The sequence below is a fragment of the Meles meles genome, chromosome 8, assembly GCF_922984935.1.
Source record: "Meles meles chromosome 8, mMelMel3.1 paternal haplotype, whole genome shotgun sequence".
NCBI lineage: Eukaryota > Metazoa > Chordata > Mammalia > Carnivora > Mustelidae > Meles > Meles meles.
This window is the reverse complement of record NC_060073.1, coordinates 40,287,627-40,575,984: the sequence shown is the minus strand read 5'-3', so window position 1 is coordinate 40,575,984 and position 288,358 is coordinate 40,287,627. Positions and strand designations below refer to the sequence as shown.

At 37.3% G+C, this 288,358-nt stretch overlaps 4 protein-coding genes across 5 annotated transcripts; 1 reads left to right on the top strand and 3 right to left on the bottom strand.

The window, feature by feature from the left end:
• Window positions 1-102,422: 102,422 nt before the first annotated feature.
• Window positions 102,423-105,318, bottom strand: FANCF (FA complementation group F). Its single transcript, XM_046014335.1, has one exon. The coding sequence runs from the start codon at window positions 104,061-104,063 to the stop codon at window positions 102,987-102,989; it is 1,077 nt and encodes a 358-aa protein (XP_045870291.1). The 5' UTR covers window positions 104,064-105,318; the 3' UTR covers window positions 102,423-102,986.
• A 22,041-nt stretch (window positions 105,319-127,359) lies between these two features.
• GAS2 (growth arrest specific 2) lies at window positions 127,360-256,110 on the top strand. Of its 2 annotated transcripts, XM_046016172.1 has the most exons (8): window positions 127,360-127,452; window positions 136,271-136,435; window positions 147,304-147,425; window positions 174,277-174,418; window positions 186,939-187,002; window positions 196,295-196,436; window positions 202,534-202,641; window positions 254,486-256,110. In XM_046016172.1, exons 2-8 carry the CDS (start codon window positions 136,291-136,293, stop codon window positions 254,702-254,704), a joined length of 942 nt encoding a protein of 313 aa, XP_045872128.1. In that variant the 5' UTR covers window positions 127,360-127,452; window positions 136,271-136,290; the 3' UTR covers window positions 254,705-256,110. The 2 variants fall into 2 exon arrangements, with proteins under 2 accessions (XP_045872128.1, XP_045872127.1); XM_046016171.1 differs by lacking the exon at window positions 127,360-127,452 and having other exon boundaries at window positions 136,194-136,435.
• Window positions 256,111-258,973: 2,863 nt separating this feature from the next.
• Window positions 258,974-268,052, bottom strand: LOC123950073 (small VCP interacting protein). Its single transcript, XM_046017945.1, has 4 exons — window positions 267,884-268,052; window positions 265,701-265,751; window positions 265,116-265,229; window positions 258,974-261,057 (listed from the first exon to the last, which is right to left on the bottom strand). Exons 1-4 carry the CDS (start codon window positions 267,935-267,937, stop codon window positions 261,043-261,045), a joined length of 234 nt encoding a protein of 77 aa, XP_045873901.1. The 5' UTR covers window positions 267,938-268,052; the 3' UTR covers window positions 258,974-261,042.
• A 17,374-nt stretch (window positions 268,053-285,426) lies between these two features.
• On the bottom strand, window positions 285,427-287,255 carry CCDC179 (coiled-coil domain containing 179). The gene is made up of 3 exons (XM_046015859.1): window positions 287,211-287,255; window positions 286,336-286,385; window positions 285,427-285,541 (listed from the first exon to the last, which is right to left on the bottom strand). Exons 1-3 carry the CDS (start codon window positions 287,253-287,255, stop codon window positions 285,427-285,429), a joined length of 210 nt encoding a protein of 69 aa, XP_045871815.1.
• Window positions 287,256-288,358: the final 1,103 nt, after the last annotated feature.

Here is a 288,358-nt window from a genome sequence, read left to right as displayed (position 1 = left end):
GACTTCCTCAGTTTGTAATTACATATTACCTGTACAGATATTTAATAATTAATATGTGCCTCTGCTATTTCTCAGATTTCTGTGAAGACAGGAACAATGTTAATTTTTGTTTACTCCCTATTCCTAGTCCCTAATATGGTAACTCTGGTATGAATATTTGTATGAGAACGTTGTTGAGTTCTTATTAGCTGAAATGGCCTCTACTCTTTCTCTCCCTTCAGATCTCAAAAATCTTAACCTTTGAGATGGTATATTAATTCCTTTAGAGGGACCAATATTCAAGTAAACATTAATTGAAGATATTCTATATGCCCCATATTATGATGGGACAATATGGCGGGATTTTTCCCCCAGACTTCATGAAGAAATCAAGCTATGGTGGAATGGAAGGTGAATATAACGAAGGGGTAGAATGAAACCATGTAATCTAGTAGCAATAGAACAACAGACTGATAAATAAGGATCCCATCATTTGACATTTGATCCTGGATAAACATAACTCACTTCTTTATGCCTTGTTCCTTGTCTGTAATATGAATGCATTGAACCACTATTCTTTAAAATGTCTTCAAACTCTGTGGGTCAGAACGAAACATACGAAGGTATTACCAAATCAACTGTTTTCTTTCTCTTGCGGTTCCTTTTGCTCTGAGTTTATATAGATGAATGCATGTACTTGATAATCTGTAGTTAGAATATTATATTGGGGTTTTCTCTTGAATAGAGTAACAGAAACATTTCTCATGAGGTTACAATAGACTTTACAGTTTTTATTTTTGTATGTTCTTATTATTCAATTAATATATCTTGAACAGGGAATTTGTGATAGTCACCGGCTGAGGTGCTGGAGGTAAAATGCAGAATGGGAGAGCCATGGTCTTAGTCCTTAGGGAGATGCTAGGGTGGGTACACCCAGTGAGTGTAAGTTGTATGTTGCACTCAGCCTTTTTTAAAGTTGCAATTTTCCATACGTCAATATGGGATTATTGATATGTTTTTATTGATCCTGGTTATTACTTATGTGCAGTATTGTATTGCCATCAAAATTATACGTTTCTTAGAAGCCACATTGTGTATGAGTGTTCTTAAATTGTAGAATTTTCGTGTCAATTTTGATACTAAATATTTTATTCTGTTACTATAAATGCCCACAAGAATTGTCAGACAGTGTGTCCTAATACATATTTAGAAAATTGTGTCCTTACTTGTACTTGCACGCAATGACTAGTATGTGTTGAATGTTTCTAATGAGTCAGCACTTATCATGGATTATTTTATCTAATCCTCCCAACTAACTTGTATGTGATGAATACTACTATCATCCCCACTTAACTAGATGGGAGAACTGAGGCCTTAGAGTAGTTAAAAAACTGGTCTGAAAACACATAGATGGCACATGGTATATGTGGGATTCCAAGCCAAGTTGTGATCACTATGTCATACTAAGCCTGTCCCATGCTATGCTTTCCCATATACCCTTGTTTCCGTCACGTCACTGCACAAGATACAATTATTCTTGTAACACAATAAATGCCCAATCTATGCTCACTGAATTAGATTTTTAGGAGAATCTTGAAAGTTTATTTTGGAACACAACATATATCTTTTTCTCTGATAAGTCATATCAGAATCCATGGAATGGTGTGCAGGAGAGAAAGGAGACAGAATAGAAAGAAAAAATCCTGAAGATATTTTATGTTAATTTGTGAATTGCAATTATTTTAAATATTTGGAGAATTTTCTAAAGGCATCTACTTTCCAAGTAGCAGTCTTAGGTACTTTTGGTGCATAATACTATGTAAACTTCAAAGCAACCCTATCAGATAGGTGCTATAATTATTCCATTTTTAAGGATGGGGAAATTGAAACTTTGTAATATTAAGACACTTGCCTAAACTATTTCTTCCAGACATATTGCTTTAAAAATACCAATTATTGCTACATATTGCTTTAAAAATACCAATTTGCATTTATTCATGTTATAACAAACAGAATAATTTATTTCCTCTGACCTCTGGCTGAATTCTGCTTAGTTTCAAAGACATTTATTTATCTGACAGCTTTAATTTTTAGGAAGTCTTGCTTCACAGTGAGTTTAAATCAACTTTCCCAGAGTTGTAAGTGATTGTACAGAAAAAATCGTGCACACTTGGACCTTGAAATCAGCTACGTTTGGCCTTATACCCTGACTCTATCACTAACTAGTTGTGGTCTAACTTAAGTTACTCAGTCTCACAGTACCTCATTTTCTTTCTCTGACAACAGGGCATCCTAATCCTAACTGCAGAGGGTTACTCTGATGTCTGGGGTATGTTTACCTTTTTACGAAGTGTGCCCACAGAGCGCTTTGTACTCGTTGGGTCTGCCCCTGTTCTTTTCACATCTGGCAGGCAGTGCCCTCTGGTCTGAGCCACATTGGGCTAGCAGGAGGCAACATAGCTCAAATAGAAGGAGATCAGGGGCGAAGGTGCTTGCCACGGAAATGTGTGCTGGCTTATTAGCTTCTGTTAGATCCGGTTTGCCATGTTCTCATAAGCTGGCCGTCACAGTATCAAAGGGCCGAAACCCTCACAGAACTCTTGACCTTACCTCCAAATGGCTGCAGTGGTTTCACTCAGGCACAAATCAAATCTGGAAACATGTTCCCTAGAGAACTCAGCTACGAAGCTGTGTAGCAGCAGTAGTCACCAGGGCAAAGGGAGCATGGAAGAAAGCTATTCGTGACTGTGGGCCGGGAGACCGAGCAGCTGGCAATGCCAGAGACGGTCTGGAGGAGGGTTGTGGGTATTAAATGTTCAAAAAAAAAATCAGTCCTCTCAATGCTATAATGTAAAGAGTATTTCTAAAAAAAAGATATAGTCTAATGATATAAATAATACTTCTGAACAATAACATAAGAGGTATTCAATACCTATTTTTGGCCAACTAAATGCATGCATGATTGAGTGAACGAATCAGTGACTAGAGAGTGCGTGAGAGTGATTCAAAGGTACTTATTCGCCATCTCTCTTTCAAAGGATCCATTCATTTATTTATCAGACATTAGATGCCAGGCATGACAGTAGTTTTTAGGGATTCAAATATTAGTATGACACAATGGCAAATAATTCTTTTATTAAAAAAACTCAAGTAATTCTTAATTGAGGGGGAAAAGATGTGACTATATAATTGTGAAACAACCTGGTTAGGATAGTAACAACATAGTGAGGACTATATTGGAGAAAAAAGTTATTTTTGCTGGAAGGTCAGGAATAGAAATGAAAGCTACATTGAAAAAGATGTTTCAGTTGTCCAGATGGGTATAGGAGGATGAGAAGTGCATTCCAAGCAGAAGAAATAACATTTACATTTATATGCAGTTTGGGGAAAGAACAAATAATCTAGGGTAATCCGTTTGTTGAGAGAAATCTCCTGGATGGGAAGCTTAAAAGGAATGTTGAAATAAGACTTAGATGGACTGCAACTTGAGGAGGGAATTGCTTGTGGTAGATAATTTCTACATTTGTCCATGCCTCGTAGATTTGTGCACTTTCCACCCCAATTCATCCTTTTGATCTGCCACATCCGTGGCTGGCTCAGCCCACAGTGCTCTGCAATATTCAGCGTTGCCACCTCTGGGCCGAGAGAAGTGCTGTCCTGACTAGGAGTCTTTAAATTCCTCCTAAAGCACTAAAACCCTTGAAGTGGCCAAATAACGTTATTGTTATGACTTCGTTAAATTAACATTTATTAAGTGGAGCACAGCATGCCAAATGGTGAGCCATGGTTCAAGAAAAGACCACAAGAGAAATCAAAATCTAGAAGGTTGACTCATAGGTTCTGCACGAAATACGGGACATGCCTGGAGGGAACACATGGGGAGGTCAGAGCAGAGTGCACTCAGAGAAAGAGCCAGGACCTGGGGCACTTGCCCTGATTAGGGTCAGTGAGTGAAATGCTTTGGGGTCGTAGGCTAAAACTGGATGGGTCAATTCAAACCAAAAGGATCAGGGCTTTGGGGGCCCCACGGTGCTCAGGCACACAAGGGGAAAGAAAGCCTTCTGAGCTGAGGAGACCATTAAACAAAGGGTTGTTGGAGGAGTTGCATGAGGAGCCCTTAACATTTGCCTGTGACTCTGCAGGCTACTATCCAGGGCATGTACTTCCAGGAGGCCTAGTGTCAGTTAAATGTTCCTACTGACCTCTTGGCCAAACGGAATGGACAGCCAGCAGCAATCCATGGAATGGCTTAGCTAATCACTTGACAGTTACATTCCCATGGTCATAAAGTCTCTCTGTCCTATCCCTCTTGTTTCAATTTCTTTCAAGATTTTCTGTAAAGTCTCCTTCTTTAACCTTTCCTTACCAAGTCTGAGAAGGCATGATTCATTCATTTATTCATTCGTGTGTTAATTCAATAGAGATTTAGCAAATACCTGTGAAGGAGTAGGCACTCTAGTTATCCTTAGACACCATCACATGGGCATTGTGTCCTTTATGTCGGCCTCATTCTTTCCCAGATAACTTTCAGTCAGTGGTTCCTGTGTTTCTGAGATACAAACAAAAAATCCTTTGTGCGTATTTGTCCTCTGAGTTGTTTATCTTCACTGGAAATTGACAAACTCTCAATCCTGCGATTTACCTGCCAGACCTCTTTAACAAAGAAGCTTACTATAGGGAAAAAACCCTCACTCTTAAGATTGCAAGAGGCAGTATATAGATACAATGGAATACTATGCAGCCATCAAAAGAAATGAAATCTTGCCATTTGTGACAACGTGGATGGAACTAGAGGGTATTATGCTGAGCGAAATAAGTCAATCAGAGAAAGACAATTATCATATGATCTCCCTGATATGAGAAATTTGAGAGGCAAAGTGGCATATTTGGGGGATAGGGAAGGAAAAAATTAAACAAGATGGGATTGGGAGGGAGACAAACCATAAGAGACTCTTAATCTCACAAAACAAACTGAGGGTTGCCGGTGGGGAGGAGGGTAGGGAGAGGGTGGTTGGGTTATGGACATTGGGGAGCGTATGTGCTATGGTGAGTGCTGTGAAGTGTGTAAACCTGGTAATTCACAGACCTGTACCCCTGGGGCTAATAATACATTATATGTTAATAAAAAATAAAAAATTTTTTAAAAAAGATTGCAAGAGGCAGCTGGAATTTCAGAATCCATTGTGAGGGGTACTGTTGATTCATCAAAGAATACCAAAATAACCCAGAATATTTAGTATTTCATTGTGCATAAATCACTTTCCAAGAAATCCTAATTCTCTACTCACTCCAAACAGCAATTATGTGTATCTTATTTTGGACTACGGGTTATTTATCAGGAAATTCATTTTGCATATCTAGCCTTATCTTTCCATGAAAATGAAATTTAATAGTGGAAAACAAAATAAAAGCTTAAATGGTTAAAGAAGTCCAAACATTTCAATGAACACTGAATCTTCAAGAGCGTTATAAAATGTAAGGTTTTTACTGTGGTGAATAATTTTTGAAAACAAAATGGATACTAGTATATAAAAATCTCATAAACCCTACCTTTTCTGGAAATACTTAAAATGTTATTTATCACTATTTTGCCAACATAGAGAGTATGTTATGTTCCCTTGTGCAGGATGCTCTTTCAAATATTTAAGGTGATACTCATGTCCTCTACTTTTTCAAGGTAGGTACACAGCTGGTAACTTATTAGCTTATCAGCTGAATTCACTAGACAGCTCCACTTGGAACGTGATTAGCTTAGAGTATAGCAGTATCTCCTGATTATGTTAGAATAAACTATGGCTATTTAGTAATGTGATCTAAGATGGTTTTTATAATTGTTTCTATATGGCATGGATTAGTGAAGATGTCAAATGCCCAATTTAATGGCAAAATTCTTAGACAAAAGTTAAAATTACAAGTCCGGTTTAATGGACCGACAATACCTCATTACCTGAGCAAAAATGGATATGCTTTAGGTTTTTATTTTGTATTATTTGATTTATCTTTTTTCTTTAGTCTTTTTTAAGATTTTAATTATTTATTTTTGAGTGAGAGAGAGAGAATGCACTTGAGTTGGGGGAGGGAAGGAGAAGCAGACTCCCTGCTGAGCAGAAAGCCCAATGTGGGGCTCAATCCCAGGACCCTGGGATCATGACCTGAGTGGAAGGCAGATGCTTAACCCACTGAGCCACCAAGACTCCCTCTTTAGTTAAGTTTTTATTTGTGTGAGCTCCATATACTTTACTTTTAATTCTCATTCCCTTCCTAAGAGAATGCAACGACAATCATACGAAGCAACACGTAGAAACGTATGTTAAGGATTATAAAACTCTACAGGTTATAGAATTGTGATTCTTGGGGCGCCTGGGTGGCTCAGCGGGTTAAAGCCTCTGCATTCGGCTCAGGTCATGATCCCAGGGTCCTGGGATCGAGCCCCGCATCGGGCTCTCTGCTTGGCTGGGAGCCTGCTTCCTCCTCTCTCTCTCTCTGCCTGCCTCTCTGCCTACTTGTAATCTCTATCTGTCAAAAAAATAAATCTTTAAAAAAAAAAAAAAAAAGAATTGTGATTCTTCCTCATTCGCCAAAAACATTCAGTAAATACATCTGATTTGTTAATAAGTAATATGTTGGTGTCTCTGCAGCACCAAAGGAGATAAGCCATTACTGTAAATTATACATATAGTTTCTTCTAAATAATTTAGTTTACAGAACTGGTACCTACAGAATAAGAAATGATAAGTAAAACATATATTTAAAGACAAGGGGTTTTAAAATTCATACTTATAATAATCTGTTACTCTCTATCTTTGGTCTGGATTATGAAAATATTTTTTAAAAGCACCAGTAAAAGGATTTCTGTAGTTTTTGGCCTGAAAAGAACAAATCCCATAGTGATCACAACATGCTCGAGCCCTTCCTGCTCTGTGAGTTTTACAATCCCGAGTTAAACAGAATACAGATGTCTACAGATAAAAAGAAAACATATGAAATTCTCACTCTCAAGCCAGGAGAATTCAAGCCAATCCAAGTGTGAAGGCTAATGTCACAGCTGAAATAGAAGTCAAGAGGGTGGCTTTGAATATAATTAAGATATGACAGTTTCACTCAGATCCAAAACCCAGGCACCTAAAAGCAGAATTTTCTCAAAAGGCGTGAATGTGAAAATAAAATGTTTTTGGGAATTGGGCTGTGATCCAAAATTAATGAATTTCCCGTTGAGTTACTAATCATCTAGAGTCATGGTCATCAGACAAGAGGCCAGGGAGATGACAATCCTCATTTTAGAATTATTTGGATCTCTCCTCTCTTTGAGATCTGCAGAAGCTGTTCTTCTGATAAAGAGAGAAAAAAAAAATCCATGTCAACAAGAACAGAATTCAGATCTTGTCATTTTAACTCAATCCCTATCTTCTTGGCTTACTGTTTCTGTCGACTGCTTGCCAAGACTACTAGTCATCATCAGGAAAATACCAGGATATGGATCTTTTGTTCTACCGCGCAGTACTCTTTCCCAGAAGATTTCAACTTTATTAAGGGTTACACAGAAAAAAAAAAATCAGAACTAAATCAAATGACCTGAAGATCTTTATTTAGTGGTGTTAATTTTTATCTGCTTTTAAGGAACAGGAAAGTTTAGTTATTTAACAAAATCCAGCCCATACAAAAAAAAAAAAAAAGAAAAATATTAGAGAGAAGAATAAGTAGCAGGATGGGGAAGGAAATGAAAGAAAACAGAAAGGAAGTGACAGAAGCAAAGAGAAAAGAGAAGAACCTGGGGATAGAAAAGGGGAAGAAAACAGAAGGAAGGGATGTGGAGAAAGAGAAAAGGATGAAACTTGGTTTTATTCTTTTGTTTTAAAACCCGAACCTTAAAGTTGATTATGTGGAACCAATGAACAGATTAGGCTCCAACTAGGTGCCACTGACTGTACGTTAGAGACTGGGATGAATGAGACCCCGGGTCGGTCTCAAGCGGTTTGCCATCTGTTGAAATGCTGAGCTGTAAAGTAAGGAGAACCAGTATTTATAAAAACCATGCATGTCCAGGCACAATGAGAGGTGCTGTAAATATGTCGTTTTATCCGTGTGTGCTCAGCATTACATTCCACTTTGACAAGGGAAGAAACTGAGTCTCAAGGCACCCCGATCTGTGATGGAAGCAAGAATAAAACCTAGATTTACTTGATGACCAAACCCATGCTCTCTCCACTGTACCCTGCTCGCACAATGATAAGTACTGTAATCAAGCTATGACCACAATATTTTTGGAAAGAAGAGAATAATTTATCTCTCTTGAAAATGTCAATAAACATTGTTCTCTCTACTGTTCACGACCTGAAGTTAGAGCAGTGTTTACTAACAAACATTTTGCAAAATTCTAACTCTTTAAGTTATTGAGCAATGAGAGGTTCAATGGTCAAAAATGTATGGGAAACTCTGCAATTCATACATTTCTTTTGAAAATTCTCAATGCTTATTGGTCTATTAAGCCTCTAAATTCTCTTGTTAAATATTATTGAATGATTGAACATCCAAGTTTAATTTAGTCATGGAATATTCTTTTGGAAATGCTGATTTAAAGGCCACATCTTGAATGAGGTAATTAGAACATCTCACAACAATGTACAGTCAGCTGTGATTAGCATTATAATACAAGTTCTTATTTTTCTTTTTCCTCTGACTTAGTCTTTATGCAAAAATGATAGACTACTAGTGTATTAAGCCAAAAATTGATGAGCATTATTATGGTAAATGATTAACTTGCCACCAATCAACGATCACCATTCTTGCTTTTCCATTATCCAGGGGTGTTTCCAACTGTGCCAGAGAGTTTCTAAGTCATAGAAATCATAATTCATTCTAACAAAAATAAATATAGTTATTATTCATTAACCAAATATTTCTGTTGGACAGTCTACTTCACACTCTTCACTTAGTCTCTATGTCTTAATGTGTAATTAAAATATTAATGTGTAATTAAAAATATGGTCTTAATATTCAAACTAGTCACTTACTGTTCATTTTTCATTAATTTATACTTTTATTACTAAAGTAGTGAATGTTCATGGTAAAAAGAAATTCAATGAGTACAGAAGAGAATGAGATGAAAATTTTAAAGGCCCTTTCCCTACCCTCAAACACTAATTCCTTGCTCTAGAAGTTAGCTGTCTATTACTTGTTGATGCTTTTAGAAGCTCACGCATATGCACATAGTTCTTTTTAAATAAATAGATCATTTTATACATATTATTCCTTAATGATGTTAACATTTAATTCTATATCTTCATTATCTTCTCATAATCAAAACATATTAGTTTACTTTATTTAAAAATCAATTTTATTAAGGTATAATTTATAATAAATTCATCAATTTTAAGTGCACATTTTTTAAAGATTTTATTTATTTGAAAGAGAGAGAGCAAACATGAGTGAGGGGCAGAGGGAGTGGGAGAAGTAGGTTCCCCGCTGAGCAGGGAGCCTGAAGAGGGGCTTGATCCCAGGACCCTGAGTTCATGGTCTGAGCCAAAGGCAGATGCTTAACCTACTGAGCCACCCAAGGTACCCCTGAAATGTGCACAGTTAATATAGTCAAAAACACAATCATATTTACATACTATAGAAGTTTCCCTTATATAAAGTGGAACCAAGGTCCTTCTCCTCTTTTAGAAACCATTGATCTGTTCTCTATTTCTATTTGTTTTACCTGACTTACCAATTCAAATAAATAAATGAAATGATACAGCTCGTGATTCTCTGTGGCTAGCTTTTTTTTTTATTCAGCAAAATGCCCTTGAGTTTCATCCAAGTTGTGTCTGTATTAATAGTTATCTTCTATTATTGTCAGATATTATCGCATCATATGGATAGACCAAATTTGTTTATCGATTCATCACCTGATGGACATTTGGATGCTGCCCAACTTTTAGCTATTGTAAAATAAAGCTACTGTGAACATTCACATTCCACACAAATCTTTGTGCTGATATATGTTTCCATTTCTTGAGTGAACACTTAGAAGTGGAATTGCTGGTTTATGGGTAAGTGTGTGTCCATAAGAAATGGCCAAACAACTGTTTTCCACCAAATTGTATTCTCCCAGCTGTGTATGAGGGATTCAGTTAGTCTATATCCTTATCAAATCTGGTGATTTTAGCTGTTTTAGTGGCTATCTAGTGATATCACATCCTGATGTTTTTAATTTGCATTCCACTAATAGCTTTGAGCATCTTTTTATCTGCTTATTTTCCATTTGTGTATCTTCCTAATAAAATATTTCTTCAAAATTTTTGCCTGTTTTTAATTGTATTATTTTTATTCTTATTATTGATTTGTAAGAATTCTTTATATATTCTAAAGACAAATTCTTTATCAGATAGATACAGGTTTTGCAAATATTACTTCTAGTCTGTGGCTTGTTCTTTGATTCTCATAACAATATCTTTTAAAAAGCAAATTATTTTTACTTTAATGAGATCAATTTATTATTTTTTTTTACTATCTATTGTTTCTTGTGCCCTAGGTAAGATAGTGTTGTTCAACCAGAGATCACAAAGATTTTCTCATGTATTTTCTTCTGGAAGTTTTATACGTATAATTCTCTCATTTACATTTATCATACAATTCAAATAAACTTTTCTATGTCTCATGAGGTAAGAGTGAAGATGCATTTCTCATAAAGTAAGAGTAAAAAGTGTGTTGTTATCCAATGGTTCCAGCACAATTTGTTGAAAAGATTATATTTTGAATTGCTTTGGTGACTTTGTTGAAAATCAATGGATAATATAAAAGGGGTCTTATTTCTGAACTATCCATTTGTTCCTTCTATGTATATTTTACCTTTACATTATTATTACACTTGATTACTGTAGCTTTATAAGAAGTCTTGAAATCAAGTAATGAAATTTATTCTTTGTTTCCAAGCTTATTTTTTTACTCTATGTTCTTCTCATTTTCATATACATTTCAAAATCACCTTATTAATTTCTCCCAAAAAATACGCTGAGATTTTTTATTTATATTGTGTAGGTCAATTTGAGGAAAAGTGACTTTTCAGTGATATTGAATCTACTGATCCTTGAGCACAGTGTTTCGTCACTTATTTAGATCTTTCATTTCTTTCAGTAATATTTAGCAGTCTTCAATGTATAACTTTTGCACACATTTTCTTAAATGTATTCCTAAGTATTTCATAATTTTGCTATTATTTTTAATTGTCAATTTCTGCTTTTTGATAGTAAAGAGAAATACAATTGATTTTTTTTAAAGATTTTTATTTATTTATTTGACAGACAGAGCTCACAAGTAGGCAGAGAGGCAGGCAGAGAGAGAGAGGAGGAAGCAGGCTCCCCGCTTGAGCAGAGAGCCCAACGCGGGGCTCGATCCCAGGACCCTGAGACCATGACCTGAGCCGAAGGCAGAGGCTTTAACCCACTGAGCCACCCAGGTGCCCCTACAATTGATTTTTGTATGTACACCTTACTTCCAGTAATATTAAACTCAGTTATTAATTCTGGTAACTTTTTTCTTTTAGGTTCCATGGGGTTTTCTATGTAAATACTGATGTCAACTGGAGATAATACAATTTTGTATGTTCCTCTTGTCTTGTCTTAAACTTCTAATACAAAGTTGGATAAAAGTTGAGAGAACATCCTTGTCTTGTTCCTAATCTTTGAGGAAAAAACATTCAGTCTTTCACCATTAATTATGATGTTAGTTATGGGTTTTCACAGGTATCTTTTTGGGGGAGCCGGAGGAGAGCGAGAGAGAGAGAATCTTAAGCACACTGGCTCCACAGCCAGGGCATGGCTTAATCTCACAACCATGAGACTATAACTGACCTGAGCTGAAATCAAGAGTCCATGCTTAAATAAGTCAATCAGAGAAAGACAATATCATATTATCTCTCTGACCTGAGGACTTTGAGAGGAAGGGCAGGGAGTTGTAGGGGGTAGGGAGGGAAAAAATGAAACAAGATGAGATCAAGAAGGAGATAAATCTTAAGAGACTCTTAATCTCAGGAAACAAACTGAGGGTTGCTGGAGGGCAGAGAGGTAGGGATGGAGTGGCTGGGTGATGGACATTGGGGAGGGTATGTGCTATGGTGAGTGCTGTGAAATGTGTAGGCCTGATGATTCATAGACCTGTACCCCTGAAACAAATAATACATTATATGTTAATTTTAAAAAAATTTAAAAAAAGAGTCCACACTTAACCAACTGAGCCACACAGACACCCTTCATAAATTCCTTTTATCAGGTTAAAGAAGTTCCTTTTTATTCCTAGCTTGCTGGGATATCATAAAGTTTTTATCATATAGGTTTTAGGGTTTTTTTTAAGATTTTAATAATTTATTTGACAGACAGAGATCACAAGTAGACAGAGAGGCAGGCAGAGAGCAGAGAGTCCGGTGAGGGGCTCAATCCCAGGACCCTGAGATCATGACCTGAGCCGAAGGCAGAGGCTTAACCCACTGAGCCACCCAGGCGCCCCTAGTTTTTACTTTTAATGTTATGTTTAGTCTATTAATATGATGGTTAGAGAGATGTACATATGTTTATGCTATAGAAATGTTTAATATAATTCATATACTTTTTATATATATTGTTCTATAACTTGCTTCTGACATTTGTGTAAGTAATTATTTCTTAAACAATATTACTAGAGCTAGAATTCCTGGGTCCAAGTGTATATGCATTTAATATTTTGGCAGATGTTACCAAATTGCCCTCCAAAAAGGCTTTCAAACGTTTCTGCCTATAACTATTAAAAGTATTTTTACTTTCACTAAGACTGCATACTAGCAAATATTTAAATCCTTGCCAGTACGACAGGTATTGTGCTATCTTGTTTTGAGATTGAATGTGCCTTTCTTTATGCATTGGGGAGTGATGCAGAATGATGTTAGGACATCAAGCAAGTGTTGATTTGCTATTCCAGCTCCAGAAGGATAGGTGTGAGGACTGTATGCATAAAAATCATAACCGCTATCCCTTGAGAAGAATTTACCATGTGCCAGACACTACCTGAAGCACTTTTCTCTTATCATAACATCTAATTGTCACCACAATTCTATGACCTAGGTAATGGATAGAGGAAATAAGATACGTGCTTAATCTCCCAGCATTAGGAGACTGCTCTGCTCCTATTCCCACACGTTGAAACCAACCAACCAACCAACCAACCAACCAACCAACCAACCAACAACTAAAGTAAAATGCCAGTCCCAGCTAATGGAATAGGAATTGGAATTCCAGCTTGAAATCTTCCTAAAGACAAATTAAGGTGTCAGCTAAATCACATATTTAACAAGACACTGTTCATTAGGGCAGGCACACGTGCTCCTTCTTTTTCTAAGTATAGGAGATGATACCTCCAGTGACTGATTTCTGTGTTTTATTCCAAAGATTTCAAAACAAGCGCTCAATCAAATATTGCATAAGGCTGTTGCAATGATAAACGGTTTACTTTACAGGCCTTCGTGTCTCCCCAACCCAACTCATTAGGTCTGAATGGTACAATTAGAGCAGCATGGGGGATGGTCTGGTAATGGGAAGACCAGAGAGCTCGCTGGAATTGCCATTTTAATTTTAATTTGTGGCCCTTCGCTTCTGATTTCTTCTCTTCTCACTTTCAATCAGAGCTGTAAATGGCTTCTTACATGCTTTCTGCAGCCTTCTCTGACTTCCCCCGAGGAACTTACACTTGTTTTCCTCTCCATTAATGTGAGATTTCTCCTCCCGTTTCATTGTGCACAGCCACAGAGGTGATGTCATTGAAAGCGCCCCTTTCTTTTCACTCGGGTAAATAAGGAGATCTTTTTTCATGCTGACAGTGGGGTCTCAGAGGCCAGATTCTGTTTGTACCAGAAACTTGTTTTTCTAAACCTCAAAACACTTCACCATATGTTCAGCTCTCATGTTCTCCTTGCTGGTTAATTTAACCCATGCATGGCTCCTCTCTGCTTGGGGTGAGCCCTGGAGACAAAGCCTGCTTGTGAATTATTATTTATGGGGATGTCCAGTCACAGGCCACTTGCGACGACCCCTGGGTGCTTCACTGAACTGTGAAAGACACCTATGCGGAGTGATTACAGATGCAAGATACCTGGAATTTAAAGATGAAACATAATACCCAGGTCCAACACCTAGAGTTTTATTTAGTTCATATTCAGTTCATAAATTTAAAGCAAAACATACTACTTTAAAAAATTACCCATTTGTTGTATACTTTGGTGACATCCAACCTGCTCCAAAATGTCACTTTACATGCAGACATATAATGCCATGGGTAAAATAAATATGAGACAAAGGAATAGGGGTGACAGAAAAACTAAAGAATAAAAATGAGGTTTTCCCCAAATATATGCCATATGATCCTACATCTTTGCTGGAAACGGGCCATATATTCAACTGGATATTTCCTAGTAGCCAATGCAAAAAGTTAAACAGAGTGAGTTTCAAAATTCACTGCAGACATGAGATATAAACTGTCCAGTTCCTCAGCAGTATATTTTAGCTAGGACCAAGTTCTAAGATAGATTTCTCCTGGAGCTACACATTAAGAAGTCTCTGTAAAAGAGTTTTCACTAAGATTATAGCAAATCAGCATCCTCGTTCGCAGTCCTAGAATCAATATTGTAACTGATTCCTTAGTATACCTCCATGAAGTTTAATCTTTTTAATACCAATCACAATTTTGGAAAAGCCATTTTATTAAGAGGGGTCAAGACACTGTACTGCAGGTAATCATCTCTCTGGTACTTTGTTCATTCAAACACAAAATGCCGACCACCCATTGGGGAGAAATGAGTGAAATATTACTAAGGCAGTCCTCTGTACATATTACCTCTTACAAACGGGGTTTGAGCGTAACTGGTAAGCCAAGAGTCCTGGGTTATATTCTCCAGCATGAACTCAAGAGTACAGACATGTTTTGGTAATCCACTAAGTAAAGGGTAGAGCTGATATTTTAAAGGCCTGTGGTTAAGAACTGTGTTGTTTATTTTGGTCTTCATTTATTGCTTCCAGGCCCAAAGCTACAGTGGAGCAGGAATGAGCCTACATGCTGCTCACGCTGTGAACAGCCAAGTTGCAGAAGAGGCTGGGGAAATATGGTGAGGGTCCAAACAGGGGCTGCTGGACTTAGAATAGCCCCGAGGGCCTAAATTATGCTTGTGCAATGCCATCGGGATTGAGACCAGCAGAGGGCCTCTGTCACAGTGCCTCTACTCTTGGTCATAAACTTGGAACATTCTAGGATGCTTAAAGAGATTAAAGCAATATCCTCAACTCCAAACTTTTTTGAACTCACTCTCCCCAAGAAACATAGGGTAGAAAATAAATCTTGTTATGTCAGTCCTTTTCTGAAGTCATGGAGACTCTGAGACCCTCAGGAAATCTGTGAACCCTCTTTCCTTCTCCCAGAGCCACCCTGCTCAGGACTCCAACACACCTCGGTAGTATTTCGTCTAATTTTGAAGGGCTTATGTAACCCCTGATAACTAGATTGAGAACCCAGGTTTTAAAGACTTTGCAATGTACCAGAAAGTCTAGATTCTTTAAGTGGCCTACACGTTACCCCAGATAGAACATGCCTCTGTGTGCCTCTCTCTCTCAGGGTTCATTGCCTTCTGTGTCTCCTACCCCAAGATCCTAAAGATGGCTGCTTCATAAAGCATGTCATGCTGATTCGTGCCACGGAGTATTGGATTATGCCCTTCTCTTTTCTATCTTCCTGTTCAATTCTTACAGGGTCTTCAGGAACAACTCTGAAAATTAAGTTCTCCTTAATATCTCTCCTCATTCTCCCATAATTGCTCACCTGACTCTTTGCTCACAGTGTGTTGTATAGACTTCTATAAGGCATTGGTAACTCTCTGTTGTAGTTATTTGTTGACATGTGGGTCTCCAATTTTAGAAAGTGGCTTAAGGGGTGCCTGGGTGGTTCAGTGGTAAGCGTCTGCCTTACGCTCAGGTCATAACCCCAGGTCCTGGGATTGAGCCTTCCATCGAGCTCCCTGCTCAGTGAGAAGTCTGCTTTTCCCTTCCTCTCTGCCCCTCCCCCCATGCTCTTTCTCTTTCTCTCTCTCAAATAAATAAATAAATAAATAAAATGAAATGAATTTCAAAAAAAAAGTGACTTTTAAGAGCATTAACCATTATTTTAGTCACCCCTGCATCCTTCGAATAGAGTATAATTCCTAAAACATAGTTGTTGTTTAGGAAGCTTTTTAGTCTCTTAGAAACTATTCAGAGTCTTAAAGATCTTCACTATTGGTTATGGACGCAGAGGCTCAGAGAAGCATTTGAGGAGTCAAATGCTGCTAGAGATTCTAGGGCTGCAAAGATTTATGGTATTTTGGAGCATGTTCCTGTGCAGAAAATTGGTTTGGCCAAATGTCTCAATGTGTTAAAGAGGAATATTTACAAGGAATCTGATTTAATTAAGGTACATTCCCCATGATTAACTGCTAAACACTGTAATTACTGACTTGGAAGTGTTACAGGAATGTCTAATACCATAAGATTTTGTAGAATGGCTTTTCCCCCTCATTTTCAAAATACACAATCATCAGTTGAATTAGTTGGAATATTTTACAAGTGGATCATAGATTGATACCTTTATATTCTTCCAGACTTGAAGAATGAGAATCTTTGCTGAAAGTGTTTTATTGTGCTGCATGGTATAACAGAAAGAGGAGGGCTTAATCCCAACATGTCACCCAGTTGGTTGTTTTTAACCTCTCGGGGTCTTCAGATAAGGGACAGGCTGAGATGAATGGTGAGGACTAAGTAGGATAAGAGGCGGGGAGTTGAATAGGATGTTTGGCAGGACCAGTCTGTGGAGAGGCATTCTTAGAGATGCTTATGCTGAATGCAGGGAACATGCTGGGAGCAGAAGTTACCTGTCATGGGGCAAGATAGAGACAGTGGCCCCAGAGAAGGATGAAACCTGAGGCTAGCTAGGAAAGGAGAACAGCCTCTAATTATTTTTGCAAAATTACTCCATTGCTTAAAATCTTTCTGGAATAGTTAAACAACTAGAGGGAATCAGTGGTGCAGAGTGACTAGAGCATTGCCTTGGCTTTAACGCTTGACTCTGCCTAACATTTGGATCTATCATTTTGAACCTTTCATAAGATGACACGGTGCTCATGTATACACGGTTTTATTTCTTTCCTTAAACAACCTCATAGAAGCAAGGAAATTGTTTTGTTATTATTACTATTCCCATTGCAAACACAGCTCTGCAGACTGAGTCTTAGGAAGATTAAAGAACTTTTCCAAAGTAAGGCAGCTATCAGCTGCACCCTGATGCAAATCCAGGTCATTTAGGACATAAGCACGTCACTCTACTACCACTTGAGCTGGTGGAGTTTTAGATCCCTTGCCACTGAAATGTAGGCCATGATTCCTCCTTCTTATCTTGCTATGAGATAGTACATGATAAGTGTCTCATGATAACTGCAGGGTCTGTATAGCTTATTAATAATAAAGGTTGATCTCAAAAGAGGGTGTATGTGTGTGTGCTTGTTTCCGTCTGAGGAGTGGGATAGTTTTTACTTGCTGACATGGAGGTACCAGGAGACATTGATCTGGCAGTCAGCAGGTGGTCCAGGGTTTATGATCCTGGCTCAGGGCTGCCAAGCAAATCAGTCAGACTCTGGGGTAGACAGGAGGGATCCACGGTCAGGATGGCCATGTGATAAGGTAGTTTGCACCCACTGTGTGTGTCTTTTAAGTAACTTACAAAGAAAGAAACAACCCCATACCCATTGCCTGAATTGACACCTTGGGGCTGTGAGGGGAGGGACAAAGGAGCTGGGCTGGAATAAAAGATTTGTTTATTTTTTTCTCCAGCTTCATGAGTAGCCAAGGCCAAGGTGTCCTTGCAGCTTTCCTCTCCACCCTCTCTCTACCAAAGTCTTTGGGAAGACAGCAAAGGTAGCAAAGCAATTGTACTTCTATTATTTAGGCATAATTACTTCAGGGATTCTTTCTTTTTTTTTTTTTTAAAGATTTTATTTATTTATTTAGGAGAGAGAGAGAAAGCATGAGGAGGGGGAGGGGGAGGGGAAGAGAGGAGGAGCAGAGGGAGAAGCAGGCTCCCAATGAGCAAGGAGCCCTATGGGGGCTCAATCCTAGGACCCCAGGATCATGACCTGAGCCAAAGGCAGACACTTAACTGCTGAGCCACCCAGGCGCCCCTCAAGGAGTCTTTCTAAATAGTGGGTTAAACACGCGCACACACACACACACACACACACACACACACACAGGATTGCTACAGAATAATTAGGATACAAATTCCACACTATGCCTCAGACACGGTAAGACTTTAATTAGCCTTCAGCATTACATTGTTGGAAGTTTATAGATTTAGTGATCAGACATGTATAAAATCCCAGTTCTACCACATGACATTTGGTCCTCTCCCTCATCTCACCTAGCCTCGATTTTTGCATATCTATAAAATAGGACCAAGAATATCTGCCTTGCAAAGTTTGTTCATGAATAAGTGATGCGGAAAATATAATGTAACTAGAGCAGTGCCTGGGTCAGCAAATGTTAGTTGCTTTTTTCCAGCAATAGGGATTTCCAGTAGATTCCTTGACAATTTTGACCATCACTACTGTCCCATCACCCCACCTCCAACCATTCTTCTGTAAATTATTTTTCAGAATGTAGCACTTGTCCTCTACCCCTAGAGGAAGAAATTCCTTTTCTGCATTCTTACTTTACCACCACCCATAATCTCACTTTTGACTGACACGAACAAAGAAAATGGGCTGTGTGCATGGCAGAGAATTGATGGTGCTTCTTGAATGTCCTCCCTGCAGCGGAAATCCTGCCCCGTATGAACAGGATTACCTGCTGCATGTGCATATTTGATTCCCTGAATCCCTAACTGGACGATTCCATGCACATTCTGTTTTCTTAAATTCTCTGGTTACCAATTTTTCATTTCTCTCTCATTTCATTCTTGCTGTATTCTTTTGCTCCTGATATGTTACCGCCCCTCTGAATTGTCTATCTTGACTTTCTTTCTGATGAAATAACCTCTTTTTGTTTGGACCTAACGGATCAGTAGATTAACACTCAAGATAAATGGAATCAAGGTGTCACATCTGGGACCTGGGGTCAAGCATGGAGATGAAACAGTCTGAGAGGCTGTTTTTCAGTCAAATGACATCGCCATCAGGACGTTCCGTATCAGTCAGCATTAGAAGGAGGAGGGGCCCAGAGAAAATCGCATGAAGCCAAGCATGGCAGGGTCTCTGGAGGCACATTAATGGAGATTAAAGACTTGTTTTAGGGAGTGAGAAGTGCAAACTTGAACAATTCCTTCCCAAAGGAAACAGTGGTTTTTCTAGGGTTCCTGTGGCCTTCAAATGGTCAGGAATGAAGCAATTAAAGAAATAATGTGTGTAGAAGACATCCAAGGGTTTTCTGATCAATACTACATTTCTAGGAATCACTTCTCCTATGAACTTGCATTTGCAATGGCAGCAGCTATGTTTTTATTTTTTTCCTGTCCACTGGCCACTACTGTTTGACCCAGGGAAGGGAACCTGACACAAACTGGGCCAAAGAACTTCTTTAGGACTCTTGGACTTGAGGTCTAAAATATACAAAAAATGCTTAAGTTCTTTCTTGGACATATACAAAGAGGAAGAAGCCAATCTTTTGAGAAGGCGAAGAATGGATGTACAAAACATGGTGAAATTGAGAAAAAGGGAGACCTGACAAAATTGGAATCTTGAGGCCTCCCATATATTTTTAATAAGTTATTTCTATTTAATGTAGTCTTGTTAAGTTTGGTCACAGAAATAAAAAACTGTCCAACTAAACAAACCAGGCAAAGTGTCATCGTTACGCTTTTGCTGAAGTTATTCCCCTAATGGGACTGTCTCCTTTCCTTTTCAACTTTGTCTACACCTATTGTTATCTGCCCATTTAAGTCTCCTTCTCTGAGAAGCCCTCCCTGATCATGTCTGATGTCAGTTTTTTGGGATATCTCTTGCACAGGCTGTTTGATTAAACTATTCATGGGTTGAAAATGAAAAGTCTTTGTATTCTGTGTTTTCTTTATTATGAATTTGGCCGATCCTTCATCTCCCCTGTGCAATTTTTACATCTTTAACTTGAAGACAGATTAGCTATGCATTAAAACCAAAGAATTCTGTATTAGAAAAAGAATTTTTCAAAGTCTTCTAGTAGAGATTTCCATTATCAAAGTAAAAAGAAGTAATACTTTTTTTTTAGATTTTATTTATTTATTTGACAGCAGAGATCACAAGTAGGCAGAGAGGCAGGCAGAGAGAGAGAGGAGGAAGCAGGCTCCCTGCAGAGCAGAGAGGCTGATGCGGGGCTCGATCCCAGGACCCCGGGACCACGACCTGAGCCGAAGGCAGAGGCTTTAACCCACTGAGCCACCCAGGCACCCCGAAGTAATACACATTAATAGAAATATTTTCACTGATCATGTGAGGTTATATTCCCTAACAATCTGCTTTTGGCCAAGTGTGGGTCTAGATTTATGTTTTTGGAAGGTTAGAATGTACAAAGAGAACTCAAATAATCTGCTTGGTGTAAGTATTTAAATGAGGCTCAGAGAATTGTATTTGAATTTTCAATTCTATATACAGCAGTTTTTAGGATAGGACTCTTGCCTCAACCCAGATTTTACAATGGATAAAACATTGACCCAAGAAAGAGAAGACCTGTATATATGTGCATGCACACACACACACACACACACAGGTTTGCACGCACATGGAGCACATTCAGCTCTGGCTGTGTCTGTGGCCACATTTCATACGAATGCAGCTGCTGGACCCAGTGGTGAGTATTGACAGTAGGAGAGGCGACACAGCAGACGGTCAGCACATTCACCCAAATGTCAGGCAGTCGCATCATTAACATAGTGCAGTGTCCAATAACTCTGAGCTCCCCGCAGTGCGGACTCTGCAGGAATAATTACTTGGACATCACATGTACTTCATCACTTCCAAATTAGATTTTACTAATCCACCGCTTTATTTTCAATGTAATCTCATTACTACAATGGCGGTTCCCTTATTTTTTTTTTTCCCAGTGCCTCAGACGATTTATTGCTTTAAACCAGTAACAAGATTTAGCGATTGCCCGAGGACATATTACTTTAAGATTTAGACTGATGGGAGTTTGGCTGTGGAAATCCATTCCTCCTTCTCTTCCATCCCCCACACTCTGAGAAAGATTGTAGGGTGAAAAACAAATTATAGTTCCATACCTTGATTTTCCTTTTTACAGTAATATGAAAAAAACCATACTAAAGAATGCAGGTGACTATCTAGAACAAAGAATAAGGGTCAAGTGGATCATAGCACAGAACTTTTCCTTATAAAAATGCACCTAGGAAGTAGTGTCTTACATTCTCAGTGGGAATTTTGTCGTTTATACTTTATTTTTTCTCCACTAATAATTGGATAAAATCAATGTTCTTGTTGCTTTTTCCATTCATGTTGACCCCGAAAAGATGAAGCTGAATGGTTTCTTCCTCTAAGATATTGTGGTGTCTAAGGAGCTGCAAATTTTAGGCCATGCCAGCCAGGAATTCTTCTGATCTTTCACAGTGTTAATCCCACATAGCCTGATAATTTTAATTGACAAAAAATATTTCAAAGTATCATGGAAAGCAAGACAAATTATGATGAAAAATTACCAAAACCAATGCCCTGCTTTTAGATTTATTTTTTTATTGCATTCAGGATATTTTCTTAATTATACACATACTTACACAATTTCATCTATCATCTAATTTCCATATTAGAGAATCAAAAATAAATGCTTTATGATCAACTAAATGAATACTAATATTCATATTCATTATATATATAAATATATAGTGGATATGTATTATACATATACATAAATAGAAGTAGTGAAAGTTTTTTCACTACAGAATCATTTAAATTATCAGGAAAAACTCAAATAAAATGTTTGCCACTGATATGGGATAGACACTGCTAGGCATTGACATTAGAAAAAGAATCAAGATTAGCATGTTTTCCATCCCCCTGCCACCCCCCGCCCCAGGCACCCAGGGCACATAAAAAGTAATGGGAAAACTAGATAATTAGATGCATGCATGGTGATTGTTTAGCATGATGAGTGAAGTACGGGGTGTAAGAAACAAATTCTCATTGTATGAGCAGGGCTGAAGGTGAACAAGAAGGATAAGGAAGAGGAGGAGAATAGGTACTTGATGTCTTCCACTCTCCTTTCAGTGACCCAGCTTCGTCATTTGGACCGTGTCCTTTCTGTATACTCCTAGGGATTTGTTGAATAATTACTAACATATGCTCTACAGTCAGGGTGTTAGCTAGTACCTTTTCCGCTAAAGGAAGAAATATAAGGTGTTGGAACACCTGGCTTTTCATCCTGGGTTTGGTAGTAGTTAATGCTCCATTCTTGAGAAGAGCTCAAAGTGTATCTAGGCTTCAGTTTCCATGTCTATATGGTAAAGATCTGAACTAAAGTATCCTTGAGAATGTTTAGAGTTCTAAAAGCTCAAACTTATTATCTCCCCTGCATCTTTATAGGGTATATTAGAAGACCATCAAGATCCTTCAAAAGAAGAAAGAGAAGAGGAAAATTAACAATGACTGAGTACCTGTTACATGGCCTTGATACTTCATAAAAAATCTAGAAGTGGAGACTACATCCCAGGAGTACTCTGAAAGATTTACTAACCTCCACACAGTGTATATATGTGGTGGAGTTGAGATTGAAACGAAACGCCTGAACATTAGTGATGACATCCTAGGTACCTAGACACAGAATTAGGAACAGTAATTTGGGGTAGAGAAGGCTTCCTGGAATCTGTGGAGAGGCAGATTTTTAAAGGCTAACACTCCACATATGAAATAAACATTTCTGAGAAGACAAGGACAAGCAGAAAATCAAACAAACAACAAAAACTGAGAAAAGCCTCTGGTTGAGGATGCCCCCTTCTGGAAGGGGATCTTTTTACTCCAAAAGTATATACTTCCGAAAGTATACTAACTCTGTCTCTAAGGATAATACTGTCTCCACCTGGAAAACATGTCATACTGACAGCAGGGTACACAATCAGAAGGCTGGTGGGCTCTGGTGGGGAAGGAGGACCATTCAAACCACTTTAATGGTCCCATATTTTTCGGATTCTTTGCAGTCCCAACAAATGAGCTGACTACATGTTTTCACTTCTATCTGGTTGCTATGGTAATACTCTTTTCTAAATTTCTACCTTGAGTAGAATGTGTTACATAAAAAAGAGTTGTTTTGCCCAACTTTGTGGGAAGTGGTGGCAACTATTCGAGCTGTCAGCATCTAAGCAAGAGTGGCAAAACAAGAACTAGGGAAGAGGCGGAGGTCAGAGATCCTTGAGAGGTGGGAGGGATGTCCAATCTTAGCTAATTGGTCCTGGTACCCAGCGTAGGTGTCAGAACTGAGGTAGGCGGAACACAAGTTGGGAAGGAAAACTAGGGTCCATGAACCCGAAGACCAAACATTCTTGAGAGTTCAGTATTCTGTTCAGCTGTGGAATATTTTCAATAACTACAACTGTCTAGATGCACCATGATTGGGATGGCTGGGTGCCTCAGTTGGTTAAGCGTCCGCTTTCAGCTCAGGTCTTGATCCTAGATCCAGCCCCACGTCCTATGCTGGGTTCCCGGCTCAGTGGGGAGTCTGCTTCTCCCTCTGCCCCTCCCCTCCGGTCATGCTCTCTCTCTGGCTAATAAGTAAATAAAATACAAAAAACCACTATAAATAAATAAATAAATAAATGCACCATGACTTCTTAAAGGCATAGTAGGTTTATTTAAAAATAATTTTTTTTTTTATTTTGCAATGATTTCAGAATCACAGAACAGTTGCAAAGATACTCCAGAGGGATTTCGTATATCTTTTAAATTAGTTTTCTGTTACTATTATAACAAATTACAAACTAGGTGGCTTAAAACAACATAATTTAAAATTTTGGAGGTAAAAAGTCCCAAACGGAGTTCAGTGGGTAAAATGAAGGTGCTGATAAGGCTGTGTTCTTTACGGGAGCTCTAGATAAGAAACCATCTCTTTGCCTTTTCCAGTTCTTAGAGGCTCCCTGCGTACCTTTGCTGTGTCACCCCTTTCCATCCTCAAAGTCAGTAATGACCAATCAAGTCTTTCTCCTACTGCATCACCAGGATGTTGATTCTTCTCCCTCCTTTTTCCTCATTTCGGGACCCTTGCAATTACATATGTCCATCTGGGTAATCCAGGATTATCTGCTTACTATAAAATCAGCTGATTAGCAAGTTTAATTCCATCTGCTACCTTAGCTCCCCCTTTGCCGCATAATTTAACATATTCACAGGTTCCGGAGTTTTGGACATGGACATTTTTGGAAAGCCATGATCTGCCTACCAGTTCCCCCCATATTTAATATCCTACATTACCCTCCCTGGTACATTTTTTAAAACTTAGAAACTGCCATTGATATGTAACTAAAACTAAACCTATAATTAATTGGGATTTCACCAATTTTTTCCATTAATGTCCTTTTCCTTTTCTAAGATCTGATCCTGTACACCACATCATGTTAGGTGTCATGCGTCCCCAACCTCCTCTAGTCTGTGACAGTTCTTCAGTATTTCTTGATCTTTACAGCGTTAAGAATGCCAAATGACAGTGTTTTGACTGTTTGCCACTACTCTGTATATGTTGCATTTATTATTACAGCCCATAAACAAAGTCCAAGAAGAGAAATCTTTTCTTAATTTGCCATAGTATCATATTTCAGCTCTGCAAGCATTCAGAGAACATGTACCATTATGAATGGGCTCTTTCAGAGCTGTGTTCAATTGTTGGCTCCAGAAGAGAAATAGAGCTCAGTGGCCAAAACCAAGCCTTTGTGGACTTTTCTCCATTCATTATAAAAATACATAGGTTTACCTTAGTGATGTAGCATGGTATAATGCAAAGAGAACAGGGTTTGGGATCAGAAAGTATAAGATGTTTTGTTCTGTTATTTTTGCTGCTGTTTTCATTACTATTTTTAAAAAGTTTATTAAAGAAAAGGGGGAAATGCAAATAAGAAAAAGAACTAAATGCAAACCATCTAGAAATAACCTTGTAAATGCTTGCTATATATTATTTATGAAAATAATCTGAAAATTATGATTACATAATACTTAAGTATTACGTAATATTTAAGATGATAAGAAGTAAACTTTTTCACTTATTATCATCTCAAATTTCTAGATGTACTTAGATGTACTATGATTTATTTGAAAGTTAACTTATCTCCAAGTTCACTGTCATGAAGCTAAAGTTAGCTAAAATTTTGTGAATATACTTAACTATTTCTTTCTTTTTTTTTAAGATTTTATTTATTTATTTATTTTTCAGAGAGAGAGAGAGAGCGTGCATGAGTGGGCAGAGTGGCAAGCAGAGGCAGAGAGAGAAGCAGGCTCCCTGATGAGCAAGGAGCCTGATGAGGGACTTGATTCCAGGACCCTGGGATCATGACCTGAGCTGAAGGCAGCGGCTTAACTCACTGAGCCACCCAGGCATTCCTACTTAACTATTTCTTTGAATAAATTCTCAGTGAAAAAATTTCTGATATGTTACATTATGTTGGATAAATAGCACTCAAAATAGCAGAGGCTTAAGGCAGTGATTCATGATAGTGGTTCATTGGTAGTGACTTAGACTCTGCTCCATGTCACCTTCACTGTAGACCAGGCCATCAGAGTAGGCATTGTCTTTAGACATTGCTGGTTATGGAGTGACCATATGCAGTGAGGAGAGAGTAGTGAGGCACTTGTTGGCTTTCCAAGTTTCTCGTTAGCTCACGAAAATGCATTGGCCCAATCAAGTCATGTGGCTAAATGTGACTTCAAGGAGGCAGAAAAATATAATTATCCCAAAGAAATACGTTGCCAAATGACACTTCCAGCTGGTTTTACCAGTTTACATTTCCACTACAACATACGAAAGTGGCGATTTCCATATAACTTTGTGAATACTGAATATTATTGTGTTCTTCCATTTGCCAATTTCACAGGAGAAAGCTGTATTTCAATGTTTTTTAAAAAACCATATCTAAAAAATTTTAAAATAAAAAATTATATCTAGCTTTTTATTAATGAAAAAGAGCCCAGTTTAGGTTTAGTTTTGCATCTAATGGATAGGAATCTTTGGGGGAAGTTAATTGTCCTCTTCAGCCTCAGTTTACTTATCTGTAAAATGGGAAGAGGAAAATTTTCTATCTCACTGAATTATGGTCAATATTAAATGTGCTAACACACAGAATTATTTTGTAAACTGTGAAATTTTTTAAAGGAGGAATCCATTTCATAATCATCTATACAGCACTGAATGCCTAATCTAGTATAATAATACAAATAATAAGAACTATAATAACATCATGTGTTAAAGACTGAGGAGTAGAAGAATGATCAGGGCATTTCAGTCAAGAAAATTCTGGTCCTGTGTGTACTGGTCATAATTCAACCACCTCTTAAAGGATGATAATACCTTTCTGCACGACTACTATGAGGATTCAGTGAAATAAATTATATAAGGTATATAAAAAGATTGGAAAATGTTTATCAATAATGTAAATACAGAAATTAATAAATACCTAACGAATGAATTGTATCATCATTACCATTTGAAAGCAATCATTAAACTTATAAAATCAGCATTCCAACATCTAAAGTTTTTAAATTTGCCTTTGTCTTTTGTGAACTGCTCTTAATCTTGGTTGAGGACTGTTAAGCATGTTTTTATAGCTTTGCTTAAATTAGCATTTGTTAAGCATTATAGCCAACATATCTTTGAAGAACACAAAAATGGTATTAACTGGAAACATTTTGTTCTTTAAATGTGTCACCTAGTGAAAAAAGAATTATTGAATTCTTCATGTACAATTTGTCCATGTAAATTTCCACAGTAGCATACAAGGACATAGTATTCATTGTAATTTTTCTGATTTTTCCTTTCTTTTGCCATTTTAATAAGTGTTGGTGCAAATCATGGATGTCAAAGATAGAGAAGGAAATGGAATCTGTTGACTTCTTAAAATCATTTCTTTCTTTACTCATTCATTCAGATCATATACAGCAAGCATTTATTCTCTGCCAGGCTCTGTACTAAACCTTCTACATGTATTATCTTATGGAATCCTCCTAAATAAGTGTATAAAATAAGGATTATGAATATTTCAATTATATACAAAATATGAAAAAAATTTGATGAGTTTAAGTAATTTGCCAAAGACCATAGTAGGGAATTGATAGACTCAAGGCTAAAATTGAGATCACATGCCTCTAGAAAGCATACTCTTAAACATTATGCTAGGCTACTCCAAGCCAAAGACATTTGGGGAAACAGAATAAGTAGGCTATTTGTAAAAGGTATATGTATTAAGGAAAGAAAAAAGCTAAGGGGTGCCTGGGTATCTCAGTGGGTTAAGCCTCTGCCTTCAGCTTAGGTCATGATCTCAGGGTCCTGGGATCGAGCCCCACATTGGGCTCTCTGCTTGGTGGGGAGCCTGCTTCTCCCTCTCTCTCTCTGCCTGCCTCTCTGTCTACTTGTGATCCCTCTTTCTCTCTGTCAAATAAATAAATAAAATCTTAAAAAAAAAAAGAAAGAAAGCTAAATATTATTCAGAGTGTTTGGCCCTGGATAACCTGAAAGATATGCGTTACTGAGGTGAATTCATATCATCCAAGATAAATGTTTACTTTAGGGCATTTCTCAAGATATGATCAAGATATGATCAAGGCAACTATTATGGTTAAACTCTACCTTCATTTTAACCTAAATACCTGAATTAAAAAAATTTTAAATTGAGTTTTTATACTATTTAATAGATTAATATTATTCTATTATATATCTATATCTCTATATATAATAGATGAAAGTCCTATGGAGAATTTGTACATGGAATTAATTGTATAAATTCACTATTAACCCTAATGTACAGATACACCCTAAAATCACAGAATCAAGGTCCTTAGATGACAATTTTAAGCAGTACAAAACCCAGGAATGTGGATTTCTTCATTATTCTTCATTTGAACTTTTATATTAATGACCTGAGATTTCTGGATTATACAAATGCATACCATTCTGCCCCTGAGAAAAGAGAAATATATATTTTTCTCTCTGACAAAAGCATGATACAAACCTGCATACTAAGGATTGTCTTAGAAAGCAATGTGTCACACAAACACATTCTAATTATTTTCAGAAAAGAATGCCTTAAGATTCTAAAACTGAAATCATTTTTATGGCAGAAATCTCCCAATATTTATTTGACTTACCTTTAACAATTTGATGCTGCAGGTCAAATCTCTCAGCTACCAAGGAAGTACATTTAGCAATTAATTTAACTCCAAGAGATTGCCAGGAAGTTGCTCTATTGTGAATTTTTTTATGGCTATGGTGAGTGATTAGTTACACCTGTTTCAAAAAATTTCCAGTAGTGATTAATAGTGTAGAACATTGAACCGTGGCTACAGTTTTATTTCTGTGTTAAGAGTAAAGTCAAATCTGCTTCCTAAGGAAAATTTGGACCTAACTCCTAGGCATTCCTTTGAACCTTAGAACCAACCTGGTCAAATAACCAAATGTGCTAGGTAATCCCCTCAACTTTCCATATTCTAGGGTGATTGGAAATATATGGAATTGCTCAGTCAGAAACCTAACCTGTCTGTATCCCAGGACCCTAATGGAGGGTTTTACCTCAAACTGACTGCCATCCATCTCTTACCCCAAGCCCAATTCAAATAATTAACATTCGTGGAAAATTATCTGAAAGATATTCAGTCTAATTTCTCTGAGTATTTGAAATTATCTTCTAGATTCTTGGATCAAGACAGTATGAGAGCTCTGTGTAGCCGGATAGCATTATTTCATTACTTCGTTGAGTTGTTCTTACTAAATTGCCACTGGTTATGATGACAACAGTCCGTGTTGCAGGACGTTAGAATATACAGGTCCTTTATCCAAAGGATGTTATTGAGTCTGGTGTTCCTTGCTTCGGTTTGGATTACTAGGAAAAAAATGTAAAACCCAGAGTTGACCTGCCAGGCAACAATGGTCATGAATGTGGACCTTATAATTCACACATTGTATACATGCATTTTTTCTACTTTCCTGCTGTCATTCTCTTTTTGGCCTGAAAAGAGTACAGCTTGGTGATTTTTACGAAATGAATACACATATTTGTCAACCACCTAGATGAAGAAATACATTATCAGCACCCAGAAACCATCTTTTGAAATTCTTCCCAGGCACTAATCCCCATCTTAGTTTTCTCAGGTTTTAAACTTTACCTATATAGAATCACATACATAGTATGTATTCTTTCATGTCTGGCTTTTGTCCCCTCCATTTTGCACACTTGAGAGATTCATCCATGTTGTTTCTTTGTGTGTGGTGGTATATGTATTTTCACTGATCTAAAGTATCCCACTGTATGAATATACCACAGTTTACTTAACCATTCTATGGTTGATTGATGTTTTGGGTGTTTTCAGTTTGGTCCATTCAAATTATACTCGGTAAAGATTCTAACATGTATGTTTTTATTGGAGATATATATATATATATATATATATATATATATATACTATGCATATGAAGACTGCTTAAAAACAATTTTTGGAAAGAATGACGAGTGGATATATGTGCAAATGTACATACTATTTTATGGAATGTGGATGAACTACTAAGTCAAACAACTGAACTGTTTTAATAAGAAAAGCAAAATGGGGGCACCTGGGTAGCTCAGTGGGTTAAAGCCTCTGCCTTAAGCTCGGGTCATAATCCCAGGGTCTTGGGATGGAGCCCTGCATCGGGCTCTCTGCTCCACAGGGAGCCTGCTTCCTCCTCTCTCTCTCTGCCTGCCTCTCTGCCTAGTTGTGATTTCTCTCTGTCAAATAAATGAAATATTTAAAAAAAAAAGAAAAACAAAATTATCACAAATAAAATTTTCAGCAAAATAATGTAGAAAATGGGTTGAAATGGAAAAGATGGGATTGGGAGGGAGACAAACCATAAATGACTCTTAATCTCACAAAACAAACTGGGGGTTGCTGGGGGGAGGTGGGGTTGGGAGAGGGGGAGGGGGTTATGGACATTGGGGAGGGTATGTGCTATCGTGAGTGCTGTGAAGTGTGTAAACCTGGCGATTCACAGACCTGTACCCCTGGGGATAAAAATACATTATATGTTTATAAAAAAAAAAAATTCAAGGCGAGGCGAACCATAAGAGACTATGGACTCTGAAAAACAACCTGAGGGTTTTGAAGGGTCAGGGGTGGGAGGTTGGGGGAACAGGTGGTGGGTGATGGGGAGGGCACGTTTTGCATGGAGCACTGGGTGTTGTGCAAAAAGAATGAATACTGTTACGCTGAAAAAATTAATAAAAGGGAAAAAAAAAGGAAAAAAAAATGAATACTGTTACCCTGAAAAAATAAATAAATAAAACAAGAAAAAAAAAAGAAATGGAAAAGAAATTAATTAGGCAACAATTGAAATGATCCAAATGGAAAGTGATGGGAAAGTCTGCTAGGTGGAGTAAGGGGGAAAGATTGAATCAAGAAATACTTGAGGAGCTAGAATCTGTGGGACAGGGTGATTGGCTATGGGACGATCTGGGGAAGGAAACAGTGATGCTGACTTGAGCAGTTGTTTAGATAGTAGACAGTATCAAAAGACAAAATATTAGAAGAAGAGAAAACTTGTTGGGGATGAGAAAAGATGCTGAAATCGTGAGTTCATCTTTGGGTATCTTGAATTTGAGAGGATGTCCTAAAAGTGGGATGAACCTGAATGTGGAAATACCAGTAGAAACACAGCCAAAGGAGGGATGAACAGTAAGTACCATTGTCTGAGTAGGATAGTCGCATATGTATAGTGTCAATGTGTGTTTTGATGCAAGAGGTGACCCAGTAATCAACTCACCAAACTGCGGTTATATAGGGAGGTAAAATGGGCAATAATTTATTTGTATTAATATTGTACTTGAAGTTTCAAAAAGCCCTAAATAAATCTTCTCCTCTTTGCTAATACTTTTACTCACTGCCAGAACTCCTGCATGAGACCTCAGAATCATAAACTATTCTTCAAAATATTCTTCGAAAGGGTATAGAGGTTATTCCTTCTAATCTCTCAGATTTCATGATGAGAAATTGAGACTGAAAGAGGTTAAGTGAGATGTCCAAAGCACGTAAGTAGACAGAGGTTCCATTTCTCCTTGACACCATCCCTTAGATATCTACATTAGCTTTTCTCTACTGGTCTCACCATTTCAATCTCTTCCTTTTTTCAATCCGTGTTTCAAATATGTCAATCTTTGTTTAAAAATCTTCAATCCTTTCTTAATGCCTGCAAAATAAGTCCAAACTTTGATGTTAGTATTCAAGGCCCAAATGCAAAATAGTCTCTCCTCTCATTCCTATAATCCAGTCAAAGAGAATAATTTTCCCTTCCTCAATACACCCGGGAATTGATAGCTCCAGTTCCTCATCCTGGAAAAATCTCACTTCCAAAACCTGTTCTAATAGAGGTCACTCTTTTTTTTTAAAGATTTTATTTATTTGTCAGAGACAGAGAGAGAGAGAGCGCACGCGCATGAGCGTGCAAGCAGGAGGAGGGGCAGAAGGAGAGGGAGAAACAGATTCCCAGCTGAGCAAGATGCTCAGTGCAGGACTTGATCCCAGGACCCTGGGATCATGACCTGAGCTGAAGGCAGACGCTTAACCCACTGAACCATCCAGGTGTCCCCCAAAGCCTGTTCTAAATAACAACCATCCCATGAAGAAGTCCTTTATTCTAAATTGTGTTCCTTTCTGAGCATATTTCCTCATTGGGGAAATGGGAATATTCATATCAAACACACAGACTTGTGCCAGATTAACTCTTCTTTAATGTTTCCCCTTTTGGATGCTCATAGTTATATATCTGTATTTTTCTTGAACCCCCTGTATTTTGAATTTTTTAAAGTTTTTTGAGTGCCTGATTTACTCCTGTGGCTACACAGCAAATATTTCAGAGATTCTAAAGTACTTGGGGGTGGGACCATGCCTCATTTTCCTTTGTATCCCCAGCCCCTAACTCTCTGCCCCACACTAACTAACTGTCTAATAAATGAAGTATCAGTTTGGATCCATTAATTTCCCACAAAAGGCGTTCTTCTCAGCATCTAGTCCTGAACCACTGAGCATGGCTGGAGAGAAGAGTTACACAGTGGAGGAGTTCGGGGGCTGCAAACATCAATGTTTCCCACAGCCCTGCTAGTTTCCCATCTATGGGTGGGCAGCACTCCATCCCTTTCTTCACAGTAACTACTGAAACTCTCTCAGCTCTTTCCAAACTCTGTTTCTCTATCTTCTCCCTCCCTTTGTCCATCACCTCTAATGTACAGCATGCTCTTCCATTTCACAACAAAAATAGAAACTCGCAGTTTTCTGCAATTTCATCCACCAATTTATTTATATTCCCCCAACAACACGGGCTTGCGCCCCATTCTTACTTCCATTGTTGCCCTCCCAGTGGACTAGTGACTCCTTCTATGTGAGGCTGATTTCTTCAGCTGACTTCATGATTTCAAAGCTCGTCATCTTCTGCAGGTGTTTCCCTACTAGTTATTTTCCTTTTTTTTCTCTTCTCCACTGACTCCTTTATAACAACACTTGAACATATTAATCGTCTCCAACCTTAAAAAAAACTAAGTCATCCCTGGATGACTTAGTCTGTCACGTACTCCACAACCTACCTGCCTGGAGTCTCCCGTTTGCCACTACCCCTCAAATAAAATGTTCAAGCAGAGAGTACCAGTAGTTTCCTGACTGCCAGATCTGACAGATTCTTTCTCTTCCAGGGCCCCCATATTATTCTCCCATCACTTGACAGTCACTTTCATGGTCTCCTCCTCTGCCTTAACCTGTTTCATTAACCTCATGGGCCTCAGATTTTCAGCCGCCGATCACCTGTCTTCAGGTGATCCCATCCTCTTCTTATATAATGACTCTTCTATCTGTAATTCTAGACATGATCTCTCTCTCCCCCTCCAGACCTCTGTCTTCACTCAGCCAGGACAATTCAGAGCCCTAGGGTGCCTAACGGTGAAGCCTGTATCTTCCTCTTGCCTCCTACTAGTTTTTCCTCCTCTCTCTCTTAGAGAAAAGCACCACCAGCAACCCAAGGGTCCAAATCAGAATTTGTGGATTCAACTTTGATATCTCCTTTCCTCACACTCCTTCTCAGCACACTGAATGACTCACCACATTGTCTCTGTCTCTATGACTAAGTCTCAACTCTGTGGGCAAAGTCCTCGTACCTTTTTACTTGTATGGCTTATATACCATATGAATACCAGTTTTCTAGGGATGCCATAACAAACTACCACAGACTGGAAGCCTTAAGCAGTGGACATTTATTTGTTTGCAGTCCTGGAAGCTAGAAGTTCAAGATCATGGGGCCAGCAAGTTTGGTTTCTCCTGAGGCTTCTTTCCTTGGCTGGCAGATGGCTGCCTTTTCACTATATCCTTACATATCCTCTATCCTTTCTTCATGTGTACACACACCTCTGGTGTCTCCTTTTGTGTCCAAATTTCCTCTCATAAGGGCACTAGGGAGCTTGAATTAGTGCCCACCCTAACATCCTCACTTTAATTTAATAACCTCTTCACAGGTCCTATCTCCAAAGACAGTCACATTCTGAAGTACTGTGATTAAGGCTTCAATATATAAATCAAGGAGGACATACAATGCATAACACTGTAATTGCTTCTGTATTAGTTTCCTATGGCTGACATTAAAAAATTACCATAAAATGGCTGAGAATAACAGAAATTTATTGTTTCGCAGTTCTGAAAGCTGGAAGTCTGAACTCAGGGTATTGGCTGGGCCATAATCTCTCTAAAGGCTGTAGGAATGATCCTTCATTATCTTTTCTTAGCTTCTGGTGGTTGCCAGAAATCCTTGGCATTCCTTGGCTTGTAAACACATCACCCTAATCTCTGCCTAGATAGTCACATGATATTTTTCCTTGTCCATGTCTTGTATATATTTCTTTCATTTTCAAAGGACACTATTCATTGGATTAGAGCCCAAACTAATCCAGGATGACCTTATCCTAACTTGATTGTATCTCAAAGATCTTAATACCAAATAAGTTCACATTAACAAGTACCAGGTGTTAAGACTTCAACACATTGCTTTGGGGGACACAATTCAACTAACAATAGCTTCTGAACTGGCTTAACTATCCTCCCAGATCAGGTTCACTCCCTTCCTCCTGGTACAGTTCACCAAAGATGAACCTATGTTGACATAATCCCTTGGAGTATATAGTTTAACTTAGTGTTCAACTCTTGATGTTGTATGATGATGTCTTGATGTTCCTTGGGTTTGGACAAATATATAATGATATATGTCCATCATTTGAAACATCATACAGAGTGTCTTCACTGCCCCCCAAATCCTCTGTACTCTGCCTATTCATTCCTCTCCCCCAACTAGCCCTGATGCAACTACTGATCTGTTTATTGCCTCCATAGCTCTGCCTTTTCCAGAACGTCATATAGTTGGAATTCTACAGTGTGTAACCTTTCAGATTGGCTTCTTTCACTTAATAATACGCACCTAAAGTTCCTGCATGGGTTTCCGTGGCTTGCTAGCTCATTTCCTTTTAGCACGGGATAATATTTCTTTGTCTAGGTGTAGCGCAGTTTATTTTTCCATTCACCTACTGAAGGACATTTTGATTGCTTCCAAGTTTTGGCAATTATGAATAAAGCCAAATTTTTGTATGAGCAGATTTTTTGTGTGTGCAGATTTTTGTGTGAAAGTAAGTTTTCTACCCCTCTGGATTAGTACCAAGAAGTGCAACTGCAGGATCATATGGTAAGAGTATGTTAAGTTTTTAAGAAACGAAGTGGCTGTCATTAAAAAAAAAAAAAAGAAAAAAGAAAAGAAAAGAAAGAAATCTTGCCATTTGCAATAACATGGGTGGAACTAGAGGGTATTATGCTAAGTGAAATAAGTTAATCAGAGAAAGACAATTATCATACGATCTCTCTGATATGAGGAATTTGAAAGGCAGGGTGGGGGGGCTGTGGGGGGTAGGGAAGGAAAAAATGAAACAAGATGGGATCAGGAGGGAGACAAACCATAAGAGACTCTTAATCTCAGGAAACAAACTGAGGGTTGCTGGGGGTCGTGGGGGGTAATGATAGGGTGGCTGGGTTATGGACATTGGAGAGGGTATGTGTTATGGTGAGTGCTGTGAAATGTGTAAGCCTGATGATTCACAGACCTGTACCCCTGGGACAAATAATACATTATATGTTAATTTAAAGAAAAGAAGAAACAAAGTGGATGTACCATTTTGCATTCTTATTGGCAGTATATGAGAGTTCCTCTTGTTCCACATCCTTGTGAAAATTTGGTATTGCCAGTGTTCCAGACTTTGGCCAGTTTAATAGGCGTGTGATAGTATATCATTTGTTGTTTTAATTTGCCTTTCTCTGATGACACACAATATAAAGAATTTTTTTTCATTGGTTTATTGGCCATCTGTATATATTCTTTCACATTAGGTGAAATGTCTGTTAAGACATGGGTCTGTTGGCCCATTTTAAAATCTGGTTCTTTGTTATCTTATTGTTGAGTTTCAAGAGTGTTTGGTACATTTTGTGGTAACAGTCATCACAAGTGGCCTTTGGAAATGTTTCCTCCTAGTTTGGAGCTTGTCTTGTCATTCTCTTGAAATCATCTTTTGCCGAGCAAAACTTTTTAATTTTAATGAGGTCCAGCCTCTCAATTATTTCTTTCATGGGTTGTGTCCTTGGTGTTGTATCTGAGAAGACAGGAATGATTATGTGTTCTAAGTCTTCGAGAAATGTTTCCAAAAATAATTTTGGGTTGCAAAGTTCAGAAAAAGATTTGTGTTGAGAAATTTCAAAACAAATTTTTGCCCGTGAGTTCCAATGATTTAGTCTGCATTTCTTTTACCTAGTCTTCCTGTCTTGATAAGTTCTTATGCAAGTTTTATAATCCTAGAAAGTATTAATATTTAAAATCTTGGTTACTTGTAGACTAAGGAGAATCAGGTTAATTAAATATAATGGCATTGAGCTCTCATTTTCCTTTTGCAGAACTCATCCATCTTTAGGAAATATAATTATTCTCCTTTACATTAGTTCTTTCCTTAACAAAAATTAATGACCCTATAATCCAAAACCTTTTTCTTTGACTCGGATGAGAACAGCACAAGAACTCAAATAGCCTTCTGACTTTTAGTCAGTTGTGTAAAAAGAGAAAAGAATGGCATCTTAATAGGTCAAATCACATTAAGAGAAGCTCTCAGTAACCATACACATTCTTTGTATAGAAACGAAATTGATCTTGGTATATTCACCGGATGGACAGCTTCCTTGACTCCTATGAATTCTAAATGTTTAATGTGGGATCTTTTGACTTACTTATGAAGTAAATACTCATTATTTGTGACTAATGACAAGTGTTTCTTTCCATTTTTAAAATCCCTATTTTTTTTTCAAACTTTTTTTAAATTGGTCTAGGAGAGCGATAGTGAACAAACTTATTTTATATGTAAATTTAAAAAGAAAACTTCTAACCTTCATTATGAAAAATGATGTTTGCTGAAAATTTATTGAACATGCTCTTTATCAGATTAAGGAAATTACTTTCTATTCCTTGTCGGCTTACAGTCTTTATCATAAATGGGCACTCAATTTTATCAAAGGCTTTTTCTTCATCTGTTGAGCATGCTCATGTTTTATCCTTTAATCAGTCATTATTGTGGGTTATATATTATTTTCTTTGAAAGTCTGTGAATTTTCTTTTTGCTGTTGTTAGCAATTACTTAAACTCTTTTGGTTCGTTTCTGCCTAGAATATCTTTTATTTTCTTTGAAATCTTAGTCGTTTCGTATCCTTAATTTTTAGATGCATTCCTTATAAACAGAATTTTCAGTAGTTACTTATTGATTGTGCTCTGGAAACCAGATTCATGGTTAGGCACTGAAGATGCAAAGGAGAATAAGAGTTACAAGTTCCCTGACCTAATGGAGTATTCATAACATGGTAGAAATAAAATAAATATGTACACAAAATAATAAACAACTAAAATAATAAATAATAAAATAATAAACAACTAAATGATTGTAAATTAGGATCAGTCCTATGAGGTATAGAAGTGAGTGCTGGGATAGGGAATAATGGATGCAGACTATTTTAGCAATTCTAGGTAGGAGGATAGCTAAAAGAAGTCAAGGCTTAAGCTGAGACCTGAAAGATGAGAAGAAGCCAACTTTGTGAGGAGCTAGAAAATCACACGTACCCAAGGGGAAAGCGCATACATCCTGTACCAGTATAAATTTAGCATCCTCTAGGAATCTTCAGAACAGCTTTCTACCTTGAACATTGTGTGAGCAAGGGGTTGGAGGGTCTTAGAAGGATATTAGAGAGCAAAGGAAGAGAAGACACAGAACTTTTGTGTTATAATAAAGAATTTATATTTAAGTACAATGTGAAAACATCAAAAGTTTTTACAGAAGCGTGGAATATTTCTAACTTATGTTTCTAAAAGTTCACAATGCTTCCCATGGTAGAAACTGGATCTAGCGGGTGGAGAGATAGGGAGAGGAAACACAGATACAAGACAGGATACTATTGCAGAGAGTGATACAGGTGGTCCGGAATAAGCCAGGGAGAGTGAACAGATTTGGAATATATTTTGGATGTAAAACTAATAGATCTTATAGGTATTTTGGACATGAGGGGGTGAGAAACCAGAAAGAGTCAGGCATGTTTCTTATGGTCATGTCTCAGAATGGTAACTTTGACTGAAATGAGAAAGGTAATAAGGTTATGGAGGGAACAGAATATTTATTTTGAGGTATATCTATGTGGTCACTGAGGAATGGTTGTGGAAATAAAAGAGATCAATTTGAGACATATTATCACCGAGATGCCTTTGAGATATCTGAGAGAAAATGTCAAGTTAACAGTTGTATATACACATCTTCAGCTTAGAGGAAATGTATAGTCTAGAGATATAAATTTGGGAATTGCCATGAGATAGAATAGTGGTTAAAAGTATGGTTTTGAATCTAGACTGCCGGAGTTTATCTGGTTTTTGTAGTTGTGTCTCCTTGTGCAAGTTATCTAACCTATCTGTAGTTCAAATATGTCATCTAAAAAATCATAAGAATGATGCTGGCAACTACCTTATGTAAATACATTAATACATGTATAGAATCTAGAAGAATTTCTACACTGTTAAGCCTGAATAAATCTTAGTTGTTAGCATCATCATCATCCTCATACCATCATAGCCAACATTGTTATCAGTAGCTCGGCGGGTTATCTTTCTTGCATAAATTTTTCTTTTTAACTAACATATCCTTTACTCTAAATATAGTGACTCTCTAATAATGAAATCTAAGGTGAAGGCAAGCATTCTATGGAAAATTATTATAGAAAAAAATACTCTTGAAATTGGGATATTTAAATCGGGATATTAAAATTGGGATATTTAGCCTTCAATCAGAATGCTAAATTTATAATCTATGCCATCCTTTATACGAGTTCCAGCCTAGAACCCATTCTATCCAGTGCCCGGCACATAGTAGGTGTTAAGAAAATATTTGTGGGCTGAAAAACATGAAAATATATTGATAATTGCCTGGACTTTTTGAATTGTATATTCCCTAGAGTGTTCTAGGAATTTGCAGAACACTGTTGGCTCACCGACCTGTCAAAAGGATCTTTTGCCAAATTTCCTACCAGGATTGCATGTATTTCAAGCTGTTCTGTTACATTTGCCAAACAGACTCCCTTCTCCACTTCCAGCACAAAGTTATAATTCAAAATTCAGACACCAAGAAGAGCGATTCATTACAATTTTGGCCACTGAATGAAGTCATAATCCTTGTTTGATTCAAGCAACTGTTTTTTTCTTTTTCCTATCAGCCAGGGGTCCTGGTCTCTGTGTAATCTCTCACAGATATGTAAATATTTATGTGATAGGATTGTCAAATAGCAAGAAAGGATAAGAATCTATAGTTGAAACACAGTCACGGAGCTCTCCATGCCTGTAGTAAATATTTTGGTGCACTCTAGTGGTGGAAAGAGATAGGCTGGGGGATTTGGAGGTACAGGAGGATTAAGCTATCGTGATTGTTATTTTGAAAAATGTGCCACCAGTTGTGGGTTTTAAAATATGCTTAAGGCAATGTTTCATGTAGAAGCTAGAATTCACTCATGAACCTGGCTCCTCCCACCCAGAAAGTCCCTGGAAGAGAATAACTACATGGCTTTAATAGTAGAACATCTCCATTTAATAGAAACACGATGTGTATTGCTGAAGGTATCCTATATTTTGCAATTATTTTATTTTTGACAGGAGTGGCGTTCATTGTTATCTTCCCATAGAGAGAGTAAGAAGTATTTTTCAATAAAAACCTTCCAGGGATTAGAGTAGGTGCATGCAAATAAGACAACAACGGTAATAAATGTAAACTATACATTTGCACACACATTGAAAAATGCTCATTTCAAATCATTTTGTAGTTTCTTCCTATGTCCCCATCATGCCACTGGCTTTTCCTCTCTGTAATCAACTCCAACTCCCAGATCTCTGATTATTCATTCCTTGGCTCACAAAAACCTCCTTCGGGTGCCTCTTATTTTATTTCCTTGCTGCTGTTAATTCCTTTTTCCGATAATTTGTATCTCCACAGATTGTAAATTTCTGGAAGACTCAGCTGTGCCTGATCACTCCTGCCACTTCCCCAACACCCCGCACAGTGCCTGGTGCATAATGGGCATTTGGAAATATCTGATGAGTGAACAAATTTATGAACATCCTGACCTGCTGTTTTAGAGACTCATTATAGTGATGGATTATATTCATAAGACTGCGTCCTCTGAAGTCCACAACTCAGTCCCAAAAGCTGGATAGCAGGGAGCTTGGACCTTTTCAGAACTATTACCCTTTGTGAACCAGGTGCCATGCCAAGAAGAGTTGATTTCACACTGATTTCTTTTCTTCTGAGGGACCAGCTTGATCTTCTCACTTGGGATACCCTAAGGGGGAAGGGAAAATTCACTCAGACAACTCAGTGTCCAAATTACCTTACTAAATTAGAAACGATGTGTGTGGGGGTGCGTATAATCGAGGGTGGGAGGGGCACAACACCCACCTCTACGGCGTCTAGAAGAAAGACCCTCGGTTTAGGAGCCTAGAGAACTCACCGCATGGCCTGAAACAAGTTATGGTTCATCCGTGGGTTTCAGGGATCTTATTTATCAAGTAGAACCATAAGACACAGACTCTGATGAAATAACAGCTATGATGTGTTTAACAAAGGTCATAGGACCCTAAGAGCTAACTTTTTGTTCTAAGCATCTGGCTTTTGAAAGTATCACACATGATACAGCCTTAGATGAAACACTTGCACTCATTCATTCACTTACTTAACACATATTTTGTGGCTCATCTATTATGCACCAAGCACTTTTCTTGGCACAGGAAATAAATATAATGTGAGCAAAATGCACATGCTTCTGCCTTCATGGAACTTGTATTTTAGTGAGGGTAAACAACAGTGAATAAACAAATCACATGAAATATATGAACATAAATTCAGCGTTGTGAAGAAAAATAAAACAGGGGAAAGAATGACAGCAGATGCAATTTTATAAAAGGTGGTTAGGGGCCGCCTGGGTGGCTCAGTGAGTTAAAGCCTCCGCCTTTGGCTCAGGTCATGATCCCAGGGTCCTGGGATCGAGTACCGCATCGGGCTCTCTGCTCAGCAGGGAGCCTGCTTCCTCCTCTCTCTCTGCCTGTCTCTCTGCCTGCTTCTTGTGATCTCCGTCTGTCAAATAAATAAATAAAATCTAAAAAAAAAAAGTGGTTAGGTAAATACTCCCTAGAGAGGTGACATTTAAAGCAAGACATGAGGGAAGCAACAGAGTCAGCTCTGTGAATATTTCAGGGAGGAGCATCTGAGACAGAGGAGGAAGAGTGTTAGCCCTGTTTGTATGGGCTCAAGGAATATCAAGAATGTCATCGTAGCTCATGTGAGTTAACAAAAGAGATACCATAAGGAGATAAGATAGAAACAGGTAATCAGGGGGTCACATTATGCAATGTCTTGCAACCATGATGAACTTTTTAAAATAATTTTTTTTTTTTACAGGGGCTTTAGAATTACAGAAAAGATGGAAAGGTAGTATGAGTGGTTTCCCATATACCCCACACCTAGTTTCCCCTATTATTAACATCTCACATTAGTGTGGGTGTTTGTCGTAAGTAATACACCAATGTTAATATATTATTACTAACTACTTTATTCAGATTTCCTTACTTTTTACATAACAATCATTTCTTCTGTCTCAGAATCTTATTTGAGATACTACATTATATTTAGGTATTGTGTCTCCTTGGGATCCTCTTGGACCACGACCGTTTCTTAGACTTACTCTGTTTTTGATGATATTAAGAAATATTAAGAGAAGTACTGGTCACATATTTTCTAGAATGTCCCTCAATCTAGATTTGCTTTGTGTAGACTGGGGTTATTGATTCTTGAGTGGAAAACCACAGAAGTAAAGTACCACTCTCATCTTATCATATCAGGGGTACATGTTATTAACATAATTTATTACTGATTTTGCTAATCTTTCCCCTGACTGAGGTAGTTTTGCCAAATTTCCATAGCTATCCACCGTCCCCCCCATTTTCATACAGTACTCTTTTTTTAGAAGGGCATCAGTATCAGTATCTCACACTTAAAGGAGTAGGGAGTTATGCTCCATCTCCTTGAGGAGATACGATATCTACATAACCTAGGGCACCCAGGTGGCTCCATCAGTTCAGTGTCTGTCTTCGGCTCAGGTCATGATCCCAGAGACCCGGGACTGGGTGCCGAGTAGGGGTCCCTGCTCCATAGGAAGTCTGCTTCTCCCCCTGCTCCTCCTCCCACTCGGTTTCTGAATCACTCTCTCTCTCTAATAAATAAATGAAATCTTTAAAAAAATATTTACATAACCTATTTGAAATCCCTCTGCACAGGAAATTTGTGTATTCTTCTCTATTATTCATTCATTTATTCATTCATTCAATCAATCATGCATTCATATCAGTGTGGACTCATGGGTACTGATTTTATACTTTGGGTTATAATCTAATACTACATTATTTATCCATTGCTCATCTTGTTCTGGTATAGCCATGGAGCTCTTTCAATGGGTTCTCATGTCCCTTTGACACAGCCCATTATTTTATTTGAGTCATAGAGAGACTTTGATAGTCAAACTATCCACAGTGGAAGCCACTATGGGAAGGAGTGACATGATACCATCTTCATCTTAGGACTCCCAGAGACGCAATGTAGAAAATAAATTACATGTGGCAAGTATGGAAGGAGGGAGTTTGTAGGATAGCTCTTACTCCAGTGTGGGTGTGTGACGATGGTGGCTTGGAAAAAAGTTGCAACAGTAGAGATGAAAAGAGATAGGATTTCGGATATAACTTATACATTGAGTTACAGTATTTCCTGATGGACTGAATGTGGAGTGTGACAATAAAGAAGAGTCAAGTCCAAGGTTTTTGTTCTGAGCATTTGAATGACTGATGATTCTATTTACTTCTATGGTGGTCACTAGAGAGGGAGTGGTTTTGGAACTCCAATGCTTACAATATGTCTATCAGAGCCACACTAAAGAAAGCTCTACTTAAAAGAGCAGTTGCCTTGAAAACCTTGTTTTGACTGGTTTTTCTGAGGGAAATCAGCAGCATGATTCAAACACAGGCTCTTGGGCCAAGAGAGGCAGATGGTAGCTCTTCCTCAGGCTTAGGCTTAAGGGAAGAGTTTCCATTTATTTTTCTGAATATAGTTCCTCGTATCTTAGTTTATAAATATTTCTCTCAGACTGTGAATCTGGGCTTGTTTTGTCTGTGTATATTCAACTCTCATAGCCCTGAGTGAAGTTAGTCATTTGGAAATCAGAGAGCTCACCATGAAAAGCAAATCGAGGTAGTCCTAAAAAAGGTAAAATGTTTCCTTCCAAGGAGTAAGAATACTGAAAATGAGACTTGATTTTGAGATACATGGGTTTTGGATTAAGAAATTATATAAAGTCTCTGAAAGAGTTTATGAGTAATTCTGTCAGTTAACGGATACCTGCTATGGGCCTATTGTTTGCTATCCTTTTTCTATGGTACCAGAGCAAGAGCTGAAGTACACTAATCACCCAGGAGATTAGAGCCATTGTACAGGCATCTAGCCTAGGGCTGCGAACATTGGGCATCCCACCAATGGGATATATTATTATACTCCATATCACTTACTTTTACCCCTTTGGACCATTGTCCATGCTGCTTTCTCCATCTGGATGACAATTCCCTTCCTTCTCTGCCATTTATACCATTATTAACTATATAATTTACATTATATTGACTCACTATTTTTACTTAATTCAACTTCACAAATTAATTCAATAATGCTTCTAAAAGGAAGTAAAAAAATCCAGGAACCTATGATATTATTCAATGCACAAAAACAAATGTACACTACTAAATAAATGTTTTTGTTTCAATAGATGATATTTGATTCAAAAATAACTTCTCATACCACTATTAAAATGTATACTATGCTTTGAGAATCATTGGATTATGTTTTATTATGTTGCTAGATTGCCAATTCTCAATTGCCAAGTCCTCCCTTTATCCAAACCCTGTGGTGTATATCTTTGTAGTACTCTCCTGAATACTACTGAGGACAAGGTGCAAATCCCTGCCCTTAGACTTGGCCTTGACTGGTGGGATGTTAGCAGACAGAGTGCACATGAAGGATTTCAATTGTGTATTTTGAGTGTATCAAAGGGAAGGACTATTTTAAATATATGCTCAGCTGGGACCTAACACTCAGGAGATGCTAGAAAATCTTGTTAAGTAATTATTGATGCTATTAACATGAACGCGATGTTAACAAAAGCCATACAAGTTCCCATTCCCAGGTATTTGCTCTTGCCATTTCTTTCCCTGGGAAACTTTTCCCTCAATATCCATACAGCTCCCTCTCTTACCTCCTTCAGTTTTCTGCTAAAATACTGTTTTATCAGGCCTTCCCTGTGAAAAGCAATCAATCTAAACTATCACCAACCCAGCCTCTGTCCTCCCTTTACCTATGGTTCTGATCCTGGGATACAGGGGTCCTCTTGAGGGTTCTGAGCAGGGACTGCCAATCCTTTGAAATTAGATATAAAATCGTGAATGAGGTACAAATGCCCATTTTTCTTGTGAAAAATTCCGTAGCTTTCAACAATGTTTAACAGCACCAGTGCTCCAAAAGATGTTAGGGACCACTGTGAGTTTACAGAGTTTTGTTTTTGGCCAAAGAACGATCACCTTCTCACCTAATGTGTATTTGCTGAGCATCTGTCTCCTTCCAGACATGGTAGCAAGGACATTACACTGGCCAATTTGTTCCTGCTTTTTAAAATTTTAGTTATTAAATTCCATAATTAATCATTACAAAATTGGGTGATCTTTCTGATAAACAGATGGAAGTCATTTCCCCTGGGAGATGCTTGTAACTTCCTTTAAGGTCATGAAGCGGCTTCCTACAAACTCTGCATCCCAGGAAGAAGAAAACTCTAAGCAAAAAACATCTTTCTTGGTCATTCATAAACAACCCACTTTTAAAATTGCCTTCTATGCAAAGAAAGGTACTATATTTGTAGCTATCAAAAAAATGTGCTATGATTCAGTTTCCTTGTTGAATATCAGTTCTCTCTGGGTTAATGGAATCAGTGGCTTGATTTAAATTCTGGCTCTGGTAAACTGACTGGAGTGGTAAATCCTGAGAGAAGGTTCTTTCTTTCTTTCTTCCTTCCTCTCTTTTTTAAGGTGCTGAATTTCTATTTTTCTTTCTCTTCTGAAGTTAGAATAAAAATATTATTTACATCATGGAGTTATTCTGAGTTTTATGTGACTTAACGGCTATAAAGTGATTAGGTAGTTCATAGCATGTCATAAGCATTCAGTAAATGTTCATTGATAATTGTTGCCAGTGGTTAATATCTGCAGTGAGTTTCTCAGTCTGACACAAAGAGGAATATATTCATAAGTACCTCTCAGGATCAAACAGGATTGTGTGTGTGTGTGTGTGTGTGTGTGTGTGTGTGTGTGTGTGTGTGTATTTCCATTCTGGGTCATCACCAGAGCTTTTGATACAACTGCATTTATAATAGTGTCTAGCCAAAGCATTTAAAGTAAAGAAGAAGATCCTTTAATGATTCACTAGTGTTCTTACTAGATTTTTACGTATTGTTTGGTACCAGGACTGCCATGAATAATGTGATGATAGTTTTTTTGGTTTTGGAGAATCCATTAAAAACTGTTCAGGCATTATGTCATTCAACACTGACAACTTTATGAAGTAGGGGTAACCTCATTTTGCCATAGAGAAAAATGAGACGCAGAGAAGTTATAATTTTGTAAGATAGCACAGCTAGCAAACACCAGCCCCACCTTGATCTATTTCCTTCTCCAGTAGCACGTTTTCTCTTCAATACTGCCCTTAATCCCTCTACTCCAACACAGAAAGCACTTCCCTATTTCTGTGCTTTTTTGTCATGCATATTTTCTTATATTGGCATCCATGTAATTTCATATCCCACTTTTCACCTAAGGTTACATTATAAATACTATTATTAAAGTTGTTAGTAACTATTATCCTTTTTGGCTGACAAAACCATTGAGCCACTTTCCCTGGTTTTAGATGTTAACATTGTCTCCAATTTCTTTGTATTAATGGATAGTACCAAAATAAGCATGTTTCTGTGTATTTTATTTCCATTGAAAAATTTCATTGGAAAAATTAACACAAGATTAGTCAGCTTAATTATATAAAATATTTTATAGTTCTTGATTGATTTTGATGAAGTTTTAAAAAAATACGTTATATTAATTTATTCTATGACCAGTGGTGAATGTGTAGGTTTCCCACAATTTTGTGACATTAAATATTACTATTCTTGGCTAAGTTAATGGATGTAAAGTACCTTGCTTTGTTTTTGAATTTGCAGTTTTTAAAAGATTTTATTTATTTATTGAGAAAGAGAGAGAGAACACATTCAAGAGAGGGAGAACAGGAGTAGGGGAAGGGGCAGAAGAAGAGGGAGAAGCAAATGCCCCGCTGATTGGGATCGTTCAAAGTGGAGCTGGATCCCAGGACCCCAGGGTCATGACCTGAGCTTAACACAGATGCTTAACCACTAAGCCACCCAGGTGCCTCTCAATTTGCATTTTTTGATTATTTGTTAAGGGTGTTTATACTTTACTTATGGTATTAAGGGTGTTTATACTTTCTTTTTTAATATTTCCACCTTTTTGAATTATCTGTGTCTTCTCTTTATTCATCTATCCATCGTAATCTTGATTTTTCCTTTATTGATTTGTATTTTTCTCATAAAACACTTTTTTCTGATTTGAATTTGTGTAAACACTTCCATAAGTTGTTACCTCTGTTTTCCAATTTGCAAAATTTAAAAGACTATGTCACAAATTAAATTATTTCTATAAGAGTTAGAGGCAACTGTAGTTGTTTTTAGGAGGTAATATTTTCCAGACAAAATATTTTACATACACAGATCAAAGAAGGTGTACATATGCCTCATTGAGTCCTCTTGTTTGGTATTTTTGTCAAGTGGACCAGTTATTTATGAAATTCTCTGAAGTTCATAAGTAAAATGAAATATACTGGCACCAAGCCATCTGCTATAAATATTGCTTAAAAAGAACATAAAATAATTTTAAAATCCACAGGTATTTTAAGAAAGCTATTCATTTATCAGATTGAATAAACAGCACTGATTTATAAATTTCATGTTTAGGCATTCTTTTTCTAGAAGGAGAATACTAATCTGTGAGTTATTATTCACATAGTTTTTAAAAACCTGTGATTTTTCATTTTATCTCAAGCTAGACCCATCTCCCACAAATCTCTTTATAGATACTCTATGACAGCTTCAAAGGTGTCATGGCAGCAATTAACTGTCTCATAACTTATAATAATACCAACCATTTCCTAAAACCTTGGATTTGAATGTTAATTAAGCAATTAGAGGCACAGAGGACAACCACCAGATGATGCCTCCTGGTAGAGTTTAGTCAGCAGGCAAAAATGATGAATTCTATTAAGATTGCATTCAAACTGAAAAAAAAAAATCTCAAGAATCCTAAAATAAAAACCAAAATAACAATCATAAAAGCGATCTGAGAAATAAAAGGTTATTTTGTCATGCGGGGCTTTTTCCTTTTTTATGAGAGTGTTGGCAAATTCCATTAATAAAACATGAACGGGAACTCCTCATCCAAGCTTTTCCCTTGTGAATCATTTTTGAACTGCTGATTTGAGCAAATCCTTCAAAACGGAGCACCATATTAAAACCAAATCCGTGAGGTACAGATGGAAAGGCAAGCTCTTAGCATATGTTTGGATTTTATGGATGAATGGTTCATTCTGATGTGCCCTACCTATTAATGAATTTCCCCATCTTCATATAATCCAGACTAGATCAGCAAGTTCAAAGTCCTCTTTTGCGGCAATTGCTCACCCTCCCCTTTATCTACCCTGCTTTCAACACCCATCCTCCAACCCGTCCAAGGAAGGGCTCCGGCACAATGATGTCACTGTATGGGGCTCCGGATCCCCATTTGCCAGGTCTGTGGATAAAATCTTTGTTCAGAGTGGTGAAAGCAGTATGATGCTTTTACAGAACTTGAATACAACCTTGTAAAAGGCAACAACTTTTAAGATTAGTTAACACTAGATTTTATGATTTTAGAAAGGTAATGACTCCACCCGAGGTAATTTTTATATCAACCCTGAGAGACAGAGAATTGAATTCTTAAATGAAGGTCATTCAGGTTCTCTCTGAGTTTTGCTCCCCTCTCTCTCTCTCTTTGTTTTGTTTTGTTTTTCTATTTTTCTTTCTCTCTTATTTTTTTAGGCAAGTTCAAGTAACAGTCACTGGTTTCATGAAGCTCATTAAGCTAGACTACTTCTACCATGCTAGATTGTTTTTTAGGGGTCTAAATCTTCCTTGTAACTTAGCCACTATTGGATTTTTTGCCCTCTAGCTCACTGGAAAAGTCAATGTCTTTCTGAACCAAACATTGGAGGATTAATCAAGCTTTGCATTTCTACAGATGAGGACCATGAAACTCAATATATGCAAATAAGCATAGCAGCAATCAGGGGGAGTGCCTAAAAACAGCCTATTGTGGTGATAAAATCAACTCTACTAGACTAGAACAGGACATAACAGAAATCAAACGGATAAAATAAAAATGTCACAGTGCCGGGGCACCTGGGTGGCTCAGTGGTTTAAGTCACTGCCTTCGGTTCAGGTCATGATCTCAGGGTCCTGGGATCGGGTCCTGGGATCGGGTCCTGGGATCGGGTCCTGGGATCGGGTTCTGGGATCGGGTCCTGGGATCAGGTCCCGCATCGGGCTCTCTGCTCGGCAGGGAGCCTGCTTCCCTCTCACTCTCTCTGCCTGCCTCTCTGCCTACTTGTGATCTCTCTCTGTCAAATAAATAAATAAAATCTTAAAAAAAAAATGTCACAGTGCCTCTCATGTAGTTTTAGAGTTTGCACTGTATTGAGTTTTCTTTTTTCATTATATATCTTAAGTAACTTAAGATCCTGCCAAACTGGAATCCCAAGTGTACATTGTTCTATATTGTACATAAGGATATACAATGGTTCAGTTCAATGAACATTTAAGAAATGCCATATCCAAGACACTATGTTAGACACTAGACAGAGAGAGATAATAAAGCATAAATTTGCTTACTGAGTGGATGAATCAGTGGTAGGACACATTGAATCCTATAAGAAAGGACATGGGCTCTTAATGCACCTGACATGAGGATAAGGGGAGAGAAGAGGATTTCCACTATCATCACCATCATCATCATTGTCATAATAGACCACACTCATAGAATACTTTCTGAGCCAGACCCTAAAAACTTTACATGCTTTAAGTCATCTCATCCTCAAAAAATCCTATAGGTTGAATTATTTCCACATTATAGATAAGAGGTATCAAGGGGTGAAATAATATGTTCCAGGTCACACAGCTACTAGGGTAGAGCAGAGATCAGAGCTCATCAGTCTAGCTCAAGAGTCAACTCTTCATCACCATGTCATCCTTCTTCTTACCACAAGAGACAGAGAAGAGAAAGGGGCAAAACAGTTTTCCAAAGTTTTCTCTCCTCTCCCTCCTCCCCAGGGCTGAGGGGGAAACCCCTCCACTTTCCTCTAGAGGAGCTGTGAATGTGAATTTAACTTTCTTGATCACCAACACTCTCCATTGCACAGGGGCCCTAGTACCAGCTCCATTGTATGAATGATGAGTGAGGAGGAATTGGGAGTGAGTCCTGGAAAATGTAAATGACTTCCCAAGAAGATACTAATTTTGAACTGGTTGACTTCTCTTCATCTGATTTATGTATCTTTAGCATGTCATTGTGTTTTGAAGTTGGCAAATTATCTGAAAACTTAAAAAAAATGGAATAAAAAAAATCACCATTGTCCATTTTCCTTTCTTCTGTGTTTTATGTTTTCTTTCCCTTCCCTGGAAACTTGCCTTCAAGATTCTAATGTTTGGAAAAATATCCAGAGAGAATGAAGAACAATAGAGCAAGAAAATGAAGTGTGAGTTTGGGAGAATTGAGTGTTACTGCCTGGGAGTGTTCCACTGGGATGGGGCCTGGGTTTCTAAATCTACAGACCAATCATACCTTCTTCTTTTCTCTTCGTATACAGGTTTTCCTGAGTACTTGACTCAGAAATCAAACAGCTGCTCCATTAATTGCTTTAGACCTCCAGTGTTAGTTGTTAAAAATACCTCCCTGGAAGAATTACTGCCTTCACTGGTTAGTACTGGGCACAAGAGTAGGCAAGAGATAATTTTTGTGTTCTATGATTTGATGGAAATCAGAAAACCAACACTCCAGCCCACACACAGCTAAGCTAAAACAAATCTCTGCCTGTGTAGACCTGCCTTTCTCTGTCTCTACAGCACAGGGCTATGTCTGCTGGAGCCCTTTTGACTCCCTTTCCAGGACCAATCCTTCAATTTCTGAGTCAGTATTAGGGAGATTAGGAGGAGAATAGAATGACTGATCATAACTAAATTTGAGTACCTACACTGTGTTGATCATGTGTTAAACACTATTCATGAAGTAAATATGATATGGTTCCTTTTTGCAGATGAGAAAAATAAAGCAGGAGACACTTAAACAGTGTCAGAAGCTGGTGGGACTGAGAATTAAGCCATCACTGGGATGAACATACATTGGTTGATCCTAAGACAGCCCCCGTGACACTCATTGTCTTCATATTATTCTTAATAATTCCCCTCCCTTGCACTCTCAAATGTTAGTTACATGGTCACCCTGGTGATCATCCTTGTTTGAAGAGGAATTCTGTGGCCCCAGCAATTCTGCTGGGTTCCAGTACCCTTTTTATCTTCCATCTGGAGACTTGTTTACTTCCAGTGAGACAGGAAACCTAGTACAAAAATGGTGTAGGGCCTAGATTTCCCCTTTAGACACTAAATTTTGTTTTTTCCAAATCCTGGTTTGGGCCAACTTTGAAACCTGAGTTTTGACTAGGTTGTACCTCTTGCTGGTTAGTTTGTCAAGTATTCAAACCTTCTGTAGGGCTAAGGACCTGCTTTTAAGTAGTTAGTATTCTAGCAGAGCTAATTAATATTCTGACCAAACCTTGGAGGGAGAGACAAAAACTACCTTCTTGTTGCTCCTAAACAATTTGGAAAACATTTGTTACATACACGAGACAAGGCCCTTCATGCTTTTGATTACAGTCTGGTTGGTCTCTATTCCTAGGCTTAGATTAAAAAAACAAAAATAAAAACAGGGGGAGGGGTAAATGTGAAGCTATAACAGCACCAGTGGAGGAAAAAGACTTTCTATGGCTAAGTAAGGAGATGCAGGGTGTTGTGGCTACCAAACAGAGATCTTGGACCACATTAAAATAATCATAATATCGAAGTAAGGAATGCAAGATCCATTCTGTGGTTTGCTGGTCAAAACAATCTTGGGAAAATCTTTCCTCTTAAAGAGTAAATTTCCTTGGTTGTTGTTGTTGTTTTTTAAGATTTTATTTATTTATTTGACAGGCAGAGATTGCAAGTAGGCAGAGAGGCAGGCGGGGGGGGGGGGGAAGCAGGCTCCCTACTGAGCAGAGAGCCCAATGTGGGGCTCCATCCCAGGACCCTGGGATCATGACCTGAGCCAAAGGCAGAGGTTTTAACCCAATGAACCACCCAGGCACCCCATTCCTTGGTTGTTAAGACGATAAAGTCCATGACATATGAGGAATGTTTCCATTCATTATTTCAAAAAATTTTCTTGAACATTTATTATGTACTAGGTACTATGGCTGTGTTGGGGACGCAGAGTTCTCTGCCCTACAACGCATAGAAACTACAGGCGACACAGACATTTCTCTGAGTCGCACAAATATAAAATTACTGATGAAAGCAGTGAAGATGTACAACATGCCTTGCATAGAGCATAAGTGGGGACTCTGTGGGCAGTGTAGGACACTGGTTCTCTGAAGAAGCAACAATTAGATGGCGCTCTGAGGGTGAGTTAACAATTGGGTAAAGGATGAAGGAACATTTGGGGCTGGGGAAAAGGGCATGCACTAAGGTCTTGAATCAGGAAGGAAAAGCCCATTCATGGACCTAGTGAAGTTTCATACTTAATCTAAAGAGCAGTCAGCAGTGGTGGGATGAAAGTGGGGTGGACTTGGGCAGAGTGAGAGCTTTCCAGATAACCTGTCCTCTCTAGAAGAGGAACTGGCCTGCTACAGTTCCACTGGATGGAAGCTATAGAAAACTGTTTTAGTTTAAAATAAGAACTTCCTGAGTCAATGTTTTGAAGGCAGTGAGTAGAGGCCTTCCGAGCTGTTTAAGTGTAAGCTAGATCACAATTTGGATAGAAAATTGTAGAGATGTTAAAAGGGTACTGGGCCTTTTGAAAATGTGAGTCCATCTCAATAAGATTTTGTGAATCACATACTTTACATTAAAAACAAACAAACAGGAGGACCTGGGTGGCTTAGTTGGTTGAGCATTTGACTCTTGATTTCAGCTCAGGTCATGATCTCATGGTCATGAGATGAAAACCTGGTTGGGCTCCAAGCTAGCTGTGAAGCCTGCTTGGGATTCTCTCTCTCCCTCTACTCTTCCCACAAACAAAAGAAAGCAGAACAAAGCAAAACAAACAACAGTAAAGCAAACTAGTCCTGCACAGGGGCAAATTTATAATGAAAGAATGCCATTACAGATGCCCCAAAGACAAAGTAAAATCTTGGCAATTCTTTCTGATAACATAATAGCAAGATTTTCAGAAATCTCAGTCCTGGCTGAAGGTATAGTGTCCTGGAAGTACAGGATTTACATTTTTAAAAAGGTGTTTTTTTATCTAGCTTTCCCATTCCTCAACAATCCCACGCACCCCCAGAGATGCCAAAATGTTGAAAATACGGACTCACTCTTGCTGATTGTGACCAGTGTCAATAACCTGCATGCAACTCGTGTGTGGTGAGAAAACAAGAGTATGAGCAAATTCTACCAATTTTTCCTAACAAAATTGTAAACTTTGATTCAACTGTTAAATAAAAACTATAAATGGACAAAGGTGTTTGCAAGGCATCTCTCTTCTGATAAACCTATTCTTTTCTTCTAATTCCTTTTGATTTTGTATTTTTGAATGACCTGGAAGTTCTAGCTCTTCTTTGGGCACAAACTACTGTACACAGTTGCCCTTGCTAGGTTGCCACTCAGTCTTTTTGTGCAAGAGTTCTTTCTCTTGCAAAACAACACAAAAAACAAAGAAGTAATATCCTTTATAGTAAAGCCCATCTTTTTTTTAATCATAAGCCAGAATTGATATGAAATATCTTAATCACTGGTTATAGGCAATTATGAACAACGCTTTTTAAAAATCCATACATGCTTTGGTTAACTCCATGCAAAAGTTCTGTGTGCCTTTGATAGACTCCTATAAAAAGTTCTTCAAGCCAGACATTGAGTTTTACAGAAACATTACACTTTCTAGTTGCCTCCCAGACACACACACACACACACACACACATACACACACACACACACACACACACAGTGTAGGCTGAGGACATATCTAGTTTATAATGTCATTTTTTTTTTAAGATTTTATTTATTTATTTGACAGATAGAGATCACAAGTAGGGAGAGAGGCAGGCAGAGAGAGAGAAAGGGGAGGAAGCAGGCTCCCTGCCAAGCAGAGAGCCCAATGCAGGGCTCGATCCCAGGACTCCGGAATCATGACCTGAGCTGAAGGCAGAGGCTTTAACCCACTGAGCCACCCAGGCGCCCCTATAATGTCATTTTTCATTGATAACCCAATCACCTCAAAATGACTGTGGGATTTTCTTTTCCCTCGCATATCATAGAAGACGTAGGTCCAGATTCTGTTGACAGACAAAGAAAGTGCCATCATCTCTTTTAATGCTGATATCTTGCATCTACAAATTTTTTTCTATGTCTCTTTTACTAAGATAAGTTTTCAGATACTTTGGAACTCTCTGAGCCTTCTTGGTGTGTGAGCCACAGCATCTTAACCCTTAAGAGGGCTTTCCAGTGACTCGAATCTTTTCTATAAGTCAGCATTTGCGTCAAGCTTCAGGTAAACTTTCCTTTAATTAGAAAAATCTTTTTAAACACTACCTATTGTAATTCCAGCTCTGTGGTAGGTACTGAAGATATAATGAAGATACAATGATGAATGCAATTGTGTTGTTCTGAGGTGGCTGGAAAACAAATAATTAATGATACACAGAGATAAATGCTAATAGAATTATAACATTTTGCCTGCCAGGATTCTTATTCCTTTCTGGGTCATGGGCCATTCTGAGAATATAATGATCTGCATTAATTATCTGTTGTTATATAATAAATATTTGCCTAAATGTTTAGCAGGTTAAAACAATGTTATCTCACGCAATTACTAATGGTCAAGAATTTGGAAGTAGATTAGCTGGATGATTCTGGCTTAAGGGTATCTCATGACATTGCAGTCAAGCGTTCTGTGGGGGTGGCTGCCAGCTGAATGTCTGATTGGGGCTGGAGGATCTGCTTTCAATATGGCTCATTTTACACGACCATTAGAAGAAAACCTCAAGGAGTTCCCTATAGGCCATGTCAGAAAAACTCCATCCCAGCCACATGAGCCTTTTTATAGCTTTGACCATGACATGACAGTTGGCTCTCCTCAGAGCAAGTGATCCATAAGGGTTACAGAAAAGAAAGTCATGGTGCTTCTTGTGACCTAGCATCAGAAGTGACATGCCATCACTTTTGGAGTATTCTGTTGGTATGTAGACCAATCTTAATAAAATCTGGAAGAGGATTACAAAGACCATGAGTACCAGGAGGCAAGGCGCATTGGGGCCATCTTTAGACCTGACTACCACATTCTCTATGGACCTCTTCCCGGAAAATACACTATAAACCCTGGGCTGAGAAATGCTATCCTAATAGATGGCCAAATAGATAAATGTACCTAGAGATGCCAGAAAGATTTTACAAAAGGTATGAGTTTAATCACAGTCTTACAGAATGATAATTTCATTAGTGAATTCCAAACAGACTAATTGGAAAAGCACACATATGTGACAAAAATCACCCTATATTTGGGAAACTATGAGAGACCCAATTTGGCTAAAACATTGGGAAAGTGGGAGACATAAGCCTGGGTCAGGTCACAGAAGACTTTAAAAGCCATGCCAAAGAGGATGACTTTTATTGTTCACTCTGGAGAACATGTGAAGTCATATAAGGACCTGATTTATAAAACCCAATTTATATTTTAGAAGATTGTTCTGTCTGTTAACTACAGATGGAGAGCAGAGAGCTTAGTTCAGAAGCTATTATACCAGGATGGAGATAAGACCAAATAATGACATGAGCAAGGGCATGAACAATGGGAATGGAATGAAGAGTCCATTTCCAATGGTTTGTTGGGAAGTAAAATGGTGAAATGTATAGGAATTGGTAATCAACTGATGTGGGAGATGAAGAAAATAAGACATGAAGGAAGCTTATGAGCTTTCATTCTGGCCAACAGTCAGAAGAGGCCCTATTTGGGGAGATTACAAAGTGTAAGTATGAGTTTGGGATATCTGATAAGTATTTTCCAACGTATGAACTGGAAAACTACACATGTGAAAACTTCAAAAAATAAGTTTTTATAGATAAGTAGGTTTAGAAAATACTGTAAATCTTATGCCATTGGGGATTTATAGTATCACTGTATTAAAGATCAAAGTTTTTTTGTTGTTCTTTTTTTTCCAATAAAGAGACCCATATATGTTGCAGGTAATGTTTCCCCAAAATATTTGACAGTAGAGCCTTCTGCTCAACCTCTATTAACATACTGCAAATCTAGCATTCTGGTTAACAATTGACACTTCATAACAATTTCCAGTTTGCTCAACTCATCAGTAAATGTCCAACAAAACTTGCCCAAAATGACGTTACAACAAGGTAGTGACCAAGTTTTTGAGCCTCACATCAGTCATAATAAAGTCTTTAGGAAACAATATTTGCTTGAATTTATAAAGAAAATCAAATTTAGTTTTATGCTTTTAGCATTTCTGTATGTGTACTTCCCTCTATCAGAACTAACATGCAATAAGGTTTTTAAAACTATGCCAAAAAAAAAAAAAAATTCTACCTTGGAGAATAAAAATGTTTCCTAGCTGAAAAATTTACCAACTTTTTAGTATGATAAATTGTTACCTGATGCCATATAATGAATGTTTGCCCCTTTCCCAAAGTATTGCCCCATGCTGAGATTTTGAAATGAAAAAGACATCAGGGCCCAGTTGATAAGTGGTATGTCAGCCCATGTTTCTTAAGTGAGTGCTGCTTATGAGAACCTGACAACAGATTGACATCACGTGATCTTCACTGGGTTCTGAATCCCCATCTGTAAAGTGAGGAGAATGTTTAGCAAAGCTCACTGCAAAGCTGGAAACTCATGATGGTTCCTGAAGCTGTAAAGAATGTGTTTCTGCACTTATAAATGAATGCAGGCACTGAAAATCACCCAAGGGAAAATAATTTACTTCCAACATACAGTGTTTTTTAAGCTTCAGATTTCTGATTATAATCCCAAAAGCCCAGCACTTTACCTGAAGAAGAAACAGTACAGTGATTGAGGGGAAGGTTTAAGTTGGGTGAATCCTAATTCTGTTCTTTATTGCTATGCAATGAAGCAATTTACGTAAATTTGTTTTGCTTGGTTGCTCAACTATAAAGTGGAGGTAATAATGCTTAGATCTGGGGTTTTGTGAAAATTAAAAGAATAACTCACAGAACCCTCAATTAAGATGAGCTATTATCATTGTCAACAAAAAGGCAATTTCCGCATATAATCCGGATCACCCTGATACAGAAAGAAATTGTATAGATCAATTGTATAGTCAGTGGGAATGAAATAATGACAATACCTTAGATTTGAATAGTGTTTTAGAGTCTATAAGTAATTCCACATCTCTCAGTCTATTTGATAATAAAGCACACTTCTCAGTAGAATCGTGTTAGCAGAGCTGTGTCCAGCCGCTGGTGGGAAATGGATAAGCATAGTGAGCCAGGGAAGCACAGGACCGACAGCCATTAGTGAGAAATAACAGATGGTGTCTCGTTTTTTGCTATAGGCAAAGATCCAAATGACATGACTAAATAGAAAGACAGCCCCATAGGACCGCATTTGGGCTCCTACTGAGCATGGAGCCTGAAAGGCAGGGACATTTTTAATAACCTTTCTTTGACAAGCTTAAAGCCATTTAATGTCTAAACCTGTCATACACATCCAGCCAGGAGAATAGACCTCCAGAGAAAACCCCAGAGCACACAGTCTCACCTCCCTGTGAAAAAAATAAAAAATGCACACACACACACATTACCAAAAAAAAAAAAAAAATTATACGGCAAGGTCACAAAAGCTAACTTTCCATTTAAATAAAAACAGTCATTGCCCTTCTCATGGCAACCTTCTAGACTTGCTTCCCATTTTGCATTGGATGAAAAGTTGAGTTTCCATCCAGTCATCATTTAAATAAAACAATACAGGGCTCATGGCTATTTTAGCTGAAATTTTAGTTCAGTCTAATTAGAAAGCAGTGCATTATAAATTATCATGTGTTGAAAGTCTGCACCAAAAAAAGAAAGAAAATGAACTCATAATTCTTTATATATTGGATTTCACTTTTTCATCAATCCAAATGAACCAACAAGTAATTGCTTCTTTTTTAACAGCTTCAGAAGTAAATGGAGGAAAAAAATCAGTAATCATCATGATTAAAAACTTTGTGATTTTGTTGTCTATCGCTATAATATTCAGCAATGGTGCACCAGTGATTTTGCAAAAACATTTACTACAGCAAATCTATCTAATAAATTGTATTTGTTTTGCAACATGTCGGCTAGTAGGAGCATTCATGTAGACATGAATTTGATTTTCCCTGGAGTCCATGGCTTCATTTTGCCCCAGCTGTTTCATTTTCTTCTCATCACCAAATCATTTTATTATCATAACTTTCCATGCCTTACTCGCCTATAGTTTTATGTGAATACAAGTATATAAGAACTACCTCCATGTTGAGTAGTGGGTTGAAGATTTACATTTAAATCCTGCCTTAAAAGTACATTTGTCAGGAGAAGGAAGGTCAAGAGGAAAAAAAAATAGCTAGAAAAAATGTCATTTTATCACTGCTTAACTATATCATGTGAACACTTACTTACAAGGGCTGCAATGGGGAAAAAAAAGTTACCTTAGTAAAAACAGATAATAATGTCTTTGTTCTGCAGATTAATGAATTAAACTCAAATAAAAGAGGCTCACTCATTGCTGTTGGTAGACAGACCTGGCATAACTATCTACATCTTCCTTATAACTCTCTCATGCCCAAAACATTATTTCAAACTTGAAATATGTATTTATTTGTAAACTCAGTAACCCTGTAAATTCCACGAAAGAGGCACTTTTTCTTGTTTGCCACTGTATTTCCATCCACGCATGCATGGTAGATTTTTAATGACTATCTGTTGAATATGTAATGCAATTAACAGCACAAAATGGATAGGACTACAAAAGCCCAGTGAAACAGAGGCAAACTGGAACACATTTTATCCTGGCCATATCAGAAGTTTGCAGTGGAGAAATGTGGGTCCCTGTGATAGAAAGGAAACATGCTCGAGCTCATTCCTTCATCAGGGCAATTTCCTAAAACCTTAGGCTTTGCCTTCTCTCCTCCCATGCCTCCTTTTCCAAAAACATCTAGGGTCTCTCTTCCACAGTTCTGCATAACCCAGCATGTCCATGGCTATCTTGATACTTGACCTCACGATGTCCACTCTTCCCACTCTGATGAACCTGATACTCATTGTGTTCATGTCGCTTCTCTCTGCTGTGAGCGCTCCTGATGACTGTGCTTACATTACTGCCTCTGATAGAGGCGACATACTAAATCCTCAGAAAATGAGCACAGACCCAAGTCCCCGGCTTATGATGCTTTGAATCACAAGTTTTCAACTTTGTGAGGATACAAAAGCCAAATGCATTCTGTAGAAAGCGTTCTTTGAATGTCGAATTTTGATCTTTTCCTGGACGAGGGCTATGTGGTAGGACCTGCTCTATGATGCCCGGCAGGGCAGCGAGCACCGTTCCCAGTCAGCCACATGGTCACCGGGATCAATGATGACACATTTAGAATCAGCCTGGACCTGTACGTCCAATCTATCTTTCACTTTCAGTACAGTGTTCAATAAATTACATGAGATACTCAGCACTCTGTTACTGAATAGGCTTTGTGTTAGAAGATTTTGCCCACTTGTGGGCTAACGTAAGTGTTCTGAGCACGCTTGCAGAAAGCCAGGCTAAGCTATGTGATTCCTAGGTTGGTGTGTTAAGTGCATTTTCAACCTGCAATATTTTCAGCTTATGATGGATTTATCTGGACATAACCCCATTGTAAGTTGAGGAAGATCTGTAGTGAGCAAATGGGTGTACTGCTTTTATAGTCAGAAATACAAATGTTATCTTTTTTTAAAAAAAACTTTCATTCGTGTTGTGAATCTTGAAAAAACAATTGTTAAAGAGTTTGCATATCTTCTTTAACGGAAGTTCTTTTATATAGTTCGTTAACAGAACAGAGCTTCTGGGCCGTGTATACCTGTTCATTTTTCCATAAGTAAAAATAAATATCTTAACATTAAATTAAAGTATGTTATTCCAGGAGGATACAATGACACATCCCATTTCAAAGGGTCTGGAAACACGTGGTCTCTCAGTGCTAAAAGTGTGGAGGGGAGGGGCCTCTGGGTGGCTCTGTTGATTAAAGGGGCTGACTCTTGATTTTGGCTCAGGTCATGACCTCAGGCTGGTGAGACTGAGCCCCATGTGGGGGCTCCCCTCTGGGTGTGGAGCCTGCTTAAGATTCTTTCTCTCCCTCTCCCTCTTCCCCTGTCTCTAAAAAATTAAACATTAAAAAAAATAACTTGGAGGGTAGTCCTCTCGATATCAACTTTCAGTGTAAACTGCTCAGCACTGAGTAAGGATAACTCTACTTAAAATAAGGTAACAAATAATGAGCATATTATTATTGTTCCCTTTCTGATGTTCAAAATCCTAGTTTTTCTCTAGCCTAACTTTAATTTTTCATGTAAAAACATTCTTCTCCTTATGGGCCCTATAGCGCTTAAACATATTGCTGGAACACCCGGGTGGCTCAATCCATTAACGGTCTGCCTTCCACTCAGGTCATGACCCCAGGGTCCTGGGATCCAGCCCAGCATGGGGCTCCTTTGCTCAGCAAGGAGTCTTCTCCAGGAGCCTGCTCCCCTCTTTCCCTCTGTCCCTCCCCCCTGTTTGTGTTCTCGCTCTCTCTGTGTCAAATAAATAAATAAAATCTTAAATAAATAAATAAATACATACATACATACATACATAAATAGCTAGCCAATCATGGTCTAACCTGAATTATAGTAATACTTTCTCTCCCACTGGAATTTAAGTTCCCCAAGGGCGGACAAGGACTATGCGTATTCATCTTTGTGTGTCTTGGTTTAGCACAATGGCCAGTCAGGAGTGTTTAATAAAGGTGGGTTTATTGAGAGTCAAACAAAAAGCAGTCCATTGTTTTTCCTGGTCTGTGGAGGGACTCAATCTCCTCCGGTGTTTGCTTAAAATACATCAGGCCTACAGGTCAATGCTCCATACTCACAATTTCTCCAATGAATAAAACAAAATCACTATGACTTATAGACCACTACTGGCTTGGATACATATATCAAATCATCACAGTTTACCTTTTAAATATCTTATAATTTTATTTGTCAGTTATGTCAATGAAGCTGGAAAAAAGTTTAATAAAATATATCTGGGTTTTAAAAAGGAAAAAATGGCTTTATTCATGAAAGATGGTATTTATCATCTGACTCTTGCCTAATGGTCCTCTGAAGAAGTACCCAAATCCATTTTATAAGCCTGGATTAAGGCTTAAGTGATATCTGAATATGATAATGCCAAAAATTACTTGTAATAAAACCTCACATATATGTGAGTTTTCTTATAATTACAGAGCTAGTTCATGTCTATTCTTAAGCATAACCCTTTAAATGTCTTTTATTTAATTAAGTAAATATCTGAGGCTTCACTGTGTCAGGTATTGTACCAAGTGCTGTAAATATAAGGATAATCAGAAAGAAAAAGGTCTGTCCTCAGGAAGGTTATGACTCACTGGCTGAAGCAGAGGGGGTATGGATTATTAACAAATATTTACGAAACAGCAAATTAAGTGCTATAATTTTGGAATTGCACAATGTTAAAGGAGTATATTTAAGAGTCTTTAATCCAAAAACCAAGAATATCTATCTGTACTCATTTTCTAGTGAAAAAATTCTTGTAATTACTTTCTCTTACTAGTCAGTTTGACTGAGCTCATTTTTAAATTGTTCTGGTATTATAGATACCTTCCCTTTTGTCCCGTAGGATATTTTAAAAGGTTTTTTTTTTTTTAAGATTTTTATTTATTTATTTGATAGACAAAGATGACAGGCAGGCAGAGAGAGAGGGGGTAAGCAGGCTCCCTGCTGAGCAGAGAGCCCGATATGGGGCTTGATCCCAGAACCCTGGAATCATGACCTGAGCCAAAGGCAGAGGCTCTAACCCACTGAGCCACCCAGGCGCCCCTTAAAAGGTTTTATTTATTTATTTGTCAGAGATAAAGAGAGCACACAAGCAGGCAGAGTGGCAGGCAGACAGAGGCGGAGAGAGAAGCAGGCTCCTTGCAGAGCAAGGAGCCCAATGCAGGACTTGATTCCAGGACTCTGGGATCACGACCTGAGCCGAAGGCAGCGGCTTAAACCGACTGAGTCACACAGGCATCCCAGATAGAAAGCTTTTTCTTTCTTTCTTTCTTTCTTTCTTTCTTTCTTTTTTTTTTTTAAAAAAAGACTTCATTTATTTATTTGACACAGAGAGAGAGATCACAAGTAGGCAGAGAGGCAGGCAGAGAGAGGGGGCAACAGGTTCCCTGCTGAGCAGAGAGTCCAATGCAGGGCTCGATCCAGGACCCTGAGATCATGACCTGTGCCGAAGGCAGAGGCTTAACCCACTGAGCCACGTCCCATAGGATCTTTTAAACTGGAGTATTCAAGCTTGTATTAATGATTATATAAAATAACATGTATAAAGCACTTAGAAGAGTGCCTGGAACATGGGAAATGTTGTTCTTACTGGATTTCGATGTGCCATGCATTCTCCTAGGTACAGTAGTAATAGCAATTTGTCTTGTCCTTATAGCTGTCCTATAGGGTGAATATTATCATTATCATTTCCATTTTAAAGATTAGAACACTAGGGCTCAGTGTTCAAGTAACTGGTCTCAGATCACCAAGAGTCTGCTAGTCGTGCAGTCAAGATCTGAACCTTGGTCAGCCTGAATATCCAGTACATGCCTGCTTTTCTTGTTGCATTCTGCTACCCTCACTACCTCCTTAGTGACCCAGATAGTCCTAGCATTCTCTTGTATTTCTGTCTGGACATTTCAAGGACCTGTGGACTTGGTCATGATACTTACCATGCTCTCCTGGGCCACATATTTCCCTTGATAGCTCCAACCTTGCTTGCACTCTAACTCCATTACATTTCCTCAGCTGCCCTAGGACCTCTCAGCATTTCTTTTTATTGCTTATAACTGGTAACTATCTCTCTATGATGTTTAATTTGTTACCCTTTCCCCTCTAACTAATGTTAGGACACAACGTTTGGTGATCAGAGTACTGTCGGAACCTAGAAGAATAGCACCGGTGCTAATACAACAGTTTTTGGATTCAGATCACATAGAGTCAAATCTCGGTTCTAGTGCCTTGTGTGTCTTCTTGAAATTCTCCTGCCTTGGGCTTTTTCCCTGCAAAATGAGGATAATATAATTTTTGTGAGAATTACATTAGGTAATGTTTCTAAGTGCTTGGCATATGACTGGTACATAGTTAAGGACTCAATAATACCAGGCACACCTGGTACATACCATGATTCAGATACTTTTAATGAAATAGAATAAAAACCTTCTTAATAGTGCAAAAGTATTCGATGAAAACAATATTATCTCATTGTTACCACAATATGAATAAAATAATGACAAGATTTGCTGAATATATCAATAAGACCCATGCAACCATTACAGATCTCTTACACTACATTTTTATAACTCTGAATCTGGTGCACATTAGTAGTCAGCAATAAATGTCAAGACACTTCTCAAAGTTATGGAGAGGTTAGAAAATAAGGTAGTTAGCCTCCTACACCCCTAATGACCCTTACTTCCTCATGTTCACACCCTTATGCAGTTCTCTTCTGTGTAAATCAGGGCTGGGATGTGTGATCAACAGAATGCAGTAAGTGTCATGGCAAGTAACTTTCAAGGCTAAGTCATGAAAAGAATAGTTTCTGCCTTGGTCTGTTGGAATTCCATTCTGTTGCCATGTTGTGAAGACACTAAGCAGTGCCGCGGAGATGCCTGCAAAGGATACAAACGGAGACCTCCAGCCAACACCCAGTGCTAACTTGTCAGGCATTGAATAATCCACCTTGGAAGTGTATCCCTCAACTACCGAATCTTCAGATTCTGCAGCCCCAACTGACATCTGACTATATTCTCATGACAGATCCTTGGCCAGAACTAACCAACTGAGATGCTCCCAAATCTATCACCCCAGAAACTGCAAGATAAATAAATGATTATTATTGCTTTAAGGTACTTAATGGATTGTGTTATTCCATTATCAATAACCAGTACAGACAAGGGGGGCTTAACGCAGTCACAGTCTCTTATCTCAGTCTTCGTGTTCCTTAGTACTTTCAGCTGGAAGAAACTCCATTTCTTGAAGGGTCTTTCACCTTTTAGACTTATCTCATGTTAGAGTCTCTCTCTGAAAGTAGAATATTTCCAATTAATATCATCATCAGCTGTCTGCTGGATCTTGCGGCTAATACTTCTAAGTCACTATGATTTTTATCTCTCTTCTGTGTTTTTATACAGATTTAGGTGAATTAAACTTTTAACTTCATACTCCACCCATATTCTTTTCACCATGTAGCCTTTCTTGGGCCGTATTTGCATGGAACATATATCCCCCCTGGCCATCATTTTGTTCAGAGTAGCTCTTATGAGCGCATTTAAGTAGATGAGTGAGGGAGATATATTACTTCAGGGCTTTAATGTGTTTGATTTGTGGTTATTCTTCCATTCTGTAGGGTTGTGAGTTCTCCAGCATGGGCCAGGCAGAACTCTGTGCTTATTTATGGGTCTCAATTATTTCCTGTTGGTTTTGGATCATATCAACAATCTTCTTAGATTGTATAGTAATTTTCCACATACTTCTTGTATGTCTAGAATGTTCCAAGGCAGAAGGTTCCTGCAAAGGCCAATTAAGATGTCTTAGAAGTTCTTTAATCATTAAATTTTAGCTGATTGGTCATAAAAAGTATGGGACTATATAAATAAATACTATATAAATAAATATAAATACATATATAAATAAATAAATATAAATAGTATGGACAGGGGGAAAAAAAAAAACACAGGAGACATCTGATCAGAGTCCTGTGTGACTCTGGCCAGGTTCTTTACCCTCTCTCAGCTTTAAATCCTCATCATTAGAATAATATCACTCAAATTTGTAATGAGGACAGAATTTAAAGTTAGTCTTGGATACTCTACAAGTGACAACAATTATTGAAGGGGTTCTTTTGTGGGACACATTTCCCTTTCATTGTCCCTTTACATGAAAGTGTTTTACCTTTTATTCTTTTTGGAGTGATCAAAGTCTTTTAGAAAATATGAGGGTTTGACTCTTTCAATTAAAAAGTTGGGAATCCCAGATAAGCCCCCTCTAAGTGGTCCTAATTTGAGGTCTGTATAAATTACTAAAGGTTATTTACAGGTTATCAGATATCTCAAAAGGTCTGCCAAACCTTGGAATATATCGGTCAGCTAAATGCTCTACATTTGTCAGCAGAGCTTTCTGGTTAAGAGCATGCGTTTTGAAATTTGACCTCCTAGCTTCAAATTCCAGTATGGCCACATGCAAGCTTCATGATAAGATGCTTACCCTCTCTGAACCTCAACTATACACATGCACACATGTGTGTGAGTGTGTGAGTGTGAAATGAAGATATTAATACTACCTGCCTCACAGAGTTTTTAAAGGCATTAAATATGGTAAAACGTACTGAATACTCAGCACATTTTCTAGCCCAAAGAAAAACTCAGTAAAATCCCTAGAGATGTGTTGCTGTGAGGGCAGTAGGCTATCATGTCACCTTAAAAATTCACCTACCTTACTTTTGCATGAGTAAAGAATCTAAGTTCTCCTTTTCCTTTTCCCATTAGAAGAATCCTTCCCAAATAGAGTCCTCTACCACATAGGGATTTGAAATGTATTTAAGGTGCAATTTAAGAAATGATATTGAGTCTACTTATAGCCCACATTGAAGTGCACCTCAAAGCAAAGAAATATGTCTACCACTCCATCAGACTACTCAAAGAAGTTAAGACTAGATATAACTCAGGTTTCTTCAGTGTTTCTTCCCTATTGAAAATCTGTTTTTGTCAAATGTCTTAAAATGATACATGTCTTCACTTTTGATGACATTGTGCTCTGGAAGTTTGTTCCAAATGGTCTCTGGAGTTGATTCATTATATTTATAGACCAGCAAATATATTTCAAAGCGTTTCCATTCATCGCTCCTCTGTTAAGTGAATGAGACCTGGATTGACTCCCTCCTAGGTATTTTCTTCACCATCAGCCATCATCGCCAGACCGGATTCCACCAGAGAAATCCTGGTATGCTCAATCAGTGCAGCACAAAGCTTCCAAGAGTCAGTTATCTGTCCTGTGTGGAATGTTGTTTTTCACTTCATAAATTCTCTTTTGTGCAAAATTGTAATTAAGCTGGTGTCCTCAAATCCAAGGCAAATGAACAATTGAGTGTGGCTATCACGAATGAACATGTGATTATTTATGGAATTAGCATTGCTTATCTCCAACTTGATAAACAGAACTTTGTCAAACCAGTGAGAGTTGAGATAATAGGAAACATGTTTTCATGCTGTTTATTCCATAATTTATGGCTAGACCTAGTATTTGGGACCAGGAGAAGGAAACAGGAAGAGATGCGAGGACAGGCGCACTTTAATCAGATAGGTTTCTTAAATGTTTCTATTTATAAGCTTATGTTATTACCTTGGGAAAATTAAAACAAAATAAAAAACCATAACCCCACAAAAATCCACATAACCTTTGTTGGTATTTTGAGAATCAAAACTAATATATGCACGTGGCTTAGAATTTCTGAGTGTTTACACACACACACACACACACACACAAATATACTCCTATGTATATAGAGACGAAATCATAGGTTGTATATAATTACATCTATCTATCTGTCTCTAAATATCTACATAGGTATTCTAAAAGCATATTATGCTCTTAAGTACAGATATTTTATTTTATATACCTGAGGTCAAAACTCAAATGACTGTGAAGGACTGGTAGGTAATATAATTAATTGACTCAGGGGAGGTAGAAGATAACAAATTTGTAGGGAGAGGTATTTCACAAGCCACTAATTTGTATCAACAAATCTTAAACTGCTGAGATTCACCCAAGGTTCAAATATTTACTCTGTCATCCACGGGTCTTATAATTCACCATAAAGATTTTGGTTAGCACATTTTTACAAGAGAGGATAATTTAGGAGCAACTTTTTCTGGATACAGGAATTACAAAACCTATAGCAACAGTAGCTAATGTGAGAGATAGTTTATTCAGCTTTGGGTACTATGCTAACAATTTTTAATTTAATCTTTAAAGCACCTTATGAAGGAGATACTGTAATTTTTCTCGCTTTACAAAGGAGGAAACTCAGAGTTAAGCAACGTGTTCAAAATCTGATTATCAGGTCCAGGGTTTGAAACCAGGTTGACCCAACCATAAAATCGAAGTTCTTAAAAAATCGCTACAAGAAACTTCCTAAGACCTAGTAGGTACCTGTCTCACTTTCCAACACTGAGATTGCACAGTCAATATGTAATTTTTAGATTGAGCACACATATAGACACTTTATGATTCTCCCCAATCTCACAATATGATGGTCTGTTTCACAAATGAATTTTTTTAAAAGAGTTTATTTATTTATTTGACAGAGATCACAAGTAGGCAGAGAGGCAGGCAGAAAGAGAGAGAGAGAGGGAAGCAGGCTCCCGCTAAGCAGAGAGCCCGATGCAGGACTCGATCCCAGGACCCTGAGATCATGACCTGAGCCGAAGGCAGAGGCTTAACCCACTGAGCTACCCAGGTGCCCTCACAAATGAATTTTAAAGATGGTTACAGATTATATTAAATGTTTTAATAACATGAATGGCTTTGAATAAATGTTAAAAATATTTTTCTTTTAAATTGAATCCAGATCATTAAAATAATTTGGTTTTGCAAAACATAGTCAATAGTTTAGACTACAAAGTAACAGCATTTTGATTCATCAGATTTTTCTCCTATTTTCTAAGAAATTAGGTATTCAACCTGTCAGTTGCTCTTTTTCTGAGGTATCACTAAACAAATACTTCATGGAAGTCTCCACATCAGTTTCTTCAGCATCTAAGGTACTTCCAAGGGGAACTGATGTTCAAAAGAATGACCTTCAGCACTATAAGATCGCCATCATCAAAGATTCAATGATACGCCCACATTTACTAATGTAACCCTTGATCAAAAAAGAAAATCAACCCAATGAAAACACCTCATAACCAGGAAAGCATAACTATTCTCTTGAAAATTTAATAAAAGGATGAGTAATAAAGACAAAGTCTGGAGGTGGATAGGCATAGAAAGCCATGGATGTGGAACCCAAACTCAACAATGGAGAATCAATCCAGGGTAAAAGTGAATGTTCATTGCTTTGACCAGAAACATCATGCAGGAAAAATAATCGCAGTTATGAGAAAAGTAGAACCCTGGGAGAGAATTTTCCAAGTCTTATGCCAAGGTCTATAATGTTACTATTATTTTCTATATAAATCTATGTTCTGTAAAATGGACCTAGAGTGATTTGATATGAAGACCTGATTCATTAGCAATATCCAATAAATCACAGCTGTGACACAAACCCTCACAGAGCATCTAATCATGAGGCATATTTTATTTGCAACTTTGGCTCTAACCAGAAGTGTCAAGTTATTAGTTTTGGGATTTTATAGACCGGTTTTAGCAGATTCAATGTAGCCAGGGGATTTAAGTGGTATTGGAACACCCTTCTGGAATTTTCCATTGAAGCCTGAGGAAATCCTGGAAACTACATGTTATAATTCATGCATGTGAAGGTGTGTGTATAAAGCTTTCACAGAGAAAGTGAGAGCACCTGGTTAAGGATTCATTTATTCATTCATTTGAGGGATATTTATTGAGTGACTACTGTATGCCAGACTTCATTCTAAGTCCCAGAGGAAACAAATGAGGAACACGACAAGGCTTTTGTACTTCTAGAGTTAATATTCTACTGGAAGGAGTTGGGTAGTATACAACGAAGCAAAAAAAGTGAATAAGATAACTGCTGATAGTGCTAAGAGCTATGAAGAAATAAAACACAATGATGCAATAGAAAGTGACTGGTAAATGTATGAGTAGCTTATTTCTGGAAGAGCTCATGAAGTGAAGACTGTACTAAGATCTAAATGTCAACGAGATCCAGGTATGCCAAAAGCTGAGGGCACAAATTATGCATGCTTCCTTTTGAACCTACTCTGGTTTTATATTAGCCTTTTAAAGTTTTATTTTTCATATAACTGTGTGTGACTCTCTAGGTCATGAAACCTCATGATGCCTGGATCTGGTCATCCTTTCTAATTCCTCACCTTAATAGTTAGGTACACTCCCATAGCAAAGCTCCATATCTAGGAGGCCAACTCAAGGAACCAGGCAAGGGCTCCTAGAGTCTTTAGGGCAATGTACATCTTAGAGTGTGACTACCTGACTGTATGAATTGATAAAACTTCAGTTATAACCTTTTGAGAGGATGATACTTTTGCCTTACTACCATGCTTAGTTTATAGTGAATATAAAATTGTAGAAAATAGTAAGGCACAGTTACTCTAAAAAGTTGAGGGACGACAGATTAACTTATACAACTAGAAGAGCACTTCAGTTTTTCACATAGTGGAACATGGATGTCATTGTACCCAAGGGGAACTAAGTGAATTGCAAATCCATTGTTTTACTTCCTTAGAAATTTGCATGGGGGGGGCGCCTGGGTGGCTCAGTGGGTTAAGCCACTGCCTTCAGCTCAGGTCATGATCTCGGGGTCCTGTGATCGAGTCCCACATCGGGCTTTCTGCTCAGCAGGGACCCTGCTTCCCTCTCTCTCTCTCTCTCTGCCTGCCTCTCTATCTGCTTGTGATCTCTCTCTGTCAAATAAATAAATAAAATATTAAAAAAAAAAGAAAAAGAAATCTGCACGGGGTACAAAGAATTTTTAATCAAAGGCAAAATCAAAGCTTCATGGGAAAAAATGAGGACATGAATGGTTTTATTAAAGGATTCAGTTTGGGTATTTGCAGCTATAATATGTATTTCAGAATTTTGCAGTAAGGGTGGTTAGGAAGGATGTTATCTGAGAAAATATATTCATGGCTCAGATTTGCATCTGATCCTCATTTATCCAGCATTGCCAGTCATGAAGATAGTTAAAATTCCTACTCAGTTATTAGAGAAATCATTAAATCATGAAAAATGAAAAAATGTTCCCAAAAGCCCAGAACTCATCATGGAAAGTATAATGAATAAAAAATATTTTTATTAATCATTCATATGCTTTTCTGTAATGACTAAGGAAGTAGTATACTTAGAAACTGAAACATGTCTCCTATTCTTGGTTTCTGCAATTTTGTCACTGACATTTTCTGTAGCTTTTATTTTGGTTCTTAAATTTCCCATGCTGTTTATTTTTGCCAGGTATCTGAACTTTAACTTAATAATTTGACATTTTAGCTTTCTTTAAAGTAAATGAAATAAGAAAAAATAGACATGTCAATATTATGTTTTAATCATTAAAAAATTCTTAGTTTTGCAGCAGGGTTCTCTAAGACTAGGGTAGACCATGTCTTATTCTCTAGATTGACTTACTCAACATCTCTTCCAGCCTTCTTTTATAGTGCTTCCCTGGGTACAGAGTCTGGAAAGGTGAAAATAGAAATTCCCAGACGCCCTTAAAACTAGGGCTCCAGATGTGATACTGGTTCTGCTGAGCAGGTAGACTCGGAAGAGAAAATCAAGGCCTGAAGCATCCATTTTATAGGTGCAGATCAGCAGTAGAAAGCGTGCACTGGAAGCCAACCTTTCCTGGAGTTTTCTCCTGACCTCCGTATCACTGCTGAGCAATGATTTCCTGGAGGCAATGATGTAGTAGGTGTAGCAACTTCCTGAATGGATTGTGGATGAGCTAATGTAGCACCAGGGCCAATAGTTGAAATAATGGTTTCCTGATTCTCCGGATTCCTTATTGTGGAAGAGAGAGCAATTCCCATAGTAAGCAATTCTTGAAGATTATTCTGGGAGTCTTTCCTTTGGCACCAAAGCTATAACTTTCTCCTCTACCCCTTTTAGTGATTTTATAAGCACCTAAGAGGCTGTTTCAAATCTCCTTCTGCTCAGAGACCAGGTAGCGGTAAAATTTCAGTTTGGACTAAGGTGAGAGATGGAGGCTCTATTTAAGTCTGTTAGCTCAAATTAAACTCAATATTCATGAACTTTTAAAGGTCGAAAGCAGAGATGAAATCCAAAAACTGGGGGGCACCTGGGTGGCTCAGTGGGTTAAGTCTCTGCCTTCGGCTCAGGTCATGATCCCAGGGTCCTGGGATTGAGCCCCACATCAGGCTCTCTGCTCCGCGGAGAGGGAGAGACTGCTTCTCCTCTCTCTCTACCTGCCTCTCTGCCTACTGGTGATCTCTCTGTCAAATTAAAAAAAAAAATCTTAAAAAAAAAGAAAAATCCAAAAACTGGGAGATGTTTATGACTTTAAGGGTAAAAGAAGCTATTTTTCTCTTTATGAAATTGTTATTACTAGTATTATTATTAATTGTGGGAGGGATCACTTTATAAACTACACGGTTCAGTTTCTTCTCAATATCCTTGATTCAGCTCCTGATTTCATGAAGTTGATCGACTGAGAGTATTTTGGATAAAGATATCAAAAACTCTACTTGAAAATACTGCTGTAATCCTTGAATGGGGAGAGAATTCTCAGCTGTCCTCCATGCCAAGAAAAACTCCTTGCTCTTCCCAAGGGAATATTTTATGTATAGATACAGATGCAGACATAGACATGAACAGAAATAGATGCATTATGGATACTGATTGGGCCTCAATTACTACTTCTGGGCTACTGGCAGAGTTAAGCACACACACTGCACGTTAGACGGAGGGGTAGGTAAACGGAGTCTTAGTTTTTCACAGAGGACTCAACCCTCTCACTTTTTGCTCTCCTTTTCTCTCTTAAATGCTCCAGTACTGTCATTTCTTATGACTCAGAGGCCAGATGGGATAAGTGCTCCACTGAACTAAGACAAAAGGTACTCTAATTTCAAATTTAAGCTGATTTTCCAAATGAACTTTATCAGAATACCATATGGATTCCAGGCCCTAGACGAGTTAATAAAAATGCAACACCTATTCTGCTATTATTTGAATGTGGAGGTATCTGTGAGACTTCTTGGGTAATAGACAAGGCAATAGTCAGTCATTCCTAAATTCCTGGTGATCATATCAAAAACTTCAGTCCTAGCCTGGGGAGATGGGAGTTGAGTTTTTTTCATTGCTATTCTGGTAATCTAGTAGTTGTGTGGACATCTGACAACCCAAGCCTTAAAACTAGATAATGGAAAGAGATAGTCTAGCTGTGTCCAAAATAAATATTCACACATGACAAGATAATATTTGCATAAATCCTTGACCTACTTGGGTAAAGACAGTTTTAGAACTGTCAGGTATTCTGCTTAAGCCACAAGGGAGTTAGTAAAAGCAAGCACAGAAATAACTAGGACTACATCACTTCTTGGAAAAAGTACTGGTTCGTCAAGTTCTCATTATTCTTAATGCTATTCTTCCTTTAAAATAGATATTGAGTTTCCATTTTAAGCAGGTATGTCAAGGTAGAAATAAGATCGGCCACTGCTAAGTTATGGTACATACTTGGTCATCCAGGTACATTTTATCCACTACATGCAAACGCCAAAATGCTAAAGTCTTTAAAACATGGCAATTTTGGTTGAGAATCCAAGGTCAGATATATCACTCATTAGCTGTTTTAAAGATTTTATAGATAATAGAGAGATAGATGATAGATAGATAGATGATAGATAGATAGAGGTTAAGTGTGGCTAAATCTTGGGTCTAATCTTGCCAAGTTAGATTCTTTCAACCCCCTGCAGAAATTGGCAGCAAATGCAGGAGGCCCAGGGTTAAGAGGTAGTTCTAAGTAAGAAAGCGAGACTAATGAAAATCAGGTTTAAACTTTTCTAGATGGTAGATTTCTCCACTCACCATGACTGTCTCCATAGTTTACAGTGCTTTGCATACTGACAATCTGGCTGAGAACCTTGATCTATTTCATTGGCTAACTCATTTGGATCCCAACTCAGCTATAAACACCTTAAAGACAGGAATCAATTTGAGTATTTCTAGCAAAGACAAAGCTTGGCTCGCCCACAGTAAGATGTCCATGGAAGTTTGTAGAATGAATGAACTGTTTGCCAGTTTGACTTCCACCTAGATAGATGGTATCAAGAGCTCTAGTCAAGAGCTTCTCAAAACAAATGTGAATGACGATTTGAATTCTGTCACAATTCTGATTTCTGATAAAGGAGATCTAGGGTAGGACTGGAGATTCTGCACTTCTGAGAAGCTGCCAAGCTATGCAGATGATGCTGTTCTTCAGACCATACTTTCAGAAACAAGGATCTAACGCACTCCTAAAGGGTCTTACTTCTGCAGGCTACGCTGCTTAGCAGTTAAAACTATGAAATGGAGAGAGAGAGACATGAGTTTGAGTTTATTCCTACACTTACTAATTGAGTAAATATAGGAAAATTATTAATTTCTCCATGCCTTAATTGCTTTATGCATAACATTTTGATAACTATATCAAATTTTGTGGGCATTATATCTTAATGAAATAATGTCTGAAAATATTTAGCAGAATCCCTAGCATATGGCAAGCACTCTAGACGCATTGTTACGATTTTTTCTCCCTGCCTGGGCCTGAGTTTGTATGTTCAAAAATGGCTTTGTAGGCTAAGTGAGGTTAAACCTCAAGCCAGTCTTGCCAAATCTGATTCCCCTGACCCCCTGCAGAAATTGATAGCAAATGCAGGAGACCCAGGGTTGTGAGGTAGGTCTGAGGGAGAAGGCAACACTAATGAAAAGCAGAGACTTAGAGATACTGGACAGTAATGTGGAGTTAATTACTGGAAAAAGCAGTTTTTATAGTAAAATAAAGCAGGAAAGGGGGCTAAAGAGGAACATATATAGAGAGAATCTAGTTCACGGGGCGGGGGGGGGGGGAATGGAAAATGTTTACAAAATATAAAAATGGCATTTGAAATGCTTTTATTTCCTAAATCTTAGGTCAGGTTGCCCACCAGGAAGATGGTGAGGCCAGTATTCATGGCAGCGGTTTTGTAAAGGAGGTTTTCTCAGAGAAAACCGGTATGAGTGTGGAAAGCTGATGAGGGCTGGGGAGAAAGCCAGAGATGGACCAGCTCTCAGGCAACGTCTCACAGAAAGAAACTTCAGCCGGACAGTTGGGGGAATTCCTGGAGTAGAAATTCGCCTCAAAGACGTCTTGACTTGAGGAGAGTGAGCTGGCTTTTTATTCAGTGGTTTCAAGCTACCACAGAGAAGGGGGTAGAGACATACATTTAAAGCGCCACACACTTGTAATCCTCTACAAGTGCTGGTAAAATAGGCCCCCGTGCCTGAAAGCAGTGTTTCAATGAAGAGCCACAGGTCCTTCAGGTTTGAAGGTAAACCCTACAGAATAGGAGGGAGAGGACGCAAATGATAGATGCCAGTGTACTGAAAATTAAATTATAAAGGCAATGTTGTTGTTTACGCCTTCCAGGGACAGCTGCTAACAATGAAAGCAGTTCTTCTTCTCCCTGATGCTTTCAGTGCCTAAGGCATCTTACTGTGAGCCATTAAAAAGAAACGCTAATGTTCCCGGCAAGTCAGGTTGATTTTTTCAACGCCAAGTAGTCTTGTCTTGTTTCATTTTTTTATTTCATTTTTTAAAAATTTAAAAAATATTTTATTTATTTATTTGACAGAGATCACAAGTAGGCAGAGGCAGGCAAAGAGAGAGGAGGAAGCAGGCTCCCCGCTGAGCAGAAGTCCGATGTGGGGCTCGATCCCAACACCCTGAGAAAACGACCTGAGCCAAAGGCAGAGGCTTTAACCCACTGAGCCACCCAGGTGCCCCTTTTATTTCATTAAAAAAAAAAAAAAATCACTCTTCAACACCAGAGCCAGTGGAAGCAAGCGAGATAAAGGAAATGTTCATAAGCACTAGTTTGTAGAGAAATTAGGATAAAATTTGGATTGAAGATTAGTTATAGGCAAGTTGCTTAAAACTTAAGTGTTGTAAACAAGAAAGGAAAAATGTCCAAAAATGATGTACCACAGTGAAACAAATGATGGCACCAAAGATGTTGTTCATCTCCATGATTTTAAAAATTGTTTCCTTCTTCTGTTTGCGTTCTCACTTTCTGAGATGGATAAGCTCTCATGAAAAATATAGAGCTGGACCAGTGATATAATGATTGGTGTCCAAAATAGCTGTGCAGTTTTAAATTTCGAAACTTGACTGGCAGAAACTTAGAAGTTGAACGTAGAACCGAGTGTCTTAGGATAAAAATAAACTGCGGTGTTCTGTTAATGCAAGCACTCCCATCTAGTCCCCTATTTCCCATGACACACAAACTGAATCGGAGACGAAAAACTAAAAATACTTGAACATATTTTTTGCATTTTTAGAGAAAATACTGAAACTGGAAGAAAAGGAGGAATTGCCTTTTTTCCAAAGACAAGAAATATAAAATATTTTCTTTTAAAATTTAGAGAGTTCAGTGAGATAAGGCAGGCTCTAGGTTAACACTCAAATAATAGCAGTTTAAGAGACCAACAAACATGAGTATGTGTGTCTATGTGTGTGTGTGTGTATGAGATATATATGTATATTTGTTCCATGTATATATATATAAAATCAATTTTTCAAATTAAAGATTTTATAATTACTAAGATAAAAATATTGCTTATAATAAATGGCTAGGAGAAGTAAATGTCTCTTATTTAGGGTCCTTTCAAGTACTTTAGAAACAAAAAGCAGTTCAAAAGAGCAACAAAAACTATAAAATACCTAGGAAGAAACTTAATAAAAAAGACCCAAGACCTATGAAGAATAAATTAAATAATACAAATGAAAAATAATAACAAATGAAAGAAGAGCTATACAATTTTCCTAGATAGTAAGACTCAAAAATTACAGAAATTCAGCTCAAATTAATATGTAAGTTCTATGTAATCTAAAGAGAAAGTCATTAGATTTTTAGATGGAATTTGGCATGGTAATTCTAAAGTTCACCTGAAGTAGAAAATATGTCAGAATAACAGAGAAATTCTTGGTAAAAACAATGCAAGGAAACCTACCAGATATCAAATCTATAAAGATACACAAATTAAAACAGAGTGATTGTAATAAAAAGATAAACCTCAAACAGAATAGAGAGTCTAGGAGTATTTGCATGGGGATTTTAGTATGTAAAAGTTAACATTACAAAACAGTGGGAAACATATACACTACTTAATAAATTGTGTTGGGATAAAGGGATCTCCATTTGTATTTGCTAACAGCAAAGATATATTCTATATGGAATAAAGAGCAATTTTAAATGAATTAAATATAAACAAAAATATACATAAGAAACATAAAAACTAAAAACTACAACATTTTAAAAGAAAACAGAGGGAGATCATTTTCATAATATTAAGGTAGGGAAAACTTTCCTAAGTGAGCAAATTAGAGACTGTTAAAAAAAAAACAACAAACGAACAAAAACAGAAGTGGCTTTTAAACAGCTAAACTATCACTATGATAAAGATGTGATCAAAACAGTTAAAATAGGGTGCCTACGTTGCTCAGCTGGTTAAATCCCTGGGGTCCTTGGATCAGGCTCCCTCTGCCTGCTGCTCCCTCTGCCTGCTGCTCCCCCTGCTTGTGCTCTCTCGCTCTTGCTCTCTCTCTCTCAAATAAATAAATGTTAAAAAAAAAAAAAAAAAAAACAAAAACAGTTAAACTATAAGGGCGGGTTTGGAGATAAAGTATTTGTAACATTTTTTAACATACAAAATATTAACATCTCAAATATATAAGGAGGCTAAAAACCTGTAAGATAAAAACAGAGGTAAAGGATAAACAGATATTTCACTGAAGAAAAAATACCAATGGCCGATTACCGTATAAGTGATCCTCAGTGTCTTTGATAATCAGGAATACATTATATTAAATACATTATAAAATGAGAAGTTATCATGTAAGATAAGAATATGTTTGTAAGAAACTTGGTAGGGTAAATTGTATATATTTTAAATTCATATTTGAATAGGTAATATTCACTAGTACAAAATATTATGTAATAAAATTCTCCTAACCGCCCAGTTCCCTGCCAGCAGTTTCTCTCTCATAGGCAACTAATTCAATTAGTCATCTATGTATTTTTACAAAGATATTATATGCAGTTACAGGCAAATACACAATACCTGCACTTTAATTTTCACATAAACACACAGAGAGCTTTCTCATTCTTTTTTATCACTTTATCATATTCCATTGTATAGATGTGATGTAATTGATGGACATATAAGTTGATTGCAATGCTACAATTAAAAAAAACCCCACTGTATGTAAATTGTATCACATAGATGTGAATAGTTATGCAGGATAATTTCCTAGGAGTATAATTTCTGGATCAAGGAAATATTTATACATTTGTAAATGAATGTAGTCTTTTGTGGAGGATATTTGGAGAGAGCGTTAAAATTTCAGATAGTTATGCGTTGGGCCCCAGAACCTATCCTGTAGATGTAGTTCTAATGTTAAAAAATGATGTCCATGAAAGGATGCATATTATAGTATTTTAATAGCAACAAACTGGAAATCTAAATGTCCTTACTTTGAGAATGGTTTTACATATTGAGAAAAAAATATATAATGACCTATTTGCTTTCCAGAATAACGTGCAACTATAAGAAGAAATGAGTTAGGTCCATATGAACAAAGATGGAGCTATCTCCAACAGATAAAAAGCAAATAACTGAACAATATGTATCATGTGATTTGTTTTTGTCTGGAAGTGTACACACCAAGCTGTTAAAAGTGATTATCTCTGAAAAAGGAAGAGAGACAGGATTTAGGTGATGGGGCGAGGTGAAGGGGCATTTCATTATTTTTGCAGGTGATGGGGTGAGGTGAAGGGGCATTTCATTATTTTTGCTGTATGTCAGGAATTACATTGTTTCTTAAATTTGGGAAAAAAAGGAAAATGTTAAGAACATCCCCTGAGTTGTGAGAGGCAGGGACCTGGGTGAACCCTGCAGGAAAAAAGTCAGCCTCTAAAATCCTTTGCCCAGCAGCACCCTGAGACGCTAACATGGAAGTTGCAGACAACGACAGATAAAAAAGGCAGGTCTGCAAGGATGACAGCCAGCCAAGGCCAGCCCAGGCGGGAAGGTAGACTACCTTTGCCGGTACATATGGTATTCCCATTCTAAAAGTGCCTTTTCAGCTAAAAGTCATAAATCTCATTTCAAACTAAAAAACAAAGAAAACGGAGTCAGAATCTTTGCAATTTTCAAATGATGAAATGTGATCACTTCAGCAATATATATAAAATGCATTTTGTGTAAAAAGGAAAAATGTGGAACCAATATAAATAAATCACGTTTTACAAGTTATTTGCAACTGACTGCTTTATATGAATCTACCATATGAGCCTATACTTACACCTTATAAACATGAAAAATAACTAAATCAGCAGGAGGGGTTTCTTTCCCTCAATAAAAGAACCACATGCCAGGTAGAAAGTAAAATAACCACAGACACCAATGTTGTTTCTGAACCTCTGTCCTTGTTCAGTAACCGTAAACAGCTGAACCCTACCATCCATTTTACATAATGACATAGAATAATCTTTACTTGTGATGTGAATCCGTGGAATGGCCAAGTAGAGAGACTCTCTGTTCCTGATTCAATCATCTGACAAGTTACACACAGAAATATTCTTTTTTTTTTAAGATTTATTTATGTATTTATTCGAGAGGGAGAGGGAGAGATAATCTCAAGTACGCGCCATGCTGAGCCCTTGAGCTCCATCTCACGACCCTGAGATCCTGACCTGAACCCAAACCAAGAGTCACGCAGGCACCACCCCCCCCCCACAGAAATAGTCTTGCTGGAAAGTTGAATATAGCCCATCATAAAAACCTGGTATAAATGCCTCTGTTCCACACCGCAGTGGGGGCAGGGAAGGGGATCAGCAAATGCTGTGACCAAGGAAGTCTCAGAATCCTCAGCTCAGCCCTTCATGAGGCAGCAGTCCCTACCCACCAACCAAAACCATCACCGAGCCAGGTGAAAGTCAAAAAATTCCCATTTTCCATTTGAATCTTTCTATTAAAATGCTTGTAGTTGGTCAAGATAATTAGTTCTCTTGTATCACACTGGTTTAATACTTTTGATCATTGTGATCAAGTGCGAGAGTAAAAAGAGAATCTGACTGAACAGAGAAATATTTTCACTCTTATTCACACGGGATTTTGTCCTTACACCTACTCTACCGTGTGTTAAGTGGAATGTTAAGAATTTAACGATTTACCCGATACCATTTTTAGTACCCTACATTGGAATAAAACAACAACAAAAAACTTATATTAATTTTAAGTCAATTTCTTAAAATTTTTTTTTTGATTTATACTATCAAAATCGGAAAGATCAATCTTTTCCTCACTATATTATAACCAGTCACTAGTAAATATTTAGCATGTAATATCACCTGCCTCCCAAGGCTCTTGACGGGGAAGCATCATCTGCAATACTTCAGTACAAAAAGCAAGGTTTAATATGAGTCTTCGACTTCGTCTGGCTTTTATCATTTCAGAGTCAACCCTTGGTTGACTTTTTTTTTCTTTTTTCTTTTTTTTCTTTTTTCCTTTGCTCTTATAATAGCATTATGCTTGCTTTGCCTTCATTTTAATATTTTTACTGAAATAGAAAAATAATAGGAAATAGGAAAAATAACGTTAAAGATTTCAGTGCACTCTATCACTTATGCAATAATGAATACGTTAAGTCAAATTTTAAGAAAAGGAATAGATCAGGGCACCTGGGTGGCTCAGTCATTAAGCAGCTGCCTTCGGTTCAGGTCATGATCCCAGGGTCCTGGGATCGAGGCCCACATCAGGCTCTCTGCTCGAACGGAAGCCTGCTTCTCCCTCTCCTGCTTCCTCACTGCTTGTGTTCCCCCTCTCTGTGTCTCTCTCTGTCGAATAAATAAATAAAATCTTAAAAAAAAAAAAGTTTAGATAAAAAAAAGAAAAGGAATAGATCAAATAGGTCAAACTTACTTGATATAAAGCTTAACACTGAGCTAATACAAAACTTAGAGTCCTAGTTGCATTTCCATTGTCAAAATGAATTATTCATTAAATTCTGTTAACCCTCTTAGTTTTAAGAGGGCAGGGAGTGGGTGATACAGCTTTTTATAACTTTTTGTAACAAGCAACTCTAAATTTCATGATTTAGTATTCACGTTGGAATTTAGGGTAATCTAAGCTTTAACATAGTTTTTGTAAATGAACAAGTCCCAAGGTGTACAATGGAAGTGTTTATCTTATGCTCATTTCTTATCACGACCAGAACCTTACCTAGCAGGAGTTCTGGTAAGGTGTCCACTAACTGAATGAAGAACCAAGTACATGAATGAGAAAATAAATAAGGAAAACGGGATTCCTTGGATAAGTAGATGTTATGTAAAGGCGGATTCAGTATAGCATATTTTACGTGATTTATAAAACGTATTGTGTGTACATATTATGCATATCTATGATGGAGTCACACCTCTCATTCTTTGTTGCCAACACAGACACTCAGCAATTTAGAGAGTCTTAACTGTTTTGTCAGTGAAATAAATACTACTAATAAAGTTAATCATAAATAAATTCTAAGAAGTGCTAACTTCTTATGAGTCCTTGATTTAAAGTCACATGTTTCCCATGTGTAATGTGGTGAACCTTTCCATTAATGGCTTATGTAGGTCAGGAAAGAGATTAGCTACAGAACCTCTCTCTACCTTACAGTACTTCAAATACTCGTCTTTAGCCACCTCTTTATCTTAGAGCCATAAAAATGTGTCCAGAATTATGTGTAAACAACACTCACACTCAACATTGAATCAGTGATGAATGGTCTGCGTGGCTTTACCAAAGAGCTCTTCTAGCAGTTAAAATATGAAGAAATTTGACAAGTGGCATTCATCACTAGAAATTTGCGGCCAGAAAGTTTTCTCAAATTCTACACCCTGTATTACTCATATATAATCAATAGAAATATATCATAGCTCATGTAATCATTGTTTTTTCCTAAAAAACATATTAACCAGAAAAATGATTCAAAGGCAAAATAGTGTATAATAGAGAAATAAGTTATCTTAACTATATCCTTAAAAATTATGACATTTGTCCAAATGATCTATTATGTTGGATATATTTTAATGGGCACTCAAGCTTCATTTTAAATGTTATTATTTACATTGTTAAAATGGCTTGGTAATCTATTCCAGACTGATAGGTATGTTAGGAGCACAATTAAATCATTGCAGTGGGAATTCGCTGCCATTAATTTAAGTAAAAATGTTGTAAAAGAGGTGCGCCTGGGTGGCTCAATGGTTTAAGCCTCTGCCTTCGGATCAGGTCATGATCTCAGGGTCCTGGGATCGAGTCCCGCATCGGGCTCTCTGCTCAGTGGGGAGCCTGTTTCTCCCTCTCTCTCTGCCTGCTTCTCTGCCCACTTGTGACTTCTTTGTCAAATAAATAAATAAAATATTTTTTAAAAATGTAAAAGATAATGTTTAAAAGATAACATCTTTTTAAAAAAGATTTATTTATTTTTTATTTATGAGAGAGAAAGCATGAGCAGGGAGAGAGGTAGTAGGAGAGGAAGAGGGAGAAGCAGACTCCCCACTGAGCAGGGATTCCCAACACGGGGCTGGATCCCAGGGCCCTGGGATCATAACTTTAGCTGAAAGCAGGCACTTAGCTGACTGCGCCGCCCCGATGCCCCGAAAGATGATGACGCAATCTATACAAGTGTGCTTCATATGTCATCTAGGATAGTTCTCACATCAAAATTAGCATAAACATAGCAGCTTCATTTTAATGATTTTCTCTGTGAATCTTTTACTTCTTTTTTTTTTTTTTTAATTTATTTGACAGAGAGAGAGATCACAAGTAGGCAGAGAGGCAGGCAGAGAGAAAGGAGGAAGCAGGATCCCCGCGGAGCAGAGAGCCCGATGCGGGGCTCCATCCCAGGACCCTGAGATCATGACCTGAGCCGAAGGCAGCGGTTTAATCCACTGAGCCACCCAGGCGCCCCGAATCTTTTACTTCTATAAATGTTTGCCTACGCAGATGTTTGTGTTTGTGTTCTTATTTCATATGTCTTCCCTATTAGCCCACAATTTCCATGATGGTGGAATTCACGGTTATTATATTCAGCCTAACTGAAAAAGACTCTGACCTTGACCAAGCTTTCAGCAGGCTCCTCTGAGCTTGCTTCTCAACTGGACCCTGACTCTCGAGTTTCCTTGTTCGTCTCTGCATAGTCCAATTTTAACAAGAATGCTATTAAGTAAATTTAACCAGAATTCCCCACCCTTGATCGATGTCTGATTACACGCAAATCTGATCTGCTCGCTCATCTTCTAAAATCCCTAGGCAGTTTGCTGATCACCCTGGCCTGACTTCAGTAGAAAGCCTGCTAATCGGTTGGTTAAGCCAGAGTCCCCCCTCACCCCTGATGTTTCCTCTTAGCAATTATCCATCCACTGACCCCCCTCCCCCACCCTGCTGCTTGTCTGTAAAATACTTACTCTTCCTTGTTGTAAGTTGGAGTTCTCCCCAACATCTCCCCCTACTACAAAAGTCCATTGCTGTGGTCCCTACACCTACTGAGGTGGTGCTGAAGAAAGTCTGCCTTACTGTCTTTAACAAGAGGCATGAATAATTTTTTCCTTAACATAACAGAGTGTAGGCCCTTGACGATATCTTTTAAATTTTTTAAATAAAATTAAAATGTCTCTCAGTTGGAAATCAATGATGTGTACTAGCATGTTCAAAGTTCTAACGGACTCTTCAGTAAAGGAAATTTTAATTTTTAAATTTCTGTTTTGCAAGTTGTTGACATCTTTTGAAATCAGTGTTCTGGAATTCATTTTGGGAAATTGAAATGCTAAGCTAATGGTAGCTTTCCAACTCTGGCATGTAATGTAGTACAAATGAAATATAAAGATAAGGTAAGAAAAAAATGGCTATGAGGGTAGATATCCAAATCAAGACGTATGTTTAAGGCAGAACTCATATTGCAAGCTATTCGGGCATTAAGCAAGCTGTGCTGAATATAATTATTATGTTCCATGGATTTAACTTGGTTTTTCATTATTTGAATCCCATATACACATTGCTATGTATACTTAGGCAAGTTACTGCCTTAATACTATCTTTACTTATATATCTTTCCCATGCATAAGTTAACAATATATATCTAAATTCTACAAAATGAGCCACATTAAGACTGTGCTCTCCTGCAATATTAGTAGCACTATACGATAATTGATAGGTAGGCATAATAATAACTTTCTTGTATAAAGTTAACACATCCATATTACTGACTGAAAGTTATACTTTTCATTTGAACAGCTTATTTTTATGTAGATTTAGCCACAGTATTAATCTTCTAAACTTACAGATAAAGCCATTTAAAATGAATTATTCATACAATCATGTATGTAAATATATACATATATACACACATTATAATGTATACATAATCTTTTACCTTTTAATTTTCTACACCTACAGGTATCTTTTACATATTTTTCTATTTAAACCCTAAACTCCTAATAGTAATAAGTTTTTTTATTTCTATTGCTTAAAGTATAAATTCCAGGAGGAAAATTCTGAAAGATAATGCAAAATATTGTTTCAGTGTTTCAGCAGAATCTATCAGTGTGTCTCTCAGTCAAATCAGTAAATCCTTCAAAGATAAGAATGAATCATTTCCCCCCAAAAATCTAAGTGTCAATTAAGAAAAATTTAATCATAATTCTCTGTACCTTTAAGAAACAATATCATATTTTTCCCACTTGCATGAAAAATGTTACAGATGCAGTAAATGTGTTGTTTGTATCTTAATAAAAATAAGGTACTTATTTCTGCATTGTGAAGTCTCTCATAAGAAATTACATCTTTGACTCTTTTTGTGTGTCTTAAAAAAGGTAGTTAATAGATTACTTAAATATTCCTTATACAAAAGAGTCTCAGCAGATATGAATTATTATCTCTCCATGTTTATAATTCTAGAATGATTATCTGTATAATAATTCATGGTCAGGAATATATCTTTCTGTTTACTACCTAAAATTTTATCAGTGTGTCTCAGTTTTCCATACTTTCTTATATGTTTTTTACTATTCTACCTTAAAATTACTTATGTTATTTTCCTCATTTGATTAAGTGTTTCTGGAAGCAAGAAAATCTCAAACATTACAGTTGCATTGATAGGTATATGCATCAGGAGAGAACTATCTGAATTATTTTTTCTCTGACACCCACACTCCCCAGTCCTCTGATATTTTACACTGAAACTGTTTCTTAAACAACAATACATACTACATAGTTGAAAGTATATTATAGTTGTTAAATTATCATTAGTAATTACAATGGTTTTGATAATAATTGTCTCCTTTACTCTAGAATTCAGAGATTTATCATTTTAACTTAAACTGGAAATAAATGGAAGCATTAGCCTATGTAACAAAAATTAATGCACCTTTGCAAACAAATTGAAACTATAATTGAATCCTAACTATTTTACCTGTTCTTAGATTATTATCTCTACCATGCATTTGGATTATCTTGGATATTACATGTATAATTTTAGAATATCACTAGATGAATAAAATATTTATGGTCTAGAGTTGTACTGTCCAATACACTAGCCACTAGTCACATATGACTCTTCAAATCTTACTTTATTAAAATGAATCTTAACGAAATTAAAACTTCAGTTCCTCAGTCGTGCTAGCATCCTTGAAGTACTCAGGAGACCCAGGTAGCTGCCAAATTAGACAGCACAGATTATACATGCTAAAATTATCTTTGCCATTACAGAATATCTCATTTTCACAGAAATGCTATTGCTCAGGTCTGGCTTAGTGAATCGAGATCAAATCATCTGTAAGAACTGGAAGGTATTTTTTTCTCAAGTCATAGCCTTACATATAAATAATTCAAGATTCCCCTTTTAATCTCAATATTTCAGTGACAGAGGCAGCCAGTTAAGTAATGTTTCCTGCACCTTTCTCACCGATGTGACATGGAGGTGATTATTTTTCTGTTTCTTTAGGGCACGTCATGCTTGGAGTTCACCATAGTACTAATTCCCAGGATTTCATTACTCTTTTACACTCAAACATTTTACTGTGACTGAAAATCTAATTTTTTTAACTTGGCTGATGTAAAGTAATTACTCTTCACCATCACTTGCTGCCAAAGAATCTGGATTAGTTGAGGCTTACTTATACTGGCTTTATCACGAGAAGAAAACAATAGCATACTTGGTTCTCTCTCCCCTATGACTTAATATCAAGTTTCCCTATCAAGGCCTGAAATTCCTTCTAGTTTTATGAGTTCTCTCTTTCCAAAAGACACCTCATTATGGTTATTTCATACCTTCCTTCTTCTTAATATCCTACTTCCTTCCCTCCATCCTCACTTAGAGCAAGCGACTGTGTGGTATTTTCTTTACCGAGATCAAGACTATCTCCTTGTGCTTTTTTTTTTTATATGTGAGTTCTCTCATACACTTTGCTTCCACACACTCTTGTCTACACTTCTGCTCTCTCTCCTCCCTGACGTTGTAATCCTCTGGGAAACAGAGCCTACTTCCGCTCCAAAATAACTTTTCCATTCATCGTCTTTGAACTCTACCCACTCTTGTCCTTTCCCTAATGTCTTAAATCTCTAACTCCTTCCTGGTCCCTCTTTATATCAGATAGGATTATATGGTCACAAACAACAGGGATTATCCCTAGCCAACCTATGAGAAAGAAAATTTATTGGAAGTATAAAAATTCCTCATATATTTACAGGAATCCCTGGAAAAAAAGAGGAAAGGGCCAGAAACCAGAGAAGCTCGAAGGATCTAGACAATGAGCTCAAGTCGGGCAGGACCCCATGAATAAGGTGAATGGACTCTAACCACTTTTTTCATATTTTGGTCTAGGGCAGAGCAAAGCACCTTAACCAGAGTGCCACTAGGCTATATACAAAGGGTCAGGATAGTTTTCCTAAAACAAAAAGAAGGTGCCGTTACTTGAGGCACTGCGTGCTAGAAGGCATACACTACAAATCTCCACTATTCTTCCCTTTCAAACATGCACAAAACCACTTTAAACACAAATGTACGCACAAATGCATACCCTAAAATATTATACCTTTGGCCTCTTACAATTATCATTCCGTAATAATGTAACCATTAATTGAGCATTTATCATATTGCAAACATTACTCTCAATATTTTCATACGCTGTTATATATCTTTACAAGGACTCCGTCAATAGGTGCTCTTTGATCCTCATTTCTTCCTGAAGAAACCAATTCTGTTGGTCAATAGGGTCTAACTTGCATCTCAAATATTGCATTCTGAGTAAATACACTGGAATATTTCTATTCGCATTGAATTTTCCAAGTCTGTTTTCTGTGTTTTTCTTGCATTGATAACTTCCTTTAGTCGTCTAAAAACTGTCTTCTTTTCCTTTCAAACCTTAAGAAACTGCTTATTCTCAAATTATCAAAAATCTTCTTTTAGTCAAATGCAAGGCTATTTCAGTTCCTCTCAGCCTTCTGTTTCCAGATGACACCATGGACCATCCTCTTGTTAAAATGTCATCCTTCAGTTTTTGTGACATAATGATCCTCTTGTCCTCCTCTCATCTTCCTGCATGTTATCTCTGAAGATTGTTCTTCCTCCTTTTGCACCATAACTGAGTGACTTTCTCAGTGTATAAGACATAAGTGTCAAAGAAAAAAGCCAAGGCAAAGGACAGAATTTTTTTTTATTAACATATAATGTATTATTAGCCCCAGGGGTACAGGTCTGTAAATTGCCAGGTTTGCACACTTCACAGCACTCACGATAGCCCATACCCTCCCCAATGTCCATAACCCAACCACCCTCTCCCTACCCCTTCTCCCTGGAAACCCTCAGTTTGTTTTGTGAGATTAAGAGTCTCTTATGGTTTGTCTCCCTCCTGATCCCATCTTGTTTCATTTATTCTTTTCCTACCCCTGAAACCCTCCATGCTGCCTCTCAATTTCCTCATATCAGGGAGATCATATGATAGTTGTCTTTCTCCAATTGACTTATTTCATTAAGCATGATACCCTCTAGTTCCATCCACATCATTGCAAATGGCAAGATTTCATTTCTTTTGATGGCTGCACAGTATTCCATTGTATATATATACCAAATCTTCTTTATCCATTCATCTGTTGATGGACATCTAGGTTCTTTCCATAGTTTGGCTATTGTAGACATTGCTGCTATAAGCATTCGGGTGCACGTGCCCGTTCGGATCATTACATTTGTATCTTTAGGGTAAATACCCAGTAGTGCAATTGCTGGGTCATAGGGTAGCTCTATTTTCAACTAAGGACAGAACTTTAATGCTAACTTTCTTGGATACCAAATCAAGTCTTACGACCATCATTTCTCAAAGCCATTTAATGTCAAATGCTCTATACCAATTTCTAACTCTTTACATTCTACTTTTATATTTGTAGTTGTCAGCAGACAAGTAGACTTTCACACTTATTTATAAAATGTATCTTAACTGACCATCTTTTGGAACAGCACTATTTCTGTGTTAGCACAGTAGACTACTAAATCCTGCCAACTATCTAAATCATTTTAGGATTTTTGCATAGATCACTGAAATTACCTTTCAGATGCTGGAGTGATTATTGCTTCATTAATATTAGTCTTACATTTTTCCCAGTCACGTTGATCTCCAGAACCCAAAACATCTAAATAGCATACACCACTCTGCTCCCTTTCCTGGCTAACCCTCACCATGGAACAGAGCTTAGAAGAGATTCTAGCTCATATACTCAGTATCTGCTATGCCTTTCTGGGTCATGAACATCCACACATGAGTCCATAAAACTCAACATCTTCAATCCCTACTTTCAATCCCTGCTAAGGAAGGTGGTATTATGCAGCAGTTATATATATATATATAACTTTGACTGAGTTATTTAATTTTCTATTTCTCAGTTTCCTCATATGCAAAAGGAGGAAGATAATGAGATCACCTTACATGGTGCTGTGAAGAAATAAATGACTAATCAAATAAATGAACAAGGAATTCCGAACAGTGATAAGTGCTATAACAAACATAGAACAGACTTATGTAATAGAGTCAGTCAAGTGTGCAGAGGGTGGGTGGGAGAGTGAGGGTCACTTCATACAATCAATCGACCCAACCAACAGCCACCCAGCTCATATTCTTCCATCTGAGGACACAGAGCTTCCCTGAAATATTTTGCCAAATATCTTGCCCAAATCATGGTAAGTTTTGCCTATAGCATTTCCAAGAATACTAGCCTAGTAAACTTCACTTAAGTGAAAAAATTTTTGCTTTCATAATCTGTTCTTAGTGAATCTTGGCCAGCTGCTGCTAGTTACTTTCTGCTTTTGCCAGTGCTCATCAAATCATCTGCTCAGTGATTGGCTACGAATTTTAAAGCAAAAAGCATTATACTTGTTTCTATCTCTTTTTACCTATGCTCAGACTATATAAAGAAAACCACATCTTTAAGTTTGATTTATCTGGCTACTGTGACTCTATTAAAGAAAACATTATTCTGATACTTGTAGGGTATCAGATTATGTTTTACATTTAATATGTTTTACATTTAATAATGTAAGATATGTTTTACATTAATATTTAAATTTAAATATTTAAATTTAAATTTAATTTAATATTTGCATTTAAATATTAAATATTTACATTTAATAATGTAAAACATTATTCTGATACTTGGTAAGGAATATTTTACTCAATACTATTGCAGTAGGGGAGGTATCGGGCTCAAAGATGGCCTGATATCTATAGAAGAATAGTAGGGTGAGGGAGCAACAGGTGGAAAATTACTAAGAGGAGACATCAGACACAAGGAGATTCTTGCTAAACTGGCCTTACAGGATTCTTGGTAAAGACAGGCCAAGGACCTAGACATTTAAAGTGGTGGATGAAGAACTTTATCAGATATCAAGGGTGATTAAATATCAAAGGTGAGATTACTTTGCAGGATTATTTGCTAAGACTGGGCTGAGCAGGCCAAAGACAGGCCTGGACAGGGGTCAAGTATAAAGATTGGTTGAAAGAGGGTTCAGAGGAGTCTAACTAAAATTTAGTTGAGGAGAGAGTGTTTGCCAACTTGAAGTCACCCATTTTAGTTAATTTCTCTATGACCTAATATGGGTTGGAAATTAAAAACAAAATGAGGGACAGCTGGGTGGCTCAGTGGGTTAAGCATCTGCCTTTGGCTCAGGTCATGATCTCAGAGTCCTAGGATGGAGTCTGCATCAGGCTCCTTGCATAGCGGGAAACCTGCTTCTCCCTTGCCTGCCGCTCCTCCTGCTTGTGCTCACTTGCTCACGCGTGCTCTCTCTCTCTGGCAAATAAATAAATAAAATCTTTTAAAGAAATGAATCCCGTTGAATGATAGCTGGCTATGAACTGAATGAATAGCACTATTGTCAGTGACTAAAGAAAAAAAATCCTTTTTTAGGTGTTTCTGGACTTAGTTAAAGCTTAGCAACTTCCATCCTTTGGAATAGGCTGAAGAAATCACTATGGGAGAAACAAATAATACCCTGTGTCCGAAATGTTATGAGGGCCCATTTTTTTGAAAGTTATTCTATAACTCTGTTTTTGTTTAAATTAGTCACCGTGCATAATTACACCTTCAAAGAGCCATTGTAAAGAAAATACTGTGTACTCACACAGAAAGTTCATAGAATATTTAAGGCATAATGAACAAATTTCAATTTGTTCAATTAATGTAAAATAGGATATTTGAGTAATTATTATATTCTCTTTTCTTTTTTTCCTCTAATCTTAACACTGTGTATCTTTATGGATTTATCCATAATTAGAGTATCAGAAAAGGTAGAGATTTACTTGATAACTAATAAACATTGCTAACCAATGTGTTCTCTTTCAAGACATGCCAAGAGTTTGCAACTTCCAGTTGCAGAAATCAGTCTTTTCTGACTCAAAAGAAAGTTTGAAAGGAACTGGTTTGGTACTTCCATCTCAAAGTTACAGACAAATCATTTTCAAATAACACATCTTCTAATTATAAGCAAAGTCTGTCACCCTTCTTAACTTTTTAAAAAGAAAAACAACTTTTAACAAAATAAATAAATAATAAATAAATGAATAAGTAAGTTTGGTTATTAATTATATATTATGTATAATTGTTTGTAGTAACATACACACACATTTTGTCTTATCATTTATCCAATTGTCTCTTTTCTCTGACTTTTCTTTGTGCCTTCTGTCATTATGTATCAGTAGTCCAGGGAGAAAATATACCTGATTGCTGCACAATTGCTCTTAAAGAAGACATAAATCAGTTCCAAAGAGCCTACAGATCTATTTAAAATTCTTCAAATCAATGCCCCACTGATGAGTATAAAATTAATGTGTCTAGTCACTTTGGCAATGGTTTCCAAATCAACTAAATGGTGGCTATATTGACATATTTCCTTAATTGCATTTATAAAGATTATGTTTAAGAAAAATATTTGGCACTCTCATTGTCTATAAAAATTTTATATGCCTACTACTTTAATTCAACAAAAGCACAAATAAAAAAGTGAAAATCTTTCCTATCCTATTTAGCGATAACAATCATTAAATTCAGCTAAACTGCCAGATACTTTTTTATGGATAGATCTATGTCTGTACCCATGTTGGTATCTGTATACATATCCATATCTGTACAGATGTATAGATAGGGAGTCAGGTAAGTAGACAGTAAACAAGCAAGCAGATAAATAATAGGCAGTAACTACTATGTACAAATAGGTAGGTATAAGTAAGCAAGTAAGTATTTTGATTAAGTGATTTTTTATTGAATTATATTTGACATACAATACAACATACAAAAAAATAACATTACAAAAATAGAATTCAACAGAAAAAGTTAATGGACCCTATGCTGAAAGACCCTGATCTTAACATTGCAAATAATATCTTCTATTAGGGCACCTAACTTCCAAGGAGCTACATTTTTCTTTCCCTTAGATAGAAAAAATAAACTTGTCTCATCAAAATGTATTCTTGAAACATGAGATAATATAATCAGCAGATACTACCACCAAAATGACATAAGTGTTGGAATTATCTGACAAGGATTTTGAAGCAACAATTATATAAATGATTCAATAAGCAATTACAAACACAAAACAAATGGGGAAAAAGGAGGGGTCTCAGTAAAGAAATAAAAGATATAAAGAAGAGCCATGTGAAAATCTTAGAACTAAAAAATACAACTGAATTAGAAATTCAATGGGAGGACTCAAAAACAGTGTTGAGGGAACAGAGGAAAGAATTAGTGAACTCAAAGATAGAATTAGAGATATTACCCACCGTGAACAATAGAGAGAAAACAGACTGCCGGGGGAAAAAATCATGAGCAGAACTCAGTGACTTGTTAAAGTATAATGAAATCTTTAACATTATGTCATTGGATTCATGGAAAAGGAGGAGAAAGAGTGTGGGGCTGAAAAACATTTTTAGGAATAATGGCTGAAATTTTTCCAAATTTGGCAAAAGATATAAGTCTATAGATTCAAACATGGTTGGAACTCAAATGTATTAGGCTAAGTGAAATAAGTCAGACCAAGAAAGACAAATATGTGATTTCACTTGTATGTGGAATCTAAAAAAACAAAACAAGTAAATGAACAAATAAAAGGCAGAATCAGATTTATAAATACAGAGAACACACTGATGGTTGCCAGAGGAGGGGGGTTGGGGATGGGCAAAATGGGTGAAAGTGAGATTGGGAGATAAAGGCTTCCAGTTATGGAATGTACAAGTCATGAGAATAAAAGGCAAAGTATACGGAACATAGTTAATGATATTGCAATAGCATTGTATAGTGACAGATTGTAGCTACACTTGTGGCACGCATAGTATAATATCTAGAGTTGAATTACTATGCTGTACACCTGAAACTGATGTAATATTTTGTGTCCACTATACTAAAAATAATTTTTTTAGAAAAGCTGAGCAAATTGGGATAAAGTCAAAGAAATCCACAAAGATACTTCCATCAACTATAGTCAAAGAAAAAAAATCTTAAAGCAGAAAGAGAGAAATAACATTTTATTTATAGAGGTAAAACTATTTAAATGACAGATATATTATCATAAACCACAAATACCAAAAGGGAAGGGCACATTTTCAAATGCTGAAAGAAAAGCCATGTCAAATTCTATAGCTGATCCAAATTATCCTTCAGGAATTAAGGGGAATTCAAGACACTGTCAGATGAAGAAGAGTGAAAAGAATGTATCGCCAATAGATCTACCCTAAAAGAATGCCTAAAAGAAGTTCTTTAATATTCATGCACTTGGTTGTTTTGCTGAAGGAAGATGTAATTATTCTTATCCAAATTGTATAAATGAAAAGTTGGAAGCTTAGAGCAATGAAAGAATTTATCCAAGGTTGTCCAGAGATATTGTTTTATGATAAAAATCAGTCATAAAGCAAAAGCCATTTAATGAGGTTTTTATTTCCCCCTTTTTGTGTCCTTAGTTGTGTTTTAGTTACCTCACCATAAAAAAATCATTGTTTTCTTTAATCTTTAAAACTCTTAAATGGAATTATAAATGCCTTTTTAATTGTAATATGAAGTGTAATATTCCATTCACAGAACTAGACTATAAAAATGGATATAATGCCTTTAACAAATTACAGAGGCCATATTCTTCAAATAGCCTGCTTTTGCTAACGTCTATAATGACAAACAGTGAAATCATTTTGAATCTACTGGGGCCAATTTACTGGTGCAGCGCACAAGGTCCAGGGCTTCCAGCTATAATTAGAAAATGGCGCCAGCTCTCGATTAGTTTCGGTTACTATAGTAATTCCATATGCAACATATGCCTGCTGACTAGTGAACTAGATCGTGTATCTTTTGTAAATTGCTCTTGTTAGTCACTTGTAATTTATTTTATGTTTCCAACAACAATTTCAAACCAGCAATGTCAGGAACACATGTTTTTGCAATTATTAGAAAAACAGGCCAGACAATGTGCACCTCCAACCTCATCCCCACTCTTGGCTATCAATATCTATGCAAACTACTGATTATTTCTGAAAATCATTGAAGGTTGTGAACATATTTTTTTTAAATACAAGATAGAAAACATACTGCCTTCTTGGCCCAGAATATTTATTGTAAAACTATGTGATCGCTTTATCTCTAAAGGAAACTATAAAATAATTTATAGTCTTTATTGTTTCCCTGTTCTTCTTTTTGACAGTCCATATATTTGTAATGGATTATTTGATATTTTATCTTAACATCCATTGCAGATTCAAATTCATTTAACATTTTTAAGGTACCCAATGTATCTAAGATTAGCAAACACCTTTTACCAATTCTGTCCATGGCGCATCTATATTCAGTGAAAGCCAGCAGTGTACTGTTTTCTCATTCCATTTTGGCATATTGTCAATGCTCATAAATGCATGCATAGTCTCAAACAGAATATCTTACAAAATAAGTATTGATAATATGTCAGATGGTTGGTATAATAATGAATATTTCAACAGCTATCCCATAGAGCTTTGAACAATTATGGAAGGTAAAATATCCAATATTGATTTACACAAATATCCATACCTTACATATTGCTTTCCAGATGTACTTTCTTTTAAGAAATAAAAAAATTTGGTTCATAACATAAAAATATGTAAGCTAAATAAATTGGTTTGTAATCAGTTTTAGCGCATTAAATCACAGACTGACATGTAAGTAGGTGATCAAAAATGCTATTTGAACAAATAAATGAGTAAAAATTTGCAATGCAAATATGAAACTGAAGGATATAGTGAGGAGGCTTTGTAGTGATAAACAAATAAATATGCCTCCATGATAAATCTATTTTAAATATTGATGTTTAAAACCCAAATTTCAGCTATGTCCCTAACATTAAGTTTATAATAGACCTCGTTCAGAACTTGATAATCCTATCTGTAGTACTTGTATAAATGTAAACTACACACTGATTATTCATTTTTTATATCCCTATGCTTACACTTCTGAATTACCTTATATAACATTTTTCTGAGATTCAAGTCCTGATCATTGATGAGATAAAAAGATAAAACCACAATGAGACTTTAAAACACTATAAGCTCTTTTGAATTCAAATCTTTACCCCAATATTAAGAGTAATGGAGCTTCAAGAACCAGTTGTATACACATTAATTATTGTAGTTATTCAAGCTGCTTTCCCTTAGGGCCACCAGATTTCTAAGCCGAAAGGGCATTCTTAGCCCACTATGACAATTAGCACCTGATAAATGATGTTACTGCCACACTTCTAAGATAGTGATTGATCATTTCCAATTAATTCCCAAGAGAAATCAATGCTTCCTTCCTACAGCATTTGTGTTAACTAATTTATGTTAATATAAATATCCTATATCCACCATTATCTAGGGAAAATGGGTCATTCTATTTATAACTGGCTACTATTTTAGAGCATCCGTGTACTGTTTCAGAGCTCCAAAAATGTGTAAAAGAGTTATAAAAACCAAGTGAAATTGAGCAATTTAACCACAGAAACTAAATCTTGACATCGATGAAGATTGACCCATATCAAATGCAAGGAAGTAGCTTCAGAAGATTTTTCAGATTGTTGGGTAACAGTTTGAAAATGCTACCATATATTGAGGTCTTTTTGTTTGGATTTGTCCTTCTTACAGCCACTAGGAAAATTATTTATGTTTCTTAAAGATAAGACCCAAAGGGTAACACTCTAAAGAAATGTTTACTCCATTCCTTTTCCTATTTTATTGTTTACTCCATTACCATGCATTCATAGTTACCAACTGCTTACTATGCTAGTATGTTTAATGTTGTGGAGAGGACAAATAACTTGATACCAGAAAATTATCCTTTGAACTTGGCATCAAGTATTGAGGGCAGAAGTTAAGTTGCTATGAGTTAAAGGAAAACTGAAGACTTCTACTTCTAGCAAAGCCATAATTGTATGTTCCATAGGGCTCAACTGCTACAAACGTTTAGATTCTCAACAAAACATACTGTCAAAGCTTTCTTGGAATTTTAGGAAATAAGGAAATTTCCAAGCCACCTCTCTCACCCTACCCCTCCAACCCCCTGCCAAACATGTACCTCCAAAGGCATAGATGTGAGGAGACTGCAAACATGCGGCTTCATCTTTGAGCCCACAGTGGTTGTTCCAGTTGCCCTCAGCCATACAATTCAGAGTAGCTCCCTAGAACCATACTGACATTCCAGTACATTGAAAGGGAGAAACAAGGCATAAGGGCAAATAATTTCATATTCATAGAGGGTGAACCCTAAAGTGTGAGGGCCATACCTAACTACAAGAGAAATTGGAAATTTACTCTCTAATTGGGTGGCCATTTCTAGCTGAAATGTGAGGCTGAGGTATTATTATATATCAAAAAAGATATGTGCCAAAAGATGACACTTGCGGTGAAAGCAGAATCCAGAAGACAATTTAAATGTTACATAATAACACAAAAATAAAAGTTACAAATAAGCTAAATGTTCTTGTTTAAGAAGGAAAGAACAGAAGGAAAACAAAGAAAATAGATAAAATAAGAGCATAGCATAAACTTTTGAAAAGGAAAAAATGTATGATAAAGTGTTAGTTTTCTGGTAACATTATGTAACATTTAACATCTGAAGAGACGAATCAAAAAAAAAAAAAAAGCAAAGACAGGTTAATTTAACAAAAAGAACAACAAAAAAAACCAAAAAAACCGCAGAACTACAGGAACACTAATGATGAGAAAGCTAAGAAAACACCAGTGATAAAAAAAAAAATCACTTTGTTCCAATAAATTTGAAAAATCAGATGAAATAAATTTTTAGATAAATGTAACTTAAACACAACAGTTCAAAATCTGTGGGACACAGCAAAGGCAGTCCTGAGAGGAAAATATATAGCGGTACAAGCCTTTCTCAAGAAACAAGAAAGGTCTCAAGTACACAACCTAACCCTACGTGTAAAGGAGCTGGAGAAAGAACAAGAAAGAAACCCTAAACCCAGCAGGAGAAGAGAAATCATAAAGATCAGAGCAGAAATCAATGAAATAGAAACCAAAAAAACAATAGAAAAAATCAATGAAACTAGGAGCTGGTTCTTTGAAAGAATCAATAAGATTGATAAACCCCTGGCCAGACTCATCAAAAAGAAAAGAGAAAGGACCCAAATCAATCAAATCATGAATGAAAGAGGAGAGATCACAACTAACACCAAAGAAATACAGACAATTATAAGAACATACTATGAGCAACTCTACGCCAACAAATTGGACAATCTGGAAGAAATGGATGCATTCCTAGAGACATATAAACTACCACAACTGAACCAGGAAGAAATAGAAAACCTGAACAGGCCCATAACCAGTAAGGAGATTGAAACAGTCATCAAAAATCTCCAAACAAACAAAAGCCCAGGGCCAGACGGCTTCCCAGGGGAATTCTACCAAACATTTAAAGAAGAACTCATTCCTATTCTCCTGAAACTGTTCCAAAAAATAGAAATGGAAGGAAAACTTCCAAACTCATTTTATGAGGCCATCATCACCTTGATCCCAAAACCAGACAAGGATCCCACCAAAAAAGAGAACTACAGACCAATATCCTTGATGAACACAGACGCAAAAATTCTCACCAAAATACTAGCCAATAGGATTCAACAGTACATTAAAAGGATTATTCACCACGATCAAGTGGGATTTATTCCAGGGCTGCAGGGTTGGTTCAACATCCGCAAATCAATCAATGTGATAGAACACATTAATAAAAGAAAGAACAAGAACCATATGATACTCTCAATAGATGCTGAAAAAGCATTTGACAAAGTACAGCATCCCTTCCTGATCAAAACTCTTCAAAGTGTAGGGATAGAGGGCACATACCTCAATATTATCAAAGCCATCTATGAAAAACCCACCGCAAATTCATTCTCAATGGAGAAAAACTGAAAGCTTTTCCGTTAAGGTCAGGAACACGGCAGGGATGTCCATTATCACCACTGCTATTCAACATAGTATTAGAAGTCCTAGCCTCAGCAATCAGACAACAGAAAGAAATTAAAGGCATCCAAATTGGTAAAGAAGAAGTCAAACTATCACTCTTCGCAGATGATATGATACTATATGTGGAAAACCCAAAAGACTCCACTCCAAAACTGCTAGAACTTGTACAGGAATTCAGTAAAGTGTCAGGATATAAAATCAATGCCCAGAAATCAGTTGCATTTCTGTACACCAACAACAAGACTGAAGAAAGAGAAATTAAGGAGTCAATCCCATTCACAATTGTACCCAAAACTATAAGATACCTAGGAATAAACCTAACCAAAGAGACTAAGAATCTATACACAGAAAATTATAAAGTACTCATGAAAGAAATTGAGGAAGACACAAAAAAATGGAAAAATGTTCCATGCTCCTGGATTGGAAGAATAAATATTGTGAAAATGTCTATGCTACCTAAAGCAATCTACACATTTAATGCAATCCCTATCAAAATACCATCCATTTTTTTCAAAGAAATGGAACAAATAATCCTAAAATTTATATGGAACCAGAAAAGACCTCGAATAGCCAAAGGAATATTGAAGAACAAAGCCAAAGTTGGTGGCATCACAATTCCGGACTTCAAGCTCTATTACAAAGCTGTCATCATCAAGACAGCATGGTACTGGCACAAAAACAGACACATAGATCAGTGGAACAGAATAGAGAGCCCAGAAATCGACCCTCAACTCTATGGTCAACTAATCTTCGACAAAGCAGGAAAGAATGTCCAATGGAAAAAAGACAGCCTCTTCAATAAATGGTGCTGGGAAAATTGGACAGCCACATGCAGAAAAATGAAATTGGACCACTTCCTTACACCACACACGAAAATAGACTCCAAATGGATGAAGGACCTCAATGTGAGAAAGGAATCCATCAAAATCCTTGAGGAGAATGCAGGCAGCAACCTCTTCGACCTCAGCCGCAGCAACATCTTCCTAGGAACAACGGCAAAGGCAAGGGAAGCAAGGGCAAAAATGAACTATTGGGATTTCATCAAGATCAAAAGCTTTTGCACAGCAAAGGAAACAGTTAACAAAACCAAAAGACAACTGACAGAAAGGGAGAAGATATTTGCAAACGACATATCAGATAAAGGGCTAGTATCCAAAATCTATAAGGAACTTAGCAAACTCAACACCAAAAGAACAAACAATCTAATCAAGAAATGGGCAGAGGACATGAACAGACATTTCTGCAAAGAAGACATCCAGATGGCCAACAGACACATGAAAAAGTGCTCCACGTCACTCGGCATCAGGGAAATACAAATCAAAACCACAATGAGATATCACCTCACACCAGTCAGAATGGCTAAAATTAACAAGTCAGGAAATGACAGATGCTGGAGAGGATGTGGAGAAAGGGGAACCCTCCTCCACTGTTGGTGGGAATGCAAGCTGGTGCAACCACTCTGGAAAACAGCATGGAGGTTCCTCAAAATGTTGAAAATAGAACTACCCTATGACCCAGCAATTGCACTACTGGGTATTTACCCTAAAGATACAAACATAGTGATCCGAAGGGGCACGTGTACCCGAATGTTTATAGCAGCAATGTCTACAATAGCCAGACTATGGAAAGAACCTAGATGTCCATCAACAGATGAATGGATAAAGAAGAGGTGGTATATATACACAATGGAATACTATGCAGCCATCAAAAGAAATGAAATCTTGCCATTTGCAACGACGTGGATGGAACTAGAGTGTATCATGCTTAGTGAAATAAGTCAATTGGAGAAAGACAACTATCATATGATCTCCCTGATATGAGGACACGGAGAAGCAACATGGGGGGGTAGGGGGATAGGAGAAGAATAAATGAAACAAGATGGGATTGGGAGGGAGACAAACCATAAATGACTCTTTTTTTTTTTTTTTTAAGATTTTTTTATTTATTTATTTATTTGACAGAGAGAGATCATAAGTAGGCAGAGAGGCAGGCAGAGAGAGTGAGAGGGAAGCAGGCTCCCTGCCGAGCAGAGAGCCCGATGCGGGACTCGATCCCAGGACCCTGAGATCATGACCTGAGCCGAAGGCAGCGGCCTAAACCACTGAGCCACCCAGGTGCCCCCATAAATGACTCTTAATCTCACAAAACAAACTGGGGGTTGCTGGGGGGAGGTGGGATTGGGAGAGGGGGAGCGGGCTATGGACATTGGGGAGGGGAGGCGAACCATAAGAGACTATGGACTCTGAAAAACAACCTGAGGGTTTTGAAGGGTCAGGGGTGGGAGGTTGGGGCAACCTGAGGGTTTTGAAGGGTCAGGGGTGGGAGGTTGGGGGAACAGGTGGTGGGTAATGGGGAGGGCACGTTTTGCATGGAGCACTGGGTGTTGTGCAAAAAGAATGAATACTGTTACGCTGAAAAAATAAATAAAATAAATAAAAATAAAAAAAAATGTAACTTACTGAAACTAACTTAAGAAGAAATAGAAGTGTGAATAGCACTTACAACCACTTACAAATTTAAATTTGATTAAGTAATTTAAAAATCAAGCTCAGATTGTTATTAGAGAATAATTCTACAAAACTCTCAATCGGTCATTCCAATTTTGTAAAACCCTCGTATACAACAAGAAAAATAGAAATAGTCCATAATTCTAACAATATGGACATCATAATCTTAATTTCAAATAAAAGTAAGAATAAAAAATTACCCGCCAACTTTACTTGTGAACTGAGAATAAAAAATCTAAACAGGGGCGCCTGGGTGGCTCAATGGATTAAGCCGCTGCCTTCGGCTCAGGTCATATCTCAGGGTCCTGGGATCGAGCCCCGTGTCGGGCTCTCTGCTCCGCGGGGAGCCTGCTTCCTCCTCTCTCTCTGCCTACCTCTCTGCCTACTTGTGATCTCTCTCTCTGTCAAATAAATAAAATAAAATAAAATCTAAACAAAATATACATGGAATTGAACAGAATATTAAAAAGTTAATACACTTGACTAAGTTGAATATCCCAGAAATACAATGTCAAATTACCATTAGAAAAGTTAAGAAAATAAGGGTGGACATAGACCTCAACATTTTCTTCTCATTAAATTTAGAAAAAGCATTTAACGAATATTTATTCAGGACTTAGTACAGATTTTCCTTATTTAATTTTGACAGACTAAACAAGAAAATGTTTGTTAATTTTATAAAATCTAGAAATGGTATGTACATGTTATAGCTATAGAAATAGTGGACATATGACCAAACGATAGAAAGGAATACATAGACATTAAAAGAGTGCCAAGGTGACAGGGTAGTCCTTTAATATTGTTATTATGTTACTTATACAATAAAAATGTATTTACTATATTAAACTCTCAAGCTCATCTTAATCTCATTTTATTTTTAAACTTATTTTAATGGTCAAATCTAGCAAGTTTCATTCTTAGTTATTCTATTTTTACGTATAGTTGCTTTTCAAAAATACTAATGAATTAAACGTGGATCATAATTTATAAACACACATTATGTTTATCAACCTAAAGTGAAGTGAATATGCCTGTTTATAACTTCTGACATCATTTTCATATGCATTATCATTTTATCTTTTAATTATGCTAAGAAGTAGAAAAGGTGGCATTTTTCCATTTAACAGATGAATAAACTCTCATTTAGAGAGTGAAATAACTTGGTAAAAGTTATAGCAGGTGGTAATAAGCCAAACTTAAAGAATACTGAAAAAATACAGGAAACAAAAAGGGATTTTAAATTTTATATATATATATATATATATTATATGTCTCCCACGTGCCAAACCCTGTGTTAGTTTGGAATTTACGATGATGCTACAGACCTTTTAACTAAATATTGGTTTTCAAATCACTAATCACCTAAAATCACCTAGATTTGTGGAGCAATTTAAGTTAGAAAAGATCCAGATCTAGATTGGCTTTACCACATAAGAGCCATACAATGTTGGGCAAATTGCTACCCTGAGACTCAGATCCTGAGTCTCAATGAATAAATTGGAAGCTCACAGCACATTGCCCTTACAGAGATCCTGCTAGATGATTTAATTGTAAAACTTTGTAAATTATATGACACCATACATGTGCCTTATTTATTCACTAAAAATCAAATCTTAGGTATTTTCCATTAGAATCAGAACATTTTAAGTAGCCAGAGCATACACAACGTTTAGATTTGAAATGTTCTAATATACTCAATAAATATACAACTAGCCCAAAAGAAGTGCTAATGAGAGCATTGAGGTATGTGTCCTCAAATAATAGCAACAGTAATACAAAAGACATGAAGTCATTTTATTTGCTAACTCATGAGAAGCTTGAAGTTATTTACTCAATTTTCCATTTCTCCCTCACTTTTTTTATAGATTTCTAGAGAAGTAAGATTGCTATGATCAATAACATATTTTATATTTAATTCTGTTTAAAATAAGATGAAGAATACAGATTAAGGTTCTAATCCTGGTTTCATTTATTCAAACATTTGGAGTACCTACAGTATGCTAGGCACTGTGCTAGGCTCTGGGGGAAAACCAAACCAAACCAAAACCAGATAGGGCTTCTGCTATCATGTTGCTTATTTTCTGTGTGCCCTTGGGTATTTTACGTGATCTCTTTTAGCCTATGCTGATTTATAAGAATACAGTTGTGGTATGAAGATTAAACAAGATTATCTATGTAATGAACATAGCATAGAGCCTAAAATAAGATATGGTTGAGTATAAAAATGGATTTTAAAATTTTCTTAAGTCTCTATCAATTTTTATCATTTTAAGTTAAAGTGCACAATAGAGCTACAGAAATATGGAAATAAGTTTACAAACTGCCAATCTCCAAAGCTAAAGTTTAGAGTTATGGAATTTAGGGTTATGGGTCAATATTAGGACTTGCCATAGAACTTGAGTAGGTTGTTTCATGAAACAGTTCATGTAACTGACAGAAGGAATTGCCTTTCTTCCTGCATTAATGGCAGGCAATTTAAAAGATGGTCTACATGGATTATAGGTAGGAAAACCAATCAGACCACAGGAAAAAAGAACTTCCTACTGTTAACCCAGGATTATCTATGGAAAACAAAAAAAGTGTACATGCTAGTAGAACAGTAGCTTACTCCAAGTTCTACTATAGACTTAAAAATTCTACAAGATTAGGGGTGCCTGGGTGGCTCAGTGGGTTAAAGCCTCTGCCTTTCGCTCAGGTCATGATCCCAGGGTCCTGGGATCCAGCCCTGCATCGGGCTCTCTGCTTGACAGGGAGCTGCTTCCTCCTCTCTCTCTGCCTGCCTCTCTCCCTACTTGTGATCTCTATCTGTCAAATAAATAAAATCTCTAAAAAAATAAAATAAAATAAAATTCTACAAGATTATACAACTCATTCTAGCTCCATTTCCGAAATTAGAAATTAACTTTCTGAACATCCCTATGTTTTCCAAAAAATCTTGCTACCAACCTACTTGGGTAGGGACAAAAATATCTTAATGAATGCAAAGTTATATCCCCCTAATAAAACACTCTTAAATTCGGAGACTGGGAATCACTCTGCCAGTTGTGGAGCATCTGGGTAAACTCACAAAATTAGGTTCCTACACACACGAGACAAATATTTTTAACTGTCCCCATAGAGCAGCCACTAAGGAAAAAATGAGGAAACTTAACCATCTAAAGCACTTTGTTTAACATATGAGGCAACTGTGGCACCAAGATTGTGATTCATTGATCTAGTCAATGGCTGAAACTATAAAATCTGGGTCTTCTAATTCACATTTGGTTTGATTCTTTTACCATCAAATGCTAAATCCAAGGGTATGTATTTGTATTTACTACACTTCGAGCAATTTTTTTCTCACCCTTAAGTCAGTGTTTTAAAGTACTGTTTGGTTAAAAAAAAAAAAAGTTTGGTCTCTGAATTTGAGAGTAGTGATTTGCAGAAATAAGAAACAAATTTGTTGAACAACACAATTTTAATACAGATTGAGGCTGGTTATTGATTAGGATATTAGGTTAAAAAGGCCAAAGTTCAGCGTTTAAACTCCAAATAGGCCAGTTAGCTTTTCAAACCAACATTTTTTTGACAACACAGGTTGTTGTTAAAGAAAACTTCACCACTGGGCGGGGGAACCTAAGCCATACTGATAGAAAAAAAAGCTGTTTTGTCACTTTGAAAAGTACACATCTTTCCAGCATTCTTAGAAAGGGGCCTTCTAATAAGCAAACTATCGTTAATCTCATGGCTTTAAGCAGGATACTTCCAACATCACTCCTCTATCCACAAAAGCCACGACAGTACAAACCAGTTCCTTTACAAATTATAATTGTAAGTTATAATTCCGCCTAGTATAAATTAGCACCCCAAATAATATTTTGGACACACGAAGTTATAGATCTGTTGCAAGCACTGGAATTTTAATTTTGTAAACCATACATATAAATAATAACACAACACTGCCCATAGTGAACTGGGGCCTGGGCTGAGACCTAAAACTCTCCCCGCCCCCCAAAAGCATGATCATGACCCACTCCCAAGAGCTATCAACAGGTCTGTCCAGATGCTGACACCCGGAACTTGGAAATCTCCATCCTGCGCCTTACAGGCCTCCAGGGCAGTTAGAACTTCGTCTTTCAGAGGTGGAGGGGCCCGAGAGAGGCTTTGAAACCGGCCGTACAGCTCCTCCCAGGACACGTGTTGGGGCTCAGCTCCAACCCAAGTGCCCTTCTGGAGGTCGTAGTGCAGACGCCCACCCCAGTCTGTAAGCAGACCCAGATAGGCCCGGGAGAGCGCGGGATGGCGGCCTGCCACCGAAGTTAGAAGCCCGACCGGGAGGCTGTGGCAAAAGGCGGCCATGACATCTGACTTCGCCAAAAGCCAACGGACCAGCTCCTGAGCCCCGTCTACGGGCGTTTTGGGGGTGCCCAGCTCCAACTCTTCTCCCTGGGGCCGGGGAGACGACGGGGGAAGCAAGAGCGCGGCCGCTATGACCTTCAGAAAGTTGTTCTGAGGCAAGCGGTCCCACAGAGTGCTGAGAAACCTGCTGGGACCCTCGGCTTCGGCCTTCGGCACCTCCAGCAGACGCCCGAGCAGCAGCTCCGCCTGGGTCTTCAGCACTGGGTCCTCAAGCGCCGAGTTCTCCCCGTGGCCGCTGAAACGCAGCAACTGGACGGCGGAGCGGCAGCGGGCGAGGCGTGCCAAGCTGCCTTGGAGCGCCTCCTCGTCGGTATCCGGGACGCCTGGGCCCGGAAAGAGCTGCTGCAGCAGGTACTGATAGGCGGCATCCCCGAGGGCCCGGTTCTCCAGCAGGCGCAGAGACAGCAGGAGGTCACCGCGCCCCAGGACCTGGAAGTTCGTCAACCCGGGGACTGAAGCCGACCCAGACGCGCCCTCCTGTCTCCACTGGTTTTGCAGCCGCCGTTCCAGAGCCCTGCGAATGTGAACATGGCGGCCAAAGCGCCTATGGACGTGGCGCAGGTAGCGAGCCCACTGCAAGGCCCTGCGCACGGTTGCGGGGTCCCAGGTGCTGACGTGGGTCGTGCGGGAGACAGCCAGAAGCTCGAAAAAGCGCTGAAGGTGCTCCACGAGCGATTCCATGGGGGCGTGCTTACTTCCGCGTTCACCTTGGAGACGCCGACTCTCTGCTTGCCGATTGGAGCGTCCGTGTAAGGATACGCCTCTCTACAATGCTATTGGATAAGTTCTCTATCAATCTGACAGCGGCTTTAATCCGGGTATTTTGACCCCGGGAAATTTAAACCGGAGAAAAAGCCCGTTGGTTTTACTTTCGCCCGCCAACGTGAGGGAGGCCCCTAGGGCTGGAGGAGAATAAATGTGGGACATCCTAGAGAAAGTTTCCAGAGCCACGTGTAAGATGCTGTTAGGCACGAAAGTCTCCATGCTTCCACTGACTTTGGAAATACTCCCTAGTGGAAATTTCCTGAGCTTTGCCTGAGACAGTCTGTGCTGAAGTTTATCATAATTGGGCAATGCCAGATATGGTGTTAAATATTAAATGAAGGCTTTAGTTTAATAGAAAATGCACTGGCCTCCAATTAATTAATGCCAGGCACTCTTAAATTCTGGGCCTTCATGTCATTCTTTCATTATTAGAACTGAAGCCCAGATTAATTGGAGTAAACAAAAACTTCAATATTAATACTTCATTAAAAATGTTAAAGGAACTTAAATTTTCATTTAAAAATTGAACTATTTTGTGTTTTCACTTTTTTCATGGAAAAAGAGCTCAGCTGAATTTTATTTCACCCAAACAACTAATTGAGCAAAAATGACAGTTAAGAGCCTATACGAAAAACAAATATTTGACTATGATTGTGGGAAGAGGGAGGGGAGAGAAAGAAGGATCTATTTCTGGAATGTCATCTGGATTATTCACTCATTTATGCATCCGGCAAATATTTATTTACCAACTACTAGAGGTTGCATTGTTAAATACCCACGATTTTTTAAAATTTTTATTTTTTAAATTTCTTTTCAGTGTTCCAGAATTCATTGTTTATGCACCACACCCAGTGCTCCATGCAATATGTGCCCTCCACAATACCCAACCTCCCACCTTCTCCCCTCTCCCCTCCAAAACCCTCAGTTAGTTCCTCAGAGTCCACAGTCTCTCACAATACCCACAAATTTTAACTTAACCGATACTGATGACACAGCTCATTTGAGGTGAATTTCTTTAGAGTCCTAAAGACACTAGCCAAAACTAATTCTAATTCTAGTAGGCAGAATTGATGTTTTGTTTAAACAAAAGGGAAAAAGAAACATTTAAAAGGGGGAAGAGTCATGTTTCATTTATTAAAATGAGCATTCCCAGATCTTAAAAAAAAATAAATAAAACATTGATGCTTATTCTGTTAATTCAGTTTTGCTGTTTGATATTTATCAGCCCACACTCATTTGGTCTGAAGTATTACTAGATTTTATGCCAGGAATACTATATCCCAAAATTCTTTTTATTGGCTACTAGACACTTTGAGCCCAGTGTGCAGCCTGCCTTTAGGAAATAAATGTACAGGCTTCACTAATTCATTCATTTATTTATTCTTTTATTGAGAATTTATTATGTCACATCATGTAGATACTAGGGATTTATGATAAAATGAATGTAGCCCTTGTCCTAGCGGAGTTTATCTCCTGACATTTAAGAGAGACATTATACAAATAACCTCTGATGTAATAGGAGATACTTTAGGAAACTGACTTTTCACCTCAAAGCTCAAAGGTGAGTGCTGAGAATTGTTTTCATGGCCAAGGAAACAGTTAAGTTGCAGATACCTGAGTTGAGAAAGTCTAATCCATTCAAGGAGTTGAAAGAAATCCAATAAAGATGCCTTTTATTCAGGATGGGGTGAGACCTTATGGCAAGAATTGTTCATCTTAACTTCTGCAGCTTCAGATCTTTCACTTATCTCTTTAAACACTATTGTATTTTAAATCCTAACGAGCATTATAATGTATAAATTCATACATATTTCACATTAGCCTCTTTTCAGTAAACAGTGTCTATGAAGTCTGACTTCCCCTTTAGAAGAAAGAAAAGCCTAGGGTTTAGAGCCTCTCCTCAATGTTCCATTTCATTCAACAAAATTCACTGGGCATTTATCAAGGTACTACTCTATGTAATGTCTTAGGGATTGAAAGATGATTATGACAGGGCTTTTGCTTCAAGAAGCCTACAATCTTGACAAAGGGTGGGGAGGGCCAAAAGAAAAATTAACTATAATGCAAATCAGATGTTACAAATCAGATGTTACACGTTTTAAAAATTGTAACAATGATTCTCTGAGAGACCAGCTGTAAACTGGAGAGTTCTAGGAAAGTTTTTATAAAGAACCAGTACTTCATTTAGGCCTTAAATTGTTTGAACAATCATGGAATAAAGGAAAATTCAAATGAGAGAAGTAACAAGGTAAATCATCTAATAACATGAATGTGTACAGTGTGGGCTCCACGAGCAATCTCCCGCTTGTGGTTATGATCCCTAAGGTCTTGGATACAGTAAACTAGGACAGTGAATGGAAGGCCAAATCTCAGGAGATTTTTGTTAAAACATGATAATCATTCAAAACATGGCTGTTAAGAAACATAAACAGCTAAGGTTCAGAAAAGAAAGGTTTTCATGAAAAAACCTACCTCACCAAGTCTTGGGGAGGATGAAATTAGATAATAAATGTAAAATGCCATACTTGATACTATGACTATCTTTTAATATCCATTCTATCATCACTTCCACCCACTTTGAATGATAACTGCAATTTGGGATAGGGACTCAGCTCAGCTCAAGGGGTAGTGCCTGGTAATTTTGAGCCATTCATTTTAATTTGCCCCTCTTTTAATTCAGCAATTAAGTTAGGAACCCCATCTAAAGACAGTCAGTGTAGTGTTTCCTAATGAGAGAAATTTGTTCAAAAATAACCAGGTGAATCATTTGCAATATCTTATCCTGGATGATTCAGAGAACACTTTCTTCCTCTTGAGAGTTGGTGGAGCACGAACATTGACTAATATGAAGAGGAAGTGGTAATAGACCAGCTGCATGTATATAGTCTGAAGGACAAGCATGCTTAAGAATTAATTTCTCTCTTCCTCTTGGTATTGTTATATATTTATAGGAAGCCCAAATCTGCCACAGCCATCTCCTTCCCAGAGCCAAGAGAATCTCAGAATCACACAGAATACATTGGATTTAGACAACCCTCAAACTAACCATGTTTAGGATTATAGCCCTGTATGTTCCCAGTTGTGGGTGTGTGCATGTTGCTTTTGGTTTTGGTTTTGGGGTTTTTTTTGTTTTTTTTTTTTTTGGCATGTGTACCAGTTTTCCTTTCATTTCTGTCACTTTTGGCTAAACGCACCCAACTAGTACAAGCACTGTGGGGCTGTATGACATAGATAAACAATAAACATTGGCTGTTGCCGTTGTTATTATATAAGCCTCCAAAGTATACATCTGCCCAGTTTGCTGAACTCCACTCTTCCCAAAGGTAAAAGATCAACCACCAACAGTGTTTTGGGCAGTGGCGAAGAACAGTTTACTGAAGAAAGATGGAGGTTGCTGCTGCAATATTTACTCTTGGTCCTGCAAGTTTTTTAATACAGTCTTGTTCAGTGGACTATAAAGACTAGAAAAATCAAATTGGTTTTATTCTCTAGATTAGGTCTAAATCTTTGGTCCTTTTAAGATCTACAATCAGCTGGAAGTTATAGAACCCTATGAAGCTGAGAGACCAACAAAACTAAAATATTCTGATATCTCTTTTTTCCAGTCTAAACAATGTCATAATCATGTCACCACATTAACTTCAGCTACTGGGTTGTTGAAATAGTATTTTCTAGATGAATGTGTAGACCTGGACGCTCCATCTTCGCAAGACAGACACAGGGTTTTTTTCCTTCATCCAAGAAGCTGCTTCATGGAAGGAAAGTGTTTTGACTTTTTTACAGCCCCTCAGGGGGCAAATATTATGGGCAATGATTACACCTGATACTGACTTTATTACCTCATTCAAAACAGAGGTAAGAGTAGGTCTCTCTAGATTCTTTAGTAACAACAATAAATAACATGCTGGCACACCTTTAAAAAAATTATTATTGAAATATAGTTGACATACAATGTTATATTAGTTTCAGATGTACAACATAGAGATTTGACAATTCCATACATTAAGCAGTGCTCACCACAATAAGTATAGTTACCATCTGTCAAGTTGGCACAACTTTTGAAGAGATATTTCTCATAAAAACTTGGCAGCCACATTTATCATTTTTTTTTTCCAACAATGCAATCTATCTTTCTGAGAAACCTATCTTGGGTAAAGGGGCCCAGGAAATTAGTGGAAGAGTTCCAGATGTCCAAGAAGGACACAGCATTGCCCTGGTAGATTCAGGAAGGTGTTAGAGAAGGGATTAAAAGGTAGGAATCTCATTGTACCCATAGGTATAGATGTCTGCTCCAAATCTCTTTTTTCACAAATTTGAGACACTCCTTTCCATTTGTACTGTATATGAATGTAAGTAGCCTCAAAGCTAACAGTAGAAAGACTGCTCTCACAATGCATATGTATTCTGAAAATCAGAACTTTCATGAAAACTTTGAAATACTTGATACTAGAGATTTTTGGATTCAAAATTCATTTGCATCATTATAATAAGGTTTAACATTATGTTGCCTTTATAAGGAAAGAAGAGCTTTTCTTTAAATATAATCTCATTTGGGGATGCCTGGGTGGCTCAGTTGGTTAAGTGACCAACTACTGATCTCAGCTGAGGTCTTGATCTCAGCTGAGGTCTTGATCTCAGGGTCATGAGTTTAAGCCCCATATTGGGCTCGCTGAGGTCTTGATCTCAGGGTCATGAGTTTAATCCCTGTATTGGGCTCCACGTTAGCTGTGGGGCCTATTAAAAAAAAAAAAAGACTAAATATAATCTCATTTCTTATAAATTTTGATTGACTGTAAAAATGGTTTTATCTGTTTATTGATATTTTTAGTCAGTGGTGATTCTCAAGAATATGAAGAAAACTTAACGTCTTGATCAAGAATTGTGACTGACCCTGCCAAACATAAAACCAATATCCGAAAAATCATGGAATCAAGATTTTCTCTCTAAAAGATTTCAGAGTTTTAAATGTCAGTAAGAAGATCCATGTAAATTTGATATGTAGAATCCTCTCTATTCAGACTAGCATTCCAAAAAAGTGCAAAAAAAAAAAAAAAAGTTTTTTTCACCCAGTCTTTTATACACAGCTTCCAAATGCTCTTTGTTGACTGCCAGGTGCCACAATGTGGAAAGGGTGGAAAACAGTGCTCTAACATAGGCTTTCTAAACACAGTTAGCTAAGGAAAGGGGACAAAATAAAGGGCATTGCAATTCAAATCAGCCTGCCTTCTGTTCTTGTAAATATGGTGGGGAAAGAGTTAGTTGGCTCTCTCCTTTTGTACTTCCCATTTCACTTCATCTGTTTTCCTCCTCCTTTTCCCTGCTCTGCACAGAGGGACTGGTCTGATCCTTGATGGGGTCACCCTCTTCTCTTCCCCCTCTTTTTGCTGCTAAATTGACCAGTGAGAAGCATTAGTAAGCAATCAGAAGGAGGAGAGACTTGTAGCGTTTTTCTTTCTCTGCTGTCTGCTAAGGCCTCAGGACTTTTGTTCCTTCCTCTAAGAGTTCTAGAAGGCTCCCCTGAGCTTTTGACAGCAACTACTCTTCCTGGCGGCCCTGGAGACTTCCTGCTGTTGCTAATCCCTGGATGCCTTCACATACCTTATTGATGCCCTTAACCCTGGCCATACCTTCGTAAATAATGCTCTGTTAAATTATTTTTAAAATCCCTGCTGACTGTGCCTGTTTCTTGCCAAGACTTGACTGACACAGTTATTTGAATTCTGAGCCATTCCTATAATTAACATAAGTCTGTGAGTCATAATATTATCAATCAGTATATGTTTAGGGAATGCTGAGTAGCCTAGCACAATGATTCCCAAATACCTTTCATTGCCACACACTGATGCCCATCTATGACAAAGTCATCATTATTACAGTGATACATGACATATGACAGAAAAATGTGAAATGTTTTCATAAGCATAATTAATTTAAGCAAAGGGAAGAAGCATTTCTTTATAAAGCAATCATACTATTAAATCACAATTTTGTATTTTCTTTATTTGGAAAGGTTAAAGTTTGCTACTATTATCTTAGACACCTAGTTTAGAATATATGTGCGTATATGAATAGATAAATGTTTACATCTAGCTATATAAATTATAAATCTGTGAAATCCATAACTCTGAAAATCTCCTATCTAGTGGAAGAAATTGTAGTAGTGTTTATGAAGACATTGGAATATTATACTAAGTAATAGGGTCTGTGTTCATTTGGCAATCAAATGCTATTGACGGTTTTGGGGCACAAGATTGTCATGATCGTATCTGCTGTAACACAATGTAGACAATTGATTGTAGCCAGCTGGGGCAAATGGCTAGAAATGGAGGTCCAGTAGAAAAATAGTTCTCGGGATGCCTGGATGGCTCAGTCAGTTGGGTGTCTGCCTTTGGCTCAGATCATGGTCCCAGGGTTTGAGCCCCACATAGGGCTCCCTGCTCAGTGGGGAGTCTGCTTCTCCTTCTCCCTCTGACCCTCCCCCTGCTCCTCTCTCTCTCTCTCTCTCTTGCTCCTGCTCGCTCCCTCTCAAATAAATAAATAAACTCTTCAAAAAAAAAAAAGAATTAAAAAAGAAAAATAGTGAAAAAGTGTATAAAATGACAGTTTCATTAAGGAAGTAGCAGAGGAAACATTAAGGAGTCGTGGGAAGAGGGTAGTAAGTAGATTTGAAAATTCTTTGTGAAGAAGCAGCAATTTCTTAATGGAGAGGAGAACCAAAATTACCTGGCATATTTTCTTGTAAGTGATCAGTGAAGTCTCTTTACCTTTGGAATGGAATGCTCGGATTGGTATTAATTTAGACAGATATAGTTTTGAGAAAAAGAGAAGAAAATAAAAACTCATAGCAAAGCATGGCTAAGCAGAAATTTTTATGAACCTGTTGTTTAATCCTAGACTACTGTCATTCCTTACATTCTTTAGGATCCCCTAGATTAGCATATTAGGTAACAGAATAAAAAATTAGTGAATAGTATGGTAACTCCAAAAGACATCTTGGTTTCATGAGGATTGAATTATTAAAAACATAGATTGAATTATGAAAAAGGAAGAATTTAAACAAGAATCTCTCCTCTTCCTTAAATAATCTCTAATGCAATTTCCAGAACCTGAATATTTAGCTTAATACCTCTTGGATTGCTAATGTTCAGAAACAACTTAAATTCATCTTGAATTAATCACACTGGAAGAAACTCTCCTGACTTTTATCGTTTTGGTATTTTTTCTCCTGCTTGGGACATGTTTTGGGGGTTTGTTTTGTTTTGTTGTTGTGTTTTTGCTTGGCACATGTTTTGAAAAGAAATTCTATGTATAAGGGACAATGATGAAATTCATGTTTACATTGATCAAATGTATTATCACTACATATCAATACATAGATTATGTACCCTTGGTCGAATGGTTTTATCACTACATATCAATATATAGATTATGTACCCTTCTTTATGTATCTGTGGATACATAGATTATGTACCCTTCTCTATGTATCTGTGGATATTTGTATAGAAGTAAATAAGATGAAATTTCTAATAAGATACTTGAGCCAAATAATTGAACTGTATTTATATTTAAGATTTCTTTTTTCTTTTACAGTTGGTGACTTTTTCGCTAATGTCCAAACCAGAGAGAAAAAAAAAATGTATGAATCAGTTTTTCTCTTTACCTTCGCATTAGAAGTTTGCTTTCCATGCAGGAGAGTTCTGTAATAATGTCTGGTGCCTTTATTTTTATCCCACAGTTATCAGTATATTGCTATATGACTACCTGCCAGGAAGGGCTTTTTTTTTTTTTCTTTTTTCTGGTTCAATAACTTTTTAAGTGTCTGTTGTTCCCATTTTCAAGTCTCCAAAACTTTTATGTGAATTCTTTCAGCACATTTTTTTCATTATTTCCCAACCTTCTTTTTTTTCTGGATGGCTGAAGTTTCCAGACATATAACCTGAAGTGTCCTGAGAGAATTAATATGTAAAAAAATAAAGCTAAGGAAATGGAAAGCAAAGTATGCATGTATATATACATGTGTATAGATACATAAATTCATTTTAAATTTTCCTTGAGAAAGCAATAGATAAATCTAATTTTCCTTATTAATATTCTCTCAACCAAGTAGCAAATATGGTAGAAAAGTTATCAAGAAACTTTCTTGTTTTTAATAACTTCCAGACCTAATCTTAGTTCTTAGATTGGGCTAGTCTGTTAATATCATTAATGTCAAGAAGTGTTTTCCCCAAAGATATACTGCAAAATAAACTGGCTGAAATAAGCCAAATAGGTGATTAAAACAAAATTCACAGTATCACAGAGACATTTTATTGGAATGTAAAAATTCTTTCTGGTAATGTTTTTATCAGTTAGTTATAAAATTTTAAATATAAAGGGAGGCTTTAAGAGAATAGTCCACTGTCAGATTTGAGGGAAACTGTCCGTTTGAGGGGAGAAAGGGGTGTTTGAAGCAAAAAATGCCATAGCTAATATTTTTTTTCTTTATTCTTTTAAATGGACTAATGAAAGTTATAATTTTCTACCAGTTTGTGTATCTTTACTCAAACAGATGCAGTGAGTAAAGGCCCCTATTTCTTGTTATCTTAGAATATGATGGTCTTCACCTTTCCACTAGTTGATGTATTTTGGTATTCATCTGTTTTATTGATACTGACATAGAGGAGAGGATGTATACAATGGAGCAACATCTCTTTTTCCAGGATGTCCATAGTCCTGGATCCATTTAAAGTCATTTCAGTATTTGGTTGACAATTCAACATGCCAGAAAATGCCAAGAGGGGCACCTGGGTGGCTCAGTGGGTTAAGCCTCTGCCTTAGGCTCAGGTCCTGGGATCGAGCCCTGCATCAGGCTCTCTGCTCAGTGGGGAGCCTCCTTCCCCACTCTCTCTGCCTACTTGTGATCTCTCTCTCCCTGTCAAATAAATAAATAAATTAATTAAATAAATAAAATAAATAAATAAATAAATAAAATCTTTTTTTTAAAAAATGCCAAGAGTTCAGAACAAGGCAAAATTACTGAGGAAATTATAGGGTAGAAGGAAAAAAGTAGTTATAATAATAAAGGCAAGGTTTAAAAATATGTATGTAACAAGTTAAATTTGACTGTATAATGGGACACATTGAGAAACTTTTTTTTTCCAGAGAGATATTTGCCTGAGCAATATTGTTATTGAGATATTACAAAGTTAGGAATTATAATCAATAATATAATTTTTTTTAAAAAATTGAAAATGTCAAATTTTATAGTAAAATTTTTTTGTCTATTAAAATTGTAATTTTAAAACATGCCAACCTAAATAAAGAGGTAAACTGAGGCAAGCTCAAATGACCAGAAATTGAGTTGTTCAGGAATAGCAGAGGACTGCAATTTAGGAAATGCATACTGTAGCGATCTACATGTAGATGAGTCCATTGAAGTTTTTGGGTGGGCTGCATTTATGGTTCAGGAGTGGGGATTTCACGCATAGCCCAAGCAGTAAATTCATTGACTTGAGGATGGAGAGGGATTCTTCGTGGATGTTAATTGGTCAGGAGATAAATCTCCCTCTTCTGTAAAGCAGGAATTTATGGGAAATCATTTTCTCAGTTCTTAAGTTCGGTTCTTCTGAGGGTGCACTCATGAGATTCCCCATTTCCTCTTTCCTGGTGGAATTGTGGGTTGACATTCTTTCACCAGTGTCATGTTCTTAACTCTTTCTAGTTCAAATAAAATTTTCTGTTGGTGGTGTCCTTGGTTGTAAAAATACAAAATACACTTGATTTTATCCATGCAAGTGAGAAAAAAAGAACTTGGTGTTTTTATCCTCTGCCCAACCTGGCGAATATCGGAATATATTTGCAATTCTGTATGTGAGAAATGATTTAAGTGAACTCTGTGTTTTCCTCTAGCTTTGCAATGTAATGATTTTAATTAGCTTTTTAAGTAGATTTGAGTAAAAAGGAAAAAAAATAGCTTAATTTAAACAGGATGACTGAATATCTCTACAGTGAGCATTAGGATGGATTTACCTTTTATGTCCTATGCCAGCTGCCAGGTTCTCCTTTACTGTCCTCTACTTTTTCAAACTTAAAGTACATGAAATCTAGCATGCAAGGTCTAGCAGTTCAAGGATTTTAAACTTTATTTTTTTTAAATTTAAAGATTTTATTTATTTATTTATTTATTTGACAGAGAGATCACAAGTAGGCAGAGAGGCAGGCAGAGAGAGAGAGAGAGAGGAGGAAACAGGCTCCCTGCTGAGCAGAGAGCCTGATGCAGGACTGGGTTCCAGGACCCTGGGATCATGACCTGAGCCGAAGGCAGAGGCTTAACCCATTGAGCCACCTGGGAGCCTCAGATTTTCAACTTTAAATTCATCTATGTGTTCCTGAGTTTTGTAATCTTGTTAGGTATGTCGTTGAGGAATATAAACTATGAATATTAAACTGATACCTAGATGATAGGAAATTGGAAGGACTCCCCACACAGCATTAAAGGAAATAAGCAATTGGAACTGCCAAACGAAAAGTCTGTTTTGAGAAAGGCGGGGTGTTTGGGAAACAGTCAGAGGACATTTGACTAACTGTGTTAAATTGTTTTTGTATGGCATCTCCTTTAGAAGGTAATCCAGAAATCAAAACCCTCCTTCATACACCAGCTTAGTGAAGTAGTATTAGCACAGCACCAAGTTTGTTTTCTCTTTCTAAACTTTCCTCCCTCTTTTCCCCTTCCTTCCTTCTTTTCTTTGTATATTTCTTTTCTTTCTGTTCACTCCTTTGCTTTTATATATGGTCAGAATAAGACTCATCAGTTTTGCAGAATACAAACTACTCAGAAAAAGGAGGTAATATTATTTTGTGTATATAGGAGCTAAAAGAAGTAGTGAGGAATATATGCAGACTTTATTTTATGGTATTTTCTTTAAAAAATGCACCTTATCTTTAACTTGACGGAAGTAGTCGTATTTCTATTCCAGAACAGTCTTGTTCTTTCTTTTCTCAACCACTTCAGGACAAATGTTTCTTGCACCTGGAATCGTTGTCTTCCCTTCTGCTTTGAGTGAAACACTGCCTACCATGCTACAAAACCTACAAAACCTAAGTCAAATCCTACCTTTCATGAGTCTTTTCTGATAACTCCAGCTGAAAGTAATCTGTTGTGCTTCCAGATTCCTATAACACTGTGGTTGGACTGTTACTTTGTCATTTACTATTTACTGCCTTTTACTACAGGTTAGGTTCTTTTTTATGATGCAAACAGCATAATCATTAACGACATGAACCTACTGGGTCCATTACCAATCCAGGTATGTTGCTACTACAAGGATTCAGTAGTCCAGGCTCATTGTACAGGGTCTCTCCTCCACAAAAAAGGCATGAATACACAAGCTAATTAAATTTTCAAGTGGATGTGTGTATCTTAGCTCTAACCTCACCTTTTTGAATGGAATGACTGTGTCTTAACGGTATTTTTAAAGTGTGCAGTAATTATTATTTTTTTTTCAAAGATTTTACTTATTTGACAGAGAGAGAGATCACAAGTAGGCAGAGAGGCAGGTAGAGAGAGAAGGGGAAGCAGGCTCCCTGCTGAGCAGAGAACAGATGCGGGGCTTGATCAAAGGACTCTGAGATCATGACCTGAGTCAAAGGCAGAGGCTTAACCACTGAGCCACCCAGGTGCCCCTAAAGTCTGCAGTAATTCTTACAGTACCTTGCAGGATATAGGAATGCAAGATGATGGACTGGAAGGGATATCCATTTTCTTAGATGGTAAAACTTCTTTTCAACAGACATGGAGCTTCTAAAGGGAAGGAACTAAGGCATTGAACGTTTGGTTCTTAGCATAATCACTGTTGCATAGTTGGTATTTAGTAACTGTATATTGAGCTCAACCAAATTTTGGAATCAGACAGACCTGGGATTAACATCAATGTTGCTTTTATGTCTACTCTGGCAAGTTACTTAACTTTTCTGTTCCTTCATCTATAAAGAAAAGATAATAATATTTGTCATAATATTGTTATGAGGACTCAATGAGATAATGTTTGCAAAGCACCTCGCACACAGTCACTGGTCCACTATCGGTATATAATTCCTATTAGAGAGTTCTTCAGCAGGGGATTGAGAAGGATATTCTAGCTATGAGGACTGTCAGTATGAAAAAAAAAAATAAGATGAGCAAGATACATTTGAGAAATAGTGTATTCATTTTTTCAACTAATACTTTTTGAACCCATACCATGTACCGTATTATGTCCTATGGACATAATGATGAATATAATAGATTCTGCATAAGTAAGACCCAGTCTAAGAGAGAAGAAAACTTCAAATACTCAATAGTCAGAGTTATGATTGGGATACTGGATATGGCCATTTCAAACAGGGTCCCAGAAATATTTGACACTCCTCCTATGGAAAGGATAGACCAATATTGCACGACAAAGGAAAGGCAATATGACTCCTAAGCTAGAGCTGAAAAGGCCATACAGCTGGCTTCCATAGTTCCCTCGGACTGCCTGCTCTCAGGACGTTCCTCTAGCAACACTCCCTCTGGGAATCTAGTCACCATGCTGTGACAAGGTCAGTTCCCTGAAGAAGCTTCAGTCACCCAAGCCCAGACACCACATGTGTAGGAGGGGCAAAGTCTGCAGATTATTCCAGTCCCTGAGTTTTCCCATCTGAGACCCCCAGGCATTTTGGAACAGAGATAAGCCATCCCTGCAGTGCTCTGTTTGATATTTTCCAATGGGGTTTGTTTACAACATCATGCGGCTGTTTTACACCATTAAATCTGGGGTGGTTTGTTACACAGCAATAGAAACTAGAGCATGAGGTGGTACCGGGACGAAAGTGCTTAATTCAAAACCAGGCTAAATAAAGGCTATGAGGTCATTATCACTTACTGGTCCAACAATATTTTAAAACCCCTCCAGTTAGAATTATGTAAATACTTTCCTTCCTAAGTAAGTGTAAAATAACTTGTAAAGTAATTCATAGGTCCAAGTGATAGGAAATAAATAATAAATAAGGTAAAAATTACCGATTTTTTTTCTGATAAAGAGACATTCCTTCCCATTATGTAGTGGCTACCTGAATTTTTATTATGAAGATAATAAATAGATGATAAAGAGTTAAATAGTTAACTCTTGAACTAGTCCTCATGGTTAGAAAATAAAAATTTTCATTAAAGAAAAAAATATACTGTGTGATCCTGACATCTGAATTAATAACCAAATCTGTTAGAAAATTCATTGAATTGAAACTTGAATTATACTATTTAAGAGGCCACACTTCTTAATTTCTTATCCAACATTATCTAAAATCTGGTCAGATCCTCATCACCACTGCTAGCCTCTTTGATCTGAACAGCCAGGCTCTCCAGACTTCGTCTCATTCCCCACAGACCGTATACTTTCGCACCTCCACTCCTGGGCTCAACTCCACTATGTTATCCTGCAAAGGTCCCCCCACTGAGCCACCTGCCCTGATTCCCAGAGACATACTGACCTTGTATCACTTTGCTTTTCTCTAGATGGTCATTTGTCTCAATATTTAGCATTTATTTCATTCTGTTAAGCTAATTGTTAGTGTCCATTTCCTTCATCAATGGAAGATTTTTCAAGGGAACGATTGTGTCTAACTCATCTTCACATTCCCACAGGATCTATCTTAGGTACTTAATAAATATTTCCTGCATGATAAGAAAAAATACAAAAAGCACTCTGAGGTAAGTTTGTAGTACGGGAAGAAACTTTCCAAAAACAGTGTCGGAATCTCTACCTATTCTTTAATTCCAGAATTTGTTCAAGAAACTCAAAACAGCAACAATTCTTTGTTGGAATCATAAACCCCAAACTGTAGAAATTGCCAATTTGTCTTGGAAAAAAAGTGTCTCTATTCATAAAGACATCTGTATAATTCCCATACATAATTTGGTTCCACTTATAAGCTCTGCCTCAATGAAAAAAAATTAATGTATGGTTTGGCAGGCCTCATAAATGCCTCATCTGCTCACTCAGCAGAAAAAAAAATTAAACCAAACCATAAAATGTAAATAATATTCTTTCTTGGTACAGAGCCTAGCTATATTCCCTGACCTTCTCTGTGTCTGGCACAAATGTTAAATATTAAGTTTTAATTAGCAAAATTAGTGCAGTGAGTAAGGGCGAGTATATGAGATTTTATAAGTTACTTAATAATTCCAAGGACGAGTCTTCCTTGGAATTATTAAGTAATTTATAAAATCTCATAAGATTTTATGTATTTGACAGAGAGAAATCACAAGAGAGGCAGGCAGAGAGAGAGGAAAGGAAGCAGGCTCTCCGTCGGACGCGGGACTCGATCCCAGGACCCTGAGATCATGACCCGAGCCGAAGGCAGGGGCTCAACCCACTGAGCCACCCAGGCGCTCCTCCAAGGACGAGTCTTAAATTTTTTTTTTTTAATTTTTTTTTTTCTTTTTTACAGATAGAGAGAGAGAGAGAGAGATTACAAGTAGGCAGAGCAGCAGCCAGAGAGGGGAGGAAGCAGGCTCCCTGCCAAGCAGAGAGCCCAATACGGGGCTCGATCCCAGAGACCCTGAGATCATGACCTGAGCTGAAGGCAGAGGCTTAACCCACTGAGCCACCCAGGCGCCCCCAAGGACGAGTCTTAAATAAACTTTTTGTCTATAGCATGCTTTTGTACTTTCTGTACCTCTTGGATCATGCTTTTTCCCTGTTATTTCATAGAAATATCATGCAGTAAAAAATAAAAATATCTTCATGTGGCATCATATTGTCTGAATAAAACTGCAGACCAAAGTTATTCATAAACAAGGAATGAAAAATGTTTCAAAATAAATTGGAAATTTATTTCAATCACATTCGTAACTTCTACAAACCTTAGCCAGAGTATAGACTAGTTATTGATATCGCTTCTGGTTCTTGACGTAGAACTTGGGTCTTAAACTTGGCGATATTTACTGAAACTTGAAGCTTCCCTCATCCCCTTATGAGTTACGGCAACATAGGTCATTAATGAAGGGAGTTGGGTAACCTCCCCGCTATTGTTCTTGATTCAGCACATGACAGACACCAAGAGCCAAGTAGGGAGATCTGCCTAAGGCATAGAATGTTGAAAATAAATACCTGATGAAGCAAAGAGGTTGATGTGTGAAAAAGAAAAAAATAGAGCAGAATTGTGTAAAGGAGAAATCGAATGAATGTGAAGAGAATGTTCACATGTTGGAGGAGGAAAAAAAAACCCAACAGTTTATAATCCAGGTAAACTATAAAAAATTACTAGAATTAAAAAATAAATAAATAAAATTTTATTTTATTATTTAAAAAAATAAATAAAATTTAAAAATTTAAATAAAAATAAATTTTTTAAAAGTTTACCGAGAAGTAAACCTTATGCTTTGATAAATCCACAACCAAGTGGTAAAGCAATATTAACAAATGAAAATCATCCCCATACTTTATTCATAAGCTACAAGATATATGAGCTAAAGAAAATTGCTGACAGTGGAAAAAGTCAAAGGCGGTTCAAGTTACAATGATATCACGCAGAGTTGTTGCTTATTACTTTCCTACTGGTGATGTCTGTCATGAGTGTGTGTGTGTGTGTGTGTGTGTGTGTGTTACTCATAGCACTTACATATTTTTGTACTCTACACTGTATATTTTCATTTGTACTCCATTAAAGTTTAATATTTTTTGTTCTTTAGTTTTCACTTTTTTGAAGTATTTAGAGATAACTTGAAAAAGTACAGAGAAGTATGATTAGTATATTCCTATAGAAAGGAGATAATGAGAAGGAAGGAACATCTAAGAGAGAAGGACAATGAAGCAGAAAGAATCTGGTAATCATGTAAGAAGAATAATTCTGGAAATGTGAAAAGGTGAAGAAAGGGAAATGGGATCAAAACAGAGTTCTCCATGTCTTCCTTCCTGCTTTATAAACTTGAATTTTCTTTTCATGGCAGGACACATCAACATGGCGACTCTAGGAGATGAAAGTCAGAACTCTTTGTTCCAGCTCCAAAAAAGAGGAGGGTGCCAGGCAGAGCCACTCCAGGGCTTGTTCCCTGGGACAGGGTAGCAAACTGGAGCAGTGGGGGATGGTTTCTGCATGGCAAACTCAGTGGGTTTACAAAGTTTGTCAGAGCTCCCTGGGGGACTGGATAATTTGAATATTTCCTTGTCTCCTTTCTCCTGTGGTGGCTAATTTTATGTGTCAGCCTGACTGGGCCCAAATATCTGATCCAACATTTGCTCTGAGTGTTTCTGTGAGCATTTTCGATGTTTTAACATTTAAATTGGTATACTGACCTCCCTAGTGGGTGGGCCTCATCTAATCAGTCAAAGGCCTGCTTGACTAAAAAGACTGACTCTGTTGAGTAAGACAGAATGCTTGATGGATTCTGAACTAGAACATGGCCTTTTTTTTCTGCCTTCAGACTCAAACTGAAACACTGGCTCTCCCTGGGTCTTGAGCCTGATGGACCTTGTATGGGAACTACACCATCCACTCTCCTGAGTCTTCTGTTTGCCAACTCACTTTGTACATCTTGTGACCTGTCAACCTCCATAATCACAAGAGCCAATTTCTTACAATAATCTCTTTCGGTCTTTGGGCTATTTAGCCTGCTTATGCTGTGGGAGCTAATTAACATGAAGACTTCCCTGACTTCCAACTATCCTCTCCTGCAGCCAAAGTCAAAAGGAAGGAAGATTTTGAAGGCTTCTCTTGACTTTTCTTGGTCAGACACTTTATCACAATACCTTCTGCTGTGTTCCTTCTGTGAGTTCTTCTTCATACTACTATAAGGTATTTGATTTAATTCAATGTGACATGGTACCCTCGGCACCAAGGGCAGTTCATCTGGCCTTGAGTTAGGATACCTGACACCAGGTTTCCTCTTTTCAAAACTGTTTCAGTTATTTTTCAGAGAATTATATTATCATATTTTAAGATTTGAACATAAATTCATTTGAATTTTATCTCAGAAGTAAAAACTGTTAATGTATAGGCTCTTCCCTCTCCTTAAAAAGAAAGAAAAAAGAAAGCAAGTTCATAAGGAAGAGAAGAAGGAAAGAAAGAGAAGGAAGGAAGGTTGAGGAAGGAAGGAAGGAACCATGAAGTCATTGGTATAAAGTGGTATAAAATGGAATGCCATAAAGTGAGGAGGAGAGAAAGATTCTGAGAAAGGATGCAAAACATTCTCTGATCTTTGGTAAATTTAATGATGGTGACATCCTTATCCTGGGAAGGGGGAATAGATTGTTGTAATGAGTCAATGAGATGATTTAGGTGTTCCATTAGTCATAAAATGCCTAACATTCATTTCACACTTGCTGTATGTCAGACAGTAAACTTAGAGTTTTATAGGTGTTCTATAGCACTTGAGTCATGCCTGTGAAAGAGGAGCTATTGGTTATCCTCTCTTCATAGACGTGGGAACTGATAATTGGAAAGGTGAAGTAATTTGCCTATAATTTTTAGGAACTAAGCAAAGATACTAGAACTTGACCTTGGTTTTGTCTGGCTCCAGTGTGGACTCTAAATTATTATGCTAGTTGTAATGACCATTAGTACAATTTAATATGTCTACTCCTTGACAGCTTTGGTGAGGACAATGGCTGGTGAAATCTCTTTGCAGATCTCTTGAGTCTTAGGGATCACTATGACAGCAACAGTATTTCTCTCTGCCAAGAGAAGCCCCTGAGAATTTCCCGAGCTGCTCAATAACTTGGGCTAAGTGTGCCACCTTTCATGGCATGTTGCCCAGTCTAAGAAAGCCCTTCGATGAGATAACTTTAAGAGCCATTTCTCTAAGTTTAGTGTAAATCAGAGGTTGGCAAAGGTTCCATGTTTGTAAACTACATTCTAGTTACAACAATGGAAATTTCAGCAAGTTTTCTCATCCTTCAACAAAGTAATCCTAAGTTTGTTACTATCAGTGTTTATAAAAAATAATGGCTACCTGGACCAAGGTTTACCTGTGAGAGAGTCACAAGAAATGTGACAGTAAAATGTCACTTATTATGTAAATTCTTCCATCCACAATGATGTAAAACCAACAGCTGGTGCCATCTCAGCAGAAGAATTTCCATTTAGTTCTCTTTTGATGCACACACTTCTTCCCATCTTGTATCTGTTCCATCACCCAGGGACCACCCACTTTCTCTCTCTCAGATATTCCATGGTTTATGGTTCATTTATTCATTCATTCAATCATTCAACAACATTTGGTGTTGAGTACTTGATATGCAAAGATGGATAACCTGGTCCCTGCTCTCAAGGGACCCACAGTTTAGTGTGTGTGTGTGTGTGTGTGTGTGTGTGTGACGGGGAGGTTGATGAATAAGAAAATCACTGTGATGCTATGTTATAAATGAGATATACTAGAAATGGAAAAATTCTCAGAGCATCAGACAGAGAGAAACAATATTTCTACCAGAAAGATCAAGAGAACCACAAAGAAGATAACTATTAAGTTGGTCCTGGAAGAATGAATCTGCTTTCTTTCAAGGGAGAAAGTAAAAGGTAAAAGATCATTCTAGTCAACATGAGCTAAGACATGGAGGTGTGAGGGTGTACGAGATTTGGGATATTGTTTGGGATATTGTGACATGACTTAATGTCAAATCTACCACTAACAATATATATGCACATCTGTTTTCGTTTATAATGAAACCATCTGTTCACTGATACCCTATGTCCATTTTGACTGATTTTCTCCTTAGCTTAGTTTCTGGGTCAGATTTTTTTTCAGACTGTGGGTTGTGAAATATATTTAGCATTTCTTCAACAGCATTTTCTTTTCAACTGAATGGCATCGAATGACTAGAATAAAGCCAAGTAGAAAAATATCAGGAAAAAAAAATAAAAAGGAAAGAAAAATATCAGAGTGCATTAACAGAGGAAAGTTAAATACTGTTATGTGAAATTTGTTTTGGTCCTGTGTGTCTGAGTGTGTGTCTATGTGTCTGTTCCATAATGTATTTTTTATTATGGGTCACAATAAAAAAAAGTTTGAAAGCCACTGAAGTAGTAATTTTTTTCTATTACTTTTCACTGCACTCATATTATATTGGTTATGATTAAACCTTGAGTCCAAATCAACCTTGGTTTTTAATGAAGTGACAAGTGACACAGACTGACCTCATTTATAAGCCTGGCACACAGGCAGCCATCTGTTTTACTGAACGCTAGTTACATTTTACCAGATGAAATGATTGTAGCTTGGGAATGAAACCATCATTTATAATGTTATTTTAACATTATTTTTCTATTCTGAGTTCCAAACTACTAAATTAAAGACAATATATAAAAACCTAACCAATTAGTAATAAGTTTCCTAAGAGACTGGCTTTTACTGTACTAATCATTTATTCATTCAACAATTATTTATTGAGTGCCTACTATATACCCATTGGCATTCTAGATGCTGGAGATAGCAATGGTATCAAAGACAGACAAGATTATTGAAATAGAAATATTTTATATTAAACACTCATTATTAAATTAGAGCTTCTTGCAATTCAGATGACATGATATTTTAACAAAAGTTTTAGGAACAAGGCACAAAAATATTTAATGAAGAAAAAAAAAAACAACTTCCAACTCAGATGAGGAAAATCACAGAACAGGATACATTGTATAGGGTACTTAAAACTAGATGAGACAAATGGCATCGTTCATGAAATGATGTTAATCTATCCCCCGTGTAAAAATGAGAAGACATCAGCTTACATATACCACACATTTTGCGAAAATATGAGCCTTGAACAGTAGGGAACGAATATCAACGCTACTGGAGTATTTTGCTTATAAAGTTTAAAGTTCTCCGTTGAGAGTAAAGCAATAGATTTTTTTTTTTTTAAAGTTGCATGTCAAACTGAGTAAACCTTGAACTTTTCCCAGGAAATTTCTCTCATTTATTCTTTGTCGTTTTATACATGAATGGTGATGAAAAGTCACAGCCTTTACTTGTTATCCCTAACAGTGTTTGTAATTACCATACAAGGACTTGGGTCTGCCCTTTGACATTTCCAAAAATTGTATTTCAGTATGTAACGACTGAAGGCCTATCCTAGGGGCCGAGATGCTAGGTAGAGAAATACAAGGATATTTGACATCACCGATAAAGTATTTTGGTAAAACGTAAGTACTTCCACGGGTCCCATTGCTTCACATGGTTCTGCAGCACCAGTGTGTGTCTTCAGGCTGCTTTCTGTATCATCACTCTCACCCACTTTTCCAGCTATCACTTGCCATCTTTAAGTCCTATTCGCACTCATTTAGGAATATAAGAATGACTTGGTCTCCTTTGCAATTTTCTCTTACCCAGCGTCTCTTTCCACATGATTTAATGTCTTTCAACACGCCGTCTGATCCCCATCATGCAGTGAAGTTTTGCCTCACTTTCCAGAATAAGTGAGTACTTATTATTTCTGTGAGGGAGAGAGAAAAGGGAGCAAAGAGGGAGGGGAAAAGGGAAGGTGAGATGCTAACCTATAGATGAGGAAAAAAGAATTCTATTGCTCATTTTCTATATCTATATATAGAAATATATGTATATGTACATTTTTTAAGAGAAAAGGTCCAGTTCATATACGAGACAATATTGAATATTTAGAATGCCTGAAACACACATTAACCCTAAAACTTTCAATATGAAAATCCTAGAAGCGGTGATAACTTAAAAAGGAAAATTAAACTACGTTTTCTCTAACTCTGGCTTAACTTTTCTTCTTTATTCTGTCAAACTTCAAGCATGGATTTAGACTTTTTTTTTTTTTTACCTTGTTAGATGAGGAATTTATTTCCTTCACCTTCACACTGGAAAGTATGTTATAGTTGAGTCTATCGGGCCATGGTTTTTCTAAGATGAACATGTTTAGGTTGAGGCTAAGGCAAGAAAACTCTTGGACAAAGAGAAGTCTGACATATGGATCAGCGGCCAACTGGAATACATAAATTAAATTTTGATTCTGAAAATCACAAAATAAGAATCAAACAGAAGTTGTTAAAAATGCTGGACAAATGTTAAGTGAAGACATTGTGATATCTCTTCAGAGATCTTTCGTATTATCTCTTTTTAAAATATTTTATTTATTTATTCTGAGAAAGAGAGAAAGTGGAAGTCGGGGGGGAGGGACAGAGGCAGAGGGAGGGAGAGAATCTCAAGCAGACTCCATGGCAAGTGCCAAGCCTGATGCAGGGCTCAATCCCACAACCTTGAGACCATGACCTGAGCTGAAATCAAGAGTCAGACACTTAACTGACTGAGCCACCCAGGTGTCCTGTGTCCCTTCTCTTTTGTCACCAAAGGAATATCCAGCACAATTCTTGGATGTTAAGGGAGAAAATATTTATTTCTCCTAGCATTTTCCTTATGGTTCTTGCTAAAAGGACAGAGGATCTGCTATAATGCAGATACTAAAATTAAAAATACCCGGGAGGAAGGCCTTGAGGGAGTAATTTGGATGACTACACTTTCCCAGCACATCTGTAAGCTTCCTTATTTGTGTTGAGCATGCTCCTTTGCTTTTTATATTATCAACGCTGAACAACGTGACACAATTATTTACATCTGTAGAGAGACAGGATATAAGATTTTCAAAATCCATAGTGTTAGAGTCTTTGAACTCTTCTTATATACTGATAATACTCAAATTAACATCTATTGGCCAATGATATTTTGATCATGAAAAATTATCAAGGATGTTTGGCCTTTTGCCTAACACAGATTCAGAAACTCAAGATACTTTATTGGGGCTCTTCGAATATTCAGATCTGGTTAAATTCTGATAAATTTTATTATTCAGCATCATTTACTCAAATTCATCAGTAACCTGTGCTGTGTATTTTGTTGTTGTTGTTTATGCGTATGTATACAACAATATAGGCTTTTTATAATGCTATTTCTCTTTAAAATGAGGAATGGCTCTTTTCACTGCCTTGTGGGAAGCCAGGGGGGACTATAGAGCTGAGAGCTGCAACATCAAATCAAACTAAAATAAACCCTTGGAGTTCAATGTCACCAAACTTTTCCATCTTTTTTCCTTTCTTCATTATTTGTTCTGCTACAAGCAAATAACTGATGCCGTTTCTAGATGTTTTAGAGCATATAACCACTTCCAGATGAAAGCATAATACATGCAAAATGCCTTTTTTCAATGATATCTAAGATGAGCCACATCACTTAGCTATGTGGATCTACAGGTAGATTCTCTTTTGAGGAGATGGGTAGGGTCAGTTACGCACCATATAAACAAAAACGGTATCCAAGAGAGGATCAGAGTACCTGTGTTGTTGCAACCATAGGCATTGGATGGAGAAGCACAGGGAACTGATGAGTGTGTAAACAAAATCACAACACAAAAGTGTTCAAATTTTCATGTACTTTCCGCGGAAAGTGGTAAAGCGGTAACCTGCCGCCATTAGGACACTCGGCAAGAGTCAACATATGCCCTGGAGGTGAAGCAGACACTTGAACATCTGTCCACTTCATGGGAAGACTTTTCATCCTAGAATACATGGAGTAATAAACAACAGTTGGAGAAAATTGTCCATGACATTTAACATAAAGCTGAGCTTTAGCTGAGGGAAGGAAGAGTGGAATTGTATTTCCTTTTGCAAAGCGAAAACAGCCGTGAGTGCTGCTTCTTCTAAAACCTAATGTTTAAAAAGAATTGTAAGAAATCAAATTGTTCAATCTGGAACGAAGAGCGGCCGAAGTTACTGGAAAGCTCATGCCTCTGAGTCTGCAAAATCACTGGCCAGGAGAGCAAAACTTTTCCAACACCCAATTTTAATATTGTGCTAAAGCCATTGACTCTGTTAAAACCCTGGAGTTAAATATGATCCCCTCTCCACTGCAGCCCCCCCCCCCGCCGCCCTTTCTCTCTTAGGTTAGTGTTTGGGGGACAAGGGGGCTGGAGTTTGGCCCCAACCTCGGAACTGCTGCCAAGGACTTGAAATACAATCTCTCCCCATTTGAAGGGTAAATCAGTGTCAATTGCGTTTGCCGTCCACCAGAAAAAGTAAGCATTTTACTTCCGCTCGGTCTATGTGGACTGATGAAATGTAGGAAATCTGTTTCTGGCAGGGGGGAAAAATCGTTTTCCCAAACAGCACCGAGAGGAGCCATCAGAGAAGTATGAAGAGGGGCAGTGCGGCTGAAGCTGCTGCCGCTGCCGCCGGGCTGCTGGGGTGCGGAGCGCGGCTGCTGCAGGACCTGCGCCGGGAGGGGGCCGGCCCCGAGACTCTGCGGGAGCCGAGCCGGGAGCCCCGGCGCCTCTGAGAGCCGCCGGCAGCCAGCTCCAGACGCGGGGTGAGCGAGGCGGGCCGGCCGGGTTCCCGCCAGCGTCGCCGCAGCAGCAGCGCGCGCTCAGCCTCCGGGGCAGCGGGAGCCCTGCCTGCGGGTGCGCGGGGGCGGCGGGGGAGGGGCGCTCGGTCGGGTGACCTCGGGGGCGCGGCTGGGACCGGCGAGGAGCCGCAGACGGCAGGACCGGCTCCGGCGCTCCGTGGGTGGCCACTGCAGTGGGTGACTCGTGTGCCCTGGACGCGACCGTGTGTTCCTCATCCCTGTTGTGGAACAGCCCAAATGACTGCCGCACCGAGAGCGCGCTGGGGCGGCTCAGCCAACCAGGGACGGAAGTGAGGACTTGTAATTAGCGCACGGATTCGAAACGCACACTTGGGCATTCGTGCGCGGGGGTCTCTGTGATGCATGCCCAGCGTGATCCGTGGCTGGGGAGAGGGGGGCCGAGCCGGGGCGGTCTTCCCGGATTGATCCAGAATGCTCTCCTAGAGTGGAGGAGGCCGGGATGGGAGGAAAGAACACGACACTTAGGATTTGGGGAGATACTCTCTGTTTTCGACAGATGAGTTTCACAGAATTGGACGTTTTTGTTTTTGTTTTTGTTTTTTTAACGTGAATAAACAAACGAATGAATCAACCCCCTTTGGGAAGATTTTGCATAGTAGTATTGCTCTTTTCATCCGAAGAGCAGGGTTTTGGAATCCAAAATAGTTTGGGGGAGCCCCGAGGAGCCAACTTTGCCTTGGAGCATTAGGTATCGCAGCAAAATTAACTTCTGTCAGCCCAGGAAGGTGAATTGCCATTAACCTAGCCCAGACCTCCGAAGTTTCTACGGTCTCGACTAGAGAGGGAACAAAAGCAGGGGTTAACAGACTCTGTTTTCTTCGACATTCCAGTACAATTGGGGTGGGGGTGGGCTGTGCAGTACTTTCCTCCCGTTAACCTTTTCTGAAATCAAAGCCTTTCCTTTCCCGCTTTCTTCATCTTCATTCTCTCAACCTCCTTCCGCTTCATCCACTTCTACTTAAGAGTCTGCAAAACTTTACCGTCCCTCTTGTAAACTCCTCCCTCTCCCCAAGCACCCTCTCCAACAAAGCTAAGTCAGTTGTTTATAGGAGATCTTTTGTGGAGGGAAATAAGATCTGAATGTGCACAGGAACACCCATTTGGCCTCCTAGTGTTAAAATAAAGGCTCGGACAAGTCGGATGTGCCAGCCAGGCGGGGGAAGTCCACCTTTCCCCCTCACCTAGCGCGGAGGTTCGCAGACGCTAGGCTGGGAAGGAGCCCTTCTGGCTCCTGGCTTCCTTCCCCCAACCTCTTAGACGCGGGGACGCTGATTAGCTGCAGCTGGGGTCTAGTTAGCCCGGCCTTTGAAATCGATCAATGGGTTCCTTTTCGAGGAATGCTCCCCCCTAACTGCGGAGGAGGGGGTGGTGGCTGTGGTGGCCTTCTCCAACATGGGCATCCTGGTTCTGACAGCCTAAGAGAAGGTAAGGGACAGATGTCTGAGGCATGGGACAGACAGCCTTTGCAAGCACATAGCAGCCCTCTCACAAGGCTGCCTGGATGGGCTCTGGAAGGGGAAGGTAGCTTGAATTTCAGCCTGTGTGCTAACTAAACTTTGGGCTTATTTTTTCACTTTAGTGCTAAACGCCCTGCATTTGTGATGTGGATGGACTGTGCTTTACTGGAGATACAGTCATATGGCACAAGTTCTTTCACCTGGTGCAAAAAGGTCATGTGATTGCCACTAAATTTTCTAGAATCTTGGTAAGAAATCTTAGTTAAAGCTTCAGCTTACAGGTATGGTGAAATAGCAGGTCTTAGATTAATCGCAAGTACCTTATGTGTAATATTAGAATTTTGATTCAAGGTTACAAGTCTGTATTATTGATTTTTGGAGCCTTTGGAAGGCCAAAGTTACCTTGGTTGAAAACAATGAGGCTCTGACGATTTCTTTGCCAAGTTTTTTTTGTTGTTGTTGTTTTTTTTTTTTTTTTAACTGCAGCTGATGTTAAAGCTCTCTTGGTATCTTTGTGGTTTTGATACAGAGGCACAAACAGGATCCCACTGTTTCTTTTCATTTCTTCCCAGCAACAATCAAGATTTTCCACTTAGCGTTTTTAGACTAGAGAAAAGACCAGAGAGAAGGTAGAAAATACCTGCTGTCAAAATGAGTAAGGCTTGTGTAGTTTTTCTGTCCTAAATGTTTTCAGGGTCAGTTGAGTTTTTACTACTGTTCTCTCCTTATATGAGACTATATGCAACAGATGCATATTCAAGACAGTGTAGAACTCTGCTAGCTCTCAACCGCATTATAGTTAAGTGAAACAGAAATCTTTGTATCACAAACATCAAAACCCCCAAAATGTTTTCATGAATTAAGGTTGACTTAATCAACTTAGATGAAATTTTGAGGTAAGTTCTTAGTCTATTTGATTCATGACTTTCAGATGGTTTTCTATTCAAATTGTGTTTCAAGTTAATCTGGTAAGGATCCAAAAACCAGTGCTAAATCCTTTGGAAGAATGGATTAGTAGGATTTTTAAAAACTTGAAAGAAAATGCCATGAAAATATAAGAATCAATCCCCACTCAGTGTTAACTTTTTGGTCATGATTTGAGAAGGAATTATTATAGTTATACTATCATTTAGTTCAAGATATAATCATGGGGCTGCAAGAAGAGAAAATAGCTGGGGTGAAAAATAGCATAATTCTAAATTGGAGGCCAAGAAAGCTGAGTAGGATATTTTTAATGACTTTGTGAGGAAATAACCTTGTTACTTTGGGCAAAATATCTTAGGCCTCTAGTCTCTTATTAAAAACAAGGAATTTGGGATGCCTATGGTGGCTCAGTCGGTTAAGCGTCTGCCTTTGGCTCAGGTTATGATCTCAGGGTCCTGGAACTGAGTCCCACATCAGGCTTCTTGCTTAGCAGGGTCCTGCTTCTGCTTCTGCCTTCTGTTCTCCCTGCTTGTGTTTGCTCTCTTGTGTGCTCTCTCTCTCTCTCTGACAAATAAATAAATAAATAAAATCATTAAAAAAATAGAAATCAGGAATTTGACTGCTATATCTTCTAAGGTCCTTTTGAGTTTAAAGATTTTACTACAGACTTAGAAAAGTTGATAATGAGTATCATTTTGCCATTATTCTTGGTGCTTTTTTTTTTTTAATTTGTGGACAAATTGTGCCTCTTAGCACGTAGGTCCACTTTTTTTTTTTTAAGATTTTATTTATTTATTTGACAGAGAGAGATCACAAGTAGACAGAGAGGCAGGCAGAGAGAGAGAGAGAGGGAAGCAGGCTCCCTGCTGAGCAAAGAGCCCGATGCGGGACTCGATCCCAGGACCCCGAGATCATGACCTGAGCTGAAGGCAGCGGCCTAACCCACTGAGCCACCCAAGCGTCCCACACGTAGGTCCACTTTTAAGATCTAGAATAATCTTTCTGATTAAATGTTAGACTGTTATTTTCTAATTAGGACCTTAGGATAAGATTTGGCATTCATGACATTGGTTGAGAATATGTAGCTTTGTAGAGATGTTATTGATTAGCCAAAATGAATCACAAAGGATGAAAGAGCTCAGAATGATGGAAAAGCCATCTAGAGTAGTCCTTGGTTATTGGTTCTTTGAATTTCAGTTGAAAGATAGCATTTTATACTTCCAAATTTTGAAAAGGTGTTTGGTGTGTGGTGTTCTTTGTTAGTTTAATTTTTTAAAATGGTGTTATTGGCCTATAAATTTTCTTTCTTCATTGTTTCACATTCATAACACACAGAATTGAATAGGGATGAGGTCAGTGCTACAAATCAGAACAACAAAATTGGCTTTTAGGGATGGGGCCCTTGACTTCGGGTTCATTAGCCCTCTGTTTTAAATGGCTACTATTAAGGAGTCTGTGTGTGTGTATGTACGTGTGTGTGTGTGTGTGTGTGTGTGTGTTGGGTGGGGGAGTGTATAGTGATATCCTTTCTCATTTACTTTGAAGGTACAGTGTTCTCCTATCTTTAACTGGTGTCAAAAATGAGGTATAATTTGTTACCAAACTTTACTTTTAAAAACACATGTAAACATCTCATTTTAGAGCTTAACATTTCCTTCATCGCTTGGGGTTTCATCCCCGTCAATATGAAGAAAACTTTGGATTTTCCATTAATTAATTTTCCATTAATTGCGGTTTTACTTAATCAACACTTTGTTTTCATTTCTCCTCTTTTGACTTTTTTTAAGTGATTTATAGTTCAATAAAATATTTCTAGTTTGTTACAGAACTGTTTTTCTTTTTAAAATATGTCAATAGGAGTTTTATTTTGGTACATTTTCTATGAGGATGATTTGGGTTTAGCTATTACTGGGTATAAAATATATACCAAAAAGTAGAACAGATATTTAATCTTCACAATTATATGTGAGGTATTAGCCTCCATTTTACATGCTGGAGAACTCCAGTACAAAGAAAAATTCATCCTACTGGAATAGAACAGCTATTAAATAGCTAGGTAGTAGAAGTATTTGACCTCACCACTTCTGATTCCCAATCTAATATCCTATCCATTAATCAGGCTTCTCAGTGGATCTCATCGTAGACAGTAGTGATATAATATTTATAATTTTACTCTCATTTTTCTTTCTTTCCATTTATTTTCCATGCAGAACATTTTTGATAACATGTCAGCAAGGTCTAGAGAGAGACTGGAAACCATCTTGATTGTAAGCAAAGCACACCTCTAGGTGGCGTGAAAGCACACTTTTTTTTCAGAGTCAAAACTGTGATTTCTTCAACGGAGATTCTGGAGCAACAGACTAAACAGTCTTTAAACATGTGATATTTTACTTATGGAGTCATTAATTTTTTTTTTCTTCTTCCCCTGGGCTAGTTCAGTCTCATCATATTCATAATGGTTATTCCAGAATCAGTTCTACTATGGAAAGAAAGAAAAAATAATACACACACACATTCTTTGAAGATTTCTGTATTAAGTTTCTGCATGTTTTTCCCTTTAAGTTTTCTTTTTCTGAATTCCAAATCCTGAGGGTTGAGTTACTCATTTTTAGAGAGACCCATACAGCTTGGAGAAGCCATAGTTCAAAGGGTCGTAGAAACATTTCAGTCCTTCTGTCTCCAAAACAATTGGCTTTGCTTAGTACTTATCAAAGTCACTTATCAAGCTTTTAAAATATTTAGATTGTCTGAATTTTCATGGTAACATCTTTCAGCGTTTAGATATATCATATGAAATGTTTTTCTTTCTCCCAAACCTAACTTTTTTTCTTCAAGTCTAATAGATCCTTAATCATTTTATTTCCCACTTTTAAAAGCTACTCCGTGGCATCTCTTTTGGTTTTTGAAAACTTTTGAATAATTCAAAGGACCAGAAATGATCTTTCTGTTATAGTTTGTTCTTTGTGATCTAATTCAACTCATCCACTTGGTTAATGCTGAAAATTCTGAAAAGGTTACAATCTTGTAGTGATCTTTTGTCTGAGTAATATAAATTTATTTGATTGTTATTCATGCTTAATGAATATTAATGTTATTCATGTTTAATCATTTCCGTTAGAAACTACTTCACCATGGGATAATTCTTCCACACTCCAGATTTTGATCCTAGCTGGATTCATTTCTGTGTTTCTTACTCATGTCTCTGCCATATTTAAATTGAAGACTTTCATGCAGTGACTTTCAGCTAATCCACAAAGTCATGCTAGGTTTGATGGTGATTTGAAATATGAAAAATGGATCAGTGGAACCTGGGTTGAAATCCTGATTTTTTCCCAAGGCACGTAAACAGAAGAGCCCCTGTCTATGACAGTGACTCTAGGTCCCCGTATTTGGCATGTGTTTAATTGTCTAAATTCTATCACCTGCTAATTAACCACTAAACCTTCTTTCTCCCACTTTTGCTTCCTGGGGAAATATAATCTTATTCTTTTTCCTCTTTGTATATAATTTTGATTATGTCCAAAGTAGCATAACAAAAATTGCCTAATTACTCTGATTGTTCTTCTTACTAATCATCTATAAAGATCAGAAGATAGTTTGAATTACATTTCTTGCAAAATACAGGACACACTACATGAGAAATAAATGTGCCACTGTCAAGGAAAAGAAAAACTTCACTGTTGGAAGGACTGAGGGGAAGGATTGTGTCCCTCTGGTTCATTGAAACTGTTACATGCCATTAGGCTTACTGTAAACTATCCCTTGATGAATTCTTTGCTAGACAATGAGCTTAAGTATCTGAGGTGTCTTCTTGCTTTTACAGTGCAAAGTAGGATTCTGGTGCTTAAATGGAAGTTTGCAGAGCACATAATAGGATGTAGGTAAAGTTACTGAACTACCACATCTCACTTTCAGGAAAGTAGTGGGAGAGATTGTGTCTTGAGAAGAAAAGCATTTTCGAGGTAACCCTTTTAAGATTTCAATTAGTTATTTAAATGTATGAATCATGTGCTTAAATGTATTATTACTTAAACGCTTGTTTCTGAGGCTAGCTAGCCTATAGGAATCCTAACCAGCCACAGGGAGATGTCTTGTTTTCCTGGGACTGGGCCTATTTTTAAAAGAACTGGAGCAAAATTTTTAGATTTCTGATATTTAATCACAGGGTTTGGACAAAGCTTCAGGACATTATATGAAAAATATGATGATTGACTGCAAAAAAAAAAATAGGCAATGAGGACATTCTGGCTCCTGTAAGGATGATTTAGTAACCTATGACAAAATGTACTAAAAATCTTTCACTTTTGCACTGGTTCACTTTAGATAATTAGATATATGCAGATTTATAAAAAATGTTTTCAAAGATAATGATTTTTTCTTCAAAAAGTTACCCCAAAGCATAATTGCTTTGGAAATGAAATTGCCTATGTTTTTAGATTATACATTTATGACACTTTTTAGGTGTTGACTCATGTTACCAGTCTTTTCTAATATTACACCAAAATGTTTGGGAAACAGTCACATCTTGCAATTTTCTGAACTCCAACGTTGTCTTATTTTTCTTTCCAAAAGCAGACTTAAAAGGCAAAAAAATAACCTATGCTAAGAGAATTAGAGTATAATAAGTAGAAATGAATATTACGTAAAGAATAAAACTGACAGAAGTATATACAATTTATGTTGGTAAATTTAAAATACCATAAATCTTGAAATATAGCTGAAAGCTCCATTATATCTATCGTACTCCTTGCTAGTTGCAAATATTTTCATTTTCATTAGTCATACTATACTTGGTTATTTCATATGCACTATTTGTATACAGAATACAGTCCTACACATTGTTAAATTGATGAGATTGTTTACCTTAGAGACTTTAATATTACTTCTGTAGTCTTAGGTCCTATAAATGATGCATGCAAAGTGCTACATTCAAGACCAAGTACATATTCAAACATCCTTTCTATAATCCACGCAGGGGACTGTGCCATCTATAAGGTGGTTGGGTTAATGAAATCATCTTTTATTTTATAGACCTAAGACATTTCATTACTTCTACTCCAAAGATGACTGCAAGCAAAACTAGTCTGTAAAATGTATAAAGTGGGAAGAAAAATAAGATAAAAGAAAACCCTATGGCAGTATTTATTAGGATTGTGTGTAACTCTTGTTTATAGTATGGGTTCTTGATGAATCTGTTTTGTAAAATGTATCATTCTGGAAAGAATAATGGTCTTAGAGTATGAAGACCCAGGTTCAATCCTGACTCTGTCATGATCTAGTTTATATGATCTTGGTTAAGTCACTTATCCTCTCTTATTTTTTATTTTTATTTTTTTTGGTTGTTGTTGTTATTTGCTTTTTTCATTAATTCTAAGATGAGAAAAGTATAGCAGGTATTCTTTGAAAGCATTTCCTTTCCTGTCCCCCACCAGTTCTCTAAACTATGAGTCCATGATAGCTTACCCATATGCAGAGAACCAAGTGCTCCGCTTAATCTTCCAGGTAATAGTTTTAAGAGTAGGGGTGCCTCTGAAAAACAATCTGAGGGTTTTGGAGGGGTGGGAGATAGGAGTTTGGGTGAGGCTGGTGGTGGGTATTACGGAGGGCACATATTGCATGGAGTACTGGGTGTGGTGCATAAACAATGAATTCTGGAACACTGAAAAGAAATTAAAAAAATAAATAAAAATTTAAAAATTTTTTTAAAAAATTAAAAAAAAAAAAAAAGAGTAGGGGTGCCTGGGTGACTCAGTCAGTTAAGCCTCTGCCTTCCACTCAGGTCATGATCCCAGAGTCCTGGGGTCCTGCCCGGCATCAGGTGGTGAGTCTGCTCCTCCCTTTCCCTCTGCCTGCAGCTCTGCCTACTTGTGCTCTCTATTTCTCTGTCAAATAAATCAGTAAAATCTTAAAAAAAAAAAAAGTAGTGGCCCTAGGTTCACAGTAAATCGTGCAAATTATATCATTGCTTGCACTCAGGACTAAAAATTCTGTGGAAATCTATGGTTCAGACATTAACCCAAATGTTGGGAGTTTACAATTTGGATACTAAAATTTTAATTAAGCCCTTTTTATGACTTTTGAATAAGTGGAATTTCTTGTCTTAGAAGCTTTTTCCAGTGTGATGTTTTACATGAGCTTAGAGCTTAGTGTTTGATTTTTCTATTTGACCTCAGATTGCTGCTGTTTCCTACCAGGTGGTTGGTCAAAAGGGATAGGCCCAGTACAGAAAAAGCAAACAGTGTCTCATGGGGTTTAATAATTAATAACCTGACCTGTCATCGAAACGTCCATGGACCTGGTTCCTTCCTAGGCCATCGGCAGGAAGATTTTAACAAGAGACGTCTATATAAAAAGCAACTACTCTTTTGTTTCCAAAACAGGTTTTACAAGTGCATAAATAATGTGCACTGCTCTGAGTCCAAAAGTGCGCAGTGGACCCGGCCTGTCTGACATGCATCAGTATAGCCAATGGCTGGCCAGCAGACATGAAGCTAATTTGCTACCGATGAAAGAAGATCTGGCCTTGTGGTTAACCAATCTATTAGGTAAGGTTATAAGATCTCATTTGGGGAGCAAAGATAACAGATCCCCCCCCCCCCCCATGTCGTGTCCTTCACCTAGGCATGTGACAGCAACTAAGGAAGAAAGATTTCATTATTTGGATTTTACGTCTGGGAAACCTGAAGAATGTGGAAAATTTAAAGGAATTTCTCAATATCTCTCACACGAACTGTGCTTAGCAATTCCAGTGTCTTGCACTGAAAGGTGGAAATGTGGGGCCAGATCGCTTGGTTCATCTAGACGCTGATCTGCTTGATCTTGGATTTCTCTTTCACGCAGCTGACCACTTTGGCCTGTTCTTTCGACATTGTACACAGGCCACAGCCTGTGAAATCAGACTTCTAAAACTAGATTTCTTTGCCCTACTTTCGTAGTGCACCTTCTGAAACTGCTGAATGCCCATGCTTGAGAACAAAAACATCTATCCTCTGTCTAAATGAGCTAACTGGAGTCATCCAACCTTGAACTGGAATTTTTCTTCTCATTTCACTTTTGTTTTTAAGTACTCTTCCAAAAGTTTTTTCTGAGAAACATGCTACCTCATATTAAGGCTGCCTCTTTTTATTTCTTTCTTTCTTTCTTTTTTTTTTCCATTTCTATAGTGCCGGCATATTCATAGGATAAAATTTCAACCCTGTGCAAAATGGAGTCATGCATTTAAAGAATCATCATTTAGAGCAGTGCTGTTTTCATTAGTAGATTTCCCCAGAGAACAGAATAAAACCCGAGGGAAGGACCCTTATGGACATATAAGATAGAAGATTTGAATATTGAGTAAACATAGAATTTATACGGTGCTTTATTATTTGCAGGAGGGATTTCACTAACATTATTTTCTTATTTAAAAACTCCTTCAAGGCAAATATTTTTTTTTCTCCCCACTTTCTAGCTGATGAAACTAAGGAGCTTGGAGAGGAGCACCCTGTTTATCTAAAGTCTTAGCAAGGTTTTAACAAGGTTTGGCAAGATTTTAGTTCATTTCAGCAAGATGTTCCTTTTGCTCACTATGGCTCTGGGGTTTTGCATGGCCACTGCATTTTTTTTTTTTAAAGATTTTATTTATTTATTTGACAGAGAGAGAGAGATCACAAGTAGGCAGAGAAAAAGGGGGAAGTAGACTCCCTGCTGAGCAGACAACCTGATGTGGGACTCAATCCCAGAACCCTGAGATCATGACCTAAGCCAAAGGCAGAGGCTTAACCCACTGAGCCGCCCAGGTGCCCCCGTTACATTTTTTTAAGCCTTCATCCTGAGGGTAGCTGTCTCCTTTTTCCTCAGTGTGTAGACCATTTTGACAACCCTATGTCGTGCAGCCAGAGCTACTGCCTATGGCTGTGCAGGGTTCCTGCCACAGGGTAGGACTGAAATGCAGAAGACATTCCCGGGAAGACCCTGCTCTATGCTATGGCACAATATCCGCTAGAAGGAAGGGGATACCCCTTTTAGTAAGACATCTGTACAAAGGAGGAGGTTTTATCTTCATCACATACAGGGAGTCAAATTTGTCTAGGCAGATGGATTTTTTTTTCCTCTTCCTCTCCTTTTTTATTTCATTTTTAATGTTTTTGTCTCTCGAGGTTTCACTAATGGTTGTTATGTATGTGAGTAATTTATTGTGAACTTTGAGCTTCTTCTGCTGTGGGCTACCGCAAGTACAGCAGCGTAGAGTGGGAGTTACAAGCATGGACATGAACTAGACTGCCTGCTGTGTTTGAACCCAGATCTGCCACTTACTAGCAATATGACCTTGGGCAAGTTACTTGACCTGTCTGGGCCTCGGTCTCCTTTTCGGTAAAGTGTTAATAATGCTAGTGTCTCCTTTGTAGGGTTGCTGTGGGATTATGTGATTACATTAGGTGTATCTCAGTGCTGGGCATATTGTAAATACTACACGGTTCTTCATTGTTATTCCATTTACAGAGTTCAGTGATACTGTTAATTTGATTGTGCGGGTAAGTTCGTATATTCGACAAACATTTGAGTGTGCTGCAGCATAATATATTAGTTTGAAAATGGACTCTGGAATCAGAACGCTTGAATTCAAATCTCAGTTCCACCGTTACCAGCCCTCTTATACTAGGCAAGTGTCTTAATGCAATGTGCCTCAGTGTTGTTATCCGTAAAACGAGTATAATACTAATAACAACCTCATTGTTTGAAATTTGAATGAGATCCCCAGCTCTATAACAAGATCTAGCACATTATACTCAACTAGCTGGTAAGTACTAACTATTTCAATTAACTGTGTTTCAGACACAATCCGTTAAGTACTGGAGAGGAAAATAGTGATTGGGAATAGAATACCAGTTCTTATAGGGCTTGGAATAGATTGAAAAAGAAACATTTTAAATAAGGAAGTGAATAAATAATTCATTAATTAGACTTGTTTTTTTATTTTATTTTTTTTAAAGATTTTATTTATTTATTTGGTAGAGACACAGCAAGAAAAGGAATACAAGCAGAGGGAGTGGGAGAGGGACAAGCAGGCTCCACACTGAGTAGGGAGCCCGATGTGAGACTCAATCCCAGGACCCTGGGATCATGACCTGAGCTGAAGGCAGACACTTAATGACTGAGCCACCCAGGTGCCCCTAATTGGATTTGTTTTAAATGTTAAAAGATATAGGTTGCAATAAGAATGTAAAAAGAAGGAAGTAGGAATTGAGAACTGAAGAATAATTAATAGCCAGACAAAGCATGGGGAAGAGCCCAAGTGGAAGGAATGGCATATGCTGAGATAGGAAGGAGTTTGGTACCTTGGAACTGAATGAAGACTGGCAATAACAGCAGTGATCAAGAGGGGGAAGAATTTCATGTGATGTTTGGGGGCTGGTTGCATATTGCTTTGAAGACAGTGTTAAGGAGCTTTATACTTTATTGTATGATCAAGGAGGAGCCTTTGAGATTGTGGGAAAGATTGTGATTAGAGTATAGCCTGATTGTGTAGGCATGTTCCAATGTCCCATGATTTGTCATCAAAGGCATTTCAGTTGGTGAATGTGATCATTTACAGAGCAGTTTGATCAGGGTAAGCAGCCCAAGACAACCTCAAAGAATAGAGAGTCAGTGTATGTGTGTAATGGAATGATCCTTGGACCAAAAGCCAGGAGACCTGGCTCCTAACTGGGTGTCAGGAGACCTGGCTTCTGATTCTGGCTTTGCCACTCAGTAGGAAATTTGCCCAGAGTCACTCAGCTATCTTTTTTGGGCTCTGTGTCCTCAACCATAAAATGAAGGGCTTGTGGATGATCTCTAATGTTCTTTCCAGTTCCAGAAGTTTAGGTTTCGAAGAAATCCATCTCTTCAGACCCAGTTTGAGATCATCAATATACATAAACAAGGAGCAAGTAATTTACATAAGTGAATACTCTTTCTTTTAAAGAATAAGAATAATTTTTTGGATGCTGGTAGTTGGTGACAAAAATGCAACTGATGGCTTGTGAATTTTTCTCAGAAAAGGAATCTAGATATAGTCAAGATATAGTCAAGTACAACCTTGCATTGACTTCAATTCATAAAAGTAGATAGATAATAGCTTTCAAGTGAATATCCTCATGGTAACTTAGGAAGTAGACCAATAACTTGAGATTATTTTAAAGTGGTAAAACATATGGAGTTAAGAAAATACACTATGTACTAGAATGGTGAAAATAAGGAAGGGAGGAAAAACGTATATGTTTACATTAGGAGATATTTTTATTATACATAATAGATACGTTTAGAATTCACATAATTTAGAAATGGAACCATGAAAGTAAATTTTAAAATTATTTATTATTGACCATTTTATCACTTCAAATATTTGCAAATGTACATTGTGTAACTCTCTTTCAAGTCTTGTTTTTCATCTACTTGAAAGTTAGAGATGTTTTGAAAATAGTTTCAATGTTGATACTATCTCCATGTAAAGTATCTGCATTTTTTGGATAGTAGAAATTTATATACTAAATTAAATCTTTTAATTAGATAATGATGTGGACTTACTTGTGGAATGGCTTTCTGTCTCTTTTTAGTAATACTTGATTGGAATATAACTTTTTTCCTTTTATGTCTTTTAAAAGGAGTATTAATGGTTTTCGAAGTTCATGTATTTCTGGTCCTCTACATAAAATGTCAACTGGAATATGTAGTTTCTTAAGAAACACTCAATGTGTATTCAGATTTTTTTGATAGATAAAAATGTTTGATAGAGAAAAAATTATTTCATTAGTTCATAGACCAATATTCACATTCATGCCATATATGGAGGTATGACACATAATTTTCAGGTGCTATATACTTACTTAATCAGTCACAATAATAAATACCACTTTACATTCTTAGGTATAGAATTAAGGCAACAATGGCAAATTTTTAAATTAAATTCGTATATTAGAATATTAAATTCCACCTATGTTGTGATAAATTAACTAGTTAAGATGAATAAATAGTTATGGTAGTTGGGATTTGTTTATGAAATAGCACACCAACTTGATTCATGAGAAGATCATCATGTAATGCTTACTGTCTACTCACATATCCTTGGAGATATCTACTAATCTTGTTAAAAATAGTCTTTGTAGTCCACATACGTTTTCCAGTGGCTAGCACCACGGTGCATTTTATGACCAACTTTCAGAAAAGACAACAAATGAATCCCAAAGACCCCTTTATTGTTACCTATGAAACATTTCTCTGGCCATTGTCCCCTGCTACCTTAAATGTATACATTTCCACATTATTTTCAGTCTTCTGTTTTGTTATTTTTGTTCATGAAGTTGCTATTGTCCATTTATTATTTAACTGTGCCCTTAGGACATATTTGAGTATCAAATGATTATACAAATAAGTCTTGGGGAGACATTTAATTGTTACTTTGACAAAATAGCATGTTCTTAAGTTTACAGTCCTAGATTATATAGTCCATCATGAGGCACATTATGAACTTCATGGTTACTGAGCGAGTATTGAAGATTGCTGTTGACTTAACTTTTAAATGAATATACTAATGTAAATAATCTCAAATTGTTTATTTCATCTGTTGTTTCTTTAATCATTTGAAAATAATGGTCTACCTTTATTTTCAATTAGTATTTGCTTAATAGCACTATGTGAGCCATATAGCAATATATTTTTGAGAAAAGATTTTAGTTACTAAGCATCAAAGAAATTGACATTGTTTTTAAAGCTTATGGATTTTTAGAATGTAAGTATATACGTATTTGGATATATGGACTTTGAGTAAATCATAAAATATATTACAAATTAATGTTCAATTGATTTAACTTAAATTTAGAAATGCATCATGGTAATTGATACTATGTTGATTTACCCTTTGTCTGACTTTCCCATATGCACAGAAAAGAAAATCCATTTGTGATATGCTTAATGTAATCAATAAATAGTATTTTTTAAATTCCCGTTTTTTAAAAAATTAATCATATTTCAGCATTAACCGGTTAAACACCTGTTTACTGTAGTTGCTGCTGTCAAATGCAACTGCTTTCCAATAAGTTCAGAACAGCTTTTCTTCCTTCTTTTTCCTAAAGCCAGTTACCAGATCCTTAGCCAGCCGAATTCTTGATATGGACAATATAGATATAGACAATAAAAATTGATATAGACAATAAAAATTCCTTAGGAAAGTTGGTGTCTTATGCTAGTTCAAAAGTTTAAAGCATCAAATTTATGTTCACGAGTTGACACCTTTCAGAGATGTAATGCCTCATTTTTTTTTTTAATATTTTATTTATTTGACAGAGAGAAACCACAAGTAGGCAGAGAGGCAGGCAGAGAGAGAGGAGGAAGCAGGCTCCCTGTGGAGCAGAGAGCCCGATGTGGGGCTCGATCCCAGGACCCTGGGATCATGACCTGAGCCGAAGGCAGAGGCTTTAACCCACTGAGCCACCCAGGCGCCCACCTCATTTTTTTTTTAACCCAACTCTTCCAACAGAAACATCTTTGTCTTTTCTTGATATTAATGCCAGGTAGATACTTTGAATCAGGGGAGAGCAGGTATTGATCTAGGGCTTCCGGATATAATGAATCATTTCCTATCTCCTGATCTTCAAAACCCTGAATAATCTGAGTTAAGACAGCAGAGGAGTTGCTTTGAGTTCTCCAATTAGAGAAATATACTGGGATCGAGAAGGGCACTTGAGTCTGCAATAGAGTTGGGTCCCGTCTGCATCTGCTTAAGAGATAATATACACCAGTTTTCTTCGGCAGGGAATCAGGCCACCCATCAGAACATCCTGAATGACTTCCTCAGCCATTCTCCAATGTACACAATGGACTGCTCTTCAGTCTTTAGCAACAGTATCTTTAGCCCCAAGTGGTTTTTGTTGTTGTTTTGGAAAGGTTTCATTGGAGTTCTAGAAAGAAAAAAAACACAGAATTAGGGAGACTGCTTTATTATAGAAAATAGTCATTTGTGTATTTAGCAAGTATTTGTTTAAGTAGCCAAGCATAGTGGCTAAGAGCATTAGTCTCTAAACCTAGATATCATGGGTTAAAGATCCAGATTTACTAATTTTAAGAAAATTACTTAATCTAATACCTCAATTTCATCATCTGTAAGATGGGTACCATAATGGCACCCACTTCACAGATTGGTGATGAGATTAAAAACATGAATACATATAAAGTGCCTGGCATACAGTTGAACCTCAAATGTTAAACAGCATTATTAGATGTTACTGTACCTTTAGGAACCTGTGTTTAGTACTGCTAACTTACTGGGAGGAAAACCTTCTTTCTCAGCAAAGTAGAAGATAAGAAGGATTCTTTTTCCAGGTGGATGCAGTCTAAAACACTATCGATTAATGCTTAATCCTTATGGAAATTATGACAAATGCATACTTCTGGGAGGAATGTACTGATGTGTATAAGCATGTGTGCTGATTTAGTTACTTGACAAAGTATTTCAGGCAGATCTTTGTTTCATATGATTGGGCCCCAGCATTTTATGAGAAAGTGACTAACCACAATCTTTAACCAAATTCCCTGATCTTTGTCTATTGGCAAGCTGTCAATCATGACTAAATTGGTGATATGAAGATCAAAGTCCACGATTATGAACTCAAGAAATAAAGATATTACTTCTAGACTGGGCTAATTTTTTTTTTTTTTTTTTTTAAGTAGGCTCCATGCCAAGCATGGAACCCAGCACAGGACTTGAACTCACGGCCCTGAGATCAAGACCTATGCCGAGATCAAAAGTCAGAGGCTCAACCAACTGAGCCACCCCAGCACCCCTAGACTAGGCTATTTTAGATAAACCTTCAAGTTAATAGTCTTTACACTCCAGTGTGGGTCAGTTGGTACTCCGAGATTACTTAATTATATCTAGTCATTGCCCTATGTTTTCTGAAACATACCAATAACGTGGAAGGACAGACTAGGGAAGAAGTGGTCCTACGATTCTAGAATCCTACTGCATCTGGTGGTTATAATCTAATTTGTCAAAAGAGTTACACAATTCTGATGAAAGAATATCTGGTTTTGCCTAACAGAGATATTTAGCTTTTTATAATGTTTACTCAAGAAATTGTAATTAGTGCTTCATATAACTTGCTCTAATGGACTTGTCATGGTTCAATTGAGCTAACCTTATGTAATGATTTTTAAAAACTTTTTCGTAATATTAATGTAATAAGAATGAGGTAATATATAATTCTATATAAAGATTATATTGATCTCTTACAATTATAAAGTATGTTTAAAATAATTTTATGATTTTTTAGATGGAAAATATGTTACATATGAAGATTAAAAAAACTCTCCATCTTGCATTTTCCCTTCATTTGAGGCAGTATGTTTCAACTATAATGTAACACTGTCTGTTTTAGCAAAAAAAATCCACCTTTTGGAGCTATAAAATATACAGAATTGAAAGCTGACTCCTAATATATGTTTCATTAGATACAGATGTTTAATGTGAATTCTTCAAGTAGTCATAAAAATCAGAATAACTAAAAATTGTCAGGTATAATGCAAAAAACAAAAATCATACCTTTTGGTAAATTGCTAATAACTTTTTAATGAAAGGCATTTTTCTTTTTATACTTTACGAGTTCTTTTAAATTCATTGTAATCATCTTGTCACTTAACATTATGAATAGAATCTTTAAATTGCCATGGAACATTACAGAATACAAATACCTAAGGCCTTTTTCAAATATAGAGAATCTTATAAGTAATTTATAAAGGAATCATTCAGCAACTTGGAGTAAAATCTACCTTCTTTACCTTGAAATCTAATTGGTAATTTTGAAAATATTTCTAACATTTACTTTTCATACTTATTTCCAAAATAACTTTCTTCCCAGCGAATGCAGGCCAATAATATGGTGAATGCATAATGCAAATTTTGTTGAGCTGACTTTTTTTATCCTGAAAATATTACTTTCATTCCTGAATTAAGTTGAGCTGTATACAATTTTAAAATAATAGTAGTTTTGTATAGGCTACTTCTGTGGTGAGTAGTTAGAGCTACTATGTTTTACCACCTGCAGAAGTCATTATCTTAACTGGGGGCTCAAATGTGAAGTATCCAGTGGGGGAAAAAGAACATTTTTAAAAAGATAATTTTCTTTCCTTCTTTACCTGCCCTTCCCCCAAAACAGTCAAAAACAAAATTCAAACAGATATTTCTTGAAATCCAAATATATTATGTATCGTAAGTTGAACTTTAAGCCAATAGTTTATCTGTTTTCCAGTTGGGTTATATGTAAATGTTCATGGGCTTGAGCTGCATGCATTTTTTTCTTAAGATAAAAGCTAATCCTATAAGATTCTCTGTCTAAAACTTTTTTTTTTGCTTGAACTTAACTACGTTTTACAAAAATAGTATCCAACATTTTCTCAAAGTTTTCCAGTAGTTTGTTTCTTCATTTGTAACTTTACATGCTCAGTGAACACATTTTCTAGGTGCCTACCAAGTTAACAACATACGTAAATCTGTAGGAACACTCGGATACACACACACACAGACACACAAACACAGTATGTCCCAAGAGGTTTGAGGAAGACAAAACTTTACACAAAACATATTACTAGCAATAGAAGAAGTTTGATAAGTTGCCAAAATGAGTGATGCCCTTGAGTGCGGCCATATAGAAAAGAGGTCAGTATCCACTGGAAAAATCTCTTTCTGGATTTCTGATGAAAGGAAAGAGAGAACTTGGTCAGGTAGATATAAGGGAGGAGAACATAGTAGGCAGGGGCCATGCCAGGAAGAAAGTCATGGCAGTAGGATTGGGAAGTCTTGCTGGAGGAACTCTGAAGGCAGGGCGCGGACCAAGAAACTGGGGGAGTATAAGGATGTTAAATTAGAAAGTTGAATTAGAAGCATAAGGGTCAGTCTTTGGATACGTTCAGGTGGTTATATTTCATATTTTGGGTGGCAGAGAAGACTAGGGACTATACAATGAAGAAGAATAATGACCCAATGAGGTTGGTGTTTAGCAATCATAATTTTAGCCATGAGTATGATGTGTATTGGAGAGAGAAGTCGAGGGTACAGGGAAGAGCCATTGTTTTTGTTGTTTAGGTATGTTTTTGAGGTTTAGGTATCAAATCATGAAAATTTTTGTTAAGATTTTGGTACCAGAAACAGAAAGAATCATGAATCTACAGGATTTGTGACTAATATGTTATAGGAAATTAAGCCAGGAAAATAAAATATGCCAAAACTTAGAAAATTAGAGTACCAGGAAAAGGAGAGATCTTTGGGAGAAATGAACTTAAGGAACATATGAGAAAAAAACTAGTTGGTTTATAAAGCTTAGGGCAAAAAGGAATCAGGAGTGACAAGTATAGGGTAGAGGGTTTCTTTTGGGGGTGATAAAAATGTCCAGAAATTGTTTGTGGTGATGACTGCACAAATCTGAATGTACTAAAGGCCACTGAATTATACACTTCAAATGGGTGAATTGTAAGACAGGTGAATTATATCACAATAAAGCCATTACAAAATTAAAGGGATATTATTTAAAATTAAAGGGAAAAATACAAAATATTTTTGGGAGAATATAAGAAAGAAGACAACCTTTAACTGGTTAAATGTCAGGGATAGACAACTGTGAATAATGTTCAAATGAGCAGTAGTGGAAGCTGAGTGGTTTGGGGAAGAGAGAAGAGCAGAGATGAAGCTGATAATCTGCAGTTCAAAGATGGTAGTAAGAAGACGGAATCATGAGAGAGGTAGACTTTCTTTCAGAGTTTATCTCTTGTATTGGTATTACCTGTAATATCTTAATCAGGAAAACAAACTCAATAGAACTTAGAAATGTGATTTATGCATTGGCCAAGCTAGTACAGTTGCCAGTGGTGGCTGAATTTTGATGTACCTTCCTCCATTTCAAATTAAAGAAAAGAGAGTTTTGGTGTCTTATAACCAAAGACATAAGCAAAACACAGAATGCCTGTTCTGCTTTTGTCTTTGCCTTGCTGCCCAGAGTAACTAAACAGGCTATTGAGGATGAGAACTGAATGAATATTGGAGGTCAGATTGTGCAATCATTGACAAAACTGTTTGGGTTTCATTGACTGGTTGGTTTTTATTCCTCTTGATTGCCAAGTGGTGGGATTCTCACGTAGGATATCATTTTGCTACTTTTACCGTGAAATAAAACTTTAATGCAGTTGAAATTATGTTATGAAAATATAAAATGTTGAGATTCTGCTGCCAAAGGAAAACATAAAATTCCAAAGAAACCATTCTTTTCCTTGAGTTCCCATCCCAGATATTTGCAACTCAGCTGGAATAGAAATTTTGGTCATAAAAACTGTGTCAAATATGTTGGCATGAATGTCAGAGTTGCACTGGGTAATGATTGTGTTCTTATAATGCTTCTCTTTGTTACTGCAGGGAAGGAGATTACAGCAGAAACTTTTATGGAAAAATTGGATAATGGTGCCTTGCTCTGTCAACTTGCAGAAACTGTTCAGGAGAAATTCAGAGAGGGCATGGATGCTAACAAGCCTCCAAAGGTAAAAGATCCCCAGGCAAAAATCATTCAGGGAGTGGATTTCACTTGTAGTTGCTTATGAACGGAGTTTAATTTTAGTATTTTGTTGTCAATGGGCGTCTTAATATGTCTGTTAACAAAACACAGAGGGTACATTTTAATTAGACAACATGTTATTTGTACTCTGATTACATAAATTACATAATCCTTTCAGTAAGTCTAATTAACTAGAAGGTTGTGGAAATTGATGGTATCGATACAAAACAAGGACTGTGTATAAACTGGTTCAGACTGATTATTGATTACAAATTTAGCACAGAAATATTTATGTCATCAGGAGATGAAAAAAAAATCTGGCCAAGAACGGTTTACTAAATAAATCTTTGTTTCCAAATAGATCATGGTATATTATTAGAATAAAGTGTCCAGAGTGTATAATTTTTTTGTTTGTTTTAAATAAGTTCTAGCATTGAACTAAGTCCTTTGGACAAATTTTTTTCTGAGTGCTCAGATTTCTTTTCTACATATATTCTTTTTTTTTTTTTTTTTAATTTATTTATTTGAGAGGCAAGAAAGAGAGATAGGGAGAGAGCATGTGCTGTGCACATGCACTCTGGGCTGGAAGGGGGCAGTGACAGACAAAGAGGGAGAGAGAATCTCAACCAGACTCCCCACGGAGTTCAGAGACCAAGCCGGGGTTCAGTCCCAGGACCCTGAGATCATGACCTGAGTCGGAATCAAGTGTGGACCCTTAACTGACTGAGCCACATATGTAGTCCTATATATTCTTTCATGATTATTATAAGCACATAATGAGAGTATGGTGCTTGACACTTCTTGAAGGAAAGAGATAGTTGACACTTTTCCTAATTTTTGATAGAGAAGGAAAAAGGTAAGAAAAAATCAGGTTAAAATAATGTTGAAAACAGCTTTAAATGAAACGAACAAGAAAACTGAAATCAATGAAATGAGTAAAGGAGTAAAAAAAGATTAAAAAAAAAAGAGTGAAAACCTGCTGCTCTCGCTGCTTGTGTTCTCTCTCTCTCTCTCTGACAAATAAATAAATTTTAAAAATATAGGAAAAAAAATAGAAAGAAAGAAACTGGCCTCTACTTCAACTTACCAAGGAGAAAGCAAACCAAAGAGGAGGGCAGTTTATATAGAAGGTTCACTGTGAAATAATTCGTAAAGGGATAAAATTGCTGGGCCCAGATTCTTTGGAGAGTGTTATGTTAATTTGCATTGGTCCGAAAACTTCCATTTGATTTGCTTATTGTTAAGAATAGTGACCACTGGGGTGCCTGGGTGGGCTCAGTGGGTTAAAACCTTTGCCTTCAGCTCAGGTCATGATCCCAGGGTCCTGAGATCGAGACCCACACTGGGCTCTCTGCTCAGTGGGAAGCCTGCTTCCTCCTCTCTCTCTGCCAACCTCTCTGCCTACTTGTAATCTCTGTCTGTCAAATAAATAAATAAATAATTAAAAAAAAATTAGCGACCATTGCCTCAGTGTTAAGGTCTTAAATCCTTCATAGTAACAAAGAATAAACAACTCTACAAAGGCTAGTGTAAGGTTTTCTGGTTTCAGAGGGTTATGAAGGGGCGGCGGGGGGCGGGGGCTGGGAGGATGAGGAACCAGGTGGTGGGTAATAGGGAGGGCACGTACTGCATGGAGCACTGGGTGTGATGCCAAAACAATGAACACTGTTATGCTGTAAATAAACAAATAAAAATAAAAAAAAAAAAAAAAAAAAAAAACAGAGGCTGAGGGGCACTGGGGTGGCTCAGTCAGTTAAGCATCTTCCTTTGTCTCAGGTCATGATCCCAGGGTCCTGGGATGGATCTCCATGTCAGGCTCTCTGCTCAGCTGGAAGTCTGCTCCTTCTCCTCTCCCTCTCCCTCTCCCTCTGCCTGTTCCTCCCCGTTTGTGTTCACTCTCTCTCTGTCAAATAAACAAATAAAATCCTAAAAACAAACAAACAAACAAATAAACCCCCTCCCCACACACAGAAGCTGAGATCCCCAAATAGAATGTAATCCTAAAACCCTCAAGAGCAAGTCAACCCCCCAAAGCATTAGCCTGTAATTCGAAGGCTTACGTGTTTTGAGCACGTTTTGCTTGGGTTCCAGTTGTGTTATTCACTAATGAGACATGTCTATCCTTAGTTTCCGTGCCCATAAAGTAGGAGTAATGATTATGCATATATACTTTCCAGAAAGCATTGCATGAAAAATAATAAAGGGAATATAATAAAGGGAAATAATAAATATTATTTCCCTTCCCAATGTGAAAGATTTAAGAGCTCCCGAAGAGAATTTTTGATTTGCTAGAAGAAACTAGAAGAAAAAGATAAGTACTTTGTTAATGTTCATAGTTAACATGATATATACAAATAGGTTGAAACTTTGCCCTAAATCTCTGTATGATAATATGTAATACTGAGAATAGTTATAGATCAAGATTTTGACAGCTGTTTTTCCTTTGAAACATTCATTTCAAATTATATCATTTTTATAATAAAACTATAAAACATAAAAAGAAACAAATTAAGCTTTCCTTTTAAAGTAAATGCAGCAAAGTTTTATTAAACTCAAAATAGTTCCTTGACCCTAAGCCATTTGTTTAATTAAATATAAAGTTCAAATTTATTCTGATCATGATAAATATATTCTAGTATAAAAACTCAATTGTGGTAATTGAACAAATATAGATTTAAAAATACTCTTTATGACCTCACTTTCAGTGCTCAAAAAATCAAGTTTAATCTGAGTTAGAAGTTGACACAATTACTCTTGACTGAATTACCTTCTGTGTCCTTGGCAGAATTATATATTTTACAACTTACTTCCAACAATATGCAGCTTAAATCAAAATAGCATGTGTCTTACTATATGAAAAAAAATTCAAAGAAGGGTAGTTTTTCTTTTTTACATTTTATGAGAAATTTTTCAATAGATGAGAAGCCAAATGGCCAATACTTCACAGCTATTATGGGTCATTAATATAATTTTGTCGATCCATTCAGGTTTGACACAAGCATTTTCATAAGTCCAATATAATTCTGTTTTCAATCCATCTTTTTTTTTTTCTAAGATCTTATTTATTTATTTGACAGACAGAGATCACAAGTAGGCAGAGAGGCTGACAGAGAGAGAGGAGGAAGCAGGCTCCCTGCTGAGCAGAGAGCCTGATGTGAGGCTTGCCTGAGCCGAAGGCAGAGGCTTTAACCCACTGAGCCACCCAGGTGCCCCTTCAATCCATCTTTTGTCTAAAGCAGGAATAGACATTAAATGAAATTGCACATTTTGATATTATTAAATTTAACTTTTAAACAAGAATAAATTTGCTAAAACCCACATAGGTGTACATTGAACATTTCCGATAGAAAAAAAGGAGGCTTTCAAATTCTGTATAAATAACGTGTAGGCTACAGTATTTGTTTGTGTGTGTGTGTGTGTGTGTGTAGGTAATTCTTGTCCAGCTGTGTGTGTGTGTGTGTGTGTGTGTGTGTGTGTAGGTAATTCTTGTCCAGCTGGGCATTTTAAAATCTAGGAACAATAGTGGTAGAGACAGATAACTTGGTCAACACCTTTGATGAATTAGAGAAACTGTTACAGTTAGGGAGATGTTAAAACAGAATTACTATTAAGAAAATCAACTACGGGGTGCCTGGGTGGCTCATTTGGTTAAGCGGCTGCCTTCGGCTTGGGTCATAATCCCTGGGTCCTGGGATGGAGTCCTACACTGGGCTCCCTGCTGGGTGGAGAGTCTGCTTCTCCCTCTCCCTCTACATGCCCCTCTGCCTACTTGTGCTCTCTATTCCTCTGTCAAATAAATAAATAAATAAAATCTTAAAAAAAGAAAAAAAGAAAGAAAACCAACCACAAACTGGATCCCACCTAAAGTCATATCACAGGAAGCCCTTTGTAATTCTCTCCTAGCACTTAAATTTCACCCACTTTGTTCTCACAGCAATATTTTTACTCTTCCTGATTGATCTTTAATTTGGAGACTCTACAGCTGTGTCAACACATTTGAGCAAGGAAGTTATGCCTGGTATGTGTGAAGTATGTCCATGTTAAAAGGGACTTAAACACTCCTAATATTTGCAAGTGTATTTAATAAAGACATTAGACAGTTTACGTATTTAATATTTTAGTTATAAATCCATGAGTCATATCCTATTATGGCTTGATAAAACGCTGTGAATGAAAATAGATGATATCCTATGATTTTTTTTCTTTCTAGGTTTCAATAGATAATAGAAATAGACTCTATGTTTTTAGCTATTAGTAGTTAATCCTATCCTTTGTATTTTCTCACTTCACATGGAAACAATGCAGAATTTTCAAGAAATTAGGCAATAGTTATGTATATGCTTTTGAGCCTAGTCTACAGCAGTTTAATGTATAATCTGATTTTGATTAGTTTAAATGTCCCATAATATGATCAATTCACTCTAACTACAAATGTTAATATTGCTGGAGCGTAGGACCTTAACAGGCAAAAAGCTAACCCAAACTATCTTTCCAATATCCTATTGGGATGGGAAAACCAAAATAAGCGATAAATCCAAGGTCAGATTTTATGCTTTTTGACCCTTAGTTACCTGACTCAATGTTGGCATCTCCAATCAAGACAGAATAATCGTTACATTGATGTATGACCTTTCACTTCCTAGTCCAGACAGAATTCAACTCTATGAACCCCTTGTTATTGTGTATTTACTCTCTTCTTTTTCTACCAGTCATGACTTGCTGATTTGTGTACAAGATACTCTCAAGGATGGGGGCATCAACGTGGTGTGCGACATTCAAAGGGTTCAACTCTATTTTTCTCCTAACATTCCTTTCTGTTTGTCTCATTTATCTTGAGAGTCCCTGCCCCAGACATCAGAGTTTCCCTGGGTTCAGAGCTTCCTTTGAGTTCAAAGAGCCCTGGGTGGTTAGATCAGTTTTGAAGCACATGAAGGGAAAAGCCAAAAAAGAAGTTCTGTTACCTAGTAGAATGCTACATTATGCTCTAAGGAAGGAACTGAACATTCACCATCTAAATGTAGAATCCAGTCCTTGTTTGGGGAAAGAACACCCTAGTCAGATAGAATGTCCATAGGACATTTGCCCATCAAGAATATCTAGTTCTCTGAGCTGCAAGATAAAGCTACCTCAGGATATTTTACCATCCAGGAATTAAATAAAACATAGAGATTAGAGTTTTTCCCCTCAAAAATCAATAGCACATTTTGTTTAGAGAACATCTTATCAAGACTGATTTCAGAGAAATCCAGAAATGTGTTTACTGCTGTTACCTCTGACAGAACAAGAAAGTGTGGTAGAAGGGATAAAAGGTTTTTCTTGAAAATCACAACTGTGACTAGAGTCCTCTGTATCTGGCTATGCAACTAAAATAATTGTGTATTTCTTAAGAAATTCATGGTTTTTAAATGCAAATATAATGTTAGGACTAAGCCAACAGAGTGAGTCATAATAAATGGAGAGAATACAGGTGTAATGATGTGGAAATAAATGATTTTTTATGGGTTATTTTGCTGCCTGGGACTGAGGGGAAAAGAAAAAAAAAAGAAAAGTTAGTAATAAAGTCCAATTCCTCAGGATTTAAAAAATACAGATATCTTCACGTTTTTTAAATATATAAAATTTCCCAGTATAAAATTCATTCCCCTGTCACCATTTCTCTAAGTTCTTGACCACTGGGAAAATCTTTCATCTTTTAGTCAGAAACAATGAAATATCTTTCTGAGTTTTTTTTTTCCCCTCATGGGGAGTGTTTCTCTTCTGTCCATCTTACAAAGTTATGCCCAAGTAGGGTTTTAATACATAGCAATAAATGTCGATGCATCATATAGAATGATATGAAAAGGAGCTTGACTTTTTCTCTCTACCCGTAATCAACTAGTCGTAGGAGACTTGAGATGGGACTTGACTGGGTTGCTGTATGTGTGTGCTAAGGAGCACAAAAGCAGCAGGATGAAAAAGTAAGCATAATAGGGAGTGAATGATGGACTTACGGAATTTACACGAATCTTAAGGCCTAATTGAACTAGTGCCAAATGTGAGAGATAGCTCTATAGATGATAGTGTATTGCTAGGCACAACTGAAAATGTGGCAAATTTGATCATCTGGTTCTAATTTTGTAATGAACATTTCAAGTTCCATGATCCCTCATGTCCCAAGATGGAGATTCAATCTTCATCAGACAATAGCAAGCTAGGAACAATTGCATGGTGTCCTTTACAATGAAGGCAGTGTTCCTACAGGGCTCCTACTACTGGACCCACAAACCTCATTTAGTTAGCAAAACCTCCATCCTGGGTGATTTATCTTCTACCCTCTGGAGTGCATGTCTGTTATGAAGCTGTCTGGTGTGCCCAGTTTTCCTGCTCTGTAATGTCAAGTCAGCAAAATACCATGATCTAACAGAAAAATGTGTTGTGTGATGTTGACATGTTCCTATCGGTTACGTCGCAGAGCCTGAGCTGATGTACAGGATAGTAACACACTTCGGTTATTTTTGTCAAGTATATGCAAACAACTTCTGGAATTTTCTATTTATTAGGATTAAGAAAACTGCATTTTTCAGACCAATAAATGCATGTTAAGTGTTAGGATATTTTTCTTTAGCCTTTTTTTTTTTTCAAGGTCTGATGTATGTATTTTGAGAGACAGAAAGCATGCAGCGTGCATATGCAGGGGGAGGGGGAGGGGCAGAGAGAGGAAGAGGATCTCAAGTAGACTACACGCTGAGCATGGAGCTTGACATGGGGCTTCCTCTCAGGACCCTGAGATCATGACTTGAGCCTAAATCAAGAGTCGGGCGCTTAACCTACTGAGCCATACAGGCACCCTTAGGGTATTTTCTAATACATATTCTTCAGTGGAAACACACATCTGGAACAGAAACTCTGACTGAAACTGTTACTTCATTATAATTTCCCTGCTATTGCCCAAATCTCATCCGTCTTCTACATTGGCTTGAACTGAATGGAGATGTGATAGAAATCACTTTCCTTGCAATGTTCAGGACATTGAACTGAGTTATGATATTTTATCCCATATGTTCGGGAATAAAAGTTACAACAGTTGCTTATATTACGCTTGCCAATTACTCATTCAGGGAAAGATATAAAAATAACCTCTAGATGTACAAAGGTACAATAGTCATAGTGTAATTTAGGCTTAGGTCAAAACTCCATCTGTCACTTGATCTCCGTAAGGCACTTCCCTCTCCCTAATGCATAGCAAATTATTTAGGTCCCTTTAAAGATTAGAAGGAAGCTTTACAGGAAAGGCTTGAGATCTTTACTCCTTTCATTCAATGGGCTCTGTGTCTATAAATCGGCTGTAGTCTAAGAACAGGGTCATCAGAACGATTTTCTCTCATTTTGTTGCTGTGGCTCTTTCTAGTATACAAATCAAGAACTTAGGACGTTGCCTTTCAATTTACAGCTAAAGGCCCCATGATTAATAAACCATAGTCAGATCTCCTGTGGGGCCGATTATTCTAAGAGATTTGATTAGCCTACTTTGATTCTGGCAACCATGTCCACCTTGCCTATGCAAGTGAAGGGTCACCGTGCATTCCTGCCACCCTGAGAATCCTCATTCACATTAAGAAGAGAAAACTCCTGTCACCAGCATCCTCTTTCTGGAGTGAAAAGTCACATTAGGAAATTCTGGAACATTCCTAACCAACCTGTTCTCCATATCTTAGTTAAAAAAAACAAAAAATAGAGCCTCTTTGGGCCCCGCCGAGGGACCCTGTAAAAAGTAGGCTTAGATGAAGTACACATTATCAATTGCATGCAACATTTCTTTTCCAAGTTTTAATTCCTTCCTCTATATTTTACCAAGTGGTTTCTGGCCTTTTAGTGGCATTTAGTGTGCGCTAGCTTTGCATCTACGTTTGTGTTTACAAATCTAGCAGACTATTAACAGGATCATCTGTAGCTATCCGTGTTAACACACTGAATTCTAGTTAGTACAATTAAAGTACATTAATTCTGCCAAATCTAAAATTACATCTTGCTCTCCTCAAACCAACACCCTTAAAGTCGATTACACAAATAGTGGAAAACCCGGGCATAATACACTTAGTGACGCTCAAGATTTTGAACATGTGTAGAGACAGTGTAACCAGTCAGCTGGGAATTCCTGGATTGGCTAGGAGTTATGCTGTGAGATGGATCTAAATCCCCTGAGCCAGGCTGCAATATTTTGGTACCAGGTGGAGATCATCAGCTCTGACTATGGCTAGCTGAGATTTTAAGGGCAGAGCGATGGTTCCAGGAATGTCCAGGTTAATTGATACTCCTTTCTTATCCTGGTCGAGGAGAATACCAGGGGTAGGGGAATCTACTATGTACCTTCCCTACTTCCTGAGAGGGAGTTCCCAGCCTCTCCTCCCCTCTTCATATCTCTGCCCTTCCCCCAAGATAAGAATTTAGCTCTTTCTCATTTGGAAACAGAAACTGATCAGGGGACAGGAATTAAGCAAAGGACAGGAGCCAACACCAAATGCAAATCATGTTATTTGAATTCTTTATATCACAACGATTCTGTGGAACATTCTTCTGCATCCAAAAGCTCACATGTAAAAGAAACGTGATCGATTTCTCTAAGGTAACAGAATTTTTGTAGATTTCAAAATTCATGGTATTTATCAATGATGATCTATAAGGCTTAAAGAGAATTTCCTAAACTATTAAAAAGATTTGTTTGGCTTAATCATGCTAAAAGAAAGATTGGGTTATCTTTCTATTCTCCCTATGAAAATATTTCTAAGTTATTGTTTATGAAGAGGCCGTCAGAAAGCATAGAGCCAAAATCTATAAGGAAAAGCAAAATAGTGTTCTGTCAGGTGGTTAATTAACTAAAATATTATGTTCCTTTTGTGCACTTTAAATGGTTCTAGTGTTTCTCATCTTTTATTTATTTATTTTATTTTATTTATTTCATTTATTTATTTATTATTTATTTGTTGTGCCTAATTCCTTATCTAATTTTATATTCATAATCTTGTATTCGTTTTCATAAAAAGGATGCCAAAATAGTGCAAGCTTTAAAGCTCACAAAAACAGCTTATTCTCCAAAAAAGAATGTTAGTTTCCCATTCTGGTTTTGTTCCAGTATCAGCCTCAACGCCAGTTCCAAATATCTCATAGTTTTCTAATGCCCAATGCCTGAACTTTACTCTCTGATGCTAAGGAAATAAAAAACAATAGCTTTGGAAGACCAAGAATTTATAACAAATCCCAAGGTTATAAAACACAGATACTTGGGCAGTCACTTCAGAGTACCACTGTCAGAATGAATCATTTGAACACCTTTGGAGAGCTCAGCCAAGCAGAGTGGTTAATCGTGTGGACTCAACAGCCACACTTCCTGGGTTTAAATAATGACTGAACTGTTAATTAGCTTGGGAAAATTACTTAATTTCTCTGTGCCTTAATTTCCTCATTTGTAACATGCAGCTAATGATAGTACCTAACTTATCAGTTGTTACGGAGGCTAGATTTAATCTACATAAGCACTGAGTAATACCTAGTATGTGTGGTGCTCATTAACATGAAGCTATTAAATCCATTTATCATTTCTCTCAGGTTTCAGATTTTAGCAAGAGGGAGTCTGATTAGTGCGATTAACGGCCGACTCTCTGGCCAGGTCATGACCTCACCTTGACTGACATGTTCTAAGACTGAATAAAATGAGAAAGAGAGATCATTTCCTAAGGAAAAGGAAGAGGGATCTCAGAAGAGTGGAGATGTTTTCAGTGATCATACCATGTAGGTAGTACTGGCCTCCATATTTATGGTTTCTCCATCCATCTGAGCACCTGAACCATTTTGTTATGCTTTTATCCCTTTACTAGAAGCTAAGATCTTCGAGAACATGGTTAATGTTTTATTTGTATATAGGTCTATCATAAAATCAGGGGTATGGGTGCCCAGGAGATATGTTTTTGGATGAATGAATGAAAGAATGAATGGCCCAATATAGATATTTACTTGCAGATCCAGAATGCTGTTGTTAGTGAATTTTAGCAATTCTTGATTAGGAATCATGACGACTTTTATTCTCACCAAGTTTGAGATTTCTCCCTCAGTGCTGGTATTTCTTCACTCAAAGGTCTTTGACGTTCAGAAACGTAGAGAACAAAGCTGACTTTTAGGTAATAGGGAAAATGGAATTTTAGGGTGGTTCAGGGAAAGAAAAAGAATCTGAGGACATTCGAAGTGCTGACAAGAGAATGGCAAAGTAAAATAAACCATGGAGGTCTAAATTAGTAAAAGAATTCTGGAGGCTGGTCATTTAGTTAATTGCAAATGTAATTCTATAGTCACAAGATATATTATTACTTGAGTTCAGAGTGTTATCTAAAGGCAAAAATGATGACAAAATGAGCATATTAATATCCAAATGTTTCATTCCATTTGAGGATTATATTTCAAGACCTGTTTATAGTGTTTACCATGGTTCCAGTAAAATAAGAATTGGATGAGTGATAACTAGTGGTTCTATGAATTTGTTCATCATAGATAATTAAGAAAAAGGATAATTGTAGGCCTTTTCATGGAATAAGTTCTCAAGAGATACCTTTGACTTGAAACGAGGTTTTACTACAATAATTAAGGGTTCTGTCTTTCAATTACTGAAGGAGCTGTAAAGATGAAATCACTGGGGAGGGTGTTTTCTTTGCATCTTTTTCTCAATAACTGCCCCTTTTGTCCAATAAAATAGTTGGTGAGTGAAATGGGAATATAAGAACCATTGTTTCTTCTCATAGCCCCTAATTAGCCATCTACCATAACACTCTTTAACAACCAAGGAAAAAATACAGTTTCTATAAAACTGCAGGAGGGAATCAGAGAATTCCAGTGTGTAGGAACAATGAGCAGTAAATGTTGCTACTGGCTTTCCAAAAATGTGTTATTTTATTAACTAAGGGATAACTCAAAAAGGAGATGAAAATGATCATGGAGTATAGCAGGTTCATCATTTCAGCAACCTTTAATATAGAATATTATGAACTACAAATATTTTATGACAACTGAGTCTTTTCTTACATATGTTGTTTTAAAATTTGAAAGATGATTGATGAGTACATATTAGGAACAAGAGATGATGTTATTTACTGTGAATATTTATATGCATATGTGTTGTTGGTAAGAAAGGTAGTGATGCAAAGGTAGACCACAGTCTCCTCAAGGAATTTACTCTCTATTGGGGAGAAATAAGATGGATGTGTTATTACATAGGTGTGGAAATGAAAGTCACAAAATACTTAAAAAAATTAATTTTAAACAGTCACAGGTTAAATAAAAGAGAGGCAATATTTTATCATGTGGTTGAATTTAGAACAGAACTTAAAATATGTAGTAGTTTATGGAAAAGTTTTTATAAACATAGTTGTTTAAAATTTTTTATTTCGAGTGTGTGTCATCTACTTCCTAATCCAAAAGACACACCAATTAAAAATAATACCTACTTCATAAAATAAAATGGCTGTGCACACATCTCAGTGCCCACTATGCTTATTTATGAGGCTGTTGCAATGATTTAAGTGGGTTTCAGTATATTAATTTGACCATTCCTGCTACCCATACATTATCATTTCATCTTTTTCCTTTTTTATTATCACAAAGTCAAAATTTTAATTAAATATTCTCATTTGGTCATCCTTAGTAAATCATAGAAGAATTGCCACTGTCCCTCTTAGATAACTCTTTCGGCGAGTGGCCGAGATAGCCACTGTCTAAGAAGGTGGGCTGAGGATTTGCATACTTACAATTATTTGGACAAGTGTACAGGTTCTAGCTAAATGGATTATAACCAGGTGCAGAGCATGGAATTAACCTTTGCAAAAAGCCCTCATGTTTGAGATGGTTTTCTTTTTATGTATAAAGAACCAAATGAAAAGAATCAGAATTGTTTTAGAATGTCCCTCAAATTCCAAGAGAATAAAATATCATCACCCATTATCATGTTTGGTTCCTTGCCTGTTTGTTACAGACCAGTAGTTGTCCACCTTCTTACATGAGCGAGAGGAGGTCATTTTCCCACATTCTAATGATCTTTACATATCAGAGCTCGCTTCTGATGAGCTAGGCAATGCAGGAGGGCATCTCAAACCCCACTCAGTACTCTGCTCAGAATCCCCGCATTCCAGAGTGAGGGGGAGAGGAGAAAGACTAGGTGGCAGCATCTAACCTAGACATTTACCAAGTGCCAGAGGCTACAAATGTATGGGAGTCTGCTGATAAAGGACCTTGCTTCAAAACTACTCAGCAGTTCTTTCCTTTCAAAGTTAAAACTGTAAGCTATTGTTGGGTAGTGTAAATAATGGTTGCATTCGAAGCATACGAAGCATAGGACTAAAAATAAAGCATGTTGAACTGAAACTCTGAAAGCATGAAAAAAATTAAAATAAATTCTGGATCAGAAGAGGAACACACACACACACACTCACTCACTCACACATTTTTCATTTACATAATTTCAAAGCATCAGCAGAGCGTTGCCCCTGAGCGAAAAAGTAAACCTGATGGAATTTTTCCACAGTGACATCATCTCTCCCACTTACAGGCTCACATCCTGCATTTAACCACATGCAGGCACACGGGCAAGGAGTGTAACTGGGGAACTGTTTTCCTGATATTTGATAGCACTGACTGTGGCCACTGCTGTGTCGAAGCACTCTGGATATGGAATTCCATGTCACGAAAAGTCACTCTCACCATATGGAGAATAGAGAATTAATTATTTTAAAATGAGCTGTTACTCCATGCTTTGGAGAAATTCAGATCATTTAAAGAAATCAATTATGAACACACATGCCATTACTTAAAGTAGAACACTCACAGATTTTTATAACAAGAACCTTTTTGGAGGGACTGGACATTTGAGGGAAAATGTTTCTTTTTCAACTTGAAAATGTCTGAGGATTGCTAGATGACATAAAATGTAAGTTCTCATCATACGTATGTGTGTGTGGTCCAAAGTATGTGGTATTGGCACATTACAGAGAAATGGCATAACGGTTTTTAGATGAGGTCATTGAGTTTGTAGTATATGGAGCTCTTCAACTGTATCTTAACCTCTTAGGGGCTGACTACATGAATACCTGCTTTTGTTCTGCTTAGTGGTTTGAAAATGCTTTACATATCATGCATGAAGCTGTCTAGTGTGTATTTTGTGTTTATATTGCTTTGCTAGTCATGTCTAATGTCACACAGTGTAGACTGTTCATCTAATGGATACCTTGCTAGTATATCACTGTGCCATGTAACAAATAAATAATGCACCAATTCCTGTAACTTGAAGCCAACACTCAAATCAAATCAAAACAAAAAAAAGTACCTGTATCAACAGTTGGTCAAAAGAATTAAACCATCTGAAGTAAAAAGAAAGAAAGGAATCTTAAAATGGGAGTGAACTGACTAACTTCTGAGTATGAACTCTGTTCAGTGTAAGGAACTCTGTGAAGAGTCCAGTTTGTACTAGATGTTACACGGTACGTGAAGGCAAATACGTTCTAGACTCTTCCTTCTAGATCAGGAATACATGTTTCTCTGCCATGCCTCCTTTAACCATTGACGGAAGCCTGCCAATCCTTTTTCACATTGATGTCTTTAAATACCCAAAATAAAACCCTTAAGAGTATAAAACACAAAATAGAGAAAATCGATTTTATTGAAATACAGTTACTACAGTATTAAAAATAAATATTGAAGCACAAATTAAAAAATAAGCAACATATTTGCTTATTTTATTAATCTGGCATTGGTTTTACAAGTATTGTAGTTTTTAATTTTTTTTATTTTAATCCTAGTATAATTAACATACAGTGCTATATTAGCTTCAGGTGTACAATATAGTGATTCAACAACTCTATACATTCTCAGTGCTCATCAAGGTAACTCTTTACCTGTCTCACCCATCCCCTCCCCACCACGCCTCTGGTAATCTTTTGTTTGTTCACTACAGTTAAGAGTCTGTTTTTTGGTTTGTCTCCTTTTTTTTTTTTTCCTGCCTTTGTTCGTTTGTTTTGTTTCTTAAATTCCACATATGAGTGAAATCATAGGATATTTGTCTTTCTCTGACTGGCCTATTTCACTTAGAATTACACTCTCCAGATCCATCTATGTTGTTGGAAATGACAAGATCTCAATCTTTTTACATTCTACATGGGAGATTTATCTCCTGCTTTCTGAGAGACAAAGTAGGATGTGTCCTTTTTCTTCTGACTGTTTTCAAGTACTCTTAATTCAAAATAATCAGTGTGTCAAAGTAGCATATGTTGGAGTGGCTTATCTTCTCCCCTTTTGTTGACTTGGTGGGTGTGGTGATGAGTTGGATCGGAAAAATGAGGGAGATTGGTCCAGGGTTTCATACGTGAAGAAATGGATGGTGGTGCTTTATTTTACAACTGGAAAAACAGGAGAAGAGTAGAATTGGGGGAAAATCATGGGTTTCTATGCAGTATATCCCCATGGTTACCCAAGGATTATGAGCCTTGTGGGCTCCCTCTTACACCACTCCTAACATTTCTGCTCAAGAAAAAATATAAGCAAACTTAGTTGGACAAAGAGGTGAGGGAAAGCCAGAGAGAACCCTTATATGTTGGGCTCTGCAGTGGGAGGGAGCATGGGGAGCATGCAAAAGGGGCAGCAGAGGGGCGCCTGGGTGGCTCAGTGGGTTAAAGACTCTGCCTTCGGCTCAGGTCATGATCCCAGGGTCCTGGGATCGAGCCCCGCATCGGGCTCTCTGCTTGACAGGGAGCCTGCTTCCTCCTCTCTCTCTGCCTGCCTCTCTCCCTACTTGTGATCTCTATCTGTCAAATAAATAAAAAATCTTAAAAAAAAAGGGGGGGGCAGCAGAAGCTGGTGGGCCCATAGAGGAGATTGAGAGGTCACGTGCTAGGTCAGCAGGGGGGACCAAGACTAATACAAACCGTAGAAGTTGAATTATAAGCTTTGTCTTTATCCTAAAAGGGCTGGGAAGTTAAATTTGCCTTTTGAAAAATCCACTCTAATTAGAGTGTGGAGAACAGATACGAACGCACAGCATAATAACAAAAAAAAATTAGAAGGTGGATAAAAAACAAATTGTAATTAAATCACCATGCAAATATGGAGCATCTGTTTTAAATTTTTTCCCCCTAAATGCATGTGGGCTTATTACAGTAATTACAGATGTGACGATGTAACTTGTCTCTATTTTTCAGCTCTCCTTGGAGCCTTCTTTGCAAATAGACCAAAAGGAGACATGTATTTGAAAAAATTAACATTAATGGAAGATAGCAATTGTCTAGAATTGGTATTAGGCACTTTCCAAAACATCTTATTTAATTCTCAGAACATGTCACGAATGATAGATCTGAAGTTCCAAAAGCTTAAATAGATGAAGTAACTATTTCTGAAGGCTGAATCTTATTGCTGGTCAGTTGCAGTTTCAACCCATAAACCTTGCCTCTTGGATTTACTGTAAGTTTAACATTCCCATCTTTCAAATATATTGAGAATCTAGGGAGATATCCCTACTGATGAACACTTATGGTGTACCCGAAATCTGCAGTGCAGTGAAGTTACTAAAACAAAACAAAAGAGAGAGAGAGAGAGAAAGAAAGTCTTTGTTCAAAACAAAAGAGAGAGAGAGAGACAAAGTCTCTGTTCAAAAGGTATTTGGAAGTACGTTAGCCACTAAAACAAATTAAGTTTCCTGGAATCCATTCAGGAAACAATCTTGGGACTTCTGATAATGCTTTTCTTTGTTGGATATTTTACAAGTGCCTACCAAAAAGTCGCCTTAACTAAAATATTAGAATCGGTGACTCTGTGAACTCAGAATTTGCTGCCAATAATTATAAATTATTGTGTCTTAAAATGTACAAAATATTTGTGGGGAAGGAAAAAATTTGAGACACATTTTAAAGGAATTTTCTTGCTTGTTTCCTTAATGTAATACCTTAACTTTAGAAGGGACCCAGAAAACTAACATATAGTCTCAAGAATGTCCTTAAAACTATCATCATTTTGTTTGAGCCACTATAATTAATTAATAATTGACAATTACTATTAATTTTGTTTAGAATCTGAGGGACTTCTGTGCCTGATATCCAACAGCCCCTTCTCTGAGAAACCTTTCATGTTCACAAAGGAAGTTTCTCTTATTCCCATGGAAGCCTTACTCTTGCCGTCTTGCTACTCTTGCTATGAAGACGGAGGTGGTAGAACAAAAAGCAATCACTTGTTTTTTTACTTCTATAGAATTATCTACATCTTTTTCTTTATTCCTTCAATTCACCCTTGAGAATAAATGACATAATTCTTTTTCCAGAGGACACATATAGTTGTATTCCTTCTTAGTTTAAAATGTTAAAAAATCTTTTCATTACTCCCCAGTAGGGATTTCATTAATCCCCAGTGAGATTATAAGCAGACAACCACATGCATCTGTCTACACATTCAATTGTTTAAAGTCAAGGAATTTTCACATGAAAATATCTGGATTTCTAAATTTATCTAAAAAAAAATGGAAGATCTAACAACATCGAGACTATATTTTTTTATGATAATGACTTAGAATTAAATAAATATGGCTGCCCTTCCTGGACATGGCATGAGCTCTTCAGTTTTCCACAATCCCCACCACTCTTTATAGTCCCCTTGAGCTAGCCACTTCATTCTTTTATTTGATTTGCCTGGCCACTTCTGGACTTCTGAGTTTCGAACTCTGCTTGGGATTACAATATTGGTAATTCTTGTTAGGCATAAAATACCCTTTGTGATTCTGGCCCAGATGACTCTTCTGGTCTCATTTTCTCTTCTATATGCAATCTGCACTCATCCAGAACACCCAATGCCTGTTCAAGTCTCGTCAGATGTTCCATTTTATGGAATGTACTGCCCTTCTTTTCTATGCCTGTTGAACATTTGAGATCTTTCAATTCTGTACATTGCTGCTCCTCTGTAAAGCCTTCCTATAATGAAGTCCAGTCAACCTCTCCCCAAAGTTAAATGCATACCCGGAAGTTTCCCCAAGAGCTAAATTTCAACTTATTTTTAAATACTTAAGCTTCCATTGTATTTCTCACCATATGAAATGATGATTTTAAAGCCTTTTACTCTATGGTGATGAACATAATGCAATAAAAAATAAATAAATAATAAAGTCTTTTTCTCAAAGACACTGAGGGGCTCCTGAAAGGAAACCTGGCCTTCTCCTTTTTGTATTTCAATCTGCAGTGCCAAGTGTCACACTGATATGGAGTTGTGATGTAATAATGATTGGTTGAATTAATTCAGATTAAATGATTTCTTTTTTAAAATCACCAGTTGACTGAATTTTAAAGTGTAGGGCTAGACTTTTGAAATTTTTAAGAAACTAATCTCTGTCTCGTCATATGTGAATAATTAGTTGGGAGAACAGAAGCTTTCCATAGTAGTGTAGCATTTATATAATGATTACCGTATGGGTGTGTATGTAAAATTAAGCACAATGTACATAAAATGTACATAGAATGTACATAAAAATGCAACAGAATGCATTTTCTGTTTAACAGCATTTTTTCTTCTTTGTGAAGCATTTGGTGCTTTTAAACAACTATCAATAAAATAATAATGCTCTTCTATACTTCAATTTTTAGAGCAGTTTTAAGTTCATAGCACAAAAAGCAGGAAGTACAAGAGAATGGTACATTTGTTACAAATGATGAACTTACGTTGTCACATCACCATCACTCAAAGTCCATGGTGACATTAAGATTCAGTCTTGGGCTAACGCACTCTGTGGGTTTTCACAAATGCATAATGATGTATATCCACCATGATAGTATCATATAGAATGGTTTCACTGCCCTAAAAATCCCATGTGATGAATCTCGTGACGAGTCTCCCTCCCTTCTCCCTAACCTGTAATTATTTTACTGTCTCTAACGCTTTACCTTTTCTAGAATGTCATATAGTTGGAGTCGTGTAATATATAGCTTTTTCAGATTGGCTTCTTTCACTTAGGAATTTACATTTAAGGTTCCAACACGTCTTTCATAGCTTGATAGCTCATTTCTTTTTAGTGTTGAGTAATATTCCATTGTCTGGATGTGTGACAGTTTCATTCACCTATTGAGGGCATCTTGCTTGCTTCCAAGTTTTGGCAATTATGAATAAAACATGTTTAAATAAATACATGCTTTAAATAATAAAGCATGCTATGAATATCCATGTGCAGGTTTTCATGAGGATGTAAATTTTCAGCTCTTTTACATAGCAGCTTTTCATTATCCATCTCATCCTTTAAGCCTGGAGTTTGAGCACCAAGCTCAACCTTCATTGCCAGCATCAGTTTACATTATAACAGAGATAATTTCAGATGATTCAAAATCTTAACGTATTTTTCCATCTTTATTATTCAAGTGATTTCCTCATGATTTTACCAGGTATACCAGAATTGTGATATGAGGAACCTTTTTTTTTTCATATTTTTAAAATTTATGTGACTGTTTGTATGGTGTTACAGCATCAACATTACACTAAATTTTGCTATAAGACCTGTTCTCTCTAGAGTGGGATATATCTAGAGAGGCGAGGTCCATTTTGAATTCAATCCAGTGAATTCAACTGCTACTGTACTAAATTACAGCTCGCTCTGTCTGAGGCATGAGGTCCTATTGCAGAATCCCCAGGAGAGGCTAGTGGTACCAGAAGGAATTTTCCCCCTATTTTTCATTTTAATAATTTTGATCTTAAAGAATACATCTTCATCCTTTCTAAAGCCACTTGGTAGTCATAGTTAGATACCTTGATAGTGTGAGTGTTCAAATAATTTTATTGAGAGGTTTTCTTCAGGAAAAATATATAGTGAAACTAAAAGCAGCAAGGGGATGCAAGTGGAAACATTCTTTCCATCATGGAAAGAGTGACTTTATTGCCTGCATATTTGAACAGCACATTCTATATACCCTTTGGAAAAAGAAAGATATTAGTTCTTGGCAATTTCCACATCTTCTTTTATGTATCTCTTCTGTTTTATATCTGAAATGTCTACTCAATGTAATCAAAGGGAGTAGTTTGTCTCAAACTTTTGTGAAGAATGGATTATTTAAACTACTAGTATTACATTTTCAGTTCGCTGCATGTAGAAAAGTAGACAGGGCATTCTCTAAATTTCCTTTGTAGTTTGAGTAGGGGAAAGAGAGTACATATTCTTTATTTTAATGTTACCTGGCCAAAAAATGAGGGAATAAATCAACTGCTGAAATATATTAACTTCCAGGCATGGGTGAACTGTCAAAGAACAGTTAGAAGTATATTGGTATAAGAGACTGAATGATTTGATTTAAACTGTGTATGAGCTCAAATTTTTTTTTTTTTTGTCTTGGAAAATGGAGAAAGTATCACCTGCCTAATTCAGGGCATCATTTTTTGATAATTAAGTAGGATAATTTACATGAAAGTAAGTTTTGTGTGCCTGAAGCATGATTTACATTCACAGTGTTAATTCCCTCTTTTCCCACCAACCGTATGATCCAGAAAAAAAAAAAAAAGTCAGTGCTTCTTATAGATCAAAATAGTATATTTGATGCTATGGCAATATAATGGTTAAATAAGATCCTGGCTCCCTAGGTGTAGGCTATTATAAAAATTATAAATAGATCTATAAGTACTATAAATAATCACTACTGCCCTTTTGAAGCTGTAACACTCACGACCTTAACTAGGACATACACAGGTTGAACTCTGCAGCATATAAGTAAACTCTTTGTAAGTGACCAACATAGTTTTCTGTCCCAGTAAGTATATCCAGGAGAACTACTGAATTTGAGGGTAGTTTGAAGACAGTGATGCTATTAATTAAGGGAAACTAGTCAAGGAGTCAAATATTGGACTCACAAACCCCAAATAATGGCTTTCCTTTCCCTATTATACATGTGCTAATAGGATGGCCACAAGCCACATGAGGTTATTTAAATTTAAATGGATTTTTTCCCTATTTTAGTGAGAAATATTTGACATACATCACTGTATAAGTTTAAGGCATACAACATGATGGTTTGATTCACATATATTGTGAAATGAATCCCACAATAGTTCAATGAACAACCATTGTCTCACATAGATTAAAATGAAGTAAAATTGACAGATTAGCTCTCCAGTCACACCACAGTTCAAATGTTCGATGAACACTAGTCAGTAGTGGTTACTAATGGAGATATAGAACATTCCCACCATCACAGACAGTTCTGTTGGAAAACTGTTGTAAAGGTAAAGTTCAAGTTTAGGGTGAAGATAGAAGTAAATTATTTGTCAGTCTTTTCCTGAGTTCTGGTACCCATAACAACAACAACAACAAAAACAAAAAAGAAATATTTGAAAGAAAATACAAAAGAGGGAACTCATAGGTAATTCGGTGTATTTTTTTTTTTTTTTTTTTTTTTTTTTAAAGATTTTATTTATTTATTTGACACAGAGAGAGATCACAAGGAGACAGACAGGCAGGCAGAGAGAGAGGAGGAAGCAGGCTCCCCGCGGAGCAGAGAGCCCGACGCGGGGCTCGATCCCAGGACCGAAGGCAGCGGCCTAATCCACTGAGCCACCCAGGGGCCCCAATTCGGTGTATTTTTATGTGCATTGATACCAGGGATAATAAATAACCTGTGTGGAACACTTACTTCTGTACTTGAATTATATTATTTAATTCACATTCACACACACATAGCTGATGACATGCACTGTTTACTATGTGCATTGAATAGGAGAGTGAGGCACAGAAACATTAAGTAATTTGCCCAAAATATCATCCCAAGAAGGTGATATAGCTGAGTTTGAACTCAAGGAATTGAGCTCCAAAGCCCCAGCAGATAATGGAGTAAATTAAAAGCCTTTAGAAGTAAATTTAAATTCTTCTTATTGCAACTTAAATGTGCTTGTTGCATGAAGGGAGAGGGAAGGCATATTTGGAATTCAAAACATTCCTTTGTACATCAGTCATCCAGTCTGTGGTGGCCCTGAATACATATCCTGAGTTAATCCCAGTGAGAGAAAAAACGGTAAACATCAGATTCTTGATATTAGAAAAATTAATGTACACCCATGTGATGGTATACTGGTAGTCACTTCTCATTTTGCTAACACAAAATATGGAATCCGGAACCATGGAGATGGATTCAGTGGTGTGACTCTTTTTTTTTTTTTTTTTTTTCTTTAACTAATGTATAATACATTGTTTTCTTCTGGGGTATGGGTCTATGAATCATCAGTCTTAACACAATTCATAGCTCTCACCATAGCACATACTCTCCTCAATGCCCATCACCCAGCCACCCATCCTTCTCACCCCCTCCACTCCAGCAACCCTCAGTTTGTTTCCTGAGATTAAGTGTCTCTTATGGTTTGTCTCCCTTACTGGTCCCATCTTATTTCATTTTTTCCCTCCCTACCCCCAATGACCCCCTGCCCTGCCTCTCAGATTCCTCATATCAGAGAGATCATATGATAATTGTCTTTCTCTGATTGACTTATTTCGCTCAGCATAATACCCTCTAGTTCCATCTAAGTCATTGCAAATAACAAGATTTCATTCTTTTTGATGGCTGCATAGAACTCCAGTGTGCGTGTGTGTGTGTGTGTGTGTGTGTGTGTGTGTACCACATCTTCTTTTTTTTTTCTTTTAAAGATTTTATTTATTTATTTGACAGACAGAGATCACAAGTAGGCAGAGAGGCAGGCAGAGAGAGAGAGAGGAGGAAGCAGGCTCCCTGCTGCGCAGAGAGCCCCATGCAGGGCTCGATCCCAAGACCCTGAGATCATGACCTGAGCCGAAGGCAGAGGCTTAACCCACTGAGCCACCCAGGCGCCCCTATACCACATCTTCTTTATCCATTCATCTGTTGATGGACATCTGGTTCTTTCTGTAGTTTGGCTATTGTAGACATTGCTGCTATAAACTTTCGGGTGCATATGCCCCATCAGATCATTACATTTGTATCTTTAGGGTACCCAATAGTGGGATTGCTGGGTCATAGAGTAATTCTATTTTCAACTTTTTGAGGAACCTCTTTACTGTTTTCCAGAGTGACTGCACCAGCTCGCATTCCCACCAACAGTGTAGGAGAGTTCAGTGATGTGACTCTTGCAAACAAGTGTACCTAAATTTTTACCCAATCTCAATTCAGTTTAGCAGTTATTCTCTATTCATCATTCTCTCTTCAGTAACTTTCAAAAACAGCTCAAAGATGTCATGTAAATGTTTAATTTCTTAATTAATGGAAATCATTAAGCATTCCTCAATTTATAGAAATCATTTAATGTAAAAGTTATGCTATGAATTTCATGAATTTTGAAGGCCCTGGAAATGTGTCTTCTGCGAATGTGAAAACTCTAATACAATGTTTATGTCTGTCCCATGCTGATTACAGTCTAGTTTGAGGGGTCAAGTCTTACCATTCATGCATGCACTCCTCAGGTTTTGAAGCTGCAATGTGTAAAACCACTGTCTGAAAAAAGTTACATTGTAAATAATTGAAGATGGTCTATAATTTAAACGCTGTAGGAGTTGTTTGAAGAGGTGAGCAGTAAAGGGAAAACTGATATAGAAGATATATCTCAGATGAGTCATGTGGGGAAGTTCCCTTTTGCATCTCCAGTTCTTTAGATCAGAAGTCTTCCTCTTCATGTCTATGGTCGATTTCCAGCTTTTCCAGTATACACATCCATCATTACTTAAGGCAGTTCTCTATTCTAAAACTCTTCTTCAGTATTTCCTTGGCAAGGAAATCAGCAAGGAAATAGTTGTTATTCAATCTATTGTTTTTATTTTATTTAGTGATAGGAAAGAAGAGATGCAGAGCTGAGTCCCCCCCCCCCCAGGATTTTCATAAGAACCTAGAGAAATTAACAATTAAAAAAAAAAACTGGAAGTGGTCTAATTGCCAAGGCTTTCAGAACTTTATAAACACTTTTGTGTAAAAGATGTCAGAAATACTTTGAAGTTCTAAAGTTTCTGAGGGCTGATATTCTTGAATCATTTTTTCCTTAATTCAAATGAAATCAAATTTATGCCCTAAGACTCTTCATTATAAATAGCAAGATAATCCTGGAAAGACCTTTAATTTGGTGGTCGGTGTTCAACCAGGAAGGAAGAATATTAGATCCCACAGCACTCTACTGCTCTTAGCCAATGCACAGAGATCCTTACTCCTGGTTATGTGTGATGACCTTTGTAAGTACTATGTGTGAGGGCTCAGTTCGTTAGTCCTCTGGATTAATGAAGATGACTTTTTAAAATTTTATTAAATAAAACATTTCATCTAGATGAGGACTAGAAGCTTCCATTCACTCTGTTTACAGTGTCCTAAGTCTTTAAGTGACATGGAAGCAGTAAATGTGACAGGTCCAGAACAGAAACAGATATCCCATAAATCACTTAACTACTGCCTTGTTCGACTGCTGTTATTACTGAATTCCACTGAACTGGGTATCCCCAAGTTACAAAAGATCAATAGCCAGCTTTCATTTTACTTGTCCTATAATAACTTTTATGTCTTTGAATAGGAATGAATTTTAAATACTTATCCTCAAATATACATTATGTAAATGACTTTGTAAAGACCAGAAGCTTGTAGGGGAAAATGCTGTTTTCACTTCTATGCTCAGTGCTTGTCCTTGTAAGTTCTTAAAGAGTCAGCTGAATGATTTCTGAGGGCTCCTTGCTTGTGGGTATTCTCTCAAAATGTGTCCCTTGGTAGATTGTGTCACATCAATCTCTAGCTTCTTCAAGTGCCATATGGATATTGTATTTCTTTCCCCTACGCAAGCCTTGAAACTTGTCGTAAGGTGTCCTTAGCATCGTCAAATAGTTTATAATTTCTAAGTCATACTTCCTATATGCAAACTCATTCCTGGGTTTTAAGTGGTTTTCCACGTTTTATTCTTTCACACTCGGAGATAAAGGTGGCAAATGTTAACATGGCTCGGTATTTGAATGCATTTTTGCTTTTTTCTTAGAGATGACCTTTGCTTTTATGATGACCTCATCATAAAAAACTTTATAGTCATCTCTTGGAGATTTTTGTTTCCAGCAAATCCTCTTTTATGTTTTGGCTGACACAGTTTTACAATTTTGATTATTTAATCTGATAATATTGATAGGATATAAAAGTTATTAAAAATCCTCCTACTTGGGGTGCCTGGGTAGCTTGGACGGTTAAGTGTCTGCCTTCAGCTCAGGTCATGATCTCCAGGTCCTGGGATCCAGCTCCATGTCCGGCTTCCAGCTCAGTGGGGAGTCTGCTTCTCCCTCTCCCTCTGCCTCTCCCCTGCTTGTGTTCTCTCTATTTTTCTCTCTCAAATGAATAAATAAAATCTTTAAAAAAATTTAAAAATAAAAACAAAATAAAATAAAATCCTGCACTTATTTTAGAATTATGTAATGAAGTAAATGAAACTCAATACATTAATCATCTTCCTCAAAGGTAATTGCTATAAATTTGGTGTGTATCCTCCTTAAATTTTCCCTAAACTAACATTATAAAAATTAGTACAATATTCATATTTATAATACAACATATTTATATGCAATTTCACCTTCTATATGGCCATCTATATTTATTGTGTGTATATACACGTATACATATGATCATAAAATGAAATCATGGTATACATAACTGTTTGCAAATTATTTGTTTCTGTTTATGAGTACACACTGAACATCTGTATGGGTCAACATATTTATCTTTATTGTACTCTTTTTTAAATGATTGCATAGAGTTTCATTGTATGTATATTATATGTTATTCAACAAGCCCTCTTTTGGCACATTCTTATTTCTATATTTTCTTATTCAATCACTGTTGCAACAAATATATATATATATATATACACGCACACACATATATATATATTATATATATATACACATATATATGTATATATATATATATAAAACACTAATGCTATTATATCTTTTGGATATGTCCTTAGAAGTGAATTGCTAGATTTAAGGTGTTGTTTTTTTTTAAATAAATGCTTCTTGATGTTTGTGAGTATTTTATAAAGGAGATTTTACACTATGCTAATAATGATTGTTTTTACAACTTATATAGAAAATTATTTCTTTGAAAACTATTACTTAACCAAAATGGTTAAGAAGGTAGTGCTATACAAGCAACCTCATTTATGATTTATATATTAGTAATTCCTAATATATATAGCTATGTAAATATTTGTGTATTCATACAAAAATCTTGATTGTGTCTCCTTTGAATTAAATTCAGTCACCAAGGGACGCCTGGCTGGTTCAGTGAGTTAAAGCCTCTGCCTTCTGTTCAGGTCATGATCTCAGTGTCCTGATCAAGCCCTGCATCAGGCTCTCTGCTCAGCAGGGAGCCTGCTTCGCCCTCTCTCTCTTCCTGCCTCTCTGACTACTTGTGATCTCTTTCTCTGTCAAATAAATAAATGAAATCTTTTTTTTTTTTTAAAGTCAGTCAGCAAGAAAGAGCTAGACCTTTGAGATAGGACAGACATAAACTTTAAGTGGAATAATAACTGAATGTTTTAGTTATGGGGCCATAAAATCCTCAGACATGAAGAACTCTACTAATATTATGATGTTAGCAGAACTTCACCAGTACTCTAAGACAACTATCTCGTTTTTTATAACCATTCTTGCCAATGAGTTCAACAATCAACAATGTTTTGCTTCTAATTTTTGGCTCCCAATGAATGAAGGAAACATTATATTTATGAACTTAAATCACAAAGTGTTTCTCCCTTAATCTTTAAGAATAAGAATATTTAATCTCTTTAAGGTGAAGCTACATAGCCCACATCAACCAAAACCATTGTTTAGTCTTTCACGTCACAGAGAATTGCATTCTGTGACTTCCTGGAATGCCATGGAAACAGATTGTGTTCTATTAAAGGAAATAAGACCACACCACTCTCTAACTCTTGGTATAGTGCCAGTGGAGATTTCCTGTCTAAAATTTTATGAGAGACTGTTAATAAGAAAGTCTGTCCAAGTTCAGGCCCTCCTTTATCTTAAACATTACTTTTTCTTCTTTTTTAAGTTGTTATTTATTTATTTGAGAGAGACAACATGAGCAGGAGGAGGGACAGAGGGAGAAGGAGACTTCCTGCTGAGCAAGGAGCCCTACAAGAGGCTCCATTCAGGACCCTGAGGTCATGACCTCATCCGAAGGCAGCTGCTTAACCAACCGAGCCACCCAGGTGCCCCTTAAGCATTTTCTTATCCCAGAAGAAAAATGATGCATAATGTCAATATCTTTCAGGGTCAGCTAGCAGAAATCCAACAGAATTATTTTATATTACAATGTAAAGAATTAGTAATATAAGGTATTGATGTGTGTGTATGTGTGCACATAATACAGGTTTGTGTGTCACGTATTGTTTATATTCATGTAGTATACTTATGTTTCATTCTTCTTTCACAAATGGAAAATACATTTATAAATAATTTTTGAGAAAGAATGGTAAAATACTTGGATGGAGCATAAGGCCAAAAACAAACAAAAAACAAAAAAATACCAAAAAAACACCCAAAATAGAAGAGAAAGAAATGAGGCAACATGAGCCAAGAAAGGGACTTGCTTGTATTACTACTAGATGGTAAGAAAAAAAAAAAATCCAGGATTTGTTTATAAGCAGACTTTTTTTATAGTTTCTTAGTGACAACTAAGTTTCATGTATATTTCACTTCCTTTTCTATACCTCGTCACTAACCTATTTATTGACATGAGGTCATTCCAAAACATTTTGTTGAAAACAACTGTCTACTTAACATGTCCCTGTGATGACTTTGTCAGATATAACCACCAGAGTGAGATGTCTTTGTTTTTCAGAATCTGCCCTTGAAGAAGATTCCGTGCAAAGCCACTGCACCCTCAGGCTCCTTTTTTGCCAGAGACAATACAGCAAATTTCTTATCCTGGTGCCGAGATTTAGGGGTAGATGAAACGTGTCTGTTTGAATCGGAAGGTTTGGGTATGTATTTCCTTCAGAATTTTAGCTGATCAAATTGTTACGTGTCTTTGTCTGTAAAACTATCTAAACTTTTTTTATGTGATGTCATTTCATAGATTGTTAACTTTAAAAAATTCAAAGTGTTGTCAGCTTGCAGATTTGTTGTAAACTGGAATCTTTGAAGGTAGAAAAATGCAAGTCCTTTTGCGGTTGGTCATTTTATGCACAAAAGGGCAGGGGTATAAGTAGCACAATTCTAAGCTAAAATTAAGTCTATATAATGCAGAATGGGGGCTACTTGGAAAATGGAGGTTTACATTTTACCTCCAGGCTCTGGCCTGGACTAGAAAGGGAGCTGTATATGCTCCAGCCATAAAGGCACTATTGTTTTTTACCTCTACCAAAGGCTGAAACACCATTTCCTGTTAAGTCTAGCTTTGTTGAAGCAGAAGTTTATTCATTTATCTATTTTTAGTGAGTTCAAAATCAGGCAAGCAAGCAGGAAATTGGAATAATTGAAGATGGAGAAATAAAAGATAGATACCTTAGTGTCTAACTCTACCCACATAATTGTAGGGTTCTTGTCTTATGTTGCCTTATGATTGAATATTGGCAAATCCACTTCCAGGCCATAGAACAAGCTTTTGTATTTCCTTGGGACAAAACATACGTTGTTCAGTGTTTCAACATTACTTGATAGGCTACAGTTAAATGTTTAGCCCTCCTGTATCAGTTCTGCCAAGAACAGCTCTCATATGGAGAGTATTGGAATTGAAGTCCTATTCTAATGCAATAGGACTGAGTGAAGAAAGGAGACCTCTGTGGGGGAAGGAGAGGGAGCCTTGGTTCTTTTGCTTGAGGCTTTAAAAAAATCAATTCACAAAATCCCATAATACCAAATATTAGCATCAAAGTAAGCCGAGCATCCTTCAGAGAGAACAAGTATACACATTGCCTTCTAAACAGAATACCCTTGCCCCTAGGCCTCACAAAACAACATTTCCCGGGTGAACCTAGGAAATGGATGGTAACAGCTAAAATCTTACTCATTTTATATGCTTATGGAAATTTGTATTTCTACTAAGAGCAGTGAATGTGATGTGGAAAAGATTGCCATCAGATTTCTGAGAATTCTCTCAACAGAGAAGAAAATTATGTGAATTTAGACTAGGAGAATATTTTATACCTGAAGGGAAAAATAAACTAGAGTAATTGCCCAGGAGCCTCCAGAGTACAGTAGGGTGCCCCTCGACTGAGCTTTATGTAAATAGACTTTGACAGCTCTTACTATTTCCTCACATTGAAGTAAACCAAACTTCGTGGAAGAGGTGTGTGTATGGATATAGCCCTCTTTCAGTCTGATGGCAATTTCAGAACGAGATTTTAACTTTTATGTGTCTAGGAAACTTTTTGAGTGAGGAATTATAAGACAGTATGATGGAATTCTTCGCAAAAAAAAAAAAAATTGAAAGATCAAATGAACGGATGAATGAATGAATAATAAATAAATAAGTTCAGGTCTTAGATATTAGTCACAAGGGGTATACTCTTCATGTGTGGACAGACAACATCATGATTTAAAATTCTCCAGTCCCCTGCATCCCTTGAGGAAACTGCCTTACTGTCTGTGAGTTTGCTGATTGAACAGGTTTTCTTTTAAGAAGCATCTTTTAAGAAACAAAACAGATGAACATAGGGGAAGGGGGAAAAAAAGAGAAAGGGAAGCATAAGAGATTTTTTAACCACAGAGAACAAACTGAGGGTTGCTGGAGGGGAGGGGGTGGGGGATGGGCTTAGTGGGTGATGAGCATTTAGGAGGGCACTTGTGTTGAGTACTGGGAGTTATATGTAGGTGATAATCACTAAGTTCTACTCCTCTAACCAATACCACATTATATATTAACTAACTAGAATTTAAATAAAAATTTGAAAAAGGAGATAAATAAGCATCTTTTCCAGTAACTACCATAGACCACGGTGGATGACTAGAAGCTGTCAATGCGAAGAAAATCTTGGATCAATTTTCTCATTGCCTCTGAGTTCTTTTGTTAGTTGAATTAATAAAGCTTTCAGTTGGAAACCAAAAAGCTTGGGCGGCTTTTTAAAACCCCATTCAGATAAGTAGTACATTTTATCTTGAAACAATAAAGCCTAAAGCCACTGTATAATAATGGTCCTGATATATAAATACATACTCCACAGAATATAAAATTATGTCAAGATGAATGTTGAGATGGCCTAGTTCTTCACTCTGTTTGAAAAAAATTAAAAACACCTGACTTTATAAAAAGAAAGTCCTAGATCATTTATGCATAATAGCTACTGAGTATTTGGTTTAAGCATCTTTCATTTTGATCATCTTCTTTATTATATCTTGGCTTATAACTTGTAAAGAAACCAAGTTTTCAAGTAATTTTTAATCCTCTCAGCACCAAACAAAAGCAGATAGTTAGGCTTTCTGGTTTGTTGCTCAATGAAAAGACAAATTTGAAATTTCTGCTGCTCAGAAAAGGACATGAGGTGAGGCTTAATATGCCCCATGGAGACAGAAGAAGGGAGCCAATACTATAGCATTGACTTCAAGATTATTTGGAGAAAGAAAACAGCTGTGCCCATAGATGTTAATGAAAGTCAAGAGAAATGACAATGAGAAATTCCATTTCTCCAAGTGGAACCCTTTCTTCTTGGATTTTTTGTATGATTCACTGTGGGTAAGGAAGTGATTGAGCCAGGGCTGATGGCGTTGGTCTCTGTGTTGCAGAATTGACTTTCTCACAACAATAACACTGTGTACTCTGCTTGATGTCTTTTCACACTTCACTTTTGAAAGGGAATTTAGGGCAAGGGTTTTTCTTTTTTTTTCCTACCTCAAGATTTCATTTCAGTAGTGCACAAGATGAAGTGCATCCTTTGTGTCCCAGTGTTTTAACAGCAAATAAAATGAAAAGATGCCCTGATGAAGGGGGGGAAATCTATTTGAATGAATGATAAAGTAGATCACTGTCCCCAGTGTGTATCAAGAGGCTTCTGTCTTCAGCTGTTCAAAGGTCTTTGCCTGCATAGAGCATTCTTATCTTTGTGGCAACTGATAGGCTACCCTCTGTTGCAGAGCTCTTTTGTAGTTATTTGCAAGGGGATCTTGATTCACAACTCCCTCAATCTGTTCTCTTTCAACAGCTAATGACAAGAAATCTCCATGGTGGGGAAGGTATGCCAGGGAGGAACTGGGGAGCATGGATAGCAGCTTATCCCATATGCTTCCCTCCTGTTTCTTACCTTTTGGATTCTTGACAGATAACTTTCGATGCCACACGACACAATCATATACAGAGTAGTATAACCTGTAGTTTATCTTCTGTGAAATTCTTGATAATTTTTTCTCTGAGAAATGTCAATTCTCAGATCGTAAATTCACTATATCTGGAAGAGTGTTTCAAAAAAGAGTCGATAGAAAAACAGACAAAGGTCATGAACAGCCTTGTCGTGGAAGACATAAAAAAACCTAGGAGGACCCATGATGTGGTGAGCCCCAGGTGTGATACCAACTGATGACTTATTGAACTTTGCAGCTGATGCTAAGGATGTACTCTGTATTAGCTAATTGAATTTAAATGAAAAAAATCTAATAAAAATATAAAAATGTCGGACAGCTTAGCAATAAGGTAAATGCAAATATGAGCTATGGAAAATTAGCAAAGATTGAGAAAATTATATGCTTAGTGTTGAGTATGTAGGAAAATAGGATCTTCTATACATTGCTGAAGAAAACTGGAAATTGGTATGCCTTCTTTAGAGGGCAATTTGACATTATGTATCAAACCTTACAAGTATTTATGTTCTTTTGTCAAACTGGTTTCTAAAATTTTATCCAAAGACAGTAAGTAGTGGTAGGCATCAGAATGTCCACTGAAATTTTTTTTTCTAACAATAAAACAAATGGAAATGAAAGGAATCTATAACATTTATCTTAAACCAGCTCGAGTCATCACCCACAAATACCAACCAAAAATAATATTCTTCAGACTATTTAAGAATATGGAAAACTCACAAAATGCTATGAACATGAGGCCACCCATTTATATCTAATAAATAACAATAAAATATATTCCCAAACTTTGAAGGAAAGATAAATAGTAATTACGGTGTCAATGATATCATTTTCTTTTTCTGTTACCTGTTAACAAAACTGAGAGAGCAAACAGGTATGACATGTAATCTAAAGCATGAACAATTAATTGTCTTTATATTAAGATACAATTTGAACCACTTTGTATAGAGCATTATTTGTTGACCTAAAATGTTACACATTGAGAATTATAATGGCAATTTTGCGTTATTGAGGTTAAACGGACATTTCAAGTGACTGTAGACTTTTACACTGCTGTAAGACCAGAGGATACAGATCTTTGCGTGCTCTGTGGAACATGCTTTAACACTGTGGGTCTACACTTCATGCTCAGCAATAACCCCACTGTTCAAGTCAGGCTGATACATAGGCCAATGACTAGAAATCCGTTTTTATCATGTCTCATAATTGATTTCATTGGATTCCTTAAAAATATTTAAGATTGTTAATTGTAAATTAACAATTACCATCCTAATTGTAAATCCTGATTGTTTAATCAGTTTAAAAAGATGAACATGAATGTTTCCTTGAATTTAATAGTATATAGTTTATCAGCCTAAAGACAAAATATTCTTCCAATAATTTTTTTAAAAGAAATGAACTTTACTTTTAATAGCAGAATAAAGAAAAAACATTTAGAAGATTTCTAGTGTGAAAGCAATTTCTGTTTTCAGTTTGACAGAGGTATAAAAGTTAATAGAATATATTAATAGTCTCCCTAATAGTAAATATAATGATTTTTCCAGGCTTAAATACTTAAATAACCTTTTCTAACATAATGCTGAATATTTTGATATAGCACATTTTTATCATTTAAATTAAGACCAAAAATCTATGATTTATTCTCAATCTTAAAAAGTTTTAGGTTATGAATCCTAAAATTGATGCTCTTATATGAGTTTTTCTAAGATACTTTAAGTAAGAAACTATATTCTTTAATTAGTGATACACTTGTGTAGGGGATTTATTATTTGTAATTTACTTTAGTATACTAATTTAGAAATTGCCAAGTGTCATGACTTTTCCAGAGTCTTGTTTATGTTGCTTAATTTGTAAGCATTCTGCTGAGCTGGGAGATGGGGGGAAGGAAGGTTGGGGGGACAATACTTCAAAAATGCATAATTTTTGTTTGCTGTAATTGTGTCAATATCATTATGTTATTGGATGATTGTAGGATTTGGAAGCCAGTGACAATTCTTCATCTATTTCTCAGAGAAAGAATCTACTCAGCGAGAAAAGGGTTTGCTATCTGCTGTGCCAGCATGCAAATGTGTGTGATTTTTTTCTGTTTTTATTTTCTGTGTTTGTGCTTGCTGTGTGGTGCTGTTTTCTGTTGATGCATGACTCTGATGAGTAGTTTTACAAAATCCTTTGTTTTCTGAATGTTGGTCAAGCACCAGTCTATCTGCAGTATTAGTTTGATGCTTCTGTGTAAAATTAAAAAGGATTGTGTGTGGATTTGTAAACATTGTTTTCCATTTTATAATCGGAAGTCATCTGTTGCATCAGAAAAAGAATCTTTGTCTACCTTCCAGTGTTTGATAAGTCATCTCTTGTTGTCTGTATTGAGGACTTGAAAAGTATTTCTGTGGGAAAAAGGCTATGATTACTATTACTAGTATAGACAACAATTTCAAGGTAGCCATTCAGCACTATGAGTCATTTATATTCAGTTTCTTTGCCAGGGACCATTTATTTTGGGCTTTTGGTTTTTTAAAACCTGTTCTTATACTTACTTGGTTAGCATCTCAATTCCGTTTTTTACTTTAGAATTCAGATAGTCTTTCCAAATTTAACCATTTGCCCTACGCCAGAGCAAATGTAAGAGAAAACAGTACAGAATCTGATTGGGAGAACTAAATGTCTCCCTGGAATGAGAATTAAGTCAGGATTCAGCTGAGTCAGTGTTGAATTAGGGAAGCAAATAGCTTTCTAGCTTTCCTAAAATCAAATTTTTGCTGCACCATATTCAGTAATAATAACCATGTACTCCATACTGTTGGCTAAGTAGTACACATGTTACCATATCTAATCCGCCAACAACCAACATTTTATAAATGAGAATGACCCATAGAATTAAATAACTTGCCCCAAGTACACTTCCCAGCCGCGCAACCAATATCGGAATTCAGCTCCATTTACCTCCAGAGATCATGTCCCTGTGTTATAGAAAGTGATACTCTGTTTGAATAATTTTAGAAGTTCATATTATTATTTCAAGTAGGAGGAAAAATAAAACATAAATGTAGACAAAATTAGAAAAATTCTTGCCTCTTGTTGCTATTCTGAGTGTTAGTGATGTAATCTATTAATTTCACATAAGGTTCAGGTACTGAGGAAAGGAAGGGCACTACTCATTCTAGGCATTTCTCAACTTAGTGGCAAAGGCAATTAACTAGATTTTATTCTTTTTTTTTAAAGATTTTATTTATTTATTTGTCAGGGAGAGAAAGAGAGAGAGAGAGCACAAGCAGGTAGAGGGGCAGAGGGAGAGGGAGAAGCCCTCCCCAGCTGAGCAGGGAGCTTGATGAGGGACTGGATCCCAAGATCCTGAGATCATGACTTGAGCTGAAGGCAGATGCTTAACTGACTGAGCCCGCTATAGATTTTCTTCTTTTTTTTTTTAACTTTTTTTTTTTTTTAGATTTTATTTATTTATTTGACAGACAGAAATCACAAGTAGGCAGAGAGACAGCAGAGAGAGAGGAGGAAGCAGGCTCCCTGCTGAGCAGAGAGCCTGATGCGAGGCTCGATCCCAGGACCCTGAGATCATGACCTGGGCTGAAGGCAGAGGCTTAACCCACTGAGCCACCCAGGCGCCCCCATAGATTTTCTTCTATATGTCATACATAATTGATGAGATTATGAACAAATTATCTTGGTTTGCATGAATACGTGGATGTCATAGCCTATTTGAAAAGTGAGTAGTGATTCTGAGAAATCTGGATACACACAAACTCAGCATTCATGAGCTGGTGAAAATCTTTGCTTTAGCCTCCTTGAGATCAGTTTAAAATTTAAAGGTACCTAAATTTCTGTGCTACTCCTAATTGCCTCTTAACTTTAAACTCAAAGGTTTCTGCATGGGTCTTACCAAGAGTGACATGATAAAGGGAGTGGTTTGTGACTAGCCCTTCACTTTTTGGGAAGCAACTTTTGTGTTTTATTAAGCCTGGCAGAAGAGAAATGCTCATAATCACCACTAAGGGCTAAACCAAAGCATGAATTATTTTTATTCCAATCATCATCATCATCACTGTTATCTGAAACATTTGTAGAGTGTTTTGAGAATGAATATATATATATGTATATGTATATATACATATATATATATATATCTCAAAGCACATTTTAATGTTTTTAACAAAACACAGGAATTATAACCGATGTTTACTACAATACACAGTATTGGTTAATACAGTGCTTCTCTGACATTAAAATTCGTACCTATCATCTGGAGAACTTGTTTAAATGTAGGTTCTTATCAATAAGTCTGGGGTGGGATCGAATACTTTGTATTTTTTTTTAAGATTTTATTTATTTATTTGACAGACAGAGATCACAAGTAGGCAGAGAGGCAGGCAGAGGGAGAGAGAGAAGCAGGCTCCCCACCAAGCAGAGAGCCCGATGCGGGGCTCGATCCCAGGACCCTGAGATCATGACCTGAGCTGAAGGCAGAGGCTTAACCCACTAAGCCATCCAGGCGCCCCGAATACTTTGTATTTTTATCCAGCTCCCAGCTGATGGCAATGCTGCTGGTCTGTGAACCTCACTTAAGTAGCAAGGGAGTAATATTTATTGAGTGCTTGCCATATGTACCAAGTACTTTTAACCATAAATCACCTCATAAGGAGGAGCAAGGAGAAGGCAAGGTGCCTGTTTGGGAGATGAAAAAATGATGCAGCCTAGACTAGAACCCAATCCTTCTGACTTTTAGTTTATTGTATTTTCTATCACACCTCTCTTTCTGAGTATTAGAACTTGTTCTCTATTCTGGGAAGGTGGACAACTATTAATTTATGGTATTTTCACAATTAAATAATAATCAGCCAAAGTGTATTTTTTTCAAGTTTCCTTCCTAAATTTAAATTTAAATTAGCCCAGTCTCCTTTAAAACCAGTGTTAATATTGTAGGCTCTATTGTACAGACACCAAACAGACAACACACATTTTCGTGTTTCCGTTTCTTTGCCCATGTGTTAAAATTCAATATATTTAGCTAAATTACATTTATGGTCAAATGCATTTTATCCTTGCAGATTCTGTGACATTGAAACTCTACCCTTTGCTTTAGTGGAAGACCTCATTTTCTATTCCTGGAGCTAGCAGCACTCCATTTGACATTTGATGCCCATGAGATTTTTATAGAATCTAGGTTATAAGACTGCGTCTCTTGCCACATATTTTTGAATAGGGATCTGTCTTACTTTTCTCAGAGCTGTTCTGCATTATGATTTTCTTTGAGGTGGTTTTGATTATTTTAAAAAATCCAATGATAAAACCCTTCACATAATAATTACCATTGGCTGGAGAGCTTTCTATTTTTGTTTTAAAAGGTTGTTTTAAATTGTTTTTAAAAAACAATTTTTTAGATGAAAGAAAACAATAGTGATTCCCTCTTCTCCTAACTCAAAGCAAAAAACCATATGGATATTTCAATGATAGAGTGAAATAATGTTTTCTAGTGTAAACTTTAGTATAAGGAGAAGTTTTCTTGTTTTTTTGAAAAGGAGAATCATTAAAATGACTTAAGATGAGTATCCTTATGAATCAATACAAAAGCTTTCGTTCAAATGCAATATACAAAATTTGTCTTCTATAATCAACTTAGGTAATTTACTAAAAATGGACTCATCTAAATTATTTTATTCTCAGAGACAGAAAAATTAATGGTAAGGTGTTTGCTGTTTCACAAAATGACACGTTTTTTTTTTTAAGCTTTATACTTAGCACACATTTATAATAACTATTGGCTATCTGCTTTATATTTCTGTATATGCTGACCAAATTGACCTACTTAACCTGGGATTTGGTTTAGACTGATTTATAATTAGTGGTCTCTGATATAATAGAAATGATAAAATATTCAATATATACTCATTATAATAGGCCACTTTAGATTATACATATTATACCAATAGTAATTTTTTATTCCAAAGTTTTTATCATGCCTAGCATAGTGAATGACGCCCGATTGGTACACACACACAAAAATGTTTTTAGGGAAAAAAAACAAGTGAATTATTGTTGACTAAGCCAAATGAAGACAATCTTTAAACAAATAGTTTATAATAACAAAAATTTTAAAGACTAATAAAGCTAGCGTTGGTGAGTCTTTCCTATGTGCCACACCACTGTGTCAAGAATAAAAATAAATATTACCTTGTTTGATCCTCACCAAAACCTTCCAAGATATACAATTTTGTTTTTCCTCAGAAAAATGAGATATTATAGAAGAACCTCCCAAGATAATGCAACCAGTAAGCCTTAAGAGTTGATACTCACACCCAGATCTTTGTGGTTTGAATCCCATGGCCACTATACTCTATCAACTTACTTTAGAAACTTGCTTGAGTGCAAAAACCAAACAAAGTCACCTCCTTCGGAAATTTAGATACTATTTAAAGACTCTTGAATTTAATTATATACCCATAAAGCAAGAGTATTTGCTTTTACAATTAAACACTGACATCATTTGCACTTTCTCAAGACACCAGGTAAGATGTTAGTCTTTATTTAGCTTGTTCATTGTCAAAACCACGATCATCATTGGATGATTGTCATCATCCTCGATTTTTGAGTTGTAATGCTTACTGGGTAGTTATGGTTTTGTGCTAAATTATGCACCTCTACAGCTTCATCTCGATCATCGCGCACTAGTCATCAGACGTTGTTTTTTGTTTTGTTTTGTTTCATTTTTGTGGGGTTTTTTGGTCATTATAGGCCAGATGTAATATACCTGCTTTTTTAAAAGGCATTACTATGTGAGACAATAACACAGGGGGTTTTCTGAAGCAATTTATTTTCTTTATGAAAAATAATATTTCTAAGAAAACTGGGAAGTACAATAATCATCCTACTAGTTTTTCCTATGAAATGATGCTGAGGGAGAGGTTCATTTGTCTTAAATTTTATAAGCTTGTTCTTTTAAGGATATGAAAAAATTTTATGTATGAAATTTACATATATGTGTGTGTGTGTGTGTGTGTGTGTGTGTGTGTATAATATTCTTTTAAGGATGTAAAATGAAGAATCATGCAGTTACTTCTTAGTTTGCCAAAACTGATTTTCTCATGAGTCCATGGTAGATTCAGCATTTGAGTTGGGCATGCCAAAGCTGTTTTAAGTTGCTAGCTCAGTTGAGGAAGCAAAGAAATACACAATAGTAATGTGTCTCACATATGTCTTTGTTACTCACATTATTGTTTTTCTTCAGGATGAATTTTATTTTCTGTAAAATGTATCTATTCCAATACTTACATAGTCCTCAAACTATAGATGATGAGTTGGTTAAGGAATCCTTATAGGTGGGTCAGGTATTACTTTTTGTAACTGGTTATTGACTGCACATTGACACAATTTGGTCAGGTTAGTAGTAATTTTTATATTTTGACCCTATTTCCATCAAGAAATACAGGAGATTATGTCCAGGTCTTCTAGAGCTATAGCCACTTACTGTGCGTAGAGTTCACTGAAGATGAACTTCCTCTCCTCAGTTTTTATACATTCTGTTTTCCATTCAGAACCCACGTTTATTGCTTTGTTCCATGGATGGGTTTTTTTTAAGGCCTAAATCAGAAAGAATTTATTATCTAGACAGAAAGATTGATTTTCATTGTCTGCTTCTGTTTTGTGATGTTTGTGATTGTTCTCTTTTTGAAACTGATGCCTTTGTGGTATCACAGTCCATATGTTGTATGACATTGCAGTTGATTCAATGAAGTTGTGAAGTTTGTATCATTCTAGCCTGAGTCAACCAGTGGTGTCTTTGAAATCGGAGTTATTAACTATCCTTATTTTTAGATCCTTTAATTAGAAATAACTTCAGGCTTCCTGATGAGGGGAATTCACTCAGAGTCACCTAAAACCAAACTTTTATTACCAAGAATTGGAATATTCTATAACTGAGATTTTCCCATAATTCTTTTTTAATGAAAATTGTTGATGGGAATAGAATGTATTTTGTGAGCTTCAAAAGTGACATTTTATAACAAGATAACAAAATTGTGTCTGTTTAAAGCCAGTTATGTACTTTTACAATCCAAGTAAATGTTCTCTTTCTCTTCACCACAAACTCCTAATAAATTCCATTCTGATGTCAGTGGGCCAAATATTGCCAGTACCATAATCTGTGGAGTGAAAAGAATTAGATATTTAAGTTAAAGGAATAAAATAATGCTGGGAAATGGAATTATTATAAAATTCTATGTTTAAGAATTAAAGCAATATTACTGTTTTTCTTAAAATTGATCAATAAGCTAGTATTTTCTTTTATCGGGATATTGTCTATATAAAGACCATTCTCAATGCATTATATTTTTTAAAATATCTGTTGGCTTTATTAGGTGCAGTACAAAACAATGTATTTAAAATGCTCTATCTTGTTAAAAAGAGAGCAATATAAGCAGGACATACACTTTTGGTAGGCTTAACGAATGCAAGTATGATTTGTCAGCATTACTGAATGCGTCCAAACCAATTAGTAAAGCAAGAGTTATTAAGCAATCAGAATGTATTAGAATCTGATCAGTACAAAGAACTGTCTTCTAATTTGCTCGTTTATGGACAAAGTTGACTATTGGTGTATATTGATACATATTTACAAATCCATTCAGTTGAAAGAATACCTTTCTAAAGTGTCATTTAATCAGATTTGATTAGCAGAAGACATCAAGTTTCAGAGTCTCACTTGATGTCACTGCTTGGAGGATAATGAAGGACTGTGGTGTATCATTTTTATCCTTATTCATTGCATTATTTCTGCTCAAATCACTAGTGAGGTAGTCTCAGGATTTTGCAGAGTCCAGCTTTGTTCCATGGTCTTCCATGTGCTGTGTATTTTTAAATATCAACTATTTATGTCATAATGACAACTACATATATGTCCAAGATCAACTTACTAATATTATGTAATAAAAAAAAAACACTTTCAGGATGAGATTAACTCAGGGTAAGATTTCCTGAGACTATGACTTTGAGAAGGGAGGTTAGGCAGAGAGTTTTGAAAGCTGCTTTAAGATTTTGGTAGAGCTAAGTGTACCGTGGGATGGGATGGCTTCTGTGAATGTGAGAAAGAAGACTAGCTCATTGATGGGAAGCATGAGGGATGAGAGATCATTGGCAAGACTGTTCGCTATTGAGCTGCTTTACAATCCCTTCGATTGTAAATGTGTCCACCTCTGTCTTATCTTTCAGTCCTCCACAAGCAACCCAGAGAAGTGTGTCTCTGTTTGCTGGAGCTTGGCCGGATTGCAGCCAGGTGGGTCAGACTGCTGCCACTATTTCAAGACGTGGACCATCTCAGCATTGAAGCAACTGAGAAGCTTGCTGGCTTTTCATTGCTAATTTAACCTGGGCATTGAGAAGCTATTTTTTCCAAATATAATTAGTACAAACATCTCAAGAGCAATTGTTCAAACTAAAAGCATGCCACCAATATTCCTAGCCCTACAATCTTGTCAAAGCCACTATATCTAATAAGCATTTACTAAAAGCATATCTTCTCATCTAATACATTTGCCTTCCAGTCTTTTCTTGGGGGGTGGGGAAGGGTCCTGTACATCAAGTTGTGTGTGACAATTATTCTTTCTGCTAAAGTCTATTCCTGTTATGTCTCTCTCTCCCAACTCCTCACCTCCTCTCTTTCTGTTTATTCTTTATAATTTAATTCTTAATATAATCCCTATATCATCTACTAATATTTAATAAATTTATTATTAAATTTCTTTTTTTCTCATTTTCCCTCATTCAGCATCCCATGTCTCAGGTCTTTCAGCTTCTACTGCTAAGTGGGGTGATAATTTTTCAGTTATTCTCCATATTTTCATTAGAGAAAGGCATAGAATATTTTCCTTCATATGTGAAGATACGTTTGGAATCATTTTCTTCTAGGGAAAAAAAAAGTAATTGTAAAAGTCAAAATCATAACTAAATAGACAGAGAAAGGGACTTTATTACCTCAGGTGACTTGCTTTGGTTTCGTGTCTTATCTTTCATTTTCTTGCAAATGATCAAACAGAACTTCTGACAGTTCTATGAAACCCAAAGAATTAGAAATGAAGATGTAAGTGGTCAAAGAAGACATGATTCAAAATAAAAATTCAGAATTATTTAGATGTTTTTCATCAAAATCTGGGTATACTGTTAGGATAGAGATCAGATGAGCCAATAAGATAAAGTGAGGGCTAGCTCTGGGTGAAAATTCTCAAAGAAAATTTTATAAAGAAAATCAGGATAAAGAAAATACGAGGCATACCCATCAGCAAATTACAGCAATGGGTAGAAAGCTTGCTGCCAGTGAATAGACCTGGGCTTTTTTTTTTTGTTTTTATTTTTGGTTTTGATTCAATGGGAAATTAACCTGCAATCAGAAGTAACTCCAGGTTCCATAAAACATGATCGACAACATAATCTCAACAAACTGTATATCAAGTATGAATTTTACTTTGCCATAGTATGTGGGTATGAGGAAGATTCTTTAATTAAAAAAAAATCAAATTAAGTATGACTGAGGCTCCATTCAAAATGAAAAAGCCAATTTGAGACATTTGGAGTTTTCCCTATTCTCTCCCATACCGTTCCCAGATACTGTGTGAAGGCCTTGGGAAAGGGTCCTCTGGTCCTCTGTCCACTCAGGCCTCTACGACTGGGGCTTAGTTTGAGCTTGTAGTGTCCCATTCTTCTTTGGACCCCAACTCCCCTACAGAGCTGTCGCCTTCTTGGGTTCTATGAGGGAGCAAGAAAACGGCGTCAGTTACTTCTAGGACCCTGCTAAACCACCTAGTTTGGGGTTTCTGACCTGTAGGGCAAACAACCTTGAGTAAAGAAATGGTATCCTTTGAACTCCACAGATATCCCCTAAAAGGGAGAAAGTGAAAAATACAAGGGGAAGAAAAACACACAAAGTAAAATTTCAATAAATGAGCAGCTGCCACTGGAATGTTAGAGTGAGAGAAACATGGATGGTTCCTACTTAAGAGATAAGGCAAAACATTTTTTGTTCAATTTTTTAAATTTTTTTTTTTTTTCCTCATTTTATTTATTTTTTCAGCGTAACAGTATTCATTCTTTTTGCACAACACCCAGTGCTCCATGCAAAACGTGCCCTCTCCATTACCCACCACCTGTTCCCCCAACCTCCCACCCCTGACCCTTCGAAACCCTCAGGTTGCCCCAACCTCCCACCCCTGACCCTTCAAAACCCTCAGGTTGTTTTTCAGAGTCCATAGTCTCTTATGGTTCGCTTCCCCTCCCCAATGTATTCTAGCAGTATAATTAAAATTTTTTAAATTTTAATTATACTGCTAGAATATTCTAAAGGGCCAGATTCCATTTTGTTGTTTTAATAATCTAAATACATAAATCAAGTCAGCATCATGATTCTGAAAGCCAGGTATATAGGTAGGTAGAAGGCGGTGTACCATCTGCAGAATTAGTCACGAGATGTCATTATCCTCTTGTTAGTTTACAATATTTGCCTGTTTTCTGGGTTTATTTTATTTTTTTTTTGATTAGGCTTTTTATTACTGGAGCACTCAGATCAGGAATCCTGCTGGACCAGATTTTTTAACTATGACGGCGTCATCAAAGGAGAAAACGTGCTACCCAATGACAAAATCCCTTCAGAAATCCCCTTTCCTTCAGTTCCAAGTCTGGCATAAATTACCCCTTGCCATAGTACATAAAACAAATTAAAATCTTAATTTTAATGACAGAGAATCATAAGGGCCTGGTCAATTTCATGGTGATGGATCATGTCAAGTTTTATGTGTTTTTTCCCCCCAGTTTTTTTGAAACTGAGAGTCTGGGTTGCTCCATTTTTTTATCATTCTTTTTTGAAAAAAACAGTTTATTGGGTGACATACAAAAAGGTGTCCATATTTAATGTATACAAGTCGATGAGCTTGGAGATGAGTATCTATCTGTGTAACCATACTGACGTCTATGCCATTAGTCGATCTATCACCCCTCACATTTTCATCCTGCTCATATTAGTATTAGTATTAATATTAGTATTATCACCATCATCATTATTATTTATGATACGAATGGGTTGCTCCATTTCTGACCATACTTAGAACGATGTAAGCTGGTGAAAGCAGTAATTATTCATATTACAAAGATATTACTAATTTCACAAAGGAATTATCTAAGGATTAAGATAACCCTTATGTTACAATGCTCTATTTATAAACCTTGCTTTTATTTTCTTCGCTTACTTGAGTGATGTGAAATACTGTACTTACACTGAAACCCAGAAAACATGCTAAGATCATTCAGGGTGTTACTTTTGTTGTGTGCAGCATAAGGTAAAACAGTTGAATACCGATCGGATAGATTGAACATTTAAGTATACATGTCTACTTAAGTTTCTATCTGTACACATTTGAAGATCTTATCTTTTTTTTTATTTGAATGGAAGTTCAATTGTGCCTTACAGACAGTAACCCAGTAAACCCAAATTTCACTCCCTGAGCTGTATGTTGTAGCATCTTAGTTAAAGGGGGAAAAAAGGAAAATTCTTCCACCTGACCTCATTTTACTCCTAAATTTTTCTTTGAAACTAATGAAACTATGTCTGCACCTTTACTTTCTGCTTCCTCCTTTCCTTGTGCCTCCATTAGAGGATTACAGAAATTACTGAGTTAAGACATCATTAGCCAAAACTAGAAGTGATTTGGGGAAAGCTCTTATGAATCAGTACATTAATTTGTAGATACACTTGATGAGTTTTTACTCTAACGAAGTCCCCAGCACCATCTTATGAATTGTGAACATTTTTCTAATAATCACTGACAGTTGATGTTTTTAATACTCGATTCTAAACATTAACTCCTTGAAATTACATAAATGTCATCTTAAAAGTATCCACATCACTTCAGATATGATTCTCAAGATGTTTCTGATTCTCTGCCATCTTCTCCTGACTGGGAACACTCAGTGACACTCCTTTGAGAGCTGTGGGCTTCTCTAAGTTCCGAGATGGGAGAATGAGACCACTTATTTTTGTTCTCCTGGGTAAAATTTCCTTTTATTTCCCGCTGAATAGAGCTATCATCACTGGAGAGTGAAATCCCACTGTTAATATTTCAGAAACCATGTCAGTTTCTGTGTGTAAAATATGCATGTTTTCCTTTTGAAAAGCAAAACACTCAGCAAAAGCAGGTCAATAAAACCTGAAAGATCTTTTTAATGACAATGCTTTGATGATATTCATTGCTGGAAAATGTCCCTATGAAGTCGACGTTTTACAGACTACAGAACTAAGATTACCTTTATGCTAAAAGTTAAAAACTTTAGATATTTTGGTCTGGGGTCATAATCAATAATTAATATCTTAGTGGAGCTTTTTATATTATTATTTTTTAGTGCTTCTTTAATTTTGAGCAACACTTATGATCATTTGAAAGAAATATACTTGGTGAACATTTTTATTAGTCTCCTATTTCAATGCATGGCCTAATGAAGTGTTGCTTAAAATAAAAATATTCTATACAAGGTTTATTAATTAACATGTCCTATTTAAAACACTTAACTCTGCTAAGAATATCACATGTGCTCATGTGAGTGAAATTTCCTTCCAAATGTAAATCTATCTTTAAATTACTTCAAAATAGAATAAAAATAGGGCAAAACTATCTTGTAAGAATCTATAAACTGTCAACTATAAACTCATCGGTTTATCTATAAACTTATCTGCCTTAAAAAGGAGGAGTTTATAAAATGTGTCCCCCTTACTCTACTGAAATAGGTCCCAGATGTCCTTTGTTTGAAAACTCTAGTCTACTAAATAGTTTATAAATTCTCTTAGTTCAGGGCTCAGTTTGAAAGCTCAATTATGTCATCTAGACCAATCTCAAAAATCATGTCATGTACCAGAAAAATGAAAAAGCCATTCCTAGTACCTCTTCAGAAAGTTATTAACCAGAAGACCCTGTCCCTAGCAGTTTGCTTTTTTTTTCCCAGCGAGACAAAACCAGATTCCTTGCCCTTTAATTATTCACTCTACTCTCCTATCACTGGGGTATACAGATGTGAGGGTTTGGTTTTAGTGGATTCAACCTTCTTGCTCTCTTTAGTTGGACCCTTATTCAGTGTGAAAACAATAAATTCACTCTCCCAAACTCGAAAAATCTCATAGCTGGAAAGGAGTAGAAAACTATAGATTTGTGACAACCCACAGAGTAGAAACATGAGGTGGTATAGAATTAATCATGGAAACCAGAATAAAGCAAACTTTTGGAGAGTAGAAAAAAAGACCTCTTTGGTGACTAAGTTGGCGTGCAGGTGTGAGCCCCCAGCCTCAGGGGAATGTCATGATTTACAGCCTGTTGACATCTCCAGACAGACAGGAAGCCCATGAATCGTATTTAAGTGTGCATTTTGGGACTGGCTGACTCTACCCTAGGCAGCTTGAAGTATTTAAAAGCCAATATAAGCAGAGATTTGGAGCTTAGTGTTGATTCTCTATGTTCAGTGGCAGAGCTAATTTTCAGCATTCCCAGGTAAAGAAAGATCTCCAGGGCAAGGCTTTCCATGTATGACTTTGTTACCAACTTCATTCAAACTTAGGCTACTTTGGATCAGACATGGTGAAGCCTGTTGTTCCTCTAGTAATACATTATTATTTTACTTGTTAAAAAACAGAGAGAGAGAGAGAAAAGAAAAGTAAAAAATTATGCAGTCTGTTCCTGAAAGGTGGCCTGAATCCACCAACAATTACAAATGAAATCATATTTTCCAACTGGCTTTATACGTTCAAATATGATGTTTTTACTTGTGATTGACTTTTAATTGGCTGTGAATTCTAGTGCGTTAAATTCCTCCAGGTTCACTGCCCAGTTTGTGTTATTCTCTTAAGAACATTAAATATAACAAAATTTTATACCTTGATGGACTAAGAATTCAAAGAAGTCTGGGGAGATGAAAAAGAGTTGCCTGCTGAAGTTCATCCAACGAGTTAGGAACAAAGCTGAACTTCTAACTCGTTTGGCTATATCCAGCACTAAGAAATTTCTGTTGCTCTGTAATTCTAGGAAAACTGATATAAAGAAAGCCTATAAGAAGTTCCTTTGTAAAGGATACAAACAGGAGTAATAATATAAACCATAGTAATAGTACTCCATTACATCTTAATTTTCAGGACCCAACATTATTTCATCTAGTGGTATAATATATTTTTCAAAAAGCTTCGTCAAAAACACTTTAGTGCTATAGTTTCCTAATGGTAAAACCTTTGATTCATCAATTATCAACACAATTTCAGAGGTTGTGCCATGTGTTAAACACTGTACTGAGCATATAATGGATACTCTTTCTTTTTTTTAAACATTTTATTCATTTGAGAGAGAGAGAGAGAGCTTGCAAGCGTGCGAGTGCACACCTGTGCGCAAGCAGGGGGAGAGGCAGAGGGAGAGGAAGAAGCAGACTCCCTGCTGAGCAGGGAGCCCAATACGGGACATAATCCCAGGACCTGGAGATCATGACCTGAGCCAAAGACACATGCTTAACCATTTGAGGTACCCAGGCACCCCTGCGATGGATACTCGTTTAATTTCTCCTAACAACATTGAAATAGGAGTTAGAATTTCCATTTTACATTGAACTTACAAGAAGCCTCAGAAAGAATGTATGTCAGGATGCCCGACTGTGCTGAGGACCCTGAAGAAGTTCAATAGCAGCTGCTGTTCCAGCATCCTCCCTCCCTCCCTCCCCGCACCATGACATCAGACATCTGGGGCAGGCCAGTTTCATGTCTACTTTCCTGATAGAAAACAGACTTCTCGAGGTTAAGCGACTTGCTAAATTTTAAGAGTAGGTTAATGGCACAGTGAGCTCAAGTCTACCTCAGGGAAGAAGGATACACAAATCTCCATGTGAGTGTTGTTGGTACTTGTCAGCAGTAATGAGATGCTGGGTTGACTTCAGTGTAACTAATGAAGTACTGGAAAGAAAAATAATGTATTTGGTTTAGTTTTGGATAGGGTTTAAAATCTGATGGAAAAATTTTTGGTAAAGTATTTATATGCACTTAATATTGACATGTTTTATTAAAGTGATATATGAAATTGAGGCACCTAGATGGCTCAGTTAAGTGTTGGACTCCTGGTTTTAGCTCACATCAGGATCCCAGGGTCGTGAGATCAAGGCCCACCACCAGCTCGGCCCTCATCCAGGGAGTCTGCTTAAGATTCTCCCTCCGTCTTCCTCTCCCTCTGCCCCTCCCCCTACTCATGTGTGCTATCAAATAAATTAATAAATAAAACCTTCAAAAAAGATAAACTGATATACAATTAAAGATCCAGGACAATGAAATCTAATTTCATATTTGGATCTCAAAATAATTGTTGTATGATACAACGGGTTTTTGTTTTTTTTTTTTTTCATTCACATGGCAGCCCTTAAGTACCTGCTGTGTGCCAGGACCTATGCTCTTGAGGGTGCTGTGAATTAGACACTAGTCTCCACTGATACAGATTTGCAGTCTAGTGCATGATTCCATTATGTCTCATTAACTGGATAATATATATAAAACATTAGAAATATGATGAATGGTACCTAGGTCTTTTAGCTAACGATTTATTTAACTAAAACTTATTCAGTTCATTAGAGATGGGTCTCAAGAAAGCAGTTGTTCTGTGGAGTTATAACAGCCTAGACTGTTTTGTACTAAATTCCAAGTTTTCAGTTCTCAAAGAGCTTCTGACACAGCATGCATCCTTACCCTCTAAATCCTGGGAAAAAATATTAGAAAATGGAATAGAAGAGTTACAGATGGAACATTAAATATCACCTTTACTAAGATCCAAGTTGATGAAACCACGGAGGGAGACAAACCATAAGAGACCGTTAATCTCGGGAAACAAACCGAGGGTCGCTGGAGTGGAGGAGGGTGGAGAAATGGGGTGGCTGGGTGATAGACAATGGGGAGGGTATGTGCTCTGGTGAGTGCTGTGAATTGTGTAAGACTGATGAATCACAGACCTGTACCCCTGAAACAAATAATACATTATAGGTTAATTTAAAAAATTAAGAAATTTAAAAAAAAAGATCCAAGTTGGCAGACATGCTTAGTGTCTTTAACTGACCTCCAGAAATAGGCCAATTAACTACCTAATTACAAACAAAGATGGAGTTTTCTATGGAGGCCTTTCTGGAGACAGCTACTTCCCTAGAAGAAAGGTGAACTGAGTCAAGCAAGTTCAACTGATTCTTAGAATTTACAGTTTGATAAATCCCTTCATCTTGCTGGAGAAGTGTGAGTAATGAAAGAGGGAGACCAGGAATTAAACTAATTGAGTACCTTCGACAAGAACAAAAACATCAAGAGTGGGGAAGTTGTTTCCTCTGGAAGTGTATCCTGAACACGTGTGTGATGATGTGAGTTAAAGTAACAAGCCATTAGAACAGGACAATAATCTAAGCTTTTGTATTCAATGATCTTTTTAATATATTATTAAGTGTAAGGTAGTAGACATATCATCTATGTATTTACTCTATATAGATTATTTTCTTTGTAGATTACCCGTCACCTATTTTTTAACTTTCTAAATGATTCATTCCTCTCCTTTGTAACATGTAATCACCTGATTAAAATGTCAGAGAAAAAGAACCTCAGCCCTACACTGAAAAAAATCTGAATTTGCATCTTTGTCTTGCTCCCAGCTGATTCTGTGTCCTTTCTGGATCTTTATTCTTTATTCCATAAAAATTTAAGATATAACTAGATGATCCCAAAGATCCCTTACAATTCTCACATTCTGGAAATATCTTTGGTCTTCTTCACCTAGGTATACTAGATAAGCATCTAAAAAACCAAACCAATTTTAAACTTAGCCAAAGAAAAATATGTTTATTTTTGGAGATAAGAATGCCAATAACAACTATTACATCTCTCTGTTTGAACTTCTAGGGTATTAATAACTTATAACAATTTTTAACATTGTTATTCTAAATTATTTCTCTATTTGCTCTTGTTCATTTTCTTTCACTGGACCCCATACGTACTTTCATTACATTGTTTTTAAATGTATAACCTATGACACAGTATAATCCCACACAACATTGTTCTGGACTCAGAGGAGGTATACAATTAGCAGTGGTGTGTTGTCTGTTAAATCATTTAAGGATGTTCATTTTGGGGATTGCTATTTTCATCTTTAACAAGTTTGTCTTCAAAATAGGAATTCAATTACAAATCTCAAATCTAATAAATCTAAAAGCTAAAGACTAAAGTTTACATGGTAACTCTTGTTATTGCCTCAATGTATTACATGGAGTATTTTTATTCTTAATATGTTAGTTGTCTATTCATGTGTCTATATACAAATCTAAATGTAAGTGTATATGTATATATCTATATCAAAATCAGATATATGTGCTTTTTCCTGCTTTAAAGGAGGCCAATTTTAGAACTTACCATTTCAGTGCCAGAGAAAGTTAGTTTTAAAAAGTCACCAATTTAGTCCTATGGTGCTCATGATCAAATGTCACATATGGTAAGTAAATCATTAGAAGTTATGCATGTGTACTGATCTGGTGTCTTTTAAAAGGTATGGTGTGGAACCTCCTGGTTTGATAAAATTGGAAAAAGAGATTGAACAAGAAGAAACACTTTCTGCTCCTTCTCCTTCACCTTCTCCTTCATCAAAGTCTTCTGGAAAAAAGAGCACGGGAAACTTACTGGATGATGCCGTAAGTAAAATTGGTTGGATTTCTTACTAGCACTTACACTTTTTTGAACTTCAAAACTCATTCTGTACAATCTTTTGTCAATCCAACCTCCACCTATTTCAGATTTTATTTATTTATTTGACAGACAGAGATAACAAGTAGACAGAGAGGCAGGCAGAGAGAGAGAGGAGGAAGCAGGCTCCCCGCTGAGCCAAGAGCCAGATGTGGGGCTCCATCCCAGGACCCTGGATCATGACCTGAGCCGAAGGCAGAGGCTTAACCCACTGAGCCACCCAGACCCCCAAACCTTCGCCTATTTCGATATCATTCAAATTCATTTTTAAATCCTATGAAAAAGTTTGTAGTCCTACAACAGTAGAAGTAGTCGTTTTGAGATTCCAAACTGAGCCAGTTTTATTTTTATTTTAAAAATAAAGTGGCCCGATTTCTACTGAGTAGCATCTGAAATTTTCAGATAAGCTAACTTCCTAAAAATTATCTTTGCAAACAGTTCAACCTTGATGTTTTGGGTTATGTTTTTTTGTTTCACAGATGAGAAGCCTGAGGTAGGAGAAGAGAACACCAACATACCACAGGGAACCGAACTGCCCTTTGCTACCTGCCTGCTATGGGCCAGAATCTATCATTGTTTTTCAAGTGCTTTTGTTATCATGGGGCTCCTTTCTTGTTGAAGAAACTGAAGCAGAAATTAAAATGCCTGCTGAGGAGAGAGGAGCTTAGATTCCAACCCAGTTTTGCTGTCTGTGGTCCCCACCCCTCTACTTAGCAGAGTCCTTGAGTCATGGTCTTTGGTGGAGTAGGGAATGTTTTCATAGACCCTCATAATCATAGAGAACAGATTCTGGGAGGATCAGCAACCTGAATGAATTAAAATTCTCTGACTCCTCTGTTGTCTGTTAAAAGTAGCTCTTGGTTATAAGAAGTGTGTTTGGTTGTGTGCATGCATTCACCTCCCAGCACATACACTTTGAGTGCAAAAAAAAACAAAAAATAAAAAAACGTGGGCAGTTTTTCGAAAAATAGTTACCTCAGGGATGTTAGATTAAAGTATGTCTCATACATGTGGAAGGTACTTAGAAACCAGCACCAACCATAATGCCGTTTTGTGGAACAGGCAGGACTGAAAAGCCATGCTGGCCCATAGTTGAGTTTCCTTCTCTAGGGTCTGAGCTGTGAAGAGCTAGGGAAATGGCTGACTGACCCTATAGGAAGTGGAAGAGAGATTGCTCATCTTTTGCTTTTCCCTGTGTAACACTACGGCCTGTATTGCAGAATCACAGAAGCAGAAGTACCACAATTTGACAGACTGAGGATTTCCATTTCTAAAGGCAGCAAACTTAAAACTTAAGCTTGTCAAGATATCTTAGCCAATACCAGTTTAATTTAGTTTCTTTTGCTCGAGTTGCTCAGGAATTAAAGACTAGGAAGGACGTTTGTATCCAATGCCATCTAAAAAAAATTTTAAAATCACAGGACAGTTTTCAGGATTGGTCACATGCCTTACTTGTCATATAGTATTTCATTTTTATTGTGTAACGAAATTGAACAACATATCGTATTAACAGTAGGCAATGACATTATTTATACATTGATGAAAACAATGTTCCTTCTCTCCAAGTTATACTTTTCTGATTCAGCTTACTTTAGAGTAAGATGTTCCTTTGGTTTTTCTTATAAATGTGTTTCTCTGGGGCTACTGCACTTGATTTTTGTTCCTTTCCTCTTAGCTATCACCTCTGTTTACTTCTCCATCAGAGGCAGAGTTCTGGCCAACATTACCCTTAGCCTTTCAGTGAATGGATCGCTGAATCAAATGAATTTCTTTAAAAGATTTCATCTTTATTTATTTATTTTAGATGGAGGGAATGGAGAGAGAGAGAGCGAGAGAGAGTGAGTGCTCGCGGGGGAGAGTAAGAAAGAGGATGGAGAGGGACAAACAGAGTGGGTGCTGAGCCTGGAGACCCAGACTAGGCTGGATCTCAAGACCCTGAGATCATGACCTGACCAGAGATCAAGAGTCAGGAAGTTGTACCAACTGAACCACCCAAGGAGCCTCTCAAATGAACTTTCTTTAGTTTGCAAATTAAGAGACCACTTTCTGGTGTTTGATAACTATTTACTCTTCAGTTCTTGAAATTATCCCCCCTGAATATTATTGCTACCGGAATGATCAGCAAAAAATGCAACTCAAATTTGGTTAATATTATATAGGGGTTCCCTCTCACATTCCAGGGTAATGCCCAAACTCATTGACATGCCACATAAGCACTCCATGCTCTGGCCCATTTTGTCTTTCCTGGACTTTTTACCCTGTGGACTTATTCTTGCATTCTGATGTGTCCATTGTAAACATGCCTGCTAATCCCAAATTTCCAAGGTAATTTTATATCCTGTGTTTTTCCTCACTTGCTTTCCTCATCAGACTTCTGCTTACTCAATCTTTGAATATTCATATAAGCACTTTTTCATCTTACAAAATTCAGATGGCACAGCCTCCTATATAAAGTTTTTGTCAGCATCTCATATCCCAGAAAAAATTGACAGGTTAGTTCTTGATGCCCCAAAGTTTTGTGTATATTTAATAAAGTATGTGCCTTACTGGGCATAGATGCCCATTCTTCTCTAGGTGTGGTTCTTGGTCTCCACGACAGTATCCTATTTTATTCTTCTGTATCTATCCAATGTCATGCATGGTGGATAAACTGCCAATGTAGGTTATAAAAGTTTAAAAAATCTTCTGCCTTTTTCTGTTTATCAAGCAAATCCATGTGCTCTGGAAATAGTTGTACTTAACCTTGCTGTAGCTTTGCAGATGGTGGAGATGTTGCCCCTTGAAGCCATTTACATGAACCTGGGAGAAGTAGGTAGAAGGAACCTGGTTCCTTTCTTTCACCATCTTGTCCCATGTGTGGCCATCCCTTGGGTAGGGGGAGTAAAAGGACAGGAGAGAGAAGGTGGAGCAAAAAGCATGGAAGGGATTTTGGAAAAGTTTTGCCGATACTCTCATTGAGGAGTAGAACGGGACAGGTACTCTCTTTGAAATGGCCTGTCGCTCTGTGGTTGTTCTCCCTACTCCAAGTTCTGTTCTCTCGGCTGCAAACCATGAAGGGGATTTCAGAAGAGATTTTAACCCCCTGTACATTTACCAAGTGAAGTTTGGGAACATAACCGTCTGTTTAGTTAAGGGGTTTTAATTGAATGTAGGAAATGTGTCAAGTGGTTGTTTCTGTACTATTGTACTCTGTTCTGAAAGCCTTTAAACCAGCATTTCTCAAATAATGTTTAATCAAACATACTGCCAGAGGCCCCATGGGGGAAAGAATTCCATGGTTACGTTCCTTTGAGAGACACAGCTTAATATATAGTCCCTATCTAGAGTTTGGCAATGCGTGCATTGGCAGATCAAAAGCAGTGGTGAGTTCTCTGAGAGAGTCTTGTTTAATCTGGAATTTTCCAGACTTATTTGGCCAGAGCTATCTTTTGTAGGCTCTTTCACTCCACATTGGGGAAATTGCATTGAAATATTCATATTCTGGTTAAGTGGTAGTTTTTCACTGGTGTGTTTTGTTTCAGGGACAGTGGAACAAAGAGAAAAAAATAATTTGGGCCTCACCCACGGTTTAAATCAGATCTTCATGTGTCCAATATAAAAAGGAAAGAGTTCCTGTGACAACTGCTCTGCTGTGTGTGAGGCCTTACCAGCCACAGGAGAGTTGAAATTCTTGAGCAGCGCTGTGTGCTACAGAATAGGGATATAAGATAGAGAGATAGAGATTGCTTGCAAAGTCCCTGTGTTTTGTTAATAATTTTGGCTCTTTTTAACTCTGGCAAAGTTATCATTTCACCAAAAAAAAAAAAAAAAAAAAAGAAGAAGAAGAAAAGAAAGGAAAGGAAAAGAAGGGGAACAAAAGAAGGGGGAAAAAAGGGAAAAGAATTAAAAAAAAAGTTGCCCTGAGATATCATATTCCATGAATAGTTTCAAAAATAACTACCAGTTTGAAACTTCTTGTGTATCCTCAAATTTCCGTAGGGGAATTGTTGAAAACTGGAAAAAAAAAAAAAAGATAACCCTTCATGCGGATAATCCATGCCACCTTCTTTATCAAAATATCATTAGAGAAACACACTGAATGTGGAGTCCATTCAGATTAATATATTCTCCAGATGTCCTGATAGAAGGAATCAACTGTAACCAAAAAAGAAAATAAATAAATAAAAATAGGGTTGTGTTGAGTTCTCGGTTTGCCTTTTGCTCACTGTGAGCGTGTTCCCACACAATGAACGGAATACCGTTCTAAGAAACCATTCTTATATTCTTCCTCTTCTCCATCAACTTCCTCAGTCTGGGGATGAGAGATAGTATAATTCTGAGTAATCAGGCTCCTCTTGAAATCCTATTTTAGCAGAAAATTGGCTGAGTTCCTGGCCCAAAAGAGAACACCTGCCAGACTGACTTCTCCCAAGGTAATACAAGAAGCACAGATGTCTTCAGTCACTGTTGACTTCACAATATATTTCCACGACCCACAGTCTGGCCTTGTCTCTTCCATTTCTGCCTCCACCTCTCACACAACTACAAAAAAGCCCTTGATTTTAAAAAGCCGGTCCATTTTCAAAGCTAGGAAGGCAATGGAGAAAGGCAGGTCACTTGAGAATATGTTTCTTGTACTTTCTTTCATTTGAAACCAATAGTTTCTGTGTTTGATCTAGGAACACTTCAAGATGGAAACACTTTCCACGCATACTCGTGATTGTCTTGTCTTAGAGGAACCACTTGAACACCAATTTATTGCTTTGCCCAGTTCCTATGCAGCATTGAAGCTGTGCCAAGCATGGCTTTTTTAAAGTTTGGGCCATGTGTTTTTATGTTGCTGACTGTCTGATTTTCTGCGAGATGGCCAAAGTCCTTTCTCCATCCTTCCCTTCCTTTCCTCTCTCCTTCCTTCCATCCTTCCTTTTTCATGGAAGCCCTTATTGTGGTGAAAAGATATGGTATAAATTGAACATTATATATATATATATATACTTTTAAAACATGTGTGTATATGTATATACACTTTTACTTCAAAACATCTTTACAAATACACTTAGAAAGAAATACACATAGAGGAACTCTGAGAACCACCCACATTCACTGACCCCACCCTACCCCAGAAAGTGGTTCATATCACTTAGATTATATATTTTTTTAAAAGTAGGGAGATAGTTAAAATAGAGATAACATCTGATATTCAGACATGGATTCTATATGACAAGTAAATCGTGAGATGCTACCACAAAAATAGGTTTTGGTAGGTGAGAATTACTGACATAGAGTGAATTGCTGGTTGACTCTGGGTGAAGTAGAGATGATTTCCTAAAGGAAATCTTAGAATTCAAAATAATATGGAAAACTGTAAGCTCGTTATTTATTTATTTATTTAAAGATTTTATTTATTTATTTATTTGACAGACAGAGATCACAAGTAGGCAGAGAGGCAGGCAGAGAGAGAGGAGGGGAAGCAGGCTCCCTGCTGAGTAGAAAGCCCAATGTGGGGCTCGATCCCAGGACTCTGAGATCATGACCTGAGCCAAAGGCAGAGGCTTTAACCCACTGAGCCACCCAGGTGCCCCTGTAGGCTCATTTAAAAAAAAAAAATTTAATTCTCATTTATTTTGAAAATGGTAAATTTAATATCAGTAAAATCATAATGAGGAAATTTTACCCTGTTAACACACATTCTATTCTAGCTTTCAGTGTGTTTATCTTGGCAACCCAATGTACACGATCTCTTCAATACTCCCCCAGTGAGAACCCAGCTCATTATTTCTACACTGCCGATGGATTTGCTCATCCTTATCCTCCGGCATCATTTTTATTGTCATCATCCAGCTTATGCCTTAGTGCGGTTACTGGCCTTGGAAAAATGCCTTCAGGGCCTGACTTTTATATAGTTAGGATTTAATGTGATAATCCTGTGCTCATATCGTGTCCATCGTTTGATATAGAGCACATTTAAAAGCATTAATGGTCCGGGGGCCTTTGAACCCACAGAACAAATTAATCTAAATGGAACCTGATTAAGGAAGATTGAACTTGCCTGCTCTTCTCTTTTAGGTGAAGCGAATTTCCGAAGATCCTCCTTGCAAATGCCCAAACAAATTCTGTGTGGAGAGGCTCTCTCAAGGAAGATACCGAGTGGGAGAAAAGATCCTCTTCATTAGGGTAAAGTTTTACTTTTCACTTGATATCTTGTCCTTTCTGAGGCTATTCAGGACCTGAGTTGGGAATTACAGGGGACATGTGACCCATAACTAAGCAGGAGCTTTCCTGATGCTATATAGAGCTGGATTTGAAGATAGGAGGTATGAACATTGTTAATATATTATACATGATTACTACTGAGGGCTAAATAAATAGAACTATCTTGCTCTTTTTACATACAGACAAGCACACACATCAACCAGATCATAGAGACCAAACACAATGAGAAAAGAAAAATCAAATTCCTTTTTTTGTTTATACATTTCATTTCAAAGGAACGTAACACCTCCCTCTGCTCCCCAGACTCCACACCCCATAGGAAACAGAAATAGTCTCCTGCCCTGGTCTTCCATATCCCAAGTTGGGACATGATTATCCTATCCGTCCTGGTAACGAAATTTTCAAGTGATTTGAACATGATTTTTTCAAGACGTTTGGGTCATGAACCAGAATGAAAATGCAAACTCATTACAATGGCATGGTTAACTAGTGACTGTTATTTCTTTCTGTTCTCTGGGTTAGAATAAAGAAGCATGGGTGGGTGCCAATGAATGTTCTGGTGGTCTTTGTCCATTTTACAATCATTTACGATCATTAATGTCCACTTAACTAATGAAAAATCAGACTAGATACCATGAGAAGTTTTAGGTTGTTATTAGTGGTTCCAAGTAACGTCTCATGCTTTTCATTTGTGGTCTTTTCTGGTGAATAATCAAGATAATTTCACCTCACAATAAGTTTGTGACATTTTCTAAGACCAAGATTCTTCTTTTCAAAATTAAAAAGGTGAAAATACAGCACTCAGCTATTCCTAGAAATTAATAACTATTTCCCCCCCATATCTTTTAGTTATTTCCTAAAGAACGGGAGTTATGATTCAAAGGAACTATATTCTCTCATTTGAATAAGTTAAAATATCTTGCTGGTTAATCTGTTTTGTGGAACAAAATAAATGTGTGCGGCAAGTACCATCAATGAAAATTCTTAACAAAGCTCAAAATCGGTGATGACCCAGTATAAATTTTGTCAATATAAAGTTTTCTTAACTACAACTTTTGACTGAAAGTTATTCATAAGACAAATTTTTAAGGCTCTACAACATGTTATTTGAAAAAAACCTTGATTGTAATTAGCTTTTAAAAAAGTGTTCATCATTTCGTTTTTTAGTCTAACTTTGGGGTCATGTTTATTGATTTAAAAAAAAATTCCAGGTAATAATTGTTATTTTGCATTGTAATGACAATGAGAAAAATGTAATGATATATGATGATTAAGGGTTTGAGAAAAATCTGAAGAATGCCCTCACTAAGATAGTTGCCCTATATTCACTTATTGTTCTCTTGGTTTTTATTAGAAAAATAACATTTGTGTTTATTTTTGCCAAACTGCCTTCTTTTGCTTTAGTACATTAAAAGATAATAATTTCGCATCTCTACAGATGTGCTTAAGTTTTACTAGGTTGACTTTTCTCAGGTCACCCTTTCTTGAGACTTAAGACGTTGAGAACCAAAAGTTCTCAAGAAGAAGGTTAGGCCCTAGAGCCTAGAATCAAAACCTAGGGCTTCATTTATCTACCTAATTATTGCTTCCTATTTTAGAAGTGTTAACAAACACATGATTAATAAATTATATACTTTTCCCTATAATGCAGCCTAATATCTTTAAGTGAAAATATGTATCACATATGTCTATTTGTGTTAGGTCTTCCATATTTAGGCAATGGTCAGAGAATTTGATATCCATATTTATGAATACGATAAATTTACATCATATTGGACATTTAAGGCATTTTTTTGAGGTTCTGTTTTTCTATTCAGAAAATGGTTTCCTTTTGGTGAAATTCTTTTCATGTATTGTTTATAGAGTAAATGCGATTTGCTTTACTGAAAATATTTCATCAAAGTCCTGAGTGAGAGCATTTGAATTTTATATTGGTTCCCACAGAATACACATATTGCACACATTCTGTTTCATGCTTCTGGTGTTACAAGGGAACCTGCAATAGGAGAATTAACAGGGATATGGCTTTCCTGATTGGCCCAGCAAGTTATGGCATCACTCAGCCATGCCAGGTGCTGTCGAACAGTGTTGTGATTACCTGTACTAATCCCCTTCTCTTTTTAAACTGTTCACGGGTAATTTACACTGTTTTTTGTGTGTGTTTTTTTTTTTACAACAGGTTTTACTTTATTTTTAATTTTATTTTTATCATTATGTTCAATTACCAGCATGTAGTACATCATTAGTTTTTGATGTCATATTCAATGATTCATTAGTTGCATATAACAGGTTTTACTTTGAAAATGATCCATTTTTTTTTTTCAAATCCTTTTGAAAGGAAACTTGCTATCACTGTATACATTGGAAACTAAAACTATTTGTCAAAAAAGGAAAATATCCACTAATGTGTATTCACTGAAATTCTTATCCTTTGGCTTGCTAGGGGTCCATTCCCACCATGATGGAGTAAACTGATTTTAAAAAGGCCCCTCTCCTTGTCTCTGTTTTCCCTAGAGGCCTTCACCACCCATTCTACCAAGTTTAGGAGCTGAAATGTCACACGAAGACCATATGCACCTTTCATTACATGTTATCTCCCTATTTCTTCTTCTAAACTGAATGGAAAAGCTAAAACCAAGTCTTATTGATGAGTATACACTTTTACTAGTACTTTTTGATTTGTGGCTTGGACTATAATTAATTGTCATTCTGCACTCATTCACTGTAAAGAACTGACAGTTATCACTCAAAAATACTTAGAGACCATAGTTTTAAGAGATCTTATGGTTGTTGCTGTTAATATCTTTAGTTTGCTCTGAACACCTGGATTAAGTACTAAGTGCTTATAGTCACAATCTTAAACATACTAGGGGAGTGATTGCCTTACTGTCTCTGCATTGCTGTCCTGTGTTTCTTATGCTTGCATTTGCATAGCATATTTTGGCATATTTTAAAATATGCCATATCTCTTTTTAGGCTAAAAGGTGTGGCCATATTTATTACATAATATAAATAGATGCATTTCTGCATATCACTATATAAAACATACATACAGTGAAATATACATGGTGCAGTACATTAGTGTTTATTATCCCCTAGTTTTCTGTCCATTCTGAGAGCAGCAGTGTTTTCATATGGCCATAATGAACCTGTCCACACAAAGAACAATTTTGAGTCATTTAAGCCTTGTTAGGACTGTTGACTTAGCTCTTACTTAAAGATATCACAGTTACTAAACACAAACTCAGAAAAAATCATCCCTTAGAAAGTCATAAATACAAGATTTTCTTAATCTTAAAAGATTCTTGTATTTTTACTCTTGATCTACTCTTCTCCATATAAGCCAGAGCTAACAAGTTAATTGCCAACTAGATTTCAAGGTTTGTTGAAAACACCCAATCACTTTACTTATGTATGGTTTTATAATTATTATGTATCTGAACACAACTTCTCCTTGCACACTCAAAGAGATACAATAACAACAAATAAGAACGAAAAATACAAGAATGTTTGCAGATTACAGAGAAAGAGGCAGGAAGACATTTTCTGCAGAAGATATCTTTGCTAAGCATATGTCTTATCTGTGGACTTCTAGAAACCGGTGTATGAATAGCTACTTTGCATATCTGGCTATCTAATATTTATTTATATTGACACATCTATATGCTTACGTGGGCTTGTTTATTTACATGTGTATGTCTCCATTTAATAGTAAGGGATTGTCTTTACCCAAATACAAAGAATCCTTTAGTACAAGGGAGAACCTCTGCGGTTTTTGATTGTGACTTTTAGGCAAACATGCTAATAATCCCCTGCTAAAGTCAAAATGCTCTTGTTTCTAACTTATCAAAAACAATTTGAAGCCAGATTTTTATCCCATGTCTTCCAATGAGTGACGCGGTTTCTGAACTATCTGTTGGACAAGCAAGCTAAGTATAGCTAATATGTATCTGCATAGTGAAGATACACATTTCCTCTGCTCCAAGGTATAAATATTTCAGTTAGTTTCCAGTGGCTTTTGGAAATTGGACAAAGATGATAAATGCTCTTTGTTAATTTCCGTGGTAACAGATGTTTGGATCTTACCATTTAGCCATGATCTGCATCTTCGAAATATAAATAAATGAATCTGAGGTCTCAAGTTGTGATTTTGAGGAAAAAAGTATAAATTTTCCATTGTCTTAGTTCTTACAGTTAGTTGGTTTCTATCCACACTTCAAGTATCAAGAAGTCAGGTGGCAATATAAATCTGTACAAACTTGTAAGAAAGTTTTCAGAAATATGTCATAGATGCCATAAAAATATACTATTTAATTTCTCAGTCTGAACTCAATGATGATAATGTTCTGTACAAATAATAAGTAATTATTGAAAGTGATCTCTCTGAGGAGTGCCTGGCTGGCTCAGTTGGTAGAGCATGTGACTCTAGACTTGGGGTCATGAGTTCAGGCCTCATGTTGGGTATAGAGCTTACTTTAAAAAAAAAAAAAAGAAAAGAAATATTACAGTAAAGGAAAAAAAAAAGATCTCCCAGATAATCAGCATTTGCATTATCTGGGAACTTGGTGGAACTGCAAATTCTTGGGTCTCACCTGAGGTGGGTCCCAGCCACCTCCATTTTAATAAGCCATCGACGTAATTCTGCTGTGTGAGGAAGTTTGAAACCACTCATCTAAAAGATGGGAAGGAAGAGATTGCTGTACCACAGTACAACTAGAAATAATTTGCAGGTCTGATCATGGAAAAATATAACCACTCAGATGCTAGAAATGATCATTTTGAAGATGTCTATGTATCACTGTGAGGAAATACTGAAGATATGATGTTAAGTAGAAAAAATTAGATTTTTAATCTGTATTTATATATGAAATATCTCCCTGTGGAAATTATATATAATTATGATTAAGACTTGAAGGGAACAGGAATAATTATTAAACAGTTTTTAATTTTTGAGGGCATAGAATTTTGAATGAGCTAATTTTTGTTCTGCATTTATTCCTAACAATGACATTAAAAATATGAACTCTTTAAAAGAAGATTAAGTCAGCAACATGATACAATTGCAGATTTGAAAAGAAATAAAGGGACTTCTAAAGAGTGTCAGATAAATTAGCTGACTGCTCCTTTTTCTGATCATTGGCTAAGCTTCCCATGTTCTGGAAAAGGGCAAAGAGGTTTATTGGAATCATGGTGTTATTTAGATTAGGGGGAACTTTGCATCTTGTAAACTTGTGGCCTATTGTTTCCTTGGATGAAGCTCTTAGCTCTTCTTATCTTTCTTTACTATTTTCTCTCTCTATTTTGTAAACTGACTCAAACTCTTTTGGGGTAGCACTAGGAAACATATAACAGCTGGATAATGCCCCTTCTCTTTGCAGACTCATCAGTGAGCCAAATACTGTTTTCTCTCTCCTAGTCATTAAAGCCTTAATCCATTGATATCTCTTTCCTTTATGGCTCAATTTTCAGTGACATGCAAATGGTCCAACATGATATACTGATCTCTCTTAATGCATGAAGTAGATGTAAATGGCTCTAATGAATAGAACATCCATGGGGCAGGATCTTTACACATAACAGAGTTGCTCTAATGTCCTAGTAGTAGGACATTCTGGCAAGAGATAGAAAGCCAGTGGGATCTATTGAGAGGTAGCTGACTTTCTGTGGTACTTGATTTGGGCACTATTTGCTGAACAGTCTTTTACTTAATTAGAATTTGTCACTACCATGGACTTGAGCATGGTTCAAAGTGTGTTCCAAGGAAAGGTGTTCAGAGATATTATCTGTAAAGAACAGTTATCAGGATAAAGAGTTGAAACTGGTGTCTTTAACTCTTGTTATTGAATAGACTCTATTAGCCTCTCTCTGAGCACATGGTAGATCTCATTTTAACCTCTCATCCTGGTGTGGTAGATACTGTTGCCATTCCCATTTTACAGATGAGGAAGCTGAAACATGGTGGTTGAATAACTTCCCAAAGTGATAAGCTAATGAGCAGCTGAAGCAGCATTCTCAGGCCTAACTCCCACTCAATGCTACGGACCACAAAGCAATATTGATTTCTTTATCGGAGATAAAGCATTTTCTCGATGTGTGTGACCACAGAAATATTCCCTCTCCTGGCTTTTTTTTTCCCCCCAGAGCATCATCCTGGGCTAGGAGGCTGTGAAAACATACTTTGGGAAAAATATTATCAATTGAAGCAAGTGAAAAAAGTAACAGAATTATATTGAAAGTTTTCTACCTTTTGCCAGAGTTAAAACCCATCTATCTTAAAGTACTGCTAAGAATTATTGAATTTGTAGTCATTTTTACCTTCAAGTTCCATTTGGAAACTATGATTCAAGGAAATGACTGGAAAATCCTTAAAAGGAAAAACAGCTAAAATGTAAGAAGTATCATTCCTACCAGGCGTTTCAGCGGGGATCTTTCTATACATTGTTTCTCTGGATTCTCTCCATCTCACAGCTGGTTTTGAAATTACTTTTATCTTTTTGTTACAGATGAAAATACAAAGTCTTAGAGGGTTTAAGGTCTCAAGTAAGCAGTATGATCAACAAATTGAAGTCCCAACTGCCAGACACTCCACTCCAAGCTGCCTCCCTGGGGCATGCCCATTGAATGCAAATATGTTATTCACAAGGCTAGTCCTCTAAGAAGGACGTGCACCTTTTACAATATATTTAAGTCTCAGCTACACAGTAGTGTATTCCTTTTATCATTTTTACTTTAAAAATACTCTAAATGCAGACGTCATTATAATTGCATAATCAATAGTGCCTGCTATAAAGAAAAGGATATAAGGTGTTTGCCTGACTGTATTACAATAGTGATAAAATTATAACAATATTTATTAGGATGAGATGTTTACTTGTATGCCAGATGCTGTTCAAAACGCTTATATGTTTAATAGGCAAAATTAAGAAGAATTCTCTATAAGATATATTATCTGTCCTGATATCTTTTTCATAGAAATCAGAATTTAATTCTTCTGTTACCAATAGAGTCTTGTGGAATCTTCTTGCTAATTGTAGATATTTTTTTAAGTGGGTTAATACTATTTCAAGACCTCTTTATACCAGACCTTCACAGTTGGGTAAAATCTTCATATGAGGTTCCATGCTAACACCCTAATGGTTCAAGGTATTCCTCCCCACCCCCCCCACACACATTTTGAGAAATGTGACCACTTAAGGAGCCTAAAGAAAAGACAATGAATAATTTAGTTGGGAGTCGGCAAAGGAATTTGAAATCTTGAAATCTTACGGAGTCACCTTCTTTCTACTACGTTTGAATTAGATCATCTCCGATCAATGGAAAGGTCAAACACCTTGTTACTGATTCTTTATAATTTCTTATTTACCATATAAATTCTTCAGGTTTATACCTGTGTGGTAAAGATCAATTCGCTGTAACAAACCAAGCAAGAGAGGCACACAAGCTTGGTTGCCATAGCAACCCAACCTGGCAGTGTCTTCTGGGACTGGCTGTAAGGGAAGGTCCAATGGTAGGGAGTGATACTACTTTCTTTTCTGCTCTTATGACACATATTGATTTACTGTGAGTAAAAAGTAGCATAGTTCGAATGGCATACCTTCCCTGGTAATGAAAAATGACCTGTCATATAAAAATGCAAAGGAGTTTCAAACAAGTAGCAGGGAAAATAAAACTTTCATTTATCTTAGTGGAAACATTGCAGAAACAGCCATTACTCAGCAGCTGGATGTTTAAAATTCATTTTTTGAGTGATATGATTATAAACCTTTGATCTAATTTAACAATTTATGTGAGCAGTGATTATGATTTCTGTTATGTCCAAATAATGGGTCCGTGATTAAAGGAGCGAGACTGATATAAGGCAAAGGTCAAGCAAAGCTTTATTTTGTGCCAAGCATCAAGAATCTAACCTAACGTTTAGGGCCGCACCTCTTAAAAGAGAGGGCGACCCTTCTGTTTCACAGACTAGCTTTTAAGGGCAAAGGCCATGCGGTCGGGCCTGGCCACGCACAGGTGACCAATGAGATTGTAACACACACAGGAAACTCCACAGTGATGCTAGGTGACCAGTTGAATTACAATTTACCCTAGTAGACATTAGAACCAGCCTATTACACCTTGATTAGGATTGGCGCCAAAAAGGCTCCCAGAGGGCAGGGGTCCCTACTCCTTGGTAACCAGGGAGACAGTATGCAAACCCCCACTGATTGGATGTCTCCACCTGGCCTGACCCACCCTTGTATCTGGGCTTTGTTACCTGGAGCTGGTTTCCGGAACTTGTCTCCAAGTAAATCCCGTGGGGGAGGGGAGCAGGGACAGTTTCTAAATAGGTCCTTACAATTTCAAAGCTATCTCATAGCTTATATTTCTTTTCTATGAAAGCAATATGGTCACATTTGCCTCTAATGTATGTAAAATCTTAGGCAGCATTTAGTGTTCTGATCCATGGTGAGAGAAGGGAGGCTGTTATTAGAACACAAATCAGATCCCTTTCTTTGCCCAGCTGCCCCAAAATTGAACACTAATTCAGGAAAAGCAAGTAATGGCATTTTAAATGTATTCAAACACTTTAATTTCAGATTTTAAATTCTTTTTGGGGGGGGTAACATTTTGCTCCATTAAAGACACTTTCATTTGTTTGTAATTTATTCATGTGCAATGAGACTGAGCGAATAACAGGGATATAATTTACACTTTGGTAACACATCTCTCGAAGGACTTTGCAAATGTTAATAAGTCCTCTTCACCTCTTTTTTTTTTCCTGGGAAAGGCATAGGTGTTGGTTAAATGCAAAATAAATAGTGATTAATCATTACTGTAAAAAATTTACCTGATGGAGTACTCTCTTCCTGAGATCTATCTCTTGAATTTGAAAATCTTTAAACATGGAGAAATTCAAACTTGACTTTGTCCAAGATTGCACCCAATACAACATTTGACACCACTTTCGAAAGCAAGAAAAAAAATGTGATCTGGTATCTTACAAGAATGAAAAGATTAGTTAATATAGTGAGAGAGTTCTCTGTGTTCTTATTGGAAAATTCACTATTCCCTTCATTGAAATGTTAAAAGGTATATGAAGTGTGAAGAATAATAATTAAATGAAGACTTAGAACCAAAGATCCCTTTCCCCTGGGAATTTGCCACTATTGGCCACTTAGCATTGAGAAGGTTTTTAAAAATTGTATGTACTTTTCAGCTGACATGATAAGCATTTTTACTCATCTCCAATGGGATTTACCATGCCTTTAAGTTGTACAATACATGTGTGACTCTATTTCACCTTGAATCATTTTCTTTTGCCATTGCACTGCAGCTAAATAAAAGGACATCCCCCCCCCCAAACCAGCCACAAATCAAAAATTACTTAAACTTACAGAAGCATTGGAAAATTAAGCGGCTTCCTTGAAGAGAAGCATAGATCCTATGATCTGCATTTCCAATTTCTGTATCGCTATAGCCTTCCTGCCATTAAGATACATTTGCCTGTGTGTATATCTTATATAGTAATATGTGTGTGTATATCTGTATATACACACACATCTATGTATATGTAATGAAAAGGCACAACATTGATATTGAATATCAATATTCAGTGATTTGGCATTTTGATTGTTAAAAAGTTCTCACATTGATTTTTTGTGTGTGTGTGCCTAATATGTCTAGTTAAGAATTTTGTGAAAAAAGGTAAACGTTTTATTTTGTCTATATTTCTTTACATATACTATTTACCACTCACTCAATGCTTGCTGTGTGTCAGTTGCTTTTCTAAGTACTTTCCTTGAATTCTTTTATTTAGCCCTCACAACTATTTGAGATAGGCACTATGATTATTTCTGCCTTAACAGTAAGGAAACCAAGCATGTATGAGTTAATTACTTCCCAAAAGTCACAAAGCTCTAACAGTCAAACTTTCTTTGAATTCAGTAGATCTGATTTCAAGGCCCATGGTTTTAACTCTACATTATTCATTCTATTTCAGACCACCTAGTCTTTTGGCAAGTCATGTTGTGAGTATTGCTGCTTGCTTTTCAGCATCCATTGTTAAGTGACTCACACTTCATGTACAGCTCCTAAATTGCTTAGGCTTTTGTGGGTGGGCTCTGACAAATGGAATTGAATAGCTAACCCCTGTTGGAGTGTCAGAAGAGTATCCAGGAAGCAAAGAGTCTTATAAGACAATAATACCCTCCTAAAAAGAAAAATCAGAAAAACTAGCCAGAATGGTTTTCACATTGTTCAACATATTCATTGATTTTCTTTTCAATATATTGACCAGATTTGAAAAGTCTTCCAGAAGCCAAAGTTTATTCTGGGAATGAGGATACTAAGGAGTATTTTCAATTTACTATAATTATATATTTCCATATTTCCATTTCCAATTTGCCTTTATGCAGCTAAAATTAAGACTCAAACCTGATAATGTATGAAAGGATTTCCTACATATGCTATGGTGGAGTAGGGAGGTGAAATTGTCTTTAGTACATTTTTATATTTTTATTAAAGGGTCTACAATAGGCTTATAAGGAAGTACAATCTGAACATTTTTGGCATAGTAAATGATGTTTTTGAAAGCAACTTCCCTAAAAATGGATGCCAAGTGATTTTTAAATAACTTCTGTCCCTAACTTTATACCCTGGTACTTCATGGTGGTGGAGTATATCTTAGTTTTGTATGATTTGTAAAGTATGTTCACCTACACATCATCTCACTTTATTTTCTTTACTTTGTGAGAGAAATAGGTGTGGTTGTTAATTTTTACATCTCTCTGATGATGAGGAAACTGTAGATAATAGAGATTTAACAACTTTCCCAAGGTAATCCAGCTAGCAAGTGGTTGATCTAGGATTAAATCATATCATATTTTAATATATTAAATTCTGTATATTTTAAGTTTCATACAATAAAATGTTTTTGTGAAAGGGAAAGAAATGAAACAATTATACACAATGTGTCATGTTCTTGAATTACTGATGAGTCTTCTAGAAGCCAAAGAACAAACCAATGTACGATCTATCATTGTAAATTGTACATAATTTGGGGTGCCTGGCTGGCTCAGTCAGTAGAGCATGGAACTCTTTTTTTTTTTTTTTTAATATTTATTTATTTATTTATTTGACAGAGAGAGATCACAAGTAGGCAGAGAGGCAAGCAGAGAGAGTGAGAGGGAAGCAGGCTCCCTGCCGAGCAGAGAGCCCGATGCGGGACTCGATCCCAGGACCCTGAGATCATGACCTGAGCCGAAGGCAGTGGCCTAAACCACTGAGCCACCCAGGCGCCCCTAGAGCATGGAACTCTTAATCCCAGTGTCATAAATTCAAGCCCCATGTTAGGCATGGAGCCTAATAAAAATAAAATACATACATACATACATACCTAAAACACAAATATCCCATGGGTTCAAGTGGCATAAACGGTTTGTAGCAAGATTCATAAGAGACACTTGGCAAACGTGGCCATTTGGTTTGGACTGAATGTAGTCAAGATGGTGGAAGTTTTTCATTGCAACATTGATTATAATAAATTAGGAGTCATTTATTTAGTGTTATCTTTTTCATAAAATCAATTAGTTAACTGTCTGCATGACTCAGTCATTTTAGATTGCCTTGCATTTCTCCTCTAAACTTGGCATTTTGAATTTTAGTTTCTCCGTAAAAACATAAACTTTCAGTCCTAGACCCAGGAGGTGCCATCATCACCTAACTGCCCAGACTTTCACTGCAAGAACCTTACTGGTTCAGATTTTAGTTCACTGGAATGGTGTGTTCCCATTTTATTTGTGTTAACATTTTCATTTGAAGCTGGGTTGTGTGATTTTGGAATATATTCTGCCAATTCCTGCCATCTTGTTAGAAGCATACTAAGATCTTGAGGAAATCTTTGTGTAGATTTGGGAGGAACAAGGTATAAGAATTTGATTTTAACATTGGTCTTAGGATATATACTCAATTTGCTTTATAGCAAAAATCCTGATGTTACCAAAAAAATCCAAATCCTGGTGAGTTATTTACCAATATTTTCCCTGTTTCCCTAAAAGAACACCAGCAAGAAGTCATTACTTAATGACATCAGTCTTCTAGTTGTAGCTTTCTTTTACATTATCATTTCTTCTACACACTTTCTTATCTTACCAACTTCTAATCCTCCCACACTACACTCACACATTGTTCTTCTAATGCTCTTGGCTATCATAAAGAAATGCCTACTTTTTACTCCAGAGTTCTTATAATCTACTTTGTGTTATAGAAAAATTTTAGGTTACTATAAACTCCATGGAAAAAAAATTATAATTACTTGAGATAGCTCCTTATAAAGGAGTTTTTCATCCTCTTTTTAAACCAACCCATCCAATGTTAGATCCATTGTTTCCCTTGATTAACAGTCCCTTTCTTTCCGAACATGCCATTTGTCATTTTTTTTTTTTTTTAAATCCAGCCTCAGAGAATCTGTGAGGCAGAGATAATTAAGGAGTATGTCTGAAGCCTCATTTGAAGGCATGTAAAGGGCAGGGATGATTTCAAATCTCTCTTCCAACTTAGGCATTAGGCATAAGATCTTCAAGAATCACAGTCTAAAATGGCAACACCCAGACAAATAGTTACCCATTAATTTGTCATCGTTCACCAGTGTGTCAGCCATGATCACGTTATTCAGTCCGGGACTTCGTTTTTAAATAATCATGATGTTTTGAAGTCCTGGGTTGACAGAAAAATGATGGAAACTTATATGGCACACAGAACCTTAGGAGTATTGTTAATATCTCGTTGCCTGCCCACTTGATAGGACCAAGGTGGGCTTCAGCTTTACACAGAGAGGCACTTTAAACTGCAAAGGATATGTCACCAAATCCCTTTTCCATCATGATGTCCACAAAATGCCTTTCTACTCCCTCTTATATCTGCAGTCAACATGACAAGGAATTAGAAGTGTTCTTGGAAGCAAAAAGAGGAATGTCTCTCAAAATTAACCTTGAAAATCTTATCTATCTCCTGTATTTACTCAATATCTTAAAACAAAAAGAAATTTCCCAGTGAGGACTGAAAGAACTCCAGAGAAACTTGAATTTTAATTGACATCTTGGCACCAAAGATTGAGTAGGATCTTCCTTCATGTACAGCATCCTTAGCTCTGATGGATAACACACTCATATATATCAACTAGAGGAAAGGTAAGGTTGGAATATTCTAGGCATAAGAGTCCCCCCCCCTTGAATAATAAAAAAATTACAGCCATGATAGCATCCAGTCATGGGAAGGGAAACAAATATTTCCCAATTCACTTTGGAACTCTGATGTTTAGGCAGAGAATCTGGATACGTCCTTCAATTCTGATTAAAGAATTTTCAATAAATGACTTTTCAGGTAAACTAGGTGTCTTCTTGTGACATTGTGAGATTGTGAATCTCACAATGTGAACATTGTGAGATTAGAATTCTACATACATTTTAAACTACAACAGAAAGAAGTATAGGATAGCTTGTGTGTGACACAATTTTCTGAGGGTGAACAAAATAGTAGTGCCTTGACAGTAAAAGCAAGTGCCTTGGTAGTAAAAGCAAGAGGCCCAAATGAATAAGGAGAATGGGCAGCAGTGAAGTCAAAACAAGATGGCAGGATTTTCCCTTAAAATAGGAAGTTTCACGCGGAAAATAAACATTTCATTTACTTAATTTTCTCTTGTATTTCATTAGCTCTTTCTTAGAGTGTGTATGCTTTTCTTATGGAATCGAGACACAGACTTAATGTCTGCTTCTCTGGCAAAATTATTTCCTTGCGTGAATCTCATGTTTTTAACAAGAGCTCTGAGCAAGGAGCAGAAGACCGAAAGTCTCCAGGAAATATATTGTTCCAGCATGTGTGTTTTAAAATGACAATGGCCAGCACAGTCTACAATTCCCAGTCTGTGTACATTTCCGTTATCACTGACAGTGGATTATTAGGCAAGAAAACTTCCCTTCACTCTAAGATACAGAGCAGTAGAGGAATCCTTCTTACTGCAACTTGAGAACAAAGGTTTTCGCTAATCTTGTCACAAAAGATCCCAGTTTGCATTTTCAGGTGATGTTCCTGTGCTTCTCTGCAACGAGATGAAGAGCATTTTATGAACTTTGTATCTTCTTGTTTCAGTAGGGTCTTCATGGTTGTTACTATGTCTCCACAGCCAAAGCAAAGCAGACATTTAAGGTAACTACTTAAATAATTAAGGGGGAAACCTCACCACTTTGCTTTCACTGTGGAGCCTTGGCCTCCAATCAAATGAGGGTAGTTGGGCACCCATGCGTGAATATTGTACCTGCTTTAAAATTTCCAATAAGGTCCTAAAATGCTGTTTCTTCTTTGGTTTTCCCATAATACTTTGTAAAAATAGCAACATGGGGCTTACTGCACATGGGTCACAGGCGTAACCCAGCGATTTCTGTCTTTTCTTAGTACAATTTCCACGCTCCAGTGTGTTCCTTCACTGAGCTTATTATTAGAATTATTTGAAAGTATAAACCTGGATTTGGCTTCTGTCTCCTGTATCAGCTTAGTCTTTGCTTTAAAATATTTAAAAGAAGGTACTTGTGGGATAAAAATGAAACACAATATCATTTCATAATATTTCCATCCTATTCACGTTGCACAAATTGCCCTTTGTGGTTTAACACATGGAACCTCATGGGCCCCTGCCAGATTTTGGCTTCTGACACCACACCTAACCTTCCCGTGTATTAGCAGTGCTTTAACGAACACATGTGATTTACCACTTTAGTACAATAAAAGTTAAAGAGGTGGGGAATGGAAGAGGGCGTGAATTTAATGCCTTGAGGTTACCAGTGTAAACAGAAATGGTGGCTCATTTTTTAGTGTTTAAATATCAACAATTATGATCTAGAAAAGAACAGCTTATTCAAGTAACTCATCTATTCCACATAACCATAAAATGATTATTAGAAATGCCTCATTTTGTAAATTCAGCTTTATACCGGATGACTATATCTTGAAGCTAATTATGAGAATTAGCCTAGATTTCTCAATAAACTTAGATTGTTAAATACATTTCTTCATCCTTAATTTGTCATTATGAGAATTAGTCTAGATTTCTCAATAAACTTAGATTGTTAAATACATTTCTTTATCCTTAATTTTTCATTATGAGAATTAGTCTAGATTTCTAACTATACTTAGATTGTTAAATACATTTCTTTACCCTTAATTTGTCATTATGAGAATTAGTCTAGATTTCTAAATATACTTAGATTGTTAAATACATTTCTTTATCCATAATTTGTCCCATGATTCATTTACCAAATAGATGAAGGTGGGCTCTGTGCTAAGAACTACCAGAAATCCTGAGGATACCCTTGCTCTGTAAGCTCTGTTTCATTGTAAGGATCATATTTTACAATGTAAATAATGGTCATATACTGCTAATAATTCTGACGATGAAATAGAATTTAATTGGTTACCCATACTAATAATTGACAAGTAAGAGACAGAGATGAGTTCCCGTAAAGTCACTTCTAAAATCTTCTCAATTAACTTGGGAAAGTTACAGAACATCAGAGTGTGGGACTGAGTTGGGGGTCCGAAACACCGGGAGGAACTTTTTTTGGACCTGTTGGAAGACATTGCGTAAGGACCTTGTGAGGCAAGTTATTACTAAGTGAAGGTGAAATCTAAATCAGGTGCGCTAATCTGGCTGTGACAGCCTTGACTCCCATCTATTATCAAAGACGACTGAACCACTCTTGCTGTCTGGGTTCAGCTTTCCCTTGTCACTATTCAGATGTCACTTGGTTAAAGAAGAAGACATTGTCCTGCCGGTTTTCTTTGTCTGAAGAATATGAGTGACTATGTTTCTTTTACTATTTAAATCGTTGCATCTCTCCTTGCTTCCCTGAAAATTAAATAGTTAAAAAAAAATCCATGATGCCTCCTGAGATCACTCTAACTTCAAAGATTTTTAAAGGAGCATGTAGATTGCACTAGAAAGTCAAGAATATGATTACCTGCTAGTCCACACCATGATTCTTCATAACTTAAGGGTGAGTCTCTATATAAAATCTTTGAAGTTAGTGTGATCTCAGAAGGCACTGCAGATTTTATGGGGGAGTTTTGTATTGAGGCTGGCATGACAGTTCTTTGGGGACAAATTTACATCTCCCTTTGGGGAGGCTGACACCTGTGCAGAATTCTCTTCTTGATTTTTCTCTGCCTTCTTGTCTTTCCCCAGAGAAGATGCATAGAGGAAAGGAGTATAATTTGCCAAGTTTTTTTAAGGTGACATCCCTATCCTGGTTCCCTTTTTCTTTGTAAGTGCGGACATAGAATGACAACCCTGGCATTGTCCTCAGTGGAGTGAAAGGAGTTAAAATCAATATCTAGACTTGCTTCCTGGAGGCATTTCTCTATAATGCCCAAAGAATGAGTTTGGAGCTAAACTTTATCATTTGGTAAGCATGGTTCTTGCAGGAGTTGTTTCTTCTTTGGCTCTTGAACCCAGGAGGTTCTGGGAGAGTACTAAGAGCTTTCTAGACAGTGCCAAACAGGATTTAGGAAGATTTGTTCCACCTTGGACTCAAGGGCTGCCATCCCTGAGGCTAGCAGAGGCCAACCCCCTAATTCTCCTTCCTCTTGGAGGCTGTAATCTGCCTCTTGTGTTTCCACTTTGCTTTCACACTGCTCCCTGGAGGAAGCGCAAGCTGTGGGCCTTCTGACTCCTGCAGGGGAGGCCGTCAGGCTATGTTCTTTCTTGAGTCTCATTAGCCAAGTCAGTACCCAGTCTCCAGTTTTCCCTACATCGTTTCAAACACCTTTCCACAAGCGGGACTTACATTCTAATCCTCTTCCCTCTTAATATCCACGGCTATACCTCAATTCTAGTCTCTCCAGTTTAGACCGCCTTCGAATCTGGCCATGTCTGTGTAGGCCTAAAATTGGCCACCCACCTTGGCACTTATTTAGTTTGAACTATTGTTCTCTCTCAAGCAAGACTGTCTTTTCTGCGCGCTGTCATCAGCACTTACTACATCAATTCTTTTTACTCCCAAAATGTCACTTGCTACAGCAGGTTATAAGAAAGATGGCAGACATCATTTTAACCATTTAGATTACAGCACTTTCCACACAACCAGAGGCTAGCCCAGGAGGTGTTGAGGCACTTAAAAGACCTCCACCCAGTGTTTGCAGTCTGGACATTCCTAGTTAAATATATCAAAGTTCCATTTTCATTTTTTGCTCACTTTCATATTCAGTGTTTTTCAAGCCAATTTGCTTTGTAATCAGTATCTCTCTAGAATAACCCAGTGCTTTCTCACATTACCAAGTTTTGGAGCTACCACAAGGAGCTTATCCTCATCCATGTTCTCTCCCTGACTTCTTTAAAGTGAAGGATTTCAAAACAAGGTTATGTCTTGGTTTAAAATATATTTAGTGCACCATTTTGAACAGAACACTGCTACCATATTTTTGAAGACCAGTTCCTGGACTGTTGGTATGTTTGGTAGCAAAGCGTTTGAAAATTTATCTAAGAGACTCAGCTGAATTGCTTTGGGGCAGTGCTTAAGGCAGATCTTGTACCTTGACTTTAAGAATTTAGACCATGTTGCAGGTGACATCAAAATAAGTTAGAGATCTACCTTTCATTAATCTTTCATGTTGATATGTTTCTTGGGGTTAGATTTGGAGCTGGAGTTCCCAATAGAGCGTTACCTATCTTGGAGTTTTTCTGTTAACCTGGACTTTGGGAATCCAGAAAGGCTATCAGAGGAAAGAGAAATCTGCGATGAGAGTCAGAGAACAAGCTGACGTTGGCAAACAAGAGTAGAAGGAAAAGTGTTTCAAGCAGAGTCAGAAAGGAAAGAGCATGCACAAAGGCTCAGAAGCACCAGAGGGAAGAGAAATGGAGAAAGAGAAAGGGACAAAAAGAGGAAGAATGAGACATTATCAGAATTCCTAGAAGTGCTGCCTTCAGATCAGAAGACAAGGGGAGGAGAGAGTGAAGAGAGGCATGTGGGCAAGGGGAGAGTTGCGGTAGCCAGGCACCCAAAACCAACTCATGAAGACCCTCCTGTGTTATGGGAGCTTTAGCTTTCTCCTGAAGGCAGTGCAGAGGTGTGAAGCACCTTTCAGTGGGGAGAGATAGGAATAGATTACATTATAAATCACTCAGGCTGTTGTGCAGAGATGGAATAGAAAGGGTGTAACACTGGACCAATACCCTCCAACCCTACTGGCTTGGGAAGTGGGTGGGTCATGACTGTGGCCGCTCAGCCTGGAGACCTATCTGATAAAAACCTGAAATATAGTGCATATTATGGTATACTGGGTGGGGCTCTCTATCTTAGTTTATAGGTTACTCAGAATTGAAACACTGTCCCTTAAAACAAAATATCTCTAAAAAGCAGCATGTTGATTTTGGCTGGGTTTCAGTAGGTCAGAATTTCTGCTTGTTAATAAAGAGTTTCTTTGGTGAGAATTTTACATAGAATAAAATTGTAAGTTACTTGTGGAAACTAAAAGAGAATGACAGGAAATGGTGTTTTTAGATCTTACAACTGTGATGTTTAATTTTCTTTTCTTTTTTTTTAACCTCTGGGTAATATCAATCGACAGGAGTCAAGTAAATTCATAAAAAAGGCACAGGTTGGTGTTCCTATCAACAAGCTTTTAGAAATCTGTTACCCGAAGCTCTTATTTTCCAGATGTTACCCAGTTTCTCAGTCCAGGTCTGCCTGATGATTTAGTGTGTATTTCATTTAGCAGAGCGGGGCTATTAAAAAAAAGTACAGTGCTCTGCCCCCAGTAAGCCCAGTGGTGGGACCAAGTCCTTTTCAATGAAAACTATTCCTTGGGCCAAGAATCGTCCCCAGAGTATTCTCTGGCCATTTACAAATTTCTTTACATGAGTTCATTATGTTTATGCCCAGAAAGCAGTGATTCCAGATGTGGGATCAAGTTCAGAGCTCTCAGAGGTACATGTTAATGCAACTTATCCTCTGTGGTTAAGTCTGTGAGTGGTCAGCAACAGATATGAAGCACCTACTATGTCCCAGATACAAGTTTCCTGGTTAGAGCAGTGAACAAAACTGTCTCCCTTCACATTCTGCTGTGGGGAGACAGACAATAAACAGGTAGGCCAAGGGTCAGATAGTAAAAAGCCATATATAAATATCTTAGGTTTTGGGGGTCCTACGGTTTCTGTCACAACTACTCAACTCTATTGTTTTAGCACAAAAGTTGTTTAAGACAATGCAAAATGAATTAAGCATGGCTGTATTCCAATAAAACTTTATTTATAAAAGTAGCATGAGTGCTAGATTTGTCCTGTGGGCCCTATTTTGCTGGCCCCTACATAGATCGATAAATAAGTGGGCTGTTCTCATGTGCTAATAAGAAAAAGGACAGAACAGGATAATATAGAAGAGAGGGACTGGATGTGGCTGTTTTGACAAATGATCAAAGAGCAAGTTGATGGTGTCATCTGTCTTTCTCTTAAAGTATATATAAAGCTATTCAAGTGAAGTTGCAGATCATAAAGGTATAGAAGGTTGAGATTGTATAGATTAGCCAGACACATACAGGGAACTAATAATAGTTGTACTCTTGCTGAAGAGAGTTTCAGATATCTTCCCATAATACCCCAGTCATCATCAATTTGTATTGCCTCTGAATTTCCATGGCATATATTAAATGATGGTACTAACTGAACACCGAGAAAATACAACATTGGCCAATATGTCTTTTGTGGATGTTGCCTTTGCTGCTTTGAAGTGTGTGAACCCTGTTTTATACTAGTTTCTATCTTAAGTGCCTACTTGGTGTCCTTTTGTCATTGGCACATGATGAACCATTAGGTTATCATATCATGAGGTCTGAAAAAGCTAAAAAGGAATACAGCTAGGTATTCCAACAACAAGTGGCTCCACTTGATAATTTGCTTTCACAGTGTGTCAATGATGGTAAGACATTAATTAAAGAAGAAGGAGGGACCTACCTTTGAATCTCAAGTGGTCTCTCTGAGAGGGTCTGTAGGATTTATCATTTTCTGTGCAGTTATTTTTAAATTCTGAGCCATACCACAAATCAGAGGGTACAAGTTTATCAATAAGACTATTGACAGTTAAAGCATGTGGAGTAATCTGTCAGACAAAAGATATAAGGAGTTGAATAGAATTTATGGCTCATAACTCAAAAGATACAGTTGGGAAGGGATCCAAGAATTAATAATACAAATAAAATAAAAAAAGACAAAATAAAGGTTGCCATAAGACAGGGTAGGATTTCAACTACAGATTCAGCCACTCATTTGACAAAAATTTGCTGAGCACCAACAATGAGCTGGACACTATTCTAGGCACTGAAAAATTTAGAGACAGGTGGATCCACGTGCTTTGGGGTTATCTGGAAAGCTTTCAAAGAGAAGGTGGATATTCACCAGTGTTTTGAGAAATGAATGACATCTGGGTGGGTGAGAGCATTTTTGGAGGACAATAGGGTCAGCATGGTGGAAGAACAGGAGGAACTCAAGAGATGTTCAAACAGTGAAAGGGCCAGGTTAGCTGGAGCTCACGTGAGAGTTCAAGCAGGGAATAATGTGATAAATGGACAATGGGAGCAACTGTGGAGGGCCTTGAAAACAAAGTCAAAAACTGTTCCTTTTGACATTAGACAGCAACTGAAGGTGTTGATCAATAGCATGATAAAATTGAAATGTAAGGCAATTAATTTGGGAGAGGTTTATATACAGAATTATTGATTGCCACAGGAAGAAACTCAAGGCAAATGCAACTAAGTAAGAGGTTATTCATAGGATATGAGCATCAATTAAAATGGTGGTAGAAAGAATGGAAGAAGAAAAATGTGAATAGTATTTGAAGGTAGGCTTCCTTGGATATTAATAGAATAGAAGAAGGAGGCAAAGAAGAAACTAGATTTTTGAAATGGTGATTTTCTTATAAAAAATTACCTCACCCCCCCCCCCCAAAATCATAAAAAGAAATACAGTTTACAGGAGTCTCTGAGGTCAGTGTGATTCTGCTATCAACTTGCTGCATAACTTGGGCCAAGTTTTTTAAAATCTCTGTAAGCTATCCGTCATGTGAATTATAATAGTACTCGTTTCAAAGAACTGAGTGTTCTTCATTTATTTAGCGGATATTACATAAATTATCTTCTAGCATCTGAGACGGGAGTGGTGAGTAGGACACAGTCCCTCACTGCCTTTGAGGAGAATGTTCTGTAGTAGAGACAGATTATCTTCAAGTAAGCAAGGTAATTGGGGATTCTGGTAAATGTCAAAGGAAACATTTTATGCAGCAGGGAATAATGGGATTTAGGAGGGGTTACTTAGGTAAAGCTCTGAAGGATGGCCTCTCCAAGGAGGTGATCTTTGAAGTAAGACCTAAACCAGGAGAAGGAGTCCGGCTTGAGAAAAACAGGGAAGGGATGACAGGGAGCGCAAATACAAAGCTCAGCTTATTTGAGGAGAAATGTAGCAGATTTTTTTTTTAACCTTATATTTGAACAGTTCTGGAAAATGAGACCATTTAAAGTGTGCATCCCTACAGTCCCTACAACCCTACAGTGGTGGATTGTCAGTCTGTGGGCGGAAATCGCAGCAGAGGTAAAGGGAACACCTGCCCTCTAGTGTCCTCCCCGGGTTATTTAATCCTTTCATAGGATTTTTCCCACCTCAGTGCAGCCGGGGGTGTTGAAAGTGGTTCTGCATTCACTGGTTCAGTGGAAGGCATTAATGTATGTAGGAAACAAAGAAAAGTAAAATCTGAGAAGCCAGCTTCTGTCAAAGAACAGATTTATATTTATTTCTTTATATTTGCAAATGAGAAGGCTTGGAGACAGAGGGGAACAAGAATTGTTCTGTTGAGAGAGATGACTTGCATATTTTGGTCTGGTCTGTTCATTCTTATATAAACTAGGGCAAAACAATGGTCCCATTAAGCGTTGTCTTTTCTCCCTTCAGTATTTTTCCTTTTGGGGAGGGGGAACGAGAATCTGGGACTACTTTGATTCTCTGGTGTAGGTGTAAATTCTAACTCCTCACCCACAAGAAAAATTCTGAAAAAATGGGCCCTGGAATTTTCTTCCTGATGAACTCTTGTCCTCTTTCTCATTTTGTGGTCAATTCCCCTGTCTTAGAAAGTGATGGAGAGATGATGGAGAATAAAGTGGAAGGTTCTGGACCCTGACTTCCTCTAACCTTACCTCTGGTGTCTTTCTTGTTCTGCTCTAACCACTATACTTCTCTTCTTTCAACACATGTGTTGTTTCCTCAAAGGTCTTTGGAAATATTGTTCTTTTTTTCTGAAATGCACCTCCACTGTCTGCCCATGGCCTAACATCTCATTGTTTAGTCATTATTCCTAATAGGTCCTGCCATCCAACAAAATTTCCTTCCTCCCCATGTTCGGCCCCTGATCATTCAGTTTCTATGTTAAGGTGCACTGGTCCCAAGCACCCTATAGGGACTGTAGGGGTACGACTGGTGTTGTAGTTGCTCACTGATTTCTCTCAGTATATCGGACTCCCAGTACTTGGTCTTGCATGTGAGAGTTGCCTGATATTTTCCACTGTATTGCCCTGAAATAAACAGATATTGTCAAGACATAATGCAGAATTCTTGAAAGTTGAGGGACTCTGAAAACAAAGATGTGGAAAAGTAATTTCATGGGTTGGGTGTAATAGAGACAAACACAACATGGACGACTTAAAGAGGATAGATGTGTATTTCTCTACTGTCAAAGTCCAGGGCTCGTCAGATGGCTCTGCTCTTCCAAGTCCTCAGGCACTCAGAGTTTCTCAGCTCAACTCTCTGTCATCCAACACATGGTCTAAGATGTCTCTGTGCCCCAGGCAGAAACATGGAGGAAAGGATGATGAAAGGGGCACAATGCCTGTGCACTTAAGGAAAATTCCAGACTCACTTGACTCACCTCCCTGCAGGGGAGACGAGGTAGGTGATCTTTATACTAGGCAGATGTGTGCCAACTATGTTTCTACTACTCTCGAGGAAGATATGATCTACCATAAGTGGACTGTGTCTTTTGCCAGAGATCAGAATAAATGTCACAGAGATCAGGTGTGAGCACGGTGACCACACGGCTGATCAGCAGGCATTAATTGCAGTCTTGGATTTAAGGCTTTGGTTCTGTAATTTGTAATAAAAACAAAAGGCACAAGAGTCACGGATACTAAAACCATCTCTTCTTCTGAGCAGCGGCTTTTGTTTTTGTTGTGCTATAATCCGTACAGGAGATGCACACATCCACGGAGGCTTTTAAAAAGGAAGAGCACACTTTTCTCATGAAATGTGTTGACATGCAAGCAATTTAATTGTCACTTGGATTCAGGATTAAATTCAATCAACCACGTAAGTCTCTTGAGTTTCAAAAAGTGGGATGAAAGAGAGCAAGTGAAGTTTAGAGACAAAGGAAAAAAATAGTCACGATGCTTGATGTTTATTTAATGCATGATGATTGACAAAGCCCTTTGAATTAAGAACAGTTGACCTCTTGACAGCCCCCAAAGCAAGAGAGATCTATGCGTAAGAACCATAGACATTAACAGACCAGGCCAGTGTCAGGCAACTTACAAGAAATGGAAGTATGGATGAGAAAAGATCCACCTCTTAAATGCCCTTTTGGTAAAGCAGACAATAGGAGAAGGAACCGTTCTTCTTTACGATCTTTTTATGGATAGTGGTTATCCTTTAATCATAGTTCTTAGAGAAATTCTTTATGGAATCTTCCATGGTCAGAGCTTTTCGTTAATTACTGCCACAAAGGCAGCAGTGCAGTCTGCCAAGGCACACTGCCTTTCAACAAGGGACAGCGCGCGCGCGCGCACACACACACACACACACACCCCCTGAAGATGCTGGTGTCTACACTCTGCTGTCACTAAGCAACCAAGAGCAGATTTCTTTGTAATCGGAGTTATTCACTCAGCTGGGGCGGGGTGGGGGGGGGGATCTCCCAGAAGGCCCTTCAGAGCTAGACCTTATGGAGCGCTGGATTAAATGAAATTCAAGGATATTAAGGCTGTTCTCACAGGATCTCCATTTCCTGACGTGGGTCCCGCCTCTGCTTTTACAGCAGGTCACGTCTGAGTGCAGCTGCCACTTGGCCTGACTCAGAATTTTTCACTCACAGGTTTAATTAAAATTTCTAGCAAGCACCATCTATCATTTCTCTTTTGTAATTTTTCTCTCTCAGAGAGAGATCTTGGTGCTCATTACCTCTCGTGTGTTTATGGTGCCCGTGTTTCTATAGGAAGAGATTCATAAGCCCTTTAACAACTCACAGATTTTCACTGGGAACCTTAATGGAAAGCCAATCATCATGGTTGGTCTGTGCTTTTAATTAAAGATGTATGTGTAAACTCCCTGAGGTTTATTATTTGACTCAGTATAAAATATTATAAAATATAATACAATATGGATGGGGATTATTTTTTATATTAATATGACAGAGTAGTTCCCACCTAGATGCCCAGGTCTTTGCTTGCAGCCATGGGGGTCCATAGGCCAATTTCAGAATCTCAGAAAGGAAAAATGGAACTTGTATCTTCACCAAAGATATCTTCATCAGGGGTGCCTGGGCTCACCAAAATATCAGGGCTTAGGTCAAATTAGTATACTAATTGTTTCTATATGCTAATCAGTTTGTGTTCTATAGAGCACAGCTTTGTTTTTGATTAATGAGAACGGGATACATTATTTCTTAATATGTTTTGCAGACAGACTTTCTCAGCACGAGATGGGCAAAGAAAGTGGGTTTTAGAATAAAATACACGTTGCAGCCCTGGTGCTTCTATGTCCCTTTGAGGAAGCCTTGCAGCTGAGAGCAGGAATTCTCTCATCTGTACAAAGAGGATTCGTGACACCTGTGACAGATTTGCTGGGAGAACTAGAGATCAGACCTGGCCACGTAAGTGGCACACAGTAGCCTCGGTTTGAAGGCTCAGCAAAGTTAAGACTCAGTCAGTCTGGGTAAAGCCGACTTGGACAAGCCATGCTATCATTTCAGAGCTCCTCGTCTGTGAGGAAAAGAGGGAAAGCATTGGATTGCTCATCTCTGAGATATACTTTCTAGCCTGGATTGTGTATGTTCCTCACCACCCAGTCTAGACGTCCCCTCCCCAGCTCTGCCATATTTGAACACTGTTGTCTGGAACATCATGGATCTTCTGTGAACCTATCATCTATTAAATGGAGATAAAAATATCTACTTTCTGGGATGTACAGGAAAATCCTGGCATATATAAAATTTCTTAGATTAAGTGCCAATAACTGAAAGGCGTTCACTCAGCCCTTCCCACAAGCAAGGTGTCCTGGGTTCTTTTCTTCACCATCCTGGCCGTGCTCTCTGGGTATGGGCCACATGATCCATATCTTTCCTCCAGGGCCTGGAAACCAAACCCAGTCCTGCACACATGTTCTTGTAAGTCATCTTCTAGCTCTACTCTTGTATGAGGACATTTAACCTTCATCTCTGAGACATCTCTCTTACTCTTTCTACCTGGTTTCATCAACCGGTGGTTGACTCTGGAAGGTCTGAGGTCATGGGTTAGAGTCCCTTGTAGACCATTTTTCATCCTCTGGTGTGGCCACAGAATGCTCTGGTAAACCTGTCATAGGCAAAAGCCTGTGGTTCCATTTCAAGGACATCCTCTCTCCTCAAGTACAAAAAGGAAGAAAAAATTAAGACAACTCCAAAGTTCCTCTATCACATGCTATACCGGGGACAGCTTGATTCACTGCGTGGGTTATTGCCGTGGTGTCATCTAAGTCCAGCCTCCACTATGTATCTCAGGCCCATGCTTCACAGTGTCATTGCTGAGGGAGACAAGAAAGGACCCACGGCACTCAGAAAGTACCTCCTTAGAGGCTGCACGGACAAAGAAGGTCAGGGACACAAAGCACTTGGTAGCCTCCTCTTTTCCTATTCATCCTGAGTGAGTGGGTCTTCAGCTTCTCCCACACTCTCACCCAGTTTCCCTGACTCATCCTGACACATTATCCTCCCTGGAAACTATCTTCCCTTACTCCCGACACGTTCATACTGTATCAGAGCTGTGCTTACCAGGGAAGTGCCAGATGGCACTGAATCACCAGCTGCTTAGTATTCGAGAACGATATTATAGACAGAATAGAGCAATGTACGTGCTGATTAAAGGACTTTGCTGGTGTCTTGGGAATCTGGGAATGCCCTAGTCACCTCCGCAGCTGCGCCTTGACAATCTGTATGGATTACAAGCTTCTTTGGGCACTCTTTGCCACGCGTGTTTCCACCTTGACTTTTGTCACCGCACCTGCACGCAGCACTTGGATTTTTCACTCTGAGTTTTCCATTCAAAGCTGGATGATGTGTTACCTTCATGGAAAGTGACGTTAGCTTCCCAAATGCCGAGTGCTGCTCCTCAGGTGGAGGAAGACAGATACAAAATATTATAAAATATATATTGTATATATATATTTGTATAATACACAAATACGTATACATATATATACATATTTATATATGTATATATTGTATATTATTTGTATAATATTTTATACTGACTCATCCCGCTCCTCGGGATGGAGGAAGACAGATACAAAAACAAACTAGTAACATAGATGATTTTACTTTGATGGAGAAGGTGGCATTGTAATTCTGGAAGATGCCAACATGCCAGCACATCCACAAATTGCTTTTACGCTGAGTTACATGGAGCGATCTCGATTGATTCTGAACACAAAGGAGGATGATACATAACAAGGCAGACCTCCTCTTGGGTAAGTCCTGCAAAAGGACTTCATTTTCCATGAAAACTTTGGTTAAAAACCAAAGCAACACAAACCAACCAAGCAAACAGCAACATCAAAAAAGCCCCACTCACTTATTATTTCGTCTGTCCGAAGGCAAACCCCTTTGGCCGTGGCGACTTCAGAACAGCATGAAGTGGTCCTGATTATATCTCACAGTTAGGTTAAAGCAATCATAAAGTTTTGCCAGATCCTTGTTTCTGAAAATGGATGTGCATTTAAATCAGTTGGTTTAAAAATTATGTAAAGGAGAATCTTATTGGAGGTGTCAGCATCAATCTTTATTATTATTTTAAAAGATTTTATTTATTTATTTGACAGAGAGAGAGACAGTAAGTGAGGGAACACAAGCAGGGGGAGTGAGAGAGGGAGAAGCAGGCTTCCTGCGGGCATGGAACCCCACATGGGGTCAATCCCAGGACTCTGGGATCATAACCTGAGCCGAAGGCAGAGTCTTAACGACTGAGCCACCCAGGCACCCAGTCTTCATTATTTTTTAAACAATTGGCTAGATAGAGATGCTGGTAAAGATTACCAAGCATGCCTTGTAGTGGGCTTTGAAGATTAACCAAGAAGACCAGCCACGAATCTTCTCCTCACTTAGCAAGTCACTCTCCGTCCACTTATCCATATACTCGTATAGCAATCAGTTACCACTTGTCCATCATGTGCAAGGATCTGTGTTCAATACTTGTGATTTAGAGTTGTTATTAATAAGAAATCACATCTTAAGATACATCTTGAACATCTTGCTAAAATCCTAGAAGGTAATCAGTAGTGCAGGACAAAGAAGATTCTAACTGTAGGTACCACTAACTTCTGTAAAGTTTGGCCTTGCATGAATATGTTGTTGATGAAAAGAGACAAAAAAAGATTCCCATCTTTGTCACTGAAGTCACAAGATTGATTACATAACAGAAGAGAAGTGGGTGTGATGTTCTCAGTGTGGGTTCTCCTTTAGGGCCAAACATCATTTTCATAACCTTCTCCATGCTTTCTTGAGTTTTCCATTCTGTATTTGAGGGCTCATCAAAAAGAAGCAAGAAAACTACTCAAAACTTTACTCTCATAGTCACTACTATAGAATGTCAATGATAGCTTCATATTAGAGTCAACTGGAGACTTTTAAGAAAATTACTCTCTTTAAGAAATTCTGGTTTAATTAGCCTGGGGCAGGGCTTGGTAATCTGCATTAAAAAATATTTTATTTATTGGGACATCTGGGGGACTCAGTTGATTAAGCATCTGTCTTCAACTCAGGTATTATCCCGGGGTCCTGGGATGGAGCCCCACATCAGGATCCTTGCTTAGCAGGGAGCCCGCTTCTCCCTCTTCCTCTGCTGCTCCCCCTGCTATTCTCTCTCTCTCTCTCTCTCATATAAATAGATAAAATCCTTTAAAATAATGTATTTATATTATATTTAAGTTATAATACATAAATATATTATATAAATTTCTATTATATAAATATAATAGAAATAAAATCTAAAAAAAAAAAAAAAAGAGTGGGCAGGGAGAGGGTAGAGGGAGAGGGAATCAGAAACCCGAGCAGACTCTGTGCTGAGCACAGAGCCCTGCGTGGGGCTTGGTCTCAAAACCCTGAAATCAATACCTGAGCTGAAACCAAATTCGGGCGCCTAACTTGCTGTGCTGCTTGAGTGCCCAGGTAATCCGCATTTTAACATGCATCCAGGAACTGCTTTCATTCTCCCACATGAATTATGTTTCCTTAACACCATCAAATAGTCACAAGCTATTCTTACAACTGATATACTACATTGGTAGCATATACCCATGTTTGGTGAGGGAAGATAGAAATTAAGACGAGATTCCTGATCTCAAAAATCTTGTAGACTTGGAGCTCACTGAAGTGTGCAACATGAATCCCATTTATGTAGCTACTATACTGCGTGAGTCTGGCCAGGTTTTCCGATCTCTGTGATTCTTAGCAATTAAACTGCAAAGGGAGAAAGCTAATACCTTCCCATAAAGTTGTTAAAAGTATTAAATGAGATAAAATGCTCAATAGAAAGTGACTGACATTATCATTTAATGTTCACTATCATTATTATTATAGAATGAATGTGTATCATTTTTGCAATTACATGCAATATATATATACAGCTTATGTACATGAATATATGTATATGTATATAGTGTATGTATAGAGAGAGTGTATGTACACAAGCACACCTAACATTTGTTACTCTCACATAAGCAAATATTCCAGAGTCGAAAAAGTAGATTTATTCGGAAGAAAAAGCAACTGCACAATTTTCAGTCCAGTAAATTAAATAAAAGGCAATGGTGAGAAACACTGGGAAAAAATCATGTTTACCTCTCTTATTCAATTGGATTTAAACAAGAGCAACACTTAATTTTTCAGGTGGGGATGATCCCGCATCTGTGTGCTGCTGCCACCTAGTGTCAAGATTCATAACTGCAATTCTGCTACATGTTTCATTGACTGGTATTCAAGGTTCAAAAACAGCTTGGTTCCTTGCTAGTCTTTTTTTTTTTTTTTTTAATTTTTAAAAGATTTTATTTATTTATTTGACAGAGAGAGAGAGACACACAGATAGAGAGGGAACACAAGCCGGGGGAGTGGGAGAGAGAGCGGGAGAAGCCCCGATGCTGGGCTTTTTGTGGGACTCCATCCCAGAACCCCTGGATTATGACCTGAGCCACCCAGGCACAGCCTTGCTAGTCACTTTGAAACAAATGTTAAATAATGTTGAGATGTGTCTGTGGGAATTTATGCATTTCCCTCCCCTTTTTAATTATGTAATAGGGCGTAGCTGCTGGCCCAAGTGGAATGGCTTCCTGACTTCTTGCTTGTCACGTGGTCATCTGTCTTTAAGGTGTCCGAGTGCCTCTGCCATATGAAATGGTGCACATTGCCTCCTCGAGTCTGGTTTTAGCAAAACACTGCTGCCCCGCAAGAGAAATGAATGTTGCCACCACCATCATCTCCTCTGTTATTCCTGTAATCCGTATTATTTTGTGAATCTTGCATGTTAATCGCATGTGAGTGAAACAGCAGGAGAAACAAGAAATTATGGCTGAGGTTGGATAGATGATTGAAACGTGTGTGTGTCTGTGTTTATGTGTGTGTGTTTTACAGGAATGGTTTTGGTATGATTTGACTCCATGGGAACAGCCATATATTATAGAACAAGGTTTCTCAGATTTGGCACTATTGACTTAAAAGCCCAATAATTCCTTGTTGGGTAGGAGTTGGGGGTGTCCTGTGCCCGGTAGGAAGGTTAGCAGCCCCCATAGCCTCTACCCACTAGAGGCCAGGGCAACTCCCCCCACCACTTCTGAAACCCAAAAATGTCTCCAGAAATTGCCAATATCCCCTGAGTTGAGAACAACTAATGTAAAAGCATGCCATGGTAACTACATATGAACACGTGATTTTTAGACTTGTTCATTAGTCTAGGGTTTATACTAATAGGGGACAGACTTATAATACCTCATGAATCATCAGCAAATTCAATCAATTTAATCATTGACTTACTCATTCATCTATTCGAGAGAGGCAATATCATAGATTAATAAGTGCTCTGAGTTTGAATCCCAGCTCTGCAACTTACTAAATACTGTGATTAAATAAATAACATCTCTCAGTTTCATTTTCCTCAACTCTAAACTGGTAATTATATCTGCTTCATAAGATTAATGTGAAAATTAAATTAAATGAGATGTTGCATTTAAAGTCTGTTGCACAGTGTTTACTAATTAGTAATTACATGATAATTATTCATTATTGTTTAATAGATATTATTAATTAATGCTATATACTGGGGATTGTGTCAATCACTAGGGAGATAATTCTAACTAACCTGTTTTTCTAAAATAGATGAAGTTGTGTTGGAGAAAGTAGTTAAATAAAGGTATACATAATTATTTTGATTACTGTTGTGATAAAGGAAGAAGTACCAGGGCCTTATGAGATGTCATTTGTCTTGGGATTGCCAATAACATGACAGAGATACTTGTAGAAAATCACCTGCTAGTCAATAATTGATCAGCTGAAGTAGAAAAAAATCTGACAGCCTGGAGCAGTATTATGACACCTAGATTTAAGAAAATTACATCACTTTACACAATTAATTAACAGAAAAGAAATATGCTTTACCCCTGAAATATGTTTTATCTGTGTTTATAGCTTAGTTTTAGGCTGTTATAAAATATGAAGCAATTTAAAGTAAAAGTCAATTGGGGCACCTGGGTGTCTTTGTTGGTTAAGCGTTTGCCTTTGTCTCACTCAGGTCATGATCCCACTGTCCTGGGTTCGAGTCCCACAAATAAATAAATAAATAAGTTGTATTTATTTTATTTTATTTTTTTTAAAAAAAGATTTTGTTTATTTGACAGACAGAGATCACAAATAGGCAGAGAAGCAGGCAGAGAGAGAGGAGGAAGCAACCGACATGGGGCTCGATCCCAGGACCCTGGGCTCATGACCGGAGACAAAGGCAGAGGCCTTAACCCACTGAGCCACCCAGGCATCCCAAGTTGTATTTATTTTAGAGAGAGAGCACAAGCGAGAGCAGGAGGGGAAACAGAGGGAGAGGGAGAGAATCTCAAGCAGACTGAGGATGGAGCCTGATGTGGGGCTCGATCTCATGATCCTGAGGTCATGACCTGAGCCAAATCAAGAGTCAGAGGCTTAACTGACTGAAATACCCAAGTTTTTCTAACATGACATACAGACTTGGATCTGAGTGCCTTTTCTGGAAGTTTCTTTAAAGTCGTGAAGTGTTTGGTAAGACATATTGCCTTCTGTGTCTCACTTTTTTCCATCAAATAGGGAATGTGTACCCTCCTCCCTCCACCTTCCTCACATCATGTCAGAGAGGATGATATGATTCCCACCTGTATATGTGTATCAGTGGTACATTCTAGGAAGAAGATAATGTCAACCCTGGGGGAGTAGTGAGGCGAGAAGGAGGTCATCGGGACACTGTAAGAAATATTCTGGCAGCCATCCATCACCTTGCCCAGGCAACCATCTTTAGCCTGGACCACCGCTCTGGCCTCCAGACTGGTCTACTAGATCCACTCTATCTAGTGATCACCATGCAGCTAGAATGAGCTAATAAAAGTGTAAACACATTATTTTCCCCCTCAGAGTCCTTAAAAGGTTTTGCATTGAATTTAGATACCAGAGTCCTTAAATGGCTCAACAGGACTCCTGCCTGGTACTTCCGGCTGGCATACTGATGCTCTCCACTTTGTTTTCTTCACCATCATCACCACATACGCTTCTGCAGCATCTTCAGTGAGCCAAGGACTCCACATCAGGGCCCAGTTTGACTCCTATGCTGGAATGTTCTCTGCCTGCTGCCGCCCCCAACTTCCTTTGACAGAGGAACATACACCCTTCAAGGCTCATCTTCAGGCAGCTTTCTTGGACTTCCCAACACTGTCAGTTTTCCCCTGGGGCCATTTGGATTGCCTTTGATGTGATGTAACAAAAAACTGTGTTGACAATTGCTTGAACTTCACAAAGAGTGAGGTTCAGAGATTGGTTACTCCTGCTTTTCATTAACCAACACACTGACCCCATCAGGGGACAAGGGCTTCTCTCATCTTTAGCTCTGCTACCCTTAGTGTATCGGCTTCCTTGTTCACCTTTCTTCCCTCATGGTTCTAGGATGGCTGCTGTGAGCTGGAAACAGTGAGTCTGAGTTTAAGGCAGGAAGAAGGTGGAAGGAGTGGTGCCAGTCATGGCCTCTTTTGAGATCCCCTTACCACTTGTTGGCCAACAGAGTTTATAGCCACCCCTAGTGCAAGGAAAGTAGAGAACACGAGTATTTTGATTTATTAGTCTCTAGAATAGAAGCAAAAAGAGAGGAATTTGAGAATGGTCGCTGAGTCCAGTAATCTAAATTGACTTTCAAAACATGTTTTTTGATCACTTAGCTCCCTAGAATTGTCCTCTATGGCACCTATCACATTTGCATTTATTTGGTTCAGTGTCTATTTCTTCATTAGTCTCCATGAAGCTCCATGAAGGCAGGGAAATGTTGGATTTACTGTATATATTTATTCTATATGATAGATTCCCAGTGGGTAATATATTATCTGCCATATGATAGTTTCTTAGTGAGTATTTTATAAAAGAAACAATAGAAAAGACAAAGAACCTAGTGTTGCCACTGTGGAGGATAAAAGGTTGGGTGAGATGCCATGTTCACAATAAGCATTTCTTTTCCCTCTTCTTCATTTTATGAGAGATGAAAGAAATAAACAAATAATTACAATAAAAAATATTCCAACAGAGTGATTCAGAGGAGGGGAAAATGGCATCTGATTTGGAAATAGGAAGGTATAGAAGCCATGAAAACATCCAGGAAAGGAACAGATTTTGGATAAATTTTTATATGTTATTAAGGAGAACATTTTGTATATAAAAAAATGGTAACATCCAGGAAACAGCAATGTTTGGTTAATGACTGAGTAAGGTAGGTATTAAGGGGAAGAAAGCTAAAGAGTTGGGTTCAGGCCAAATTTGAAAAAAACCTAAAATGTACACGTCAAAGATTCTCAAGTAAAGAGTCAGTTCAGTCTTGCAGCAGTGTGTACCTGGCCCTGGAAAGAAAGGCAGAGCAACTGGAAGCCACTGTCCACATGGTTTTTTGTTACATTTAATCAAATGCAATCCAAATGGCCCCAAATAAAAACTAACGGTGTTGGGAAGTCTAATCAGAACCATTCCTTGTTCAGGAAAGAGAATAAAGACTTGACAATGGCCAATGGGAGTAGGAAAGCATGGAATCAATGTAAGAAAGAGCAGATATGCAAGCCTATTAAGCTTCACAACTGCTTAATGTGGCTGGCTTTTCAGCTTATGGGTCCTGTTTTGAGTCTGTTCCACCATCCCCTGTCCAGAGCCATGTGTCATGATACACACTCCCTAAATCATCCTTTCCTCCTGAGATTTTTTTCTAGTTCATCTCTACAACTCTTTCAATTTCTGGGATCCTGTAACTATGTGGTGTCCAGCCTCGGGCCAGAAGAGATTTCAAGATAAAGCATTGAAACATAATGCTCACAATTTTATGTTGTCTCCTGTAAAGCAGAATGAAGGTCAGAAGCTGGAATGGATAGCTTATAAAGTTACCTACCAGTGAAAGTACAACAGACAGTTCACCTCAAGCAACCCCTTTCTCTTTATTTCAATCAAAATCTCAGCCATCTCACCCTTTCCTACATACTGTGTCTCTTATCTAATGTCTTTTGTTCCAAGCAAGTTTTGACTCTTCTGTGGATCTCTGCGTGATCTTTGTGCAGGAGACATCTTGTCATGCCAATCCCTTGCCTAAAACATGTCAGGGACCTTTTTTTATCTCATGTGCATAGAAAGGGATTCATGGTCATCTTATGCTTGGTCACTTTTTAACTCACTGGACATATCTCCTAGATGTCTCTCTCTATCCCTCTTGCATCTCAGCTGTGGAAGTAGTGAACCACTCAGTGTTATACATAGACTTCACTGTTTTATGTTCCTGTCCCTTTGCACATGGTTTTCCCACAGACTGGGATGTTCTTCTATTGCTTCTTTTCCAGCAAGATCTCAAGACAGCACACTTTGAGTCTCAGATGACTTCTTCCAAGAAATATTCATAAAGACCCTTACTCCTCAAAGTGTTTCCAGAGGGCTTTCATAGCATCCTTTGCAAACCTTAATCAGAGCAAGCTTGATGAAGACATGTGGGAGATGACTCAAATTATGTTAGAATAAAAAGAAATTTAAAACATGGTGTACAGAGAAAAGACCAGCTTTTGCTCCAGAGCATCAAAGAACATGGAAATAAAACAACGTATAAAAATTTACCTCAGGGGAGGAATAAAAATAACATGAGGACATAGACAACAGCAAGACTCGTACAAAGGTGAAGACATTCTAACAGGAATAGCTTCCATCCAAGACCAAATAGTCTCTGAATGAAAAGCAAAGACAGATCAGGCGAGATTAAGTCCCCTTCCTGAATACCTTTTAGGATTTGGGAGAGACAGAGAAGAAATGGAGTAGGTTTGAGATTTAAGAATGAAATGAACAGTGAAGGTCTGGAAGGCTTGATAATGGAGTTTTGTCAAACTGTGAAAGGCTAGAAAAGATAAGGAAAGAGCATTCTTTAAATGAACTAGGCAAGGAGGGAAGTAAGGGCAGGAAGGGGAGAGGGTTAGGTCCTGATGTCACACTTCAAAGACCCCGGTCATTTTGGTGTTGATGGATAGTACATCCCAGCTGGAAGGTCCTGTGCCCTTCAAGACCTCAGACAGTCATGCTTTTAATAAGTACTTTAGAAGCTAATGAGCGAAATATGGAGTAATCATTTCCATTAAATTATTTATATGAATTCTAATATGTACAAATGAGAAAGGAGAGATCTAAAATCTGGAGGCCACTGATGGGACTTTAACATTAATGACAAAATGTTTGTTTTCATCTTGCCACAGAAGTTTGTTAGATGCTAGAGAAAATGAGTCACAGAGTGACAGGAAAGAGCTCTGGGTGGCCTTCAAAGATATGAAAACAAATAAAAGAGGACACTGAAAACAAAAAGAACCAGAGTGAGTTATACTGTTGTCATCTCAGCTGTCTTGGGCCCATACTTCAGAGACAGGGATGGCCTCAGTCTGTCAGCTAAGGTGATATTTCTGTTAACAAGTAAGGATGGAGTCTGGGTACAAGGTCCTGACGTAAACACGCACTCGACTGGAGGTTTAGCTGAATCTGAAGCAGGGCGTTAGGAAGTATAGATTCTAGTTGTCGGTGAGGAGCAAATAGTGCTGTTTGTCCATCATAATTGAACTTAGAATAAAAGGAAAGTGTTTATCAGAAAAACCACAGTTTCTTGTTGACACGCAGAGATAGAGCGATGCAGGAAAGTTCCCGAAGTATATGAAGACATTTGTACAAACAGGAACATGCCAGCACATGCTGTGGGTTGTTGAGAGGAAAGGAAGTGTCCAGGAGACCCAAATGGCTGAGGATGTGTTCTGTGCATTTTGTCATGAGAAAATGTACATTCTTATTAGAGTAGGACTAAACAAATACACGGTCATTCCGTTGGGCCAGCCAGACCCTCATTAGACAAACAACACCCATTCGAATAGTTGAAGGAAAAAAAATATGTGGGGATGCGGATGCATGTGTATCATTTACATGACATGGAATAAATTTATCTAAGTTATTTCTCTAACTGTATGTGTGTATATAACACACGCACACCACCCCCCAACACAGGCACCGAAGAAAGACTTTAAAAATCAAAACTACAGAAAGGAGAGAATAGGGCTATAAATTATAGAAACAAAGAGGTAAAAGATGATCTGGTGAAAGTTTCAGTATAAACTCTGACATGAAAGGTACCAGCTTTCTGGGAAGTGAAAGTCAATTGAAAAGCAAAGAAAGTCAGCCTGGGAGTTTGGAGAATTCATGCCTGGAAATGGTGAATCCGAGCAAGCAGTTTTTGATGATAATTTTTTAAGGCTTGAGTTGTATGTGGCTTTTATCAAGACAGTTTGTGTCATCCTCCCTAGTGGGACCTCTGGGTGGCCCCAATGGAACAATAGTCTCCTTTGTAAGTGAGCATGTGACTCGCCCCTGAAGCAAGAAGGGATAGACAGTCTGTGAAGAATTGTTTGATTCTTCTGGACTTCATTTTGAAGAAGACTGGATAATCAGAAGTGAGCTCCAAACTTCACCTACTCATTTTGAAAAATGAAAGATGAAAAATTTTATATTCTTCTATATTCTTGAATGGTTTAAGTAGCATAAGAGTTAGAGGGACACCTGTGTACCTCAGTCTCTTAAGTGTCTGCCTTCAGCTTAGGTCATGATCCTAGTGTCCTAGGATGGAGACCCCTGCTCAGTGGGGAGCCTGCTTTTCCCTCTCCCCCTGCCTGCTGCTCCTCCTGCTTGTGTGCTCTCTTTCTCTCTCTAACAAATGAATAAATAAAAATCTTTAAAAAAATTAATTAAGGGAAGAAACTGAGTTAATGGAAGAGAAGCACTTTTGTGCCTCAGAGAAGGTTTTGGGAGCCAATTAGGATTACAGGAATGCAGCAACTGATCCATTTTAAAAAACTGGCATTTTATTAGAGCGGAGAATGAAATAGGAAGAACAAGCAATCCTGATTTAGAAAGAAAGTTTCTGGAAGAGAAATGCTGAGATTTATCATTATTCAAGACTCGGGAGTGTGGGAAAGGGAAAGATAAAACAAAGGAAAACCATGCAAATTGCAAAGCTTTGCATTCCTAAGTTCATGTCATGGTCTTATCTGAGGATACTGTGATGATTTTGTTTGATGTTGGGAGAAATCCAAATATGTGTAATAGGAAAATAATTTGAACAGTAACTTTAGAGGATAACATGATATGATGTTAGAAAGGATTTTATAAACCATAAAGTACAATCAAAATGTTAAAACACATTTGATATTAGGTAGCCAGGGTGTGCCTAAGGTCTGAATGTTCTATGAAGTATGTCAAAGGGGAAAAAAAGACCATCATTAATTTTGCAGTGATTTCAGGTAAAATTGCATCCTTATATCAGGAAGTATATGAGAGCCTGCCAGCTAGTTTGCAAAGAGGAAGAAGGTTTTCATCGCAAAAAAAATAATTTTCTAGATGCTTAAATATATATTTTTCCTGTTTCGGAAATTTGATTTTCTTTTTGCTTTTGTTTTCTTAAATTTAATTTTCATCTTTATAAAGAAATACAGGTATATGGGTAACATAATGGTGCTGTAAGATTTATGATCCCAAACTGCAAGCCTGCCCTGCTTCCTCCCGCCTCTTTCTACTCATTCTTTCTCTCAAGTTCCCTCAGAAACAGCTCATTTCACCTTTTATAGCTGTTTCTTAATAGAAGAAACTCCAGGTTTCCAAATAATATAATTATGCTAGGCTATCTTACTTCTTACATTTTAGACATTTTTCTATGGAATACTCATAAACTCAGAGTAACAGGTGTAGGAAGATAAGTGAGTGGTCTAAGTTCCCATCCCCCCTCACCACACCACACACGTCGACTTCCCTTCCTTGTGCTTGTCCGGCATCATTGGTGATACCGATGTCAGTCAAATAGGTATTCAGTGTTTACTTTCTAACAATCATGTAAATATTGTAGTGTGCCATGATTACTTTTCCTTTTTGTAGCCAGTTCTCTTTTCCTAAGTAGGACTGAGAAGACTTTACCAGATCCCCTTAGAGAACGGTAAAACCTGTCACAATGGTGTCATAGGCAGATACACCAGACAATCTAGGGGTTTCATTTCTGTCCCTCCTTGTCTCCCCCTTCCCCAGGTCAGCTTCACACTGTCAACCGAGACTTTAATTTGCTCTTATGTTGGATCCCCTGTTTCCTGGATCACATGTCTTCTGTGGATTACTCCCTTGTTTTCTTAGGGGTCATCCTGAGAAAATGTGAGATCATTCATTCAATATACACTGACTGAACATATATTATGAAATAAGCACTGGCTGAAAACTAAAGATGTATCAGAGAAAAACACAAACCAACCCTGACTTCCTTGATAACCTTTTTGTTCCTCTGTGCATTTGTTTGTGTGTTGGCGTGGGGGTTGCCAGACTAAATACAGATAATGTATATAATTTCAGGTAAACAACAAATACTTTTTAGTATGTCATGTTCCAAATATTACAGGGGACATACTTAAACCAAGAGAATATTCGTTGTTCATCTGACCTTCAGACTTAACTGAGTTTCCTGTATTTTTGTATGATAAATCTGGCAACCTTAATTTGGAGGGATTATATTGTACAGACAAGGAACATAATAAATATGTAAACACTTGGCTAGAAAGTGATAAAACCCTTGATAGGTTGGGAACGGAAAAGTAGGGCAAGGTCAGGCAGGTTGGGAGTGCCAGAGCAGAGACAACAATTTTAAAAGAATGGTCAGCAGAGCCTCCTCAAGAAAGTGGGAGATTGTCAAGGGCATCAAGGAGGTGAGGGGTTAACTTGGCAGTCGTGGGGCAAAGTGTCTTCTAAACGGGAGGAACAACAAGTCAAAAGCATGGTTGAAGTAGCCTTGGTGTGTTTGAGAAATAGCAAAAAGGCCAGTATGGCTGGAACAGAGCATGGGAGAGGCCGTGGTCTACGACGTGAAGTCAGAGAGATAACAGGAGTCCAGATCATCTGGGAACTCAGAGGTATTTAGAAGGCTGGGTGATGGACATTGGGGAGGGCATGTGTTGTGGTGAGTGCTGTGTACTGCGTAAGACTGATGTATCACAGGCCTGTACTCTTGAAACAAATAACACATTATATGTTGTTAATAATAATAATAATAATAATAATAATAATAATAAATAATTTTTTTAAAAGGGCATAGTAGTTTACTCTTAGTGAAATGGGGAGCCACACAGGGTTTTGAGCAGAGTTGTAGTATGAGGTAACTTCTGTTTTAACAAGATCCCTCTAGTTTCTCTGTTGAGAATTTGCTAAGGGCCAAGGGCAAAGCATGAGGAGCAGTTGCAGGATCATTATAGTCATTCAGGTAAAATGGAGGGAATTTGCACTTAGGGAGATAGGAGTAGAGATGGGAAGAACAGATGGGATTTAGGGTGAATTTTTCCTCTAACATTTTCTTGTGAAACATTTCAAACATGCGGAGAACACCCACAGAACTCCCATCTGGGCTGTATAATGAACACTTTGCTGTATTTGCTTTATCATGCATTTATCCATCTCTCCATCCGGCTCCTGTATCATCCCCTTGTCTGGAGCATCTCTGATTCAAGTCGTGCAAAGATAAAGCTTCAGGGTCTTGCTCTGTTGAGTCATTTGCATGATGGGATGCTGTCAGGCAGAGCACATCAGGAGTGGGACACAGAAATCCCAGGGGCTAGCCAGTCCTTGACTGACTTTCAACTAGTTCTTCTTTCTTCAGCTGCCCAGCTCTTCTCACCTGATGGAAGTACCTGGTGATTCTAAATCTGAATTTCCTTCATTTCAAGGCATGATTTGACTTCCTTCTTTTCAGTGAGCTTTCGTTTCAGGCTTTGAGGTTCAACTCTCTCCACCCTTGGTTATAATTCATCCCTCTGTTGTCCATCTTCTAAAACTGTGTTGACCTTTCTGCTCTACCATCACATCCTCTCAATTTCCCTTTGTCCTGTGATTTTAGAACATTTTTATTCCTGGCCTTTCACTTGAATGGGATTTTGAGAAGAAAGAGACTCATGTTTTCAAATATTTTGTCCATATAAAAGATCTAACTCTAACTGTATTTATTCATATTCTATTTTCCATCTTTTTTTTTTTAAAGATTTTATTTGACAGAGAGATCACAAGTAGGCAGAGAGGCAGGCAGAGAGAGAGTTGGGGGGGCAGGCTCCCCGCTGAGCAGAGAAGCCCATGCGGGGCTCGATCCCAGGACCTTGAGATCATGACCCGAGCTGAAGGCAGAGGCCTAACCCACTGAGCCACCCAGGCGCCCCCTATTTTCCATCTTGATGGATCTACCCATATGCTAAAGATACATTAAAAACAGTCGCAAAGTAATAGTTTTTCCAGTGTCTGCATTATAGGCACTGTTGTTACCTTTCAGGACCCAGGAGGACACCAGGTTGGGAACCACTGGTGTGCATCGTTCTCATGAAAAGTTAGCCTCTGCCTGTCTCAGTGCTGTTGGGGTCTAGTGTCAGTGTTTAGTTGAGAGAATGGGAGCTCAGGTTGAGTTAGACAAACGTGACCCCCTTTGATGAGCGGAAGGAACAGGTTTTCCTGGTCCCTTGGAGCTCAGTTCCCTTTGCTGAAGCTATTCCGTCTTTGGGGTGGATGAATCCTAGTTTTAATCGAGCTATACCAGCTACAAATCCTTCTTCTAGTCAGCTCTCCTCTTGCCGCCGCCAGTATTTTCACCTCATTGCTTTCACTCTGCTGAGTGTTCTATGAAATATTTATCATAACTGTGACTTTCCTGCCTGAAATGGTGCTGTAGACTGGTAATTAGACTGCAGCTAAGGCTTCTTAATTTCATTTAGTGCCGAGCTGGGAGAATGGAGACCTTATATAACAAGTTGCTAAGAACTGACAGGCAGTTGGCATTAAGTGCTCCTACACATATTTCCAAGCAGATGCAAATGGAACTTTTTGCCATTCGCTCGTTACATTCATCTACAGGCTGCTCTTCTCACGTTTGCTTCCAGAAAGCGGCTACTGAGAGTCGTTTGTCTACCATGAGCCTGGGAAGTGACCTCTTCCCTCCCCCTCTCCCAACAAAAGCAGGCTAGGAATTTTTTTCTGGCCAGTCTCAATAGCCAGATTTCTGACTCAAGGCTCTGTTCGTGTTGAAGAATTTGTCACCATCAAGGGAGCAGTGATAGTTCAGCCTTCACATGAGGGTTTGAGGATTACATTCTCCCTAATGTACAATTTTATTTCCAAAGGCAACAAATCACAAAACTGGGAATCAAAACACCAGGGCTGCATTCTTGCTGTGTGTCTGTGAGCCACCTACCAGACCTTTCTGAGCCTCAATTTCTCCATTTATGCAATGGAAGCGGTAAGAGTAGCCTGCTGAACGACTGGGCAGGTTGATAACAAAATGAAATAATTGAAGAGAAGGTATGTTGTAGACTGCGAGGGGTCCCTCCTCTACAGTTTCCCATTAGAGTGTGCGATCCATTGCTAAGCACTCTGGGTGTACCTAATTTCAACTTTTCTGTATGGGTGAAACATCAGGCTCAAATTCAAGTACGTTCTTCCAAGCATGAATTAAAACACTTTCTTTTTTTGGGTCCAGGACACATTTAGAGCTGAGCAATATGATCACTGGAAGATGCCGTAAATGTCAACATGTATTCCTTGAAAAACAGAGGCGTTGTCCATGGACATAGTCTAGATACGAAAGCAAACAATCATAACCCCTGGCAAAACCCCTTTAGGGTATACAGTTAAGTGATAATGAATATTGTCTTTGAAGTGGGGGAGACTCAGGTTCAACTCTAAACTCGGTCGCTTCCTAGCTAGGGACTTTAAATAATTTACTTCCTCTTTCTGGAGCTGCCATTTTCTCATCTGTCAATGCAGATAATAATACAATCCACTTAGATTTGCTGAAATAAAATCTGTGAGAAGCTTCCTATCATCATCATATTATTATTGTAATAATAATAATAACAAAAACAAAAACAGTAGCAGACGACTGTTGGATATGATGTACTAGGCAATGTTACTACAGGCTTACACATTCTTTGTCCAAAAAACCCTATGGTATAAACATTCTGCAGATGAGAAAGTGAGGCACAGAGAGATTAAATCGTATCTTAGGGCTATCCGGATAGTTAGTGGTAACCATAACTAGGCAGTCTGGTTAAGGACAAAGCAGATGGCAGCTTCTCTCTGCTGATTGTTACATGTATTTCTGAAGCTTCATCTAAGGAAAGGGCAGACAGGACTATTAGGAAGACAAAAGTGAAACAATAAATGTGAAAAATGTTTTGCAAACCAGCTGGTAATTCCAGCTTGTCTATTGGGGTAATATGTAACCATTCATAATGTCAACCTAGAGAGGCTGAGTCAAATCTCCAACCTTTGACAAGGAAGCCTTCACATGGCATCTGTGGCCAGCAAAACCTCACTCACCCTGTTAACAGGTGACCTTTTCAGTTACCTTGAAGATTCAGGGAGCAGGTTTCAACGTGCAAACTAGCAACTGAACACCTGCCACCTTACCCCTCCATGTGTCCACGTACCTTAGGCAGGCAGCTGAATTCCCTGCTGCCCAATTTTGAGCATATGCCATTTCAGGATAATATCAGTTGATGACAGAGTTTGTTGTTCTATAAATTAATTTAACACTCTTTCTCTGGAGAGCAGATAACTGCATTCTAAAAACAATATTTTCACTCAAGTTACGATGGCTTGTAAAAACACACAGCGAATGGGTTGATGAGGAGGTGTTAGGAAGCATATGATATTCCAGAAGGCTGTACTGATTTAAATTTAGGTGGCTTGCTCCTCGAGGCAGTGAGTGTCAGAGACAGTTGTCTCTTACATCAATGGCTGTGGTGGAGAGCAGTTCACGGATTGGGCAGAAATAGGAGCCATTGTGGTCAATGTTGTGGGGAAGGGCTTAATGAGACCCAGAGTTATGCTGAGGGACCCAAGACACTGAAGCATTAAAAGAGAAAAAAGGATTGTGGGTCTGTTCAAATTTTCTATTTCTTACTGTTTCAATTTTGGTAGTTTATAGGTTTCTGGAATTTATCCATTTCTTCCAGATTGCCCAATTTGTTGGCATGTAAGTGTTCATAATATTCTCTTATAATTGTTTGTATTTCTGTGCTATAGGTTGTGATCTCTCCTCTTTAATTTGAGTTCTTTCTTTTCTTTTTGGTAAGTCTGGCTAAGGGTTTATCAATTTTCTTAATTCTTTCAAAGAACCAGCTGCTAATTTTGTTGATATGTTCTATTGTGTGTTTTTTTTAAAATTTCTGTATCATTTATTTCTGCTCTAATCTTAATTATTTCCCTTCTTCTGCTGTTACGGTGTATATTTGGGGGGAGTGAAATTTTTATTAAGTAATTTTTTACTATGGTGAATAGTATAGTCTAAAAACTGCATTCCACATGTAATGAGAATCTGTGAAGAGAGATAATGAAAAGAATAATATACTTGATTCTGGATCCATTCAGGACATTTTCTTATTCTCTCCTTCCTTCCCTCTTCTCCTTTCTGTATGTCCTGCCCATTGCTCTACTGATTCTTAATTCAATCTCCCTCTCTCCTGTATGATTCCTGTTACTTTATTTTTTGACCCAAAATGTGTCTTTATCTCAAAGGAATTCTCTAATAAATACATAAAACCTTTAAAAGGCAGGGGCAGGGGAGGCACCTGGGTGGCTCAGGCAGTTAAGCATTTGCCTTCGGCTCAAGTCATGATCTCAGGGTCCTGGATCAGGCCCTGCATCGGGCTCCTTGCTCCTCAGAGAGCCTACTTCTCCTCTCTCTCTGCTGCTGCCTGTGCATGTGCTCTCTCTCAAGTAAATCAGTAAAATCTTAAAAAAAAAAAAAAAAAGGAATTCTCTAAGCAGTGGTTAATGTGAATTTTCATTCACATTCTGGTTTTCTCAGACTTTCCCTCATAAAGACAAATCATTCCATCTTTCCCTTTTTATTTTCTGTAAATAATAATGTCTTCTACATATCACACATTGTAATTGTTGTCAGGTATACAAAGCTGAGTAGGATGTTGACCTTTTAAAGAGGTCACAGGAAATTAGAGAAAGATGGACAAGAAAATAAGGCAAAAAAGTACTGTGCTTGACTCAGGTCTGTGCAGGAAAATCTCAACTCAAAGGTAGGAGAGTATGAAAGTATTCCATAAAGATGGTGATGCCTGGGTGGAGCATTAGTAGGTTTTAACATTGTTTCTTCGTTCATTTAAAGGAGCATTTCTTGAGTGCCCATTGTGTACTTGGAACTGTAGTAGGCTGCCAGAGGCTGAAATTTACTAAGGAATAACCTTGCATGGCCCTCAATAAAAACTCAATAAATGTTTGTTGAATGTCCAAAGAAAAAGACTCACTTTAATTTGCCTGGTGAATATGGAACAATTCTCTGTCTTCTCTCTAGACTGTCATGAACTTTTAGGGGATTCCAAGGAGTCCAGAGTATTTGTGGGTTAGGTAATTTGGAGTGTAGGCATGGGCACTGACAGGCAGGGCCACATAATAGCTGCATCGTTGTGTAATGCATAACTCGGACAACAGTATGTGGTCATTAAGGCATAGCGAGGAAGAAGGTGGGAAGGAATAGTAGCTGAACCATGAAATGCTTTGTGTGAGATAGGAGAGGGGGTTTCAGAATCACTAGCAAGTTGTTTCTTCAAATTACTTGTGCTTCTACCCACCCTCGAGATGCAGATTCTGCCCTGTCCCCGCACAGGGACACCCACGCCCACGTGCGTTCACCCCACGGCTCTTCCACAATCTTTGCCACAGGCTTCTTGTGCTAATGAGAATGAGTCATACTCCTCAGGTGAGCTGGAGCTAAAAATGGCTAAGACGCACTACAGACAAGGGAGACCCATGCTTGGGTTTTTAAGCAAGGCAGTGGCCTGACCAGATTTTCCTTTTAGAAAGACCAATCTGGCATTGGAGTAGAGGGTGGAGTAGTGAAGAGTGAGAGATGATGAGGGCATCCTGCTGGGAAGCTTTCACTTCTTAAGGGGCTACTGCAACAGGTTCAGAGGACTTGACAGATACTCCTGTTTCTCTGTTTTCAAGGTCAAGGACCTAAGATTCAAATCAGAATAAAGAAGATTTATCAGTGTTTTGCTGAGAAGGAGGTGACACCTGAAATGTTTCATAAGAATTATGATTTAGGACAGATGCAAATATTCACACGTATTTCCTGGGGAATCGATAAAATAATGCTATCAAATATGAATAAGAAGCATATAAATTATGTTCATCCAAAGACATTTCTTTTACTTACTGTTTATTTTTGTTGGTGCTATTTTTGTTTATTTCTTGTATAATATAGCTATAGTTAGCTTGGTCATCTTAAAAATGCATACATCATCAATAAACCCATATATTTTGGGGGGGTTTCTCTTATATGACCTTTTTTTCATTTAGTAAAAGATAAGATTTTCTATGGTTTACATATATATCAGCTGTGCCTTGTCAACAAAAAGTGAGTTGATGTTCCCAAGAAGAAGAAAAATACATATTTTCCTTGCTTTAAGCTCCTTAATACCAACACATAATGTAATTCCAGTCTGTCTCTCCAAGCCACAAAACTAAGGGGAGAAAAAAAATATCCTTTCTGAAATCCTGTTGTATTGTAAGTGCCAGAGCTCTGAACCCCTATATGGGGTCACTGACCCCAGCATCTGTAGGGAGCTGTTGGTGAATCATTTCTACAACTTTAAAATTTTCTGTTGTGTTCTAATTTGATTTGGGAGAATTACCTTATTTCCTTTCAGCCATTTTTTCCCCCTTTGAATTAAGTGTCTGGATGAGCTATAGAACTGGCTGGTTATGAGATAGTTTTTTACCTTATAATGTTAGGAAGATAAGATTGAAAGGTGGTGCTTAGATTCCACATTGTAGCCTTACAAAATGTATATTGTATCCAGTAAGAGAGTTTACTGGACATGTTACCAACCCCTGCTGGATCAATATATTAAGTGATTCATCCATCTTTAAATATTGGATTCATTTTTAAAATAATAATTTCTGGAGGACTATAGCTCTTTAGTTGTAAGTCCCTGTGCTAGATGAGAGATAAAGGAGACGCGATTTCTAGCATGGCTCTCTATCTTCGCTGGTTTGTACACCTGTGAAATGAGAGCATTGCCAATGGCTTGAGTGTTGTTTTTTACTCACTTTAACAAGGTGTGTTTGTAGGTTACCAGACACCTAGTAGGTGCTCTAATATTATGACTCTGTGTCATCTAAGGAAAAAGGGTTCCCTGCTGCTGGCACATACGAAGAGGCCTCCTTGGAAAATGACACATAATTGCATCGTAAGAGAACAAGGCATAAGGCAAAAATGCCCTTGATAAGGGTGGGAATTTTTTTTTTCCATTACCGAAACAAATTAAAAAACATAACTTTGAGACATATGGTTCTCTTCTTGGGCAAGGAATGTATACTACTCACAGCCTCCAAAAAAGAAAATATTTGCATGTCTCCAACAGCCCAAATCTGCTTAAACTTCTCGAGGCCATTGAAAAAAACGTGGAGACAGATTTTTTGGTATTATGTTTTTTTTCTCCCCTTTCAGCATTGAAAGATGTTGCTAAGTCAGTAATGAATCCTCTTCCTTTCAGTAGGATCAAAGGCACAGTGAGGAGTGAGGTCCCTTGGAAAAAACTAGTATCAGCCAGAATAGGCTTAACGTGTAAACACTATCACTTTGCAACGTGCAGTCTTGGAGAAGATTTGTAGCAATTCTAACTTATTTTTCTTTCCTTGAGAAGACACACACCAAAGAATAGTACAGAAAACCAATACTAAATACTCAATTGCCATGTGCACGCATGCTACCAGTCAAGAGGAATCTTCTTTTGGAATGGAGAACACAAAACTACTCAGTATTGTGCAACACAGAAAATAAAGGCACGGTAACTGAACAGACCATCAAAGCCTAGTCCTACTTACACTGACAGCTATCTGGCTATAAATATATTCTATCCTATTACCTGCGCTTGACACAAGTTTATTTCTGAAGTAATTATAGGACCATTGCAAGATAACCTTCTGAAATGAAATTCGATGTTTATATGGGGTTTATTAGAACATAGCACCATAAATCATTTTACATGGGCATTTAATTTGCTTAAGCTGCTGATTACTGTTTCTGACATTGACAGTTCCTTGCCTGTGCTAAATTTCACTAGCAAGTAACTAAACAAATATTTTATAGAATCAGTGGGTGTGACCTAATGGGAGAAAATAATTCTTGTTCAGCTCTGCCATTGATGTGTGGTGTGATCATGCACAAGTGGCTTAAGGGCATGAGTCCTTCTTCTAAAATTATCAGTTTTACCATCTATAAAATGGAATAATTCTGAAAATGACATCATCAGTTAAGCAAAGTTAAGTAGGACCTGTGGAAGCATACACGAAAAAAAGTATTAATACGATAACAATATTGATACTGTTCTGAGCTTGTATATGGGAAATTTAAGAAATGAGAAATCCATCATCACTCTCTTCAGAGAGCTCACACATTATTTATTTTTAAAGATTTTATTTATTTATTTGACAAGAGAAAGATCAGAAGTAGGCAGAGAGACAGGCAGAGAGAGAGAGGGGGAAGCAGGCTCCCTGCTGAGCAGAGAGCCTGATGCAGGCCTGGATTCCAGGACCCTGAGACCATGACCTGAGCCGAAGGTGGAGGCTTAACCTACTGAGTCACTCAGGTGCCCGAGTGCACACATTATTAAAAGAGGCACACAGGTAAATTGACAGTCACCGTAGACTGAAACAATAAATCGCGGGCAACATAAAGAGCATACAGGAAGGAAGCATTCGCTTATCTGGTAAGGAAGGAGTTGGTGAAGAATTTTTCAGGCAGAGGTGATGTTTGAATTAATGTTTGTGGTCCTGGTAAGTAGGGAGGGCAAAGCAGAAAAGACACTCCACATTTAGGGGCAAACATGCAAAAGCATGAAAGAAAGGCTGTGCCATCTGGGAACATAGAACTAAAATAATTCATGGGTCCCAGAGCTCAGGGAAGGGCAGGTGAGGCTGGCAGGAGTGGTCTTGGTGTAAAGGTAACTGAATATTAGCCTGTAGTGGGGAGGGAGCTAGTGAAGGCATTTAGGCAGGAGACAATCCAACAGGCACTTGTGGAATTCCCTTCGGTGGGAATGGATTTACTAAACCAGACTCAGCAAGTTTCGAGGCAGTGAGATTCTTACAGTGGTCCATGGAAAAGGATGAGGTACTGAAATGAATAACAGTAACAATAACATAGACCCTGAGAGTCATTTGGGGGATAAATGAATGTTTTTGGTGTCTGACTAGTTACAGAGAATGCTCATCTTATTGACTCTTTTAGGAAAAGCCTGTGGAGCCTTCTAATTGAAGGGGGAAGGTGGTGGACTGGTTATGCCCTTGCATTTGGAAGCTCAGGAAAGAGGCAAAGGCCAGAACTATAATTTGAGAGATAAAAGTAGATAGTAGAGAAAACCGTGAGGTTCCAGATACAGAGTGGTCAGAGTGAGAAAAGCAGTGCAGAAACGACAGAATCCTTCAGAATCATTTGCAACAACAAAGCTTAAAAGTAGGCAGAAGAAATAGCACCTATGAAAGAGACAGAGAAAGTTCAAGGAGAGAGGTAGGAGGAGGTGCAGGAGAGAGAGTCTTGTCCTAGAGAATAAAGCAGTAGGGAATGATTGGTCAGTACTAATCAGATACCTTACCTGAGTGATCATGAAAGAAACGGACTAAGAACCATCCATTGAATTTGACAATTTGAGAAGTCATCTGATTCCCTTCAAAGTTTAGTCAGTAAACAGGTGGGGGATGACCCACCTGTTTAGGTGTAAGCTTACCAGAAAGCTCAGTTATAAGGAAAATGTATGAGAACAAAGAAACCTGGTATGGAAGGAGCAGAGTTTTGCTTTGTACAAGAGTGAGAGAGGCTTGGGTATGTTTATCCCCTAAAGGCTAAGGGTACAATAAATTAGAGAGAGAGGAGAGAGATGTGATGTTTGATTCAGGATATTCTGCATGGTGGTAATAAGAATTAAGACATATAGGGAGGAGTTGACTTTGGACAGGAGGACTTCTTTCTGTGATGAGGAAAGTGGAGAAAAGGATAAATATAGATTGGAGTAAATTAGCCAGTGGAGGTGCTGAGAGAGGAAGCCATGCCTCATGATGGTGAAGCCATCAGTAGAATGAGGAGGACAGAGATGAGTAGTGTGTTTGAGAATAATAGGGAGGAATAAGAAATTGAGCTAACCAAACCAAAAGGATCAATTAATTGCAACTGGCCTAACGTCATTAATCCCTAAGATGAAGAGTTCTTCCAGCAGGAGTTCAACTTTTCTACTGTGATTTAGAAGATTATACATTTAATTCAAGGCTGAGGTTTTGTAGAGTAAAGCACTGTGGGGGGTGGGAGGGAAGAGTTGAGAGTAGTGTGGTTTATAGCAGGTTAATTTGTTATTAGGTTAAAATAGTAGGGGTTTTGGCGTTATTATTTTTTTTTTCTTGAGACTTAGCACATAATAAGATAAGGCATGGAATTTAAATCTCTGCCATCAAGGGTGTAAGTGCTTATGGCCATGAAATCTTAATCCCATGCTTGAAACCGTTGTTCAGTTTGACCACTGACATTCTTAGAGAATTATAGGTTACTGCTTAACTATCGAAAGGATATGGAAGACGAGATGGGCAGAAATTTAATTCCTATGTTCTTCACATTCTGCAGAACAGTTTCATGTTGGATCCACTTTGCACACGTGGATTCATTAAAGAATCTGCAAAAAGGGTTTGTATCTCAATGATCATATATGCCAGGCAGAAAAACATTTCTTTTCACTGTTTTCCAGAGTTAGCTAATTACCTAAAAATTGTACGGACTGGTGGTTCCTTCTGGTTGAAATAGTCTGCTCATAGGCGAATTTGGGCATTCTGCCAGGCATTCATAGCTAGGAAGTTTAATGACAACTCTTAAATGTAATTTGCAGGGCTAGGAAGTGCCAGAACATCAACAATAGGCAAAGCTGTTTTCTAGAACAGTGGGAGAAAGGGTCAGAATACTGTTTGGATGCCTGCCTTTGCAATTTTTGTCCCAGTAACTCCATCTTTTGGAAGCAAGCAGTAGAGACACAGACAGAAGCTTGTGGGAATAGAAATGGGTCAGTCCAATTATAAAAAGCCTTGATGGATTTTTGCTTTACAAAGAAGAACTGTTGTGGGGCAAGTATTAGACTGGAGTCAGGAAATCTGGCCACTAGTCTCAGCAAATCACACCAAAGTTCTGGGCCTCAGGATCTTTATCTGGAAAACAAGATCATGGTATTATTGGCAGGACCAGGGGAGGCAAAAGAGATACAGCTGAAACCTGACTCCTTTTGCCCACTTCATATGACAGGGGTTCCTGTTGAGATTTTGTTTAACGAGTAGATTCTGATGTCAAAATAAGTTTAAAAAAACTTCTATCTAGATGTTTCTGAAGGTTCTTTATTCTAATTTTATTCTAATTATAGTTCTTATCCTCTAAATGAGAATAACCAGTAGAGTAAAATTTAACTTCATCTTTTTCATGAGTCTCCATTTTTAGTAATATCCAGCACATTGTTACTTTGCACAACATCTGAAACTTCTTCACATCAATCACATGCATCAGGATTTATCTTGAGTCCATGGGTGGATTTCTGGGTGTCTGCAAAACCCCCAAACACACATGCAGAATTTTGTGGATACAGGCATTCAAAAAGAGTCCAGAACTTCCATCAGATTCTCAACAGGTAAATGAAAGCAGTAAGCACAAATCATCTTCCACTTGATGGGAGAAAAAAAAACCTCCAGATCTTAAGCTGACACAGCAAGAGAAATTCAAGTACATTTTATAGCCTCTGCGATGAAAATGATTCTTCAAATTCCCTCACACATCACTGTATGTCCTTCCCAAGATTACATTAATTTGCGGGCAAGGAACAGACTCAGCAGGGTCTTTGATGATGGAGGAACATCTCCCCATAACCTTGTATTTTCTGATATTTGAAAGAAGCCAAGATCAAATTTTTTGGCTCTCCATGCCAAAGTCTACAGCTCTGACATGGTTTTACTAGATCAAAAGAACCGTATATTCTTCACTTTTTTAACCGGCAGCCTTGTTAATCTGGAACTCTAGATGGCCCATGGACCTGGAAGGTAAGTTATTCTTTTAAGTAATTAGGAAAAAAAAAAAAAAAAGAGTAAAGGGAAACAAATGGCCATTCAACAACATCTGACCTTGAAGGGCTCAGTGCCTGGAGAAGACTTCGGTTTGGGGGATACTTTTCCATTCTATTTCATATTGAGTATTTGTGTGACTATTCACATTATAGTCAATGGCAGACATTTCCATGGTCTTTTGAGTCCTGGTTCAGAGGGGAATAACGTGGTGAGAAGAATGTAGTACTTAACTGAGGCAATGGGCAGAAAATGGGGGCAGTGATGAGTCTATAATGGAACATCAGAAAGAACTTTCCAGACACATTCAACCAAACAAGGAGTTATACATAGATCCCTTAGATTCCCATAACAGGGTGACGCTGGATCCTGGGCATGTGTGCCCGTGGTCCACTTACATGGGAAAGAGAAAGCCTTTCACAAACTGTATGTTAACTCAGATGCTGGGCACCCAAGTAGGAAAACAATGGGGCATGAAAAACAAGACAGACAAAAAACAGTAACAGGGCTATGAAGGTGGATTTGCGATACTGTAAGAATTCTCAGAACGTAATCCTTTTGCTCTTCTTTCATTTCAGATGCTGCACAACAAACATGTCATGGTCCGTGTGGGAGGAGGATGGGAAACTTTTGCAGGGTATTTGTTGAAACATGACCCCTGCCGGATGCTGCAGATCTCCCGTGTCGATGGCAAAACATCCCCCATCCAGAGCAAATCTCCAACCCTTAAGGACATGAATCCAGATAATTACCTGGTGGTCTCTGCCAATTATAAGGCTAAGAAAGAGATTAAATGAAACTAGTTGGTCGCTATAAGGGGACTCTCATAATGGCCTGTGCCCACTTCTCCAGCGTAGTCAGTTTAGTCCACACGCTCTGAAAATTACTTTGGAAAAAGGAGTAACAGACAGAAAAACGTCATTACTATTGAAAAATGTTCAGAGAGTAGCACTATTTATTTTGTTGCTTCTATAGAAAACGACCAATTAAATTCTAAACTCAGATTTAAATTAGAAAAAGTGTAGGCAAATTATTATTTTTCAGTATGTGCACACAGTATTTAGTACATGTTAGAAATACAATCCTAGCTAGAGATAAAAACTGCTTAGAAGAAAATATTTAGGATTTCTAGATCAGTCAACAGGAAGTACCTGCCTTATGTCTACAAAAAGCACCCCAGACACTTTTATAATTGCAGGATTTTTTAAGCTGATTTTTAAAAAAGTGACAATTAGTGTGATAATATGTACTAAAAAATCTTCAACCGCACCATAAATAAGTGCAGAGCGTTCACAACTGTAATACTTTACTGGAAAGGCTGCTTCAGAAAAGTTTACATTCGCTTGGAAGATTGCCTTAAAGTTTATTCCTTATCTATGACCAAATATCTGGGGTACTTTTGGAAGTTTTCAGTACACCCTTTAGAGAATCGCTTATGAAGTATTTCATACATTCCTAAGCACATGGCGGTGTTGAGACTGACTTAGTGTAATTCACATACATAAGCTGACATACATTTATATTTTGACAGTAAATTGTACAGTCAAATGTTCATTGACTTCATGTTATTTTAAAGCATTTTCTTATGAAAATATATCTTTAGTTAATCCTACTTTGCTATGCTGTCTAGTAAAGTAAATATCCTGTAGCTGATGTTGTTACAGACTTATGTATACCCTTGTATACCTAGGACAGAGCTGTTTTGTACCCATAAGCAGCAAACTATTGTCCTCACTGATTCAAGAATTAAAAAGATAAATTAAAAAAATATTATCTGTCTCTATATCGATGCTTCATTCTGAAATAAAGATTATCTTCAAGTGGCGACTCTCCCTGAGAGTTCTAGGAAGGGTCAAATTAGGGTTAGCTAGTGCTTCTTCACTTTGGGCAGCTGGGTGATGGCATTGTTTGTTCCCCTCAGCAGATAACCTAGATATTATCATAGGTAATCCCTTAAGTGCTATCCTGACTATCTTACGTATAGGCAAAATTAATTTGTCATTTCCTCATTTTTCAACAACAACAAAAAATCCACCTTTCTTGCTCCAGAAAGTCAGGGAGGAAGAGTCTCAGTTTGTCACATGACTGATTTAGTCAAAGTATATACAACCTGTTATTATATACAGTATATATAACCTGTTATTTGTGAAGTTTTTAAACAACAGGCATTGTATAATTTGGTGGTACTGGAAGTGGTGGTAATCATTCTGGGGAAAAAAAATTAAAGTTTTGTCAGAAATAAAATACCTTGGAAAGTAATAATTGTAGTATCTTTTAAAATACATTGAGTGATTTGAATTTTATGTTCCTGAACTAACATGAGCATTGAATTTCTTTGTATCTACAATAATATTTTCATCAAAACTTTCTCCAGTGCTTACCTTTTTCCATAAATCTGTGTCTTTTTTTTTTTTTTTTAGATTTTATTTATTTATTTGACAGACAGAGATGGAGTAGGCAGAGAGGTAGGCGGGGGTGGGGGGTGGGGTGGGGAAAGCAGATTTCCTGCTGAGCAGAGAGCCTGATGCGGGGCTCAATCCCAAGACCCCAGGATCATGACCTGAGATGAAGGCAGAGGCTTTAACCCACTGAGCCACCCAGGCGCCCCTATATCTATGTCTTTAGGAATTAAAATTAATTTCATTTAGTTTAAAAATGTATAGGTTTAAAAAAATCATCTATTTTGTTTTCTATGCTAATGTACCAAATTACCAGAAACTTAGTGGCTTAAACAACATAAATTTATTGTTATATTTTCATAGGTCAGAAATTTTAGATGGAGTGGCTGGGCTAAAATCAAGGTGTCAGCAGGGGCCTAGGAGAGAATCCGTTTGCTTTTTCCGCTTTCTAGAGGTTGCCTGATTTCCTTGGCTCATGTCTTTCCTGTCTTCAAAGCCAGCAATATAGTATCTCAATGATACTTCTTTATTCACATCTCTTTGGAACCACAGGTTGGAAAGATTTTCTGCTTTTAAGGATCCATGTGATTACATTTGATCCATCTAGATAATACAATATAATCTCCCCCATTTTAAGGGCATTAACTGAATTACATTTGCAAAATACTTTTTGCCATAAATATGCAATGGTGCCAACCATTTAGATTTTTTTTCTAACTTCTCAACTGTGTTTTATAGGTTTTAGTTCAAATCTTTTACTCTTTTTCCCAAGTATTTTCTTCTATGTGATGATACTATCATTGAAATTATTTCTTAATTTTCAGATTTTTTATTACTTGCACATAGAAATAGAAATGACATTTTCATATATTGGTTTAGTGTTCTGGAACCTTTCTAAACTCATTAGTTCTACATATTTGTGTGTAGATATTTAAGGATTGTCTGCATGAGATGCTTGGTATTTTTTCACCTATTTTAAGTATGTCTGTTACTTATACCCTAGCTATCTGAGAAATGTAGAATGAGAAAAGAACACCTTAGGAAGTAGGTATAGAGTCAGGAGTTACGACAACTTGACTTTTGACTTATGTGACAAAACTGATTTCAGAAAAATAGCTTAGAAAGAGTCAATCTGGGTGCAAAACTAATTAGGTCCATTTGAGATTACGTTTGAAGTACTTGCAAAAATGGGCGCAAACCTGTCTGTAACTAGAGGAGACTAATTTGAAACTTAAGTATGGTGCTATAAGAATAGGCAGTGTGATCAAAGATATAATAAAGTATAATATCCAGGTCAAGTAATCTATGAACTTTCAGTTCTCAGGCCATAATAATCATATTTAGAGGCAATATTTGCAAAATGAGACATATCTAGAACAAGGAGAACAGGATAATAAAGTTATGTCCTATGAGAAATTTAAACTGAGTTGTTGGAACAAACTTCTCTGAATCAACCCAAAACGTGTTCAAAGTTTGTGAAATATACAAATGCCTTCTAAGTGGCTTTGAGAAAATCAAAGAAAATGGTTATGGAGCCACATTTGCATCAACTTAAAGCACATGCGATAGTCATGGGGATCTGAGATGCTTGTTCGAAAATGTTAAAAAAAAAAAACACCGCACACTTTAAATGTCAACACAGAGAGGGATGCCTAGCTACCTACCTCTCTCTTACTGACCTATTTACTCAGATATTACTCGAAACGAAAACTGACAAGTTACTTTTTCTTCTAAGGGCATAGAATAATTCTTAGTGAAGATAAACACGTTGAACTGTTAGAGGAGAAAAGGAAAATTCAAAGCTGCTGTCAATTCTCCTGGGATACCAAGGAGGAAAGCTAGAAACTTTGTATTATTTTGCTATTTCTCTATGAAAATAGGAAACTAACAAATATCATCGCTCCTTTGGAATATAGAAAAAGAAGCATGCCTAGCTATAAACTCAGGGATTTTATGAATATACCAAACAGCCATTAGCTCTGTTGTTCTCGTTCTTCCCGAAGAGATGAAGGTGTCATGGCTTTCCTAACCATTCACCTAACTTCTAATTATTTGATACGTAGTGAAGATAAAACTTGTTAAAGAGGGAACCTGGGTGGCTCAGTGGGTTAGAGCCTTTGCCTTCGGCTTGGGTCATGATCCCAGGGTCCTATGATCGAGCCCTGCATTGGGAATCTCTGCTCAGCGGGGAGCCTGCTTCCCGCTCTCTCTGCCTGCCTTTTGCCTGCCTGTGATCTCTGTCTGTCAAATAAATAAATAAAATCGTTAAAAAAAAAACAAAAAAAACTTGAAGAGACAGCCAAAGTCAATTTTTATATAGGAAAAATGTATATTTGTGTCCGCATAATGCAATACAGAATTTATAACAAACCATGTGTGTGAAAACTATTAATTACATTCCAAATACAATCGGTGGAACCATAGTAGCACGTATAGATGTTTTAAAACAACATGCAGCATGTCAACAAAGAGGCTGTGTGATGATATACAGCTTTTTGTTACCACTCATGTTAGCTTGATGATTAGAATTAAGAAGCCATAGTTTTAGCATTTTACATCTGAAAATGATAGTTAACATATATGCATTTTACTGTTTCAGTTATACTTAAGTAATTTTTTGGAGGGTTTGGGTCACATATTAAGAATTATACTATAGTTTCCTATTTAAATGATGATTTATGGGAAATTGGCTCCAAGTTAAGGTTCCCATCAAGAACCGATTCATAACTTGATGAGGGAGATGCTTGGATGTATATGTACAATTTTTTTTTTTTTTAGTAGTCACTGATTGGTTTTCTATCAAGCATCTCATCTCCTTTTTTCCCTTCCCCTTCCTAAAACTATTCCTAGCATTTTAGTATCACGCCTTAGCCGATGCAACCCTTGTGGTTTTGGGGAATGCAGATTAAACCCACAGAGGCAGGCCATGCATGACTGGCTGGAGCAGCATATCCCATTGTTCCCAGAAGGCAATACACCAACATACATTCATGGTTCAATAATAAATAAGCATGCTATTTGGATATAAACTCTATTAGAAATAGGGCATTATTCCCTGGATATAAACCTTTGTTTACACCAACCCAAGTTGTAATTCTTAAGGTAGTACAGATAAAATTGTTCTTTACATATTAAAGCAGAAGGAAGATTTACACAGTTCAAGGATAATATTATTTGGTTCTTTATCTATTCAGCTATTGAGGATCTTTCTTCCTTTCTGCCTTGGAAAAATTAATCATGTTCATAAAGTCAAGAATTTTATTTCTAAAATAAAGTTTAATGATTTCACTATCCTTTGTGAACAAAAATACCACTAATATTCTAAAGGATGAAGAAAGTTGAGCCTGTCTAAATATATGTCTTGACTGGATATTCACAAACTACTCTCTCTATACATAATAGAAAAATGTAATTTTTCCAAACGAGAGTCAAGAGACTTAATACCATAGTTCAAACTCTTTAAAATTAACATACACAATATACTGCTATATAATGTAAGCCTTGTGGGAGGGATGAGCACAGTAACGGCTCAGTTTCTTTCTGTAGATCAAATGAGCTGGTCTATTTAATTTATAATCCCTATTGGTACTTATGATCTATGAATTCTAATTTAGGGCTAAGATTGTGGCCCTGTCATCCAAAAGAACAGACAAATTAAAAGATAGAGAAATTCTTGTATTTTAGCTTATTATACACAAGAAAGGAAAACTCTGAAAACAGAAATGCTATAAACTCATGTTTCTAATAAACACAAACGTGAAAATTTTATGACTCTGAATCCCACAGAATTAATCTCATAGTATTTTATGCTTAAAGTAGACCTTTTAAAATACAGTACTGACATGTTCCTATTTCATACATTCATGTTTGTCTGGCAATTTCACATCTGTACATATCTTATGATCATTCTTTAATAAATACTAAAGATAAAACACCTGTGAAATTTGGAAAAATATATTACTACTCAGTATAGCCTATCCAGATTCTTAGTTTAACTCACTTTACTACAAAGATCTTTAGAGCTGAATCTAATATAACAGTCCATCACTGCCCTCTGATGGCACTACTAATATATAATTTTAAATTCAGCAAGCAAAAAAACACTTTATTGCAATGTAAAATACCATATAAGCCACAGAAATAGAAAACAAATTAGGAGAAATTCATAATTTTCTACAAATATTACTTAGTAAGTTATAAAAATGTACAGTGTTCCTTCACATAAGCCCTTCAAATGATTTTTCAAAATTTGCCCTGATGAACAGTTTAAAGGCACAAAGTCCGTATGTTTAAGCAAAAGCCTTCATAAATAATGAAATAAAAAGAGATACAAGGTTAAGCAGAAAACTATAGATCGCAAGGTCATTTTATAAAGGAGAGAAAATACAATAGCAAACTTTAATGTCTGAGATGTAGGCAGACTTTTTACATGCGATATATATTTATTCACTATTTAGGTCCATGTTTTAACTAGTAAATAAGGGCAAATCGCCTACTGTCTGCAGAAGAGCAAATATAAGAAAATAAGTATTTAATGAAAGGTCTGGCATTTTCTAAGTTTGAACATCAAAAGCATTTTCAGTATATCAATATTGAAAAGTACTGACTGCATTTAATGGCACTAAAATTGCAAAGTCTGAATCTTCATTTATTCAAAGAGAAGAAAGTAAGCTGAGGACATCCACTTGATTGCAGATATTCGTTATTGGCAATAGACTTTTCCACCCATGTTATGCTTATGAAACTGTCCACTAGAAAAGAAAAATATAGGGAGAAAAGTAAATTTTATTTAAAGTTATGTTAAAATATCCTCGTGAACAAAAATAGGAATGTGGGCTATACAAATGCAAAATGATTTCTGTGCATAGTAGTGATAAGTATGATTTTCCATTATGGTCAAACATCTGAAATAAGATATATAATTGTTTAAAAACACAAAGAAGTAAAACAAAATATCTGGGCAGATTAATGGGTAGTTAAATCCCAAATATCCAATAATCAGTTCAGAAAAAATAAAACAAAACACCACAAAATAAAAACAATGAAACCAATAAAAAAAAAAATAGAGGAATTCCTGTTTGAGGCAGGGAAATAAGAACTTGCAGAAATTAAGTAATGGTTTGTCCAAGTTTTTTCCTTGCTTGACTTGAGAAACTTTGTTGTTCTGTTCAAGCAACTCTATAAAATCTCCAGTAGTAAATTCTGGAAAAAGCCACTGGGATGGTACCAGGTATTTACCAGTCTTTTGAGGAGTGGTTTTCATGTACATCCAAGGAATTTTACTGGGTGTTACATATTCTTTTAAAAGTCCGTATTTCAGTTTTGAAAGTTCAGGGTTAATCCAAGTAAAGATGCTTTTGTTGATTTTAGGACTTCTTAGAGACTTGAACACTGTGCCTTTTTTTTTAATTTCTAAGAAAAGGATTCAGTATACAATATAGGATCCAGGATTTAAATTTTTTGGTTTGTTTGTGTTTGTTTCATTTTTAGCATGGGACTCTATTTCCCACAATGTATCTCTGAAGACTAGTGTTGAAAACACTAGAGTTGGCATTAGGTTGAGGAGCTTTAAAACGTCTTGGTGACTAAATTCCACTCTCGCACTCTTGGAGATTCTAATTGGTATGAGGTGGGACCCAAGGGTCAATCTTTTTAGCAAGTTCCTCCAGAGTTTCCACCACATGGCTAGGGTTGAAAGCCACTGCATGAGAGTACATGTACTACTCCTGTACTGTTATATCCTGTACTGAAATTAGTGTGCACCCGGATGTCAGCACTACACTCACTTCCTGAAATATGGCTGCGCTGCCACTATGGAAGACAGTATGGGGGCAGGATCCTCAAAAAATTAAAAATAGAAATACCGTATGATCTGGTATTTCCACTACTGGGTATTTACCAAAAGAAAATGAAAACACTAATTTGAAGAGATCTATGTACCTGTATGTTTATCACAACATTCTTTACAATAACCAAGATATGGAAGCAATCTAAGTGGCCATCGATAGATGACTGGATAAAGGTGTGCTGTGTGTGCCCTTCCCCCCCACACAATAGGGAGTATTACTCAGCCATTAAAAAAAGGATGAGGTCTTGCCATTTGCAACAACATGGATGGAATGAGAGGGTATTAAGCTAAGTGAAATAAGTTAGAGAAAGACAAGTACCATATGATCTCACATGTGGAATCTGAAAAACAAAAAAAAATTTTAAAAAGCAGAAACAGAGTCATAAATACAGAGAACAAACTGACGGTTGTTGGTGGGGAGGGGGTGGGAGGATGGGCAAATTGGGTGAAGGGTAGTAGGAGATATAGGTTTCCACTTATGGAATGAATAAGTCATGGGGAAAAAGGGTAGAGCTTGGAGAATACAGTCAACGGTACTGTAACAGGGTTATGCTACACTTGTGAGCATAGCATAATGTATGGACTTGTGGATCACTATGTTGTATACCTGAAACTAATGTAACACTGTATATCAATACAAAGAAATTAAAAAGATAAAAAAAAAATAAAGCTGCCTTTCCAGAAGATAGTGAGCATTGCCAATGCCAATTATCCTAGGCAGAGCTAGTCAGGAGATGAAGATGAAGTGTTCATGAACACAGGGAAAGGACATGTTTTCTTCATACTATGGAGTCAGGTTAGGAAGAATCTAGCTACATAGTAGGACACTCCAGGCCAGTCTGTAGAACAGGCCTGGCAGCAGTCTCTACAGGACCTTAGGCCAAGAAGGGTTGAAAATGAAAGTCACACTCTGCCTTATGTTCCCCCTTCTGTTAGTTCTGAGCCTCTAAAAATTGATTTTGAACTTCACTGTAGGCTTTTGATGATTTACATAGATGGTCAAGGAGAAAGGAGCATGTCCCTTAAAGCTAATGTATTTATGGTAGAAGTGCTTAGGAATATTCCAAAGGAAAATGACACAGTGTACAACAGTTGTGGTTTATCAGAATGAGCCACTGTCCAACTTTGATGGCCTTGAGGGTGATTTTTATTAACAGAACCAGAGAGCTCTCTTGTAATAACAGTACACAAAAAAAAAACAGGTACGGAATTTAAAATGGGGATGATTCTAATTCTGAGCACTTCTGAAGTGACCAGAAGCAGTACATGGCCCCATTTATTTCTAATGTATAGGTTTCAGGCTATGCTTCAAGTTTAATTAAGAAAGGTTCTTTCTTTCCCAGAGTTTAAAAGCTGATGTGAAACTGGTTAGGTTAGAATATGTCAAATAAGTACCTTCTTAATTCTGGCTATATGTAAGTATCATTTTCTTAAAACATTGTATGTGATTTTAATTGCCGCTCAGTACCTCAGCATCGTTTCCAGTCCTACAATTTTTCATAATTCTTTTGTTTGTTTTTGAGAAACTTCCATAAAGTAAACCTAGTAGCAGAGACCCTCAGTGGAATAATTAAACTTCTATACTTCTGGTAAATATATGACTTTGTATCAACCAACTATTTTACTTTATTTTATTCTCCTCTATTGTAGAAGTATATAAAAAAATATAAGCACAATGGTCACAGTTATTTACCTTACCACTGAAACCAATTATTCTATACATTGTTAAAAGTTAATGATAAAAAATTTGTTTTCTATTAATTTCACTTATTAAAAAAATTAGATGAATATACAATGGTGAAACACCCACAGATAAATCTTATTTCTATGTTATAGCACTGAGCCAGAATCACCTCTGATCAGGAGGCTCCTAAGTGGCCTGCTCCACAGGTTAGGAGGATATATACATGTATGTATTTACAGATAGAGTTTTAGGATAAAAAAAAAGTCAGTAGTATTGTGATAGTGTTGTATGGTGATAGGGTAGCTACACTTGAAGTGAGCATAGCAAAATGCATCGAGAAGTTGAATCACTATGTGGTACACCTGAAACTGAGGTAACGTTGTATATTAACTAGATTTAAAAAAATAAAATTAAATTTAAAAAAGCAAACAGAATTGAGAAGAGAGTAAATCAGCAAAATAAGTGCTAATAAATCATTGACAAGTTAAATATAAACAACTAAAATTCAGGATACTGATTTTCACAAATATACTTAAGAAATTTATTTCCTTTAAAAATGGATTAAAGAATAAAATCTTAATATCTGAACAAATATTTTCTTGAACTTTAACGTGTAAAATAAAAACTTTATAGTTTGGCAGACAATAAAGATCCCCAAGTTCTGGGACCTGTTTAACTTGTCCATCATTATATTTCCAGTGTCAAGAACTGCAATTACTACATTGGGAGGTACGAGGTACATGTATTACACTCCCCACCCTCCCATACACCCTACTGTCCAATTTACTTAACCATGATAATGACTGACAATAGAAAACTCAAAAACCTCAAATCACTGAGTGAAAAAATATAGGTTATATATAAAAAAGAGAATCCACAGTGTAATCCAATTTAATAAGATGAATAAATGGATATTAGAAATATCTGTCAAAATGACACAGAATTGGGGTGATTTTTATGTTCTTCATTATACTCTTCATATTAAGTTTCCAATGTATTAGTATTAATTATATAAATATAAAGTACTAAGATGTAGTATCAAGATAATCTGGAAAAACAATCTATTTTCCTTTTGGGAAAAAGAAGGCAAATCAATTACAATGAATGTTGGAAGGTCCAAATAAATTGGCACTTCTTCCAATCTCTACTTTTCATGCTTTTAAATTTATTCAAAATTTCTTGATAATCCATTGCAAGAGGAAATTATTCAATAGACTGTTACTAAAGGTTTTAAAAACTCCAGGTAAATTAAACCTTTACTAAATTTTAATACTTACCCTAAGTCCACCTTCTGGTGGGGGCCTGGATTCAGCCATTTGTTTTTCTAGTTTTTCCTTTTTCTTTCTCTTTTCTTCCACAGACCGAACATCCAGAATGCCCCGAGATGCAGCCTTTAGAAAATTTATTAAGTGGTACAGAAAAACAACAAAAATCAGTATTCAGTATCCAAAAGGTGTTTGTTGCTTTTTAGGTTTTTCTTTGGAGGTGAGGGGTTTTATCTTTGGTTAAAAAGAACTAGACTATTTCTATAACAGCTTTATATAAAACATATTATCATTTCTTCATTGGGTATTTTTTCCCTAAATTTCACATCTGTCAGTGTTGTATATGGCATCATCATATAATCCCAAGGAAGAAAATTATTAAAGGGACATCTCACATTACAGAAGACATCTACAATTTTCATGCATTAAATGATATAAATGCATTAACATAACCTATAGAAATACAGAAATCATTTTGAAAAATGATTACATGTAAATTTACAGGTTATCAGACACCATTTTCTTTAGCAATGCTAGTAAAAAACAGAATGAAGTACCCAATTATCTACATGAGCAGAATTTTATTTCTACTCTTACCTCTTTCTGTCTTCTCTCTGCAGCCTCTGCAAGCTTTGCTCTTTTCTCTTCCTAAAGAAAACGTGTAAAAAAATGTTTTAAAATAAAATGACACATTATCATGGATAATTTATATCTTAAGAGATAATATAACCGATTTACAAAAATATTTAGTACTTGTTCAAAATGTCCCACTAAGACCACCACTATTTACAATGTTTGTGAAATACTTAACTTCCTGAATTTCATTCTTCTGATCGATAGGTCTTCAAATAAGCACATGGTAAGACACATATACATAATATATATTACATATGCATATATACATTCAGGTTAGCCTATAAAATAATTCATTTGCTTTTTTTTTTTTAAAAGGTCTTACAAGCTAGTCAGGGCAATAATACAACAAATGACATTTAATAAGGCAAAGGAAGGAAATACGTGGTTTGAAGTAGGCTGGTATTTTCAGGAAATGTTCATGAATGAAATGGGTTAATCTCATTGTGTAGGACATGAAGCCCTGAAGGAAATTTGTAAGAGGTACTGCTTCATGTTGGGAAACAGTGGATACTACTTTTATACCATGTATTGCTACTATTAACAATTATAAGTTACAAATTCTTTAAATACATAAGACAGTAAACAGAATTCTCTTGGCAGCTGTGCTAATAGCTCCTTTGTTTTTCATACCACAATACATACATTCATTTATCCACTGGACAAATAGTTACTGAGCCAATTATCATGCCTCAGGAACGTTTCTAGGTGTTGAGGTTGCAGCAATGAAAAAACACAGACAAACGTTTCCATATGCCTGGAACTTACATTCCTATGAGGGGGACTCAGGTATATATAATCAAGTAAATACATGTGTGTTAAATAGTAGTAAGTGTTTCGAGAAAATATAAAGATGAGTATGGTGGGTAAGAAATGGAAGGATGAGTGGGTGGTGTAGTAGGGGATCTATTTTAGTCAGGGTGGTCCCCAATAAGCTCCAAAGATAAAATGACATTCAAGTAGTGAGCCATGTGTTTATCTGTGGCGATGAGGGGGAGGGCTTAACAAATGCTAGTATATTGGTATTTTTATTAACAGCCATATAAACAAAGTTAACAACATTTAAAAATAACCATAGCAAGAAAGGCCAGGTAAATTTTCCCACATCGACTTCCAGGTCATTTTTAGTACCCATAATCAAATGGCTGAAGAGTTAATGTACTTCCCTAAACAACTCAGTTCCTTCAACGAATTTTCAGATAGAACAGAGGAATTTAGCTTTTCTGTTATCAACACCCTGTAAGGGCTATTAATGTAAAGATACTGTTGTAAATAGAAAGCTACAAAAAGTATAAATGGATTGTACCACCAACCACTTACTTAAGTAGGAATTTCAGCTAGACAATGACTAATTTCTAGTTTAAGTGTGTCCCCAATATTACATGAGGCACATCTATTTTTTAAAATGTATTCTTTAATCTAAAATTTATCTAAAAATTCTTATTTAAATAACTTAAAAATAGTGGGCACCCTGCATTTTTATTTGCTAAACATGGATTACAAATTGTACTCTCTTTACTATGTAAAATCCGTATTGTTTTAAAAGAAGGAAGAAGTTGAAAGAGAGAGAGAAATAATAACGGGAAATCATCGATCACTACGATATCCAATAAAGCATAGGAGGAGCGTAAGAGACTTTATTGAGCACCTTCTTTAAACAGCCGGTACAGACACCGGAAAACGCACATCTCCTAGAGGATTAAACACGTCGGGAAGCGAAGAGAGGGACCCTTTTCGCACCCTGACTCCATCCACCGCACCACCAAGAATGGTCCGTACACCCCACCGTCTGCGTACGTCTGCGTCTTACGAGCTCCCAATTTCGCCCAAGTCTACGAAAGGTAAACACGGTGGTGCCGCCTGTGGGCAATTTTTTGTAACGGAAGTGGAGGGAGCGACTCGGAGGCGGAGGCGGCGGCGGCGGCTCAGGTCCCGCCGCCTGACCCGAAGTCCCTCGGAGCGCGTCCACACACACGTCTTCGCCACAAGACACCCACCAGCGGCTAGCTCTCCAGCCCGCGCCCCCGCTTCCAACGGCCCCTGCCCACAACTCGGGGCCTCCTGGCGCGCCCCTCGGGAGAACAGGTGCGCGCGGCGCGGGTCGGCCACACGGGAACCGGGGGACATGGGGACGCGGCCTTACTCACCAGGTCCGGCGAGGGAGGCGCGGTCTCACCCGGACAGGGAAAGCACAGCCCCATTGGGAGCGCGGCTGGGGGTCCTTTTCTAGGACCGCCCCAGACCCGGCAGTGCCAACTGCGCGGTCAGATAGGCTTCCCAGGTTCGCAGCGCTCGTCCCGCCCCCACCCGGGACCTGCGCGTAGGCTCCGCTCCGCCCCGCCCCTCTGCGGCAACGCCCCGCCCCGCCCGCCCCAGCCCCTCCGAGGCTCCGCCCCCTTCGTCTCTCCGCCCCGCCCCTGCCTCGCACCACCTCCCTCAAGAGGAGACTCTCCACCGCGCCCAGCCCTGCCCAGCCCAGCCCTTCAGCGCCTGGCTGGTCCCAGGCGGGCAGACAAGGCCTCCCTGTGAGGAAAAGCCTGCTGCTTTGGGGCAGAGAGAGAGATGGGGAGAGAGAAATAGATATACCGTATTGTATTTATTCATTTGTCAGTGGACACATTAAGTTGTTTCCCTGCGTTGCTATTGTAATAACTGCAATGAACATGGGGTTACAGACATCTTTTTATGATAATGCTCTCTTCCTTTTGACCTTATACCCAAAAATGGGATTCCTGAATCATATATATGGTAGTTTTAATTTTAGTTTCTAAGGATTCTCCATATTTTCCATGATGGCTTTACCAGTTGACAGTTTCAGCAATAGTGCACATCCTTGCCAGCAATTACCTCCTCTGTTTGGAAAAAGACATCATAGCAGGTGTGACCTGATACCTCATTGTGGTTTTGATTTGCATTTCCCTGATAATGGATGTTTAGTACCATTTCATGGACCTGTTGGCCTTTCACATGTTGTAGGGAAAATGTCCATTTAGGTTCTTTGCCCATTTTTAAAAATTGGTCATTTGTTTTTTTGCTCTTGAGTTGTAGGATTTACTTGTATATTTTAGATATTAACCCATTATCAGATACGTAATTTACAAATATTTTCTCCCATTCCATATGTAGCCTTTTCACTTTGTTTGTAGTTTCCTTTGCTGTGCAGAAGGTTTTTTAGTTTGATGTAGCCCCACTTGTTTATTTTTGCTCTTGTTGCCTTTGCTGTTGTTGTCAAATACAAAATATCACTAAGACCAATGTCAAGGAGCTTACTGCTTATGCTTTCTTCTAGTTTTATGGTTTCAGGCCTTATGTTCAAGTTTTTAATCCATTTGACTTGATTTTTGTGTATGGTGTTAAGAAGCCCATTTCTGTTCTTTTGCATGTGGCTGTGAAGTTTTTCCAACACCATTTCTTGAAGAGGCTACTCTTTTCCCATTGTGTCTTCTAGGATCCTTTGTCAAAAATTAACTGAACATATGTATGTGGATTTATCTCTGGGCTTTCTGTTCTGCTCCATTGATGTTTATGTCTGTTTTTATGCCAAACTGAACTGCTTTGATTCTAATAGCTTGGTAATATAGTTTGAAATTAGGAAATGTGATGATTCTAGCCTTGTTCTTAAGATTGCTTTGGCAATTCAGATTCTTTGTGGTTCTATACAAATTTTAGGATGTTTTTCTATTTCTGAGAAAAATGACATTGGAATTTTGATAGGGATTGCATTGTATCTGTAGATTGCTTTTGGTAGTATAGGCATTTTAACAATATTAACGCTGATTTTTGAACATGGGATATTTTCCCATTTATTTCCCATTTATTTCCCCATATATTCCCATTTTCCATAAACACTGATTATTTTCTATCTCTATAGGTTGGTTATATGTCTAGAGTTCCAGATAAATGGAATATCATATGTGCTTTATCTTTCCATTAAAATAAAGTTGTTAAAGTTCATCTGTGTAATTGTAAGTTCCTAAATCCAGCATATTAACAAACAGTATTGGTTTCTATAGTGTACAATATAGTGATTTGGCAATTCTATACAATACTCCATGCTCATCAGATAAGTATCTATACATTTTATTTTTAGTTTTTTTTGAAGATTTTTTTTTTTAATTTACTTGAGGGAGAGAGCAGGGGTGGGGGTGGGGGGAGGGAGAGGAAGAGAGAGAATCCCAAGCAGACTCCATGCAGAATCCCAAACAGACCCAGCCCAGTGGGGGGGCTGGATCCCATAACTCCAAAATCATGACCCAAGCCTAAACCAAAAGCCAGTGCTTAACCAACTGAGCCGCCCAGGTGGCCTGATATACAACATTTGAAAAATCAGTTTTTTTTATCTGTGGACTTGATAGACTGCACTTTCAGGCTGTTATGAACAAAGCTCTGTATAGTCATGTACAATTCTTTGTGTGAACATGTTTATTTCTCTTCAGTGAACAACTGAGTGGAATGACTGGGTCATATTTCACATGTACGGAAAACTGTTAGGAATTTTTTTTGTAAGTTACAGTGCTTTTGCCATTTCCATAGCAATGATATAAGTAAGAAAGTACCAATTGCTTCTTATTCTAGCCAAAGTTGGTACCGTCAGTTTTTTTTTTTTTTTCTGGTACCATCAGCTTTTTAAGCTTCACAAATTCAAATGGGTGTAGAGTGGTATTAATTTGCATTTCCCACATTTTCATGTACATCCTGGCTATTTGAATATCTTTTTAGAGATAAAATGTTTTGTCTACTTTATGGAAAGTTTATATTCTATAATTAGTTCTAAAACATTTTTTTGATTGTGTGTGTGTGTGTGTGACCAAAATACATATTATCTCTTCAATCCTATGAAATCCACTTAGAGTTACTTTATGGCCCAGTAAATGGTCTATTTTATTGTCTCATGGTGTACTTTAAAAGTATATGTGTTCTGTTTATGTTGGTGTATTCTTTAAATATCAGTAAGATAATTGGCTGGTAATGTCATTTGATTTTCTCATCCATTTCTGAGAGAGGAATGTTTATATTTCAGTTATAGCTGTGGATTTGTCTGTTCTTTGAATTCTTCCAGTCCAGTTTTTGCTTAACATCTTTTGATGCTCTGTTATTGAGTGCATATGTTTATGATTATTATTTTGTGTGAACCTTTTATAACTATAAAATGTTCATCGAGCTCCAATAATATCCTTTTCAAGGATGTTTGTACAATAAGCAAACTTGGAAGATATATTCTCCTCTGGAGCAGGTTTGTTTGCTGTGTAGCATAATAGAGATTATGTCTCCTCCAGAGCAAAAGTTGGGTAGGTTTGCTAGTAATCCCTTATAGAAAACTGGGGCTTCCTTAGCTGTGATACAAACCCACTGTGTGCACAGACAGCATCCACCTAGGCCTACCTGCCCCTCCAAGGGGCTCGGGAGTCAAAGGAAACCAATGTAAGCATGCACTTGAAGTAACAAAGTCCTTTGTTTTCTGCCAGCATCTATAAAAGTATGGTAGTCTAACCTGTTATATTGCTGAAATAAAATCGAAAATCCTTCACAATTCTCGCTACTTCCTTTTAGTTGGAATGTTTAGACCATTTGCGTTTAAGGCAGCTATTGATCTGTTTGGGATTGATCATCTTGCCATTTATTTTATTTTCAAATCTGTTCTTTTTTTCTTCTCCTTCAGATGAATTTTCAACATTCCATATTTATCTTCATAAATAGCTATATCTCTTCGTGTGTGTGTCAGTTTCTCTAGTATTTACAGTATGTATCCTTAACATCTGAATCTCCCTTCAAACAATATACTTTTTTTTGTGGAAAATATAAGCTTTCAAGGAATTGTCATTAGCCCTCTTCCACCTCTTACTGTTGTCATATATTTTTATCACTGCATGTTATTAATACCAAAATGTTAGTTTTGCTTAGAACAGTCATTTTTTAAATTAAAAATTAGAATCCTTTTATATTTGCACATATATATATATATATATATATATCATTTCCAGAGCTCTTCATTGTTTCATGAAGATCCAAAAATTTATCTGATATCATTTTCCTTCTACCTAAAGAACTTTATTCTGCAAGTCTGCTAGTAACACCTTTTTTTTTTTTTGGGGGGGGGGGGCTCTTCTTTTCTGGAGAAAATATTCTGCATTTTTCCTTTCAGTTTTGAAGGATATCTTTGCTTCATATAAAAGTTAAGTTGATTTTTTTTTTCCTTTAAAGATGTCATCCTGGTTTACTTGTTTTCTGATGATGATATACCCCAGTCCCCCATGATGTTTCCTTTCCCTTTTTGGTGTTTTTCAGTAGTTTGACTATCAGGTACTTTGGTAAGTTCTGGTCTTTATCTTGCTTGGTGTTTATTAAAATTTCTGGATTTTTGGGATTCATGTTCACCAAACTGGAAACATTTTGGGAATTTTTTTTACTCCCATCCTACTGCATTCAGACATTCCTAATTATTCATATGTTAGATCACCCAATATTATCTCACAGTTCAGCAAGGAGCTAATCATTTTCCTAGTTTTTTCCTCTTTGCTTCAGCTTGAACTATTTCTATTGCTATAGTCACTGTATCTTAAATTTCAGTGACTTCTTTTTTTTACACCAAATATACTGTTACTATCACTTGGTGAAATTCAAACTTTCAAGTATTTTTCAGTTCTAAAAGTTCCATTTAGTCCTTTTCAGTATCTTTCATTTGTGCCACATTTTTCTTTAAACTGCTGAGCATAACCAACATATGAATAACAGATGTTTAATCTAAGTCTGTCATCGCTTTTCATTTTGGATCTCTTTCTATTGACCTGATTTCCTTTTGATTATGTGTTACAATTTTCTATTTCTTGGCAGGCCTAAGAATTTTGATTTGGTAATAGACATTGGGTATTGATAACAGACAAAGAGTAAACAGATCTGTACAGATCTGAAATACTCCTCCAGGCAATAAATGGGGTTCATTTTGTTTCTTCCCCCTTTATTTTGGAAACTGCAAATCAGTCACTGAATATAATATGTTTGTTAATTCAGTAGCCAGTAACATATAAAATAATTGTGATACTTGCATTTGCATGTTAGAAATTATGTAATTAAGACAGCATCTTACAAAGACAGATGTGATTATCATTTTATGTGTAAAAGTAAAATTTTATTCAATATTCAAATTTTACCTTCATTGAAAATTTTAATTACATGATAGCTTATTTGCAATATAAGATATAGCATAGTCTTTAGTTATAACTCTTTCCTAGGACTGTGTAAAGATTTTAAACATTTTGTTTAAACACATGTCATAAATATGTAACAAAAGAAATCTCTTTTCCTGTATTATTTTTTTGTTTTTTTTTTTCAGATTTTATTTAAATTTAAGTTAGTTAATATATAGTGTACTGTTAGTTTCATGGGTAGAATTTAGTTATTCATCTCTTGCATATAACATTCAGTGCTAATTACAAATGCCCTCCATAATGCCATCACCCATTTACCCCATTCCCCCACCCACCTTCCCGCCAGCAACCCTCAGTTTGTTTCCTATAGGTAAGAGTCTCATGGTTTCCCTCCCCCTCTGTTTTCATCTTATTTTTCCTTCCCTTCCTCAATGGTGTTCATCGATTTTGTTTCTTAAATTCCATATATGAGTGAAATTATATGGTATTTGTCTCTGATTGTCTTATTTCACTTGACATACTACACTATAGCTCCATTCATGTCATTACAAATGGCAAGATTTCATTCTTTTTGATGGCTGAGTAATATTGCACTGTATATATATGGTAATATTCCATTATATAGGTATAAATCTCACAGATGTTACACACACACGTGCACGCACACACACACACACACACACTACGCATTATATGTAATATAATATATATACACACACCACATCTTCCTTCATTAGCTGATGGACATCTGGACTCTTTCCCTATTTTGGTTATTGTTGATAATGCTGCCATAAATACTGGTGTGCATGTGTCCCTTCAAATCACTATGTTTGTATCCTTTGGATAAATGCCTGTTAGTGCAATTGCTGGATGATAGGGTAGTTCTATTTTTAACTTTTTGAGGAGCCTCCATAATGTTTTCCAGAGGGTTATACCAGTTTGCATTCCCACCAACAGTATAAGAGTTTTCCCCTTTCTCTCCATTCTTGCCAACATCTGTTGTTTCCAGAGTTCTTAATTTTAGCCATTTTGACTGGTGTGAGACGATATCTCATTGTGATTTTGATTTGTATTTCTTTGATGCCAAGTGATGATGTACATCTTTTCATGTGTCTGCTAGCCATTTGTATCTCTTCTTTGGAGAAATGTCTGTTCATGTCTTCTGCCCATTTCTTAACTGGATTTTTTATTTTTTGGGGTGTTGAGTTTGATAAGTTCTTTATAGATTTCGGATACTAGCCCTTTATCGAATATGTCATTTGCAAATATCTTCTCCCATTCCATAAGTTGCCTTTTAGTTTTATTGTTTCCTTTGCTGTTCAGAACATTTTTATCTTGAGGAAGTCCCAATAGTTTATTTTGCTTTTGTTTCCCTTGCCTCCAGAGATGTGTCTAGTAAGAAGTTGCTATGGCTAAGTTCGAAGAGATTGCTGCTTGTGTTCTCCTCTAGGATTTTGATGGATTCCTGTCTTACATTTAGGTCTTTCATTCATTTTGAGTTTATTTTTGTGTATGGTATAAGGAAGTGGTCCAGTTTCATTTTTCTGCATGGGGATGTCCAATTTTACCAACACCATTTATTATAGAGACTATCTTTTCTCCATTGGATAGTCTTTTCTGCTTTGTTGATTAGTTGACCACATAGTTGAGGGTCCATTTCTGAATTATCTATTCTGTTCCATTGATCATAGTGTTTTTGTGCCAGTACCATACTGTCCTGATGATTACAGCTTTGTGATGCCATTAGCTCTAGTTTTTTTTTTTCAAAATTCCTTTTGCTATTCGGAATCTTTTCTGGTTTCATACAGATTTTAGAATTTTTTGTTCTATCTCTGTGAAAAATGCCGGTGGTATTTTCATAGGGATTACATTGAATGTGTAGATTGCTTTGGGTGGTGTAGACATTTTAACAGTATCTGTTCTTCCAATCCATGAGCATGGAATATTTTTCCATTTCTTTGTGGCTTCCTCAATTTCTTTCATAAGAGTTCTATTGTTTTCAGAGTACAGATCTTTTACCTCTTTGGTTAGGTTTATTTCTCGGTATCTTCTGGCTTTTGGTGCAACTGTACATGGAATCAATTCCTTAATTTTCCTTTCTGGTGCTTCATTATTGATGTGTAAAAATGAAATAGACTACTGTGCATCTTATATCCTGTGAATTTGCTGAATTACTGTATAAGTTCTAGCAATTTTTTGGCAGAGTCTTTTAGGTTTCTACATAGAATATCATGTTGTCTGCAAAGAGTGAAAGTTTGACTTCTTCCTTGCTGATTAGGATGCCTTTTATTTCTTTTTGTTTTCTGACTGCTGAGGCTAGGACTTCCAGTACTATGCTGAATGACAGTGAGCGTGGGTGGATATCCCTGTCATGTTCCTGACCTTATGGGAAAAGCTCTCAATTTTTCCCCATTGAGGAGGATATAAGCTGTGGGTCTTTCATATATTGCCTTTATGATGTGCAGATATTTTCCTTTTATCCCTACTTTCTTAAGGGTTTTTATCAAGAAAGTATGCTGTATTTTGTCAAATGCTTTTTTTGGATCTGTTGAAAAGATCGTATCATTCTTATCCTTTCTTGAATTAATGTGGTATGTCACATTGATTGATTTATGGATATGAACCACCCCTGCAGCCCAGGAATAAACCCCACATGGTCATGTGAACAATCCTTTTAATGTACTCTTGGATTTGAATAGCTAGTCTCCTGTTGAGAATTTTGCATCCATGTTCACCAGGGATATTGAGCTGTAATTCTTCTTTTATAGTGGGGTCTTTGGTTTTGGGATCAAGGTAATGCTGGCCTCATAGAATGAGTTTGGAAGTTTTCCTTCCAGTTCTGTTTTTTGAAAAAGTTTCAGAAGAACAGATATTATTTCTTCTTTAAATGTTTGATAGAATTCCCCTGGGAAGCCATCAGGCCTTGGACTCTTGTTTTTTGGGAAATTTTTGGTTACTTTGCTATTTATGGGTCTGTTCAGGCTTTTTATTTCTGCCTGTTTCAGTTCTGGTTTATGTTTATGTTTCTAGGAATTCATCCATTTCCAGATTGCCTAATTCGTTGGCATATAATTGCTCATTATATTCTTTTATAATTGTGTTTTCTGTGTTGTTGATTGTGATCGCTCTTCTTTTATTCATGATTTTATTTATTTGGGTCCTTTCTGTTTTTGGTAAGTCTGGTTAGGGGTTTGTCATTTTTGTTAATTCTTTCAAAGAAACAGCTCCTAGTTTTGTTGATCTGTTCTACTTTTTTTTTTTTAATTTGTATATCATTTATTTCTCCTCTGGTCTTTATTATTTCCCTTCTCCTGGTAGAGTTAGGCTTTATTTACTGTTCCTTTTCCAGTTCTTTTAGGTGTAAAGCTAGATTGTATATTTGAGACTTTTCTTGCTTCTTGAAGAAGGCCTGTATGGCTGTATACTACTTTCTTAGGACCTATCTTTGCCACATCCCAAAGATTTTTGGACTGTCATATTTTCATTTCATTTCATTTGTATTTTTTTTTATTCTTCTTTAATATCCTGGCTAACCCATTCTTTAGTAGGATGTTCTTTAATCTCCATGTATTTGTCGTCTTTCCATTTTTTTCTTGTAGTTGACTTCAAGTTTCATAGCATTATGGTCTGAAAATATGCATGGTATGACCTCAGTCTTTTCATACAGGTTTAGGCCTGACTTGTGACCCAGTATGTGATCTATTCTTGAGAATGTTCCATGTACACTGGAAGAGAATGAGTATTATGCTGCTTTAGGATGGAATGTAATGAGTATATCTATTAAGTCCATCTGGCCCAGTGTGCCATTCAAAGCCCTTGTTTCCTCATTGATCTGCTTAGACGATCTGTCCATTGCTGTGAATGGGATGTTAAAATTCCCTACTACTATTGCATTATTATCAATGAATTTCTTTAAGTTTGTTATTAACTGATTTATATATTTGGCTGCACCCAAGTTAGGGCATTTCCCCTATTATTAAAGTGTAATTCTAAACTTTTAGATAAGTCATAAATTTAATTGCAGAAATTTAAAGAGGAGTATATAGTTTTTAAAGGCCTGTATAATTGTTTGTTGAAAAGTAGCAGATCTCAAATTTACCATAGAAAAGAAAGTGATAATGAGTTAAGTTATTTAATAAAATTCTAGACCTCTGGCTTGGATGTTAGATGGTTGTGCTGCATTTATTTTGTTGAAATGGCAGAGTATGGCTTTTATTTTTCAAATGAAGTCAAATTTTAAAATGCCACTTAATGTTATTAATCCACACATTTTCATCTGGCATGATTTCTTCCACAAAGACTCCAGCTTTATGTCCACTAGAAAAAAATTAAAGTACATAAAGAAAAATAAGTTCAATTAAATGTATATAAGGAAAAATTTATACAAAGTTATAAATTATCTGGGAAAGATATCAATGGGAGTAGACTTTCTTACACAAAAAGAATTTCATAAAGAGCTAAAAATGCTATTCTAAATTATCACAACATTACATTCAGATAGTAGCCAGATATGAAAAGCAATATTATGAAATAATTCATATGAATATGATATAAAGTTTTTTTTTCTCCCTCTGAGTTAGATAAACACCACAAGCCGGAAGAATTTGTAGAAACCAAAAATAACAGGGGAGAAAGGGTTAAAGTCACTTCTAACCATTGTGCAGTCAAATGCTCTACCCCTGAGCTATACCCCCAACTTCTAACCATTGTGGATATGACAGAGTTTTTAAACATAGGGGTTTTCTTTTCCAGTCTTATGGTCTGTGGTGGGCCAAGAAAGCATGCTATGTGTATCTGTTGAGAACTTTTTAATCTTGAAATGAATTAAAGTAAGCAACAGTGACAAGTAAATATAGAAAGGGTATGTATATCAGTATTGGCAGGAACTTAACCATAAACTAATATTTCATGATTATTTTAATGTCCATGATAATGATTATTAATAAAATAATTAGGAGACAGTTTTGTTATAGAGACTTTAAGCAGACAAACATCAAAATAAAAATACTTTACCAAAATTTTTACAACTAGTTGCTCTAGCCTAATCATACATCCTCTGTCCTACTGGGCACAACTCGTATATGAAAAATACCTGTATGTATGGACTCATGTTTTTATCTTCATCTCAAGCCATTTAAGTTGTACAAATATTGTTGTTATATTTTTTCCTGAGGCCAAAAAACAATTTAAGAAGAAAGAAAAAGAGAAGAGGGTATTTAGTAGCGGTGCTGCTTATAACCCAACAATTTGCAAAAGATGTAAGTGGAAGAAAGTGAAAGGACCAATACAGTTTAAAGATGTGTTATTCTGTGTGGTCTAGTTTTAGTCTAGCCTAACAGTCATTACAGCCTTGCAACAAGATTAGTTAGACAAACTGAGAATGAACATTTATGTTCATTTATAATAATTTGATGCTGCTATGACATTTTGATCATATGTTACAAAATGACAGTCCACAGTGATTTGAAAATTAAACTGAACCAAACCAAACCAAATCACACAAAATTGGTCCTGACCTCATTTGAGAAGCACTGAGAGTTCAAGCTTAAGTATGATACACTATACATCTTGGTCAATATATAGAAGAAACACTAGAATAAGATTTTTCACAGTAGCTTCTTGCTATTATTACTCTTTGGTGAGTCCTGAGAAGCCTGTTAACATAGTGTGTACTTTGGGACTTTGAGCCCCTGATGTTCTTTCTTGGGAAAAGGGTTTATTTTCTCTTTTACAGGATATCATAACTCTCATGACTGCCTAATACTGCCAGGGCAAAAATATCTAGCTGTTTTGAAGACAATTCTAAGAATCTTTATTGTAAGGAGAATAAGTACTAAGTACCAGACTGAACTCCGGCTTCTCATACATCATGCTTTTGTTTTATATATTTTTATTTATTTGGAGATATTTTGTCTCTGAAAGCTCATTTGGTTGGATAATTGATGTAGAACAAGTCTGTAGGCATTTCTATAAAAACCATCTAGTAAATCAAGGAAAAAAAATGGGGAGGGGGAGCTTTTTAATGGAAGAATCCTAAATGGTATGGTGTTGAGGGGCAAGTCATGAAGGGAGAAGATTGATGGCCCAAGATATCCGAAGTTGCAGGAAGATAGAAAAATTAGCCAAACTGATGTGTAGAAATGAATCAAAATTTAAAGGGCTCAGAAGTGGTGGTAATTGCCTTAGAGAAGGGTTGTCTCAGGAATTAGTGCTCCCTTCTCCCCCACATCCCATATAATTATACTTTACTAAGGGATCACTGTACAGATGTAAAATATGTTGTGCAGACATATTTTAATGCATATCTGAGAGGCCATGATTATGTGGGTGGTATTTCAAACACTAGCATATTTGCAAGAGAAGAACTTTGTAGATATTTAAGACACTGTAGTAACTATAAAGTTGAGGATCCTGAGTTTCTGGGTGGCAATGCATAGGCTCCCTTGACTAGGCAAAGACAAACAGAAGTTAAAAAAAAAAAAAAAAAAAAGCTGAAGGGCGGAACTGTTATTCATAATCTGTATTTACTCCAAAACTAAAGGAGGAGGGTGAATTATAGGAGGAGGATCATCACAGCCTGAGAAAAGAAAGTACTTTCATCCACACTAATGGAACATTAATTCTCTTCAGAGCAACAAAGAAGCCAGTTCAGCTTTTCACCACTTAAACATACTGCAGCTTCGGGTGGCTGGTGACTCAGTTTTGACCAAAGACTTGTAAGTGGGGGTTTCAGTCCAACATATAAAAGAACTTGGAAATCATCAGTCCCATCCTCACAAGAAAAAAGTTGAAGTAAAAATCAACAACTTTTCTTAGATCCATCGGAGAGGAATTGAGGTCATGGGACAAACAAGACACAAATGATGTTGCTGGAGCCAATACTGCTCCAACAGAACACTCAAACTTTAATGAATGAATCGCTGAAACTCACCTTGGATTAGTTTAAAGGTTACAAACTTAGGGTGGGAGATCTCTTAGCAAGGCCTGCATATTCCTTGAGTGTTACCTCTAGGAGTCCCACCAGGTCTTATTGTGATAATTAGGGGGAAAATCTCCTTTTGCTTTCAGCACTGGGAGGGGAAGAGCAGCTATTTTGAAAGTCTCCTGAGCTCTCTCTCCTCTTTAACAGGGCATGCCCTCAAGGGAAACAATTTTATCACAACTTAACCAATTTGGGTTTTATTAAACCCTTACTGATGTAGGAAGGAAAATAGCCAAATGCACTCTCCTACGTAGCAGAGGGAAATACGCAACTCCAGTCTCCTATAGCCTTCCTGTTTCACTTAAGGGTAAGGGTGGCTAAGTAGTTGTTGGGAAAGTCACGTTCTAGGAACACAGGCTCTCTAAAAGACTGAGATCTATTCATAGGTCTATAAAATGCTCCCCTCCCCAACAACTTACCACCACATTAATAAGGCTTCTATATAACATCAGGGAAGTTAGCTTAAAGAACTACAAGCCTCAGATCTTATTTAAGAGGCTCTAGGGGAACTAAAATACAAGAGGAGACACAAAAATAAGGAGTACATTTTCACCTCTTACGCCATAGCTACAGCAAACAGACCACGCAGCCTACATCCTAGCCAGATATACACAAAACCTCACACTAAAGGCTTATCTATCTCAGTTTCTAACTTACTCAGTATATCATGTCTGGCTCTTAACAACATCAAAAATATAAGACATGCTAAAAAGTATAAACAAAAACAAAAAACAGTCTGAAGAGACAAAGCAAGCATCAGATTCAGACTGTTATGGCAGAGATTTGGGAATGATCAGACTGGGAATTTAAAATACTTATTATCAATATGCTAAGGGCTCTAATGGAAACGTGGGCAAGATGCAAGAACAGATGGATAACGTCAAATGCAAAATTGTAAAACTCTTAAGATAACGCAAGAGAAAAGTCTATGTGATCTTGGGAGTTTTTAGATACAATACCAAAGGCATGTTCCATGAAGGAAATAGTTAATACATTAGACTTCATTAAAATCAAAAACTTCTACTCTGGGAAAGACACTTTCAGAAGAATTAAAAAAGGCAGAGACTAGGGGAAAATATTTACAAAAATGCATATCTTATAAAGAACTGGTATACAAGATATACAAATGGCTATTGAAACCCACGAGAAAGTGACTTCAATTAGAAAGTGGGCAAAATATTGAAACAGACCCTGTGCCAAAGAAGTTATACAGAGAGCAGATGAACATATAAAAATATTTTCAATAGTATATGTTAATAGGGAATTGCAAATGAAAACAATGAATTATCACTACCCACCTGTCAAAATGGCTAAAATCCAAAACACTGATCATATCAAAGGTTAGCAAGGAGGTGGAACAACAGGAACTCTCATTCATTGTTGGTGGGAACCCAAAATTACACAGCTACTTTGGAAGACAATTTTCCAGTTTCTTATAAAACTCAACATAGTTTTACCATATTATCCAGCAATTGTACTCCTAAATATTTACCCAAATTAGTTGAAAATTTATGTTCATGCAAAAACCTGTGCACCAATATTTATAGCAGCTTAATTCATGATTAGTAAAAATTGGAATCAACTGTGGTGTCTTTCAGTAGGTACATGAACAAACTGTGGTACATCCATACAATAGAATATTATTCAATGATAAAAAGAAATGGGTTATCAAGCCATGAAAAGATATGGGGGAACCCTAAATGAATATTGCTGAGTGAAAGAAGCCAATCTGAATGGTTACATCCTGTATGATTCTAACTATATGACATTCTGGAAAAGGCAAAACTATAGAGACAGCAAAAAATCAAGAAGTGATTGCAAAAAAAGGGTGGGGGGTTGCACCTGGGTGGCTCAGTTGGCTAAGGGTCTGCCCTCAGCTCAGGTCATGATCTCCAGGTCCTGGGATAGAGCCCCAGGGCAGGCTCCCTGCTCAGCGGGGAGTCTGCTTCTCCCTTTGCACGCCTCCCCCGCTTGTGTACACGCTGGCTCACGCTCGCTCGCACGCTCTCTCAAATAAATAAAATCTTTAAAAAAAAATTCAGTGTTGCTAGTGGCTTGAGGCAGGTGAGAAGGAAAGAAGGAGGGATGAATAGGTAGAACACATAGGATGTTTGTGGCAGTGAAACTACTCTGTTTGTTACTGTCATGGACATTATTGTCAAAACTAATAGAATTATACAACTCAGAGTAAACCCAATGTAACATAAATACATATATATTATCTGCTTTATTGAAGTACAGTTGACATACAATAAATTGTGCATATTCAACGTGCACATTTTAGGGGTGCCTGGGTGTCTCGGTTAGTTACACTTGCACCTTCGCCTCAGGTCATGATCCCAGGGCCCCATGCTCCTTGCTCAGCAGGGAGCCTGCTTCTCTCTCTCTCCCTCCCCACTTACTCTCGCTCTAACTCTCTCAAATAAATAAATAAAATCTTTAAAACAATAAAAATAAAGTGCATTTTAAAATATTTTGTTACATGTACAACATGAGACCATTATCACAACCAAGACTTTATTTATAAATATATTTTTTATATATATTTCATATATACATATATGAAGGAGGCTCTTTTCCTGATCAAAAGGGAGTTGACTTAGCTGCTGGCATACACTTTTTGTCCTTAGTTCTGTACTGTTTTCTACTGGAATGTAGACACATCTACTATTGTAGAAGCCTTTTAAGACCATGAGAATGAAAGTCATGTGAAAAGTTTGAAAAGATCTTAATGATGGAGGGAACCTGGAACTTCTTTAGTCGTTTTGGAACCACCACGTCAGCTATAGACTAGACTAGACTAGGTCAGGAGCTCTTCTTTGGAGAAAAAAATATACATCTTTTTGGTTAAGCCACTAAAGTTGAGTTTCTCTGATAAGGAGCTAAAGTTAACAATTCCTACCTGCCATAGCTATTCATTAGTTGTGCTTATAAAATATTTTCTTTCAAAAAGAAAACCAACAGAAAAAAATCTTAATTACTGGAAATATAATTTTTTCCAAATCTTTTTTTATGATAAAATATAATTCTGATCTTGAAGATTGCCTAAATGAGGCCAGGACTTACTACTAAGTTAAAAGAGGAATGGATGAGGAAAACGGGGATTTTCATCCTGAGGAAAAGCTGAATATGAAGGAAGATAATAGTTTTCCTTAAATATCTGAAGGCCTTTAAAATGGAGGGCCATTGGATTTATGTTTGGCTACGAGAAATATAATTAACACTACATATAAAAGTCTCATGGAGGCCATATGGCAGGATATTTGGAAGCACTTTTAAATCCATGCCAAAGAGATGCAAAGATGACTGTTGGTGGGAATGCAAACTGGTACAACCACTCTGTAGAATGGTATGGATGTTCCTCAAAAAATTCAAAATAGAGCTACCCTACAATCCAGCAATTGCCCTACTAGGTATTTATTCAAAGGATATAAAAATATAGATTCAAAGAGGTACATGCGCCCCGATGTTCGCACACAGCAGCATTATTAACAATAGCCAAAATATGGAGAGAGCCCAAATATCTCTCAAGAGAGAAATGGATAAAGAAGATGTGGGGTGTGTGTGTGTGTGTGTGTGTGTGTGTGTGTGTTCAAAAAGAATAAAGTCTTGTTATTTGTAATGATGTGGATGGAGCTAGAGTGTATTATGCTAAGCGAAATAAGTTAGTCAAAGACAAATACCATATGATTTCACCCATATGTGGAATTTAAGAAACAAAACAGATGAATGTATGGGAGGGGCTAGATGGGTAATGGGTATTAAAGAGGGCACTTGTTATGATGAGCACTGGGTGTTGTAAGTAAGTAAAGAAACCCTGAATTCTATTCCTGAAAACAATATTTATGTATGTTAACTAAAATTTAAATTAAAAAAAAAAAAAAGATGTGCAGAGAGGCAATAAGCTATGACGGGTGTAGACTTTTATGATGTTGCAAGTGATCAAGCCTAGGCTGAATAACTATTTGCCAAAAGATTTATTTTCCAAGTAATATAATCCAAAAGATTCAAATAATGATTTTGGGTAGTCAGGATCATATATGGTAAAGCAAAAACTGGAAACCAGAATAATGTGGTTTCCTAAGAGCTTGCTCTTTCCATTAAACCACATCATCTCCAGGAGACTGTTGTAAAGGAGAATTAAATAGGCTCTGTCCTCCTCCCCATTCAAAACCCAGCCTTTTTTTGTTCAGTGCCACCCAGGTCCCTGAGACACAATGGCAAAGGTTAAAGTAAATGGATTTGGACATAATGGGTTCCTGGTCATCAGGTCTGCTTTTAACTCTGAAAAACTGGATATTGTCACCACTCATGACCCTTTCGTTGATGGCAACTACATGGTCTGCATGTTCCCTGCATGCTACCTGACAAATCCAATGTCACAGACAAGGCTGAGACCTAGACCTAGAAACCCATCATGTCATCAGTGGAAAGTCCATCTCCATTTCACAGGAACAAAAGCCCACTGACATCAAATGGGGTGACGTTCTTTCTGAATATGTTGTGGAGTGCACTGGTGTCTTCACCACCATGGAGAAGGCTGGGGCTCACTTGAAGGGTGGAGAGAAGAAGGTCATTATCCCTATCCCTTTTGCTAATGCTCCCATGTTTGTGATGGGTATGAAACATGAGAAGTATGACAACTCCCTGAAGATTATCATCAATGCCTTCTGCATCACAACTGCTTGGCCCCTTTGACCAAGGTCATCCATGACAACTTTGACATTGTGGTGAGACTTAAGAAGACGGTGGATGAGCTCTCTGGGAAGCTGTAGTATGAGGGCCAACGGACTACCAGAACATCATTCCTGCTTCTACTGGTATTGCCAGGGCTATGGGCAAGGCCATTCCTGAGCTGAATGGGAAGCTCACTGGCATGATCTTCCATGTTTCCACCCCCCAGAGTGTTAGTTTTGGATCTGATCTGCTTCCTTGAGAAAGCTCCCTGGAGAAGGTGGTGAAGCAGGCATCAGAGGGTCCCCTCAATGAAACTCTGGGCTACACTGACCAGGTTGTCTCCTCCACTTTAACAGTTGTGACACTCACTCTTCCATCTTTGATGCTGAGGCTGGCATTGCTCTCAATGAGCACTTTGTCAAGCTCATTTCTGGGTATGACAACAAATTGGCTATAGCATGTGGGTGGTGGACTTTATGGTCCACGTGCCTGCCAAAGAGTAAGAGTCCCCAAACCCAGAGAGAGCACAAGAGGAAGAGAGGAGTCCTCAGCTCCTAGGGAGTCCTTGCCCTAATTCATTTGCCAACACATTGAGAATCTCCTGGTCTGGAATCCATCTCTGACTCTCTGAAGAAGAGAGCCCTACCTTGTCACATACCATCAATAAAGTACAGTTTATCTGGACAAAAAAAGAAAAAGAGAAAAAAATTTAAATAATAAATGAGAATTTGATTGGAGGAGTTTTAAGGTAAAATTACCTTAAAATTACCAGACTACAGTTACAGATTTTTCAAAGGAAAGAGGAAAAACAAAATTTGGAGTACTACATAAATTAAAAAAGAGGATGTCTTTTGTGTTTAAGGACCTGTTAATTTTAGTGAAGTCTCTATATTGAACTTACTAGGAGTCCTGGTTCTGGAACCGGAGCAGGTCTTGCAAATCGTTTAGTAAATCTCCTCTTCTCTTTCCTTAGGGTTTTCATATTCTCAATACGTTTATCTCTGGACTTTTGGGAAATTAAAAGGAAAACAAATCATACTTTATAAAACAAAAATTTAACATGCTGATTATATTTTTGGTTAGTGTCAATAAAAAAAGTAAACACAATCAGTGGATATGGTTTACATAGCTACATAAAAGTAGGAAAAATCTTTCTTCAAATATGTGGTTATAGATGAAGAAAACACATTGGAGTGTCTCTAGAGTTTTCTAATGAGACTATTTACTCTTGCTTCCCACTTCACCAACTGCGGGATCTAAGGCTCATGATATATATGTTTACTTTTATTTTAAAAATAATGTTAATTAAAAGCCCCAAAGGAATTTTCTTTGTAGAAATAAGAAAGCAAAATTTGTGCACATCCTTAAATGCTGCATATGTCAAGCAGAGATTTTTATGTCCCTATTATATGGCAACTATAAGTGGAAGAGACCTAAGGGTTCAAATTAGAATGCTTTGAAGATAATGGAGTATTAGGGTGTAGAGTATATGAATGAAAAACTTTTATCCACTTCCAGTGGAAGTGCAGTTGGTAAAACTATGTGGTATTACTTCATAACTATGAAAAAATTGCTTTCTCTATGACCTAGCCATTCAATTCCTATTACATTAAAAAATAAGAATATAAAGCATTTAATAATAGTCACATTATTCTAATAGTAGTCATAAGATCCTAGATTTCCATGAAAGATAACACAGAAGTGTCTAGCTTAGTTCTATCATATAGAGACCACCACACATAAAGGAACAAGACAAAGATACAATTTCGAAATACCCAGAATTATTTATTTAAACATTACCTGCCTTGCAGTGACCTCTGAAGGATGTTGCCATCTTGGCCCTTCCTACATAATATGTAAAATTAAATTAAAACAAACCATAAAAAACCATGAGCAAACAGAAATACCAGTTATTGTAATAGGAAGTCTATGCTACTGTTTTTTATTTATGTAATATATGCATATTATCTCAACTACAGGAGGCAGGAGAGAATGAGAACATTAAGGTAAAAGTCAGGGGGAAGGATAGCAATTGTTTGAAAAAAAAAAAAAAAAAAAAGAACCAGGTTTGAACCACATTATGGGAACCATGTAGAGCACTGAGATTTATCATGAAAGGAAAAGGTGTACAAGAAATCAAATAATTATGTTTCTGCTGGTGTTTGGGGAGATTGAGGAACCCCAGCAAGTGGTATGGTTTTCTGAGACACAGGGATCTTGATTGTTTGGTTTGTAGGGTTCCCACAGCTTCCCGCAATTTCTAAATTGTACCTTAAATACCCCCCCCCCCCGCCTTCAGTTTGATCCAGTTGTTCAACCCCAAGACCCAGAAGCAGTCTCCTCCCCATCTTCCCCGATATTAGGAAACTTAAACTGCCCCCCACCTCTGTAAACCCCATCCCACCTATGGGGCAGATTAATGGGTCAGTCAACAGATGACTGTGCCTGGCTTCTAGAAGGCACGGGGTGGGGCTTTTCCTCCTCCTGGGTGGGTCTGTTGCAGTCCAGGATCTAGTCTGTCTACTTCACCCGGTATTCCAAACCCTCAGCACCCAAACCGCCCTCATTGGCCATGATCACAAGCGACCGTAATCCCAAGTGTTCAGTAATCCCAGGGCAGGGCTCAGGGTAGGGGTCGCCAAGGCAGGGTTAGGGCCTTGGAAAACTCACGGGGTTGACTTGGATGGCTTCGTCATCCGCACAGCACAGGCACATGCTGCTTATGCCGCAGAGGCCCCGAGTGCCCCCTGCACGCCGTGGGGGACTAGACCAGGTACTGGATGGGCCACCCCCCCCCCCCCCACCGCCCGGGAGCCCCGCCCCGGAGCCCCGCCCCATCCCATCACAATTCTCTTTATCTTCCCGCATGCGCCCCGCCCTGTCCCTGTCTTCCAGTCCCGTGCGGGAAAGGTCAAGTTCTTGCTGTCCTGAGCTCACCTGTAGAAGAACTAGGGCTGGCAGGTTACCACAGTTCTTACAACAAGCACAGAATACATTTCCATCGTTTTAAGTTCTCAACTCCCTGGCCTCCTTCAGTGGAGACCCCTCACTTCTCAAGACATCTTGCTTGATTCCGTGGCCCTTCACTGCAGTCTGTCCTCAGGTTCTCAGGTCCATCCCTTCATGGTTCTTCCATCACTGCTGTCCGTTGGATCCATCCAGCTCTCTGCCTTCTCCCTGTCAACACCTGGGCTGAAGCTGGGGAAGGGGGTTTGGGAACTGCCCCAGTGACATGTTGTACACGATTTCCAACTAAACCGACTCTTCACCATGCTTCCCACCCTTCAATGTTTGCTGGCTCCTTCGTTTTTGTACCCCACAGCGTTTCCTTCAAACTGCCTCCTCTGTGGAAATCTCTTGAGCCCACAAGTCTTACTTCACACGATTAGGGTGGCTCACACTTCAGGAAAGCGTAGGTCCGCACTGCTGGCTCCGTGTGTATATATAAAGTCATAAGCTCCTTACAACAGTCCAGGAGAGTAAGAGCATGGTTATTATCATCGGGGAAATCAGGCATTAGTATGTTAAATACCTTGCCAGAGGTAACACAATTAGAAGGTATTCCAGAGCTTAAATCCGCAAAGTCTGTTTCCAGGGCTGGTGCTCTTTGATCTCTCTGCTCTGCCACCAATTGCTTGGAGAAGCCTGGACTGGAGCTCCTCACTTCCTTACCATCTCTAAGTCTATTGCCTTGTTTGTATCTACATTATTCTTTTCCCTGTAGTCAGCTAAACCAAAAAAGTTGTTACCCCTCTTTCTGTCTCCAATAAATCTGTTTATTTTTGTTCCCATGCTATTTTCCTCCTAGGAGCCTCCTC

Bases quoted from the DNA above. Each gene is read 5' to 3' on its own strand.
- FANCF (XM_046014335.1), bottom strand. From the start codon at position 104,063: ATGGAATCGCTCGTGGAGCACCTTCAGCGCTTTTTCGAGCTTCTGGCT.
- LOC123950073 (XM_046017945.1), bottom strand. From the start codon at position 267,937: ATGGGGCTGTGCTTTCCCTGTCCGGGTGAGACCGCGCCTCCCTCGCCG. The intron at 265,752-267,883 runs GTGAGTAAGGCC...CGTTTTCTTTAG, and splicing joins CGCCTCCCTCGCCGGACCTG to GAAGAGAAAAGAGCAAAGCT. The intron at 265,230-265,700 runs GTAAGAGTAGAA...AATTTTCTAAAG, and splicing joins CAGAGAGAAGACAGAAAGAG to GCTGCATCTCGGGGCATTCT.
- CCDC179 (XM_046015859.1), bottom strand. From the start codon at position 287,255: ATGTGCCTGTGCTGTGCGGATGACGAAGCCATCCAAGTCAACCCC. The intron at 286,386-287,210 runs GTGAGTTTTCCA...CATATTATGTAG, and splicing joins AAGCCATCCAAGTCAACCCC to GAAGGGCCAAGATGGCAACA. The intron at 285,542-286,335 runs GTTTAAATAAAT...CCAAAAGTCCAG, and splicing joins GTCACTGCAAGGCAGGTAAT to AGATAAACGTATTGAGAATA.
- GAS2 (XM_046016172.1), top strand. From the start codon at position 136,291: ATGTGCACTGCTCTGAGTCCAAAAGTGCGCAGTGGACCCGGCCTGTCT. The intron at 174,419-186,938 runs GTATGTATTTCC...CTTATCTTTCAG, and splicing joins GTTTGAATCGGAAGGTTTGG to TCCTCCACAAGCAACCCAGA. The intron at 196,437-202,533 runs GTAAGTAAAATT...CTTCTCTTTTAG, and splicing joins GAAACTTACTGGATGATGCC to GTGAAGCGAATTTCCGAAGA.